Consider the following 226,823-nt stretch of genomic DNA (forward strand, 5'->3'; position numbering starts at 1 on the left):
ATATGTATTAATACTAAATTTAAGTTTGACAACTCCTATCTATAATATTTGAAGTTATTGTTAGGATTATAGTTAGGGGTCATTCACCACGAGTAATTCAGTTGGACATTCTGATCAAGTTGCAATTATGACCACAGACATAGTATTAAAAAATGTAACCTTTAGGGCTGGGCGATATGGCAAAATATTTTATCAAAATCTTTATTTTTTAATATTAGGCAATATCAATAATTAACATGATATAATTGAAGTAATCATTTCTTTACTTCAAGATTTTTGTTAAATAATTCCCTAAGAGCTGCCCTTAAAAAGATTTAGAACATGAAAAAAGCGACAATTTGAATGGACTGCAAACTGTAATCTAATTTTATTTAAAAAATCATGAAAAATATTTGTTGTTGTAAGACTAGAAAACAGCGATAGTAGGGTTTGTTGCTATAGTTTTGTTTTTCTCTGACTGTTTCACCTCTCGTTTAAACGAATAAGACTGACATTGCTTGTAGAGATTGGCACCCATAATATCATGTTTAATTTTTGGGACGCAGTCTGCCCTGTAATTTATCATTCTCTATATTGTATTGGATGGCAATACTTCAATTGATGAAATATATTCAGTGTTTCCAGCTTTAGTCGGCACAAGCTTTTGGCAGAGTTTACAGTACACAGCACCAGTTTGTTACATATTGGACTGCAAAAAGTAGGACCACACGACCAATATCTTTTCACCTTATCCACAGCTTTTGAACTGTCACTTTCTTCTTTGACACTTGAAGTTTTCTCTGAGGGAGCACTTATCTCCATCCATCCATTTTCTGTACTCACTCATCCTATTATGCAGGGTCATGGAAAGTGCTTATCCATGCTCTTTCCAAAATAGAAGCATGTGGAGCAGTGTTGCCAACTACTTTCAATGGGAAGTAGCTAAATGTTGCTACAGTAGATGATGCCATATGCTAATCAGTATAAACGGATGATGTCATTGTGTCATATTTGCATTTTCCGTAGTATCAGCTGATGCCACATCTTTTCATCTATTTCCTTCTCACCTACTCTCTTTTGGTATATACTGTACTTTAATATAGCTGAATTCTCAATAAACCTGTTCTTATTTACATTTTTTCTGTTTCTCTTGACAGACAACAGAATAGCGACTGAAATGTTAACTAACGGTAACTGAAGATTACATGTATTTACATGTGGTCACTCAGAGAGAAACTTAGATTTGTCCAAAAAGTTTTTAGATTTGTCAGTAATTGCATTTTTGAATGAAAAAACAAGTCAGAAAAGGTTCTGAAAAGTTGCTAAATCTAACAACAAAGTAACACATAATTATCAACCTTTTGAAAAAACAATGGCTTATACTGTTGTTTTCCCTGTTATATATCTGCCCTGCAGGAAATTTGTGATTTGTAACATCACTAAGATGTAATCATCCTTCTATTTTGCTGTAACATCTTTTGAATGAATGAATTTTCAGCTTAAGAGGGCTAGGGATACAGAGGCAAATTTTCATTAAATCAACAACCTCTGCAATTTACCTGATGGTTTGAAGGTTCACATACAGTATATGTGAATGCTGGATATAAATGAGCAATATTACATGTAGCATGTGGGGAAAAAAATTACACATCCTTTCCAAAACATCAATTCTCTTTTGATGTATAGACTACATCTGGGTTGATGTTTTAAACAATAATAAGAAAAGATGAAAATGTAATCATTGGCTTTAGTCAGTCATTTGTTTTATCATTTTGTGATAGCTTCAGATGCTGGGTAATGCTTATTCCTGACATTATGCTGTAAGGGCAGTATGCATAATTCTGGCTAGACATATGTCACAAAAATGTACCAAAATCATTGTAGATTTTGAAACACTGATAGGGAACTGGGACACTCCATTTCCCTTATAAAAGTCATGGTTACCGAATGAGGTATAGAAAATGTCAAGTTCATTAAAATGCAGAAATAAATTGGAAAAAATTGTACCACTGATCTAAACTTTACTTTTACACAGATTTGGCATATGCAGACATCACCTATTAATAGCTCACACAACCATCAATTAGGCAAACAACAGCAGAGCATTTTTTCCAAAGAATGTTGCTGAGAGTGGAAGTTGCTATTTAAGTGTTGTATATTTACACAACAGATAAAACCTGTTGCTATCTTCTTTAACTGAAGTTGAAATCTCAGTAAAGGCCAGTGTTTATCAATATTAAAACTAAGGTATATCTAACAGTCAAAGACTGAGACCTCTGAAAAGGATATGAACGTGTTTGTCTAGTATGACCAATGTAGATTACGTGTGCAAGGCAAGCCTTCCCTACAGCTAGCTCTCAGTTTCCCACCATGGACTGAACCAGTCCACTTGAACTGATGTTGGAGGCCAGTGTGTAGCTAAAAAAGTGTTGCACGGTGTATGTGTGCATACATAAAGCCTTGCATTCTACCCAGTATAACCAATGCCCTGTGTTTCATTAATGGCTGTTTGGAAGTCAGAGGTACTGATGTACAATAAGAGGCACTGTTCATAATACCATGTCAGTTAAACCTTAGTAAGTATATATTCTACTGTTTCAAGGAAAGTGAATGGTATATTTTAAGTGTGCAGTCTTTAAGAGATTTTTAGAAAGTTACTGGTATACAGCATGCAAAAAGTAACAGACAAACATACGTGAAAATATTCCAAAATATTTTCCAGTGCCGGGATATGCAATGCTGAAAGCAACAGGTACAACAATATATGTAGGTTATAAAAGTGATTTATGGATATATTTTATGGAGTTATTAGTGTGTCAGAAAGAAGGTATATATGGATTTTTTTCCCTGGAATCCCCATTTATCTGGAGCAGCCCTCTCGTCTCTCTCCTTATGTTCCAGGGATTCCCTCTCTGGCAGGTCTTATCAAGTTTCTGGAAAGCCCATCTTTCTTCACCTCAGCAACCCACAGGGGTCATGCAGGTATCTATGCTTGGTCCTTTCCTCCTGTCAAAGATAGATGAGATCTCTAACCTGGACTGCTGCAACTTCGCCATCACTGGGCTACCAGCATGTGCCCTCGGAACCCTCCAGCTTAGCCAGAAGGCAGTTGCATGACTTTTCTTTGACCTGCCTCACATCTCATCCCTCCTGGTCTCCCTTCACTGGCTGAAGGTCAAAGGTCAAATCCAAAACTTTGCTATGGGCTTTCAAGCTACTGGGGACACAGATCCATTTTACTTGAAGAGCCTTATCAAACCACATACCCCATCAAGATCTCAACAATCCACAGGTCACCTTGCTGTCCCATTTCTTTAAAACTGTGACCAACAGTGACTGATCTATATTCTTCCGCCCTAGTCAGGACTTCTGAATCCTATACACACGACATACTGTATATGTTTGTGTATGAGTGTGTGTCCTATGATATCCCATCAACGATCTTCCCTGCAGTAGACTTCAGGCTCTTCAAGGCACCGACCACCTTACGGCCATAGCTCCGGTCAGCCACCTCCACAATGGAGGCATGGAACCTGGCCCATTCGGACTCAATGTCCCCCGCCTCCCCCGGGACGTGGGTGAAGTTGTGCCGGAGGTAGGAGTTGAAGCTCCTTCTGACAAGGGATTCCATCAGACGTTCCCAGCAGACCCGCACTATACGCTTGGGTCTGCCAGGTCTGACCGGCTTCCTCTCCCACCAGTGTAGCCAACCCACCAGGTGGTGATCGGTTGACAGCTCCGCCCCTCTCCTCACTCGAGTGTCCAATACATCTGGCCACAAGTCCGATGACACAACCACAAAGTCAATCATTGAACTGTGGTCTAGGGTGTCCTGGTGCTAAGTGCACATATTGACACCTTTATGCTTGAACATGGTGTTCATTATGGACAATCCGTGACGAGTACAGAAGTCCAATAACAAAACACCACTCGGGTTCAGATCAGGGGGGTCGTTCCTCCCAATCACGCCCCTCCAGGTCTCACTGTCATTGTCCACATGAGCATAGAAGTCCCCCAGCAGAACAAGAGAGTCCCCAGGAGGAGTGCTCTCCAACCCCCCTTCCAAGGACTCCAAAAAGGGTGGGTATTCTGAACTGCCGTTTGGCGCATAAGTGCAAACAATCAGGACCTGTCCCCCCACTCGAAGGCAAAGGGAGGCTACCTTCTCATCCACTGCGGTAAACCCCAATGTACAGGCACCCAGCCAGGGGACAATAAGTATGTCCACCCCTGCTCGGTGCCTCTCCCCGTGAGCAACTCCAGAGTGGAAGAGGGTCCAACCCCCCACAAGGAGACAAGGTTCCAGAGCCCAAGCCATGTGTCGAGGTGAGCCCAACTATATCTAGTCGGAACCTCACAAGCAGAACTCAGGCTCCTTCCCCATCAGAGAGGTGACATTCCATGTCCGTAGAGCTAGCTTCTGCAGCCGAGGATCGGACTGCCAAGGTCCCCGCCTTTGGCCACTGTCCAACTCACAATGCACCCGACCCCTTTGGCCCCTCCTACTGGTGGTGAGCCCATTGGAGGGGGGACCAGGCCTGGTGCAGGCCTGGCCACCAGGCATTCGCCATCGAGCCCCACCCCTGGGCCTGTGGTGTAAACCAACATTTGTAAAACAATGTCCTGTTAAATAAAAACTACGCTTATATAAAGGAGCATTATAAAAAAGGTATTGTAAACATGCACATATTTATACTGTTCATTAGAGATATGTATTAACATCTGTTTTTACGGTTGTTTCCCTGGTTCTGGTCCTTGTCACATCCTGATCATACCGCTCCTCCTGTGTGCCACACCCCCTTGTTAACCTCATGTGGAATCCCCATGTTACCAGCTGTTCCTAGTCCTGTCTGATTTAGTTTCTGTATTTAAGTGCTTCCCTGTTAGTCTTTCCCGAGTCCTGTTATTAATGTTTTGGATTGCTAGGGTTTTTAGTGCTCCTGATTCTTCGATTAAATCCCTAGTTTTACCCTAACTTCTGGACTCCGGTGCTTCCTTTCCCGTCGTGTCTTCGGCATATCATAATGGTACTGTTGTTAGGTTCCCTGGTCCTGTTCCTGGTCCCTTTGTATGTTAGCTTTTTAGTTTTCTTTTAATTTGTTTTTTCTAAAGTTTAGTTTTGACCCCTTGTGGTCCCTTTTATTTTGTGATTTCCCTGTGTGTTCTGTTTTTATTTAATACACCCCTTTAGTCTCTGAGCCGCAAGTGGATCATCCACCTTTTTCCGGCCTGTGCCATGCCACATCATAACAAATACTATTTGGTTATTGTGGGATATATGTATATAGTAATCTACTTTCAACTTGACATCTGAAAATATAATATCCTTCTCTTTTAGTGACCTTTTATTATTTATTTTGCATTTTTCTATCTTGTAAACGAAGAATGGTTCAGAATCGGTTTTGTACTACAGCTGGCTGCCACCATTTGCACAAGCATTCATTAGGTCCTTATTATTCTCTTTTGCCCATTTTTGCCCTGCCACTGGAAGCTATTTGTTTACCATATACATTAGCAGAACAAAAAAAAACTAATCAACTGTAGAACCACTGCAAAAAATGTGTATAATATTTGACTTCAAACACTTGTATTTTTATTCAGCCCATAGTTGCATATCAGTGATGACGCTATTATAAAGATATTACATTGGTAGCATTTTTTAAGCATGAGATATGATTGATATTAAATCAGATCTTTTAAGGAATTTTACTTCCAGATATTATGCAGGAATATATTATACTTTAAGGGGGACAAATTTATGAAAACTTTTGTTTATTTGGTTCTTGAATATAAATGTATTCTTTTTTTTCAATTCAGTTGGGGGCCTGTGAGATCATTCCTTAAAAACTGAATATAAAAAATGCATTTTCACCTATTTCAGAGTATGTAAAATAGTGATTGGGCTGCTGCAATATTTAATAAGATGAAGGGCACAGATCCTCAATTTTACACAAAATGATCAGAAATATTATGTTGAAGGCCTCGGGATAATTTCAGGGTAGAATCCCCACCAATAATTTTTCTTAGTTTAAAATGAATGCTATAGCTATGGTGTCTGAGGAAGATGACACACTCAACTGCTTAAAAAGAGCATTTATTGTCTTTCACTTAAATATATTTTAATATATTTCAGTTAAAATATATTATGATTTTCCCATCTATCAAAACGTCTATTAATTACTCTTTTTTCCCCAGAAATTCCTCAATATAACAGCATGTGCTTAGTCTCCAAAATTTCTCTTGCAGAATGGATTATACTGTCAGTCTAAAGTTAGTGTAACACCCTTGCATCTGGCATGCTGTGTCATCCATTAAATAAATGAACCAAAATTAAGGACTGGAATCACTGGAGACAGCATGCATGTGTTGGGTTTGCCAGGAAATCTATCCTATTTCACAGCCTCTCATGCCCTCTTTTTCTGTGTTTATTAAATTATCAGTTATCTAAGTTATTATGAATTTTATAAACTATATAAAATTATCTTGCCCAATATCAATCTTTTGCATATGTAATGTTGAAAGCTTGGGGATTTTTAGCTATATATATATATATTTAAACTTATAAACAGTGTAAATGTAAACATTTTTATTTCACGTTAAGCCATTATAGATGTATTTATTTGACACATTATGTTTGATAGTATATTTATCTGTCTCAGACTATTTACTAAAAGTGAGAGTTTTACAAAAACCAAAGTGGAAAACCACAAAAAAAAATCTTTCACTATGTGTGTGGACTGAAGGACATTCTGATTTTCCAGCATTAGAGTATAAAGGTTATACAATGAAGACTGTGGCTGGCTAAAGAAATGTAATGCAAGTCCCTCCCTTGTTGACCCAGGGATGAGCTGAAGATGGGAAAATCAGGACACATTTGGACAAAGGACAAAGAAATTTCACTTTAAATAAAAGTATACAATCCTACAACTGTTTACATAACAGACTATGGTTCTGGTTTGCTTCTTTAAATTAATTGACAAGATAGTCAGATATATTTCAGATAATACTTCAAGGAAATGACCAAAATCATGACAATACAAACTGTAAGAACAATTTATGGTGTGCAGTCAGTACATTTCTTGTCTCATATACAGCCCATTACTGTGCAGTAAAGCCTAAAGAATTGAGATTGTCTTTTATTTAAGATAATAAATAAAAATCTGTGTATCCAGAAAAACCACATGTAAGATACAGTACATGTCTTTTAAAATGTCTGTTTAATTCCTTAATATTACCTATCCATCCATTTTCTGAAACCGCTTGTCCTATTCAGGGTTGTGGGGGATCTGGAGCCTATGGGCACAAGGCAGGGAACAACCCAAGATGGGGTGCCAACCCATCACAGGGCACAAGGCAGGGAACAACCCAGGATGGGGTGCCAACCCATCGCAGGGCACAAGGCAGGGAACAACCCAGGATGGGATGCCAACCCATCGCAAGGCACAAGGCAGGGAACAACCCAGGATGGGGTGCCAACCCATCCCAGGCCACAAGGCAGGGAACAACCCAGCATGGGGTGACAACCCATCACAGGGCACAAGGCAGGGAACAACCCAGGTTGGGGTGCCAACCCATCGCAGGGCACAAGGCAGGGAACAACCCAGGATGGGGTGCCAACCCATCGCAGGGCACAAGGCAGGGAACAACCCAGCATGGGGTGACAACCCATCACAGGGCACAAGGCAGGGAACAACCCAGGTTGGGGTGCCAACCCATCGCAGGGCACAAGGCAGGGAACAACCCAGGATGGGGTGCCAACCCATCGCAGGGCACAAGGCAGGGAACAACCCAGGATGGGGTGCCAACCCATCGCAGGGCACAAGGCAGGGAACAACCCAGGATGGGATGCCAACCCATCGCAGGGCACAAGGCAGGGAACAACCCAGGATGGGATGCCAACCCATCGCAAGGCACAAGGCAGGGAACAACCCAGGATGGGGTGCCAACCCATCCCAGGCCACAAGGCAGGGAACAACCCAGCATGGGGTGACAACCCATCACAGGGCACAAGGCAGGGAACAACCCAGGTTGGGGTGCCAACCCATCGCAGGGCACAAGGCAGGGAACAACCCAGGATGGGGTGCCAACCCATCGCAGGGCACAAGGCAGGGAACAACCCAGGATGGGGTGCCAACCCATCGCAGGGCACAAGGCAGGGAACAACCCAGGATGGGGTGCCAACCCATCGCAGGGCACAAGGCAGGGAACAACCCAGGATGGGATGCCAACCCATCGCAAGGCACAAGGCAGGGAACAACCCAGGATGGGGTGCCAACCCATCCCAGGCCACAAGGCAGGGAACAACCCAGCATGGGATGACAACCCATCACAGGGCACAAGGCAGGGAACAACCCAGGTTGGGGTGCCAACCCATCGCCGGGCACAAGGCAGGGAACAACCCAGGATGGGGTGCCAACCCATCGCAGGGCACAAGGCAGGGAACAACCCAAGATGGGGTGCCAACCCATCGCAGGGCACAAGGCAGGGAACAACCCAGGATGGGGTGCCAACCCATCGCAGGGCACAAGGCAGGGAACAACCCAGGATGGGGTGCCAACCCATCGCAGGGCACAAGGCAGGGAACAACCCAGGATGGGGTGCCAACCCATCGCAGGGCACAAGGCAGGGAACAACCCAGGATGGGGTGCCAACCCATCCCAGGCCACAAGGCAGGGAACAACCCAGGATGGGATGACAACCCATCACAGGGCACAAGGCAGGGAACAACCCAGGTTGGGGTGCCAACCCATCGCCGGGCACAAGGCAGGGAACAACCCAGGATGGGGTGCCAACCCATCGCAGGGCACAAGGCAGGGAACAACCCAGGATGGGGTGCCAACCCATCGCAGGGCACAAGGCAGGGAACAACCCAGGATGGGATGCCAACCCATCGCAGGGCACAAGGCAGGGAACAACCCAGGATGGGATGCCAACCCATCGCAGGGCACAAGGCAGGGAACAACCCAGGATGGGGTGCCAACCCATCGCAGGGCACAAGGCAGGGAACAACCCAGGATGGGGTGCCAACCCATCGCAGGGCACAAGGCAGGGAACAACCCAGGATGGGGTGCCAACCCATCGCAGGGCACAAGGCAGGGAACAACCCAGGTTGGGGTGCCAACCCATCGCAGGGCACAAGGCAGGGAACAACCCAGGATGGGGTGCCAACCCATCCCAGGCCACAAGGCAGGGAACAACCCAGGTTGGGGTGCCAACCCATCGCAGGGCACAAGGCAGGGAACAACCCAGGATGGGGTGCCAACCCATCGCAGGGCACAAGGCAGGGAACAACCCAGGATGGGGTGCCAACCCATCACAGGGCACAAGGCAGGGAACAACCCAGGATGGGGTGCCAACCCATCGCAGGGCACAAGGCAGGGAACAACCCAGGATGGGGTGCCAACCCATCGCAGGGCACAAGGCAGGGAACAACCCAAGATGGGGTGCCAACCCATCACAGGGCACACTCACACCTATGGGCAATTTGGTAACTGCAATCAGCCTCAACATGTTTTTGGACTGTGGGGGAAAACTGGAGTAAATACGACAACAACACAGAGAGTGACAAAGACACAAACGCTGGTCCCAGAGGTGTGAGGTGACAATGCTAACCACTGCACCAGCACACCACCCTTTAATATCACCCCTTTTATTTATATGCTCTTTGAAAAAATTCCAGTGAAAATAACTTGATTTATTGAGATTAGCGCCATATTTTCATACACAAATGTAAAAATGTCAACGTTGCATTTAGTGAACTCCAAAATTTTTATCTGTGTAAATTGGTGCTAAACCTGGACTGCAGAGACCTTTATGACCTCAAGAAACATCTTAAGACCCATCTATTACACTTCAGCTAGCCTCAGTCTGCCACAGACCCTCACAAGTTCACTGTCTTTGTTGGCTGTTTTATTGAAATGGTTTCGCTTAGCATTACTGATCCCTCTGTTCTCATATTTCACACTTAGACATTGATCCTAGCAGATTCTCTTGGGTGATCTTTATTTTTAAAGCTTTTCAGATGTGAGGTTCTAAGTAGTGTTTGTAGCTGTTGTTCCCACAAGCATCTTGAACTTGTTACTGGTCAATCAGAAGCTGAGCCTAGCAGAACTTGTACTTGGTTGGCCCCTTAAGAGCTTGTTATATATTATCTGTTTCATTTGTATGTTGCTTTGGAGAAAAGTAAATGCTAAATAATTGCAGCAAATATATGTAATATATGTATTACATATGTACTGTATTACTCCAAAAGTTGCCAGTTCAAATCCCTGGGTTAGAGCAAGGCCCCTAAACCCAATCACTACAGGGACTGGCTGCCCCTACTGTCTCCTCTATGCCAGTTTCATGAGGTGACCTCCTGAGATGCTTTTCCAGCTCTCCTGAAGGAGGTTCCTCATATGTCCTGAGCACTCATTGGCTGTTTTCTTTCACTCTCTGGTCAAAATCCTCCAAAACCATTTATACTGTGTTTAAGTCAGGTGGCCAGGTCATGTGAAGAGACAATACCAGTCTCCTTTGGAGGTGGCTTGGCGTTTCCAAACTTAAGTCCAAAGATGTAGTGGCATCTCTAAGGGCATTTTCATATATAGTCGTGGAAAAAATTGAGACCGCAGCCCAATTTTTTTGTTTCATTCATTTCTCAATTTATGGGTGTGCGAATAATATTTTTTTTTTTGCAAACTCCAGCCTGGCTCTTCCCTGCTTCTCATTAATGAAGGGCTTCTTCCTTGCTTTATGGGACTTCAGTCCTGCTTCTAGAAGTCTGAAACGAACTGTCCTAGCAGTGCACTTCACACCTGCACTTAATGTTTCCCATTAGCTTTGAAGGTCGCTTGATATCATCCAACGATTCATCAGAAACTGTCAAACAAGTTACCGGTCATCTCTGGCATAAGAAAGTCGTTCTGCCCTCTACCTGGCTGGTGTCTGGTCATTCCCAGTGTCTCGTGCTTCACCTTATTCTTGTGTGCTGCTGTTTTAGAAATTTTGAACCTGGAAGCAACCCACTGCTCAGCGTAGCCTCCTGCCAGCAGAATCATGATCAATTCAGGATTTAAAGATTTGTTTAAAAATAAGTGGTCTCAATTTTTTCTATGGCTGTATAGCATTCTTTAAGTGGACCACAAAATGGGCCAAGGGAAAGTGAACTTGGTTCTCTTTGGATTCACATTGTTCATCACCTTTCAAAAGCATTTGGTTCAATTTCTGGTGCGCTTCAGCTTTTATGTGGTCTCAGTCAATATCACGTTCACACTTGGTCCTTTTGGACACTGAACTGGTCTTGAGAGTCATTTGTTATTCAACAAAAGGTCAAGTTTGTGAGAATGATCCATATTTTAATATCTGTTTTATGGTTTCATTTAAACTTGTGATGTATTCATTTACAAAAAAAATTACTACTTACAAACAAGTGTAAGCTGACTTTCAATGCTTTCAAAAAGGCTCAATGAACAGATAGTAATAAGAAAACAGAGGGTATTATATTATAAGTAGGGATATTAAGGGATGTTCATTTCTTTTCATCAGACACCTTGGGATTAATGGTATATGCCACATGTACATATAATCGCATGACACTCAACAGGCGAAATGAAACACTTTTTAATCCCGACTGCATGATCAATTTAAAATCTTAAACCTACTGTATTTGGCAAATGGCTCTAAAAACAGAAGCATAACAACCACCGAAAGTACACTATATAACATGAAAGATCTTAAGATTTAAAGGTATAAGCCTTCAATAAAATAAAACAAAAGTTGCAAAGTATGATATTTTTATCATATAAACGCCTTTGTCAGTTAATTTTTAAAGCAAAGTAAACCAAGTAGCATCCGCTTCCCTACGGAAGAGGATTAGGGCCACCATGAAAATATTATTTGAATTCTGACTTTAATGTCAGAATTCTGAGAGAAAAAAAATCAGAATTCTGAGATTAAAATCAGAATTCTGAGATTAAAGTCAGAATTTAAATAATTTTTTAATGGTGGCCCTAATCCTTTTCCGTACTTCCCTGTGAGATGCTAACTGAATGTTTTGAATTTAGCTCTGAATTCTGTGATTCTGTGCAATGTCACAACCCAAACTCTCATTTTGTTTACAACCAGGAAGTAATATTATAGATATTATGTCTCTAAAAAACCTGCGCTCATATTATTTTCCATTTGAGTAACAAAATACTGCACACATTAAATTTCCCAGCTCTATAAATTAGTGCAATCTATCTTAAGAATTCATTATAATTTTTCTACAGATGTTTTGACATCAGCACTGCATGGTATCCGAAAAGCATACAGAAGATCGGCTGAATCGAGCGCCAAGTTGCCCACATGTCCATGAGTATGGACCTTAGAATTTGGTGTTCCAGTGTCCAGTCTTGTGCCCTAAGCCTGGGATACACTACTGAATAGGACAAGATGGGTCGGCAAATTCACTTATTTCAGTATATCACAAAAAAAAAAAATGCTTTCATTATTTACATTATTTATAAGAAATTAAATAATTTCAGCAGACATTCAGTTAGTGCAATTGAGTAAATTTGGGGAAAATTTTCACTTGTACTGCCTATGGCTATTCCTATCAATGCTGTGCTTCCAAAACAGCTCTTTCCATCCATTTTTTCTCACTAACTCTCTGGCCATCACACTGTTCCTCACAGTGCTTTATGACTGGATAACTAATTACGATGCCTTGAAGGCAGACCTGTTCTGTCTGCTGGCTAATTTCTTACCTCTCCAAGCTCTCACTATGGCTAGGTACTGCTGAATCCATTCATTCTTATTGCGTAGGATGTGCCTTCCTGGAAAAGATGCATTGGTGATCACTTTGTTGTGATTTTAGTGTCACATCGGTCCCTGATTTACTAATGAGGGAATTGAGCCTGCTCTGGGCTGATGGCAATTAGAGCCCTACCTTCAGAATTGGACAATTCAGATCCAGAGAGTAAAAGCCCAGACCAGGATTTTGTTTCAACCAACCAGTTGAGTACTCTGTGACTGTGACTCTTTATGCTCAACTAGTTGGTTGAAACTAAATCTTAGTCTGGACTTTTACTCTCTGGGCTTGAATTACCCAACTCTGCCTACCTTATATAAGCAGAGCAGTGAGCAGTTCTCATAGCACAGTCATCGGATTTGTTCTTAGAGCAGGGGTGCCCTGTGCAGCTTAGTTCTTTCCCTGTTCCACCACAAATGATTCAGCTCAAGAGCTGTGTGGTAATTAGCACAAGGAGTTGAATCAGGTGTGTTAAATGAGGGGAAACCCAAAAATGTGCAGGGCTCTGGCCCTCCAGGACTGGAGTTTGACACCCCTGCCTTAGAGCATAAGGCTCAGTTGGCTCTGTCAGAGGTCTGTTTTATGGGGCTTTATGGAGTAGGTCTGTTTTCTTTTTACCGTGTCAGTTGCCTGTAGGTCCTGGCTTGGTGGTTTGGCTGGTCATGGTTCTTCTTGACCGGCATCTTGTTTTAGGTTTCTGGTTAGCTGGTTTCTGGATTCATTACCCCTAGTAGCCGGCGTTCCACAGCTGGTGTGTTGTGCCGCTGGTGTCCTCTCTCTAGAGGTTTCTATGTGAATGTCCTGGTTTTTGTGTTTTTTCCCCCTTTATACAGTATGCTCACTGGTTCCTGGTCTGGGTTCTTCGGCCCTCTGCACTTGAATCTGCCTTCTGGTTCACCTGATCCTGGAGTCCATCCAGTCAGCAGCCAAGTCCATCTGGTTCCTTGTTTCCAGCAGCGTTTGGACTGTTGGTCTCGGGATCCAGTGGGCAGAAGACCTGGTGTGATGTATGGATAGGTGGCCTAGGTTGAATTTTTTTGTTGCCAACCTTGACTATGAAGTGTAACAAAAGCTTTTAACTACTATGCACTGAATCTGTGTCGTGATTTAGTAATGTTTTCTAGATCATATACTATAGCACCTATGTTACAGATATACCTCATTGCCTAGTCTATGGTCCTTGGCCGTTAGACACAATTTGCCCAAAACACCATTGCTCATTGTCCCTTTACTGAATACAAATCACAACCAACACAGATCCAATATTTTGACAGCACATTCTTTGCAGTTGAAAATATAATGGCCATGTACTGTACTGTTAGACAGTAATCCTGACATTATGCCCCTCCAAAGTTTCAGAAGGACAAATCTTTAAAAAATGTAATAGAAATTAAAATCTGGTGCCTTGTCTGATGTTTTTTTATCAAATTTTAATAATAAAGATTAAATATCTTAAAATAAGGCAAAGAATGATATAGTAATGAGATCAAGAGTTATTTTACTGCTAATTAAAATAAAATTTTCATGTCTGATTGAATATGTAGTGCTCTTTATCAGGCTGGACCTAAATAGCCTGAGGTGAAACTCAATTTACCTCTAAGTAATGCATAGTTTATAACAGAACTTTTTTTTATCAGACTTCTGAATAGATTTAAAGTTAAAAGGTTTTAAGGGAATAAAGGTGAGGTTTAGCCTAACTATAGTTCACCAAAACTTACAGTGCATAAGTTGCAAGGTCATTATATTGACTTTATTTAACATTATAACCTACAGCTATCAAGGAATCAATTAGGCATTAGTGCAGCAAGGCTAAGCCCAGTTACAAGTGTAAGCAGTACTGGGCCAATATACAAAACCTTTGCACATTAGCCTTCAATGATGCAATGGTTGAACAGATTAACAATCGTGGCTTGAAATAATAGTGAGATTCAGTGGTTCCTTTCATTTCCCCCAAGAAAAAAATTTGCTTACATATAGCAAAAAGAAATTAATACTCATTATGGGGTAATCTGAAGAAACTGAGTAGTACGTTATAAACACACACACACTGGAACCCTAGTGAGAAACTATCTTTCCTGTCCAGGGTTCATCCCAATCCCTCTGGGCATGATGTTTATGAATTAGGAAGCAGGACTGCCAAAACAGCATAATGTGATACCCATATATGTGTCTTCACAATGAGTAAAAAGTAAAATGCACTGCTTCAAGCCAGGTGTCTTCAACCTTTTTCAGGCCAGGGATCCCTTGGTGGATAGAGAGAGAGTGGGGACCCCTTCTTCACTGTTACAGAATAGGCCTGGCTTATATTAACACATTAACTATATTATCCTGCTGATTACTGAATAATTGAATACATATAAATGACCCTATCAACCTATTTATTTAGTTTGTCTTGATACTTAAAGTGCAAAAATTAATGGTGTGATGGTTCTGAAACTGAGACCGAAACCACAAAAGAATCGTGTCATGGATCTGGAAGATGGAACCGCGATATCTTTCTTTTTATTTGGCCATCACACCATACACAAGTAAGAAATAAGATTTCTTATTTTAATGTCCATTGGTCATGTGATTTAGACTGCAGATGCTTCTCAGTACATTGTGTATTTGTGTACATTGTATGTGACTGTGTTCATTAACATTGTGCGTTTTCTGTTTACGTCACATTAGGCTCTGTTGTCCCAGCGGGACACCTGTACAATAGCATTTGAGCTGAATAAGGAGCTTGCATGCCAACCAAATGAATGTGTTTAATTCATAGAGCAGTTTGTGGTGATTATTTATCAGTGGTTTGACTTTTTAATGGTTTGGGTTTATACAAAATTTAGGTATAGACATATTTTATAAGATTTCACAATAAGTAGTTTGTCATTACACAATGATTCACAGATCCCCTGCAGTTTCTCCACAGACCCCCTGGAGGTCAGAGACCCCCTGTTGAAGACCCATGCTCTAAGCCATTGATTTCTTCTTATTGTTGACACTGAATCATAACTGCATCATCAATACTCTTAGAGCTCTTAGCATTTAGTATGTCAACAATAGACATGAAAACATAAAATTGGCTGGATAGGTCTGCATATTTTGAGGAATCTGACACACACACACACACATACACAGTATTTATTCCTATCATTGTGGGGACTTTTCATTCATTTCTATGGGGATAATCCTAACTATTACGGCCTTAACCCCTACCCAGCTCTAACATTAACCACAAGTAACCAAACAAAATACAAGACCTTTGACTATTTTACTGTTTTGATTGCATTCACAATTTTTTTTTTTTTATTGAGTTTTCTCTTGTGGGAACTGGAAAAATTTCCCAACAAGGTCAAAATAACAGGTTCCCACAATATAATATATACATGCCCACACACACATACACACATATATGTACCATCCTGTACAATCTCAGGTCTGCCTTCGTAGCTCTGAACATAAGAGCACGACAAGACTGCTTGCTATCACCTTTACACTAATGATTATGCAGGCAAGGAACCAACTGTCAAACATTTCAAGTTTGTTGTTAGATGGTAAAGAGGCAGCATATTGAAGCAAGGTGGGTAGCTAGTGTCATGGCATGTTAGTAACAACTGACGACATGCTGGAGACTGTAGAAGTGGTGGAGGGATTCAGCAAACAGCAACTGACACAGAAGGCCATCGGGTGGGAGGAAAACATTACAGCTAAGGCTGTTATGAAAAACAGAGCACATTATTCTAACAGCTAAACGTATTTTTAAAAATAAGGCATTTTACGGTGCAATATTTGATAGTCACTGAATTACCTTTGCGCAATTTTGTGTTGCGATGCATGAATAAATAATTTTAAAAACTAAGCGCTAAAAGACACAAATTGTATCCTTTATTAAGATGCTATAATTATTGAGCTTCCAAATTTTTTAAGCCAGTTACATTGTTGAGGATGAGTTTCCCTCCATTCTCTGACCTGCTAATACTATTGCTATAGCTATAAATTGCTATAAATTCTATTGTGGGGGAGTCTCCCCCCTCCTCGCTCTTCGATTTCAGGAGCCCCAGAATTTCCAGCCATGATCAGATCCATGTGGATGGGACGGTGGCACAGTGGTTCGCACTGTTGCCTCACACCTCTTGCATGGTCTCTCTGTATCATCATGGGGTTCCCTTGGTACTTTGGTTTCCACCCACAGTCGAAAAACATGCTAAGGTGAATTGGAGTTATCAAACTGTCTGTCGATTTGCATGTGTGAGTGTGCCATGCGATAGGTCGATGACCTATCCTGGGTTGTTCCCTGCCTTGCACTCATAGGCTCTGGACCCAGGTGGCTGTATCAGAGCAGAACTATAGGCCTGGATACAAGTATCCCAGTAGAACCCATTCTGCGCAGATTACTTTAATACTTTCAGTACCCATGATTATTTTTGTTGAGTACTTTGTCTAAAATGTTACCTAACACCTGTCCACCATCAGAGACCAAACTAGAAATGATAGATTCCCGTTGGCCTAGTTTGTATCTCCAAAAACTCCTCATGGCAAGACTATGCTACTTCAATTTGTATGGAAATCTAGACATTTTTTTCATAAGTAAAATCAAGCAACCAAATATTGCATAATTTCCTAAGAATATTATATACCATATATATGACAGATTTATGCAGAAAATGCATAAATGTTAAGGTTACAGAATAAATATTTAACATTTAATTCTCAAATAGTGTTTTTTTTTAGTATATATAACGATTCAGTGATGAGGCCTATTTTCTCACCACAGTTGAGTCCTTACAATATCTTGAGTCATGCCCTATATTCTGAAACAGAATAGAAATGTGTCAAAAGTAGTTTTACTGGGGTGCACATGTAGCAAGCTCAGTTAACAGCTCATGTTATTATGAATTTTGATAGCAGAGATCTAGCTGCATCTTAAGGCCGGTCACCAGCAGGTCTGTGACACATATATTCCTAATGGTTTTCTACATGCAGTCAGAATTTTGAGTCATCCTCTCTTGTTGCGCAAAGTGAACTGCATAAGGGACATTTGGAACCGGGTGGCACAGTACTTCTTCCTGTTGAACTCCAATAAAACAGCTATTTTGTTAATAGCCACTGAATTACTCAGACATATATTCCCACGCTCGCTGAATATGGCTTGTGTCTATACCATTGTGTTAAACTGACAATGAAATGATGATTGACCGATCATTGTTACCATCTAAGTTACACTCGATTCACTTGCAAGTCTTACTGTCAGTGGTAGTTCTTGGCTATTTAGGGATTTTGTTCTCTACATCAATTGCTTGAGGCAGTGTAATACAAGATAGTATTTCATGTTCTCTTCATTTCAGTTTTCCGGTAAGATATTGTACTTCAGGAATATTGTAACAATGGTGAAGAAATAATTAGAAGGTTTCTTTTAATGAATAATACATAATAGTAGAGAAGGATTCACAGAAATTGACACCATATTTTTTTATATATTAAAGCATGCAATACAAAAAAATTATATCATTAGGGTTGTGATTTTTATGTGTTTGTGTTGATTCCATTTCATCTTTGATTTCTGTTCTTAAAAAAATGTTGTTTCCCAGGCACAGTGTTGTTCCTAAAGACTCCCATGCTCTGTTAGCCTTGTTATATTGCCTAGGATGCAATAGTTAAATAATTTGTATGACAACATTCTCTTCAAACTCAATAACAGTACCAATCAGTGCTGGTCGACCCATTAGGCGACACAGGTGGCCCCTAGGGTTCCGTCTTCTGAACAATTTCACTTTGCCTTGGAACGTGGAGGACCAACGGTGGAACTTGCCTAGGGTGCCACATGGGCTTCGACTGATAGCAGTGACAATAGACCATATCACTTATAAACTAATTGGTAAAACGCATTGCCAACATAGCTCTCTACATAAACAATTCACCTATGGTGCCAGAACATTTGCTGCAGAACTATGGTATTTACCCCACTATCTCTGTAGTCTCAGGAGAAGCTCTTAGAAGAGGACTGCTTCCCATTAAAGTTTGTGATGTGACTACTTCACACACACTGTAAGGGTCTGCGTAGGCCTCAGGTCATTTTATGTTATATTTATGGCTAGAGACTCTGTGTTTATAGTGCCCCTTTGGTGTTCACGTGATCATTTTGGTTAGTAATCAGCTTTGCTGCAAAGGATTCGCTGTGGCTTTGCACATGTGGTGTATGGTAACCTACCATTCACACAGGGGTTAAAGAACTTCAAAGCCTTCAATATCCTGATCTGTTGTTAGGTTAGATGGGTTCTATATAAGCCGGAACCCAACTATTCACTTTCTATGGGTTGAGGAATTTCTTGGCTTTCTCTTCCTGTTTTTTCTTGGTTTGATTCCATCTAGTCATGTAGCTTCAAGCGCGTATTCATTCACTGGGCAGAGGGCGACTGTTGCTCAATTGCCAGGTGGCACAAAGCCCTTGCCAGCTGGCAGAATGAAGTGCTCACAGGGCCCCCTTGAACTCCAACAATTGATGCCAAGCATTAGCCTTTTGTTCCAGACCCTGAAGGGGTTTGCTGGGAAGCCACAACAGAAAATAACCCAAAAGAAAATCTGCCCATCCATAACATAGGTAACGATTCAGGGTGGCGAACAGAGTTATATTCATGAGTTAATTATTTCATTATATTAGGTACAGTGACAAGAACTACGGAGTTTGAATTTAGCTTTTAATTTGAATTAGCTTTCCATTATTATAATTTCATTATTATGTGATTTAGCTTTTAAAATATATAAACTGGGGATTTTGTTTTGGGGGGGACAAAAGTATTCATAATTGTTAATAGTGGACAAGTATCTAAAATGTACTGTTTATAGATGAGGCTATAAAGTGATAGTAACGCATTACATGGAATTCAAAATACATTCAATATTCAGTATTCACTGCTTCCTCACACTTCCAGATTTGGGATTTGAAATCCTGTCTTTGCAGTGTGTGTTGTAAAGTTCGCCGGTCTCTGCATTGCTACGTTTTCCTCCATAAGCCAGTAGGATTCCAATAGGAGCTGTTCCTATTGGCTTCTCAGGAAATCAAAAGTGTGTGTGAGTGTGTGTGTGTCACTTACGATAGACTGACATCCTATGTAGGGTGTTCTTTGCTTGACTCTGATAAATGTTATTAGGCCCCCAAATATAGCATTACTTTGTGCCTCTACCTCACACTGTTGTTTTTTCCTTGTCAGACATTGCAATCAAAAAAAGCCTAATTTGCATATTACATGAGTATACAGTTAATTTGCATTGACCATTTATGGTTTATTTGTGAGTAGTAACTGGGCAGGATCTCAGGCTTGTGTATGTATGCACATTTACATGATAGTTACGATACATCAATGGGAAATTGCATTCATATGTGCAAACACTAGGTTTGATAAATCCAATGTTTTCTGTGCAAACACATTTTTTTTTTCTTTTCGTGTGTACACATTTTTTTCATGATGAAATGTACATGAAATTTCATAGGCCCCAGGTCTGTATGTGATCCTTTACATAACTTGGGAAATAGGTGGATGACAAGGGAAAAGAACATATAAATTAATTTTTATAAGGTGAAAATTATTCATTGACCCCTAGAAAAGGTGATTGTCCTGGAACAAACCTGGGAATAGAATCTGTAAGGGTACAAATGACAAATACCTTTTAAAGAACGTATGCAAATCTCATGGTCTTACAGAGGCTTAAGAAATGATATGGTTGCTTTAAACAAGATACAACAAAAGAACTGAAACCGAATCTCTATACATTAGGTTCTAAAGTATCTAATTGCTTTTCAGTCTTTACTTTTCAAAAGTAATATATTCTTTAAACTATGGAATCAGTCATCCAATGTAAACCATATTTAACTATTTACATAACATATTAATGCCAGTTTTTGTAATTTTACTGCTAAAAAGTCATTAAGGAGGAATTTAATATTTTACTGAGCATTCAACCATACATCCTCCGTAACTTATCAAAACAGTGTCACGGTGATTTTACAGATACTGATAATAAAGTCATTGGGTTCTGCCAGTTCCACAGTTAGACTTTACATCAATCTAGTCTCCTAAAGGAAGCATAAATGTCCCTAGAAGAATTTTCCACTAATGGAATTTCCAACTGAATGGATAAAGTGAAAAATAGAATGCAATGTATTCAATTCTACATGTACTATCATCACAGTGTCAGCAAAATTTGCAAAAAACGAAAAAAGAAAGAAAATACTATTTACATACTAGATTGTGACGATTTCCAAAACTGTAACTTAACTGCTGTGCCTGCTTCCTGGAAGCTTTAGAATTAAGAAATGGCACACATTTTCCCGGATTGAGCTTTTACTTACTTCTGAGTGTATTCTTTGAGTTAAATTTTACACCTTTCACATTTAAATGGGGCCCTGCCTTGACAGTGAACACATTCTCAATTTTTTGTTTCCCACACGAAGGTTAAGATGACCTTTGTGATCATACTAAATCCAAACAAGGGGCTCTCTCTGTAGGTAGCCAGCAGAACTACAGCACACCCTTGCTGGAATTCAGGCAGTAATATCTTCTTACTCATCACTTCAGCTACTTGAAATTCCCCAGGTGCACATAACCAGTACTAAATCCCAGTCTAGTGTACTGTTTACGTTCAGTTGTGTTTGGATGCCTCTTCGATTGATTAGTGGAAATAGGAGAATAACAGCTTCTACCAGGTCAATATAACAAATAAAACCCAGCTAACTGGAGAGATAGCTTCTTAACCTAACCAAGCAGAAAGTGAAAAAAAAAATTTAGAAAACTTACCTACCTCCTCCATCACATGCGGATCATTATAGTGTCATGGCGAGATTACGGAGCCCCTAAAGTGACATGTGCAAAAACAATGAAATTCTCTTACCATCACACGAAATTATCTCGTGCGCACAAGAAAGTAAGAGCATTTAATTTTTTTACGCAGGTCCCTTCAGGGGCTCCATAATCATAATAACATATGAAAAGAGAAAAGAAATCACAGCAAGTTGCATCACACTCCCTACTTCCCAGCTACTCAAAATGCATAAAATATTTACAAATGTATACAAGCTATTTACAAAATAGATCTAAGCAACCAAATCAAAGAGGCTCAGGGATAAACAAGCACAGAACAATGACACTTATAATCAATCAAAGGGTAGTCAACAATCACAAAAACAAGAGAAATACAAAGTATTGGTCAGGAAGTGGTAAACTGGGCATCAGACAATTGGGTAGAAGATCTGTATAGAAGATATAAAATTAACTACACTATAAAAACCAAAGTCTGTCCTGCCACACCATGACTTGCACAGATTGAGATGAGTGAGTTAGAAGATCCATTTAGTGTGATATTCAACAAGGGTAAAATGACAACTGAAATGTGTGAGTCAGAGGTGTCAAATGACAAATATTTGTTTGTTTTCTTTTACATCAGTATCAAAACTGTAAACACATGGCAGCCGTGGCTTACAAATATTCTGGAATTGTTTTTTGTTAATCTTGCAGTCTCTTTCAGACAATAATAATTTGTCTCTTTCAGACAAATTATCCAACAAATGAGACTACTGGAACAATGCAAACCATTACGTTAAAGCATTAATGGATTTGACTATGAATAGCCTTCGTTCGCCAATATATGAGCTACATTGTCCTGGGTGTATCATGCACGCTCCTTAAAGTCTTAAATTCTTAAGTCAGCCTGTTACAATAGCCAAAACATAGCTAGAAAAATTGGTCAAGTAATATTCTAATCATTTTTGAATGTTGAAACATTTCAATTCTTGTTCAACGCAATCAAATATGACTTTGTTTGGCTTTTGTGTGAGTTGACGGACACAGATTGTGCCATGGTATATGGGATTAAACCAACTACAGTGTCAAAGGTCTATGAGCCACAGAGACTGCCATTATTCATTACCCTTATTTTTTTTTCATTTTCTACTCCTATTATTATCAATACAATGTGACTCACATTTTAAGAATTTATTCCTAAAGACCCTTTTTGACAGAGAATGCTCCTTGAACTTGAAATGACGTTTCATGTTGAGATGCTCTGCCACAGATTAAAAAAGGGAAAATATTAGAAAATTAAAAGTATTAAGTTAAATGTATCATATTCTGAAAGATGACAGAGCCAAATTGTTCTACTTAACTAAAAAGCGAATGCTAAATGTTTCAAAAAAGTTTTTAAAGTTTTTTACAAAATGTACTAAATTTATTTAATGTGCTACAACAATGTATACGGTTAAGGACCCCAAATGGCAAATGCAGCGGATTTATTGAATTATTGAAGAGAACCAGTTAAATGGAAGAAAAGTTATGGCCATTTTTATTATATGTTTTAACAGATGTATAACAGTTTAAGAATAAACTTTTACTTTCAAAACAAATTTATGATTAAATTTTGTTTATTTTTTTCAATTTGGTAAAGCAACAGGCAACGGTGTTACCAGTTTTCAGTAGAATTCCTTTTTCCTTAACAATCCTTCTAAAAATTCCGGGGGTCAGTGTTTTAAAACTTGTGCATTTACATTAAAGAAATTGTAACCATAGAAACCATAAAACCACTTTGAAAACATGTTAAAGAACATAAGGACAAAATAATATAATAGCTAATCAGTTCTGATGAAAGTTACAAAAGGTTTTTTTTCCCAGGCATTATGGTTATATCAGGTCATTATATCAAGCAAGCCTCAATGTATTTATTCAGTTCCTCAGGTGTGACATACTGGAATATTGTTGAGCAAAATACTTTAATACAGCTAATGCTACATATAAAGAGTAACAATGTTTAACCTTACTTAGAATACTGTATTCTTTATAAATTGAAATTAATTTGTGTTCCCACACAACAAAAAGTCACTTTAGTTAAAATTGATTGCTGCAAAACTAATTATGATATACTATTATGGTATGCAAACTTTGTAACTTTAAAGAATTTTGCTGATGTAGCCTAACATGCCTGACGTAGTCTTGTGTATAACAGCGGTACTTGTTAAGTAACACCTGTTAAGAAAATAATTTCAGGATGAAACCAACGATTTCTGATACAAGAATGGTTAATGATCCCATTAGCTCTAAGTGACTGGTCACGAAAAAGGCTATATTACATATTATCAATGTTTAAATAAAAAAGCAATAATAATATAGGGTCATCACTTCTTCATAGAAATGATCAATGAAGAAATAATACAGGAAAACACAGCACAAAAGGAATAAAAATTTGTAATGTAGCGAGACCCCCCAAGTGTTGTATGTGATTTAGGATTTAATTAACTCTTTGGAATAAAATGAGTCTCTATAGGCCAAATACCCTATTTCTTACCTCATAATTTCTAATGAAGTTTATACAAAATTGCCTTTGCTAGAAGCTAAGATTTGGTGTATTATAGGTTTTTCACTATCCTGAAGAGTTCTGAAAAGATTGAGGCATTTTTCAGTGTCACACAAGAACTAAACTGAGGATGGTTCTAATAATGAATAAGAAATGATTCCGCATGCTACTGTGGTCTGGAATTGTAACACCTTAGAAAGTCAACTTCCAGCTGCTCCCATGCAGCTCCTCAGCCGTGAGCAAGTTCACAGGCACGACGCTATTGATGTCTTTCTCATATACAGATTAGAAACAGCCGGAGTACAAAATATAAAGTAAAATGGTGTCAAAATACACCAAAAGGTGAAAAAAAGAGTAGTTTCCTGGAAGATTGCGATGATGGATCTTTGCAGGTACAGTTTAGACAGGCTAAGGAACAAAGTCCGAGGTTAGGGACAGGAAGGCTGTAGTGCCCCGGACGGCTCTGGTTGCATCTGTGGCTATAAAATAAAATGGCCAGAGATCTGAGAATTGTGGCCGCAAGATACTTTCAGAAACCCACAAGAGACCTCTCCCTGATAAGAAACCCATGCCAAGACCTTTTTCATTATATTACACTCTCTGGAGTGATGTTTCTGGCCACAGCTATATGGCTTAGTACAGCCCCCTTGGCACCTGTGCTATTGAATTTTACATGGCTAAGTGCTCATCAAAGTTATCTTTAGGATATCATGTTTATATTATCTTCTTCTTAAAGCACTTTTTATATATTTTATGAAGCCTGGATATAGTTACCATTAATTTGTATATTGACGTATTGACTATTTGCAGAATGCCATGAGTAAATTTCTTTTAAAATGTAGCATACTTGAAACATACTAAATTTGATTAACAAATGTAAAGCTCATACAAGACTGTTGTTCTTTATTCTGCACAGCAAGAATTTTTATCATTTTTAATTATTAGTTTGAGTCATCAAAGCCATTTTAATTGGAAGCTTTTAGTTATTGGATACACTGTGTACACACATTTGTATTTCAAATTATTTTAATTACCACCTCATGTTGAATATTTTATTTAATAATACTTTAAAACTATATTTGGATATTTAGCAAAAGCAGGACTCTAAGGAACAAAAAACCCTGTAACTTTAGAAGACTTTATGGCAATGCATTGTAACACAAAAGGCAACCATGTATTTCTTACTACAGCAATATTTTGCATAGTTGTTTTTATTGTTCAGATTCAGTCTTATGCTTATGCTTATGGAGGTGCATTTTAAGAGAATATGCATTTATGTGAAAACAAAATGCCTCCAACCACTATTTTCTGGGCCTTGAGTGAATATGTTGTTAGGTATATGGAATGCTGTGGAATTGCAATGACAACAATTGCACAGAAGGCCGAGCTACTATACCTTGAAAATACTTACCTATAGCTTGGGCATGTAGCACAGATATTACATCTATAAAAGCACTGTCCCTGAAGTGGAATGCATTTCTTAAACCGTAAACATTATAAAAGCATTTCATCATTTTTTGATTGGAGGTAGATCGCAAATATGTCATTGAAAACACAGGCATACAGTGGTATCTGCAGATAATGCAGACACACACTCAGACAAGCAATACATATACTTATGCCATAGTAGCACCATCATTCATTTAAGGAACAGGCTTGGGGTATAACCATTTAAAATCATTAATCATTAATAACTCTATCACTGAGCTGTTTCAAACACTGCAGCACAATCTTGCACAGGCCTTGTCACAACTTGTTTTTGACATTGTGATTGCAAAACATGAAATATATTTCTTTTAATGTACTTTTTGGTAAAAATTTCTGGTAAGAGTAGGGCAGATATACAGTACGGTAAAATAATTTGGTGCCTCACAATTCATGGTTTCTTCAATTTTGCCAAGCTGTCCAGTTGCATAAAGAGAAAATCATTAAAAAAAAGGTTTTTAAACTTTTAAATATTTAAAGTTATCCATATAATTACTTCAAAAATGTAAATAAAAATTCTGGTAAAATAACAAGCAACAATGTTCTTTGAAAGCAGTTGTTCTTCTGGCTGTCCTTCCATAATTGTCATTGTTATTCTGCTTGTATCACGTTCCTGAGATGAGAATATCATGAAGTTAGGCAGGTCTATAGGCTCTTGGATGTGGTTATGGGATTTTTTGAGCAGCAAAGTATAATTGAAATGTGCCCTATAGCAAAATCATAATTGCAAAAGTGTTTTACAATAGTTTTGCTACCCACTTCACAGATCCTGTAAGATGCATAACCTGTAGGGTGCAAATTAACAGGTAGTGATGTCCGGAAAAAAAAACTATGTAGAAGTGGTTGAATAAGATGAATATTGCATGGGCTATTGTTTGTGATGCTAACATGGCAATTAATTTTGGCATGGTGAATGCTGTAGGCTAACTATCAACTGTTACTTTGCCATTTCTCTTATATGTGGAACGCTGATAGAGAACTCATGTCATCCATCCATTTTCTGTACCTTCTTGTCCTATTCAGGGTAATGTAGCCTATCCCCAAAGCTACAGGCGCAACAACCCAGGATGGGGTGCCAATCCATTGCAGGGCACATTCACACACCATTCACTCACACCTACGGGCAATTTGGTAACTCCAATTCACTTAGCATGTGAAGGGGGGTGGCAGCGTACCTGGAGGAAACCCCACGACAAGACAGTGAGACCATGCAAACTCCACATGCATGGTGCCAGAGCAGAGGCTCGAACCCTGGCGCATAAGCTGTGAGGAAACAGAAAATCACTACTCCACTGGACCACCCCGGCACCCCTGAATTTATGTCTTATCTGGTTTTTTTTCGCAGGTTGTCAAATGAAACAGTTAAATGAAAGACGTGGAATTTACTTGCATAGTTGATTTTATTGCAGAAAGTTCATAGTCACATCACATGAATGGTAGCATAAATTTAAATTTTAATTAAAATCAAATAAAGTGTTCTGATACAGAGAATGCTCTTGATGAGTTGGAGAATATAGTGTTTTGCTACATTCACTTCCACGGCTGTGTCGTTTCAAGATTCATCCTCTGAAAGAATGGCTAAGAATAACAAATATGCTACCTCCATCATATAATATACAGGCAATGATAATTAATAATAAAAAAGCAAGGGTATGCTAATTATGATATCCTTGAATAACATTACACGGTTAATTTTTTAATCTATTTTGATATGTTTAACTCATAGACAGACTTACTGAGCTTTTCGTATTCCACATCCATTGACGTTATTTCTATTTTTATGTTATTAATTAAGGTAATTGCTTATTCTGATATACACCCATTTATTTTTCAAAAACTATCAAAAGTATTTCATTGTAAAAATAAAGCATCTCCAAAATTCCACTAGAGGTCAATAGATTGTCTTCAACTAATATAGACATGAACATGTCTGCATATACAGTAGAATAACAATAGTTAATTCGCAAAGAATGCATATAGAAATTTGCTAGGTATTGCTATCTATCGGCAGTGCTCCATTAGTCCTAAAGGAAACTGCCAACAAACTACATGCAAAAACATCTTAGAATGCAAGTTGTGTTGGTTTTTAAATCATAGTGCATTTACCCTTAATAGGTTTATGCTATAGGCATACTTCATTACTTTAATTACTTATTATTTCGGGCATTAATAGGCAGCCTGTTGTACTTCTTAATCACTTCCTGGTTGAAAGACATATTTAGCACTGACTGGATTGTGGGTGTCCCTGAAGAAAAATAGCTGCCACTGTCCATGAATATAAGATCATTAATTACAAATATACTTGATGGTCTTCTCATTTCACAAATACTACAAGAAAAAAACATATCTGACGTTCTGACAGCATTCTCTACAAAACAGTGATGGGGAGTTATAAAAATGCATATAGCTTTCAAAACGTTTTGACGAAAATTTTTGTCCAAAATGACATAAAACAAATTCTGCATATTTTTACAGAAGTGAAAGTGAAAAGCTCTTTTTGACATAAGCTAACCATGACCGTGTTTGAATGTATGCACCAACATAGTCCGTACAATAACCACTAAAGGTATGCACCACTTACCAATTCTGTTATAATAGCAGAAGAGAGAATGCCATGTCACACCGTTTTGGTAAAAATCTGAAGGGATGCTTCTTTTTTAGAAAAAGAAATCCTCAGCACAAACACACCATCACCATTTCACATTCCTGAATATGGATGCATGCCTCAATTTAAATTCACCCCTGATCTTTTGGAAGGACTTCTTTAGAATGTTTTATAGGAGCAATATTGTTTTTAAATATGCACCCCCAATTCATGAAAGCACTTTGAACTTAAGGGCCACCTTATTTCTAAGAAAAGAAGTGTTTGATACAGTATATGTTTCAATCGGACAGTTGGTAAATAATGTGTTTTCATGGCTTTGCTATATGAGAAAGGTGCTGCTACAGTAGGTAATATGCATAGAACCACCCCCCCCCCCCCAACTCATTATACTATAGTGAAGCATACAGGTTCCATATGGTCAGAAATACTTTTTCGAAAAGCCCCTGCAGTCTATCATAATATCATCACCTCACATACCTCTGAATTTTAAAGAAAGAACTTTCTAATTCATATGCACACGGCGCTGTTATAATTATCAGCAATTTCAGTTCAGTTATCTAGGCAGGACGAGACCAGGAGGCAGCACTATAGGGCCCCATGTTATCCGGACAAGGGCGACAACACGCATAGTTATTAAAAAAAAAAGACCCTGAATAAAATTGCCTGAGGCACCATCCTACTCACTCTGTAGGAGTGGGAGGCTTTACCTGAGGCGCTGTTTATCATTCACTGCCACTGGGCCGGCCTGCATGTATGCAATTCATCTCTTCACACTGTCAAAGAGAAAAACTTAAATTGAGTCCCTGGTTACTTGATAAATTACAGATGATCAGTTTAAATGTCACCCCCCACCGCAACCCCCAATTCCTGCTACACACGGCAGGCAGCCTTGTCCTCACAGAAGCTCATTTTCACCACCGGACTAAACAACTTCCCTTGGGGCGAAGTGACACAACAATCAAATTGGGTAATACATTTACAGGGTATAAAAATAAGAAAGAAAATAGAAAATAATAATATTGCAGACCTGCTTTGCCTATCCATTCAAAGCCAATAGATCACCTGAATCTTTATAGATTGAGTGAAGGAAGAAACACCTTATGTCTCACAGGAAGGACACAACAAATACCTCCGATCATTCATCAAGATGCGCTTTTGTTTTCTGAGGCTTTAAGTGCTGCAGTTCAATTTGAGTAGTTTATCAATATGCAAATGCAGATGTCCATATTTTTGTGTAACTTCGTAATTAGATTTTTTTCCTAACTCACTGCCCTGAAGCCGGCTGACAGTGTATTACATTTTTTTCCTCACATCAGCTGCAGATGAAATCTATTCTGAGATCCTGCTGTCTGGTTCGTGAATTTCAACATCCTTACGTGCTGCAACCTGGAGTTCAGTATATTCTGCACATTTTGATCAAAATTATCGTTTAGATTGGTGACTGTACCTCCTGGCACCTTGGATCTCTTCTTCTTTCTTTTTGTTTTAACACTCTAAACAGTATCTTCACTGAAATTTCAGATAGGAAATTAACCAACCGAGGGACAACAGTATACGAAGTCTGTGCATTCATGTGATGGCTGTCATGTGGGCATTCCCTAACAAAGGCGTCATACCATGACATTTCGCAATTCAGTGAAGCAATGTGGCTGGAAGTAGCCTTCTGGAAAAAATACATTTTAAAATATTCTGCAGGAAAAAAAAAAGAAACGTAAATCAATTCAGTTTTCCTGCTTCATAGCAGAGTCAGCATAATACTGTCTGGAGTAAGGAGCTATTCATTTGAGGCCTGCAGAAAATAGATATGGCGTTATAATTCCTATAATGATGGGTTCATTGTTCATGGAATCCATGCGAGCTGGCATCTGCCTGCATTTGTTTATGATCGTCTTTTACGTCTTGGTTTGGTCTAATGAACTCCGAACCACGTTTAATGTAACACAGACATCAACTTACACTCAGTTCAGTGTGTTTTTGGGCAAGGAGAGATTGGGGGTGAGAAGCGAAGGCGACTGCTTGTTTGTTCAGTGCTCCCCAACCCACCCACCCCCCTTTTCCTCTGTGATTGGAGGCAGATTACTTGGTATGGGACACACATATTGGAGTTCCTCCTGTTCAGCTTTCTCCTCACACACACCTTCTTCTCAAAGTGACTGTGTGAGAAAGAGCTGCTCTCCACAATCTGGTGTATATCCTTTACCAGAGAGTCATGCATGTGCAGCTGCCTGCTGCAGTGTGTGTGTGTGTGTGTGTGTGTGTGTGTGTGCTCAAGTAAAAAAAGAAGCCTATTCCTATCCGCACAATCTTTTTTTAAGAGGGTATCAAGGGACAGCTGCAGAGGCCAGCTACACCATTGCATTTCAGCAATTTCAGTGACTGCATATAAGCACTAAATAAATACGATATATTGCACATTCAAATACAAATGCACACACACACATAAACACACACGCACATAAACACACACACACAAACAAACTGGCAGACTCACTGACCCTCCATAAGCAATGTGGAGGTTGGCTTATATAAGTCATAAGTCATGCAAGGCTGCTATTTACGTAATGCACACTATAGGGAGTGAAAGGGAAATGAGGGAAAGATGCAATTTGAGCAGTTCTGAGGCAGATCTGGAGTTCAGAACAAAGCACAAAATTCATCATTCTTCATTTCAGCTCCTTTGTGACTAAAAAAATGACATTTCTATAGTTCTAATTTGAGGAAATTGCCGTGCTCAAGCCAAATAAATAAGTAAATAAGTCAACTTCTATGCTTTATAACTGTAGTGTAATAAATTGAGTAAGTCTCATGGACTGGATCGGGAGGTTTGTGCACAGGGCAGCTGTTCTTAGCAGAATGCTGGAATGGCTGGTACATCATAGGAAATAACATGCCAAGAAGGAGATATAGTGAGCTAATGCAAGGTGATATGTAGGAAAATTAAATCCTAAATAAGACAGACAGACAGACAGACAGACAGGGACACCAGTTCACCTAAATACGTCTTTCACTTATAGGAACAAAATATTGTATCAAGACATCTGCATGAAGATAAGGAGAACATGCAAACTCCACAGGGAGCCAGGGTCAGGACTCAACCCCCACAATGCAGTGCCACTATAAAATTAATAAGAATTTATGTTCTCCAAATTGTTACTGGTATCTTGTTAGATGGCTAAAAGAACAAGACTTGGTAACATATTACTTAAGGCCATCTTTTTAGTAATTTATAAACACATTTATAACAAATATTAATGTATTTATAACAAATAATAATGTATATGTAAAACTTTATAAACATTTATAAATATTTATCAAAAGGCATACCGCATTAAAGCCACGTGTATAATGCATTATGAATGCTTCATGAAGCTGTCATCTATAATGCACTCTTTATAATGCTTTATAATGTATGTAATATAATGCTTTGTACTGCATTATAAAGGTATCTATAGTGCATTAAAGAAGAGAGCTTCATCAGGCACTCATAATGTGCAATAAACATGGCTGCAATGTGTTATAGCTTTTTATAAATATTTATATCCATGTTTATAATGCTTTATGGATGCATTATAATGCATTATAAAAGTCACTAAAAACATGGCCTTAAGTAAAGTGTTACCCAAGACTTCAGTTCCCAAAACTCTCCTCAGGAGCATGTCAACCATTATATATTCTTATTAAACTTAATCACAAGGTCACTTATTTGGTTAATTTAATTAGTTAAATAACTCAAGGAGGTATAATTGATTAGCCAAACATGGTATGCAAGTGGTTGAGTACATGGTTATGTTGGAAAATTGCTGAAAATATTCGGCTACTACCTTTTGGAGAGGTTTTGAAATGACTAAGCTGACTCTGGCAGATATAAAATCAAAATTAGACCAAACATGAAGATCATTTAACCATTATTTTCTTTGACTGCCAAAGACTTTTGCACAGCATTATAATTGTTAAACACTGGTAAAGTACAGCCTCAAAATTGACCACCTCTGTGACCCAGTCTCAACAGAATCCATATGTTGTGAGTTTCACAAAGCTAGGATTAATGCCAAGGCCGCTGTTTGTATCCAGAGCAAATGATGACATATACATAATCTGGTGTAGAGTGCAAAATCTGAACCCTCGAGCAATACTGTTCAAAGAGTCATTTTTTTTTTACCAGTTTTAATGATACTTTACTGATCCCTGGGGGAAAAGTCTCTTTTTGGCTTTCCCCACCTTGCTCAACATCAGACTGCCAGACAGACAGACACACAGGTGAGAACATGCAGCTCTCCTGGAGTTAGTTAGGGGCCTTGTTCAGGGGCTCAACAGTGACACCAGTCTTCTTGCCCTGAGACTTGAACTGGTCAGCTACCGATCACAGGTTCAAATCCTAAACTGCTGAGCCACACACTGTCCTCTTAAACCCACCCCCCTTCCAAGATGATCATAACAAACAAATTAAAAAATGTGGTTTCATGAATAAGTGGATGAATTCAAATTACTTGCAAGACCTCCTCAGTCACCGTATCTACAAACGTCATTGACCTTTTCTGTTCTCGACTTTATGGAAGGTTTTCCATAAAACTTTCAACCTCAGTGCCTCAAAGTAGAGACTTTTACTCTTGAAGAAGGGCCCAGTTTCTCATAGATCAGGGCTCATATATTGGCATTTCAAGAAAGACTGAAACTGCTCTGGAGAAAAATGATGGCCAAGCTCCCATTATACTTTTTAAATGAATGTATTTTTCTGTTATTTTGTTCTCTCTCTGTTACAACAGCTCCTCTGGGACCCATGCATGCTTGCTGCCCCGTTCAATGGACAGGTGGCCCTACGCTTGGCATAGCATCTCGGACAGCAGCCGCCTGTCAAAACTTCAGGACCGGTGTTTTGGACAGCTGGCCAGCAAGCGGCCGCAGGGCCTCTCACCACAACCACGCACAGTTAGAGACAAATGATCACAGCAGCTGCCAGTGCTCTCTTGGTGTCCGCATTCCCTTTAAAATAACCTCTCCCATTATGCCCAGGGGCTGATCCAGACATTTGGGTTGGTGTTCACCCTACTGTTTGCTTTCTTTCAGAGATTCCCACTGCCATTCACCCTACAAACCTGGCACGGAGAGAGCAAGCCTCCAGCTATCTCCCACAGTCCCTGAGTCCGTGAACTACCCTTTAATCTGGACTTCACCCAGATTATTATTCAATAAACATTGCCTCTCTAAGGCTTATGCTTACTCCCACCAATGCCTGTGTGCTGTCCCACTCAACTGTGCCACAATATATATAGTATGTGTGTATGTATATGTGTGTGTGTGTGTGTGTGGATGAGGTTTATATTATATTGTGGGGACCAAATGTCAAAATGTATTTTGACGTTGTGAGGACCATGTTTCAGGTCCCCACAACAATCTGAGTGTGTTTTTGTGAAAGACTGTATATTCAAGATGTGTATTATATATAGCCCTATATATAATACATTTTAGGTCCTACTAAAATACTGTTCAGATGAGGTATCCTTGGAATTGCATTGCATGTGTCATACTATCATTTTCCATAACTGCTAACTGGTAACCGTTTAGCCCTGTGGCTTTATGTGGGGGAAGAATGTTCAGGATGTGCTGCATTGGTTCATCACCACTGCATGGATATTGGTTCCATACAGTATATAGTTCAGAACAGGGGTGACAAACCTAGGAGTTCGTTCAGCCCTGTCCCTTTTGGCAGCCCTGGAAAGTATGCCTTATCAGTGTGCTGCATTGCTGAATCTCAGGTTTGATAATCAAAACCAAAGACTTTGCAGGCCATGAATTCTGTCAACTTCCAATGACATTTCAAATGGGGCCCTTTCTTCCTGTTCCTTTTGACTCAGGTCACCTGCAATGGCATCAAATTGCAAGAAGCTGACGCCTCAAATATTGTATTCATTGTGATATCGCTTCCTCTAGATGGTGTGTAGCTATCTTGTGAAGACAAAGGTTGAGCTGGTGAGCAGGCGGTTTGAAGCGGTGTTTAAGGCCTGTCCCAGGTATGGTTCACCGTTAGATCCAAGCTTCTCAGATTTGCAGCTAATTGGCTCCTCAGAAAAAAAGTATCTATCTTAGCAAATTATCTCACCCGGAGTTACTATTGGCAATAGCCTGCATAATATAAAACAAAAATGCACCTCTCATTTGCTGAGTGAAATCATTAGTTACAGCAAACCATGAATTCTTGAGTTGATTGTGGAATGGTTCATGTTTACCAAAATACTGATGGTGTGATAAATACACTAATAAAAATAAGCTACCAGGAAGCAGCATGATCAGTAATGTTCCATTGCTAATTTTAAAATAACCCTAACATCTTCTGCAGATTTGGGGTATTGCACATAGGTAAACACTAGGCTGTTTTTGTTAAGTGGAAAGTTTTTATTATACAAATTCTAGAATGTTACCGCATAATAATAAAGATTCAATTGAAATATATGCATGTCAAACCAACCGCTACTGAACTGGCTACTCTACAGCTACAAATGACACGTAAATATACGTGAGGCTCCAATTCATAGAGTATATGGAAAGGAACATCAGAAAGTGTTAAATGGGAAAAACTTGAAGAGTGGGGTGACAAGGTGTCACTGACTACATCCCCCCTCCCCCCAAGTGGTCTGACCTCTATCATCCCATGGTCATCATGAAAGAATAATGAAAAAAGTGCACTTGCCATTCTACTGATATAATTACCATCCATTTAAAAGTATATATTTAAAAAAATAAATGAAAAAACTCTATGGTGGTGAATCTGATTCTTGCTTAGCTGAAGTATAGTAATTTACCACTTCTGATATAAAGTAAAATCACTTAACCAAGTAAATTATGATAATGAAATCACAGCTTTTATTTTAATGTTTATTCACATCAGAACTGTGTATAGCTTGTTATGTATATTTTCTATCCATTTTTTCCCCCCAAACAAGTTCAATATTTAAAAAATTACAGGCCCCACAATAGATGAAAACCCACTGTGAAATGTATATACTGTTTCTTATCAAATTCTAGAAAGACGTATGGGTACAAATCACTCATCCTATATTTATTACAAGGAAATTTAGGAACTAAATTAATGAAAATACACTACACTTAATACTATTCGACTGATATGTTGGTTTATAAAAAGCATTATTAAATTGACAATAATCAGGTCCAAACTTGGATAACTTTTACATTTTACTAATAATCGGCCATGTGAGGGAATTGTTCAGAAATTGATCATTTTATAAAAAGAAAAACACAGAAAGGCACAAAGTGAACAGTTGGGCAATAAAATAACATTAAACTAAACTTTTAATGACTGCACAACTGACTCAACTGGAGCTCAAATGTCTTGAAACACAAGCTGTTTAAGTTTTCTCACCATGCTCACTGAAGATTTCACTTTGTCCATCTGTTTCTCTTTTGACAGTCTTTTCCTTTATAGTGCTGAACTGGTGTGATGCTTTATGGTTTTTTTTACATTCCCCTTTACTACATACTCCTGCATATGCCTGTTACAGTATGTATATCACTCACAGTGAAGCAAAACTCTTTCTCTAGAGCAGACTTTCCCAATCCTCGGGGGGCCTGCAGACGGTCCACATTTTTGCTCCCCCAGCCCCCCCAACCCCCAGCTCTCGGTCATGCAAAAATGGGGACTGTCTGGCAGGGAGCTTGGAGGGAGCAAAAACATGGACAGCATATAGGTCCCAAGGACTGGGTTTGGAAACACTGCTATACAGGAACCAGTACTACCTTATTACACAGTACTAACACAGTACAAGCACTCAGCATCCTATACTGTTAGTGAGCTTGCTACATATCCACTGGTTAGAACAAAACAATATTATAACCTTAAGCCAAAAATTTAACTCAAAACTCTAAACGCAGAAGGATTTCTATTTGTTTTCAGCAGACTGGAAGGCATGTCCCTAAGAGATCCCTGCAGACCAGTCACACTGAGAAAATTGAGTGCTTTCTGAAAACCAGAATATACTGTCTGCCAGAAGCTCTGTCCCTCTAGACAATAAGTAAAATGTAAAAGTCAGAGCTGACCAGAATATTTCTGTTTTCTAACCTGCTCGGCAAATATTTGATGTGACTCAACGCTTATCCAAATCACAGATGGACAGAATGTCATTTGAATGTATTTGAATCCCAAAGCTTCTTCCATATACATGCACACAGAGACTGGGATTATAGGCATCCTGTGTGTGTCTGATCTGAGCTGGGGGAGAGAGCACAGCAGTTTCCCTGCTGCCATCAGTTACAGCAGGTGCTCAAGGCATCCTGCAGGTCAAAACTACCAGCCAGCAAAGTGAGGGGACCAATGTGATGAGGCCTGGTAAGTCCTCCAAACCCAGCGCAGTATAGGAAAAAATCCACACTAAATCTTAAGCTGTTGTTCTTACAATGACTGATAAACAGCAAAATCAAACAACTTCCTGGGCCTGAACAGTGGATGTGGCTATGCAGATTGTTACTAAGAGCTCAATTGACAGGAATATCACAGTAGGGAGGCATGTAAGAGGAATACCATGCTGCTGGAGAACAGAAAGAAAGCCTGGAACTGAGTTAATGGGACTCTCCAGTGACAAATCTTATTTCACATATTGTTTCTAAATCAGTCTCACATTGAGCCTTACAGTATAATCCTGTACTGAGATGTCAGCTCACTTGCTACTAGCTACTTATATTATTCCAGCTAGGCAGCCGTCGTCTTGACAAAAACAATATTACCATAAATGCAATTAACGTATCAAGCACTGGGTAATGCCCGAGAAGCCCATCCTTTCAAGTCAAGCTGCGACTCACTTTTAGATCTGTGAAACTTACAATTTGAGAGAGAAATTACAGCAGAGCTAAAACGGTATTGATATGGCACATGATACTAGATAAATTCTCCATAAATTAAAAAGGGAATATAGGGAGAAATTCACATACCAGGTAGGGCAAATGTAAATTGTTTGGGGATTGTTGCAGGGGAAAATATAAAGTGAGTGAGTAGTTGAGGTTTTTTGAGTTTGCCTATCTTTGTGTGGGGGTGTCTGTTTCATTTCTGAAGCCGTGTTGAATACTCCTTCCATTATCAAACCATCTTGACTGGTTAACATAGTCCCAAAGGCATCATTTCAAACATATGCTTGCAATAGTGTAAAATTACACTCCTACCTTATGTTCAAATTCTGTGCCCTGTGTGCCGTGTCCATACTTAAAATTTATTAAATGTTCAAATGCTGTATCTTTGGAATATGAAATCTTTGTAGGAGCATGTTGTAAATGCAAGTGAGCATTGCCAGAATTATTTATGTGTGTTTGTTTGTTTATTTATTTACTTTCATGACTTATGGTACATAAACTATGTATATATACTGAAAACTAAAATATTTTAATTATATCTAATGAATTGATTTAGATTTTTTTAGATACACTTTATTGTGATGATCTCAATTACTCTTAATGGAGGTTCTTCGTATAAAAAGGGAACCTATGAAGAAAAGTACCCTGATTTTTACTGAAAAGACACTCATATATCGATTTTTCAATCCATCTCTAATTTCAGATTTTTTTTTCCATCACTCGATAATAATAGCACTTCTTCATGCCATTCCTAGAGTAATCCTCGATGATACTTATACGACTGGCTGTACAGCGGCCAGGTGGACCACAGCACCTCATATATATTCAGCGTAAGTGTATTTTCCACTCTGATTTAGACCTCTTACTGTTTTCAAATATTAATCTTTCATTGATGTAAAAAGTCAGCACTATACATCTCAGAGTATTGCTTGCCAAGGAAAACAATTTATTCATCTTAGCTGGAATTTGAATCTGCTGCATAAACAAATAGATAACTTTGAGGCTAAGACAGATCACCTCCTGTGAGCAATTTTATCCAGATTACTTAATTTCCGTCTGTAATACTTGAATGGCAAGGATCTTGTGTGCTGTCTAAATTCATCTTCCAGCTCAAACACCGCCTTTTGCAGAATTACGGGTGAGGTGATAATGAATGATATCTGCAGCAGCATGAAACTCTGCAATCCATATGCGAACCACTTACACCAAAAAAGGGACCCTATTCACTTTATGCTCAGTATCATCCATAAGAAAGTCAGATACAAAGGTTGCTCTGTTGGTTATTCACTGGGAGTTTAGCTATTGCAAAAACCTCAGTATTATTTCAGTCAGGTAGCGACCTTTTGTTCAGCGATCCAGTCCATGCCCATATAAAATTAGTTTAACACATTTCCGTATTGCACAAAAGGAAATGCAAGTTGAATAATGATGGATTTTTTAAAGAATGGTTTCAATAAAAGGTAGAAGCAATCATATTTATACGCCTTGCTTAACGTTCTGACAAATGCATCATTAGGCGATATCGTCATTGTGCGAGCATCATTGAGTGTAAACAAACCTAGACAGTAAGGCCGGCTGTTTTACAGTAAACATATTTTTTAAAATTTCTTACACCAGCATCACCACATACACATGAATAAAGCGTTGCACTACAATGTTATGACAGCAGCAATGTCAGTATCCCATAGGAATTTTTCAGCTCCATAATAATCTTATGGGACCACCGTTGTATATGTGGTGCATTGTTGACTGAAATGTGGGGGATGACTATATATATACGGAGGTGGTGCGTGATACAGTCTTGTGTGTTCAAGCTTGACCTCAGCAGAACGGTCACAGGTCCATGGGCTGGCTGACCCGTTGTTGTGATCATAAACCTGCTCTCACCTGCATGTGTGTCTCACGGAGAGCAAGATGGGGTTCCTGCTAGTACTGGTGAGTCAGATTTGATTCTTAAAGTCGGCACAGCTTTTTAAAAACAACGTTAACGTTAACATGTTAAGAATGTGCCCTTCTGGCCTTCCAGAGGTGTGGACACACCTGCCCACCTCACCACTGCATCGTCAAGACAAACAAGAGGTGACAGCTACATTTGACTGGGGGAGTATTCGGACCTTTCGTGTTCCCTACGTTGAGTATATTTCACAGCTGTATGGTCCATACATGCTGTCTATGTTACTGCTTATATACTGCTTACATTTATTCTTAAGAGACTTTTAAAAAATTTGTAAAGCAATAAAAGTGCTCAGACAGTCGTATCAACAGATACTCATATCAATGAGTATGAGCAACAACCGAAAACTAATTGCTCTGTCATAATTGCTCTGGGGGCATTTGGATAGCATGCAAAAAAATAAGAAAATAAAAAGAACTTTAAAAAATGAAAGGTAAAATTAAGTTGTAATATTATGGTACAAAAGAAACACAGTTTATCCATGATGATTGCCCCAAAAAGCATAATAATATTAGGGCATAAGACGTACTAGAAATATATGATTGATTATCCAAAACAAAAACCATACCGATAGGGATCTGTAGAAGCTAAAATATACCATTAATTAGGTGCTGACATCCAACCTGAAAATCTTGCAGTGAAGACAGTTATAAAATAGATGAGAAATGGTTTCCCTCTTTTGTTTCACAAAATGAACATAAGGCGAGATGTCATCTACACAAAAAATCTACACAGCCAGCTAATGGATAGCAGGGGTAGAAACTTTTAAAATGAATTTGCTTTAATTGCGATAAGAAACTTTGTGGCAATCTACATGTTCACTCTACATGTCAGCTGGGCATAAACTTCTCCACTTAGCTTTAGATCGCAGAGGTGCCACAATCTAAGGTTAAGGACTTTCTAATAGAATAATTATTTCATTTTTTATCTATAAAGTTGAGCCCACTGATAGATAGCAATGGAGTGTAATTAAACGAAGTGCCATATGTCGTGTGTGGGCCTTAATAAGGATTCTCAATTTAGCAGAGTTACTTTTCCTTTACCAAATTAACTTAAATATTATTGAGTCAACAATTTTACATAACTTATTATCAATATGTAATGAAAGTGCTTTGTAAACTAACTGTGATATTCCCTCAGCTTCTCTCAGCAGGACCCTCCCGTAAAGTGTAAGATCTCTCTGCAGCCTGCTTACATACCTAGTACTCAGTGTTTTGGGAGAAGCCGTTCGCATTGGTGCCGCTCACACTTAAACAATTCCATCCGTCCGCAGAATACAGACCAAAATAAAGTGAAAACTGTCTCTACTTTCTTTTATTATTTCACAGAGTGGGTATGATGGATATGACCACACTATTCTAAACTAACCAGCTAAAAATAAGTCTAAACTAACTGACTAGTTAATAAGTGTCACATGAGGCCTGGTGCAACCTCCAGGAAGTTTTGTATCTTACTGTATGTGTCCATTTGCATGGAGATGCTCTTAAAGGTGGAGATTTCAATCATGGGGTGAAAACGCATAACGGTGTTTTGGTAAGGATGAGGAAAATACGTCAGAACACCGGGTCTGCACTCAGTAATAAAATCAATCAGGAAAAAAAGATTTATTATTTTTCTCACACAATATCGAAATAGGGAACTTATAATATAATATAACAGTAAACATTAATAAGAATTTTTTTTACATTTTTACATGGCTACATGTTCTAACTGGTCCTGTTTTTTGTATGTTTATTTGAAAATGTAAGCATACTAAAGTCACAGAAAAACATTGGAATTAGAAAATGTAGCTTACGAGCATTGTTTTCAATAATACTGTATGCTTTGAAAATGCAGCTGAAAAAAAGAAAAGAAGGGAATGGAAAGAAAACAAAGTCATGTCACTTTTGGACCTGGTAACGTGACCAGCTATTGGAGGGTTAACACAATCAAAACTGACATGTTAACACATTTTACAGCGTCCCACCAACATGGGAAGACCCTGCAAACTCTACAAGTAAAATGACACGATTCAGATCTCAAGCCTGTGGGCAGGAGGCAACATTAAGCTTCTGCTGTGCATTCTGATAAGGCAGACTTATGCATTGACCTTGCTTCAAGTTGCAATTTTCTGATGAATATATCTACCTTAACTCAACTCCTGTAGGATGGGTATTAATTATCAGCTCTCCAGTAGGTTTTGATTTTGCTTTCATGGTGCAGAATACTAAGCAAGCTTAGGACAACACCGGAAGGATGATCTATGAGAACATGGGGACTACTTTCAATAAAGAATGTGTTTTATAAGTGATTTCTATGATGTAGAACAAGTAATATGGGAAGAAGGTAGGTTCAAGCCTAGCTTATGAGTGTTGAAATGGTGCACTGTGGGCTTAGACCTCCATCAGTGTCTGTCTGTGTCATTTATATGTTCTCCTTTTTCCCATGTATACTTCCTTTCATAGACAAATGGCATAGTCTAGGTAGTACATGCCTAGTATATAGGTGTAGTATAAGTAGTATATATGCAGTATATAGGCTAGTATAGGTAGTATATGTGCAGTATATAGGCATAGTATGGGTAGATTGACCTCTAAAATGGCATGTTTGCACACATATCTTGCATTAGCCAAGCATCTGTGAAAATGGATAGTACTTTTTGCAATGCCCTTCAGAGAACTGCTTGAAGATCTGTCCTTTTAGCTGATATTACCTAATGAAAATAAGCATTGTCAAATTAATAAAATAATCATACATTTAATAGGGTAATCCAGCATCTTTAGGCAGATTTCTTTATTAACACAGGCAAAATCTGACATTCATTTCTAGACAAGATTGCAAATATCTGCCCCATAATCGTTTTAGGGATGTTTTTTTCTCTTAATTCCTAAAAAATTAGTAACACTACTTTGCATCACAAAGTTTTTTTTATGCGTTTAATTCCTTTATAAGTAATATATCTTAAGATTAGTCTGAGCCGTGCCATTCCAGTCTAATATCTGTGGATGAGCATCATGGTGACAGCTTCAACGGGATAAGCTCTATCACTTCCTCTAGGGTAGCCATGTGTGAGAGGATTGTGGCCTTATTTCTGCTGGACATAAGACCAACACTCGGGTCCAAAAGATAACTTACTCTCCCTACGTCTTTACAAAGAGAGACAGAAAGGCCTCACATTGCTACATCGACACTCTCTGGCACATTAACTCAGAGTGACAAATCCCCAGGGCTTCTTATCACAGCTCCATGAAAATGCATTTTCTTTATTTGCATGCAAATCCCCACTGGAACCACTTACATAAAGACACATCTCCCAAACTTGATAACGCTGTCAGCAGCGACCTAGCCTCTGCTTTGCCGTCACTTATCAATAATGCGACAACCTCTTTTTCGCCATTGCTATTAATGCCTCGGTAGCTCGAGGAGAGGAATCATTTCTGGAACTCGGCACGCCCATAAAGGCGTGTATAGTGTGTGGGGAGTCTGACAATGAAACGCATGGCAGTCAGGAGCAGCAAGGAGTCCCTACACGTGACACCGTGCCAAACTAACCTTCAGATTATTCACTTGGGCATCCTACTTAAACAGGAGGAGTACTGGTGACATTTTTTCCAAAGAAGCTGCTTCAGGTCTTTCACTTTGCCCAGGCGTTTTTGATAATAGCATACTATGGAAGTGTGATTTTGCCAACATTACTGACAGGCTTATATTTCCATGCTATAAGCATGGTCAGCTGCACTCAGGCAATTTCATTACTCACCGCTAAGAGCTCAGAAATGTATCATAAGTGCTTGATTTACACTTGAAATATCTGTCATGAAAACGTGAAAGGGATTTTGACAGCTGCAGTAGCAATTGCTTGCCAATATTAAGCAAAATATCACTGAAACCTTCAAGTTAATTTTCCTTTGGTGATATATATTTTTAAATGCACATATTTTCCTAGTATATGAAAATACAGCAAACATTAAAGTTAGTAGCTTAACGCAGTGAGCATAACAAGCATATCAGTGCTTTGTGTATGATGTAAAATAACAATGAGTCAAAGGCCTTTTTCTATATTCAAATGTTCAAATGTATAATGCAAATCAATTCAGAAATATCTTACTGTGACAAATTTAAAAGTACATTTATGTACCCTACCAGAGGAAGTATATCTCACTGCGACCTACAGGTATGGGAATCCAGCCCAGCCCACATCCGACCTGGCCGACTGTACATCATCTCACAAGCCTGTCAATCATCCCATTCGTTCAAGAAGCACCTTGTGGCACTTGATTTGTGCACATTCATTCAAAGGACTTCAGCAAGAAGTCCTTTACCTAGATGTTGTTTGGTAGTTAGCTAGATTGTTAGCTAACTGATGGAAATGTATGACCAGCAGCAAAACAACCACATGCCCCAAAGTAGAATCTTTGTGTATTTATTGAGGGGCAATTGTGTATCTAGCAGAAACACTGACAACAAAATAACAAATAGCTCTGGAATTGTACTGGGATACAGACTAAAGATTTTTTACTTACCGAGATAAGTGGGCCGTCCAATCCCAACTTCCCGCAGGTGCAGCGAGAGGCTTTTCTACCAGGGAGGGAGTGCTATACAAGGACGGCAAGTTGGCTGGAACAGTACGTAGTCTTTATGGTGTAAACCTAGTCTTTACTTTTGTGTTGCGTTCTCACTTTGGATAGGAGTGGCTCAGGGTCATTTTTTTCTACTCCATGCAGAGGGAAAGACCGGAGAAACGATTCTTCGATTTCAGCTGATCAGCTTCTGGGTTCTTATTTTGAACGGTTTTGAAGATACTGATATACAGGGTTACAACATGGAAAACCTACACCTGGTAAAAGCACAAATGGTGCTCGTCCTCAGTACATAAGGAGTCCTGGAACAGAGGAACAATGCAATGTGCCTTATAGGAATTGACGTGAATCCATTATATCTCAACCTTTACTTTAAAATGGGCACGTTTATCATCTGTGGGGTGAAGGAAACACACAAATCCTTTGGTGGCTTCAGGGTCTGCATGTTAATGGCATGATAAAAGCCTCTTCCTTTGCCCACCTGCAAATCATACGCTTCATCTTCACAGACACTTTCTTTAAAATTTTTATGTAAGTAAATGGCATGTATCCATCCATCCCAGAACATCTAACTTATGTTTATTATCAGTCTGAGGCTTATGAAACATTTGCATAAGGCTAAAAAGCTTTTCAGCTAATTTCCAGCATATTTTGTGAGAATATTTGAAGGCATCATCAAATAAACAGAGCACTGACTGAGAGGTGTGAACCAAAGACTGAAAGCTGCAGACTGGATGGAATTAATACAGCACTGCTGTTATGTCTACATGTGTTATTAAACTTAGTTCCTCCCGAATTTCCCACTGGAGTCAATAAAGTCAGTCTTAATCTTGATCTTGATAAAAGTTAGTTAGTAACGTTGGGGTGATATAAAATTGAAAAAAAAAAACAGAGGATATACTGAAGGATGGGTATGTCAGTATATCAGAATAATTTGTATAAGTATCTGGATAAAGTACACCCAAATAGCTTTGGACTGTAATATGGTCATTTCTGTGATCACATTACAGGATTCTAGGAAGGGCGAATGGTAGGAAAGATTTATGATAATGTTTATCATTTTGCACGTTTTAATAACCAGGAAAGGTTATGGGTGGCATGGTGGTGCAGTGGTTAGCACTGTTGCCTCACACCCCTGGGACCAGTTCGAGTCTCCGGCATGGCTCCCTGTGTGTGGAGTTTGCATGCTCCCCCCGAGTCATCGTGGGGTTTCCACTGGGTACTCCGGTTTCCCCCCACAGTCCAAAAACATTCTGAGGTGAATCGGCATCACCAAATGACTCTTAGGTGTGCATATGTGTGAGTGAACAGCGTATGAGTGTGCCCTGCGATAGGTTGGTGCCCCATCCTAGGTTGTTCCTTGCCTCGCACCTATAGGCTCTGGACCCCTGTGACCCTGAACAGCACAAGCAGTCACAGATGATGGATGGATGGATGGAGTGCTTATAGCCTTCATCCAAAAAACATGCATATGGAAACTAACTCCTTTCATAAAATTCTAATGCAAAAAGTGATATTAGTCTGAAACTAGCTGTATTTATGAAAATAATATAAGTAATATGAAAAGTAGCATGACACAGTGAAATATAAGCTACCTTGGGGGATAGAAAGCAAAGGTCCTTGATAGGTTTCACGATCAATTGATCTATGCAGCATGCAGTATATCTATATTCAGCTACAGGAACGATAATGGCAAATGTAATACATTAAGTGCTGTTAGCGGAAGAGTAGTTATACCTCTCTGTTTCTATTACGGCAACAATAACAATTTAATGGCATAAGTCAAGGTGTGATGAGGCAAAATATCGGCAGTTTACATATTGGTGTTGGCGTTTTAGAAGACCATAAAAGTGTCACAATGAGAAAAGTACAGCAGGTCCCCCTCGCTTTATTAAGTGCCCCCAAACTGTGCTCTTCCCAGCTGTAATGGAGGGGGCGACAAGAACGCGACAATCCTCTTTAATGCGGTATAATGAAAGCCACTTCCCGTTTCTGCTGTGAAATGTGAATGTGGCCAGTGGGAGTCATTGTTAATTTTTAAAGGTGCAGGAAAGGTGGGCTCGCTGGCTGTGGTGGCGGACCATTCCAGAAAACATGCTGGCCTGTGAAGCCCCTTACCTCCCTTACACAATCAGGATTACCCAGGATGAGCAGTCATGCACCCCTGAGTTTTCCATACTATGTAGACGTCCTCTATCAGATGATGAATAAGGTAAAGTGTAACTTGGCCTCAGTGGCTGAAACTTTCTTGGGTGATGATGTCTTCAAAAACGTACATTGACCTTGTCTCAGTTACTTTACAGTTAAAGTATTTTCTTCTTTTCTGGATGCAAGCATGGAATACAGATACACCATTAATCTGACAATGCATACGTTTCGTTAAAATTCATATTAATGAATTTTAAAGTTATTGGAATGAGTCATATTAACATCCTTTTTATAAATAACTTTTGTAGCAAGGATGATTTGCATTATATTACAGCCCGTGATGGAATGTATGTCTTTTGATATTTCATTGGAATTGGGACATTGAGACCTTGTTCAAATTATGCACAGAACTGCATCTACATATTCCTTTCCAAAAGTATTCTCAGCCAGCTATTTTCTTTTCAGGCACTTTGGAAGAAATTCAGGTGAACTGTTCAATGGCAGAGTCAAGGAGCCGAGCTGGTACTCTAAGCTGAGCTTTATGCGGATCTATTGACTTAGGACTTTGTAATAAATCGCTTTGCAGGTTAAATCCACTGATGAATGTGCTGAAATGGTAGATGTGGCATGATCAAGCCCAAAAGTGGGCAGATTAAGAAGCTGAGGCACTGTGTTGGCATGAATCAATCTACAAATTTTTGTTTAACAAACAGAAACCATATGCAGCCCTGCTAGGAAAACATTAGGGAAATATCAGTTATACAGACACTCCACAAGAAATTGTCCTCTGGGAGCTTTCCTCTAATGCAATAACATTGCCAGATGGAGCTGATGTGCCAAATATTACATCTTCCAACCATATCCAGCTGATCGCAATGTTATTTACATCATGGGTTTTACACGTGGTGTCCTCAGGGTCTGCATGCTAACGTTAAAAAAAAAAATGCATGCTTTTCCCAGCATCCCATTACCCTACTTCCAGTTCCATTGGACACGGTGTGGGGCCCTTACTCCCTCATCGTTCATTGGATGCCAGTATTACTGAGACCTGAGCGGAAGAATTTAAGTCAGATACAGGAGCATCACTAGAGATTTATGAAAAGGGGAGGGCAAGCTTTTGCTTGGGGGGTCTGATTTTAATGAAAATGAGAACACACTATTTACACTAATTAGTGTACATTTATCTGGGGGGGACTAAAGCCCCCCTCCCCCCCCCCCAGCCCTCTCATCACACCCCTGGTAATATACATGACATATATGATTAATCTGCCATTTCTCACTGCGTTTCCCAGTTCATCCCTGAGCAGTCCCTTTCTGATCACCGTTACTTACATATGAAGCCATAGAGACTGTGTGTTAATATCCCCATCAGACCCCTTTGCAGCCCACTATTGATATACACGCTGTTAGATGGCAGGCGCATTATTTATTGTTACAATTCAAAGACGAAAATAGGTGCATGCAGTATAGTAAACAGGTTTGTATTTGGTTAAGATGCAGTATATGAAAAATAGTTACATTAAACATGCCTTGTCATGCAGTCGGTCTTAGTACTTGGGGTATCCTGATGTTTTGTGATATGTCACCTAAGGCTGCTTCACAACAATGGAACCATATTCTATCTGTAAGAAATGCTTTAGGCTGGATGGCAGAACTACTTGACGTAAGAAGAACAGAAGAAAGCATTGAGAACAGGTGTGGAGATGGTTATGAAAGAGCAGCAGCTTAAAGTTTAGCATGTGGAAGTAGAAATGGGCCACCTCACTATTTAAATGAAGCTATGGCATGTACATTTAGCCAATAATTAAATTTTACTATCAAAAATTAAACAGAAATTTAAGAGATCTACAAAAATGGTTGCCGGCACCGTATAGCTAATGTACATATGGCTTGTGATTACAGTAGCGGGAGGGACAGGGATTTTTTGGTGGTTAACGCACTCGTTTACCTTCATGTGTTTGGTCGCCTTGGGACATGAGCTCATTGAGCCCCCGCATGTCTCCCTCGAAGGGAGATGTAATGCCTCTGAATGCTTCACATGCTGACAATGACACCCTTTTCACAGCACTTTGCACTCGGTGCCTATACTGCGAATGGCTCCCTTTTTGTGGATGCCAGGAAAGCAGGCACAATTTGCCGAAACCAGAATAAGGGTTATGGAAACACTGTCTGCTGCTTCTGGCAGCTGCCGGTCCGCAACCAGGCTATTAGCAGCTGGAAGATTTCAAATAGCCATTCAAATGATCTCATACTATAACTTTATTTCTGACTCATGCATTAGTAATAAGCCAGAGGTGCTTGCTAATGAGACAAATTCCCGCTAGCTTGCTTCACTTCTCTGTTATAATGGTTTACAGCTACTTATGGCAACGTGTAATAGTCATTGAATGAGATAATAAAATGCATAGTGAAATTTTTAAAGGGAAAAAAAGTCATCTTTTCTTACCACTACATCTGAAAGTAACATATGTGTGGCTAGGGTATTCAGAGGCTAAAAACTAGATGAATTATACCTCAGCACCAATGGTATGGGTGATTCAGCTGGCACAGTGGTCTCAATACATGCAATTAGCGTGGCTGCAGCCCCTCTGCATACAGATCCAATTTGGCGCAGTCAAACACTGCTGTGGAACAAGGGAAAAACATTTGGAAAACAATCATAGCGATGTGATAGTAACCACTTCATCTTATTCCTTTTTATAAACCTCAGCGTATGAGATCAAACATCTATCAAAGGTGCTATTTTAATTGCGGCTAAGAGCCATGCTCATAAAAACCTGCATCTAATCAGAATAAATCATTGAACAACCTGGCTGCTACTGGAAATGTATGACACCACTGCATACGCATGAAAATCTTCTCGTAAACACAGTTTATTGCTCAAATATGTAATGCCTCCATAACCCTTTTTCGCAAAAGTTTATTCAAAGTTTGACTGTGTAGGTCTTTTTATGAATTTGAAGCATTCCCGATTCCATGATAGCTACTGCTAAATAAGTAAATATCCATTTCCCAAGTATATGTCTGGTCTGTGTAAGTCTGCAAACAGCTGCTGAGATCTATAGACAGTGATACCTAGGGCTTCACTTAGCAGATTGATAGCAGTGGGAGAGTGGGCGCATCCAATCTCTATGAAACAGTTAATTAACCATCCATCAATACTTTTTTCAGTAATCCTTCTGCAGTAAGGATTACAGTGATCCAGTGGTGGTTCCTGGAAGCTGGTGCACCCGCAACAGAGTGACAAGTCATCACAAGGTGCTAACACATACCTATTGTCTTTAATATTCATGGTTACTTCTTTTGTTAAATTTCTGCGTCAGAATATTGACACACACTGCCTTTTCAGAATCCATTTAGAGTCATCAAATGACCTGAAGTGCCTATCTTCAATCAAAGAAAGCAAACTGATCTATTTATAGGAAACCCACACAAAGATGAGAAGAACATTGTTCTGACTACCATGGAGGTATGAAGTTGTCCACCAAGACTATTTGGAAACCAAGAAACAAAATTACAAAACAAAGGAAAATGGTAACAAGATGGCATAGTTAATAGTATGGCTCCAGGGTTGGGCATTTGAGGTTTTTGTTTGAGTTTGCAGGTTCTCCAGTTTTTTTTTTGTTTTTTTTTTTGTTTCTTCCACCAGTTAGGTGAGTTAGTGTTTCTAAATTGCCTTTACTGTGTGACTGCAGGATTGAGTGCCCTTATATGGACTGACATACTATCCAAGATGTTCTATAATTTCAGGGATAAGCTCTAGGTTCTAGTGACTCTGCACAACATAAGCAGTTTGGAGGGATGGATAGAAAGATGGATAAATGAATGGATGAATGATGGATGGACGATCAATTATTTCAGAAAACATTTCCAGGAAACATTTCAGCATCAACAGGATACATTTGCTGCTGTTGAAAGTATTTGTTATCATTAAATCTTAACTACGTAATATAGTAAACCCTATAATGTTGCTTCTCATAAAATTCTATTGTTTGGGAGCTGTACTTTGAGCAGTAATTGACATGAAAACATTTTCATCATGGTACATACATTTCCTTCTTCTGAGTAAAAATTATGCTCTCTAATAATGTTAGTGTTCTCTGCCATGGTTAAAGTGTTTCCTGCTATCCCTGAGTTTTCAGTTAATTTGTTTTCTGAAATGTTTCAGGTTTATATGGTTTTGTTTCAAGTTATTGATAACAGATGTTGATTTGTTTTTTTTTAAATGTATTTTCATTTTCAATGAATGGGAATTTGTTTTTGAAAACATTTTGTTTGTTGCAATTTTTTTTTTTAAATGACACTTTATTTTTAGATTTAAAATTTTCTCTTAGAATATGGTTTTATTTTTAAATGTTTTCGTTTTTTAAAACTTATTTTTTTTAATGTTTGTTTTATACTTATGACAGACATATTCGATGGAACCAAACGTGAAAACTCTTAACATTAGCTAAAAAACAAAAGGGAACAATTACTGTCTACTAAGGTTCTAATGCCACTATTAATATGGTAACTCCGTCAGTGTGCTTCCAGAGAAGAGTAGTTGTCTGACTGCAGTGTAAAATTTGAGTTCTTTGAACTGTCAGGAGGTGAGGATTCCCAGGAAACCTTGACTGCTGCTCAGTCAAACTGCGCTTTATTGATCCTAAGTTTGTGCTAGGATGACCTCAAAGATTTTTTGATTTGACAGTTTTGGTTTCCTTTGCTTGAAGGGTTATGCTGTCCATTTGGGAGCTCTCATCGGCTCTGGATGTGCACGATAAAAGGTACATTCATAATTTCTTCATCAAAATGTACACAAATTTAAATCATGAAGGAAACCAAAACCATTGCATACTTCAAATTCAACAAAATACCTTTTTAAAATATGCACTTGTTTCTGTCACAAACCTAAAGGTAAATTCATGCATTTCAGATAAATATTTCTGAGCTGTTTTTCATATTCGGTTGCACTCATAATTTTTCAGTGTACTGAGGCCATCTACTGGTACTCGACCTTTTTTCATCTTCCTTGCATCAGAATCCTTTTGAAATCTCCTTTTCTAGCCTTACAGACTCCCAGGCTGATATATTTCCCACATTACAGATGACAGCATATATCAAGCTGGTATGACATAAATCCTTGATGCACCCAAGTTTCTTTTGGCTACTGTTTCTTACTTTAAACAAATGCCTTTCTAGTTTTAGGTCTGCTAGCACCTGAAGAAAAATGTTATTTTTCCAATGCATTTGGGAATCATTGGATACACACACACACACACATACACACACACAGAGACCTGTACTCATATCTTTATGGGGACTGTCCATTCTTTTCTATGGGCAAGACTCTAAACCCAGCAATACCTTTACCCGTACCCAGCCCTAACCTTAACCATAAGTAACCAGACGAAATACAAGTCTTTTGGCATTTGTAGTTTTCTGCTTGCAATCATAGATTTTTATAAATTTGAACTTCCCCTTGTGGGAACCAAAAAAATGATCCCCATAATGTCAAAATAACAAGTCTTTATTACACAATGTAATAAATATCTGATCCACACACACACACACACATAAGATTACTGAATATATTTACTGTCCTTCTTTTCTTCCAATAGCACAAACCTTGAGCAGCACAATTCACCTGGCTGACATTGGTGAAAATACGTTCCATCCAGCTTAGATGTGACCTTGTGCATCACATTCATATTTTCCAGCATTTTCTATATTTATTTTTCACCCCTAGGTGCTTCACCCTTTGTCTGATGCCCAGAGCTCTGCTCTGCTATCATTTATCAGTTCTGACCTTTCATTCATGCCATTCTCATACACGACTCCAAACACAGATCTAAACATTTTTTTCTTTTCACCATGAGCTTGGTGAAGGATTGTTTCTGATGTTATTCGGGAGCATCTTGACGTGCTCTGGCCATGAAGATAAACACACGGGCAGACTCCCCCCAGAAAGTGCTCCAGTCATTTAAGTGCTTATCACCATATTTCCTGAGGAACACCTTGGTTGAGTCTTCAAATAAAATAATACCTTTTCAATATCCAGAAGTAAAGAGAGAGAACTAACACTTGTAATACTCTCTTCATCTCCATGTCTGTTTGTCCTTCTGTTAATCATCTTAGAACTTCAACACATTTATAATATACAGGTTAAACATAGTGGAATATCACATGGTTAGTGGTTCCGTTTAAATATACTTTAAGACAATACCTGCGTAGAACCATTGTGGGTGTCCCACAAGTGGAGCCATATCCAAGGAACAGTGACAGTGACAGTCCCCTGTAGATACCACAAACATTTTTTTAATTGGCCAGGGGTTTCGACTTCCTGTTGCTGTACAGGGACAGTGACTTCTCGTCTGGACTCTAGGTTCTATCCGCTGACCCACCCAGGCTTATCCACAATCTCATCCGTGGTCATTTGTACAAACAAGGTAACAGAGTATTGCCTTTCTCAATGACAATTAACATTTGCAAAACAGCGAGTGTAATCCCCACACTACAATGTCACTTCTGCACAGCGGAATGTCATTTCTCCTGGCTTCACACAAATTTCCAAATGTTTTAGTACTTATTGTAGACATTGTGTTAGCCACCACATACAAGGCTTTCAAAATGATTTAAAAATATATTCCTTAAACTGCAGTGATACAGCATTGTTGTGCTTTTGGTTGACACAACACATGATTTTGTTTTCATTTTGTTGTTCTTGTATTGCCGTTTGGCTGTTTTGTGTTATACAGTGCTGTGTGACTATTTTGTTTGCTATTGTACTGTCTTGAGATCTGAAGAAGTTACATGTTCATGCGAGTACTTTCTCTTGCCAGTGAGGTTTACATACTGTAACGTAGAGCCTTGTAATGTTGAAACTGGTGTATTTGACATGAAAAAGTATCAGTTTGCTAAAGAAAAATGATCAGTGTGTGACAATGAAATAATGGGAACCAACTTTCAGATTGTTGAAGCTCAAGAGCATACTCACAGTGACATTTTGACAGTATATCTAAGTATTTTGATTCTCATGATTAAAACAATGCTGATTGTACTTTTCATTTTGGTGGCACTGACTAATTCATTGGTGGAATTATTTACTGCTGAGACATGAGTTCATTGTTTTGGGTAAGTTACAGGCGTTTGCAGCTAAACCATAGTGCTGTGCCATAGGCATGAACTGATTTGAGAAATACTCTTATACTTGTAAGAATGTTAAGTATGTTTCATGAAATGTGCCAAAGCAATTGAGAAAAACTGTAATGTTGTAATCTAAAGAATCTGTCTGGTATCATGCCCTAGTCTTTGTTGGACAAACGACATTGAGATCGTGCCTTTCCAAAAATGTCACATTTCTTGGAATACCCTGCATTGTATATAGCTGGAAGCTCACTTATATGATACACTACACCTAAAATGAAACCCAAGCAAAGAAGCTCTGCTACTGAAATTATTGAGCATTTTCAGCAGCAGGTGTGGCAAAATGTATCATTCTAGCAAAAATCAATTGAGAATGTTTTTTTTTTCTTATCTGCATGTCTGCAGATATAATCATGGGGCAACAATTCCCAGGACCAAGGTCTTATAAATTCACCACTATCAATTCATAGCCCTTCAGAGAAAGAACATAGAAATGGAAGTGGTAACATAGATTGATTTTGGATATTCCATATTTTGCAGAAATACAAAGAAATTCACTTTCACCAGGCTAAAGAAGTAGGACTGCCACCCCAAACATATATTTCCTGTTTTTTCAATTTCCAAAGAACTCTTACAAATTTCTAATATTATAGCTGAGTTCAGCCAAGCCTTATTTTGACCCCAGTATTCAAAGAAGGAATGAGTTATATACTGATTTTGCTAAATATTTTCAGTTTTGTTTCTTTATCAAAACTCCCTTGCTCCATTACCTCTCTAAGTCAGATATACAGGCAGTCCCCAAGGTTACAAATGCCCCACTTTTTGACAACACGTACTTACGAATGGACTTACATAAGGCCTGTTATATTCAAAATTTGGGCTAAATCCAACAGTTTCGAAAGAAATGCATACACTACTTTGTGATACTCGTGAAAACATTGCGCAGCTTCAGCAGTTCGCTGTCTCGAGGTATAGTACCGTATATGCAGTTACTTTTATTATTACTGTATTATTAATACTTCCCTACAAATTCAACTTAAAACAGACTTAGAGAATGGGTCTCATTCATAATCAGGGGACTGCTTGCATTCTTACCTCACAATTGGCTCTTTTAAGTAAAGACTGCATTAAGTTCAATCCAACTCCAGCCACACTGGAGATTTTGCGAAAGACCACAGCCCATTGATATGGACACACACTACTCAGTTCTCTTGAAGCGTTCAGTGCGTACATTTCTTGCTTCAGCAGGATGGCTGACAATCCACCCCCAGTTCATTTTACTTAACACCTGAATCCCACCTATGGCTGCTTATTGACCCACAGGCTAGGAAAAGAATGGATTTAACCTGGATTGCAGTTGAAGTAGTAGGTGTTCTTGTTGTCTGGTTTATTTCCTAATGTGCAGAACTGAAAATATGATTATTGCAACTACTGTAATTATGTAATATTAGCCTATTGACAGTAATGAGTTTTGTGTTAGTCCAATCAAGACAAGGGAAAAGAATAGTGTTCCTGAATCCAGAATCCATTTCAAAATTTTTGCTGCATTTGATAACTTCTAAAACTGGCTTTTGGTTTATGGTATTACTTACGTTTAGTGGTCTTTCTCATTGCAGCAGTTTAATAATTTATATCTAAAAAGTTAATATTCCTCCTGCTCAGCTACCAAGGATTTTGCGAGACGGGCCTGTATATCACTTTCACTTGTATGCGGTATACACAGTAATGTCACTCCAAAATTGTTTCAGGATCCTTCTCAGTAGGTCTATTAGGTTCCAAAGATGTTGGTTTCCACTGAAGTGTGAAATGAAAAATGTCCCGTTTTCTTAGCCTCTTCTACATGCAGCCAGTGCTTCCCAATCCTGACAGATTGTTCTGTCATTTCCAGTGGCTTATGGTGGTTACCACGTGTAAATATTACAGAGTTCATCTTTTCCTGACAATTATTATGAACTTTCTGTGTGTTTTCATAACTTTGTGAAAAATACATTTTTAAAAGGTTTTTCTCTTACTCAAAGCAGAGTGTATTTTTAATATATATTGTTGCATTTGACCTACACCTACAAAATTGTGGATTGTTCATCAGTCTAGGAATACAAATGACTAAATGTATCACAGTGATGAAAATGATAAATGATCAAAATGATAAATGTTTTCCCTGAGAAATTATACAGAACTATTTAAAAAATTCGTTAACACATCGTGAATGGACCCGAATCAGTTTGATCATGGCAGGTAGGCCGGCCATTAAAATGAACAGTCTAGCGAAATGCCTGACTTGGTGTTTCAAGATTATGAAATTGTTTTGTTATATTAAATGTCAAAAAACTCAGGTGTGTCTTTGGGAAGGATATGATTAGTCAAAGCAGTAGTTACTTTTGCAAATTGACGACATGATGAGAAGTAGAATATTCTTGGATGATGTGAGCTGGTTGCCATATTTCTAATATGGAAAAGGCAGAAACCATTTAGTAGCTCATTCAAAAACAGTGGAGTTTAATTTAGACTGTCCACCTGTTATATCCAAACACAGAGTCCCCAGTCTAATTCATTTTTCACTCAAGGGAATGACTGCTACTTTTAACTAGCAGCAATGAGGTCAAAAGCTTATAATAACATATTTAATTTGATCCAATCTGGGAACTTCTATTTACGGCTACCATATTCCGCGCACGAGGGAGCTTAGAAATGAATTTAGCTTAAGTCTTGGCTGTTGTGGGTCATTATTTGTGTTTTTTTTTATCCTCTGAAACATTCACCCAAATATAACTGTAGCTGGCTGAAAAAAAAAGTTGAACTGCTGTGTCTGTCACATTGCACTTAGGTCACTGCACTGAGCTTCCTCAGCCAATTCTAAGACATTGTCTGAGATAACTTGATATGGGCACCACTGGGCCCTAACATATATAGGAAACACTACCCCAGCTACGGTATTGCACTGAATCTCAAATTGTACTGTAACCACAGAGGCCAAAAAAGCACCTCTTTCAGGACCTGATCTCAGTGCCAGGAGAAACAGTGACCACTGCATTAGATTATGTGAACCACCTACAGGGCAACAATGACCATCAATTTCCTCAATCTGCTGTACAGATAAATAACTGAAATGAAGTGATTACCAGGCAGAATAACAGTAATCAGGGTAATATGGTCACGCAGGCCTTTGGATATTAGGTCTGGGAATTAGGCTACTAATTTCCACTATATAGTAATGCAATATATAGTACCAAAAATGTACCTTATGAAGAATCCTATGAAATCAACATGACCTGAGCTGAGGTACCTGCTTTCTATGTAAGTCAAGAACATTATTTATTATATTTTTCAGCAGCATAAGGAAACCCAGGGCCATGCGGGGGCTGGTATTCGACTGGGGGTGGTAGAGGGGATGGGGTTGGACGGTCTTGGGGGTGTCCCCATTGGTACAATTTGGCAGCCAGGGGCATGATTGTTGGTGCTCAAAAAGGGCCACTCAGGATCTCAAAAGGCACTTTCATTGGGAAGGCCCCCCCCCCAGCCACCACCCACCTGCACGTCGCTGAGGTATGAATTATACTTAAGAGGTGTTTTTTCAGCATGACCCCAATGAACAACGGGAAGCTGACAGGAATCTTGCTTGCTTGTACCCAAGTTGAACCGTGTACAAACAAGCTCCTTCTGCTTATTACAATCAATCCATTAAAACATCACTGAATGTTTGCCCAGAATGTCCCCGAGAAACAAGATGATCTGTAAAGAAATTGATACGTTTAAATAAGGATTAAAGTAAACAATTACTGTACCACCTGCAGCTGTGATACTTTTTACTTAGCACTGGAATGGAGAATCAGTCAGGATAGAGATGACATACAGCTGTAAGTCATGTACCTTTTCAGAAAATTTCAGTGTTGTTCACTTCATGGGTACAAATCCTGTGATTTAGTAGTGGCATGGCATAATGATTTCAGGATTTTAAAATAAGTAATTGAATAGTAGCAAAAAAATGCTATTGGTACGTACTATAGAAACATAGCAATATAATCAATGGCTTTAAAATATGGATCTTGTGGGTTATGTTATGTCATAAAAACCTGTTATTTTGGCATTTTGGGGGGGCATTTTTTCAGTCCCCACAAGGGGAAGTTCAAATCAAATCAAATTAAAGTTTTGTCACATACACAGTCATACAGTATGTACAGTGTGCAGTGAAATGCTGGTCTGCCCGGGTACAAGACTGGCAGGTAACGGGACATAAAGACACAATGAACATCAATGGAAGACAAGGTTATAGATAACTACAGACTATTGGTATGTGCAAAATGTGGCAGAAGTAGTGCAGAGTGATGAATGAATACATGAGGTTGATATTTACATTCCAGCTGTGCAAGGAGGGTACAAGGGTACATACATACATATGCAGTAATGTGACGCAGGGGGAAATGTGAACAGTCTTAGACATCGTCCTTATTTAAGATCCGTATCACCCGGTGGAAGAAGCTCTTCCTCAGTCCTTCAGTGCTGGTCTTCAGGCAGCGGTAGTGTTTCCCTGATCTCAGCAGAAAGAAGAGGAAATTGTTGGGGTCCTTGGTGATATTCCTGGCCCTAGATCTGCATTGTTTGGTGTAGATGTCTAAGAGGTGTGGGAGTGTCCATCTGATTGTGCGTTCTGCTGACCACGCAATCCTTTGCAGAGTCCTGCTGCCTGCTGTTCCTGAACCAGGTGCCGATGCTCCCTGTCAGGATGCTCTCAATGGTAGCAGGACAAAAGTTTCTCAGCATTCGGCCAGGCAGTTCGATGTCCCTGAGGTGCCTGACATGACAGAGGTGCTGGTATCCCTTCCTCGCTAAGTAGTCTGTGTGCAGGTTTCAGGTCAGGTCCTCGGGTATGTGGATGAGGTACTTGAAGCTGTCCACTCACCAAAGTGCTGTTGATCCTGATCTGGGTGAAGTTCCTTTGCCGTTTCCTCCCAAAATCCACAATCAACTACAGGTACTTGATTGAATATTACCATAGAAACAGGAACTAGCTGGTAGGTGCAGGCCTTGAATATCTGTTCTGGGATGCCATCTGGACCCAGTGCCTTCCTGGTGTTCACTCACTTGAAGGTTCTTCACACATCCTGTTCGGTGATAACAAGTGCTAAGAGAAGGGCCCAAGCTGGCACTTGGAATTCCCTGACTGTGAATTGAATCTGGTCTGTGGTGGTGAGTCTGCCAAATCCTGACCACTAGAACACCAGGGACCCCCACAACATTATAAAAATCTGTGACTGCAATCAAAAAACTAAACATATCAAATGTCTTGTATTTTTTAGGCCTGGGCAGGGGTTAAACCTGTCATTGTTGGGATTAGGGTTATGCCCATAGAAATGAATTAATGGTCCCTACAAAGAAAAGACTACAAATGTCTGTGTGTGTGTGTGTGTGTGTGTGTGTGTGTGTGTGCGAGCGGGTTTACCTATCCTTATGGGGACATAATGTCCCCATAACATGATAAATATCCGTTTTTTTTCCCTTATGTTTCCTGGTCCCCATAAGGGAAAACTCTATTTTATAAATATCGGTCACTGCTATGAAAAAACTAAAAATGCAGAAACTCTGGTATTTTGTTAGGTTATTTATGGTTATGGTTAGGGCAGGGTGGGGGTTAAGGTTGTCATAGTTAGCGTTAGCATTTTTCCCATTGAAATGAATGAGCGGTCCCCATAAGGATATGTTTACCCTACATGTGCGTGTGTGTGTGTGTGTGTGAGTGGTGGGAGGCAAGGGGTGTGTATGTGCGATTTCTGAGATGGGTTCCAACATCGCTACAACACTGAATCAAGAATGAATGAAAGTTAATATTTTTAGTATTATGTCCATGGACGTGATATTTAAAATAAATATTAAATGGAATAATAATAACAATAAAAATAATTGTAGCAGGAATGCATAATTGTCACGGCAGGAACGACCCGGAATACAGGCTGTGTAGGGAAACCCCACGTGGGGAGATTTATTGGGACTCACAGAGCTAACAGCAGACACAAACAGGCCACAATGACCGGACAGGGAACAGAGATGCTAATATACTAGACAAATGAAGAGTAAACACAAGGCAGCTGTGAATGATCTACAGGAGGGCAGGAACAAAAGACTGAGGGCCATAGGTGTGGCTGATTTGGAGCCACGCCCAGACAGGCAGAGCGGACTGGACATGACAGTTTTTATTACCATGTATATTTCATGAATATGGATGTGGGAACAGCCACAAGGAAAGTCTGTTAGGGCAAAAAAGTCTCCCTTTCTCAAATAGACATGGTCAAGTGCACCTTTATACTCCAGTATACAATTATTTAATTGAAAACAGGTGTAAAATTACTTGTATTAGACATTGCACAATAGGCACTTGTTTCTGCGAGAAAGGACATCATCCAATCATAAGTGTGAAGCAGGCCATGAAAACTCCATTACCCATTCATAAGCAATACTCTTTCTTCTCCTACACCTTGACCAAAACGGGCCCTTAATGTATCTGGAGCATAAGATTTCCTCACCCTAGCCTCTCTTCACTGACAAAGCATTTGGTTCGCTGGGGTTGAAAAGGATGCAAGAGACACAAAGCTGGGGAACATCTTATGGGGAACATCTTGTTATGTACCGAACACGCACACCTCGATTCCAATTCAGGTTGCGCTCCCCCATTTGTTAATGAAGACTACAGGGACTTAGAAGTTAAAGAGCAGAGAAGAAAGGACCTCGAATTTCAAAACAGAAGCCTTTGCTGTGACACTTAATTGGTGTGGATTTCAAATACAGTGGTGGAGGGGCTGGGGAATTGCAGGGGGTTGCAAGGGGGGCAAAGCTCTTCAAGGCTGTTTGAATCAGCCACGTGAAATATTAATTTCCCAAGTAAGTGGGCGTATATGGCAGGGGTGGGCAATAAATTTAATTTAAGGGATAGACCATAGACAATCCATTTGTTAGAAATCACTTATCCACTCAGGGCTTGGTAAATTGGAGCCCATTTTAGGGACAAGCATGGAGGGAGGCAAGGAACTCCATGGTCAGATCACTTTCCATTGCATCGCCAGTGAAGACAGACAAAAATCATGGATTTGGATGGTAGGCAAATACAGGAAGAATAAGCAAACTGGACACTCACAGCTAGGGCCAATTCAATAGAGGCACAATCTAACAGCATGCCACCACATACTCATTTAGAAACATATATCTTTTGAAACATGTCTGTATACTATGTAGGGGCAACAGAGGTTGTTCCTGGAGAGAAATAGCTAGTGAAAATAAAAGGTCATGTCATGCCATTGAAATGAGAGTTGGACCGCTTTTCTGAGCTGCGGACTGGTGACGATGCCTCTCTTGAGACAAAACAAGAGTTCAGCAGGGTCCCTTACCTGGTGACTTGGGTCATTAGCCCAGTCGATTACACCTTGTCAGAGTTCTGGTGATGTGGCTTCAGTCCCAGTGGTCAATGCCACTGCAGTGACAGTGTCAGAGGAGCCCTTCATTATTTCGTTATCTAGAACTACAGAATACCCTATTTTATATTCAAAGCTTATTTTTTAACATGTTGCTCTGTGATATTTCCTAGGAGGTTTTCACACAATCTGCCAGGGCCACCCTATATCCAGTAGAACCTGTAGATTTGATTGTCCTCTTTAGCGTAGAAGAATGACACAAATTGCCAAACAAAGCCAGTCTGTCTCTCTAGGTCTAGACTAATGCTCACTCCAGGTCAAAGTTTCATTTTCTATTGATTAACACAGGTAGAATAGGTAGAATTCTCTGCAGAGTGTTCACCAGCTACTAAAACCCTGTTTCATTGTCACTCCAGAGCAATCGGTTAGCCGAAAGGAAAATTTATTCATGTGTTTCTTTTGTGTAAAGAGCTTTTCAGTATAATTTTTATGCTGCAACCTTGCAGTCAAAAAATACCAATATATATTCTGTTAATATGGAACACTGAAGCCGTGACGGAAATCAAGGTGATGCCTGACAACCTCTCTGTGGGTTAGCGTATGACTGACAGTGAAAGACTATCACATTCAGTTATTATATTACAAATACAAACTGTGACAGGATGCACACTGAAGCCGCAGTATCTCTGATATACCGTGACGTTTGCTAAGCTGAGCCGCCGAAGGAAGATTCCCTCTGAATCTCTTTCCTTAAGACTCTTTAAGTCCCCAATCGTCATTCTAAGTCCCCAATCGTCAAACTTTGATAAAATATAATTGAAAAATCAAATTTAGTATATTTTTGTCTTAAGTGAAAAAATTAGATGTTTGTTGAGAGTTTTAAGTATTATTAATTTTTATGCACCTAACTTTCAGTGTGTTTGTAATCGATCTTTCTTGCTGCTGTATCTCAATGAAATTCACCTAAGAATTTAGCTGCTGCTATTGGCCTCCTTCTCCTCTCTTCTTGTTTTGATGTTGTACAATGACATTCAAGCCTATTGTACAAACGATATGCTGAAAGCAGTGGCAGTGGGAGGGAGCTGGGGGCAGGGGGGGGATTCCTAATATAAATACCTCATGACAGCCTTAATTTTTCCTCTTCAGGTGACCGTTCCATTTTTTTTTTTATTTTACTGTTGCCCCTTGTGTGCCCCTCTGTTGCCCCCTGTGTGCCCCTCCCCCGGAAGTAATCTGGAGCGGCAACTTGCTGAAAGCAACATGTAATTTACATGCCAGCTGTCAATTAACTACCTAATGTGAGTATTTGCCCCACTGCCAGGCATGTTTTCAACACTCAGCATGTCTGGTTAGTTTGGATACCAATTCCAACACATTCCAGGATGTATTTTAAATTATTCTCTAATAATTGTGGCAGTAAACTGAAGAACAGCAGTGCCGGATGGCACAGTCAGGAAAACAAAAGCTAGCCATGAGACATGAACAGGCAAGCAGTCTTCAGGTTACAGTTAGCATGCTGGCCTTTATTAACCATGCCACAACCGTGCAGGGTTTAGTGATATATGAACAAGTATTATTCTCTTTGTTCTAAAGAGAACCTATGTATTCTAAAATAGTAACAAATTAACACATTACTTGAAAACAATAGCTTTAGTATATCAACTTACAGTCAAATGGTAAATGTACTTTCTAGTAGTCCAAGTTATTAAGAGGATAAATAAATTTAATCTTTAAGAAGCAGCACATAAATGCATCAAAACTACTGTAGCTGACCTTCAGTGTAAATCAGTTGTATTATGCTGCCAGCCTGGTTTTATCTATTTCCAATGACCTTTTATAATGACCTGTGCACCAGTTAGGTGTATAAATGGACTCGTACTGCCTATAATACTGCATGCTAACATTTTTAATGTAATGCACACCCTTATTTGAATGCAGAACAGAGTATAACTCGAGGCTTGTCCTTACACGTTCAGCCTTCCTCCTACACATTGAAAGGGCTGTTGGTCGTTTCTCTCATGCAGAGACAAAGAACTTGATTTCTGTTAATGCTAATTACTGCGCTACGGTTCAGAGGATGGAAGTAATAGCTTTTACAGGACTCTGAGAAGCATGAACCGATTAGCACCCACACCCAGTAGATTAAAAACACAGCAAATGGAAGATAATTGCCTAATGTACTCATGAAGCAAATGAGGAAATGAAAAATGTGCTTATCTGGTAATTTAATTGAAACCTTGGGAAAAGATATATAAGGAGACACCGGTAACAATTATATCAATGTTCAAATGATTTGTATTCATATTTTAAAAGTTTCACAATCATTTTTTAGCTTCATATTTGTCAGAGCCACGGGACACAATTTAAAACATAGAACAATTTATTAACAAAGTCCAAGATACGCAACACAGGTACTAAGAAATGCACATACAAAACCAGATCTTCTGCCTGTCAGACCTCTCCTTTTTGACAGCCTGGTTTCCAAGCACTTGGGGCTGACAGCACTGGGACAGCTCACCGTGAAGTACTCAGATAGGCCAGCTGGCTTGGACTTAACACTGTGCATCAAGAGCAGGACTGCATGCACCATCAAGGACAAGATTGTAGGAATCATCAAGAACAAGACTGTAGATTAAAGCGGAACAGATGAGCAGTAACCAGAATCCAGAATGCTAAGCTAAACAAGAAACCCAATGCATATCACTAAGGCAAAAATATCCATGTAGGATTCTTTGCCTGTCATCAGAAGGCTGCCAATTCAAATCCCAGGGTTGGCAGAGTGATGTCACCAGTGGGCTCTTGATAAAGACCTTAACCCCAAATTGCTACCAGGACTGAATTGCTCTGCCTTCTCAAATATATGTGGCTTTTAAAAAATAGCATCTGCTAAATAAATAAAATGCAATAAAGAAATAAAAACAGACCAAAAGACCACAATTCCTAGACCGAGCACGGAAGGAATTGCCTAGAATAATCTAAAAGATCATTATAGTTACTGCAGTTGTGAATAATTATAGAATGAACCCATACAGGGGAGGCCATGGAGAACAATCACACCTGCAGCAGGAGCAGAATTTGGCCTGGATGTTACAATATTCATCTCTTGGTTGGGTTTAACAATGTCACACTCTGGTCTAAATAAATATGTAGCTGATGAAGTCGAGATATGAAAGGTGTATGTGTGTGTCCTGTGATAGGTCAATGCACTGTCCTGGGTTTTTCCCTGTGTTGAGCCCATAGCCTCTGGCATAGATTCAAGAACCCGATGACCCTGCATAGGATTAGTGGGTATAAAAAATGGATGGATGGATGGAAGGGAAGACTTTTTGGAACTAAACATAAACATAAATCATTTAATTTGCAGACTAGTTTCACATACCATGATTATGGACCTAATGTAATAATGTTTTAAAATTTTACTATAATATATACACATCAAAAAAACAATCTTCACTCATTAGTAGAGACATTCATAACCCATCAAAAAATGTAAGCTACAGAGCAATGGCTCTGATTCTTTTTCCCACAAATATTGTTTCCTCTCTAACGTCCCTTGCGGTTTCCTTACATTTGCATCAAGAATATCCTACTAAACAATCCAGGGACAGATGGAATGAGCTGAATTCAAAACAGGCATAAAAGTTGATGGTCATAGATTTTACAACAACAAACAAAACAAAAACAGGTAACACTGAGCTGATGAACACATTCATAACACAATATGATGCATTCATAAAGCTTTATAAACATGACTATAAAAATATATTAAAAGGCATGACATGTTTATTATGCATTATTCATGAAGCTCTTATCTACAGTGCACTATAGATACCCTCATAATGCAGTACAAAGAATCCTTAATTCTTATACCCACCCTTATAATGCATTATGAAGGTATCTGTAGTACATTATAGATGAGAGCTTCATTGAAGCTTATAAAGTATTAAAAGCAACACTTTGATGCCTTATGACTGTCAATAGAAAATGCAGAAACATTTTACTTAAAGCACCCTGTATAAAGCATTATAGATATCTTCATAATGCATTATAATGCATTCATAAAGTATTATACACATGGCTATAACTATTTATAAAAAGGCATAGTACATTATAGCCATGTTTATTATGCATTATGCACAAGAGGGAGTGCGGTTGTACTCCTGCTTTAAGTAAAGTGTTACTGAAAATGCTGTAATGCTTTATTAATTCTTATACCAACCATTATAATAAATTATGAAGGTATCTGTAATGCATTGTTGATGACAGCTTCAGATAAAGTGTTACCCATAAAATCTTTCTGTTCCCCTGGTTCTGTGTATATAACAAATTTCTTGAAAAGCTCTAAAATATAAATTAAGAAATAAAACATTCACTAGATGAATATTTAGAAAAGAGTGTAAATTTGACTCCCTTTAATGAGTCTGGCTTCTCTCAAGGTCTTTTTATCCACAGAGCTGCCACTGACAGGATGTTTTGTTATCGCATCATTCTCTGTAAACCCCAGATACTACAGTCTCAGGAAGGAGATCCTGGAACCAGAAACTCTGCCACCAACAGTCATAGCTTGTCTTAGCCTTTCTAATGCTTAGCCACACATTTGCTGGAAGTCTTGAGCTCTGGCTGTTTGAGTGAATGAGGAGCTGTACCTAACAAAGTGGCCACTGAGAGAGCGTAAGCTTTTAAGGCATGCTGAAAAGCATTTCCACTTGCATTCCATTTCTAAATAAGCTTTGGCCTACTGATGGCTAATGACATATCATTATTAGTCAAGGCAGACGTTTCTTTTGTGTAATGACGATTTAATTTTTTCTTTACTTGTATGCAGTGAATGGATCAAAATTGTCATTTAAAATTTATCTGCCAGTATTTCTCCTCCATTTTCACTTAACATACCTAGTTAAAAAATTGACAGATAATTTGTTCCTCTCTATTTTCAGTTAGCACTAATAAAACAAAAGCCATTATGTTGTTACTTGCAAATGAATTGCACAGGATGTAAAATTGGTGTGCTGCAAATTATATTTTGTGTAATTGATTTGTTTATATTTACATATCTGGGGTAATATCTGTGTAGTTGCAAGACAGTACCTAGGCGCAAAATCTAAATCAGACTGAAAATTAAACCTATAGTGTGCTCATTTTAATCACAACTTACATATGCAAAGTGTTATCTTTTTATAATAGCTATCATTTGTTTTGTTGCCCTCAGTGTTATAGGTGAGGTCACATTAATTTTCCAGTCTATCAAAATGGCAAGCAGGGGACCTTGCTTTACCGAGGGACTGACTGGAGCAACATCAGTTTAGAAGAGATAAAAGTTTGCATTAGCTGCCAGGTCACAGACTGCAGTGGCTTAGGGCATAGAAAAGAGGAGAAGAGATGTTCATTCCTTTACATGTACAGCTTATGACATGAGGCACTAAGTCCTAGGAGAGAAACACAAGCAAATAATTTCCTTACTGGAACAGTGACTTGAATTTTCAAAGCCTCCCGGAGGTTCTGAAATGGCAGATGGATGACAATAATAGAATACGTCCTGCTTCTCTATTATTCAGGCACTACAGTAACATACATTTCCGTAATGTTGGGAATATAATAAGGTGAATACTACACACAGTTTTTGGGTATTGTTTCCAATATCTTTTTTTTGATATTGTAATTGACAAACAGTGGAGTATTAACACCCAGTTGGTGGTTTTTGTATCCCGCCGTTCTGTTTATTTCCTTGGTACTATTGCATAATTGCATATTCTATAATCAATAACAGATAGAAATAGCTAGCTCTTAAATACGTATCTCCTATAAAATTATGCTGGTATATACATAATAATAAAGGACACTGTAGTATATTTTACTCACATCCCACTTTATTTCCTAATCACATGCCTAATTTTGCTCACATTTATAGGGACTGGGGAAGTTCTGCTTCACTTGCTCAGTCTCACTTCTTCACTATTGTGATTCCATCAGGCACATTAGATTTTATCTGTTGTAGTTTCAGTCTTTGAAGTTATGCCCTCTACTTTAGAATTTAGTGATTAATTGTCATTGTTGACATACCACAGCACACAACAACAAAATGTTTTCTCTGCATTTAACCCATATGTGACATAGCAGGGGGCAGCTAATTCAGCACCCAGGGAGCAGTGCTTGGGGGCGGTACCTTGCTCAGGGTACTTCAGTGTTGCCTTGTTGGCTGGGGATTCGAACCTGCAATCTTCCAACTACAAGGGCACATCCTTAACCATCAAGCCACCGCTGCTCATACTTGTCATGAAGATTGTCATGTCTTACATGCCTATAATTTTTTGGGTGCTCTTGCTGATGCACGCCACTAGTCATGGATATTTTGATGTTTGGAAAGAGGAGTTCCAGAGCTGTTTGTCACCTGTCTCACTCTCTTACTGTTATGACTGGACAATGCCTTTGCCTGCCATTTCAAACACATTTCAAGCTCTTTTGATATTGAAGGGTGAACGTTGTGCTTAATTTAGGTGCTTAACCACTTGCACAGGTGACCATTTCACATGCCATTCATCCGTACTGTTGTGTATTTATATTACATTACATTATGCTACTGCATCCTTTCCGGTCTACAATTTGCCAACTTTGGGAGGCAAACTTAATTACACTATAATGTCAGGAGTTGCTCAATTATCCTTATGGCTGGTGGTCTGGCATCTCATCTGGCTCAGTTTCATTGTAAATTATAGTCTGTGTGCAACAGTTTGACCAGGACTGTGTTGTAAATGCATAACAGACACGTAATTGTCTTGTCAGTTTCGTTCGTCATCTTTGCATCTTTTTTCAGATCGAGAATACTGCAGCTTTACAGTTTCCAACATTCAAATTATTAAGCATTCATGTTTTCTATAAAATATTATTACCATACTTAAAAATTGGATTAAGCATTTAAGCACGTATATAAATATGCCTTTGAAGAACAATTTCAAATACTGCCATATCTTCATTTGTTCTGCTTGGCTAGCATTTTAACCCCTAAAAATGTTCAAATAAACTGCAAAAAGGATTAATAATATTTTGACCCATCATGATGTCGGTGACAATTTTACTGTTGCTACTGTTAATAGTGGCTGTTTGGCTGTTGTCATATTCTGCACGGTATAAAAAGTGACGGTCAATAAAAGCTGCTGTTGCTGGCCATACCATTGAAAGTTGCCCTTGCTCCCGCAGCTGCCACATGGCTAAATGGGCTATGTGGATGGGTTTGGACCAAGAGACTCCTCTATCTTGGGGTTGAGGCTGGCTGGAGGCCAGGTGTGGCCTGGTTTCAGTTGTGAATATGTTGTTAATTATGTGTTCTTCTATCTCTGCTTGGATCCTTTTTTGTACTTTTAGTTGCCCTTGATTGCATGTCTTTAATTTTGTAGTAATGCTTGTACCCATGTTTCTGGTATCTCCTAGTGTTTGAATCCTTGGTGTTTGTAAATTACTCTCACTTGTTCCTGTAGCTCCTAGTAATGGCCCACACCTGCCCCTCATCGTGACCTTGTTATCTTTGTATTTAAGTTCCTGCCCTTGCTCTTTTCCTCAGTCGGTCATTGTGTTTGTTCCAGTGTGTATTTGTTCCTGCTTGTTCTTCAGTTTGTATGTTCTTGCTTGCATTTCATTGCTGTGTTTTCTTTGCCTGTGTTTTTCTTCCATGTTGTGTAGCTTAGCCTTTCTTAGTTCTTGTTTGACCCTCCTGCCTTTGTTTCACCCTTTTTTGGTCCCGTTTGTTTCATGTCTTTGAGTCCAGGTTATAATAGTTCCCTCTGTGTCTGTACGCTGCACCGTGGTTCACGCTTCCGTCATGCCGGAACAGAGGACAACATTGTGGCCTCACACCTCCAGGGCTGGGGGTCTGAATCCTGCCTCTGTCCCTTCTGTACCATGCCTGTTCCCTATGGGTATTTCAATTTCCTTCCACATAAGTGGCATCTCTGAATTGTCCACAGAATATCTCATCCAGGGTGTCCCCTGCCTTGCAGTCCATATAATCCAAGCTTTTGACAACTGCGTACTTGATGAGCAGTTATATAAAATGGTCTGATCTATATCCTGAGAATCACGGTAATATACTAAGTCTTATCCTCCAAAATAACATGGATAAATTGTATCTTTTCAGTTATTACAAACAATGAGGAGAGCCACAGTTGTCACGCCCCTTTAAAAAAAATGTAAACATAGAAGCAGACTGATAACTAAAATATCAATAGCAAAACTAATCGAGCTTGAATGTTTTGTATCGCATCACGCCGCAAATAGTTAATTCAGCATGGCTAAACAGTTAAGCAAATAGCAGTACAACCTCATCATAATAGGAAGTCAGTCGCTGGCACATTGTACGCTGCCTTTCAAAATCCATTTCCAAATGAGACAGCGCTATAGCACATTACACTGATATGTCACAGCATCCGAAAGAGGAGGAAGCACACACAGCACCAGCCTCAGCATCAGCATTCTCTTTATAGACAGCCTAATCACCCACTGCTGCGGCCTGTCAAAGTCAAATAGGAAGGGGGGGGCTCACAGCTTCCTCCAAATGTACCACGTATCCAAAAAAACACCTTTATAATTGGGGCAGCTAAGGGAAAGCTGGCTTTCAGGTAAATAATCTTTGTCTTTGTGTACTATCCTAGAAAAGAACTTCTGATTGACTTCCAATAAATAAAGATGCTGCGACATTTTATTGAAAGTGCATATAAAAATATACATACCAAAGTAAAATAATAAAAAAATGTAGATTTTTATCATGTATAAAAAAATTGATGGAAAGTAATGAAATACTGTGGGCAGCACGAGTTATAGACCTGAATTAAAGATTGATCATTTCTATTAAATGCAAATGAATACATTTGAGTAGGAGATTGGAAGCAATATCAATACTAATATTAATACCAGTTAATACTAAATAGTATGCACATTAGAAAAAATAATGAAATGTCTCAAAACTATAACTGATTATTTTGTTTACGTGAACTTATGCGTTTTAATTCATTAGCAATATAATGCCAATATGTCACTGATGGTTACAAAAATAGTTAACCTGACATGGCCAATTTTGAGTATAAACATCTCCAATGTAAAATTAAATATTAAACATGTTTAAAAGTAATATTGCAATTTCATTATTAATTTTACTGTCATGAACGACATCCCTAGAGAAAGGATGCAATCGCAGAAATCCCTTTGCTGAAGCTAGAAATTCCGCAAAGAGAAATCCAAGGTCAAACATGGGCCATTAAGGGCAAGTCAGGCTCAGAAACACAAGGGAAAAAACTGCATTAAGGCAGGGCTCCAAAACTCAGCTTTAAAGGTGAAACTGGGGTGACACTGAGGAGTATGCACATTGTCAGCGATGAGCACTGCCAAACCGGAGTGGAGGTGGGCGTGGACGAGGGCGTGACAATTACATTGATTATTCACATATCAATGGAAGAAGTACCATTTACGTACAAGGAACTTTCACCTGTGTTTGACTACATTCTGATCAACATGAAAGCACTGAAGAGACTCACGGTGTGTGTCACTTATCAGCATGCAAAGCAGGCGAACGAAACTGACAATTATGTGTCTGTTATCATGCATTTAAAATGAGGGTGCCTTTGCCTCCTGTTTGTTTTTGTTCCACATCGGAGGTCACATACATATTTATAGTATTAACTTGTGGAAAGGCACACAGAAGAACGTAAGCAAATCATGTTTAAGCATCTCCTTCAAACTTCTGTTGATCAAAATATTATCTGAAACAGTTTAAATAAATTCTACTTCTGCAGAAAGGAAAGCAAATTAAAACAAAAAAGTTCTTTTTAATAGTGCCATCTGGCATTTAATTACTGAAAGTAGGCTGAAATGTTATAAATGTAAAACTGACATCATCGTTCTATCCGGGGTGTACCCCGGCTTTGTGCCCTGTGATACCTGGAATAGACTCCACTGTGACCCTGACCAGGATAAGTGGTTAAAAGATGGATGGATGGGTGGGTGGATGGATGGATAAACTGACATTGTGATTTCTTTGCTGTTTGCAAAAAGTTGGCATATACAGAAATTCAAAATGAGCGAATGTATCTTTTCTTCTTTCATCCATCCATCTTTCCTTTCCTTAAAAAATCCAACCAGCATATCCCAACCCCAAACACCCACATACAGGTATTTAACTAAGACTAATTAATTAATGAATTAGTGGAAACAGGTGCCTAGGATGTTTCTTTTCTGCTCTGATCCATGTTAACCACAAGATAAACTGTTAGGTTACAATATAAAAGCATGTTTGACAAATGAGCCTGTGGTTTGAAAAGAAACTGATTAAGCCTGGGATTAAACCAACATAACACTAATTACGCTGAGTTGACAGTGTCTACCAGTGCCTACCACTAATTATGATATGATGTAATCCTTATCATTACACTGATCCCTTTTTACATTTACATGCACTTAAATTTTTATAATGATTTAGGAGATGTCTTTTCATTAAAATGCCAAAGCAAACCTCCTTTTAATCTCACCCTAACTGCGTTCATTTAATCAGCTGCACATATTTTCACTACTTTGATTTTTTTATTTAATCTATAGTTGATGTAATTACTTAACAAGTATTTGCATTGGATTCAGCTGACATTTTCTGACACCATGCAAGCCATTTTATTGTGTGTGAGAATAAAACATTTGTAGCATTTTTAATGAGTACCAGAATGTTCCTTTTGGCTCTGTGTTAATATTTTATGCTTTGTACAGTATAGTGCTCAGCAAATCTTTGCTACACATCCGCCCAGCCTCTAATACAGTACTGGGTTCTGGGAGCAACATAAATCTGGTTAAAGCATTACAGGGAGATATAGATAACAAATGGGCAAACAAAGCCTAATGAACCATATTGAACAAGTAGAATTATGAATAACATATTGAGTACAGTGTAAGGCCTACTGTACCTGCCCTTGTTTTCCCATCATGCCATGGAGTACAGCTGTAAAAAGGCATATGTGGAAGTTCAGCACCATGGAGAGATCTCAGAACTCCAGCGCTGTCCCAGTAATGCAGGGGTGGGGGACCTGTTCCATGGAGGGCCGGTGCGGGTTTTTGGTATGACCTCTCAGCCAGCCAATAATAAAGCAGTGGTTCCCAACTCCAGTCCTGGGGACCCACTGTTATTGGCTGATTGAGAGGCCATCCCAAAAACCTGCACCCACACCGGCCCTCCATGGATCAGGTTCCCCACCCCTGCAGTAATGCACACCAGCAACCAATTACCTTATTAACACGAGTGTTCAAGTTATATTGCTGATGAGGTATGAGATAGAGAAACTGAAAAAAAGTAATAGTAGTAACAATTCAAGTACTAGTTCTATTAAGACCCCTCAGCAGTCCTAAAGGATTGGTGAACGTTTACTGAATGACTGTTTGGTTGGATCCATCGGCTCTTTAGCATCGTAAAAATGGCAGATGTTTCCTCAGTTGACTGAGGGAAAGTGGCTTATAGTTAACAAGGATTGCTTGCATTTAAATTCCAGTGTTTCTGAATACATGCAATTTTAGTTCTTCCTTGGGGTTTTTTCTTTTCTTTTTTTTCTTTTGCTAGGAGTCATATGTGATGGCAGTTGAACCCTGGTTTGTTCACCCTTCTACTCACTTAATAGAACCACTGCAATGAAAATTAGAATGATTTCAATTCAATAAATTCTATATGATTTGAAATTATTTTTAAAATAATACTGTACAGACCACGCCTCAAGAAAACCATAATTTAAAACTTACATGGTTTGAGCAGTTAGATAACTCAATATTCAGTTATTAAACTACTTTGTGTAAGTTGCTTACTGCTGTTTGTAAATCACCAAAAAAATAAACAGTATATTTGATTTTTGAACATTTTTGAAGTGGAAAAATGTGCATTCCATTTTATGGTTAAAGTGCTAATTGTTTGTTGACTTATATTGTAAGCATTATTGCATAGATAAGTAATCATTGGACATCAGTTTGCTAGACAATCTGACATTTAATCTCAATTAGAGAATTGTAGCTGGTATTTTAAACCAAATTAAATTAAATGTACTTTAAGTTTGGAAGAAATATTTGATGAAGAGTTCATAATTACACCATCCATCTGGAATGTAATTAGCATAAATTAAATAGTCTTGTCACAATTTATATACAGTGTTGATTCAAAAACATAAAATCCTGAATGATGTTACTTTTAACTCTGCTTCTTTTTTGTCTTGTTTTTTTCTTTTCACATGGTACAGATATTTGGAGCATTCTGGAACATGTCTCGGAACTCTAGAGAGTTAGCAAGCCAGTAGTTAAATAGATCAGTTAGCAGCTCCATACAGGCATGACTGAAGCATTTCGACAGTAGCATTGGCAGTACATTCTAATTGTCTATGCCATGCCCTTCCTTGAATTATAAATGAATTGGCTTTCACAGGGTGTGACTGCTTGATGTTGATAAGGACTTTAAAGCATACATCAAGAGTCAGGCGCCCAGCTGAATCACTGTGGATATGGATATGATGAGGACAATGCCTGTGCCCTCCCCCAGACCCATAAGTACAGATCTAGGGGCTACTTGATCAGAGCAGCAAGTCTCACTCTGACCTTAGTTTCTTTCAGCGTTTTCCTAAATAAGATTACACTGGTTTCCCTGTGTGAACTCATGTTTAGTTTACTGGTTGTATTGTGGTTTCCAGCTTCCTGTTTTTAGTCTGTGGGTGTCCCAGCTCCTTGTACTTAGTTTGCTGGAGTACTGTCTCCTAATCTTATAGATGGCTGATGTGAATCTTATTTGGAAACTGTTTCTTAAACATCTGACTATCATTCCTGTTGGCTTCAATTTATTTCACTAGAACCAGCAGTTCACTAAGAAGCATATGACTTAACTGTTGATGAGGCAAAATGTTATCAAAAAAGTCTATAGATCTAGTGATGGCAAGAAAATTGTTTTTTGGTATCTTTTACTTTCAGTTTAAGGAATTTTGTTGGCTTCATTCCTCTTCCAGCTGCTCTTTTAGCTCTGATCTAAAATAACTATGCTCAGCTGAACTCTGTAGCCTCCTAAAATCACAGGATTCCACCAGGAACTTGTTCGCAATATATTTTCCTTTCCTAGTGTCATGACCTGCTCGTCCGATCCTCGTGTGTACCACGCCCCCTCATTTACATCATGTGAATTCCCGAGTGTGATCACCTGTGTCCTGTTATTTCGGCTAGTCTTGTCTATATCAGTCCACGTCTTCCTCTGTTTCCCAGATCGGTCATTGATGCTGTGTGCCGTGTTTGCTCGTCTGTCCTTAATAAACCCCGTTTGCCTGTATTTACGGCTCAACTCGTCTGTCTGCCTGCTCGCCTGAAACGCGACGTGACACCTAGGTCCCCCCCCCCCCCCCCCACTCTGTGTCATTATCAACTCTGAATTTACTGATTATTATTTTGAAATATGCATGCTACAGGACTTCATTCTCCGTATTGTAACCTACTAGCGTTCGACATCTTGCTTGGGAGTTTAGCCTGTATTTGTTTTTCTCATCAGTAGACTTCTGCTCACAGCCACGAAAAAGACATATTGCCCCACAGTTAATAACTGTCCTCCTTTCACAGTTAATATTCTTTACTGTCTGCTGTTTAAGCTCGGACAAGGTTGTTTTTTTTCACCATTAGTAGATATCCTGTTTTTTCTTAGCCATTATAGGGTTTTATTGTTGTAGGAAATTGAGTATGTAGTCTTCATTTTCGCCCATGATTCATTATTATCAGATAACACTTTTCACCCACCTTCCCACTGAAACATTCTAAAAAGGACACCACTGATACTGTCTACATGGCTTCTGTGTTTTGTTCATACTTTTTTTTGAAAGTTTTTTTTCAGGTGACCTCTAAATGCTATAGCTTAGTAATCGCTGTTTGAGTATTTAAAGCTCCTCCATCTCTATATCATGTGTCATTTTCTATTTAGATATTCTCCAAATCGCTATTTAGAGCAGTGGTTACCAACCTGGTCCTCAGGAACCCCCAGCCAGTCCATGGTTTTGCTGCCTCCCAAGCAAAAATGTGGACTGTTTGCGGGTCTCAGAGGACTGGGTCGGAAAACACTGATTTAGAACCTTCCTTTAGGACTGGAACCACTACAAGTGGTGTGCTTTGGAATGTGTTTATCTAAATTAAAAACTACTTTAGCGCTTTTGCAAGTGCTTTATATCCCTTTTGGCATGTGTTTCACCTCCATTTTGGCAGGAGGGTTTCCATTCACCCTCTGCAGTTCTTTCCTTTCCAAGCCCTGCACACCTGTTAAGTAAACACTAGTTGTGCCTTCAGTACGTCCCCATGCAATGCCATGGCTGTGACTGCAGGCATTTCACCAACCATTAGGCTACCTCTTAGCAGCTCAGCCCACTCTCCCTTCTTCTGTTATGAACTTTTCCCTGCATTCTCACTGTTTTCTAATCATCAGGCATGAATGTACCCCTTATGCTGTCATTGTCCCACATGGCTTAGTGTTTGAATAATCTATACAGATTCTCATGAACAGATTGTATAAAAATGAGTGGCTAAGCTACTGTTGATCTCAGGAGGCTGATTCCAATCACTGATTCTTTCTATCTGTATTCCCTTTATGTCAAACCCAACCACAAGGTCAGCAGCCATACCACCTGCATTTCAGACTAGGTAATCCATCTGACGCTTAGCAGGTTTGAGCCTGGCCAGTACTTGCATGGGAGACCAATTTGGAAAGCTAGTTTGCTGCTGGAATGGGTGTTGATGTGGACAGAAAAGCCCACCCTGTGGTCTGTATGGATCCCAATGCCCTAGTGCAATGACACTATGTTGTAAAAATGATGTCATCCTTTGGATGAGATGTAAAATCAAGATCCAGACTCCTTGATTGTATTACTCTCTCTAATGATGCTGTAATGTATCACAACACGTATCACAACTGTAAAGCACCTTGGGATGACTCTGGTGTGAAAGGCCCTATGGAAAAATGAATTGAATTGAGGTCATTAAAAATCCCTAGGCATCTTTTGAAAGTGTAGGGGTGGTACCCCAATGTCCTGGCTAAAATGGGCTGCTGTGACCCTTTCAAATCTGGCCTCATAATCACCCCCTATATCTAACCGGTGAATTCTCTCCTAGCTACAGTGTGCGGAGTGCACTGGTGCAGAATGGCTGCCGTCACACCATCCAGGTGGGGGCTACACAGTGGTGGTGGTTGAAGTGGCTCCCCATTGGTTCTGTAAAATGCTTTGGGTGTCTTGAAAAGCTCTATATAAATGCAACATTCATTCAGTTTTAAATTTACAAAGGAAAGCACCCTAAACCCAACACCTGTCACTCCTTAGATGTACCTCTCATATACCCCCTGAGTTGCCAACAGTTCTATCTTGCTTTCACAAGAGATCCTCTGTTGGTTTAGTATCTGGTTTGGACTACATTACCACTCCTCTGTTCCATTGAGCAGATCTGCTGACTCTCTGTTCGGCATTGTATTATGTCAGTAAATCACTGCGCATTGAATTAAGTCAGCATTCTTGAACTACATATTGCCAAATCAGTACAGCCTTATAAAAATGAAATACAATGGAAATATCCAATATGCAGTGTACAAGAATCACATTTTTATTCAGTTTTACTTAGTGAAAGGACTGGACAGACAATTTAATTATATCCATTAATCGTGATTAATTTTGGCTTACCGTTAGAAATTCACAAGTTAGATAACTGTTATGCTGTTATATCAGTAAAAGAGTATATTTAGAGTATATTTATGAAGTGATACATTTCAAATACAGGCTGATTCCAAAGAGGAAGCTGACCTTTTAGATTTGTTGGACCTTTTTTCATTCTTATGTTCCTTACATTTATAAGCAATGTATCTCCGGCCTTTTTATTTGCAGCAACTCTGTGTCTTCTGCCTTTACAGTTTTAAAGGGCAATCAAATACAGTGGCAGACTTGTGGTCTATTTGTGACCTCATGGACCGCCAATTGTCTCCCCTGCAGTTTTGTGGCCTAATAAATCACGTAAGACAAAATAGAGGTGCATTTTTTCTACTATTCAGTTTAAAACCTACAGATCTTTGTTGGGTCTTCCACAAAATCCTCTGTCTGTCCCTCTAATTTAATTTTCTACAACCAAATTAGCAGCTCTGTTGGCTTTTTGATATTTCTCCAGTTGTTTCCCCATTGCTGTTTTAATCATAACCAAAAGCGTTGAAGGCAAGGGACCACCAGGGGTTGCTCCTAGCCCCGGGTCCTCAGCACAGTTTGAAAGGAAGCCACACTCCCTCGACACAGAGCAGTGACTCATGTATTATTCTGACAATATTAGCACTTTAAGGGCAGCTTGGCTTGGAGGTTTTGCTAAGAAGCCTTTAATTGGCACACCTCTGATTATAGAAACAAGCTTGAGTGCTTACCATCACACAGTCGTCTGTGTGGTCTTCAGAGACAGCTTTGTTTATTTTTTCAAGTTGTCTTGACCTTATTACCTCCAGTATATGGTGGGGAAGTTGTGTTAACTTCAAATGTCACAACTGTGGCCAAACAACTCTTTTGACTTAAGTTTTTCAGAAAGTCTTGTGTCCATCATGACATATTGGTGCTTTGCTTGTGTAAAGTGTTATATTTCAATGTCGCCAGCTGTATTGATGATTTGATTCGATGCATTATGCATGTGTTCATGCATTCCTTCTGCCAATGTGTACCAAGCAGGTCAATGGGGTGGTTTTGCAAATTTTAATCTGGCCCTAATGCATTAGTCTCTGGTCTCGCTATGGTTCTTGAAACCCCCCAGAATAATTTTTTTTAGTTTATTATTTTCTACAGGACCTTTGAAAGATGATACAACATATTAGAGATTATTTTTATGTATCATGTTTATGTCATATTTCTATTACAAAAATACAGACCCCATCATGTGGTTTTACATAAGAAGACGAATTATGTCAGAGTCATAGGGGTTATTCGAGTTGCAGATGACAGTCCATGTGTTTCCTTTTCTTGTTTATGGCTGCAGAATTTTTCTGCTTCCTCTCAACAGCAGGGTGCTTTGACACTATTTGCTTCACTGACTCACTGTCATTTTTTTAAATGTTGTCTCTGAGCTTTTTCCATTGATCCTTTGGGTCAGATTTTATTCAATTTCACACAATATTTATGTGACTATTGGTCCATGTCGGATTTTCAAAGCATCCTCAGGTCGGCACCATGTGCATATTGTTATTCTAATCAGGCTTTAGAAAGATAAGCAAACTAGTCCTTAATCGCCATAGGCCAGCATTCACTAGTCTCAACCCACTTAATCTCAAGGTAGGCCATGTCTCAGAGAGCCATTTTTTAAAACTTTCATTAATTTAAGTAGAATTAGCCTGCTCCTATCTTAATTTAAAGCCTATCTGGGAATTCGCCTCAATGTGTACTTCTTATAAGTAAGACCATCACAACAGAAATCCAAGGATTTTAAAGACTAAATCTGGCACTTGTATCTGTACCATAGTAAAGCACCACAGACCCCATCACTCTGGAAAGGTCTTCAAAGAGCAGGTTTGGCAGGTTAGGCTTCCCTCATGCTAATACCATGAAGGACTGCACACCTTATATACTAAATTTCAATTTGTCACAGCCATGCATAGCACACATGGAGACTTGTCAATTACATTTTCACTTTCCAAAAAAGTATTTAAATATTAATATATATATATATATATATATATATAAATATATAAATATACAACAACAACAAATGTATTTTTGTATAGTGCTTTATCACAACATTACATTGTCTCAAAGTGTTTTACAGCATCCCCACCCAAAGCCCCCAGTGAGTAAGCAGTAGGCAACAGTGGCTATACATATATATATATATATACATATATATATATATATATACATATATATATATATAGGTGGTGGAGTACGAGGCGCTCAAAGGACTTCATAACTACAGGCGTCAAAGCAATGGGTCTGTAGTCATTTAGTCCTGTTATCTTAGGTTTTTTTGGCACAGGGATGATGGTGGAGGTCTTAAAGCAGGCTGGCACATGGCATGACTCCAGTGAGGTGTTGAAGATTTCTGTGAACACAGGAGTCAGCTGGTCAGCACAGGGTTTCCAGGCGAACGGGGAGATGGAGTCTGAACCTGCAGCTTTGCGGGGGTTCAGCTTCTTGAAGACCTTGTTAATGTCCCCCTCTTGAATATGAAGAGATGGGGTATGAGGCTTCAAAGATGCCACACCAGCAGTTGGTGTGGGGGAGGTGGTCAGTTGTCAATGTGAGGAGCTGCGGGGGATGGTGATGTGTGAACTGTCCAGTTATCTTTCAAAGCAGCAGTAGAAGTTGTTCAGTTGATTTGCAAGGCGCAGGTCGTTGACAGAGTGGGGGGCTGTGGGTTTGTAGTTAGTAATCTGTCTGAGCCCCTTCCAGACAGACGCGGGGTCGTTGGCTGAAAACTGCTGTTGGAGTTTCTCAGAGTACAGTCGTTTAGCATTTCTCACCACCTTGCTAAACCTGTTCCTCAACTTCTTGTACCTGTCCTTGTTCCCACTTGTGAATGCATCTTCCTTCTGCAACCTTAGCTGTCTGAGCTTAGCTGTGAACCAGGGCTTGTCATTGTTGTAACTCACCCTGGTGCGTGATGGTTCTGCTGTCTCAAGATAGCAATTTTGCTTGACTGACACACCCATGACCACTCAGATGGGCCCAGGGACAATTCTGATGTCCTCTATTCTGTTTATTATACTATATAGTGTCACATCAGAGACAACGACAGAAGTGAAGGCAGGCGTGGGGAGAACCAAAAGGAGCTTTATTTAAAAAAATACTACAAACAGGGCAGGGAGAATCAGGAGAGGACACAGGGCAAACGAGGGAGCACATACAGGCAGCAACATCAATGACCAGACTGGAGAGCTCAAGACAGAGAGGCACTATATACACCGCTAACGGGGGAGCAGACGAGAGGCACCTGGGGTGATCCACACAAGGGCTGTAATGAGAGGAGAGATTAAACAAGTAACAGGTGTGGCTCATTAGAACCACACAACAGAGAGAACAAGGGGAAAGGAATGCAGGGCGTGACATACAGTATAGTACTGTATAAACATTTACAAACAGGGATGCTTATAACTGGTATGCAAGTACACATTCACCTTTAAGCGATAATTAAGCAATATGTTCAGCAATAGATTGTTGTAATAGCACAAATGCGTACGTATTACCAGTTATGTGCACCCCTGTTTATAAATACACTAAACATGTTGTAAATAGTGCAAAGGCAACATTAAAACAATATCTAAAGATGATTGACACAAACCCACTACCAGTAGCCTACTGTATGCTTGAAATATCAGTAAAGGGCAGCTCCTCGCTTATAGGCCAATTTGCTTAAGGACCTAGTCCTAGGAACAGAACTCAGTTGTTAAGTAATGAGTACCTGTACTCATATATTCCCAGTGCCAGCAAAGGGTAGGAGATTTTAGTCTTTTATTTGAAGAATGTAACTGCATTCAGTATTTCAACTCAGTAGTTAGATGGTCAAAAATGTTAGATACTTTGGCTCTGTTATTTCTGCTGTTTTAAAATTCTAAAGTTAACATCCAGTAATGCAAAAAGTTTCAGTTTCCATCACAGCTGCAAGGCTTTTTTGTCCTTATTTTTTCTAGGCACCCTCATTATGATGTGACAACTTCGAATGTAAAATAAAACATTACAGCAGCCTCATGCAAAAATTTGTAAAGGGAATTAATTTCATGTACTGATGCTGAAGTTGTATTGCTCTACAGTGCTGGTCTGGAAAAGTCCTGCAAAAGATGTTAAAGTATTTAACAGTAGCAGAGTTCAAATATTCCATGGAACAGCAGTTCAGTTTCATCATTCACCTGTAAGAACCCCCTGATTTTCTGAGTGGATGAGGAAGGACGATTTTTATGATTTTCTCATATTCTTTCTCTTTTGTAGGTTCCATACTCTGCTGCTGCATGACCGCAAGTACCATATGCGTTCATGTTCACGGACAAATCTACACAGTAAATACTCATCATCATTGCATTTACGGAAGAATTTTATGATTTTTGCGTCAGTAAGTGTGTGTTGAGAGACACCAAATAGATGTTATCAGGCTCTGGAACAAAATTTGTGGAGAAGGGCTGGACTCTGTTCCACTCTGGATTTGCCCTTGGAGGCGCTGGGCGGGTGGGGGTCTGCTTATAGCCCCCTGTATATTGGAGCTGTTACGCACTGCCTGCTCTAGGGCAAGGTAGCAAACATGAGTACGTGGGACCAATTTGCCAAATGTGCAAAGGCAGCTATTAACAAGCCCAAACACCCCACAGGATACGAGAGATTATATACATATAATCTTTTATTCTGTTTACACCCACATTAACGGTATCTTGTGGAGGAATAAACAAACAATACTTACCCTAGATCGCTTAACTGTCTAATTCCCAAACCTAGCTAACTAAGCTAACTAACCCTTTAAAACTTACAGAGGTTGGGGCCCACCTACTTTGTCTAGTGTGAATAGACAGGTTCCGTTCTACAGGTGAGTATGTAAGTGCGCACACAACTAATTTACCCCTGCACTCAACAAATAGATTAAATGGGTACATAACATAATAATAAGGTACACCTGACACATTATTTATAAGTATAAGTGCACCTGACACCAAAGCACCCTAGGCCACAATTCAATGATCGATTTTGTAATCATGTTTTTGGATTTGTTTTTCTCATGTTTTGGACACTCAGGTGAAGAGAGGAGCTGAGCTGTCAACTGATCACCACCTGGTATCGAGTTGGATCTGATGGCAAGGGAAGATGCTAGAAAGACCAGCTAGACCCAAATGCATACATAGGAAGGAGGCCTTCTGAGCCTGGTTGGCTTGTGGGACTACTGAAGTAGCTGACAGGTACCAGCAGTAAAAGCAGAATGCAGCTTTGGCAGTTGGAGCAAAAATTCAGGTGTGGGAGGAGTTTATTGAGGCCATAGAAAATGAGTTTCGGTCTGCCTCGAAAAGATTCTGGCAAGTGATCAGGCTTGATGACTGGGTAAAGAAACTGGGCTTTACCCATGCTGTTCACGTCTGGGATAGAGAACTGCAGTGGAAGGGGAATTTCGAGGACCTCCTGAATCCCACTGATATGGCTTCCTTGGAGCTGAAAGACTCAGAGGGGGACTGACTTATCTCTAGGGCTGACATCACTGAAGTAGTCAAACAACTGTTCAGTGGTAAGGCTCTGGGGGGGTGAATGAAATTCCCCCTGTGCTCCTGAAAGCTCTTGATGTTGTTGGGCTGTCTTGGCTGACACGTCTCTTCAACATTGCGTGGAGGTTGGGGACAGTGCCTTTGGATTAGCTGACTGGGGTGGGGGTCCTAATCTGTAAAAAAGGGAACTAGAGGATGTGTTCCAGCTTCAGGGGATCACACTCCTCAGTCTCCCTGGGAAGGTCTATGGCGGGGTCCTGGAGAGGAGGGTCTACCCCTTGGTTCAAATCTCCGATACAGGACGAACAATGTGGATTCTGTCCTGGTCGTGGAACACTGGACCGGCTGTTCACTCTCGCAAGTATACTAGAGGGGACATGGGATGTTGCCAAACCAGTCTTCATGTGATTTGTGGATCTGGAAAAGGCATGTGATCATGTACCTTTGGGGGATCCTGTAAGGGGTGCTTCAGGAATATAGCTATGGGGTCCATTGTTGCGGGCTATCATGTCCATGTATAAATGGAGCAAGGGCTTGGTTCGCATTGCCAGCAGTAAGTCAGATTTGTTCCTGGAGGGTGTTGGACTCCACCAGGGCTGCTCTTTCTCACTGATTCTGTACATAACTTTTATGAGCAGAATTTGTAGGTATAGACAAGGAGTGGAGGGGGTCTGGTTCGGGGGCCTCAGGATCACATCTTTGATCTTTGCAGATGATATGGTCCTGTTGCCGTCATCATGCTCTCACCTGCAGCATGCACTGGGGCTGATTGTGCCTGAGTGTGAAGGGGCTGGGATGAGGATCAGCACCTCCAAATCTGTACCCATGCTTCCCAACCAGAAAAAGGTGGATTTCCCTGTCTTGGTGGAGGATAAGTTGCTGCCTTAAGTGAAGGAGTTTTGGTATCTTGGGGTCTCGTTCACAGGTGAAGGAAGAAGGGAGCAGGAGATTGACAGGCAGATTGGTGCAGCATCAACAGTAATGATGACCGTTCTATCATGATAAAGAGGGAGCTGAGCCAGGCGGCAAAGCTATCAATTTACTGGTCAATCTATGTTACTACTCTCACCTATGGTCACAAGCTTTGTGAAGTGACCGAACAAATGAGATCATGGTGTATGGGCTCAGCCTTATAGATAGGGTGAGAAAGCCAGACATTCGGGAAGAACTTAAAGTAAAGCTGCTGTTCTTCTGCATTGAAATGAACTAGTTGAGGTGATTCGGGTATCCATCCGGGATGCCTCCTGGGCGCTTCCCTGGGGAGATGTTTTGGGCATGTCATACTGGGAGGAGACCCCGGGGCAGATCTAGGACTCACTGGAGAGATTACATATCTCGGCTGGCTTGGGAACACCTTGATATTCCCCCAGAGGTGACTGGGGAAGCATCCCTAATTAGACTGCTGCCCCTGTGACCAGACCACGGATAAGTGGTGGATAATGGATGGATGGATGGATTCATCCTATGATGTTTCTTATTTGTTTGTTTGTTTATTTGTTTCAAGCAAGATTAGCAGGAGTCAGATAGTCCAATACCAGATGCCCTGTTGTGCTTTCAATGAATCTCATTCGTTCTTCATCTAATATCCCTAGAAATCTTTGAAGATCTTGCATTAATTTGCTTAAACTTTAATTGCCATGTTTTGCTGACCATAATCTATAACTAAATCTGCGTCTACACTCAGAGCTGTCATGCTGAATTATACGTCGCTCTTATAGGCTTTAATTAAAGGTGCTACATTGGACTTCTGGATGTTGTCACGAAGCAGTGAAAAATGCAACTCCCACGCACTAAAATCTGAGGACTTTCCCCAGTCTCTGTAAGTTGCTTTCCATCGATTTCCTTAGCATGACCTCCATTTAAATTAAAATTATATTCTCACAATTAAAAGAAACATTTTTTACATCATTGAATTTCAAGTTTGACTAAAAACCTCTATGAAACTGCTGAAACATTCCATTGAATTGTGTTGCTTATCAGTTGTTTTACTGACATCTGCTTTGAATTGCCCTGCCATTTGAATAGGTCAGTTGCTTCTCTTTTAATGCTCCTGCATTCAGTTTACTGAACACCTTAAAAAAAACCTAGCAGTGCTCAGATTCAGTAGCAATCCCGCCTTTTCAGTGTGAAATCCTCTTTTGTGAAGGTCTGTGACACAGACAGCTCTCTACTTTTATCAGTATTATTCTAATCTGATTCATCCTCCCTCAGATCATCAGAGGAAAGAGGCTTTTTGAGAAGCTTCAAATAAAATTATTTACTTCTGCTTACTTTTAGCTTGCATTCAGTTTCAAATGTAACACGAAAGCAGGAAAAAGGAAAGGGATGCTGTCAGCCATAGACCATGCAAACACAAAAGATAGATAGATATATATGAATTGACATATATGTCAATTCTTAGAGTTTAATAAGAGCCATTCTTCTGAACTTTGGGCCCATTATTTATAAAGTGGCACTTGATGTCACAACCAATTATGAACACAAAATTGCCACTGTTATTTGCAGTTTATAGAGTAATGTTAGATTGCACTGACGTATATTGAGACATGTACATACAATCTTATACATCCAGTTAGCAGCAAGACAGAAATGAGACTTTTTGAACGTGGAACATTTTAAACTTTCATCAAATCAGATTTAGGATTAAGTAGATGCACAACCTGGAAAGAATTATAGATCACCTGCTGCATTTTTGCAGCAGCAGGGGTCTCTGCTCCAGTGCTTGTGTCATGTTTTTCATCGGCATTGTTAGCCTCACACTAGCGTGCCGTCAGCTGGTCACTGACGATATCACACTGAGTGTGGCCATTCCCCACATTCCGCAGCTGCAACACCTCCTGTACATATTGTCAGTTTGGAGAACTGGGTAGAAACTTTTAAACAATTGTCCATAATTTGGGAACCTGCAGGTAAATTCTATTCTATCTTTGAACAATTTTAACTGAATAATGGTGCTACTTGGGAATTATTTTATTGGCATTGGGACTACCTTACTACTTATCCCTCCATCCATCCATCCATCCATCCATCAATGAATCACTTTCAGTTCACAGTTGCAGGGTAATATTTACTTATGATAAAAACTATGTTTCGGTAATCTTTGTACAAAGAGAAGTTTAGCGAAGGTGAGGTTCTTTCAATCTGATCAATACTTGACATGTATTATTATCTTTTAGTTGCTCAAAATTGTCAATACATATTTACCAGGGCTTTTGTTCCCAAAGGTTCTTCTACCCAATTTTATGTGTACTTATTTGTACCCATTTACCCTACTTTGCATTGTATAAAACCTGTAATTGTGAGGTTGTGGGGACCATGTTTCAGTCCCCACAAGAGGAAACTCAATTTAAAAAAAATCTGTGGCTGCGATCAAAAAGCTAAAAATGTGGAAAATAAGGGTACTTGCGGTTAATGTTAGGGCAGGGTAGGGGTTAAGGTTGTCATTGTTAGGACCAGGGTCTTTCCCCTAGAAATGAATAGATGGTCCCCACAAAGACATGAATAAGAGCATGCGTGTATGTGTGTGAGTGAGCTTGGATGATGCATGTTCCCTCTGAGTTGGGCTGCGTTCCTCCGGGTACACCGGCTTCCACCCACAGTCCAAGTAGACGCAGTTAGCCTAGCACAAGTTGTTAAATTGCCCGGAGTGCGTGAGCCTGTGTGTCCTGTGATAAGCTGGCTTCCTGCCTACGGTGTACCCCCAGCTTGTACTCTATGCTGCCTAAGACAGATTCCAGCCGCGAACCCCTGATCCTCTTCAGAACAAGCATTTCAAAAAATAAATTAAAATAATTCAATTTAGAACACTCTATTTTTAATTAGTGTGCTTTAAAATTAATTGAACAATTGCACTATACCCTTTCTGTCTGTATCTATTGTCATTTTGAAGAATGATCAACATCCTTCAATGTTTGGAACACAGGCCAGTCAGGCTCAGCCTCCATCAATGGACTGGATGATAGCCCAATACGATTTGTCTGTAAATCACCTCTTTGTTGTACATACATGGCCATGTTAATGCAAGTGTAGGCGTCCCTGATGAGACAAGACAGTAGAAATTAATTTGAATCGGCAAACAACAGTGCAGGATAGTTTTGCCTCACGTATAAGGTCAATTCTGTCACTGAATCTTGCTGAATGGGTTAAGTGTCACTGATTTATGGCCTCACTGACTTTGTTCACCCACTGGCAATCAAGCCATCAAGCTGACTGAATCACATTAGGGACACATTAAGTGAAACTATCATTCTTTAAATAACAAGTTATTGTAACTTCATTAATTATATTCTCTTACTATATGCTCTTCATAATTTACCTCACATTATACTTAATTATACTTAAATTATTGCTTCTCAATTGAATAATTGCGAGTTAGTATAATATGAGAGTGTACTGTATATTCACACACTGTTGTTTTTTTACATTTCTTTGACTGGAAGAGGAATTGGTTCTCTCCTGCCCCTTCACCACCTTAGCTACTCACCCAGCAAAAAGTTGTTGAAAAGATGTTGAAAAGACAACTTTGTCAGATGTCTCAGAAATGTTGAGATTTGATTGAAAAGTGAAAGGTAAAAACCCGACTTTTCTGGGTCATTGAAAAGAATTCTATAAAAAACATCCTTCTACAGTCTAGGTTGCATAGTTAACCATGAATTTATTGTTATTGTAATATATGAATACTGTATGTACATAATTTTTCATATTATATTCATTATATCATATTATTAATAGAAAACTCACAAATAATAAAACACACAAAATTAATTCAACTGACAAAAGGGTACCAATAAACCATTTTATTGGGCATCTTAGGGTCATGTTATTGAATGGAAAAGACAAAATTGGCAAAAAAAAATATTTAAAACAATGGTGTCCTTTAATTATTTTGAGGTACTGTAGCCTCCATCGCCATAATGCCCAGCAGCATGCTTTAGGTGGTCTGCTGTGGCACTGGATACATCATAATCAGGGGCACTGCAGCCCCACTTTTTGACAGCAACTGCAATGACAAATAATATGAAAGAACATGAAATTGCATATTATGGAAGGGAAAATGGCAGTAATATCATAGACAAGACATATTGCATACCCCTGCAGTGTACTCATATCCACAAGAAAAACGCTCCAATACTATAGCGAGCACCATATATAACTCGTCTTATAACACCTATACTGAAACAGACAGAGGCTAAATGACTAGCAAATAAGTGGGACAGCGTTGGGTTAGGGTGACAGAACAGACATGATCGAATTAGCCACATGGTGGAAATGCTACTCGGATCTGGTGCGGAATATAGAACCAATTTTTAAAAAACTTTCCTCTTAATTTTTGGGCACGTATGTACATTTTAAAAACAGGGCCTCAAACAAAACGCCAGCTTCCTATGTGTCTGTTGTCAATTCAAACAGAAAATGTCACTAAATCCAGTTTCACTATGTGCTAGCTAGTCAAAGCGTTAGTATTAGCTGCTGATGCAAACGGCTTACCTTGCAGCCGCTGTGAATGTGTGAAGGAGGACATTGCAGCACGTGATACAGCAATACTGCCCCCATAGGTGTCTTATGGGTCATTGCAGCCCCTTTATACAGAAATTGTCAGATTTAAAAACCTTTTATAGTCATTAAATAGTGATCTCAACTACTGCTGCCCACTTTCACTGGGCATGAACCCTTATATCTAATAACCTGCTGTAGGAAACCTGTTACAGTTTACACAAAAAGTTAGACACTAAACACCTGGATATTTTGAAACGATCGTCCAAGAACTTTGGACTAATTAAATAGAAGCATACGATAATATATAGTTTTTATTCCTTTTCTACGATTTGTACTTAAGTTTAAAAGAATTCTATTTCCCGTTATTTCGTTGACTACTACTTATCGATGAACCTATCAGAATATGCACCTCGGAAGAAAGGAGCGCGCACACCATCCATTGCTGAATCTCTGAAACCTCCTGCTACTGCTAGGATGCTAAATATATTTGTACACCCCCTAGTACAGGTCTTAATAAAAGCCTGGTCCTAGCAGTAATGGAACATAAGCCACAGTTCTCACCTGTTGGTTCTGATTCAGCAAAATGTTCTACAATTCCCAGATAACCTGTCAAGGACCAATTTCTCTATGAAACTTGTTTAAAAGGAAATAAACGAGAGAAAGTAACATACGCCACATTTAATACATTTCAGCAGTGTTATGGGGGGGCATGACGAAGGAAGAGAAAATCCAGGTAGCGGCTCCAACAAACCAGGGTTTTATTAAGAAGACAGAACATAAAGGGAGAAACAGAACACAAAGGGCCCACCAAGGTCCAAAACTAAACTAAGGCAGGAGCAACACCAGGAACAATACAAAGCGTAGGAAGGAACATGTGTTATTGTAGTTCTAAGAATTACACAGGAAACCAACATGAACAGGCACTAAAATACACTGCTAACAAGACATAACACAGGACAGGTGAGAACCATAACAAAATCAACCAATCACTAAGGGCATGGGGCAACATGGAACAGGTGGGGTAATTTATAATTAACAAACACTAGTGACTAGGAAACAGGGACAAACATGGAGGGCTATCAGCACTAGAAGAAATCAAGGAACACCAGGAAAACAGCATATAAACAAGGCACAGGCAGGGTAATAGAAGAAAATAGATATAATACTGTATATCCATACAGATACCAGGGGATAAAATAAAGCCAAAGTATGACACAAAGGTGAGGCAGGCCTCAGGCCAGCCTCAATCTTATGGCAGGAGGGGTGTCAGCCTCTGAGCCATATGCTCAAGCCAATGAGCAACGCAGCGGCCCAGGGAGCTGAGAAACACGCTAGGGGAACATCAAACGGGATGGCCAGCGGGAACTGCTGGGCAAATGGAGAAGAGACACATGGGACTGGGCCGGATGAGCACCGACCCTGACAAAGCATTTTCAGTATTTGTTAGCAAAAAGTAGACCACATGAGAAAGCGTGCCTTTTTCTAAATAAAAATATTATATCGCAAGTCATATTTTTAAAACAAAAATCACATTTATGCCAACACATTTATGTTTGCCACAGCTCAAAACAGGCTTGGTACAACTATGAGATGTGCAGTGAATATTTATGCATCTTTCAAAGCGTAAGGGATCTGGGAGGCAGGTCTCCGCCTGCCGTGAAAATTCTGCCATGTTGAGGCCTCCCGTTGTATATAAGTACTGCATTAGCTAATGAAAACGATGACAGACACAGCAGCATGCACATGCATACACCAAACCTGACTAGCAAACATGGAAAATTCAAAAGAAAACACAAAATGTAAAAGCAAAGCAGTACTAATGTGCATACTGGGTCACCTTAAAATGGTTGTTGGCAATGCTACATTAAAATCTAAAAACACCAAAATAACAGAGAGTAGTGAATTATTTATAAATGTATAAATCTACATTTGTAACATGTTCACTTTCAATTATCAATATATATTCTAACATTCCCTAAAAACCTATTTTTACATCATATTAAAAAAAAAAGATCCACCTCCGCACATGATCCTTCCAGTATCCTTTTTACTTGCGTGAATTTTTTTTCGGCTTTGAAGTTGAATGCATTTAGTCATGTTGTTGTAGAATCTGCCCCCGCATAAAAGGAAAGTGGAAGAAGAAGAGGCAGCGTCCCCATGAAATGTAAGCCAGAGGGTCTTCTGCCAAAATGTTAAAACTTCAGAAGTTCTGCATGCCAATGATAAAGACCTGCAGGGGTTTGGCATTAGTAGTACTACTGAATAAAGAGAAGACAGCAGGATACAGAAATAAAGCATTCAAATGCCCTAAAAAAAGTTTGACCTACAGGGAAGGAGTTTCCCTTAAGCGTCAAAAGGGTGTGTGGAAAGAAGGGTGCTGTCCAGGACACTGCTGATCATCACCAAACATGGATGCAACCTCATTTCCACACTTGCTTCCCTTAAATAAATGAAGAAAAGGAATTGGCAGGTCACGAAGAAAACAAACCTGGGGAGAACTCTTCCCTCAGGAACCAAATTACAGTACACATACCAAATCCCCTTTTTTATTATAAACCTGTTTTCTGCTGCGGTTTTGTAATTAATGGGTCCTGCAGATGCCACCAGCTGGTCCCTGGGTACTCGATGTTCAGTCTGCAGTGGTGGCCAGACACATCCCCCAGGCATAGCTACAAGTGACCAGCAATTTGGAAACCCGTGCTGGGCCTGAACAGAATGTAGAATCGGGAAACGCGACCTCATGGCCCAGCGGTTAGTATACCCCCACTTCTTTCTGCTTTCTCTCTTTTGCCTTTATTCAGCCAGTCCATTTATAATGGAGGCAACTAATAGCCTTGGTGGAGACAAGAATTGTCCCTGCCCTCGGGGCAAAACATCCATTCTTTGCAACATAGTCAAATGCAGTGAAGTGGTAGGGACGGAAAACAGGAACAAAAAATGTACACTATCTTTAACAGCTGACATCATAACAACAATTAATTAAATACCAGGGACGGTATTAAAAGGCTCAGGGAAACACTGTAGACTATAATGCTTTGGACCGGAATGCAAAAGCTTCAAGATCACGCCAGTCTTTAAATAGGATTTCATTGGCGCTTAATTAGTGAGCATAGTCTGATTTTGGCAGAAACTGGGAGCTCATTTTCCTAATGGCCACCTAGTATTACCGTGTCGAAGCTATTTGTGTCGCGTTTCTTGTGACTGTGGACCCAAAGCATAAACATTTGGTTCTGCATACATGATCATGTTGTGTAATCTGTATAGTAAATTGTGTCACATATAGGACACCATTACAAAGATTGTTAGTTAAATTGATCAATTTGATCAACAATCATGTTTTGTTGATTTTAATTAAGGACGGGCACCTAATATAGAGATATATTGTTATAAATCAAGGTTGGGCGCCTGCAGTTCTTTCAGCATTGTCAAGTAGGGCCTACTGATTGAAATCAGGTGACATCTTTCTATAAATGGATACCTGAATGACACTATTAAACACTAAGATGAAATTAAACCACATGACCCCTAAGAACCAGAATTGTCTTCTCTTATCCAGCATCCAAACAGATACAGTAAATGAAGTATTCCCCCAGGGGAGGGTCACAAGGGTTTGTCTCCCAAGACGCAAGGCTTTTTTTTAAGCAATTGTCACTTTGCCATTATCTTTAATCAAGTCCCAGGTGACAAACTCCTCTTCAGGGACCTGTTTAATCAGAGCATTTCACTTATTTGCTTTCTACTGAAGCCTTGGGTTGGAGTCCGTAGCTCATTTAACAAACTTTTAAACCTTTCAACCCTGCGGTTGCATTGGTTTCTGGATGACAAATGAGTCCCGGAAGCCATGGGGATTCCTCCTTGACTCCCCTCCCTCAATGAGGCATCCACTGCTGCCCCCCAGAGTTTCGTTAGACCTACCTGGAGAGTTCCTGCCAAGCATAGGGAAACACACATCTGACAGTCATGGATTAGCTTAGTGACAAGCAATGGGATGGAATGGGAGATGACTCTTTAGCACAGAAATAATTTGGGGAAACATTAAAATGACTTTCACAAAGTACAATAAAATGGAATTTTTTAAGGATTTGCTCATTTAGGCACATTGATCTAAGACAACAAATGGAATGTTATCTAATTTTGCACTAATGTAAAAATAAACACTTATCAGAATAATTTTACGCACAGCATCCTCCCTTTTATCATTGCGTTTTGCTAGTTGTAGATAAGCACAATAATTCAAGTAAAGAAGGTGGTGCTGTTTGCAGATATTAACAAAGCACTGTTGTGTTCCACAGAAAGCAGGCACAGGCTATCTGTTAACTGTGACTGAAGAAATGAGGCTTTGAAATCCACAGTGGTTGGGATCATCACGTGCTGCCACTAACTGATTGGTTTTACCTTTGCCTTTGGTTATTTGATTGGCTTAAAGCAGCGTGCACGGTAATCCCACTGTCAACTCCAAAGGCTATTTTCTCTCATAACGTCCTGCTAACATGGGGTTGATATATCATACAGACTATGTTTTTAAATACAGCAACGCAATTTTTCAGAAACTGCAAATCAATGTGGGCCAAAACTTGCAAATTGTGATAAATTGTAGATAATAATAATAATAATAATAATAATAATAATAATAATAAATGTGATTTATGAAAAAGAACACTACTCAGTTCAATGTTAGTGAGTTCTTATATTTTGCTTCTATTCAAGTGGACTGTGGACAGTTCATGGAACTGGGAAAATGTAATGTTGTGTTGAGGTAGTGCAATTTGATTAGCATTCAGATTTGAGGTACCGTTGTCTAGCACTCTGTGTAATTTGCAATTTCTGAATTAATATGAAAAGACTAAATTATAGCATTTATGATGATAATACTCACTGTCAAAAGCAAGTTTAGATTCTGGGGGACACATGCTATCTTGCATATTTTAAGGCCAGTCTATCATCACAATTACTCTAATGTGTCTGACACACTGCCATTGCTCTTAAAGTGATCAGTGTTTTAATCAACAGCCCATAAATCAACCATCGCTATTAATTTCTTCTTTCCGTGTCCTTATTTTATTTATTTGCCTCCAAATGGAACCAAGTGCACAGCTTTCCCAGAGCTTTCTGTGATTGTTATGGGGTTTGAACAATTCTCCAAGCAATTTGTTGCTCATCTAAAGGGATCTAATGAATGGGCCTGTGTCAATTAGTCTTGGGCTGGATGTCTTTGTCTTGCTTGTTTAGTTCTGCTTAGTAAGTGCACACCTTGTCTGCTAATATTAATAAAGAAAAACATTGGGGGAGAAATTATAAATAATTAGAGTGGACTTTAGATGTGCCAACAAGCCATTACTGTGCCCCATCTGAAAGACTACCCTCTACTTCTGCCTCTACCTAATTAAAGGTAATCTGGTCTGAGCCAGCGGAGGAAGGACCCCTGAGATTAATATCATTCTATTGGTGCACCAATAAATGATGTGAAACAAAACAGAGGCCACATACATGAATCTTGGCACTTAAAAGAGGATGTGATCTAAAATCTGCAGTACTTACACTAAAGAACATAAAACATGTAGCAGAAATCACATTTTATTTAATTTTGATTAATTGATGAAACAATTAAAACATTTAAATAACCATAATCTTTTATCTCGTAAATGCTACAAGCCTAAGATTATTTTTAACGTGCTTTATAAATGAAAGTTACTTACTTACTTGCTATTAGTAGTCTTATTGCCCAGTGTGAAACCAGTTGTTGAAGCGAGGAGTTTGCAGAGGGTGTGGCTAAATATTTTAGCAGCACAATCATGTTACACTTAGGGAAGTATGTGTCAATTTTGCAAATTCTTAGTAACATCTGCAAACATTGGTTTTGTTTGCGTGATGTGCCCATTTTAGTCGAGAACGAGCTACCGTTGCCCATAACAGATATAATGGCTAGCACTGGAAATAAAATATTTAAAATGGTATAGTAATTTAAGGTTAGGTCTGCTCATTACTCAGTAGACACTGGCGGGAAAAATAAATACTGTAAAGCTATCAGAGTGCCTGTGCATGCCCTCCTAGCAGAAAGCTTTCCCTGCATATCGGGAAAATAATGGAAACACCACAGGACTTTAATATTGAAGTAAGAAATTCAAAATGACAAAGGTATCTGTAAAGGCGTGTCATATTAGGGTGAATGCAAATTCATGGTCTGTTTTAGCTGTCAAAGATGTCTGACCTTTGGTACTTTCATACAAGGTTTTTCAAAGCAACATCAGACAAAAGAGGCCAAAGGGTCGGTAGCCAAATTACAGGTGCATCAGCCACAAAAACTGCAAAACGATTTAACGTGTCCGGGGTAACAGTATCAGAAACCATATGTTAAAGCAAAGTGCACCAGCAAAGAGGAACAGTTGTTACATGTCGAAGTTCAAATACTGCCTTAAAAATGACCGTAGAACTGATTCAGTACCTCTGAAATGTGGTCTCAGTAAAGACCGTACATGAAGTGCTTCACAGAGCTGCACCAGGTCCAAGCACATGTAAGCATAATGTGGTGTAAGGAGCACCAAAGCTGGACCAACTCAAACCTGAACAACTTAAATATAGTATGATGGATGGTCTTGTCCTATGCTGTCTGGAATAGGCTTCAGGATCCTCCAGATTAAGATTAAGTCATCTTTCACCATTTTTTCCTATATCCAGATGAGTTTATGTTGAGGAAAGTCAAAGGATGCCTTTAAACCATAATGTCTGTTCGTCTGGACAGTCACTGTGCCTGTTGATTGCCCTGCATAGTTGCATGACAGCCAATGAATATGAGGTCATTTTACAGGAGCATTTGTGAGCATTGTTCTCTCATAATGTTTTCATCTCATGAGAACAAGATCACAAAGCTCCCTTATACAATGCTTCTAATTCACTAGTGATCTCTTGAACATCAGGATGAAGTCAGACACCTTTCAATGACTAGCCAATTATCAGATCTGAATGTCACTGAAACATTTAAGGAAGTTTTGGAGATTTCCAGTGCCATTGTTCCTCGAAGAACTGGAGGCTGTTCTTCTTAAAGAAAATTCAGTATCTCACTGCACATAGTTCCTGATATCCATGATATTATGAAAGAGCTGTGAAGTTGTCTAATTATATGTTAAGCAATTAAAGAATCATCACATGCTTCCACAGTCATTAGACTGTTTCACCCACCACTAATTGTAAACAAGAAACATATTAAAAAACCTTTGACCTCACCTTCTAACCAGGGAATAGAAGCAAACAATTGAACAAAATGATTAATCAGATAAGGTCAGAGGTTCAATGATTCTCATTTACAAACAGCACAAAACCATTTCTTAATAATTAATGACCAAGGAAAAAAAGAAAAACACATTTGGCAGAGTGGGTAGCACTGTTGGCGCCCACCTCCCAAGCGGGGGGGCGTCAGTTCTGGCCTTTGCTCTGTGTGTGTGGATTCTGCATGTTCTCTCTGTTTTGTGCAGGTTTCATCTCACAGTTCAAAGAGATGCAGGTAGGCAAAACAGTGTCTCTATTTTGGTTCTGGGGTCCTGGTGTGTAGGTGGATGCGCCCTGCGATGGACTGGCAACCTGCCGAGGGTGTATTCTGGCCTTGGGCCCTAAGTAGTCTGGGATAATATCCAGCAACCCCCCCCCCCCCATCACCCTGACCATGACCAGAATAAGTAGGTAGAAGATGGATGGGAAAATAAAATACGTGACAACAGAAAAATGCACACACTAAAAAGATTAAAGAAAAAAAAATTGTTGGTGACAGAAATTTTAAAAATTTATGTTCTTATCTTGATTTGAAACTTCAGCTTAGAGTCCAGTCATCATTTTATTTGCTTGCATATTACATTTGTTCAAAATAATCTCCAGTGGTTTGTTAAACTCTCACAGTCATTGTTTTTTAAGAGTCGATAAAAAAAATATATCAGATAGAATCCTTTAGCTTTAACTGTTTGTTTATTTATGTAATTATAATAAAATCGCTTATGGGCCTATAATCTCTGGATAGTATAATAGTTGAGTCTGGCATGGGCAATAGAATGCGAGTGTGCAGGCTCCGTCTTATATTTTTAGTGGAGATGAAATGTCCTTGGTGCACGTACAAAAACGAGTCTGCTTGCGACGAGTTGAGAGCTGCTCTCAAAGCAATTTATGGGGATGGGAATGCCTTACCGGGGATTTAGTCCCATGATTATTACCTTTGGTTCCAAACACGATCATGCCGTGTAAAAGTATTTGTTTGATGCCAGCGGCGGCCCATTCTCTAGACGTGACTCCGCAAGAAGCTGAGAAATTGTCAAGGCATTTCGCTCTAATGATCTGCCACTCACAACTGTTTCTAGTGCAACATGAGAACTCTATGAACTGTTCACCAGTAAACACTGGCCTGCCATTAAAACATATTTAATTTTTTCCAAAGTTTTCATTCTTAACATTCCAGTGCCATTCAGTGGAAGATGTTATTGTAAGAATGTGTGTTTTGCACTACATGAACTGGAATATAGGCGTTTTATTGCCCCCTGTGTAGAAAAAATTGCATTATATTATTGTCACTCTTAACAAAAGATATTCAGGTGATACTGGTGGTTTTGCCGGACAAAACATTTCTGCTTGTGCCTCATTTCAGATGAATGATCGTTCTTGGAGAGGGGCCTAAAAAGGGAATATTACAAAACTGTCGGACACTTATGTCATATCTAGTGAAGTGGCTGAGCACAGGATAAATATCTCATAGTTGGCGTACTGTTAGACGCACTGCAGAATTTTCATTTGGTTCAGATTTGTGTTCATGTTTATCTTTTGTACCACATACGCCAGCAACAAAATATTACCTATACTTCAAAGCATTTTAAACATAGAATTGAGAATGTGAAAAGCTAATTTAGAATCTAGGTTTCAAAAGTTAAAAATCACATAATATTAGATCTGGATGGAATTATTATAGATTATAATATCTTTGAGAGAAAACGTGCTGTAAATTTTCTTTGTTTTTAGCTTCAAGTAACAACGTGCTGTCAGAGTACTTAGTATGCAGTAGTATATGTGATGGTGTAATGATGTAAATAAGAATAATATAACTAGACAATAAATATAAGTATGAGGCAGAAATGGCAACAGAGTAGATGAGTCTGGGATGAATTGATGCTGCAGAATGGAGGGTGATTTGGGTGCTGTTCCTGGATTATATACTGGAGTCAGTGCTTTGCACATATGACTTAGTCACAGACAAACCCACTCCAGTTATTTTCTATACTACAGGAATTGTTTGGGAAAATGGAAAAGAAGAATCCCACTGGCACAGCTGATATTGACCGCCTGTTGCAAGATTAGTTTATAGATGGTCTTCAGGCCTGGACTCTCAGGCGAGAGTTAAAGGCAGCAGCACTCTCAATGCCTAGGCTGTCTTCTGCGGGGTGTAATGAAGGGAGTGATTTTCCGAGTCGGGCCGGATGAAGAGGGTGGAGGCTCTGACTGCCTCACTGTGAGAAGAGGGAACCCATCCAATCCTCCCAATTCAATTTATAGTGGCAACGGGATAAGATAATGTTCACAATTCCAGCTAATATTTATCATTTTACTGTTTACATTTTGCAGCTATTAATAAGGATTTAGTAAGCAAGTTGTCCCTTTTCTAACTCGGTTTCACACATAAAATTCAACAGTAATATCAACCATATTAATTTGTTGCTGCAATTATGATATTGTTTCTCTTGAATGTGTTCTGCAATGATGACATAAATTGCCAATTTTTATTAACAAAATTGACCCTTCTGTATCAAAGCTCTCTTCATTATGGTTTCAATACAGGATTGCCAACTCTCACGTATCTGACGTGACTGTCACGCTTTCAGACTCTCTAGCTTGTGCAATTGAGCATGAGTTTTGCAAAAGCCGCAGACAAGATGCAAAGGCCAGCAGACGATACATAAAAATTTTATTAACTCATACATGCATAAAAAATACATATGGTGCTGGTTTGGAGGACACCGAACATGTTTACAGCAGCCTCTCACATGATATCTCACAGTGATCTCACAGTGATCTCACAGTGATCTTTGCATCCCACGTTTCTCATATCTTTTCACTTTGCTCACAGGCTTGCTTCGCTCACCAAAGGGACCAAGCAGTACAAAAATTTCTACATGACTTTTCCAGATTGTGGGGGCCCTGAGCCCCTAACCCCTGCAATGTGGAAGGGTCAGCTCTATAAACATATTTTAATTGGGTTACACTCCCACTGTTCTTTTGAACATGACTCAAACTAGGTTTTACTTCACAATGCCCACCAACACAGAAGGTGAATGTTTATCTAAATTTAAAACAGATTCGGCAAATGGCATTAAAATCAGAAGCCTAACATCCTTTAAACATTATTTAATAACTGAAAGACCATCATTTTAAGGAATTAGCCTTTAGCAAAATATAATAAAAAAGATACACCCTGTCCAAGCTTCATCAATGTTATGTTTTTTTATGGTTTTCAAATAAATTGCAGCCCCCTCAGTCCTCACTGTGGCGTTTATCCTGGACAGAGTCACAGGAGACTCTGCAAAGGACATAAGGGAAGGGAGTGCCCTAGGTGGGATGCCAATCCATCCCACAGCATATGCACTATGGGAAACTGGACTAGGGGAGGCGCCCAGCACACCATGGAGAGAACATGAATCCAGATGCAGAGCAGGGACAGGATTCAAACCCCCAACTCTGCAGATTTGAAGAAACAATGCTGCCTCTCGATCCGCCATGGCATCCAAATGATCCATAAATTAAGCCATAAATGAAATTCAAGTAGCACAGTTATTTTTGTGTGCCTTTTTTAAGTCCAGTACGGTGCCTTCATGCTTTGAGGAGTGGGGTTTGATGTCCACCCTCGACTGTGTGCATTTTCTGCCTGAATTTTCTCCTGCAGCGCAAAAGCAATCAATCATCCAACTGGTGTCTCTGAACTTCTCTCAATGAGTGATTTTGTATGTGCTTTGAAATGAACTGGCATCCCATCCAGGGTGTACCCTGCCTTGTGCCCTGTGCTACCTAAGTACACTGAGACCCTGTACTGATGAAGCAGTTATGGATGGATGGATGGATGGATCATTATCATTACGCAGTAATATCATAACACTATCAGCATTAATATTTTGTACTGTTGAGTTTCCTGACAAGGCACCTAAAGAAAAAGTGCATTGAAAACAATGATTTTCAAATTCAAATTTAAAAAAAAAAACTTTATTTGTCCAGGGGCAAAAGTTCCTCATAGGTTTACTCTGTTCTAGATCATCCTGTTACATGTGAGCTGATTCAGTGATTATCTTGCTTTCATTTTAACAGATTATTTTCCATGAAAAAGGTGTTATGAAAAGACATTTCATATATTCACATATATTACGATAATATAATGCTATGTTCAAAAGTGTGCACGTGTTTTTTAAGCAAATATGGTATTGAAATTGTTATTCATCTAACAAGACTTTGCTAGAATACAGATGCAGGGCCCTGATTCAGGGACAGGTCCACATCACATACTGTAAGAAACCTGGGAAAGTAGACTGCAACATTATTATGGTCATTTGCCTTATAGCACATTGGAAGGAAGAACTGAGTTACGCCCCAAGCTAAAAGTGGTGGGAAGGAAACCAAAACAAGCCAGAAGAAAAAAGCTAGCAGCGCAAGGAACGAGACTGACACATAGCTTGTATTTTAACATGGATAATGACCAGAAGACTTTGGGAACGTCATTACCTGACTCACTTTCCCAAGACAGATAAATACCCCCCTTCCACCCCAACAGTGTACTCAGATAAATCACCACGCATTCCATTTGGAAGCTTTTTACTTCTCTGTGTTATGTCTGAATTAAAAACATTCAGACATAATACAAAATATAAAATCTCATACATTATACATTATTAATGCAGTTGACAGGTCTAAATGGAAATAAAACGCTCATATGAAACCACCTGCATAATCGCTGAATGCCACCTGCAATTATTGTAATAATTTTATCTTTGTTTATTTAACTTACAGGGATTGGTTTGGACATGAATGTCATTTTGTTGATCTTTGTTGTGCACAGCTCAATAAATGGAAAGAGTAAGTGATGACCTGTAATTTTTTTAATACTTATTACATTATAATTATTTACATACTTACTATTAAGCTAATAGGGACATATTTAATATAACTTGTAATCATTTTAATATTACCTTTATATTAAACTGGCAAACGAATAAAGCTGGTGGAAGCAACTATCAGCTCTCATAAAATGGAAGGTTCTTTTTATTACATTAACCACCATTTGTCGATTAATGAATAAAAGAATAACATGTATTATCTGGTTTTCATCTCTTTCAAGAGGTGAAGAAAGGGCTGTACAAGCGACTGTACCTGAGTAGGCAGATATGAGAAAGGATAGGACACTTTCAACAGTCAGTCCTCTGCTGCAGGTCTTCCCACATTAAAAGGTGATAATTCCTGTAAATGCTTTAGGGTGACTATGGTATGATAGGCACTATATTAAAAAATGAATTTAATAAAGTCTCTGATTATGCAGGCAGCCCGTTGCCTGGGGGTGCAGGTGCTGAATGGCATTTCTGAAAAAGTTTCTGCAACCAAGTACATTGCACTAGACTTGGCAGAAAACCTCCACGAGAGTCTCCAGGCAAGGTGGGCGCCAGTGGAGTTCCTCAGAGTTCTGTCTACTTCACCGTCATGGATCCATGCTTCAATATTTTAACTGCTGGAATGAAGGAAAACTAAAGTCCCATAGCTTGTAGCTCTGAAAGTGTTACTTTGGTCAGTGCAGCTGCTGCACAGACCCAGTTCTGGTTCCGCATCCGACTCAGCACCATGAATATCCTGGTTTTCCGGTAGTCAGGAGAAAACACAGCGGCACATTCCCTGGACTGCTGAGGAAGTTCTGATATAGTGATATAGTGCAAAATCCATGTACAGCGGAAATGGGTTTCAAAACCCGCGACTGCACAGTGAGGCAAGAGCACTAACACAGAGCCACCACGTAACCTTAATACAACCCAAATAATAAAAATGTCTTTTTAATATGTATTTATTAATGTATTTAATTATGACATAGACTAGGTATAAAACCCTAGTTCTGAAACATGATACAAATGTATTAGTATTTAAAACTTCATATATAAAATTATAATGATATGGGATAAAAATCTTATTAACAGTGCAATATGAAATATGAACAATTTACAATGTTTTTATGAGATTCCGTTTAATAGTATGAAACCGTAAATAATCATGGACTTAATGATGAAAATGGCTGATGAAGTTTACATTGAAAGGGACTGGCATCTAGCACTTACGAAGGACTTTGCTAATAGTGCGCCAAGTTTCAGATGCATATTTCAGAGATGGCCAGACTCCCTGCCCATAAAGATGAACGGCTGCTACCATTTCCCTAGAGCCGTCTTCATAAGCATCTGTAATGCCCTTCCAAAACTGCAGCGGCCAGCCAGATTTAAGTTGTTACTGCTATTTCAGGTAATTTATTGGGTATGTAGTAGGCACTACATAATATGCCCCCGAATAAGGTTAATGGAAGATGTTCTGCAGTTTAAGCTACGCCGCTTGTTCACATCCACGATATTCATGAATACTCCTTTGAATTAGCTACAGTTAAAGCAGGTAATTAACCTGTCACATGATCTCATTATGAACAAGGCTATTTTCAGCTTAGCATCTATCAAGAGGATATTGCCAGAATCTATAGGAACATGAAAAAGAACACTTTACCACGTTCATTCTTAGTTTCATCCAATATATGTAATATCCTTCCTTTAATATACTGCTACACTAGTTACACCCTGACCACAAGGGAACTGTGAAAAAAATAAAGGCTTATGTTCATCTTGAGTAAATTGACATGCTCAGATTTGTTTTGGATACTTTCATTACTGACATATTTAACTCTGGATGTGTTAATTAAATGTCATTAATACAATTTAAAACTATTTTGGAGGTAGCATGAATAAAATCAACATGGATGCCAGTAACTCCAGTCCCAAGACACTTGGATATTCCTTTTAGTAACACTAAAATGGCAAAATACTGCCAATAAACTTATCCCTTAGTCTATATTCAGTATGATTCTCTTCAGTGTCACGCAATATCCCTGCCAGCGTATAATATCCTTGTCATTACCAATTGCACCAATTTGCTAAAAGATCCTGACATTCGAACACAGTAGAGCCTGAATTGGGCAGTTTAGTTCAGAAACAGGCGCAATGTGTCCAGTCATTTACTCTGAGCAGTATTTTGCTGCTAGAGGAGATTGTCTGTTAATTTGGACAAACACATTTTTTCTATTTCTGACACCTGCAGATTATATGAGGAATGATTGCAATAAATTCCTTCAGTTTCTTATAAATTGAGATGGCTAATGGCTTCAACTTTGAAGAAACTGTCCTGAAAAATGAACTTTTCATCAGACTTTTCTTCATTCATATCTTTCACATACCTAGTTTCTGCAGCTAGTTGCCTCAGTTATTCCCAAGGTCACATATGATAAGGAACTGGAAAAATAAACCAACAACATGAACGAATATGGAAGTAAAGTACACACATCATTAAATGTCAGTGTGTTTATTTGAAAATATCTCAATCCCCTGACTGTTGAGTAGGAATTATTGCGATAAAGCCTTTGCTGAAAATGTCTTCTACATTAGCATTCTGTTTATTGGTTGAACCATTGCCAGACTAAAAAGACTAGCATAGCTTGAATTTTGCACAAATAATCTAATTCTGTAATATCAAACCACATACAAATGAACTAAAGGAAAGTTTGACAAATCTGTTTTAAAGTTTAAAATTCAGTTCCCTGCACTCAAAAAGCAAACCTAGGGAGCTGGTAAGGGGACCGGATGATATTCAGCGTTTACCATAAGCACCGTTTGTTTTCTGATCAATACTCGGTAGGAATGGGTCAAAAGGTATTTTCCAAAGAACAATTGAATTCTCCAGATGACTGTGGGCTGAGAGAAACAATTGAATTGCATTGATTCCAAAGTCCACTTTATAGCCGCACGGTGACATGACCTTTACTAATGCCATGTTTGTGGCCATAATATTTTGCTTCAGATTAACACAGCGGACTTTAATCATTTTCTGGCTAATTTCCATAATCACAAGGAATATGATTCAAATGCATTATATGAAACTTTAAGTATATTTCCTTGAAAGCTTATGTTTAAATCCATAATGGTTAATTACATCAGAAAATTACATTTCTGTGAACAGTATTTATGAAGTGCGCTGAAAGAAGGAAATAAACAAATTCACAACAGCAAAGAAAAACAATGTTTGCAAGCAGAAACTGTGGATTTCCCAATACAGCGTAATCTTATTTTGGCAACAGGGGCTATAAGAGGTACAAGGAGGTCGATATTGACTAAATAATATGAGCCATTACTTAAAGATACACTAGGTCAATGTCAAACTGCAGAGAGCAGCCTGGAATTCAAATGCACTTTAATGGCCTGAACATTCACATTTCAGTTCACTTTTTCAAAAAGTCATTGACATTTACAGATTTACCTAGTTATGCAAAAAAATACAAAAAACACAGTTGGGGTACACTGTAATTTAATGACAATTGGAGGGGTACTTTCACTCCTGGAAAACTCAGGGATGCATAAATTATTATGCCTCTTCTCCACTTGGACCCCCTGGCACTCGAACAAGAATGATCATCTTAATCTGTTTGAATGAGAGGGGGGTTATAGGCGGGGGTGCCGCTGGAGACTTTGTACCCTGTGAAAGTATATCGTATTGGGCCACAACCCAAACTAATCTAATAATGTTCTAAATTTTTTAAGGTCCTTTGAATCGTCTAAACCCCACTCCTCCACCCCCCTCCCTCCCTCCCTCCCTCCCTCCCTTTACAGCACCCGTAGTAATAGGGCTAGAACACAGGACAGACAAAATTACAGAGAGTCAAATTTTGAGGAAGAATGTGATGAAAATGCTTCCGGTGTTTCCGGACTTCCCATCAGGCAAAAGAGGGCAGCTGCCCTCATTTCTGAATGATACCAATGCATTCAAAACAATCTGAAAATGTACAGAACCTGTCAGAAAATGTCTTCCTAAAATGATGCAGGTTTATGGATGCTGAAAGCTAACTGAATACTATACTAGTGGATAGTGCGGATCCAGGTATACTTGGATTCTGGCTGGCGTTTCATTACTATGTAATAAATGCTTTTGGAAAATGCTTTGCATTTCCATTTGCCTGCATTTTGTATCGCCATATTTACATCAAATTGCTTTACAAACATTTTGCGTTTGGTCCTCCTGGGTTTCATGAGTATATTTCACGTCAACACGATTTATTGTGTTTTATAAAATAATAGCCTTTGGCAGATTGCATTGTTAATTTTCAAAATATGTTTTATCAATCACACACAACATAAAAACATTGCATGATAACAAACCAAACAAAACACCACAAAATAATGAAATAGTTAATGGAGATGTGCTGAAATAAAGGACAGGCTTGAGTGATTTAATCCAGGTTGACCGCCAGCATTGCGCTAACTGATCCCACAGCTAAAGACACACAGCTATCCTCAGTTGGAATAATTACAGTCTTACATTTTTGTACAGCATGATTATTTCTTTATTTTTTCAGTCATTTTTGGTTTAGCTGCCCTTATTAGAGGGTATTTAATGGACACAATATCTATTTTGCTTGTTTTCATTAAAACACAGTATTGGTTTGCAAGCTTGCTTATAACCTTGTGGCACAGCCCTACTCCATACCTAGCGGCACACAGTATCAATGCTGTTGCCCCGTATTGGTGGCCATATTGAATTTAGAGAAAGTGATAAGGGAATCCCTTATCAGCCCCCTTTGGATTAGCCAAAACAATTTTTGAATTAAGGATCCATAAAAGACTGGCCTGAAGAGGAATGCAGATGGACCAGCATGCAATGGCCTGAAAAGGGCTGTTATCAGTGCAGGTCCCGATGTTTTATTATTTCTTTGACAATGAATGACTGCATCACAGGTCAAAAGATTTCTTTTTATTGACTTTTGAGCTTTATAGCTTTTCCTGCAGTACTGTGCAGTAAAAGTCCCCTATACGTTTGTAAACTTTGTTAAAGAAAATCGACATCTCCTCACAAACGGGCATTTTATATTTTATGAAATACTACTTTGATGGATTTGAGGTGTAATGCACACGCAGAAGGGCATGACAGGCAATCGAATCATTCTAATATACCTGTGTCATGGAAGTGTAATGTCTTGTCAAGGTATTCTGAGGCCATAAGGAGCGGGCAGTGTAAGAAACTAGACGAGGAGGTCTCACTTAAAACAAAACCTGCAAAACAGTATGGTTTCTTGTCTGCCTTGCTGTAGCAATCCGGGATAAGGAAACTTCACTCATCACCCCCCCCCCCAGCTAGTTATCGTCTCCTGTTTTGGTGTCCACTCACCTTGATTTCTTCTCCATTTCACACCATATTGCCCCCAGATGTTAAAAACACTTCTAGATGCTGACTGACAACACGTTGCTGTTACCAAATGTCTTTTCTGCTGACTTGTTGTGGACACTTTTGGTTAGGAGCAATAGGGTTCGATGCGATAAATCTCCTTGCTGCAGTAGTGGTTGTTCTCATAAATTTGTGCAGAATTTCCAATATAAATTGAAGAATAATGTCTCTGCAGCGTCGTCATTCAGACCTCACACAGTGTATTGCTTCACATCTTCACAAGAGTTTGAAGCGTGACAGTATCAGAGCAGCGACTAGTAAGATGAGAGGTCAAGTGCCAAGGCAGAGAAGCAACAGCGGAAGCGTAATGAGGTTTTGAGTCCACTTTTAAATTTTTATTTTTATGCAGTAAACCAGGAGTTTGTGATGTCCTTTTTAAGCCTTTCTAAAACTCCAGAATCATTTTTAAACATAACTATATAATTTTTCAAAGAGAATATATGAGTTTGACTTAAGTTCAACAGCCTCTTAGCTGAAGATAACTTTAGTAATTGTACCTAATTTGTCACTCTGTTTCTGTACTTTTACCTCCAAAAAGTGTGAAACATAACAATTCCACCACTATGCACTGAGGTTATACACACAATGCTTCAAAAAACAACAAAATGATGATGTAGGCAAGCAGAAAGCTTAACTTCAAAATTAAAACAGTAAAAAAATAATCATTTATTAATCTGATTGTGAAAACATTCAAAAAGCTAATATACCCAACTGAAATGGCATTTGTTATACTGTCACCTATCAATTACATACAGTAGTAAGGTTTGAAAGAATCTCCTACAAACTGAAAAATTCTTAGATTAAGTTATATGTATACGCACCTACAGTAAACAAACACACCAAAACAAATTCTGTATACAGTAATCAAAGTAAATGTATTTTAAATCTCAAAATAAAATGTGCATAAGAAACACCAAGCAGATTACAATTATTTTAAGATGTTTGATTGCTAGATTAATAGGAAAAAATAAATCTGATAGAAGCGATTTTTCACATAAAGAGAACGTTTGTAAGGAACAGAATTACCCAAATAGTAATTAATAGGGGAAATGCAATTGGAATTCTTCCTAACTGAAATTATTAATCAATCATAATGGTTCATTTCAAGCAGTAACTATATTTGTTCATGACTTGTATGTGAGTATAGTGACTGAGCTACTACATTACTTGTGCCCTCTCAAGTCAATTATTACCAGATATTCTAAATCATATACAGCAGTGAGAAATGTTTTAAATATGATTTAATGTTACATTATCTATTATGTTCAATGTTCCAGTTAAACTTTTGCATTATATATATATAATGTGGCCTGATTTTTGTTAAGATAATGTGAAAATACAAATATACTACAATCATTCAACAAGTAAGACTTTTTGCAATCTTCATTTAATACATTCATTTTGAGCTAAATTTGTGGTTCGGATTAGGGTTAGAGCTAGAGAGACTATTGTTAGGTTGAGGGTTGGGATGATGGGCTAGGATTAAAATGAGTGTTGCCATTAGGATTAGAGCTACGGTTAGGGTTGTTATCAGTCTGGGGTTTGGTTTAGGTTTGGCTTAGGGTTAGCATTAGGTTTCATGCTAGGTTTTATTGTACTGAATCGCTTCAACATTAATAATTTTGGCTGTCCTTAATGAACTGCTCACATCACTTTATGCCATAATATTACAGTCAGTTCTCTGGATAGTTTAACATTTTGCTGTACATTCTGTTGTCATCGTGCAGCATGACCCATTTTCCGGTAAGTGTCGGCTCAAACACAGGTACCCCGACCTTCTCCTGTATAATGTTCTGGTTCAATCTACAAGTCATTGTTTTTTCAGAAACCGTTAGCCATCCAGGTCCCGGGGTTAATAAGCAGCCTCAATCTACGGTAATACATGATCGAAATGGGGTCTTTTGTTGGAAAGCAGGGGCTCGTTTTCACTAAATATGTCCTTGTCTCATTTATACTGAAAAGTTTCACTTTAGTCTCATCCACATTCCCTCATTATCCTTGCAGATAATCCATGTTGTCTCTCAGAGGGGTGATGGTCTTCTTTTTGAGCAGCGTTGGCTTTCTAATGAGCATCCTCCCATGCACAGCACTCTAGTTTCTTTTGGTTATAGCACATTCTAAAACATTTCTCCAACAAAGAGGTATTTACTGTATTTTATACATGCTGTGTATGTGCGTGTGGATTATGTTTATATTACATTATGGGGACCAAATGTCCCCCACCCTGTTGTTTTGATATTGTGTGGAACATTTTTCAAAAATTAAAAAAAAAAATTTAAATGTAGTTTGGTTACTTATGCTTAGGGTTACGGATGAGTAGGAGTTAAGGTTGTCATTGTTGGGAGTTTTCCCCATAGAAATGAATGGAGAGTCCCCACAAAGATATAATTACAAACCTGTGTGCGTGTGTGTTTGTATGTGTGCGTGTGTATACACATATATTGCTCTGATCACTTTTCATGAACCTGTGTCACGAAGAGCACATTTTAGTGAAGTAACCAAAGTTTGTGTGTATGAGCACATGTATGGGCTTTTATATATTTGTAGGGTTCTATGGTTATGCTTATTGTTATAAATACTGTTATATCTTTATGCTAATTTGTTTACTCGCCTTTCTCACAACTGTAGAAAACATTAGATGGAAGAATATACATGTGAAAATGCACAAAGAACAATTGATTTCAGTTATTTCAGTAATAAAAGTATTTAGTTGAAAATCAGACCTCATTTAGGTCAAGTAAAGGCAGGTGAAGGTTCTCCGCTGAGTGTGCGGGTGGCAGATTGGTAGCGTCGTTGGTGACCACTGCACTATTACATAAGGCAAATCAAAGGCGTTTAACGTGATCATCTAAAGCTGTGTATTTTGAATGATATGCATTTTTTTGTTTCACTATTGTCATTTTCTTGTCGTACATTCACCGACAGCACTCCTCTTTCTATACATGGGGTCTTACAGTATGTACGTTGACGCACATCCCCAAATGCAGCCACCTTTCCACCCCTTTTCTGCACCCCTCACTCACGGGGCCAATAGGAACCACTTGCTTGTGAAAAATACAGGCAGCAGGGGCCTGACCTGATTTACTGTAATAGCATTTTAATACCATCAAGTCCCCCGGTCTCCTGCAGAGCTGTCTTGGGGAAAAAAAATGTTCTTTGCTGCTGTGTATTAACATTTCATTACTTATTCATGCTGGTCTCTAAACAGAGAGCAGCTTGTTCTTCTGGCAGTTTCATCTTGAGTCAAGACGGCTATTGGGGCTCCTGACTCGGAGAATCACTTATCTTCCCATAGCTGACCTTCGACTTCCCAGCATGCCTTGCTCATGAACTGAAAGTGACTGCCTTTCACCAGCATCAAACCTACTATGTTTTTAAAGATCATGTGTTTCGTTCGGGAACACTACGGGACATTTGTAGTTCAGTTGAAAATTAAGCAAATTGCAAATGAAAGGGATGTATTTTAATAGGGGATTAAATAGAGGTAATGGAAAGTTACTTTATTGACTCACGAGTTGCCTTATTAAGCAGCTGTCAGTTTTATCCAGCTTGTCTATAGTCCCAAGCTCCAGGTTGCATAATTTAAATGTTCTAGCAACTCACCAACCTTGATGGTGCTGTGTTTTTGTTTTGCTGCAAGCGTCATTAATTTTCCATGGAAACACTGCAAAACACTGTTGTCCAGCAAGAAATAGTGCTGTCCATTTTTTCTACTGTGGTTCTGGAGGGTGTCTATGGAAGAAACTGTTTATTTTATCATGTATTCATTGGAATCAATTTAAAATTGATGCTTCCATTAATAAAACAAGGGATTAGAGACATTTAAAAATGCAACTAATTACATTATAATGACAGCTGTTGAATTGCATTGTCATTACAAAAAACCACCCATCTTTCTTCCAATTACTTATCCAGTACAGGTTCATGTAGAACTTGGAGACTATTCCAGGAAGCACATGGACACAGGACACTGTGGACAGGATGCTCACCCATCACACTGCACACGGATTCACACACTGCAGGCCATTTAGGGGAACTGATTTTCATTATTGTATGGGCTGTGAGAGAAGACTAAATCTCACGCAACCTAAGCAGACCATGCAAACTCAGAGCAAGGGTGGGGATTAAGGTCGCAAAGCCTGGAGGTCAGAGGCGATACTGTTCGTTGCTGAGTAGTGTGTTAATGGGGCACTGTTATGCTCATTTACATTGTTCACAGTTATATTTTGGTGTGTACTAGAATAGATTTACGTGCTACAAAGTTTCAAAATCACATTATTTTTCTCATACTGTACATATCTATTCACTTTGTCTATAACTCTGTCAGAAAAGCTCCGTTAGAACTTTATGCCTCACCCCTGAGGAGCCCAGCGTGCTCTGATTGGTCAGCTTGCCGTACACATTCCATCCCTGTATTGCAGTCTGCAGATAGATCCTTGCAGGTAGGCGGCCAATAAGGATTGTTTGCCTAGGTGACCTCACCAACTCTGGCCCTTAAGACTTTGCAGACCATTTACATGCACATAAAGCTATATAACACACTAAAGGAAATGTAAAAACTGGAAAATTATAATAGGTCCCCTTTAAGTCACAGGATGTTTTAATACTCATAACTAATACACTAACTATTGATTTTTCCTCTCTTATTTTTCCTCTCCTGTTTACTTATTTCTTCATTTTATCAATGTACAATATGATGTTGTTGCATACATATGAAAATTTAAAATTTATTAAATAAAACAGGGTGTGCAAGTTAATTCAAGGCTAATTTTAATTTACAAGATCCATAGGATAAAAATTAAAACAAGATATCGAATTTATTGATGGGTTATTGTTAGCATGTGTCATTTTTATATGTGTACACTCGCATAAATTTCCTCTGGAATATGTGTGTACATCTAACTAAATTATCAATGCTATCGGAGATAAGCTGCAGCTTTATAATAACTGAAAAACAGCATAAAGACACATAGAGTAAACAATAATACTAGGAACTGTTTTTTATGCTTCTTACTTTTTAAATGTGATTTATGTTAAGGATAGTGAAAACACGCATTCAATACGGGTAGTAGAATGTGGAGCACAGAAAGAGTATACATGTTCTAGAGTTGCTTGTTGACAAGGAAGACAAGACAAGGCTTTTCATATGTTCTATTTTGAATTTGAGGACCCTGTATTGATTTCCATAAGTGAGTCCATAGAACAGCTGGTACTTGCCAACTCAAATCCTTCATCTGTAGTTGTGCAGGTTTTAAATGGAATTAGGACTACAGCCAAGAATCTTTGTTGCAGATCTGGTAACTTTCTGCTATTGCCTTTGGATCGGTCACAAGTGGTGCCAAGCCAGTCAGTGATGGGAGGATGTGAAGATGTTTTCCATTGTGGTTCCATAGAAGCTTCAAGGAAGGTTCTTGGCTGTAGCAAGACCAATTGCAATGGATTATGGATATTTTTTATTGGTCCAGGGAATATCTGAGCTTCTGTGTTTCTTCCTTGTAAGTTCCATCAACCACCCGGATGGCTGCATCATTTATTTTTGAGCAGCAAATGAAAAGCAATATAGGTGTAACAACGTATTATGTAATAACACCACATTATGTAATAACTCGACAAAGTGTAACAAACATTATATCCATTATATGATTATAATGTGTATTATTACCATATAACCTTTGGTATTAATGTACAATTAAGTATTGTATAATGAAGGATAATGTAATGTATTACGAAGCGTAACCAAATGGAATAATATGGTGCATTATGTAATAAACAACCAAAATGGATGTCTTCATTCACATTTTGTTGAGTTGTTACACAATTCCATTTTATTACATTTTGCATTGTCCATTATCAATTTCAAAGTTATGTTACTTCCATAATATCAATGGTATCAAATACAATGAGGCCCACAAAGATGTTGGGAACCATATTCTTCAATATTTTGACTCATTCATCTCTGAAGGGGTGGTCATTCTTATTGAAGTACACTAAGACAGTCTGAATAGTATGAGCATAACTACACATACTGCCTCCTACGAGTTGTGAAGCTATAAATCCACTGGCAGATGGAGTGAGCTAATTTTTAAATAGGAAATTTTGCAGTGAATCATTACAGCAATATTTCAGCATTTAGCTGACAAAGGGGTGCCACTGTCATCACATGTCTCCTGGGTTAAGGGTTTGAACTCCAGTCTGCATGTAGGGTTTGCATGTTCTCTCTCCCTCACAGACTTTCTCTGACAGTGCAAAGACATGTAGTTAGACTAATTGGCAACTCTAAATGTGTGTATTGTGTGTGTGCCCTGTGATTGACTGTCATCCCATCCAGGGTGTACCCCAACCTTGCACCCATGAGCAGGATAAGCAATTGCAGAATAAGCAGCTGCAAGACAGATTTAGATTAAAAAATGGAAATGACTGGTTTGATTTACTCATACTTAATTTTCCTAATAGAAAAATGTGACCGTCATTTCATATGACACTGAAGACATATTAAATCATTAAATCAATTTAAATCTGTACCTCTGTTGGACTAATATATGGTCCTTTGACAACTGTAGCTATCAAAAGTCAATCCTAGTGAAGCTAGCAAAGTCAGACTGAGGTTATCACCATAATGGCATTTTAAATACAAATGAATTAATATCTTGCCTTTGAGGTTACCGAATTAGAACTTGGGCATGAGAAGACGTAATTATATCATTACCAATCTAATGTTTTATGAATTATTTATGATGCACCACCCAGAATAAAATAAAGCATAATTGGCTATATAACCTGAAAGCGAAATAATGGAAAATATGTCCAGATTGCATCTTTATTGACAACCATTGGTTCATGTTTTAAATTAGTTGTTGCACCCATGCTTACAGGTGTACATTTTTCTTGTAAGATATAAAATAACCAATATGGAACATTACCCTAAGGTCACTATCTAACAATTTAGCCCTGTGACATGCCAAGCAATTTTGGGGGACGGGGTGTTCTCTGTGACCTAAATAGAAAATTCATGAAACAAAAAGAAAAATGGAGAAACTCCTGAAAGTGAAATGTCAGATGTAATATTCAAAGAAGGGTAATGTACACAACTGGTATAGACTTGGCATATGGTATATAATGGACTTCATGCCCCCCCACTCCCCGGTGCAGATACACACAATCCAGGTAAATTATATATACCGCAAAAGCCTTGATAGAAAATTCCGAACCTCATTCTTATTATGCACCATCTATGTCCTTTACCTCTCCCTGAATAGACACCTTGTTTCTTTACATCCAAAACAGCAGGATTTTTCCTCCTCATCTCAGGCATAATTTAACCTTATTATTACAATACTGGTGTAAGGTTTAAAAATATGGCTGAAAGGGAAAAATGTGTCTGAGAAGGAAATAATAAATATGTAGGGATGCAGTCATGGCTTCAGTTTAATTTTTTTTTTAAATGTTTTTTTAAATAACCTTTGAAATAAAATTGCCGAACAATAAGAATAAGAGTCTGTTAATGACCTTCCTTTGTTCATCTTATTTGTGAGATTTAGAACTAAAACATATTAAAGAAAATGTATTTCAGAAATATCAACCAACAAAATATTACTAGTCAAACTTTAAAATATCTCTTTACCTATACCTCCATCTTGAAGTAGGAGGGCCAACACAATGCAATCTATAATTAGCTGATAAGGAACATATTCTAATTCTCTTGTATCCATTGTTTGACACAACACGATGAGACACACGCCTAAACATCACTCTTCATCCCTACAGCCAGTCACCATGGGACTTCTGATAAAAAATATGCTCTTGAGTATTTCAGTAATTACCTGAAATATCACAGCTGCACTATCTTTAATTGACTTGCAAGACATGCATTATAAGAAGAGAAATGATCATGTTGCTTTCTGTATTTATATATAAAATGTTAGTTAACTGAGAATTTTGGGGACATTTTAAAATAACAAGGTGATTGTGTGCACATGCTGTTCTCAATTTGTCTGCTGTGGAAGTTGCTGAAAGCTTGAATTGTGAGAAGTCCATCTTCAAATCTTTTACATTTGATTTCTGTATGATGTTGACTGGATGCCACATTTCCTGTGCTTTTTTATCAAGTTATTTCTCGTTTTGATCCACTGTTTTGTTTAAAAGATATGTTAGCATCTTGCTAAAAGTCTTCTGTTATTAGACATGGTATTATTAGGTGAAAAATTAGGTGCAGCCAAAATGAGCTTTCTTCAAGTTTGTTTGTATTGTCATTAACACGTGCATTCTGCTGAGGCTATAAGAATCGTATGAGGCGATTCTATGCATCTGTGACTCCCTTGGGTATAAGGTGACTATTGGTAGTCTACTCTAATGGACTTTTGATGAGGTTAATGTTAAATCTATGTGGATCTTCCTTATTCATTAGAAAATGATGAAGAGGCTTATTAAATGCTTGCAGGGATGTCCAGGTGTGTTCCGTAGCCATACAATATCACCACATTTTTCAAGGACTCATTGCACTCAACCAAAGAAAAAAACGAAGACACTCGTACACGTGAAAGAAGACAGCTGTATGGAGAACAGCCCTGCAGTGGTTTCCCCAGCAACATTCTTCTCCCTATCGATACCTGAGGTGTGATGAGAAGCAAGCCACCTGAGATGTGTGGAATTTTAATGACCAAAAAATGAGACACGCACACAAATTCTTTCAACCAAAAGAGAAAATACCGTGTCCTCTAACGTCCGTCTTTAGTTCCATTAGAAGACAGTCCATTAGGCGTTTTCCATTCATCATCTTTACTGAGTGCACATTTTGAATGAATAGTCATGCAGGAAAGGAAACATAATAAGGAAACATGATAAGACAGAGGGGGAAAAGTTTGAGAAATGTACTTGATCTCAAACGGTGTCCTGGATCTATTCATCATATGGTCATTCAAATAAGTTGACCTATAGCCTGACTATGCATTATAGATAAATAGGTTGCAGATGGCAGGTATGGGAGGATGCAAAAGGATTTCACTGGTTAATATTGCCATCTGTTGGCAAAACTACAAAATTGCAGACCACTGTAATTCTGAATGCTCATGTTTGACGAAGTCCGAAGATGGCAGAGTGATTGGACAATATTGTCTTCCTATTTAAAAAAATAAATAAATACAAAGCCGATAGGATGCAATAAGTCTCATTTTCTTCATAACACAGATTAATAATAAATTTAAATATAATGCCAGCTGAAAAAAGTATACGCAACTGGCTAGAACATAACATTGAGACGAATCCTAGGAGATATGCAAAGTTTTCATTTTAACGAAGAATTGTTTCTTATAAGCACACAAAGATGCACTTTTTACTTTGCAAAATCTCTAGACTCATTTATGCCTCTACACTATACATATTTATTACCCACCCTGTCTAATCCAAGCAAATTATACAGCCAATAAATATGTTTTGGATTTCTGAGAAGCATTCAGGGAATCAAAACAGTGCAGTGGCAATGTATCAGGCATGGATCCTGTAGGAATTATTGAAGACTGCAGCTACTTTTTAAATAATGGATGAGTTCCTCCATTGAGATAATACTAGGACTCCAGACTCACAAGGAGGGGAGTGCTGTGAATACCAAAGATGGCCCTGCACTTTCATAAGGTCTCGAATCAGATCGTGCACTTTTGCATTAACATGAATTTATTTTTTTAGTGTTGACCGCACCTCTGTCCTATCTCAGCAAAAATGTATTCATGAAGGCATATGCTTATTATCAGAGCAGCTCGACACACTTTGCTGAGATTATTTTTTTCTGCAGGTATACTACATATTGTTCACTTTTAGGTCCATCTAGTCTGTCGGATAACTAGCAAACATCGTGGCATTGAATGTTGCGGTGTATAGCAGTATTTTTCAGAAACTAAAATATAAATGTGGAATACTCACAAGAATAATTAGTTTCAAAGGAAGCATCTGAGTTACAAGTGACAGAACGTGGGTATTATATTTTAAGCTGCATCTCCCTTTCTGCAGTCTTGACAAAATAAATGGTTTACAGAGGACCTCTATGCCGGGCGATTGAGAAGGCTTGTCAGGGGAGTTTAATGAAGACAAAGCCGAGGTTTCTAGGAGGGAAGCTGTGGGTGACGACAAGTTAATGTTGTACTAATAGGGACCTCCAGTGTCCTTGACAAATCACACAGAGTACCAGCAATACACTCTCACTACCTCCCCTCTTACTGCAAATGCAAACTACATAGTAACAATAGCTGTGGCTCTTTTTGGCTGCACTGAAAGAAATTGTAACCTTCCAAAACAGATACAGATCCGAATGCTAGTTATGTTTTCCACCGTATAAAAAGCATTTTAACAAACCGGTTCTCATTGGAATATTTCTCTGACTTTATTTTTTAAATAAAGTCAGAGATTTGGACTAAGGGACATTTTAGATATATTCTTTTTATTCTCTGCTAGCACGGTGGCTTCCAGGCTCCCAAAGACTAATGCTAACACTCAGGTCATCCCTCAGAGCAGAACTGCATGAAGTAGGATGTTGGGATTCTGCCTATACAACAACCATCCATTTCCCACACAACCCCCCCCACCCACCCGCCACTACCACCAGGGTCAAACTGTGTTGATTTGCTCCACCTATCTCTCATTCTCACAAAATGAATCATTGATTTAGTGTTTTCCCCAACCATTACTGACCACGGCACCTGTCCCAAGTCTGATGCAAGTTTTGAGTTCTTTTGCCATTTCATTGTCCTGACTCATTTCATTGTCTTTTTCACAAAATACCCATCTCTGCATGCACTCTGACTACCTGTCCTGCCGGGAATCAAATTCAGGACAGCGATTCTCACTTACCAATCAAAAAATAGCTCTGCTCTCTTCAGAAAGTCATTAGCCATTACATCCCTCTCAGATCAATTTGCCCAGTGGTTTCTTAGTGTGCAGCTCCAGACCACTAGAGCTCCACCTGATCCCATTAATTTTCTCTGTTGTCTCCAATGCTTGCAGTCATTCGCTAATGCACTGTGGTGAAATTTGAAGACTGATCTGTGGTGTAGTTCTGCTGCAAAATGGCTGCCTTATGTCATCAACACAGGTTTTATGGAGAATACAAGGAATTACCCCCTCAGGACTCTGAAACGCTAGGAAAGTTATAACCAAAGTTATAAATGTTTTTATTGTTATCTCTGGCACAATAAAGCGCGAGCCAGACTGACTTCCGGTGCTTTTAACAAAACATGCACTTTGGTTGTATGGCAATAACTGTGTACAAGCAGCAACTATCTCCCTGGCTCGTTCATTAATAAAGAACATTGTGTTTGGAATGCTCTCTAAATATCAGGTCATGTCCGTGCCCTTAGTGTCATGGAGGTAGACTTACTTTTTCTATTACCAAGGCAACAAGGCACAACATCACAACAACAAAAAAATGTTTATGTTGAACTGAATACAGACAGGTACCCTTGTTAGAATGTTAATTAAAACAGCAGCTCTGTTCTCTATCTCTTGCGTTAGATGAGAATTTAGCAACATTTTGTTGCACCACAATCTCGAATATATCAAAAAGAAAAATATTACACTAAAGACTGCAGAGTGCATTCTCGTTACCCATCGACGGCTACTCTGATCATTACCTTGCCATTTGAGCCTCTTAAATGAGACAAGAAAATCTGGCTGCCCACAGTAATTGTGAAACTTTCCTAGACTTGGTTATGAACTTCAACTGATCCAGCCTTGGATTTCAGAACAACATAACACGTATTCAGTGCAACTTGCATGTTGAATCTAGGCTGTATAATGCCTTTATAGAGTGTTAAATGTAATGCATCATAATAGTACATAGTAGTTTGGTTATGCCGTTTTTCATCAGTGTAAGGCTGTACATTTCACCATAGGTTTATAAATATTTTGTTGCCCTCATCACAAGATTTTGACGATCACAATGGCTAGATGATTGGGAATGAAAGATGTCTTACTTTTCAGCTGAAGTGAAATTTTCTCTGGCAGTGATGAGAGGCAGAAACGCAAATACACACAGACCATATTATTTGACCAATGATGAAAGAATGTTAGAGAAGCCTGGTTATTAGTGTCATCGATAAATTCAGAGCACTGTGACAAGTACTGCTTTGAAAAGTTAAAAAGAAAGGACTTGGGTTTCTCAACACATGCTGTCAGCCTAGACAGCATCAATCATGCTTGCCTTCACAATACGTCTGTTAGCAAAGGATCACCTCTTTATAAGGCATGTCCTGTTGAGGTCTGTGTCAGAGAATCGGTCTGTGAAGTCTCTAAATGCCACATTACATTTAATGCTCAGGCTCCAGTCCATGATTTTTGGCTTTAATAACTTACAGAAAGCTTTCAGAAAATAGGCAGAAATAGCACACCATTCCCAGGAGATAAAATTAAAAAACCAAGCAAATAGATAGATAAATAGAGAGTTCAATATTTTTATTCAGGTAGAATAAAAGGGCCAAACCAAAGCATACTGATACAAAGATCATTCCTGTTTTTACACAACAACCAAAAACTCAAAAAAGATAATAATTTCCAGCTAACATTTTTTGTGAATTTTGTCCATATTTGTTCACCTGGGGAATTCATAATATCTGATCAAGCTTGATCACTGTGGATCCGAAAGCTTCCTGAACATAAATAACTGTAACATACAGACACATTTTAGAAATCGGAACGAAACTGACCTTTGCAGTACAAAGAATGTATAATTAGAAGTATTTGATAAATACCACAAAAAGTGCAACACAAAAAGGGAGGCCTTTTTTGAATATCTGTGAAAAGGTCATAGTCTTTACCAACCTAAATGAGCAGAAAAATGCTGAGGTTCTTTGAAACACGGCAGTACTGAAGCAGCACGTTTCAATATAAAAAGCCGTTCAATGTGGTCCTCTTACTGGGACACAAAAAATTTGTAACAATACATCTAAAAATTGTCCCATATATATTTTCTAATCCAAAAATACAACGGAGACCTTCAGATATGTAACTTCACATCAAAACATGACCGTTATGGTAGAAATAGATTATTAAATTGTATAATAATAAATTGTGTGGTACATTTATAGACTGAAAAATAAAGAATAATATCTATTAATCGGTTTAAACTACAGTTCAGCTAACCTCCTATGAATGCTAGTTCTTTTTCTGGCAATCCTGCAAAATTTTATTAGGCTGTTAATTGAATTCTTAATTGAAGTCACCCCTGTGGAGTATCTGCTAGAGTTTGATTGGTTCCCTATGCTGGAGACGCACGTCTTTAGTCTAGCTGACTAATCTTGAGAGATGTGCTGCTTGTGACGAGACAGATTCAATCCCTGGTTGCGAAGATGAATGATGTTTGCAGCCAGCAGATAGACTCATAGAATTGAATGCAATTCTATGGTTTGACAGAAAGGAAATGTTGAAAGACCAGTGAGATAATAAAGCTTTTACATAAATAGTTTTGATCCCTTACCTTCATCAGCTTTGTCAGGTGGGTCTTTTATGGGCTGTGACACTAGTGTTTACATATTATATTGTTTGTTTCTGTTTTATTTTGCAAAATAATATTTGCTAACAAAAAAATCATGTGTCCGCTATTCTCTAGCTATTGATAATTAGCACAACACTGTTCATATATTAATTACAGTACACTGTAATGTAAAACACTAAAATAGCGATAGTAAGTTTTTGTCTATAACTTTATCATACTCTTAAATATACTTTAACATTTTCATTCTCATTTGATTCTGAAATATGTTTTGTTTTGAGCAGTATGCTAATATTGTACAATATTACAATATTAATATTTGTACAATATTACTCATCTGCTTTTTATTTACTCACCTGTATGCTATTGAATGTTTGTTTCATCCCCTCATCACAAGCTGCTATCTCATTTCATCCATGCCACAAACACTGTCACTTTTCAAAACCACTTGCACTAATTATCTGTTATTTTGTTATATTTGTTATAGTTATTTGCTACTTTGTTAGATTTATTTTGTTATTCTGTTTTACACTATTACTACTGTTCTTTTAAAGCTCTTTACTGTCATCTTTATTCCTCTTGTTGCACTGAGCATGTTTAAGACAAAAGAATTTCCCTCAGGATAAATGAAGTTCGTCTTATCTTATCTTATCTTATCTTATCTTAATATTGAAATTAGATGATTTTAAATTTGCGGCATATTGTGAATGTGATTGCAGTATCACTATTGCATTTAAGCTGAGGGGAAAAAAAATCAGAAAATTCTGGGTGGGAGGTGGAGATGTGGGTGGATAGACCACCTTCCCTGGGAGCGTGCCATTTACAGCCAGGCCCATAGGCTGCTCCAGAAAGGTTTTAATTTAGACAATAACAATCAATAGGAGTGGGTGTATCAATGTGTAAATAACAAAGAAGGCTATTGACCCCTTTCCTATTTTTTCCCCATGTCTGCACTTTAAAATATACCCTCCTGAGGTGCTCAGCCCCATCAATACCAACTCCAGTTTGCCTTTTTAGAACCGGTAAGTAATATACAATGCTTGTTTGTTACAGAAAGGAATTGTCACTGTTATTTGATATTTCCATATTTTATGGAATCATGTTTCCATGCACATTTTATGTGGTTTCAAGTTGTTTGCAACAAGGGTTTTTTTTTACATAAATGTTACCATGTTAGATTATTAGGAATGGGAAATTGTTTTAAGTATGGAAATTAATATCAATTTTCTATAGAATGAGAGGGAAAAGCAAACAAACTGTATCTTCATGAGATCACTTAAATTGAACATTGACAAAGGGCTCCAAAGAACTAACAGAATTAATATTCTGATCTGTAATGTCCCAACATCTTCCATCCTTATCTAGTATAGCAGGTGGAAGCTGGACGGATGCAGTTCCATTTTCATTTTATTTTTTATTTTTGCCTTTGTTACACTGCCATCTGGTGGCAATACCTAGGAACAGATGACTGAGTAACACTCGCAGAATAAAATGGTGCTAAGAATCAAGGGCATAGGTTTGGTTTCAGCATTGCTAGGGACAAAATCAGCCTCAAACCCCCTGCCCCCCAGCGCACTCGGTACCCCCACAGTATTGGTAGGGACATGTGCCTACTGTCCATGCTCAAATCTATGCCTTTCTCATTGTCAACAATTACAACAACCATGTATAGCTTTGGATATGAAAGAAGCACACCTGATTTATATGCCGAGCATAAGACTGTTGACATGTCTTTATTCTTGCATTTAAAAAATGTCAAAAAAGGTCTGCAAGATGAAACAGATAAAAAAACAGAAGGTGAGAACAAATGATAGCTAACAATCTAAATCAAAACAGTGGCACCCATTGACAAACAGGATGCATAGTGGAGGAAGTAAATATGTTATAGATTGCAGAATAAAGTAACGATGAGAAATCTCAGATTTCTTTAAGCCAGCAGGTCGATGACAAGTCAACACGAGGTCAACAACGAGTTAGCCTGTTTACCACCTCAACAGCTCTGCAACACTCATCTTTTATTTCTGTCTTTTTAAATGACATTTTTGTCTGCTGCAGGTAAGTGCAGAATCTAGGGCTTTAGTTCTGATACACCTTCTGATCAGCCATGCTTGAAACACCAGTAGCATGCAGAGTAAATCTGCAGTCCATTAAGAACTTCAAAAGGCAGGATTTGTACAGTCCCTCTGCAATTTACAGGCGGTTTTCCACTGATCCATTGGAGGAAGAGTAATAGACAAATTATTTCAGATGCTTTATTGTATGTAATAAACCAAGAGCCATTATCAGGAAATGGTTCAGTTGGATAGACTAAAGATGGGGGTAAATACCAGAATCACAGTCTCTGAATTAAAAAGCAACTTCCTGCCATCTTCTAACATAGTCCATCAGGGTGATGTGATGCAGCTGATACAAGATCAAAGGTCCCTACAATTTCCTCAAGAAACCTTTAATGTAATGTGGAAAAGGTAGTGGGTACAGAATAGTATATTCAGTGAATTCAGAGTATAATCAATGAGAGAGGTTGTATTATGCTGTCTACGAGCAGAAAAGTTTTATTTCATTAGTAATTTTTAAAAGCATGTCTCTGTGAGTCCACCCAAAATGTTGTATTATACAAAAAAATCCTTGGTAACTAAAGGGCGATAGCTTTCTCTTTTTCCACAGTATTTCAAATTTTTCGGCATCAGATACGTTGTATGACAAAAAAGCAATAGTGTGCCTCGACCCACTGCATGTGACATAAGTGAAATCTGTTCCTGTCCCTGTTGAGGGAGAAATGGAGATAATCTGGGGTCAAAGACAGCTTAGACAGACCTGTCCGCAAATTATGGTTTTCCCTTTGAGCTGCAACAGTGCTTGAAATGGCCTGCTTCCCCGTAACAGGGCATGCAATGGTTTCAATTGATGTAACATACTTCAGGTCAAACTTACTGTACCATGCAATCAGATGGAGAAAATAATGCAGGCCTGTAGGTTCTGGAGCATCTAGTGTGACAGCAAAATATGTTTCATCAGCCGGTAGACAGACCAGCCCAAGAAAGCTGGGTGTAGTTTTTCAAGCTTGACTTTTTTTGGTGTGTAAGGTAGCACTCAGGATATATTTTCAGTCCTTCTTTGATGTCCAATATATGATAACATCAAAGTAGCATTGCAGACTTTAAAAATCCCTCCACCATTGTACTCATCATCTCCAGAAAGGTGGTAGAAGATGAAGAATATATAATTTAACATTTCAGTTTGACATAATTCAATACAAACATTATGGTCACTACTTCATTCTTAATCATAAATAAGCAAGCACCATTCAAAAACGTAATCTACATTCATGCTGACATATTTCTAGTGAGAAGGGATGGAACAGTGCTTGGTGACATGCCAGTTCATACAAACCACTGGAGATAATGTGACGAAGTCTGGATAACACTGAAAACTGACACACACCAAACATACAGTACAAGCCCAACACCATTTGATGGGGCCAGATGGACTTATTCAACTACTGGTACAAGAAAGGGAATCTCAGGATCTGACCAGTAGATGTTATGCCTGGTGTCTGTTGGGTCAGCAAACAAAGAGTTGCACTAAACATTTACAAAGTCATTTATCAAGAGAAGAAACATGGCTTCCTGTTGCTCTTTTTCCATCCGCATATCCAGTGTTGGGCATTTCATGTCCAGAAGCTACAAATCCAACCCAAGACTTTGTTTCTGCGCACGTCCCTGATAGGCTTCTCCCTCTGTTTACTGAATTGTTGCTGGTATATGATAAGAGCGGCAGAAACAGTGTGATGACTATCACCTCCCCTTTTACCTACTCAGGGAACCACTAGACATTCTGAGAGCAAAGGGACCTGAAAGAAGTATTTTATCACTGGACGCTGGCAGCTGACCTCCACGGCTGACTGCCTAAATGAGCTTCTGCCTTAGCCGAAGCTTCAGAAGTCGTTTTATCCAGGCACATCTGCTCCCATACCAGCCATTGATCTCCCCCTGTCAGATCCCTGTCAAGCCAGAAAGTAATGGTGTTAGTGGGCTTACCTTGTAAATCCTTTTCTTATCACAGCAACATTTAGGCAAACTGTAAGCATGAGGCCAGAGGACTCAGACGATACTCAGAGGTGCCCTAAGGAGTAAGACAGCCAGCTCTGTATGACACAGCCATGTGTGTGTGTGTGTGTGTGTGTGTGGTGGGGGGGAGGGGGGGGGGGCTTGGATTAACTTCCAACGGTTTGAATGGACAAAGAACAGGCTTCCCTCCCTAAAGAAAGGAACTCTAACTTTTTTTTTTTTTTTACAGGATCACTGTGTTTGGTAGCTATCAGCATCTCTGCAGAATGACGTTGAGTTCACACATTGCATGACAATGAAGTGTAGCAAACATTCTATTTGTGCCTTGATACAAAAGGCACAAATGTTCTTAAAAGATTCTGAATAAAAGTTTCATTGTATTGAGTGGTGGATGCTACTGAGCAGTGAAATGATTGTCACGGTCAGCTGGACTACATTGAGTGCACCATATTTACAACTACAGCTACAATGCCTCCCCTTTACTGCACCCAGGAAACAAAGGAATTTGCCAGAAAGGTGGACTGACAAGGCATAAACCAGGCCAGTGTGATACAGAGAGAAAGCAAAAAACGTCAATAGTTTATAGTAAACAAAGTATTTCCACAACAAATTAAAGTAAAATTCTTTTTAATACTTGCCTATTAGAATAAATGCATGTTTTTCTGTATTTAAACATATCAATAAAACACAAATACATTTATATTTAAATAATTTATAGTGATGGATCATTAAATGATTTAATATAAAACTGATTGATTAAACAGAGGGGAAAACTTTATCATTACACTAATACCATGACAATGAATTTAAAGTAACAATGTAACAATGAATGCAACTTTCAATACTGTGATGGTCACAGAGTAAAACCGAGAGTCTCAGAAGAAGCAAGATTGGATCAGAAATGCAGATAAAGTGTGACAGCCATCCCCTCCCCTCTTACCAGTTTCACCAGTGCAGTTGGCATTGATTATGTTCTTATGTTCTTATTTCATTGAAAAGTATCTGGGGAGGAGATGGAGGCAGGGAAACAAAAAAACTTTGGATTGCAGATCTTTGTAGTGCTTCCTATATATAAATTGCTGTCCCGTGAGCAATCCTATAATAGTTGTGAACCTGCATGTAAACCAATGATAGTTTCAGAGCACCTGTAAAATATATAAGAGCGGGATCAAAGGAATGTTTCTATGAGTGCACCTACTGTACCTGTCATGGCAGCCTGTCGAACCAGGTCCCCATCAAAAGGACTGTCAGAGCTGGCTGCCAGACTAGAGAGCAGATACAGCAGCTGTGCACTGAAGGCGGCCAGCTGTTGACATCCCCCCCCCCCCTTTTCCCTTGGAGGTTAGGAGTTCTTACATTGAACAAGCTTATGAGGGTCTCCCTATGTTCCCCCCCCCCCCGCGCCTTTGTAAAGGATGCTCACCCGTTGTTGCTACACTTACATTCTAACACATACATCATAAACTATAGGGTGTCTTTATACGATGTAATATTAATAAAGTAATAAAGTAATTCTTAATTTCTAATGGAGGAGTAAGTCAAATAACAGCAAAATGTGTTTGGCCCCTATAGGATGACTAATCATATACAAACTCTCTTGACAAACTCTCTACATATAGACCTATCCTATCACCTTCTACCAATTCTCAGATACAGGTTTACAGGGAGCCTAGAGCTGATCCCAGGCAGCATAGGGAACACAGCTGGGGAAGACTCTGGAGGGAATGACACTCGAAACAGTGCCTTAAAGTCAAACACCAGTTGGATGCAAATTTCTGTAGCTTTGTCTTACTGTTGCATTAACATACAAGCTTCTCAATGCACGACATGCAATGCAATTAACTAATGAAATACTGATTTTGGGGGAATCACAGCATGCATAAGATTCATGAGGTTCATTTTTTTAGGACTAATTTATGAGCACAACTAACGGCTGTAAAGCGGAAATAGATTCTCAAATCACTTTCACATACAAGATACTACCAGGAAAATGCAGATACAAAACATTAAATCTTTAAACGGTACTAGTATGTTTACTGTGCATTATGTTGGTCAATACAATCACAACAATGAATTTCAAGATACAGGGTATATCTTATACTAAAGTATAAATTATCTTACAAATTATAGAATATACGCCTTTATTTTGTACAGGTAGTAAGTTTAAGTACAATGAAATTTGCAAATCCTATATTAGTCTCCAATGAAATGTGAACATACATGTTCATGGCTGGACCCCAAGCCATTTATCCAGTAACCCTGAAGAGCTTATTAAGGTTAAGGGCCTTGAAATAAAGACGACTCTGCTGGCAAGTTAAAAGTATATTCCTATCCCGTCAACGGAGTGATCATTCTGAAAGTAAAGGAAGCACCAAATTTAATTACTTAGGCCTATAGCTAATTCACATGCTCTATGCATTATTGGAGCTGTTCTAATACTAATAGAACTAATACTGTTTTCCACTAGTTGACAGAGCCATTTTTCATCAACAGAAGTGCAGTGGATACCATTCATCTCACAATATAATTTAGTAGAAAGCCATCAGGCAGTGGACATAAAAAAGGAAAATAAATGTTCAGATGAATAACATGTAATTTAATATAAAATGTTAATCTGAGGAAAAAAATATTTGGAATAGCGAAGATTAAGTAGCTAGTGCTGAGATTAAGAGAACACAATTCCGAATTCAACAGGCTGTTTGAGACACGTTAGACTTCAAAATGTTCATAAACTTCATGCTCTGGGTGCCATTATTCTCTTTGTTTATTGGCTATATACAAGATAGGAGATTTTGTGAAGCATGAGTTTTCAATTAGGGCTGTTGCAGCTCGTGAACATGTAGAGGAAGACAGAAGCGTTGCTGCATCAAAATGAATGGGGTTCTCCAATTGTGCAAAACAAGGTGACTCTGGGAAACTGGATTTGCCTTTGGTTTTGACGGCGATATATATACAGTAACTTGTGAACAAAACTTTCAAATTACTATTCCTTTACAGCAAGGAAATCTTTATTTAATTCATCACCGTAAAAGCAAGCATCACTATTAAAGGTGTTCATATGAACCAAAGTTCTAACAAGCACTATTTGATGTTAGCGTTAAACTATAAGTGCTGTGTTGATAATTTATTTTTGTGATACTATGGGCCTTTAATTAAACTCAAGCTTCAACTTTAACATTAGTCACATTACAACAACAGCAAGAAAATCAATTTAGTTATGTTTTGATATGAATTGCCATGGAGGTTTCCTACAATTAGCGGCAACTGTTGGTAAAAAAAAAGAATGTTTAAAAAGGAATGGGTTTTAAATGTTCCGGAATGTATGTGAGCATGTGAGGCGTTTCTTGCTACTTCTGGTTTTGAAATAAATCGAGGGTTTTTATATTCATGAAAGACTTTAAGCCTTATTAAAATTTCTAAATAACCTGGCAGTGGCAATAACACGGAACTAATCATTACTGAAAATAACGTTACATTATTTCAAAACCATTTTTAAGACCCTTTCTAATTTAGTTGATATCCAAAAGCAGTTAAGCCGCCAAAATAAACCAGAAGAGAAACCCCGTCAGTGCAAAAACATATGTGATTACAGCGCCATCTACTGACCTTATTAAATAACTTACATTCTGCAGTCATGGTGAATCTTCTCAGGAAATAAAATGCGATAATGTTTAACTAAATACATGGAACAGTGATCCAGGCATTAATCCATTGATTAAGTCAGTGTTTTGTGATTTTAGTATCTCAGTACACTGCCCCACCAAAAAAAAAAGTCGCCATTTGAATTTTTCGTTGGACAGCCTTTAGCTTTGATTATGGCGCACATTTGTCATGGCATTGTTTCCACAGGCTTATGCAACATCTCACCCTTTATTTTCATCCAGATTTGCATTCATTTCTCACCGAGATCGGGTATTGACAAGTGAGTTGAGCCACTCCATAAAGCCTCCTTCAGCACATCCCAAAGACCTTCAACGAGGTTAAGGTCGCATCTCTGTGGTGACCAAGTCATACGTGAAAATGATTCCTCATGCTCCCTGAACAACTCTTTGACAATTCAAACTCAATGAATCTTGGCATTCTTGTGCTGGAATATGCTCATGCCAACAGGGAAGAAAAAATCCATTGCTGATGGATGGATGGAGGTGTAACCTGGCCAGTAGATTCAGGTACTCAGCTGACTTCACTTTATTGCTGAATAACGTAACTGAGCTATAAAAATGATCCAGTCATTGGCTCTTAAGTATTTGCTGAAATAAATTCAAATGGCGACTTTTTGGCCGGGCAGATATTACAGATAATACAGATATTACGATATTACTGCACGCCAGAGTTGACAGCTTGCTAAAGTTTTTAATCACGTTAAAATAAAGTGAAATGTTTTACAGTATATGGCCCAGAAAAATCTGTTGCTATAATATGAGCATTTGCCAAAATAACGAAATTGAATAGCCTATTAATTTGATGTTAATTGTATTTAAATGTATCTTAACGTTAATAGGTGCCTATAAAATTGTAATTATTGATTAATTGATTAGACGGCCTCCATTCATGTACAAGCTATGGTATTAATATACGTAATTTACATTCTGGAATTTACATGCACTCTTGAGGCAGGGCGCACACACATTCATACTTAGGGACAATTTGTTCCCACGACGGAACCCGGCCAACATGCAAATTCCACACACGTAGAACTGGGTTCCTGAAACCTGCAGATGCTGCAGGTCAGGGTGATGATAATGCAGGAAACATTACCTTGTAAGATGGAACAGGAATAGGAAACCCATCCATAATATAGGAGCAGAAATTGTTGTTTGGCTTGTCTTTTGCACATATGGTTGCTTCTCTTTGAATTTTAAGATTTTTTATTGCTATTTTATTGTTGTATTTGTTATGAATATTTTGCCCATCCTGTGTTGTATCTGCAGGCAAGGATTTTTCCTCACTAAGGCTGCATGATTATTCATGAGTGTTTGCGTGCACCTCATCCCCTCAGGTACAGGTTGTGCTGCCATTGTCCATCAACAGGGAGTGTGTGTGGGTATTTTTAAAATGTGATTAAAAACAAACAAACAAACAAACAAATTGAAGCTGTAGAGAAAACAACCAGCTTCGATTTTACATACACTCAGTGACAAAAAAAAAGCACCCAGACAGAGTGGTGGAAATTAAATGAATCTGCACGTGATGAAAGGTCATGCAACTGTATCGCAGTGATTATAATATCAGATCAAACAGACAACAGAGTTGGCAGTATGGGCACACTGCTGTTCCCATGTCAGTAGGGTGTGGCACCCCCCCCGATACAGCAAGTCGGCCAACAGCTGTTGTCATTGACCCTCAAGATCCTACAGATTGGCACTGGGTTTGATTGACATCCGAGCCGATCCCACACATGTTCGATTGGGGAAAGACCACAGCAGGACCTCAGCATGGCGCAGTCAGTCCATAGATACATGTGCCGTGTGGGGATGGGCATTGTCTTGTTGACTCTATCAGGATGCTGTCTCAGTAGGGGTAACACATGTGGACTCAATATGTCACTGACATAGCGCTGTGCCGTCAGGGTCCCCTGAATCACTACCAGAGATGACCTGAAATCATACCCTATGGCTCACCACACCATGATGCCAGGAGTAAGGCCGGTGTGTCTCTCCACAACATTGGCAGGATTGGTCTTTTCCCCTCGGCGCCCTAATACTCACACGCGACGGTCATCAGAACCAAGATTCATCACTGAACATGGTACGACGCCATGATGGTGCCCTCATGCACCCACTGGTTCCAACATCGGGCGACTGTGACACCTGCACGCTCCAAATCTTAGGCAATTGACAGAACCACCAGGCTTCATGCAAACCCACAATCCGACCCCTATCAAAGTCCATCAAGTGCTGGTAATGCTGTCTAATGCATCTAGAGGCATCTTCTGTGTCTGGTGACTAGACATGCCAGCTCCTTGCAAATCGAATAGTTTATATAGCCATCACTGGTCTGCACGTGATCCCACTTACTTTTGTCTAGCTAATAGCTTGTAGCAGATGCCAGGAAGCCCTCAGCTTGTCAAAACCAGCTGTATGTGTCTGTAAAAGAGTTGTTTTCTTCTCCCAGTGCTGCTGTAATGTGATGTTTAAAGCACACTTGGTTTAATATTAGGGTGGATTTTTGGTCTGCCTATTAAATGATATATTGTAGGCTCTCATCCAGCTATGGTTTCTCTGTAAGAATGGCAGCAGCCAACTGGGTCATCAGGAATTATATATAATTCCTGATGACCCAAATGTCAGCTGCTATTTATATTATGGTCTGGGTTAATCTTCCTAAGTAAATTCTAACTGTAGCTATGGTATTACAGGACAACGTATGTCAAGAATAATTAAGATTTGATTTTTGATTTATTATTTACAAAGGTTAGAATGCCATTTAAGGAATAAGTACAGCAAAATGTTAAAGTCAAAAGTGATTCAGATTGTAGAATGAAACTCAGTGCAACTCAAGCCTTATCTAAATCTTAACAATAGCAGCGATCGCACTATTTTGTTTTATTTTGCTATTTTCTTTTAAAAAACTAGAAGATATTTCAGAATTTACTGTATAAAATACATGCAGCGCTTTGCAGGTTGCAGAGTTCACGTTGCTTGGCTTTTATGTTTGTATGCAAACATCAATAATGTGAGATTCCAACATTTACAGGTATAATCGCGAGGTCCTGTATACATGCGTACATGAGGCAGGTGGGATTGTTAACGCCGCGTGGCTTCTCTGTTCCTCTGCTTGTTAAATAGCAGCGGCAATCCCCGCCTCCATCACACATATAAGCCTGATCAGTTTTCTAGGCAAAGACACTCTGCTGCCGCTGCTGAGCAGTAGACGACTATCTCTTTTGGAATAAAGGTAGCTATAATTTGAATACCATTTTTAACCGATGTGCATAAATAATTTGCTTTAAATTTGGTCTCTGGTATATTTCATACATCACCTGCCTGACCTCGATTAGTTACATTCCACTCGTAGTTTTTGCGCTCATGGTTTTAATTATGATGTAGCTATTTATTGTCTTTCGTTTGGGATGCTGATGTATAATATTTCTACTAAATCGTTTTTTTATTTGTTTGATTAGCTAGCGTGTTAGATATGACTGTAGTTTTATCATAGCCAACTCAAATTTGGCAAAGCTGGCAGTTCATGGGTCTATAAATAGCATTGCCGGGATCACTAAATGACTAACAGAATGGCTGGATGCTGCACTGAGAACTAGCTGAGCTTCCCGTACGAAGCGGTATTAATCTCAGTGCTGGCTGTGAGTTATTTTCGTGCGGTCTGAGCGTGTAGATATGCAGCGATTTAGAGTAATACCTTAAATAAATGCCAGTTTGATTACAATGCCTTACTGCTTACTCTTGTTTTTCCATTCCCATATTGTTTATCTAGTTGCGTTATTAAAATTTCAGCGCTGCACAAAAAGAAGCTGAAAGGGTCATTAAATATTTCAGTAAGTAAGAAAGGCGCTGCATGGCTTCCGGCGCTTCAAGACGCCAGGCTGCTTGTTCAGTCATTGCACTCAGCAGGGTTGGTACAGGGACAGCAATTAATTAAATTACCAGGGGAAATCTCCAGGTGACAGGTTGTGCAACCAACTGGCCTATTTCCCTTGCTCTCTCAAGACGAGAAACTAAGTAATTATCGCCGTCATGTAAGAATGAACTGTTAGGTTGGTGTATATGGCATTTTATTGGTTATAGGCACAGTTATAGTTTTCTCAGTGTGACCTCTTATTGCCCCTCATATAGCCGGTGTGGAAAATGTTATAAAATGTGAACCTGTGCCTTCAGAGCGTTGCCTAATTCTCATCCATAAGTTCCTGTATGTCTTAAAGTTTCAGGGTAATGACTTCAGCTGAAGAACGCACGTTCATTGCCATAAAGCCAGATGGTGTGCAGCGAGGACTTGTGGGAAAAATCATCAAGCGATTTGAGCAGAAGGGGTTTAAACTTGTCGGTATGAAGCTTCTCCATGTAAGTTAAATGTATTCAAGCATTTATTTGTGCATCTTTATACACATGGTCTTGGTTACCTGTAGTTGCTTTAGGTTGACATACTCAGTTCCTCTGATGAAAGGTGTAGGCCATTAACGTGCTGGTAAAGCTTTGTGCGAGCTTCAGAAAAACAGGTTTTAGAACATAACATTAATAATTCAGCCATGTGAATAGGTAGGTATTCCAATTCTCCATTTTGTTTGTGTTACAATTTAGCCTTCTTGTACATTAAGGGAGACATCGCTCATCAGAAGTGCAAAATGGAAATTCTCTTAGATTAGAAACTGAATGTGTTTGTAATATATCAGTCATTCAATGTTTCTAGTAATAAACCATTTGAATTCACAGAAGGGTGTGCATGAGCAGTATATAGTAGCTTATCAAGTTGGTAGCTGATTTTTGGGATCATGTGCGTACCTGCAGGATCTCTTGAGTGCATCATACACCATGTACGATGCACTCAAGTTCTGAGATATTGACACTGTAAAACATCCATGAGGACTTGTGCATCAACATTTGTTTCTTTTCAAATATATGCAGCTGTTTTCTTTCCATGTTGCCCTGCAGGCATCGGAAGACCTCTTGAAGACTCACTACAGTGATCTTAGTGAACGACCATTCTTTCCTGGCCTGGTTAAATACATGCATTCTGGCCCTATTGTTGCCATGGTAGATCTTGTATACATTGGTACACAATTAGTCAAATCATTGCAAATATACTCATTATTGATGAAGAAGGGCACTTAATGATAAGTGATATTCTTCCCTCCAAAGGTGTGGGAAGGCATGGATGTGGTGAAGACTGGGAGAGTCATGCTGGGTGAAACCAATCCTGCAGACTCGAAACCAGGCACCATCCGAGGTGACTTTTGCATTCAAGTTGGCAGGTGAGGAAATTGTATGTAGTTTTCCACAATGTAATTTTGGTATGTAATTTTTATATGGTAAAATACATGAGAGGTGCGCATGTGTATTTCTTCACCATTGGGTTAACATATGGCTCCTGTTTACTCTTTCAGGAACATCATCCATGGCAGTGATTCAGTAGATAGTGCCAACGCAGAGATAAACCTTTGGTTCACTCCAGAGGAGCTGGTATCATATACGAGTTGTGCAGAGAGCTGGATCTATGATTAACCAAGCAGCCACAGCCCATCAAACTCTTTGTTCCTTCTGTCTTGAATTTATGCTGTGTTTGTGAATAGCAAACGCATGTCAATAAATACTTGAATACCAGGTCTGTAATTTTGATTTCATTTGACATTCAATTTTTTGGCTTCATCTCCGGTTAGCCATCTTTTTTTTTTTCATATCATGTTAGTGGGTCAGAAATTGGTTTATGAAGATTAGTGTCATAATATGACACCAGGTGAATTAATTGACAAATATTGAAGAGGTATTATGATTTTATTCTGTTGAAATTCAGGATCTCTACAGCAGGGGCAAAAGTTTAAATGAAACAATTCTAAATCTGTCACACTGCTTTTGAATCGAGTTGAAATTCAGGATGAAATTTCAGACATTCGGCAGTAGCGTGCAGGAATTTTATATGCTGTTCCCTCAATCGGTGATTTAACACCCATATTTAAATAGCTATCACTACATCAACAGATTGCAGGACCGTAGATGATGTGGAAGGAAATAATAGTGAAGATACATTTATATATTTTTTTTATTCAGTGTAAAAAGGTCTTCAGTGAATTAATGCTTTTTTTTTTTCACATCCATGCTGGAAACGTCTGCAAGATTTGTAAAATAACAGTTCACGCTTTAATTATTTACAAATTCAATAGAAAGGTTATTAAACCTCTGGTTCACGGCACAAATAACCATGACAATGAAAGGAAAGAACATGTACAGACACTATCAAAACTTAGATGAAAAAGGTGTACAAATCCCATACCTTACTGAACCCCCAGATGTACCATGAGGGGAAAAGTTAATATTTTCTCTACAAATTCTTTACATTTGTATCCAAAATACAATACAGAAGACAACTCAAATCCAACCAGAAGTACATTTTCTCAAAATCATTCCCCATTAAAAGGATTAACAGTTTATCAAATATATAGCACCATAATACAAAGACTGAGGAAAAGGGGGATTCACATAAAAAAGAGACCCGTGTTAGTATCCAAAAAAACTAGGAAGTTGCACATAACTTTAGACCATAGCACAAAAAGTAAAGGAGGTCAGGTCTGCACCGTGGGCCTCGACAAGATGTTCACAATGCTGCATGCACTGATATTTGGTTCATGAAACATGTTACAATTTTCTTTCACTCTTTTTTGCTATCAAGAAAACAAGTATAACAAAACAGGTAAGGCCTCCATCTCATTTACAGGAAATTTTGTACACTGTAGGTTGTACACCTGTGTATTTTATTGTTATTGACTTACAACATTGTCATTCATGTAGAATAATGGCACCTACGTCATATTATAGGAGAGGGTAGCAGCTAAATTTGTTGTGAAACAGTCATGTCTTAAAAGTACAAACAAACATAATGCCAACGTTTGGTCTCGAATGCATTGTCTCAAGCTAGAAAAGAAAAGTTTATTTTTTTTATCTGAACATGTTTCACCATCAGTGCATTAAGCACCACTGGATCTCAGAATTATTACTCAGTGGACCAATGGCAAAGATCTCAAACACCTTGATGCCAGTCAAACTAAAGCATTTCTTTTATTTCAATAACTCATGTGATCCCAAATTAAAAAATAAAGCCTATGCACTTGAAATCAAATTTTGGTGGAATACAACAGAATGCTTTATTGCTTTGCTGGACACACTTTAACAAACTAAGCAAACTTCTGCTTCTTCCAGCCAACACATGAACTGCATATTCAGTATGAATGTTATACCAAATGCATCCACCACCCCCTCAGAACACCTAATTGAAAACAAACAAGGAGCCTCTTCATAAGGTAGCCGTGTGGCTGCCGTTTGAAATTTCATGCCTCCTAATATTTAAAGGAAAGGCATTGCACACACATAAGTCACAGCATCCCCACTGTGTAAAATAACCCACCAAGAAAAGCAATCATTCAACCAAAAAAAGAATTTAAATTCTTAATGATACACCTTGTTTTGCAATCTGTACCCGCCCCCCCCCCCCAACACCTACATTTTTTTTCTGTGGGGGGAAAAAATAAAAGACTTAGGAGAATGTTTAACATTTGCAAGAACACAATTACAAATAATTGTCTCCGATTTATATCTGATAATATGCAACAGGGAATTTTACTCAGTGAAAATGAAATACTTTTTTAGACCGCATGACCAAGTGACCATAAAAGCCTAATACTATTAAATATTATGCACATCAATGTCATCCATGTCATTAAAGAATTAAGAAGAAAAAAAAAAAATATTAGTTTTGTTGTTTACTTTAGATTTCCTGTATATCCCCAATACTGACCACCTGGAAAGCAATTAGCCTTGACCCAACAAGCTACAGCAAGCCTATAAAACAAGATGCAAATGTTTCCTGAGAATTAATTATCAACCTTACTGGTACATGAAGGGAGTCTATAGTGTATACAGTTATATAATATTTACACCTGCATCAGGTAGAGAAATTATATTTGATTAGTGAGTATACATTTTATATATACATCAATATAAAATGTTGCTATACACACTAACAAATATATTAACTATGCATGCTATGGAAAAAGATCACAGCTGATCCAAATACATTGTAACAGAAATTGTCACATTTATGCAATAGATTTACATGTAATTAAAATTTTATGCACGTTTGTATGTAGACATTTGTATATAATCTTTAATAGGTTTATTTCTTAAATCTTCAAATATATGAAAGCGCCAGTTTTATTTCAAAATTATAATTGCATATTAAATCTTCATTTAAATAAATGTCTCCAATGTTAAGATATATGTAAAATATTAGTATATTAATGTATGTATGCCATATGAAGCCTTTGATCAGGGGTGTGTTAATCCAGTCCTGGCACGCTGCGATGCGGCAGGAAGTGTATTGTATTTGAAGAACAAAGATGAGTAATGAAGTTCAACTAGAAGCTTCCAGAACTCCAGGACTGTGCACCCCTGCTTTGCACCAAGATGGAATATACAGTTAATACCTGATGAACAGGTTCCACATTTTTCCTTTGCATAAGGTACACTGATTCTGCACAGTTTCTGCAGTGGCATTTTACACATCGATCCACTGGATCGATGATGCAACAAGCGTAAGTTCATCTAACCAATTGGAGGGGAAATTTAAGATGGGGGGGGCGGGGAGGAGGAAAAATAAAGGAAATGACAGAAAAATAAACTCACATTTTATTTCCCAGAGTCTCACTACCTCATGGATAGTGAACAGGTCAAGTGTGCCACTGCCAGGTTCTTAATGAGGTAGTACAAAGATTTCTGTGATGGAATCAAATTTGTGATGAAAGTCATTGGTTTCATGGTAGCTCATGGTTTTAAGACAACAGAGAGGGGGGGGAAAGGAATTAACCATGCACACACCAAACACATAAAGATTTAGAGTGAACCTAGCTTGTTTCTTAAGATAATGTACTTTAACAATAGTTGTTTAACTGGTTATTCAATAATCTTTGTTCCCCAAACAAGAACTAGTTATGTTTAATGCTCACACCTACAGGGGTCCTATGCACAGCTTTTATGCCACATTCTCCACTTGAAATATTTTTTAAAATTATGTAATGTTTTTATTTTTAAAATTTTGCTGATGTAAACGGTGACAATCAATATTAGTATGAAAAAAAATTAATTTATTCTGAGGCTCAGCTGAATACTTCACCCTTCTGCAACAATATGGCTCTAAAATATGGAATTTTAGGTAACTGGCGAAATATTTTACAGACATCTCTTAGTCTAAAAAGAAAAACGCAACTTAAAATAAAAGTTTGCATATCTGTCAATGGTGACATATCTTGTTTCTTTACAATTCTCACAGAGTTTGTTAAATATTAAAAATATGATTGATGATTGATTTGTTACTTATATAATAAAGCTGCACATCTGTGGCAAAGGTGACTGCAACGGGTGAATAGAAATGTACATTCCTGCAGTGCAATCTTATGACAGTGTTATCCATTGAATCTGAATGTGTTCATACCAGTAAGGTTTATGAGTTACATGTATTCAAACCCACTCTTTTCAGATCACAAAAAATGTATATATACTTAGATCTTTCCACCTTAAACTTAAAAATTCTCACATTACTACCCCCTTCCCAAAGTGACCAAAACAAATCAGACACACAACAGTTCAATTTCGAAAAAATCTTACAAAAAACATCTTTGAAAACTTCAAGTACAATGAACATTGAAAGTCCATCTGGCAAATTGTTAAAACAAAGCTAAAGGAAAATAATAATCTTGTAAAATATTACCTTCTCTTCTAAATTTGCTGTATTCTTGTGTCTTTTCTTACCCAATAAACAATTGCTTATGATTTGGAGTCCTGCTGCTCGTCAAAACCGCTGTGCACCTACCCATCCACCCCCGAACTGATTTCCAAGTGCTGGTCAGGTCAGACAGTGTTTAAGGCTTTCGCTTTTGTCAAAAGTCCCCATCAGCTGTCTCACGGCTCCTGTTTGACATAGTAGCTGCCAGGACCGTTGCTCTCCTGGTCTGAGATGCCTTGTGAAAAGCTGTGCTCATCCAGCTCTGCGGTCTCCTCCTTCAGCTGCAGTGAAGCCCCTTGAGGGAGAGGAGAAGAGCCTGTAAGAATCAAGGGATCGTGCCAAGAACAACCTCTCCTGACATCAATGCTAAAATGTCCAGCCTCAACCCCAGGGCTGCAAGTTAAAATCCTTAATTCTTCCAAACACCTAACCCTACCTGTACAATCCCACACACACACATGCAACACTGAGAAGTATAAAGACGTTTGCTCTTGAACTACTCTGCAACCCACACATGAATAATATCAGTGAAGTTTCTCCACACAAATTCTGGCAGGATCAGATGGACAGAAAAGCAGCCAAGCTTATAAGTTCTCACTGGTATCAGCTGCTCTCAATGGCTTCACTGACTGGCACATACATATGGCCCCATGAGAGCACGGCAAAATGGTTCATAATAAATAAATAAAATAAATCACATACACGGTCATCAATTCCTAGAAGCTAATACTTCCTCACACTGTTTTTTTAAACAGCAAAATTAAAAATACTGGCATTTGCTAGTCATTACATCTTTGGCTACTGAAAAACATACTTCACAGTAAGAGCATCTTCTAAACAGCCTATATATACCATGTTTAAAAAGACATGCTATAAATAGCTTATTTAGGATTCTGCAGTGTATCTGACGACTAAGAATTCATCAACACCATTTCAAACACAAAGCATGAAAAACTAATATAAGGACAGTAAATATGACCACGGTCAAATATTTGTTCAGAGACCCCAGAAGACTTCAATGAACTTCCACATATTTTACCCAAATATATAAATCATTTTACCAAAATAACCATTTTAATAATTAGATAATACCCTTTCACACTTTAAGAGAAACAATTACAGCTATCAGAGACATCAGGCCAAATATTTCTAACAATGTTTATAAATAATTCCAGTCAAATGGCTTGAACGTTAAATACTCAGTTTTTCTATTATATCATTTACAATGGGGAAAATACTAATCTGCTTGGCATACCTAATTATTTTCTACAGATCCAATAAACAATGAAGTTCACCTACACCACTGTCATGTGAGAGTATGAAATGAATATCAAATACACCTAAAATGAATTTATGGAAGGCACTGTGCTGGGGGGAGGCAGATGGGGACACACCGTGCTCACAGAAAGTCTGGGGATGCTTGCTGAAGCTGCAAATTTATTGGTTTTATAACAAAAATCATTACTTCATTTATTTACAAGAAATGAATATAACATCAGGCATGGCCAGAAGCTAAGTAAAACATTTCAAGTACTAAAACAGCTGTTCTGAGTTAAGTTTATCGACAAGCAGTAACATAAAACACCAAACATTTGTGTTCAGTATCCCTTTGGCAGCCAGTGAGTACAACTCCCTTTACCAGCAAAATGACAAGTACAGAACTGAATGAGTCAGTTGTAAAAGAAAATGTCTGTGTGGAAGATGTGCAGACACATTAAACATTGCCTGTCAATGGACTTCTGTCATGAAACCAGTAAATTTGCAGCATTTCAGAATAAGCAAGGGTCTCCAGACTTTGTGAGCACTGTATGAGCAACATATCTATAAAACACAAAAAAAGTCACACACGAGAAAAAGGATTTAGCTAACCACAATGCTTAGATACCGTAAATATACATAATACTTTGTCTATCTGCACAGTCTTTACAATCAATCCTTTTTTATTAAAAGGGCCACTTCACATATTGAGCACTCCAATTATTATTATTATTATTTTTTATCTCCTTATCAAAGTAATTTTTATTTTCTACATATAAAGTAAGTTTAACTGCAGTTGGTAAGGGGATACTCATTTGGCTTAATTTTCCAATTATATTAAATTACAACAAAACGGCCAGACGTGCAATGCATCTTCACTAAAGCACTCGCGCACAGAGTGCAAAGGGAGCTGGGCAGTATTTACTGCAGTCAGACAATTCAGAAATCTACATTTAGCATGAACAAATATGTTCAATTAAATTGCATTCATTTAAGAATAAGATACATCGTTTATGCATTTTATCAGACAATTCTGGTTTTGTAATTTATAGGGACGCAAGCTACGCAACCTCTATTTGTGATGAGCAATAAATACAAATCCACAGTGGAATTTAAAAAGGTAAAACTAAATCAACCTTTGAGAAAGGGCGTGTTGATTAAGACATGCTACATGGCATACAGATGAGAGTAACCTTAGCCTTGAATTTGAGGCCCGTCACACCCCAGCATGAGACCACTGTACTGTGCAGCCATAAACGGCTCACCCCGAGTGAGGCAGACTAGGAGGAATGGTGGATTGGTGGATTACCTGATTTGAGGCTGGGATTCAGCTCCCCACTAGTGGTGGGGGGTTGAGTGGGGCCCGGGGCCGCAGCCTGTGCGGGATGGGACGGGTAAAGGGGTGGAGTCAGCTCTTCATCACCCGAGAAGCTCCTCCGCATCGTGCCTGTCAGAGGCACGCTTGACAAACTGATCGGCCTCTTCCCAACTGGAATCTTCCTCTCTAAACACCAAGTCAGACTGGAGTAAGCTACCGAGCTTCCTGCTGTCCCTGCTCCCACCCACACCCACCCCCACCCCCACAGAGCCTCATGCTGTCCCTGCTTCCCCCCCCCCCCCCCACACCCATCGGGTTCCCCTGTGCTCTCCATACCAATCAAAATACCTTGTTCAATACTTTAAAAATGGAGACCATCCAGTATACCCAAGTGACACAAATACCAGGATTTTTGTTAACCAGTAAATACCACATTACGGTATGGAAGGATCATTTACAACTATCCCCAAAAGCTTTTTAGACACTTGCTCCCTTGGTTTGGAAATGAGCCAAAGTTAGACCTGCGTGGGCCTTGACACAGTTCAGATTCAAGGTTTTAGTCTTCAAAGTCGCTTCACTGTCCAGCTCCCTGCTAATCCGACCTACGTTGTGGCGACAGTTAGCGTGACAGACGGTGAAACGCTTTGCGCCATCAGAGCCTAGAGTACCTGGAACTGCAAAGTGAAAGCATGCTGCGCTCGTCTTTTTGCTCCAAAGCAGAACCTCAAGAACCAAGTCGCGTCAAGGTGGCACTTGCTGCCTCATTCCACCGCATTCCAAATCCGCACCCGGAAGGAAACCCAAGACGCCGAGCCCCGACAGGAAACACAAGGTCGCCAGGGTTTTTTTTTTTTCTGAATAGTGTCGCCATTCACAAAAGGAAGCATTTTAAAGAACGTCGGGAAGAGTATATGAGAAGTGACCCACTTTTCTTTTGTCCTTTGTACTGCTGAGTCTTCTTCTTCTGCTTCGTCACGTTCGTGGGCACCTCTCTTGTGGCTAGAAGAGAAAGATCAGAAGAATCCAGTTTGCAGGGGTTTCAGAGATGTCACAATGCTGCTCACTCATCTCCACATAACAGCCATTGTGTGATCCGGCCTACAGTGCAATCTGTCATCTATAAATTCGTAACACAGCTCATGAATGGTAACACTCAAAATGGCAGACAAATATAGTTCACTAGTGAATAAAGGGAAATGTAAAAGGTAAACACATCTACAGCAGTAACAAAGCTAAGCGTAAAACCACTCACTCTGTGCGGCTGGGGGCTGCAGTTGATATCCCGTCAGCTGACACCAGCCCACGGGGTAGAGGTCCGGCGACTCACAGTCCACCCACTGATCATACTCGTCCTCCCAGCCATCGAAATGAATGCGCAGCAGTCTGTGCACGATGCGTGTCACCGTGGCAACACACACCAACCGTGGTTCCATCAGGTCCACAGCTTCCAGCTTCATCCCTGTGCGGAACCCGTGGTTTGGAACTTCCTGCAAGTCAGGAGGACACGACTGAATTACACACACAGAAGGCCAGCGTACCAGGGTAGCGACAAGCACACTCAGCAATGCCTCTGGATATTTCAGCATATTCACTTCTTTTAAAACATCCTGTTATTTTTGATGATTGTTGGAATTATACACATACTTCATTAGCTGTTTTAGGGAAGTCGCATGACATTTTTGGTACGAATAAAAGTATACCTTGAAAAAAACAGGTCTCCATTACACCCATTTACTAATCTTGATCGATAAAAGAATGTAGACGCGCCACAACTCAGTAATTTAGTTAATCAATTATAACACCTTCTTGAAATTCCTTATTTACATGATTATACTTAATAAAGTACTGATCTCATCTCAACTGACATATTCCACTGAACACAAAATTCCTGCATGGGGATCATTACTTAAAGAGTAGGTCCCACCAAATTTTTCATTACTAGAATGTATTTGATCATCTAAGAGCAATGACTAGTCTAGAACCAATTTTTCCGGTTCTAATCCTGAGGACCCAAAGGGACAACATTTGTCTTATCTCAGCACTAACACATTAGATTCAAGAAATTCACTTATCTGCATGCAAAGAACACACACCTCTTGTGCTCAACGCCCCAGAATCCCAATTACAACATGAACCACCCAAGCAACAATCCACATAAAACATTTTGTGCAGATCAGGGCTGAGCAGAGACTTTGAGAGGCAGCTGCTCTATGGTTAAAAAGGGCACTTAGCATCTTTAAAGCTCCCACACCAGTTCATGTTAAATAGTTTTGGAGGGGAAACACTGGCCCAGTGCATGCCTGATGCAGATCCCTTTTTAGAGTAAACACGAAGACGACTAATATTCCATGGTGTCTTTTTCACAATAGATATGATTGTGTTTCCACATAGCAATTTAGCTCATGCTTCTAAAGCAACTCAGATGAACAAACGCGCACAGTGCATAATTTTACTGGAATTTGAGATAACCAGCAACCTTCAGTGGGCACATCCTTAGCAATTATGCCATCCGCACAGTCAACGCACTAGTCTCCTCAAAACATCCCCAACAGGGGTTACCTTGTTAAAGAGCTTCACTGGAGCTGCTATGGAACCCGTCTCCCTGAGGTAGTCAAACCATTTGAATGGGAGTTTATTATAACCTGTGAGGAAGATTTTATTTTAGATTAAAATCCAGAGCAGCATCAAATGAGCCATGGGCAGTTTTAAAGGCGTCACTATCTGATGCATTCAGCCACTAAAAGTACCTCGAGGTGGGGTGAGCTCAATGTCATTAATTTCACAGAAACCAGCAGGGAAAATGGAGGGCGATGTGGAATGGTAGCAGAACCAGTCCGAGCCATCCGCAGCTTCCGAGCCGTCGATCCCGATCATGAGGTACCCATCTGCCAAAACCTAACCATGGGTGAAACACACAAATCTCTTAATGAAGATAACACCAGCCATTTTCTTCACAGTTAAAGGCTATGATTCCTAGAGAAAGAAGTGCCCATTAACGTCGAAGGCTGATGAGATAATACAGGCCCCATCATTAGATCGGGTCACAATGTTCTGCCAATAGCCAGGCCTTACCTTTCTTACAGTAGCTACACATATAGCAGAGAGATTTAGTGGGTCGATGGCCTCCAGTTTCATGCCGTCTTTAAACCAATCCCCACTCTGATCGACGTCCTTCACCTGACAGAAAATTAGGTGACCGATTTCATTTTCCTTCTGCTGCCCCAATACCCTTTAGATGCAGGTGTTTATGGAGCCAGTTTGAAGAGAGACTTTGGTACCAATTACACATTGTCAACACACACAATTGTATTCTTACCTTCAAAAATAGCTGCGCGGGAGCATCTGCCTGACCTTCAAGTTTCTTTGATACATCTAAAATAATAAAATAAAATAAAAAACACATAAATGGGCATTTTTAAAATTAGTGACTTTGATGTTATGGAAAGATACAACCACGAACAACAGGTAGCATGTAAACACCAGACTACATGGCCGAGTTCTACTCATTTCCTCACCAGATCTCTTGAAACGGTGACCAATGCTGCGGGACCAGCCAATGGAGTGGATGAGTGGGCTATACATGTGACACCAGAAGTCATCAGTGCCATCTTCGCTCTCCTCATACACCAGTCGCAGCCGGCCACCAATCACCTGCTCCACCAGAGCTACCCGCGTCCGGCAGAGATGGGTCTTGTCCACCACCTCGACCCGCATCAGTTTTTTGAAGGGGTACTGCATACTCTCTTGCACCTTGTGAAGGATAATTTCAAGTCTGAGAATAGGGACACTGCAGGAAAATCCAACTAGGTCCACACTCCAACATGAATAATGAACGATCAAAGTAATCGGTGTGTTTTGTAGAACGTGAATGCGCATTCTGACCACTGGAGTACAGTGCTTCACCTTGGAGGAAAAGTCAGGTGGAAGCGTTTTTGCTCCTGTAAGGCGCGTCACTAGGAATGCTTTCCAGTTGGTGCTTTTATGCTGAATGGCTAGAGAGAGAGACAATACAAAGATTAGCAAGAAAGACATTATACTACTTAATACTGGTTACCTTTACATTTTTTGTTGTCAGATCGCAACCTACACAATTAAAACAGAATTCTAATAAACTATGAGATATAAAATTTAAACAATGCAGATAAATCTTTAAAGAGGGCTATATGTGAATACACCCTAAACAAACCAAATTCAGCCCTCTTTAAGTGTGCCAAGAGAAAGCAAATTTTATTCTCTTTGAATTCACATTGTCCATAACCTTCCAAAAGCACTCGGGTCACTTTCCGGTGCACTTCAGCTTTTACGTGATCTCAGTCCATTTCACGTTCACACTCGGCCCTTTCAGACACTGAATTGATCATGAGTCTCGTTTCTTCCCCCATATAACATCAGGTACATATAATCGCATGTACTCAACAGGAAGCTCGAAACATTATTTAATCCCAACCATGTGATCAATCTAAATTCTTAAACCTATTTGGCAAACGGCTTTAAAAACAGAAGCATAACAACCACTGAAAGTACACTTTATAACATGAAAGATCTTAAGGTATAAGCCTCCAGTAAAACAAAACAGACACCTTTATCCTATGCAACAAAGTAAACCAAGTAACATTAGCTTTCCTGAGACAATGTTTTGATCTTAGCTCGGAATTCTGGGATTCTGTGCAAGATCACGGCCTAAACTCTCATGCAGGCTGTGTCCGAATTCAGGGGCTGCATCCTTCTAAGGGCTGATTTATACTTGATGCTCACAATGCATACACATTATGGCCACCACACGTTTTCTGCACTCATTCCACGCGCCGTAGGTGCACCTACGCAAGGAGTTAACACGACGCTTAAAGTTTCCCGCCGCTGCTTTTCCATGAGCTCTGCAGGCATTCTTCAAGCCATTACGAATTATTTTCATCCTTTCTGTTTAAATCACTCATGAATAGACATGTTTGTGGGAAACTGCTTTATTTTTTTTTTTATTGATACTACAATACTTATTGCAGAAATTGATATTTTCCAGTGTCGTGAAGCCTAATTACAAAATACTAACTACTATGAGATATTTAACAACATACAATGCAACATTCAACGTGGGGTAATGAGGCAGAGTGAAGTATGATGTGGAGCAGTGGTTAGAGTACAGAGAGAGCTGCAGCAGTATTAAAATATTAGCAACTTGATTGCTTTGGAGGCAGCGAGTGTACATTATTTCATGTCACACCCTTATACAAAACAAGTGAGACTGGAAACAAAGGAGCTGACCAAGATGGTTCTCTCACACTGCCCCCTGGTGGAGATAACCTTTAATCCTCCAGATAGACGTAAACTTCGCGTGCAAGTAGTCAGTACACTGCTTGCGTTGCGTGCGCATCGTGTTCCGTACACGTCACCTCGCGTGAAGAATATGGCAGCAGTAGTACCTTAGTACATAGTACCTTAAGAATTCAACATTTTCTGGGTTGGTTTTGACATCAGCATTGTATGGTATCCAAAAAGAGAGAAAAGTGAAGTGAGCTGGGTACACTTTCTGTTCACATATCATCAGCAAATGAACCGGCCAAGTGGGCTTGTAACAAACCGAACCCAGACCACCTCTTGAACTGGTTGGAGTTTGGTTTGCTTTTGGTGGTGGTGGTAGTGGTAGTGGGGGCGGTCATTTGACCTTATTTTGCGTGGTAAACAAGCCAAGTTTACTTAAATTTGCTAAAATCGAGCCCTTAGTCAAACATCATATTCTAAGGATGTAGTAGGAGATATGGAAAGTTTACCAGTGGAGTGAATGCTACTACGGCATTTACAATCCTGTGTGACAGGTAGACACACAAAATTACTTTTAACGAGATCACAATTTGCCCTAGTAATTGGCCTATTGAATAAATGGTCTGTCGACAATAAGTATATGCAAGGGAGTAATGTCTTAGCAATGGATTATAAAATGAGCGAACAAATCTGCTGGCACAGAATCGCATCCCTCAAACTTACATTTGGGAGGAACGAGGGGTTTGCCGGTGGATGCACACCAGCCGACAGGGTGGATTTCAGGGACACACAGGTTACACCAGAAATCACGGCTGTTGTCGTCATCGAAGCCCTCATACCGAAGGAGTGCCTTGAAACCTAGAAGGGACAAGAGGCTTGCTTTACAAGGATCAGTGTCTTCTGAACAGAATTTTCAAAGCTGAATTGTCTCAATACCTTCTGCTGGGTTTCAATATTCAAGAAAGATCATGCCAATAATATAATTTAGAAATAAAGCTGTAATGTGGGCCTACTTATCTTTGCCTTCTTGTAGAAGAATAAGTGATAGGACTTTCATTCATAAAACTCCTTTCATCTTAAACGTTTTAAACTTTCAAATAAAAGAACGTTTGAACCATGTGTGATAATGACATTCCATAGTCATTACCTGCCAGTTTGATGACTGATGCTATCCAGTATATTTCTGTGGGAACGTCAGTGTCGGTATTGGGAACTTCTAGTCGCACCGACTCAGTAACGTCACCCCAGGAGGCTGCCAGGGGGACCTGGGACAAAGAACCATGTCTGTGAGATGAAGATGGAGGAATAAGCAGGAGTCCAAGCTGTTTATGTTCATTTGTTGTGCTTACATGCTTGAAACAGCTAACTGGTGCTCCAACCAAGTTATTGCTGCTGATGTAATGGCCCCAGTCAAAGCCCTCAACGGGAACCACTACAGGAGAGAGGGGAAAAAAAGTATTATATCACCGTTAGCAAATATCCAGAAGCAATAAATAGCTATTGCTTAATCCATATATCATCAACGGAATGCATTTATCAGCTTAGATCATCCTTAAAAACATTTATTCATTCCAGATAAATGAACATACCAGTTTTTGATTTGGCTTGGTTTTGTTGGTTTGCTTGGTACTGAGCATAGGCGGCCAGTTTTGCCATAAGAGGTTGTTTCTGTAAGACTTTTGCCTTTTTTGTTGGTGGTTTCCCCTTTAGAGAAAGACAAATGAACCGTAAGCAGCCTTTAAAGAGAATTATCTAGGGATGGTATGTTAAATATACACTGACTGCTCAGCCACATTTATAGATTACTTTTACACACACACACACACACACACACACACACACACTAAAACTAAGAAATTAGTGATCACACAATTAAAAAGCATAATAGATGTCACTTTAGAACAGAACTGTACTATAAAACACACAATGAAAAGGTGATACCTGGAGTCTGGCCAGAATACTGGCTTTCTTAGAATTTGATGAGTAACTCCGGGAGCAAGAAACGCTGCAAAATCTCTTTGTCTTCGAGTAAAAAGCATCTCTTACTCCCACCATGCCACACATCTCACATGTAGCTAGAAAAGGAGAGAGAAGGGAACGTGTATGTACACGGCATCTAATTATTATGACACATTCAATCAATCAATCCAAACTCAAAGATTTTTTTGCAAATGAAAATAAATAAGGCACAAAGGAACTTTACAGACAACTGCAAGACATCAACATGGAAAATTTACATTTTAGGTGATCATCTTATGGGCTGATCTACATTAATTTGCTTCTACCAAATCAAAAAAAAATACCTACCCATTCCAGCTTTTCCATCAGGGTAGGTATACACTTGGCCATTGTTTTTGATAATGGAGAGGCCAGCGCGAATGTTGGTCTGCTCATCGTCACTATCCTCCGTGCTGGAGCTGCTGCTGGAGTCCTCACTACAGCTGTCATATCCATCAAACATTCCAAAGGAATCTCGCCGCTTTCTGTCCGGACGTGGAGTGTGTTCAGTCTGTAAGATAATCGAAATGCAAATAATTCAAATCATGCCATTTGCTGCATATTAAGAAAACGGGGCAAAAATCTGGCCACGCCACAAAGACATCAGAAAAATTATACCCTTTATCACCAAAATATTTTCAGATGTTCATTAGTGAACCACTCACACAAAGAACCTAAGGCTACGACTAAGACCTGTGTGCCACTGACCACACGCATCAAACAATATGAATAATGCCTAAATAAAAATGGTTGGTGTCTAAGAGAGCCACAGTTTGGTTCTTTTGGGCACAATTTGCCCATTACTTGAATATTTTAATGTTCACTGGGTTATAGGAATCGTTCTAGCTTTACTATTCGTTTACACCACCAGATACCAGTGCTAAATATGTATTAAGTGCTGCCTCTGGACCTGCTGTTGACTATAGCAGCTGCCACATGTTCAGCCATATAGCTGCAAAAACGATATTATAGCTATGATGAAACCATTAGCAGCTGAACTATCTGGATTCAAAGATTTGTTATGTTTTTTTTAATAATACTTCTTAAAATACTTCCACGACCGTAATTGATAATTTTATCATTTTCAATCACAGTAATAGATTTTTACTTGTGTCACATCAAGGCTTCATAAAAAGCTTACTAAAGCTTACATCTTGCTGTTAAGCCTAAGAAACACAGGTTAAACATGTAAAAAGCTTCTTAAAAATATTACTCGTGCTGCAGGACCTAAAGGATGGCAATACTAGTGCATGTTTGTAGAAATCAAACACCTTTAAGTTACACCTTTAATTTTTCACACAGAATGTACTCATTCAAATACGCAAAACATCTCAAAAACGCATCAGTAAATAAGCGAAACAGCACTCCACCCTGGTATTAAAAATACATTTAAAAACCCAATTACCAACATTTTAATAAACTGCAAATTTTAAATACATAAACATTGCCAAACGATTCTAATACATACCCTTTTATGTCCATTCTGCTCCATGGCACTACTTTTTAAAGCACTTTTTTACACCTTTTGGGAAAGTCCAGAGGCAGCAGAGTTTTGGTCTCAGATTTCATGAAGTCTAAACAATATTCAGAAAATTAAAAATGTCATCGTCTTCATTTTAATTCCACAACCTAAACAAAGAATCAATCATTTACTTGCCATTACACCACAGAGGCATACTGTCAGGAAGTATTGTTGCTGGCAGAAAGCGAAAGAAAAAAAAAAGCCTCCCACGAAAACCTTTCAGCGAAAAAAACATCTATATGCGAATTTCTATTATACAGTGAAACCGATACTAGCATCTATTGTATGTTACAATCATACCTCAGAGAGGAAGTGGCACTCTGAAATAAACAATAATTAGGCTTTTAATTTCCGACCTTTGCGTAAGAAAAAAAATATATATCGTTTCCTCATGCCAAAGCCGACGACTATTCTGCCACCTGTGGTGTTCTAAATTGCCGTGGCTATTTAAAAAAACGATATCGATTTTGACATATCTTCTGCGCTTGTCACACGACACCGAAAAATAATACTATTTCCGCACGGGAGCAGGTCAGAAAGGCTCCAGAAAGGCATTTAAATCGCCGGCTATCAGCGCGGAATAAACAGCGTCCGTACGCAACCACGAGCAGGAACCGGACGAGCAGCAAAACTCGCTAAACTTCAACCGATCGACAATAAGTCCAAGCAAAACATTTTGTATACAAACTGCTGGAGCGTTTTACTACTGAATCGTGACATAAGCAAGCAATCCGAAAAGCATATCCGTGCATGAATTCCTTACCGCGTAAGCAAGCTACAAAGGGCATAGAAAACACAGCACAATAAGCACTTTTTTTTTTTTTTAAAGCAGTCCTTACCCCGAAATTGTGGCACATCTCACGCGTCGCAGTGCACCATTCATATTCGCCCCTCTTTGCATTTCCTCATACATATATATGGTATTTTACTCTCCAGTTGGCTCTACCTAAAGGCTTCCACTAGCGCAGATCTTCCTGTACACAACGCGGCATGGTGGAGCACAGGGTCTGCCCGAATCAGCACATTCAATACACAGCCCGTACGCTAACTTTTCACAGCAATTACTGTACCAAATACTGGCGCATTAGCCGAGATGTAAATTCAGCGCCAGGCAGCAGCTCTCCCAGCCTTCCACTAGTGGCACCTAGTGACGGTATGGTCTCAACAAGAGGCCTTCGCGTGATCCCATTGCTCTGCAACACCTCGAGATTACGGCGCTACCGCGTACGCTTGCACTACTACGCTAAAAAGAAACTGCTTGGTTCACGTCAGCATAAGCTATAAAGCAAACCGCCGACCTTCCTGAGTCTGATATAGCTGCTCGTGTGAAGCTACGGGCCTTCTGAGTGCTGTTTCTGCCGCAAGCTGACAATCACAACAAAGGGGGGATAAACAGGATTGTAATAGCATAGCTACTAGCTGGCTATCTACCAATGTACCAAGGTTTCACGCTCAACCTGCTCAATAGACTCACCAAATCCCTTGCGTCTTCCATCAGCCCCTCATGCAAAATATTCCCTATTTCCGTTTCGTTCAATTTTAGAACCCCAAAAAGGGGAAATTATTAGAAAACCAAACCAAAAGCCAAAAATGAACTCCAGCTAAATATCAACAAAATTATCATATTATCTTTTCTGCGCATGCGCACGCAACGCCTACCGTTCCATGATTGGCCACAACGGGGAAATCGTAATCTTCGCAACATGATCCCAAATTTCATTGGCTGTACCACTCTTTGTATTATTGAGAGACCATTCATTGGTCTTTTAGGTCGACCTTATTTGAATAAATACATTTCAAGCGACTTGTTTTAGCAGATTAAAACTATTTCGTCTACATGCGATCCTAAGTTATGTAGTAGTTTTATTTATCATTGTGGTAGTGTTTTAAATGCATGTGGACCAAATATAACCCACATATTAAAAAGGATGACGTTTTGGAATCAGCACTAAATATATAGTGTAATCGAACTCATTTTCACTGATTTTTAAAATTATATTTGTGTATACAAAAGCTACTACAGCGCAAGTATCACGTGCTTACTGAGTGACGTGTAGTATTTCCTATCGTCATATTTTATTTTAATTAAGTAGTGAAAAATAGTTGCCGGGTGTCTTCCAGTTTTGATTATCCGTTTATCAGTAAACAGCTTCATAGGGTTGGTTCACTAGTTCTGGGCTTTTTAAATTTAAGTGCAAAAAAATCAAACTGTTACAGCCATTTATAGCCAGGATGCTTAGAGACTATAAACACCGGTTTATATCAAACTGTATGATGTAATTCCACTGCCGTGATATTATCTGGTCTACTAAATAAATGCAGTCAAATATGTAAACACTTTATTACTTAAAATTAAATAACAGAACAAACGTCGACCTTAACATGTCAGCCATATAACAAACAATTTATATTAGAGCATGTTCATATATATTCAATATTGAAAAACTATTTTTTTGTAGAGTTTTGCTATACTAACAAATGAAATGTTTGATATGCACAAAATAGGGAATGAAACTGCAAAGAACAATTAAAGCAAAACAGACTAAGTACATTCCTTTTTTCAAAGAAAAAATGTAACAGATTTTAGTGCACAAAATTTAGCGAGGGAAAACTGGTTTTACAGAAACAATAACACGTAGCTCTAGAGTCATCCCTGTACTTGCAAAGGAAACCTAGTACTGACAGATTCTGCAAACCTGCCATGGACATTTACTGTAGATTAGTTCCTGGCATATTTTTCAGTACACAGTGCAAAGAAGGGACAGAGCGGAGACATTTTGTAAATATTCTTTGCATTACTCCAAGTTGGGCTGGTTTAGGCCCAGTGCTTAAGAGGACTGCAGGGCTAAGGTTACAATTCCAGGCAGCAGCAGCAATTTATAAATAAGGCAGTTGTGTGAAGTAGGATGCACTGGCAAGAGAGGGAGGAAAAGAGAGTCACTCACAGTATTCTTCTGATGATTCATTACAATACCAGGTTCAGTTTAAGGGACATTTCACAGTCAGAACATACAAATACTTAGATTTAAACAGGCAATGAACTTTAAAAATACACGTTCAATATACATTTGTATTCAAGAAACTGGCATTTGATTGTTTTTAAAATAGAAAAAAAAATGATTGATTTAATGCATTCATGTTTCATTACATATAATGGCAGGAAAGTGTGAATATTTTTGGAGGGCACTGTAGTTCCAACGTAATAGAAAATTAATCACACTTTGCATCTGTATCAAGGATTGAATAGTGGATAAACAGGGCCAATTATTTAACAAAGTAGCTTGAGTCTCATTTCATAAAGAAAATACCAAATTATAATAAAACAGTAGATAGCAATGCAAGTAGCCAAAATATACAATACACAATAACCCCTTACCAATTTCTTTGGTTTGGTTTCACACCAAGTCCTCCCCAATGACATCATCCATACTACCTGAGATCGAGGCAACTTCTAAAACATTTATAAGAAGGGGGGGGGGGGGGGAGATTGGGGGTTAGAAAAAAAGGGGGAAAAAAGGTTGAAACAAGATACAGTTCTCGCAAAAGTTCTAAAATCAAACCTCTACCAGTTTCATCTACAATCATGACTACACCACCACAACACACCTATACCCAAGTGTTATTGCGAAACAAACATGGTGAGAAGCCCCAACTATAAAGCCTATACCAAACTTGCATTTTGCATGCACTATAGATTAATTTTTCAGGCCCCTCTTTTTTTACCTGAATTCAGAGCTGAAGCACTAGTGTCAGGGGGGTTATTATACAGAGAGCTACTCCTTTCTTTGCAATGGAGTGGGGGTCTCACTCCAGTTCCAGACTTCTTTTCTTGGCTGACAAGCATGTATGTGCTGGTGTCTCCTTCTGTTGAAGTATTCAAGCTTTGCAGCTGAAACTGCCAGTATGATTCCACACTATGCAAGGCTCTGGTTTGCTCAAGCTCCAGAACATCATGGTTTCCCAAGAACTCCTGCTCCTCGGAGGCAGTAACTCCTTCCTCGGTTCTCTCATTGCCGGACAACACCTGTTGGAACCTACATTCCACAAAGTTTTCATCTTTAGCTGGCAAATTACTTCTTACAGTTTTGATCTTTTGGCATGGGAAACCGCTGGTGTGTTCTTCAAGGCTTGGACAATGCTCCGATTCTTCTTTTACTTCTACTGAGCAAACATGAAGAAACCCATTGGCTTCACCACAACTACAATATTCACTACATGTTACGGCAGCTGTCACACTTGGTTGGGCGACAGACCTGGCATCGTTCTTTTGTCTTATCACTTCCAATCTCAATAACTCTGCCTCTTCCCCATCACTGTTCTCAAGACTCTCAGAAAGATCCAGGCTATGAGCACTGAGAAAATCTGACACTGGAGACTCACTGTCTGTCTGGGAATGGCAGGACGTAGACAGGCTTGTGCTTAAAGATAACACAGTGGAATCATCTGAGGAGGACAGGTAGTACCAGACACTGCGAATTCCACTACTGCTACTGCCCTCACTGATATTGCTTTCTGAAGAAGAATTCAAGCCAGCAAATTCAGGGCCAGAAGAAATGGAAAACACATCCTGCCCATCATCAGAACTGCAGTCTCCAGAGAAGAATACTTCATCGGATAAAGTCAAGGAATTGAGAACAGAGGTCATGACCTCGACACAAGGGGAAGAAGTGGTGGAGGAGCTTGAGAGCATGTCAGGGGACACCTGCTGTGGAGAGGAACAGTGTTGGTCTTGCTATGCAATCACATAATTTTTCTGTATTCTGATGGATGAATAACTCCTGGCTTGAGAGCAAGGTTGGAAGACACCCCTATCCACAGTATGTTCATGCCCACCTGGGATGGCGTGGAGTCCCAGTTGCTTAAGGAATTCATTAATAGGATACAAGAACCCTGGTCTGCATCAGCTTGTACAGTTTCAAGCGGCTTAATAAAATTAAAGGAAAAGCAACTGGCTGGTTTCTTCATCACATTGCCACATGGATCCATAAAACCTTAAAAGACATGCATTATACATATAAAGCATAATGTCACTGAAAGAAATACAATTACAAAAATCCTACATTTATTGCTTTCCCCACATCCAATATGTCTATTGGAATAAAGTGAATGTCCTTGCAATGAACACCCCTTTTTGCACATCTGGGAAACCTACCTGACAAGCTGATGCAGGAAAGGCTGAGCTCTGATGTGACTCCAGTAACATCATCCTGGAAATGAAGGGATAACGATGACCATATTTATCTCTGTATAGACATTCTGCATTTAAGGTCAATCCAAGCTGCCCCTCACCAGCATCTTCTGCAGTGAACCCGGGTTATCTCTGGTACCCTTGAGCCCTCCATCACCCAAGTCAAGGCAGTGCACGGCATGTCCCAGTCGGATGAGCTCCTCACCCACACCCAGCAGCTAAAACGAGAGGAAGGAGGGTCAAAACAACAAGATTTCATGAGAAACCTAGGCTCAAGTAACACACAGGTATAAATGTCGATAAGTGGACCTTATCGAACAGAATATCTGCAATCTCTCAAACACGCTTTCAGACCCCTTCTTCATTACGTCACTGACCTTGCCATGGCTGCTGTCATAGAGCTGAACACTTGGCCAGGATGACATGTCAGAATGAGAGTAACTGCACAATTTAGCAAGAAGTGGTTTCCACTGAGCACAGTAAGTCAAGCGGTCAAAATCATCAAGGGCTTCCTCAGTCCATGACCCCCCTGTAAAAGTACCAAAACAAGCACATGGTGGACACATTGTTCCCTGCATGCACTCACACATGGTATATGGTGTTAGCCAGCTGTGACCTATCTGTACACAGTATCCTTCACTTCCTGTCTTCTGCCTTGCGTTTCTGTTTGGTGAATTGCCTTTTTGACATCAAGTTCAAAATCTCTAGGTAGCACATGAGTTACATGGAAAAAAATAAAAATAAAGCACATACCTGCTGGACTTACTCCTGCTAAACTACATTCAATGGCTTGGAAGGGAAGGCTCAAAAAGTCACTCCTAAAGAGATAAGACAGCTATGTAAAAATACAGCTTTGTTTAAAACCTTAAGGTGAAAGTGTCTAAGGGCATAGCCTGTCTATAAGGGTGTTTGAACCTATATAAGCTCTGACCTCATGCTTCTGAGGCTTTCTAGGGAAAGCTCGCCATTGTCACCATAGTCAACATAGTAGACGTCCACCAGGCCAGACTCCAGCACACTCAGTACTCTGGCCCTGTTCCAAGTGCCATGGTTCCGATAAGGGGCTGCCACAATGTCCCCCACCACTACTTTCTCCACTTTCAGCTCCTGGGGCAACAAAAATTATTACCGAGAGGTTTTAAGACCACAAGTATCACCAAATTCAGCAGAAAATTGAGTCTCACTCACTGCAGTCCCAGTGCTGTAGAAGCGGCCCATTTCAGCAGTCAACTTGTCAAGCTGTAATGATCGCACCCCCAAAATCTGGATCCAGAAGTGTTGTGGGTTCTCAACTGCTGACACATATACTTCCAAGTGTTCATCTGGCTGGAAGCTCAAATCCGGACTAGGGACTAACAGGAGAATATTTGCTTAGGGTACCATTTCAGTTTTGAGGTTTAAATTATTAAGATGTACAAAAATAGGCACAAGGCCACGAAGTAATCCAGAGTTGTTTCATTCTTAACCTGATCTGATAATAACCTGATATCATTGCAAGCAATTTATATAACTTGAAAAAAAAAACAAACAAAGAAATAGATAACATGTGCAACAGTAAATTGAAGACAAAACATTTTTTTGCACAGACTAGATCGGGGTGGGCAATCTTATACGCAAAAGGACCGGTGTGTATGCGGGTTTTTGCTGCAACTCCCTAATTAGATGACTAATTAGAGGACTGATTCGCTGAAGAGTCCTCACACCTGGGTTTGAACAGCTGACCTACAGGTTATCCCAAAAACCTGCATACACACCGGCCCTTTGCGGATAAGATTGCCCACCTCTGGACTAAATAGTTAATAATGAATGAGAATTGAGCGCTCCAGAATTAGAGCACTTAAATCACTGAGATACTTGCTTTCAAATTTGAAAATGCTCTGTGGAGACATTTCTTGAGTGTCTTGTTCCCCACTCTCAGTTATGGATTGTTCCTCTGGTATAGGTTTAGATGCGTCTGGAGGCTCCGTGGTTCCATTGGGAAGTACCATCTTCTGGCTTAAGGGGTCTTCCTGAGCAAGCTGAAGTTCCACTCCATTTTTCTCCGATTCTGGCTTTGCTTCCTTCTGACCTTGCGGTTCTGAGGGGCGCCTCTTGTGGCGTAGAGCGGAGGACTGTGCTATCCGTTGCCGGACCTCCTCACTCTCAGCCACCTTTTCCATGACTAGCTCCTGAAAGACAACCAGTCCATTCTGTAAACTGTCAGCTTCAATAATTAAATTAAAACTGCAAATCAAATATAGTAAGTTCATCTTCCAACTACTTGGATGGGATGCCAGTCCATTACAGGACACGCATGTGTATGTTATGGTCAGTTTAGATCAGGGGTGTCCTAATGTCAAGTAGGTTTTCTATTCTACCTGGCTTCTGGTGAGCCACACCTGTTCTCAGGTAGGACAGAAAATGTACTGGACATTAGCTCTCCAGGACTGGAGTGGGAGATCCCTGGTTTGGATTCACCAATTCATCTTATTGCAGGTTTTCAGATTTCAGAAGGACACTCATCCAAATATGGACAGAACACCCAAACTTCAATCAGAGCCAAAAGCAGCCAAACCCTGGAGGACTGATGCCACATCAAACCATACAGCCAAAAATACTAGTGTTCATACACGTGCAATTTCAGCTAAAAATAAAATCGAAAGTCTCTCTCAGATGTCTCTGATAGTATTGCAGAACCTTTGATTTCCATAAATTAGTATGACCCTTTAAATAAGAAAAATAAAAATATAACATCCCGATTGAATTTCATATTAAGACATAAAATGTGATAGCCTTTGGTTATAACAAGCACAATCAGGCCAGTCATATAGCAATCAATGAGTTTCTCAGACCTCTGTACTGGAAGTCTGGTCATCTGCCCTAATTCACTGAGATTTGAATGCTGCCTTCTCCCATCTGCTGCTTTTAAATCACAGGTTTTAAATGGAATTTAGTTCTGGACTCACTGTTGCTGCCTTCAATCACTCAGAAGCATGACTTTTGACAAAGATCCAGCTTTCTGACAACGGGTTGCATACTATCCTCCGAACTGCTTCAATATTTTCCTGGTTTCATGATATCTTACAATTATTTAAGGCACCCAAAGCCAGAGAAAACAAAGAAACCCAAAAAACAGCACTAAACCTACACCATGTTTGCTGTAGAGAAAGTGTTTTCTATGAAGGCTTCAATTTAGTTTTTTTTCCTTGTACATAAAGAAATGGCATGTTTACCAGAAATCTTATAGCATATTAAGACGCATTTTTACAAATTTCTGCCAGGATTCCTTATGCTTCTGTCAGAAGTGGGGGTCCTTCATAGTTTCCTTCTATACATCTCTGTTTCATCAAGTTAGTGATGCATAATGCCCTCAAGAAAAGCAGAATCACCTCTTTGAAATTCAAGGAACAACAAAAAGGTGCCAATGATACTGTCCAAGCCATTTAGGATATCTTGGATTATGAGTTAAGAACTAATAAATGACTTTGCTTTTGCAATTTGTTTCAAGGCAAATTCAAGCAAATGTATATATAGATACCACAAGATTTTTGGAAGAAATTATATATTCTGATGCTCCTCAGGTATTACATCTGTTTGGCCACAGATGAGATAACAAAATAATTGATATAACAAGAGAAATTCTCACTTTGGCATGATGCACCTCCCGGCGTATCCCTGTGATGGAGACCCTGGCCTTCTCTGCCAGGGTACTGTCCCGATCTTTAGGACAGCTAATACGAGCACCTGAAGTCCGATTTATCAGCTTTAAGGACTCCCCTCCACGCCCTTCAGGACACAAATGTGTATTTAACACTTGGAATCAAATGTTTTTATCGCAATGTAGAAAGCAACAGCAGGTCATTTTGATTTTATTATTATTATTATTATTATTATTATTATTATTATTATTAATTTATTTATTTTTATTTTTTTTAAATGGGGCACGCATTACCTATGATTCGTCCTAAGGCAGTCTGGGGAACCTCAAAATCTTCAGTTATGACCTCACAGTCAGAGGCCAGTTTGTCCAGAAAACACTTGGCCATCAGAACCTGGTGAGCTGAGCCCTGAAGCTGAAAGGAGACACTGTCACCCTTATTCTCTGACAGAAGCCTCACTTGGGCACCAGACTGCTGGGTCACCTGTCAGAGAAGAAAACAACAGAAGAAGAAATTCACTGCATTTCTTCAGCTTTAATTACAGAACCAGCACCAGTGTACTAAGCCTAATACAGTCCAAAATAATTTAAAACAAGACCATTTTGAATATTAAAGCATCAGAGCAATAAAACTGAGTTAAATTATGTTATGATGAACTTACCAAGTCTAGGAACGAGCTCTGATGCCTGGCGATGGAACGGTAAACTTCCAGAGGAACTGTCAGTCTGGTCTGCTCCATACTCTCCCTTTGACCTAAAGGGTAGGACAGGCACCCACATGCTACAAACACATCCTGCTGCTACTATTTCCCCAAAAAGCTTCACATCAAAACGGCTATGTATAATCCAGGAACAGCTTTAAAAGGAGTGCAACTTACCATTGCTACTTGTGAAATGACGATAGAGGATATAGCCAACCGTGGCCCCAACTGGGAGCCCTAAGACGAGGGCCACCTTCTTCCCAGAGCTCAGGCTGCTCCAAGGGCCCTCCCCAGATGACTGCATGGCTCAATTTGCGTCAGAAAGAAAACAAAACCTGCACAAACGAGTTAAGCTCAGTGTCTGCAATAATGAGTTTTCAGATCAAACCTCCTGAGAACATGAAATATACACATTTTCATGTTGAGAGATACCACAGCTTCCCAACTTTGCTTCATGGCTTTATTGACTAAATGGTGAAAGGTTTATAGCTTTTGCGCACATTTTCATCCACTTGTGCGCTCTGCATTATAACTTTTCCAGAACACCAGGCCATTGTGAGCCTGGAGCCTCTTCCAGGAAACACAGGGCACAAGATAGGGGATACAATGGACGGGATGCTAGACCACTGCAGGGCACGCACACAAAGAAATTATACACTTTGGGGATTTTGAGAATATTACTAAGATTTCTGAGATGGTTTTTGGACAGAGGGAGGAAACTTAAGTCCGCAAAGGAAATTTGCATGAATGTGCGGCAGGGGACAGTAGTGTAGTTCATGCTATGGGCAATTTAAACATCACAAAAGCACATTAGTGGGCTGTGAGAGGACGATGAGCACAAACATGCAGAGGTAAATCCCACAAGAGCATATGTTTAAATTTAACAACAATGGCTCCCATCTCTATCCAACAGGTCACTCAGTGGTCGTGCAGAAGATGCATGGATTCTTACAGCCTATGCTTAATCAAGTTCTTCTGTGGAATTGTGCGTTCTTGTCTATGAAGGTGAAATCTGTTTTACCACTTTAAAGAAAAAAATGAATGTTTCCTCATAAAAATACCTACAGCTACCCCCCGACCAAACTTAGTTCAATAATAACAAGACAGTATTTACTTAACCGTCAGCAAATTACATTCATTTCGCTTTGGGGGAAAAGTGGGAACTGCGTGAATAACTGCTTGTAATTGTTTATTTTTAAGAAATAAGGAATACGCAAATCTACCTCTCTTCATCTTTAGAAACACTAAATATGGCGATCAATGAATGAATGAAGCTTCAACAACAAAAAAAAGAACAACCGGTAAGCACCTGTGCTTAATGATGGATTTATTCATTTAACAGTTTTACAAGTAGTGAGGAGCTTGCTGTTATTTCTCAGTTTTTGCGAAACAGAAACAACCGAACATAACATGCCAATCTAAATGAAAACGTGTGAGAAATAGGTGGGGGAGCCGAAATTTTAAGTCATGCGATTTTAGTTGATTTGGAAAATACATTTTGGCGTTATACGTTTGTTCTCAAATCACGCCGTTAGCTCGTTAGCTCACCAAGCTAGCGTATATTATAAAACGTTTAACCTGAATAAGATATTTATTGATGTAAAACAAGCTAGATGCGTAGATGCTATCTTACAGCTTGAGCAGGAAGGAAACGACAGGTACATCAAAGTAATGCAAGGAAGAGTCTTCCGTTATATCACACGCACCGTATTAAAGCAATGTAGGACCCACACTAAGTCACCTTGACATTCCGATAAAAGGACGAAACGTAACACAAACTAAACACCCCTAAACCGAAATCACATTCGCAATTATACTCACCCTTGATATACTCTTTTGACGTAAGATGACTTAAAGCTGTTTTGCGGTCCCCTGTAATGTTTTTTTCAGCGAACGGGCTATGTATTTCTTACCGATTGGTAAAAAATTGGTCATGTGATTAAGACAAGCCAATAATATTGGAAATTGCCGCGTTCGCTGTAAAAATAAACCATCTCTGCTTCTTTCATTGGCGGCCGTTGTCCATCGTTTGTTTTCGTTGACCAATCATATTTGTCAGAAGCCGCCAAACCTTTCGGTTTGTGCTCCGAAGATCCAATGAATAGCGGCCTTATAATTTTTGCGCCGCACGTGGCTCCCTCAGCATTTCAGGATCCCCAATAACCGGCGAAACACCTGCATAAATAATAAAAAAGCAGCTTCCGGCCTTCGGCAATAATTAACCAGAACGTCCGGCTTAATGGCTCCAGTGTGCAGAGTAATAGGACATCAGAATTGAGGTCATAGCCATGCTTTCTTCGCTGTGTACCTGATATTACTGGTGTCATATTTTAACCAGAGATAGAAATCATGATTATTCCCACTTATTGAAAGACCTGAACCAATCACAGCATGAACTGAGATCACCTAATAAAGACTAGTAGAAAAAGTACTACCACTCCTATTACAGTCTTCAGTGAGGCTTTCATGTGTCAGCTGTTTATGTACTAGGTGACAGTTAATGTTGCAGACACAGACTTGTCTAGTTTTCACATACTAGAAAGAAGTGGGAGAATGCAAGTTCTGGGATTAAATTCAAATGTAACATGATATGATGCTCTCAAACCAATTTACATCCAGCTAGCTGAAACACATTAAGAACACCAATCATTTAAAAAAGACCATATTTATTAACATAATTGACAGATTATTTAAAAATAATTTTACATAAAGACTTTAAAAATACAAAATATACAACATTTATAAATCCGTCAGGGACAATGACAAAAATAGTCCATCACTAATCAGATTAATGCAGGTTCTTGTACTGTACAGTTGTTTGTATATGCACAGAGGTACTTAGTCTCGCTGCAGCCCATTTACAAGGCTTTGGAAATGAGACTATTGATTGGTGCCTGTCAATGGTTTCAGATGCACCAGCAGTCCCATATGCTGCTTTATTAACAAAACAATACATGCTCAAGAGACACAAAAAAGTGGTCAAGGCAGTGCCATTATGTTTCAGTCAGCATGCAAATAATTAAAAAGGAACAAAAAGGGATTGCACTATGAATTGCATAAACTTAAAGAGTTGCTAAAGTTCTATTTTGCAGCATGTCCAGTGCGCTGAAGGGCAGTACGTTTAATATTAGCATCTTCACACACCAATGTAAAGCACTTTTAACATCAACTGACAAATGCTACCTGAGGATGCAGGTAACCATTGCAGCTCAGGCCTTACACTGACTGGGCTTCTGAATTGTAATCCTGGTGATCCATTGTGTAAGTGTCCAGCAGGAAGTCCAGTAATTATTATCTTGACTAAATTTCTACTTCGTTTCATAATGCTTCACAGTTTAGAGAATTTGTATTGAAAGTGTTTGCATGACAAATGTAAAATTAAAGAATTCGTCAAAAATTTCCCTTTAAATCTAAATCATCTTGAATGCATTTTCAGACTATTTTGGTCAAAGGCACCACATTAAGTTTACGTTGTATTAAGCATGAGAAAATTCCTTGGAACTCATAGTGGGAAAACCCTGTTTTAAAGAGATAGCTACAGGTGGAAGATCGCCCAGCACATAACTCAACAACAGTACTCAGGACATGATAACTATCTTGCTGGCATACAAGTTCATTTACTTCAGAACATAGCTATTAGTTGGTGACCATAACATGGTGCAAAATAGAAACTAATTACAGAATAATCAACAGAGAGTTATCAAAGGACAGAATCAAATGATATGATCCTGTTTACATGGTTACGATATGTTTATGAAAGAGGCTGTGTACTGCCCAGTTACCAGTGCTAATGGTTTCACAGTTAAGACCCAACTATGGAGCATTAGGATTGGATCAAATGCCATTAAAAGCAGATCAACTTCTGACAGACTGGATAAAAAATAAAATTAATAATAATAATAATAATAATCAGGCAGAAGTGCACCCTGAACCACTTGCAGCATTTAAAACAGCCATATACCCCACTTGAGTCAGAGGTAGAAATACTGTACAGTGACACATATTTCCTCCTTTCCAATATTCAAGATACTTGACAAGGAAGTAATTAAACAGCCTTTTCAAGGGACATACTGACACCTCCCCCCCTCCCGGTTCACACACTAATTAAAAACATTAATCTGGTATAACACATACACATGTATTCTGAACATGCAATGCATGCTGTGAGACCATCATGTACGGCGCTGCCCGCATAACAATAAACTCCCTCTCCAGTGTTTTGAAAGTCTGACCGAAAAAAAATCTTTAAATACGGTTGTAAAAAGCTGTGAATGTTTTTGAGCAGGTTCTCAGCAATGGATGCCTGAAATTGGGCAAGGACATATGTATAATGGTAGAAAAATCTGGAAAATAAACTCACATTAGTAGGGTTTTGTACAGTTGTTTTTTTGAGGATGACACTACCTTTCAATCCCAGTTTGCTTTTCACCTTGGTTGTTGATATTGACTTAAGCTGTCTGACAGCTTGACAGAATCATGAAGAAGGCTAGTCGTATCAAGCTGAATGTCAGCTTAAGTCAATATAAGAAAGGTATTTGATGCACCCCTCTTACAGTACTACTGGAAAAGGACACGCAGCAAACTGGTGTATTACAGTACTGCACATTATGTTATGTACAGAGGACAAAAAATAGGAATCCCATAAAAAAAAACTTTTAAATTATTAGAAACCAATAAGATGCAATGGTTCTCCTAAACAAAGAAATTAAACACATTTGTCACATGTAAATAAATATTTCCCACTTCTTTCATAGTAAGTATTCATATTCTAATTGTTTCATTCTTCAGTACATAATATAGAATACTCATTCTGAAGTCTATTTCAGAATTAGTCCCATTTAAGTTATATATTACGTACACATCGGGGACTGTAAACACTTATGTACCATATTGCCTACAGCTTTTTCTGTTTTTTTAATATGAACTGTTCTGGAAATTTAAATAGATAGTGTGTGCTACACTAACTAGCTGCTGCTTACAAAACTCGACAGATTTGCTTGGAAAAACCAACCTGGCTTTAATGCTGTTTTTTGTGCACCTGCCACTGCCCTTTCCAAAGCATCCTTTTGACTACCCCAAAGGAGATCCTTCAGAAGTAAGGCATTCACATTTAGTAGCTGTTACAACACATGCAGGCTGCCAAGGGGCCTGGCCGATAGACTAAGGCCCAAAGCATGTGGCTCATCTCTAAACGGCAAACACTGGGCTGCAGCAGCCTTCAAACTGAGGGCCTCTGAAAGGGAGCAGAGGTCATGCAGTGTCGCCCGACTGACTTGCTCTTCCTGAATGTTTCCAAAAGGTCACACCTCTCACCCCTTTATCTGGATCAGGCAGTGCGTCAGGTGAACGTTAAGCATGCATTAAAATAAAGTGACACATTCTCATGTAAGCAGCAAGCTTTTTTGGGTTACACCTTTGCCAGGAAAAAGTAAAAACACTTTGGGTGTTCCTTGGTTAAATCACAATGTAAAAAAAAAATACATATATATACACACAAAAACAAAATTCAGAGACCACTGTAACAGTGCCTGAGTGCTGGCAGGATGTCTAGGACATAAGCGCCTTGATAGAACGCATCCCCAACCCCCCACTCAATTCCTGCCAGGCTGGTGGCACCATTGGAAACCATTACTGGGAATCTCTCAGAATGGGGAATTCATGCCCAGCTTGGTCTCAAACTGTAATTTCTGTCTCTTCTGGTAGCGATCTCGCACCCTAAAACAAAAGACAATAAGTCCACATTAAGTGACTCAACATTACAAATGCTGTTGTACTGGACTTACCACTGTAGAGGTGCCTGTGTACATCAAACAACAAAACGAAATCGAACACGTCGGCAAGAGCAATCAGTCGCATACTTAAAACAACACCCGCCACCTTGATTGTCACGCCACAACCCTAATGTTTTCGATATAGCAGACCCACATACAGAAAGCAAATAAACATCTTAATGTGAGTGTGCGAGTCATTTTAATAAAAGATATGGAAGATGCTCTCTTTAGTAACAGTGACTATTGGTTTAATACTAGCAGCGGCACAGACAGGGAAGCCAAGAATTTACACTCTAATGAAACACACACATTCCATTGCAAATATTACAGGTTTCTGACATACTATTAAGAAAAATACACAAATACACATACAGTGGTACCTCAGAACTTGAACTTAATCCGTTCAGAACTCGGGTTCGACTCATAAAAAGTTCTGATTGAATTTTCCCCATAAGAAATAATGGAAAACCAATTAATTGGTTCCTGGCCCCAAAAAATTACACCTAAATGTTTCTTTTTTCAGCATTTAAACACAAAATGAACAGGATAAAACAAGAAGAGCATATACGGAACACATCTAAGCACATTTATCAAAACAGTAATTTGTAAAGTAAGAAAATAAATGTATCCAAACAATGAGTAAAGTTAAAAACACTGTGCGCCAACACTGTACACAGTGTGTAACATTTTTTTCTTAATGGCTTCCAAAACGATGAAGAATGTACCCCAACACTAGACTATGCCTTGCGGTCCATTGATTATTTTTATTATTACTCTGCATTCGTTAATTTGTTCGTAAAACATTTGTACAACTACTGCATAACTTTTTGGTGAGCAATGGCTACCAAAATGATTTAAAGTACTGTGTATTACCTGATATTTTCAATTAAAAAAAAAAGCACTCACCAACAAACGATGCTATCACAGCGAATGCGAGGCTGAGACTGAAGCGTTACCCTTTGTTTCCACTGAGAGACGTGCTGCGTGACTCATTTCCCCGCGCGTACAAGTTATCTTAGGTCGGCATTCACAGTTCGACTTCTGAGATTCAGATCGAGTTCAAGGTCATTTTTTTCCAAACTGGTTTCAAAATTCGAGTTTTAATGAGTTAGAGTACTGAGGTACCACTGAATTAATTTATACACTTTAAAGTTTGGTGCAGCATGCCATAACTGCATAATTAGTCCTACTGACCAACCCTGCAGCGTCATTTATAATGGAAGACAGTAGGTGGGTTCAGAACAAATGACAAAGGGACCATGCATAGGCGGTGCACCGAAAGGGTGACCACCACAGTGATTACTCGTCATGCAGTGTACTGCCAAAACGACGTCGATTCTACCGATTTTGTCCGAAGTATACAGCCAGCTTCTATATCCAGCAAAATTTTAAAAGGAATATCAGATAGAATTGCATATCCTTAGTCCGTGAAAGCCTCCCCTAACATCTCATACCTGATCTCATGCAGCTTGACTGCTTCGTTAACCAGCACCACCAGCAGCGGCGACAGTGACAAGGGCAGCCATACTTCCTTGGGGATGTCGTCCAAGGTGAAGGTCACATTGTCCGTCCTATATTTCCACAGCTGGAAGTCCACTGTGGCCTGGACCCCCTGTCCCAGCAGCCTGACCCCACAGAAAGAGAGAAAACACTGTCACGAAAGGCGACCACACAGCAGAGCCGCCCTGTGGCCGCCGTGAGAAATGCACAAATCCAACACCGACAGGGTGCTAAAAACAGAAACGAGCACGGGCGGCGAAATGGGCAGGCAACAGCATCACGCACGCCGGCGAGGGCCAGACGCCGGGATGAGTTCGAGAAGCATGTGCAGCCGGACTTACACCACGGGCACGGTCAGGCACCACCAGGTGTTACTGAACGGGGTCTTTCTCCACAGTAGCTGGGAGCGGTGCACATAGCTGAGGGAGATTACCACTGAGGGAGAGACAGGGGAAAGGGAGGGGGGGGGGGAGGTCATGTGACTCACAGAGACACGCCCGAGCCAAAACAGACAGACAAAAACCAAATACACATATACCACCCATAATCAGCACCAAGAGGTTCAAAACGACCAAAGACAGACATCATTAATAACAAAGACATACACTGTGCACAAATGGGCATATGTGGCATTTCACTGAAGAGTTGTGCTGTATGCAATTAGACGCACTATTGAGGAACATTTCAAATCACTACTGTAGGCAGCTATACTAATGACAGCTGCTAACGGGATTTTGGAATTAATGAATGCACAGGGGACAGGGGTTTACAGAAAAGTGCAAGAAAATGTGCATGTTTTAACGGACATAAGCACTGCATAGGAATGTTTCCCTACTAAATATAAATATACACAGACCATGCAGAATTAATCATGAAGTGACTTCAGAATTTAACATACATAAACAATTTCATTAAGAGTAATTTCTTTATAAAACCTTTTTAAAGACTACCATGAATCATCATGTCATGGCTTTGTGTGTGCGTGTGTGTGTGTGTGCGCGTGCGTGTGTGTGCGCGCCTATGATCGTGAGTCGTCTCACCTGTGTGTAGAGCCAAAAATCCCGCCATGACCTTCTGAATAAGCAGCAGGCTGTTTGCGAGCTCTCCAAACCAGTTGGGGGCTTCACCACTTGCACTGCACAAAAGCAGTGTCAAACCATGAGCAACTAGAAGAAGAAGAGCAGCTACAAATGTTAGTGGGGGGGGGGGGGGGACGGAGGTAGCAAGACCTCATATTGAAGATGTGGGTGCAGCTGACGTTGGCTTTCCTGGCCTTGGCGCAGGCCTCTGCGAGGCTGAAGCTGAAGCTCAGGAGGTAAGCGCAGACCGTGATGCTGAACTTGATCAGGAAGCACCCCAGGAAGTACTGCTGCGTCTGCAAAGACAGCCAGCGGGACATTAAGGAAAATCCAGTGAGGGATTCCGCCGCCATGATCTGTATCTGTCCGTGCCCAGCCAGGACTCACCTTCCTGGGGATGCCGTCGAGGTTCTTGCCGGTGGCGACGGTCATCACCGAACTGTCAGGTGGTTTCCCCAGTAAAGAGACGCTGCCACGGGGATAGAGCAGCGGCGTAAGCTGGGGCCTCACAGCGTCGGCGGCACACAGGCACCAAACAGGCTGCGCGCGTCGCTCCTCTGCACACGAACTCCGGCCGTGGTGCCAAAAACACACTTATACTTTGAGGCCCTTACCTGAGCAGTGGGTAGCAGAAGCAGGACAGCCACATGATGTCCGTGATGTTCATGGGCGGGGGCAGCTGGGCCAGACAGGCCAGAAACTATAAAGTAAATGAATGAATGAAAGAATGAAAGAAATGGGTCAATTGCAGTAGACAGAATATCTAAAGTGTTCCATCTTTACAATGCAAGCAGATATTCATTTTCTTTATAATTACAAGGAAGAAAATGAAACTTGAAATGGCTGCTTTTCATTTACCCACCTGAATAATGACGAGGGTGAGCTGACACTGCAGCAGGAAGAGGAAGCACTTTCGGATGCCATAGGTAGTATGACGTGCCTGGGGGGGGTATTTATAAGTGTCACAGTAAGAAAAGCGAATAGTGAGTGAGAAAAGGCTTTAGTCACACGCTTTTACCTGCTCGATGAGCTTAACCAAGCTCACACTCTCCCCCTGGTGGAAAGTGACAGAACAGGCCAGGGCATTGAGGCGGCCCGACAGCCCCAGGGGAGACAAGCCATCGCTGTAGTCATTCAGGCCACCGCTGGCGGCGTAGCCGAAGGTCTCCCACGAGCAGCGGGATGGGTATAGAGGGTCCAGGGCAATACTGCGTGACAGACATCAGCATCAGCATCCATATTAGAGCACTTAGCTCATTGCCTTATACCACTGGAGGTACCTGACGTCGCTCTGCAGGAAAAGACAGCTGTTGCGGAAGTTGGCCGAGCTGCCCAGACAGCAGGTCACCTCACGGTTCTCCTGCATGATCTTCATCATTTCACACATGGCTGCCATGAACAGAAAGGACCATCTTTAATTTAGTGCTGCACCCAAGCCTCCCGTTCCAGGTAAGACGCAGGACACCGACCGGCATCACGTGCCCGGTTCCGGCCGGGAGGGACTTACTTTCAGGAGTGCAATCCGTGAAGAGAGGCACCAAGAGGGGCACGTTGTCGATGTTTTTCAGGTGAGGCCGCACCTGGTGGATCCCACGAGGAAGCTTGGCCTGAAAGAGATGGACGGGTCAGCGACGGAGGGACGACGCGATACTGTGAGCAGGTGCAAGCGGGACGGCAGAAGGGTATATACCCGATTGCAGTCCTCCAGGAAGCTGGGCACATCGCTGTCTGTGGGCTGGAAGCTGACCAGGTCCGACTGGCCCTCATCTTCCGGGAGTAACGGCCCTTCGGCTTCGTCGCGGGAATCTGCACGGGAAACAGGAAGTTGAACGCAGCCTTGAGATTGTAGCCGTGGTGGGTGAAATTAGCCAACTGGGGAGGAACAAGTAAAGCGTTGAACAATCGCCGAACAGAGATGCATGCAGAATGCAGGCAGATGGAAGACTAGATGTGCACTGAATGTTGTACAGATGGAAGACTTACTTCATGTGTGACTCTGCTTTTAGACATATATATGCTTTAAACTAAAACAGCAGCTGGGGAGACTTTGAATGCAAATCATTTCATAAGCCACCCAATACACTGCATGCTTAGAATGAACAGATCATTGTGTGAAAACAGGAAACATTATATAACAGGTAACAAAGACGAGGTGAAGTTATGCGACAGAAGAGAAGCCTGAGAAGCCTTAGCCAGTTCTGCTGTGGAAAGCGAGAGCTAAGACTGGTTGTGGGACAGAGGGCCAATTAGGCAGAGCCATAGTAGTGTCTGGGATAAAGACAAGGGGAAGAGCAGGGAATATGAGTCCAGGAGGAGGTAAAAGAACTCAAATGGACAGAGAGACATGGCTTAGCTTTGATTTACATCCTTATCATTCATCGGTCCACAAAAACAAAATTACATAAACATTTCCGTTCAAAGGAATTGAGTATGCAATCTCTTCCAACCACACCCACACAGCCAGCCAGACACACACACACACACACACACACACACACACACACACACAAAGGCGAGCGGGTTTACCTATCCTTATGGGGACATAATGTCCCCATAACGTGATAAATATCCATTTTTTTCCCCTTATGGGGACCGGTTTCCTGGTCCCCATAAGGGAAAACTAGTTAGCATTAGCATGTTTCCCATTGAAATGAATGAGCGGTCCCCATAAGGATATGTTTACCCTACATGTGCGTGCACGCGCGCAGGCACGCGCACACACACACACACACACACACACACACACACACACACACACTCAGCCAGGCACAGGCACACGCAGACACAGACAGACAGACAGACAGACACACACACAGAGCCCCACACACACACACACACACGCACGCAGTACCTTGATGCAGATCGTCATGCAGGGAGCCAGCATGGCTGGGGCTGGAGGGCAGCATGTCGCAGTTCCCATCCCCGTTGGGCGTCAGTGAGATGTGGCAGTTCCATCCAGTCTCCAAGCCCATCTTCTCCGCAAACACCTGAGTGACGGACACTACACGTCACACGTTTGCCCCGGGACGCCCCCGTGACGTCACAGGGCCCTGCGGACCGCAGCTACGCACCTTGCTGCGCAACTCATCCTGCATGGAGAAGTAGACGAAGCGGATGCAGGCTTTGACCAGGGCGTCGATGAGCCGCACCGTGTCCGGCCGGGCCTGGAACTGCGAGGACACCATGCCCATGAAGATCTGCCCGCTGAGGGCCTGCACGCAGTCCTCCCGCTCCACCACCTCTCCGATGCCCTCTGAGCACAGGATGCAGGGAGGTGAGGGCAAGGCCAGACAGGCTAAAGGCAACACAGAGGATGCTTTGTTCCTCTTAGGGGTGGGGCTGTTGATTCTGAGGCCGAATTAAAAAAAAAGTCACCTTGACGGCTCCCCTCCCTGCCTCAGATGTTTGAAAAACTACATACAGTCACGAGCCGCATAACCATGTTTCAATCAACGATGGGCCGCATATACGATGCCATGATGCCATATATGGTCCCATAAGACTAAAAGAGAGCTGAAAAATTCCTATCGCCTAGTGACATCATAGCCGCCATAATGTCGTACCGTCGTAGCGGGATGCATTACCCCCGTGTGTGCGAGATGATGCTGGTCTGAACAAACCTATTGCACTGCTAGCCATGCAAAAGTACAGCACGTACAGTTTTGTACACAACATAATACATTATGCATTTACTATACTGAACGTTATTTTAAAGGGTACTCTTTTGACTTATGAAAAACAATGTTTACTGTAGCCTAGGTGTGTCATAGGCTATACCATCTAGGTTTGTTGAAGTACACTCTGAGATTTGTACATCGGCCAAAATCGCCAAATAACACATTTCTCAGAACATATCCCTGTCGTCAAGTGACTTATGATTATAAACAGCTAGCGAGGAGAGAGATAATTGTGGCTAGCGGGCTAATTAGCAGAACATGCCGCTTTAGCCTCTCCTAAATAAGGAATGAGTTTACTTAAAATTTTATGCAGTGACTGTTTGTGGCCCCAAACCTCAGGGGCCTCTGGAGAATGTGCGGTTTGAATGGAGCAAAACACAGGCTCACCATCTGAGCTCCAGCTGTTCCTGCGGCTGCCATGTTTGATGGGCGTGGTGCTGGGCAGCTCCAGCCCGGAAAAGAGGGTGGGGCCCGGGGCCAATTCCACACACTTTCCGTTCAGCTGCGGCGACAGCGACACCTGCATGGGTTTGTAGGCGAAAGCCGAGCAGTATCCCGAGAGACAGGCGCGCTGGTAGAAGTCCAGAACCTTCTTCCTGAGAGAGCCACAGCGAAGGAGGTAATCACCAGCTGTTTTTTTGTTTTTTACGAGGAAATGAGTTTCCACAGCAAACAATTTACAGAATATTTACGTTGCAATTCAGGCAGAGTACATTCCTCAGAAGTGTGACATCTGGGGTTCTGCTACAACCACAAAGCCAGGTGCTCACTTTCTCAGCAAGAACCTCACCTGTCAGAGCCGGAAAGGGGGTAGATATCTGCACCGTCCCAAAAGTCAGTACAGGCCTCGAGAATGAGGTCGGCGGAGCCGTGGGAGAGCATCTGAACATTATCTGCGTGGGGGAGGCAGGGGGGCAGGAGAAACAGAAACGATCTGGCCAGTTGATCACGAAGAGACGAGAGGCACGCTGACGCGAGGAGAAGACACTCACTGGAGGTGCTGTCGCGCACAAACAGGCTGATGAGGTGGCTGATCGGCGGCTGCCTCTTTGTGATGTGGTGGTGGCGCCGCTGGACCGACTCCTTGGCCTTCTCGCCCGACGGCAGCTGGTACAGGGCCAGGTGGTTCTCCTGCTTGAAGAGCTCCCTCGCTCCGGGGGTGAAGCCTGTGCTCAGGGAGGTCCGGACGAGAAGGAGAGAGGGGGACAAGCGATTCACAGGCCAATGAGACTGTAAGAGGAGGCCGTGGTATTTGAAAGCCTTTATTAATATATATTTATTATAATCATTCACTAAACTCACAAACACCTGCTATCGGAATTTAATATTTCACATTAGGCTCGGATGTCATCTAAATACTCATGCCAGCTTAAGGTGTTTTCGAAAGCAACGCTGTTCCAGTATTTGGGCAATAAAATTCACTGAGCACTGGGGGTTAGAATGTCTCTATTATTATATATATATACACACACACACACACACACACACACTAGTCTCACTGGGTGACACCTCAGCAATAACACCACCAAAAAAAAATGTGTCTAGTATCCCTTTGGGAGCCAGTGACTAAAATTGCAATTAATAGCAACATAGCAAGAACAGAAATGAGTCAGTCAAAAAATAATGACACTTAATAAAAAGAAAATGTCTGTGTGGACGACATATGCAGATATGTTTAAGATTGTTTAAGATATGTATAAGCTTGTGAATGGACTTTCCGTTAGGAAACCAATACATTTCTAATACATTTACAGAATTAAGCAAGCGCCCCAAGACTTTCTGTGAGCACTAAAGACCCAGACCATCAGGAAGTGACTGAATGGATGCAGTTTCTAGCCCCAGGTGGGTCCATGCTGTTCTGATGTAGGGCTGCGCTGTACCTGTACCTAACCCTAACCCTAACCTAACCCTAACCCTAACCCTAACCCTAACTCCAGATAAGAGCAGGCAGAGAGCGACTGGAAGGAACTGGGGGCAGCGGCACGCACCGATGAGGCGGGACAGCTCGCACAGCCCCCAGGGCACGTGCACGGGCTGCACGGCCCCATGGCTCTCCTGCAGCGCCAGGTTGGACAGGTGGTCCGAGAAGCGGCAGAGCTGCTGCGTCACGCTGGCGTTGCACAGGTTCAGGAGGATGTTCAGGCCCAGCGGCTTGAGGGAGGGCAGGTGGACCTGCCACCCCGAGACATCGAACTGGATGCTGACCGGGTTCTGCTGGTCCTGCGACAGGCTCAGCATCTCCAGGTGGTAGTCGCACACAAAGTCCTCGGCTTCGCAGCAGCCCAGCTCCGTCCCACAGGGCTGCAGGGGCACCAGCAGCCGAACAGCAATACTCCAATGAGGCAATGCAGTAGCAATATTCCAACCATTTCACAACTGCGTATCCAGTTCAAAGGGGGCGTGGAGCCTATTCCAGGCAGCACAGGGCTAGGGTACACCCTGGATCGGATGGCAGTCCATCCCAGGGCTTGTGCGTGTGCCCACACACACGCACACACACACACACACACACACACACGCACACACACACACACACGCACACACACACACGCACAGTGGTGATAACCTGTTTTGTATGTTTGTTTGTACGGACCTTTTTTTTTGATCCCCTAAAAGGGGAAACTCAATTTTATAAAAACTATACAAAAACTAATAATGTCAAAAGTCTTTTATTTTGTTCGGTCATTTATGGTTAAGCTTGGGGCTGGGTGGGGATTAGGGTTTTTCCATAGAAATGAATGGGGTGTGTGTGTGTGTACACATTGTGGGAACATGTGGACTACACAGTAATACAATCTATATGAACAATGAGAACTATCAGCTGCACAAGTCACTTCAAGCTCTTCTCTCACCTGTACTGCGTCTTCCTCACCACCTTCGGTGTCGTGGCTGAAGCTGACGTTGGAGCCAGACGGGTGTTTGGCACGGGGTGCCTGCGGAGGGCGCTGTGGGCGCATGGTGTCTGAGGAGCGGGCGGTGTCGTGCGACATCGTCTCACTGGGCTCGTGTTCGCTGGCTGCAGGGACGGAGGGCTCCATGGGAAGGGAGAGCAGGGCCTCTCCCTCCTGGCCCTGCGGACACGAGCAGCCAATCAGCTTCCATCCCCCCGATGATGCATTTTCCCACAGACTCTCGGGGTGCGTCGGAAACTGCATACTGATTCGCTGTGTAGTAAGTGAAGTACAGGTGAGCAGTGCCCACATCGTCAGTACGAATGAGGCAGTAGGCACACAGTACCCAGAAGACATACTACATTCTGCAAAATTCCGAAATGTATAACCAGTGGACTCTACGCTATCCCATAATGCCACTGGAACTACAGCCAGAGAACGTCACTTGCTCAAAAATTTTTGTCAAGAATGTGGAGGAGGTGCTGGCTCTGTATAAATTTCAATCAAAAACAATTCCAGAGTTACACCACTCCAATATTTACTTTTTCTTTGATCGTTTTTTTCAGCGACCATTGTTTTCCGAACCAACCAATTCCTCTGTGTTACGGACCTCTTCCCTGTCCTCTTCCCCCTCTGTCCGGCAGAAAGAGCCCACTGAAAGGTCATCCCGCAGATCGTCCTGGCTGTCGTGGGGGGGCTCCACACGGCCGCTGAAGAACAGCACCGTCTCCGGGCTGGGGTTAGGCCAGGACAGCACCCCCTGCTTGTCTACGCAGCACAGCACCTGGCGCCAGATAGGGAAACAACCAGTATGTGTCAGCACAGTGTCAGCACAGGCAAATGCCAGCAGACCACGGCGCAGTGGGCAAGCATGGGGACAAACCGACATGCGTGACACTCACGGTGACGGATCCAAGGTTGTGGAGCAGGCTCGAGGTGTAGCACAGCGTCTGGGACTCTCCTCTCAGGACGCTGACCAAGTGTCTACTGATGCAACGCAACAGCTCCTGAAGGACACGGAGGAGGGATCAGCGGCCGGAAACCTTATCGCGCAACGTGCCGGATGCTCCACCCCGTATCCTTTTCATCTCTCCAGGAAAGGGATAATGGGCGTGTCTGGGAGCCACCCACTCTGCATCAGCTCATTGGCCACTGCGCTGACACCTTCAAGCCTATTGGCTCGTTCACTCCCATAACCCCTTTGGAAAGTATAGAGCAAGGTGGGAAAAGCCGGGACGGGACCAGTGAGCATGGAGGTACCGCAAGAGAGGCAGTGAGGCCCCAGTCTGTGTCAGCAGTGTACCGTGTACTGCTACTGTGAAGCATCACGCTATTATAGTGAAGCATCACGTTATTATATTATTATAGTAACCAGGGAAGTCACACTTTACATAAGACTTCACATGTGTACCTGTACTAGTGGTTTCATTCATTTACATTTTATTTAGTAAACATATTTTTGAGAATGCAGGATCAGTCCCTAGAGCAATTTGGGGTTCAGATCCTTGCTCAAGGACCCAACAGTGAGGCACAGTGTACTAACCCACCCAGCCACACACTGGCCCCGTTTAGGCTGAAACTCTCCTCCACCTGACCTGCAGGGCTGCGGTAGCAGTAGGATCTCGATTCAGCTCCACACCAATCGAGCTAATAAGATGCAAACACTCACACTAATGGATTAAATGCTTTTGTTGCATTAAAGCACCTCCTGTACAGCAGCCCTCCGGGACAGGAGCAGAACCAGCAGGGAATGAGGCTGCGCCCCTGCATCCAGCTGACACACGCAGCCAGCCAGTCCTGCTCATGAAAGGAATAAACCAGAGCAGGCGTGGAACCTGCGACTTCATGTGAAAACTTGAGCAGCTGAGATGGTGTCAGTTAAAAGCGAGAAAAGCTGGAGGCAGGGCAGAAGAGTAGCACGAACAAACGTTTCATTCCTTTGTGATGAAAAGGTACTGTGAAGTCTTAGCGCACACCAGTACAAGTAGACAAACTACTAAAGCCAGAATAATCAAAGTCAAAGAACAGCAAAAAGATACTCAATTCACATTGTTATAATACTGAAATCATACTTCAAGGCAAACACGTAAAGGCATCGGATCTGAACCTTCGATCCGTTCATGCAGGCCGTTCTGGGTGTAAAAAAAATAAATAAAATAAAATAAAATAAAAGATTGCCAGTAGTCTTTATCCAGGGCATTCTCAGCAAGTCTCAAATGCTGCACCATGAGTCACATGACCCAGTGTCCCATCATGCAAAGCTCAGGTTAAAGAATGTGGCACAGGCACACATTGAAGGGATTCTGAAGGTGCAGACTGAATGGTGTGTGTGGGGGGGGGGGGGGGGGTGTCAGGAAGAGGTGGATTTGCAAAACATGCAGTGAGACCTGTCTCGTGCACAACTGCTGAGAGATCAGGTCTGGTACTTTAATCTCATTTTGTTTGGAATCAAAGGAGAAAAAAAAAACAAGATGGGTAGATAGACTTCAGCAGCAGAGAAAATAAGAAAAACTTGAAATTTCAAAGAAAAATAAAGTGGACCGCAAGAAACGTACCACAGATGCGAGCCATGGCAATACACAGCAGAGGCATACAATCTCAGGAGACTGGCTCTTAGGTGGGGGGGGGGACACTAAGGCAAGAAGCACTGCAAGGTGACCAGGACACAAAAAAAACTGCCAGGGGGGTGTGGGGTGAGAGAAGGAGAGCTGCAATGTGCATGGGGAGGGAGCCACGGTAACAGGAAGAGGCAAGGAATTCAGAAGGTATACCTGAGAAGACACCACTTCTGTGTAGCTGCTTAGTGTATCCTCAGAGAACTTAGCAAGCTGGGGCGAGAGAGAAGGCTAATTAACATACGGGGGGGTAGGCAGATGGCACTCCCTCCCCTGGATTCCTCGACTCGATTACGGCTTTCTTCTCCGGCCCTCGCTCAGGGGAGGACCTAAGTGCAGCTTGGGTCGCCCAAGAAGGCGAGTTACCAGCACGGCACGGCGCCGCGCGAGTGAACGGGAGAGACGACGCGCTCTCACCAGGCCAGTCGGAGACGTGTGGCTGGACTCGGCCAGGACCCTCGCTTCTCCGTAGGCGTTGACCAGCACCCACATGACGGGGAAGAGCAGAGGAAGGATGGGGAGCACTCCCATCACCTGCGACAAGGCCGAACAAAAGGGGCAAAGGAAGGCGGTCAAGCCAGCGGGCCCAAGTGCACGAAAATACAGCTAAAACACAACCGGGGAAACAACCAAACAAAGAGGAGAAATGACATACTGTGGATTTACTGCAGACAGACAAACGTACAGGGCCATCGATACGGGTGAGACCAGCTAAGGCACGAATGGGGTTTTTACCCCACCCCCCCCTGCGCCCCCCATACCTGGAGCTGAAAGAAGTTGAAGCAGCCAGGTGTGAGATTGGGGGCTTTTACGCAGAAACGCACCGTGTTCACTGTGAAGAAGGCCACCTACGGGAGAGTGACATCGCAGAGGGACATGCGGTTTGGGAATGACATCACAAGGCACACTGCTGAGGAATAGGTACTCAGCACAGGAATTTAGATCAGAGACAAATTCTCCCTTCTGTACCAGCACGACGGGGCAGACGAACTTGACCATGACGGACTGCACAGTGAAGCGTTCATTATCCAGGGCTGTAACGGGCCGGGACAGAGCCAGTTCCAGACTGCTGCTGCAGGAACAGGGAGGGAAACAGGGAGAAGCTCAATCTTCATAGTACTTCTCTGCATTACATGTACATACATTCATATGCACGTAATGAAGTGTGCAGCTAATGTAATAAATTGCCTTTACTATAGCAAAATACTAAATTTAATTAATTTAAATGTATTACGTAAAACAGGGGCACACAAAGCCAAAAGTCTGCTGTGTCAAAAAAATTGCCAAGTGGGAGGGGACACGCTGATGATCTCGGTCTGGATGGCACACCACTGGTGTAGAAACACCAGCTCCTGTCCCCTCATTAAGCTTGATTTTTAACATAAACATAACCAGACCATCACACATTGCCAGGATTCCGGACGAAAGATGCCTACCGGATGTTGTCAAGGATTGGGGTCCGCACCACCCGGAAGAGGCGGAACTGTTGGGGGTTCTGAGGACCCCTCTTCTCGTTCCCTCGCGGCGATGGGGGAGGGGAGAAGGGAGGGAAGAGATCACCAGGCTCCAGGACAATGTGCTCATCATCCTGGAAACAGACACGTGGGAAAAAAGGGGCAGCAAGCATGAGAGAATCTCGCTGTAGCACAGAAAGGATTAATTTATTTATAGTTGCCAAAGTTATATCGCACAGAGAAAATCATTGAGTGTCTCCGTCCGGTAAGGCCAGGAGGAGCCACCCCGAAAAGCTGACCTTGATTCCCCGCAGGGAGGCGAAGGATTCCTGTCCGGGCCGCAGTGCGATGATGTCACCCTCCACCAGCAGGCTGACGGGCAGGTTGATCAGCTGGTCATCCCTGTACGTCCAGTGCAGGGACCAGGAGGGCGAGGAGGGAGTGTACAAATCCGGGTACAGCGAGGGCGACCACCTCACCGGCTCCCCCGCACTCCCCTGCAGAGACTCTGCGGAGTGTCCATTTGTCATTTCCTTTCATTTTACTCTACCGATCGCTCCTCCACGCATTCCCTACATGTGACACTTTCATCGCTTCACCATGACGCCCCGTTCCATCACTTACTGTCCAGCTGGGAGATGACGCACTTCAGCCGGCGCACCATCTCACTTTTCTTCAGCCTCTCCTGGCGCCCGATGAGGAAGAGGTTCAGCAATAACAGGAGGAAGAGCGCAAAGGCACTCACCAGCTCTATGCCCTGGCTTCAGGCACAGAAACGGGCATTACCACAGACACTGAAGTCGATTATCACTGCAATAGCTACTGGCGACACTGCGCGGCTTTATAGATGCAGTAGGTACCTGCCATATGGCTGACTCTCATGGCAGCAGAGCAGCCCACACACGACAAGTAGGGTGAGGGCAGCTCCGGGCCAGTGGAAGCTGGAGTGACGGTTGTCATGGTGAAGGAAGCTCTTAGTCCACAGCTCCTGTTCCCACAAAACAAAAAACAAAGGAACCCTTTACAGCAGCAGGTATGACCCCTGGAAAACAGGTTAATGCCATAACAGGCAAATCGGTACAGGTACTCTGCCGGTGTTTTACAGTGAAATGCATGCAGTGGTACCTGTAGAGTGGGCCTTCTTCTGGCAACCTGCTGCTGCTGCTCCAGCAGGGTGGCAAGCTGGTTTCGCAGGATGTCGAGGGCCTGGGCCGTGGAGAGCCCCAGGGAGGCAACCCCCTCCTCCTGAAACGATTACCGCGTAAAGCCCTTGCTGTCTGATAGCAGCCACGCACATCTGGCATAAACTGTTCACTTTAGAAAGCACGCACACACAACAGAGATCAAACAGATAGATACACATCTATATTCACTGCACACTTTACATTCGAGATGAGGTTATTGGACCAGAAGAGACTTCACTTCTCATCCAAAGGTGTAAGATAAACCACCCAGGCAGTGTACACTAGTTCTCCATTCTATAAATATCACCGAATCAAAATACTACCCAAAACATCAGGAAACACCTATATTTGTAAAATCAAATGTTTTAAGGCACAGTGCTCGCTAGAAATGTAGAGGAACAAAGATTGCTTTAGTTTAACAAACATGAGGTTCATACACTTTGCATCGTTACAGTTTCTTCACAATTTCAAAATATCCGATACACTTACAAGTTTCCTAGATAACCAATAGTCACAATTAGCACCACATCATCAGCCAAAAACTTCTCCATTTCAGCCAATTTACCCATTAAACTCTCATTACCAGAAGGAATTAGCAATGTTAATGTCAGAGTCTGGTCCCACTGTGCTAAGGGTTCCTACCCCCCAGCCAGGATTCCCATGGTTTTCAGCAGGGATGGTTAATTACCAAAAATAAACTGTATATTTAAGCCAATTCACGACCCCTGACAATCGAGCATTTTGATCACAAGGGAAAAAACATGGGGGGGCGGGGGTGGAATTTGCAATTTCAGTTGTCTGCAGTTTACCAGAGTTTGGGGAAAAAAATGTAAAATGTGTAACAGTATGTTTTTCTTCCCCACTGTTCCTTCTTCCTTTGATGGGTATTAAATGGCCGTGACTTTCACTGCTCCCTCATCCCTTGATACATGACGTACATCTTGACATTGCTCTCTTCTCTTGAGAATAACGTTATAATCCATTTCATTTAAGGGAGGGTACAGTACTGTATAATATTGTATTTTATTATCACTGTATTTAATGTTGGTAATGTTTTACTGGGTGTACTGCGACAATTACCATATGTAAGAAAATAACGTTATATATGGGGTCCACGGATGGTTCACTATTATCCCTGGTAGGTCTTGGAACGTTTCACCTCTATAGAGATATAGACAGAGACACACTCTTTTGTATTCATATCTTTGCAGGGACCATTCATTCACTTCTATGGGAAATACCCTAAACCCAACAATATACACATATGTATACATACTGTACTATGTGTGTGTGTTTTATATATCATATTATATATTTATATATAAAATTGAAATGGGAAATGTATACATGAAAATATGATTTATTTATTTTTTTATGATTAACACAACACCACAAGATGACGCACCTTGATAACTCCTGATCCCTACACTTGGAATACCTGTTACATGTATTCTATCTTATAACATCGTCCTTTTGATGTTAATTCTCCCTTTAATTATTTAACCCTGAATTAATTCATTCTGTTCTCGTTTGAAGTCTGGATTTATTCAAATTAATAACCAGGTTTCCGATGGTACCGCCAGAAGTAATTCTGGTATAATTTATGTGCCCGTTACACTAAGCTATTCATCAAATTCCTCATTCAGCTGCCCATTCATTTAGCCCTTTTTATGAAAGTCTATCAGGCTTGTTGATATTAAGGTACAGCCCTTAATTAGATACAATCCCATTTGGCAAAAGTCTCAGCCCACAGCCTCAGGACTAGGAACGGACGTGAAATGCAGACAGTCTGCACACCCGTAAGAACAAGCCTATCACACATCCAGGGCACTCAAGCCACAATTCAACTTTTTACCATGTTTTCCCAACTCAGTTCCAAAATAAGCAATCGTTCCTTCATTCTTTACTGATGTGTCACTCGCACAAATTTACTGGAAAAATGTACCCGGCTGATGCGTATGAAATATTATAATAGCGGCACAAGCAGGAAGGAAAAAGGGATGAGAAACAGAGGTAGCGTGAAGAAGAGAGACAGTCTCCATGGGAAGGTTGTCTTTTCCCATGCTCTATGGCCCTCCCACAAAAAAAAAAAAAAACATCTGATCACGTCAAGAAAATTCCCATTAGAGAGATGGAGCTGGACTTCCCTGCACTGGCAGCCAGCACTGCTACCGGCGACCGGCCCTGGTAAAAATAGCCCCTGCTGAGAGCAACGAAATATTAATGGCAAAGCTGTGAGGCAGCGAGCACCCACACGCACCGGCAGGCCGCGAACACGCACACGCCGCGAACACGCACACGCCGAATCACACGCGCTCGCCCGCGGGAACATACTGTGGCAGGCAGACAAGCAGAACACAAGAGGAAGCCGCCCACCTTGCAAAACCAATGCAAACCCAAAAACCTCGAGCATCACTGAACAAAATGAACCGCAGAACCAAGATGCCAGAAAACGGACCAACAAACTTACATCTTCCGACTGGATCGCACTCTCCGTCATGGTCTTACTTCATTGTTTTTTTATGGATAATTTCTTCCGTCATGATCTTTCCTGCTCTGTGACAGGAATGAGACCAGTTCGAGGATGGGAAGTAAGGAGGAAGAAGGTGGACCTCTGTTCTCCCACCCTTCCTGCTGCCCAGTCTCCCGGCACCCATTCAGGCATGCCCGTCCCCAATCTTGGCACAACGCTAATTCACTGCAGTCCCAGACTCTAGTCAAAACTGCACACCCAGCCAGATGCAGCTGTCCAGGAAAACAGCAAGGACAGGGACTGGGGGAATGAGATATCTCACCGTTGTTTTTTTTTTTTTTTCCCCCTTTCCTTTTTTGTGGGAGGGGGTCAAAACCGGTCAACGCTCCCATGGGGCCCCCGTAAACCACATACAGAGCCAAACAATGGATATCCAACTCCAGTGTATACTGCTTCCAATGCAAGCAAATAGCTTAGTCTCTTCCTGAGTCTGCACTTTGAGCATAGATAGGGAGAGAAGAAGTAGGCATGGGCAATGCCAGTATCAATTCTTGCTATAAATGCAGTTTCTCTCCTGAATGGTATAGGAGAGTGAAGGGGGAAGGGCAGTAAAGGACAGCCTGATGGATATTCTTCCCAGCAGGCTCACAATTACATTCATCAGCCTGATATCCTATAATTAACAAAACATAAGCAGCAGAAGTGGCACTTGACCAGCTCAGACTTCTCCACAATTTATAGGGCTGAAAGTTTGAGAAATTTAAGCACTTGTGTATTAATATTGCTGAGCAAACCAGCACACAAAAGTTCTTCGATTACTGATCTGTATTAAAGTAAATAACACGGTACCAAAACCATTTCAAGGTTCCAATTAATGTGAAATCTTCACAGTACATGTCCTATAAGCACTGATATCAAATACATCAGAAGAGTATTAGCAATCAACATTGATAAACCAATCAAAGAAGCTATAGAAATCATATTCATCTGTATACTGGGATGTTTAACATGCCCCACTCCTCTAGTGCACCGTGCAGCTTTACACACATGACTTTATGTAACACCCCCGTCATACTCCCACTAACCACTCACATTGTTTTTCCATCTCACGTTCCCAAGTGGTTAAACAAGTTGCCATCATACACCAGATACGCACCATCAGCAAAATCAAACACTTACCTTCATTTGAGGAAACAAACAACCAGGCTATACCGGGATCTCGGTCACCCACCATCTTTAAGATTAAGAGCGATAAACTAAAAGGGACTTCATGACTTACAAGCAGACACTTACCGGTTTCCTATCCTGTTCCATCACCGCTGCGACCGCTAAGCATGCTCTGGGGAACAGAGGGACGGGTAGGCGAGAACACTGTCGCCGTAACACCCTCGAAAGCGGAGGTCCACGGCCCCCCCAGCCCCGTCCGCTTCACCAGCGTGCCAGGCCAGTGTACTGGGAATCGCCTGCAGCTCCTTCACTTCTGAAGGCTCAGCGAAATGCACACAGACTCCGGACGTCTTCTATTGAGAGTGTCCGTCGTCTTCATCACATGAAGGATCGCTCTGTAAACAGAATCATGCAGAAATTAATAAGACATTGCAGGAGTGACAAATTGGAGCTAAAACAACAAACAAACAATGACAATGCCTGTGTAATACAGCTGCAGTTCAGTATAACAAATGTAAATTATGAATTCAATGAGAAAGACCAAAAGGAAATATTTTTGTAAAACAAAAACTGTGTCAGCAGGTGCCAAGGTCATCACACCTGCTAGACAAGTCTAAGGACAGCTCACCACTCGGTAATGGTCAGTCTGCTCTGGTCAAACAAGGTGTCATAGTGTTAAAGCTGATTTCTAACCATACAGACTACTTCACACTGTAATCAGACTTTTCGGTCTGGAAAAGGTCACAACTTAATATTCTCTCATGAATCCAAGTAAGAAAAGTAACCACAAAAAACTCAGAAAACCTAGAAAACGTGGCTGATGAGGACTACTCGACCTAACTTGACATGGTTCACAACTGTAACCAGTGCTTAACAAGTTAACTCTTCAGAATACAAGCAGATTATGGTTTCTACTGGGACTGTGTCAATTACATGACAATGCACAACAATAATATACGGTTAAGAAGAATAATCAAACAAATTTCGCTTGAGTCCAGGAGATTTTGTATGTAGATGACCAACCTATTCTTAGCTTTCAAAGAGTACAAATGGTGCTTAACTTCCATCACCCACACCCAGGCCTAAGGGACAAATAAATGGCTGACCATCCTGTTGTTAAATCACACTTCCAGGTTGTATTCAAAGTCGTCATTCAGCAGCCTTCCTCAAGTCCACTGCATCGCGTCAACAAATATTGAATTTTTGTATGCACAGCAAAGACAAGACTATCCCACACACAAATATACATATGTACTGTATATAGGGGATTTAATGTTTGCGTCACAAGCCAGATAGCGAGCATCGAAGCACACCGTGCAAAAGCACCCCGCCCCCACCAGCCAAACAAATCAGAAGTGAACATTCTTCCAGCGAAACCACGGTGACATTATTTTGGGATCGCAATGCACCTAACTTCAAACATTATTAGGAATGTGGAGGGAACTGTCAGAGATACCATGTCGTGTGGAAAGGAGAAACTAAACTACTATTCCTACTGATAAGTTTCCCATCAAAAAGAGTTTAGTTAAGGCACCCTTTTACTTCGTGCATTATAAATTCTCACCCTCTGTTCACCAGACACTTCCATTTCTGGCCTTTTGCTGACCAGCATTAGACATTGCTTTTTAAGTAATAGCTCAACAGAACACATTTTTTAAAGATGGAATTATGGAACTTGCAATCTAGGTTCAGTCTGTTATCACATGTTAGAAATTAGTAGTGAAGATGTCCAGGGTATGTTAAAATTGGACGACATTTCATCACTCACTCCTATACTTCTGTCTATAGTTCACAGGCCCAGCAAAGCACAAAAAGATCAATAAAACGGCATTATACAATTAATTTTCTTAATAATTATACTAGGTAACATTTATGATTGAGTTAAAAACGGCCTTCATATTTAGCCTCACTAGTAAATACTTTTGTGCTTTGATTTTCTGTACTTCCACATTTCAGATTCATATTCACAATACATTTATTATTCCGAAAGGAACTGCTTAATTTGCAGCTCGTTATAAGCAATGACAATCCATTTCAGGACTCAAAACTGTACATAATCCACACTATTACGCTGACAGCCATATAAGAAAGTGGGTTAAAGTTTAGACATGCAAGCTTCATTCCGAGCAGTTATGCAATAAAACACTGAGCATAACACCCCAACACAATAAACCCCTTTGTTTCTGCGTAGCAGTTATGTCTGCAATGTTCAGCCTTTGGGTAGTGGAAAAGTTCACCTACTCTACGACCGATCTTAATTTTCCGCTTAACAATACATTGCTGTTCCTCCGACAGAGTGGGAAAGTAAATCTACAACAGCAGTCAAGGCATCCGAGCCTAAAATTTTTAAATGTACAAATACATTGCATAATACGGTACTCTGGACTGGATGAGGAAGGGGTGGTGATAATTTAACCAGTTCCTTTATGAAAATTCATGCAATTTCGGGAAAAAATGCATTTGATATTTGAGCTGATTCTGTAAAAAGAACATCAGTAGTAAGTTATGACATCTGTAACAGTTTTTTACAGAAAAACAACACTTCGTACTGCGAATACTTTTCAGTTTCTAGCAGTTCAAGTATTCTATTGAGTGAAACGTACTTTTATCTTATACGTTACATTTTAATAATGCCGATTAGTTTTTTAAAAGGCAGACTAGTTAATTCCGGGCTCATAACGTATAAAGCGGAACATAAACAGCTCAGCGCCGTGCAGATGGCGGCACATTATTCCCATCCCTAACTACTCCAAGCGACAAGTACCGCACTACACCGTAATTTTGCGCAACAATAATTTCAGCGCAGATATCTTTGACTGAATCGTCAGTTATGGGACCGCACTTCCACTGTCGTTTTGACGAGGCATCTAATTAAAACATAGAATCAAGCTAAATTTACATTTCACACAAACAGCATCAGTTGAACACCACCACCGAGAAAAAAAAAACTAACCACTGCCAAAGTACCAGTGCCACCCTTCACCTTGAAAACAGGTGTCTGATTTGAGATCAATCCGGCAGCCTTCCATCCCGCATTACTAAGACTTTCCCCGGGAGATCCAGCAAACATCACGCTTAATAATTAAATGTGGGAATGACTGTCTATGTGAGTGTTTTTTCTCGTTTTCAATGACGATGATCTCATGTGCTAACAAACCAGCTAACAAGGTCTAAAAGAAGCGTCCATGCGGCGCCACGTCAAGGCGGACACCGCCGCCGTGCAGCTTGATCGGGTGGGAAAAAATGTCAATCTGGACACTGCATCGCTCAAGTCGAACCAGCTGTGCAAAGCAAAGCGCGTCCCGCCTTTCGAGGAGCAAAGCCGGTCGACACGAATTATCCCGCAGCATAAGGTGACACGACGGTCCAACATCTGTACTGGCGGCTGGCGCGCCGGCGAGCTAAAGTCCGCTAACTGCACTCGCAGGCAGTCGGTCAGAGCAGCGTTACAATACGCACCGTTTGGGAAACTCACTGAGCAGCGGCGTCAGCGTCTCTCGCTCGTAAATACAGCTAAATGGCTTCTACGAAGCGTGCTTCTTTCCCCCCGGTCCCACACGACGCGCTCTACTGTCGGCCATGTTAGTAACTAGTTGTGCGCATCGAGGGCGTGGCGACGCGGAGGGGGACGAACTGACAGCCGGCTTGCGGGCGGCTCGGTGCTGCCTCACAACGGTTTCACATCAGTCTGTGCACTTCGGTCCCATCGTGCATCTCAAATTCGGTTCTTTTGAGTTCATTCCGACCCGCTCACCGATACTTTGCCGAAATTACGACGTAACCTAATGCTTACCATGAACATTTCTGTTAATTTTCGATAAGCATGCTGACTCTTTCAAACAGCTCACGTGCCTGAACAATGGAAAATAATCAAATTTTCTATTTTGATTTCTCCTTTAATGAGTTTTTTTTTCCACAGGCCAGCTCAAAACAACGACTAGCTAACATGTCCAAAGAACACAACGCCTTACATTAATAATCGTTGTGAAATTAGCGGTTGCCACCACTCACTGATATTCTCCCTCATCATTATATTGCTTTACTTTACTCTAGTGGAAAAGATGTAAACTTGTAAACGTCAGCGACGTTCCCTTGGTTCAATGATTTACTACCTGTTCAAGATTACACCAGCAGGTGGCGATCTCGCTGATCCAAAGGCCCACTTATTGAACGAGACGACAGCCTTGCCTTGACTTACGTTCGCATCTGGGACCTTTGAACGCAAGTCAGTTTGAGCGTATCTCGGTATTGTAGTCGTCCGTCACATATACAGTATAACAAGTTAAGATAGTGGGTCATTTTACGACTGGCTGTCCTGTCCATTCTCCTGCACCTACATGATACACCCGCTTGGACAGCAGCAGTTCTAGACCAGCAGTTTCACAACTGGCATCGTGTGAACCTATGAACTTGCATAATTATGCCCTGTAGATGTGCCATGCCTGGGTGCGTTTCCCAAAAGCATAATAGTTTGCAACTTACGTAGTAGGAAGAATGCAACTGAATGCAATCTAGAGCTTCTGGGAAAGGTGCCCCTGGTTATTTGTATACGTCACCATGTACCATTCAGGAAGGAGTATCGTTACCAATATATGAACCATGTCCCGCATGCAGTATTCAAATTGATCACAATATGAATGTCCATCATCATAATACGATATTTTATCGATATATCGCCCAGCCCTAAAATATATTTATATATTATCGGTCTCACATATCTAGTCAATCAACTTTACAAACGAAAAGTAATAAGTAAAAAAAAAAAAATACACATCCTCAACATATAGATCAAATTCACTACGTCAAACAAACGCACAGTATGAAGACGGTGGGCCAGACCCATAGTTAGCTGTGTCTAAACTGCAAACTGTCACCAAGCAAGAGAAATTAATGAACTGGAATGATTCAGTGCCAGAAAGTGAGCGATGTCATTTTGATCCTTTAATATGTTAATTTAAAAAAACAAATAATTCATTAATGACAAAAGGATAAGACACAGGCAAGCTGCATGTTTGTTCTGTGTTAGAAATTATTATTATTTACCAAAGTTAAAGCAACTAGTAATGCAAGGGATCTGGCACCGTGGCTTAGTTCGTTAAAGTGCCTCACTTACTAGAGTATATTGAAGACCCTGGGTCTGAATCCCAGCAGTGCTTTGGGTCAAACCCCTGGGGCCTATATCACAAAGGAAGATTGACTTTATCTTCAGTCACTTACATTTAGGCCAGACTACCTTAAATCCAACAAGTTATCCGGTTAAGCAAGAAATCCGGCTTTGTGATACAGGACTTACCTTTCGTGGCCGTGGCTCACTGGGTTAGGATGTTGTCCCTGTTAAATTGCCTTTTTTTGTTCTGAGCAAATATACACTTACTATCCAGATAAATAGCCTTAAACATGTCCTTTAACTACATAAGACTTTTGCACAGTAGAGTACTGATCTGGAGCTGATCAGAGGCAATCCTTGAAAACATGGGGGACAGGTAAACCTGTCATAAGATGGTAGTATATGGTCAGTAAACGTTATGCTGTATCATCTTTATTACTATACAGTTTTATTTTGTCCTCACTTTTCACAGAGGGTTTCCAGTTTTATCACCGAGGCATATCAGACAATTTATTTATAAAAATTAATACAATTCATTATTGAGACATTTGATTGATGGTTCATATTTACCAATGTATCTCATAGAGGCCCTTTGGTTCTCAACCTCATGAAATTTTACAATCACAGACACAAAGTCAATAAGTAAAAATATAACTATGTGATAGCATTTCCCTAAAAGAGGACTGTGCCTAAATATCCCCACCATCATTAAAAAAAACCTACCATCTTAAAACTTACTTCTGCAATGCTATGAAGTATACAGTTTAATTTATAAATTGCAGTCATTGAAGTCAATAGACAGAAAAAAGAAAGGAAATAAAACCCACATCTCAAAATACTGTGAAAGGAATCTCATAAAAGTGCTTTTTAATTTTTGCATTTGTTGATTGCAATGTATAAAATTTACACTGTGCAAAGTAGTATTCAATCTCGAAAAGGAATTTTTTTAAAAATTACAGGTTATTAGTAGTTTACTGTGAATTTAAAAGCTGGATATAGAACTTTTAAGCCAAACATTTCCGGTACAAATAAAATACATGAGCTAACTGAAATATTTTGATAAGTGATTATAGAAATATCTCTATAAAAGTCACTACCAATATTGGATGGTTTCCCCTTGTTCATTTATGAACATCAAAGTATGACAGCAGTTGCCTTTGATCAGTGAGCAGCAACTGGGTCTTCAGTACCAGTCATACGTACTATTTACTAGCTGGACTATCCTCACCACTCAGGTGGTATGTGAAGCAGTGGTGCTTTAGCTCACTGAGGACATGGCCGACGGGTGCCGAGATGGTGTCCCAGTAGACGATCTTGACCTAGTGCTGCCGGGCTGTGGTCGCACCAGCTCCTCCATAATGGTTGCAATGGTGTGGCATAACTCTTTGGCCTGCAGGAAATGTCACATGTTGCTGAGATAATGTATCACAACCTTATTTAATTGCATATAGGACAGAGGGAAAGTATCTAGCACTGACTCAAAAATGTGTTGTCATGACAAGTTATCTGCTGTACCTGTTTGAGGTGGATTGTTATTGTTTTTGGGTAGGTGGGGTGACCATAGCTTATTTCCATTTGAGGCAACTTTTCTTTTTTTGATCGGAGGGACTGCACTTCAGTCAGAGGGATCTTGAAAGCAATCTCCTAAAACGGCAACGAGAGTAGCATTTATTGTAAATCTGCAAATACAGCCCCATTTTTATTTGAGTGTCATGGAAGAACGTAGGAGAAACACCCGTGCCAGTATTTCATGCTAGCTGTGCTCTGAGAGTTGAGTACCTGTGTTCTCGGATTCAAAAACAAAACGTCTTCATCATTGACAGCAACAAGGCAAGGGGATGGACACTCATAGTGGCTGACTTTCTGGGCCTGAAAGATATTGCAGCTAAAGAGAGGCAGATTCCTGATGGTTTCTGGAAAAGAGAGAGACGTTAAGGTCATTGAACATGTCAAAACCAAGGCTGGAGGCACGTTGGCTTGTGAACGTTACTCGAGTGCATTTACCAAGGCAGCGTATTTTGGCATCACGGGGGCTTAAATGTTGTGCGCCATCCAGCTGTCTGTTTACTGCAGAATGCAGCTGCTGAAGCTTGGCTTTGCTCCTCTCAGTCTGAGGGAGGTATTCTTTCAACTCATGCCTGCACAGAAAAATACACATTACATACATGCACATTTTCTATATAGTGCATGTAATGTGAGATAATTACATAAACATTCAGTATTTCACAGATTTATAGAAAAATGTCTCTTTTAATTCCTCTCTTTCCAGCCTTGAGCTACAATCAAGGGCTCCGGAAATGATAACTTACTAATTTTTGTTTTCTGTTTATACAACAGTTAATGAAGTCTACCTGGATGAGAGATTAGATATAACAAACTCACTGGGTGGGTTGGGTTTTCAGTCCCAGTGCCAGGTGCTGAAAAACAGCCATATCTGTCATTGCCTGGAGACCAGAGGCACCGCTGACTGGAAGCAAAAGCTTCCCTTCAAGGTAATCAGCAAGGACCTAGCAGGCAGAAGACAACAAGACTCACTGTGCTTAATGACCATGTGCAGGGCAGCATGGATACAATGATAGATTCAGAGGGCAGAGCACTTTATAGGGCACCTTAAATACATAAAATTATAGAATGTCAGGTATAAAACCTAGAAATAATATACAACCATTATCATGAATATCAGCCTACTGAGTACGCCATAATAATGTAGAAATTGAACAAATCTGAATTTAACAAATTCAACAAATTTAATCTACTAATTCCCCTCTAATGGAAGGATTGATTCACAAAATCAGTCAAGTGTAAAACTGTAACTGAGAGTATGTTTGAGGGTGTCCGAGGTCACATTTTGTCAGGGGGCCCAGAATTCCTAGCTCCGCCCCCTTGCCCGTGTGCATTTACACAGGCACCTAAGTGTGGGTACGCTGTACGCCAAAGGGGCACCTGCTGGTAGTGGAACGCGATGTACAGGTCATTCTCGAAGTGCAGCTGCGTCGTCCAGATAATCCGGCGGAATGAGAGGATAATGGAGTCACTGTCCAAAATGAAGTCAAACAAGTACTCATCCGGTTGAATGGGGCGCACGAATTCATCTAAGACACCAAGCAAAAAAATAGGTAGGAGGAAAAGAAAGTTAGAAATTAGAAAATTAGAAAAGAAAAACAAAAGCTTCTGTTGAATCAAAATGACGGTAATAAAGTAGGTGAATTAGGGTGTGAATGTTATAATTATTAATTAAACACTTTTAGTCAAATTGGACATTATTGTAAAGCTTTGTAATTAAATGTGTTAAATTGTGGTGTCCATCTCAAGGTTACAACAACAACACAGTATGTGAATCCTTTTAGAAAATCTTGTCATATCTGGCCCAACCCTTTTCAGGGCCTTAACCAAAATGTGAGTAACCTAGTTGTCATTTGACACCTTCCTTTCTATTGTGACAGACTGCAGTACCGCTGTCATGTACGCTCACCCTTGCTCCGGATAGCTCGGATGGAGAACTCCATGACCTCTGCAGGATTCACCACGCCCATCTCCGTGCACAGCTCCTTCATCACGTCCAGCGCCACCTGCACACGCACAGAGCATGTGCGGAGAAGCCAGAGATGCAGCGTTTGGTTCCACTCGTGAGCGAAATCGCGGCTGAAGGCGGATGAGAGCGGCTGCACTCACACTGAAGCTGCGCATCTTACACGAGAACTCCTCTCCTCCCGGGAGCGAGATGGGGAAGCGCCGCGAGCTTCTGCCTGCCTGCAGGTACAGTTAGGAGTGTAAAAAGATTTTAACAAAGGATGGCAGCAAGTTGTGCTTCTAAATCACTAATGAAACCCAAGTAACTGGAGCTTTGCTGTACTACAGACGATGATGACGCAGAAGCCTGAGTGAATCTGAAGAAGCCCGGAATCATGTTGCTTAGCTCAGATGTTTATTAGTGATGCTCTCAGTTTGAGAAGATCCTAGCAACACTCCTGATTTTTGTTGTTATTATTACTATCACCCCAAAGCCCTAATCAGGATAAGTAGGTAAAATTTATTTGGATTATCATTATTATAGGCCTATTATATTGCTTTTACCCATATTTGTAACTGGATATTTTAGTGAATTAGCTGCTGGTAAGTACCCCACTTAGTGGTACAAGAACAATAGCATTGTAAGGTCAGGGTACAAGTCTGCATCCTCAAATCAAATAAAAATCAAAGATTATTTATAAGATGCAGGACAGTACAGCAGTTACCGCAATTACTGCAGGCAATGAAATGAGGTTCCCTCATTTAATAAGTAAAAAAACAGTAAAATAAAATAGTAAAACATAAATGATGTTTGATAACATTTTATCTGAGGGGGCACAAACAACTTAGTTACTCAGTTACTACTCGAAAACAAATGATGAAATAATGTACTAAATTAGTGCATGAAATACATGATCTGTCATGAATTAATACATTAAGTAAGAGTATACTACTACATTATTCGTGCCGCCTCAAGAAAAGTGTTTCCTAAAGTTAAAAAAATCCCTCTCCTGCTTAGCTATAATCTTCAAGGGAGGTTTTGATCCACAACCTCAGAATTGCTCTGCAGTGCACTAGTCAACTCAACGATCATTCATTTACTAAGCAACACCTTTAATCAGATCCTACACCAAGACATAACTTGCACATTTCCATACACTTAGGTAAAATGTGGGAAAGTAGCTTTAAATAAGTCTATAGTGTTTTTATGTTTCTCTCTTTCAGTCTGTCTCTCTCACTCTAGAGCAGACTTTTGATCCGTACTTTTGTATGTGCGGGTGGTATCTTAGAGTTTGGATTCTTTGTTTGCCCTTGTATGTTTGTCATACCAAGATGGCACCGATCTCCACTTGAGAGGGGACGTGTCTGCGGCCACCGTAGGTCAGGGAGCGTGTCAGATTCTCCTCAGCGGTGCGGGACAGCTCTGAAGGACACGAACACATGGACTGAATGAAGAACTCCTAAATATGTCCTACATACAATAAGAGCAGCTGCAGAGCCAGACACATGGGTGTCAGAGTCTGTAAAGCAGGCGTCTCAAAAGTACCAGCCTGTAAGATGGCTCTATCCAGCCCGCGGTACCTCATTTTTAAACCTAGCCCGCCGATCAATGTAACGTCATTCTGCTAATCAGCGGTGGTAAAATTTCCTGGCACCACGTTCAACCATTTTTACTGGTGTCTGTTTAGGAGATTATAAATGTATATATATGGAGTGGCCGCCGGGGTATTTGAGTTTGCGGCCTTTGCTGTAAGGCAGGGGTCTAAAACTTCAGTCCTGGAGGGCCGGAGCCCTACACAGTTTTTGGTTCACCCTCATTTAACACACCTGATTCAACTCCTTGTGCTAATTACCACACAGCTCTTGAGCTGAATCATTTGTGGTGGAACAAGGAAAGATCTAAGCTACACAGGGCTCCGGCCCCCCAGGACTGGAGTTTGAGACCCCTGCTGTAAGGTTGTCGCATTTTTCAAAAATCAAGTTTGAACTAATTTCAAATGTCACGCAATTCATTGGAATATATTTTAATACCTGTGAACCCCCCCCCCCCCCCCAAAAAAGAAAAAAAAAAAACATGATGAATTATACTTTTCAGTATTTAATTAACAGTTTGTGTAATGTCACACAAACTGGATGGGAAAATATTTTTTTAATAGTTTTGCGTTACTAATGATGACTGTACTGTGTTCATTTAAAGTACGAAACATGGAGTTAATGGACTAATAAGTATAGATATAAACAATACACACATGTCCTGCAAAGTGTGCTTTAAGCAATAAACTGTAGGGTACAATGCACATTATGTAACTTTAATATATGTGTTTTTATATGCCCATTCACCACCAGTGACTGTAAACAAGACAGTTGGGCTATTGAACTTGAAGTGCACACACAAACATTGAAATTTTAATTAAAATTCACCTTTTACCACAGTGTCATAGTTAAGGTTTAAACCTGAACCCACTTCCGGGTATACCTCCTTATATTCTCACTTGATGTTTGTGGGGATATGCAGATATATACTGAAATATATATCCAGAAAGCGGTTTCGAGTTTAAACCTTAACTCCAACACCACGGTAAAGTTAGCTTTATATGCAGTTTTCCGACTGTAATATCTTTCAATGTTTGTAATATATTTCAGTGTTTGTGTGCACTTCACATTCAGTAGCCCAGCTGTCTTGCTTAGTCACTGGCGGTGAGTGGACACAGCAGAATTACTAATAAATACATATTAAAATGCATAATATTGAAGTTACATGCTGTACATTGTCCCCCACCGTTTAATGCTTACAGCACACTTTACAGGAAATGTTTGTATTATTTAGGTTTATCCATACCTTCACGTTGCAGCAAATAGCAAGTGGTCAAGTGTAGTTGGATCACAAAACTATTTCAGAAAATTATTTTCCTGCCTGACCTTGTTGAGGCTCCATAGATGACAAACAACAAACAACAAAATTACAACAAATGGTCTAATGCCTCCCTGACACGTTAACATTCTAATTTGTTAATTATACTTTGAATAGAATTTTTCACATCATGCGCAAACAAATGTTGGAGTATCCGTTAAAAAATGACAGCCCTAGCGTATGCATTCATATACTGTACTTCTGCAGGCCAGGTTGGTGGGTCTATGTCAAAGTGGTCCCTACCCTGATAGGGGTGTGCAGTGTCTTGGGCGCAGTCCTTCAGATGTCGGACAATATAGGGCCTCAGGGTGCTCGAGCATGGGAAGAAACCTGTCACCAGATTCATCAGACGCCAGCCAAGGGTACAGCTCTCCCTGCATGGAGACACGAGAGGCATTACAGGGCTTCTGGGAGAGGTGTCGCACAAACATACTCATACTTCTGTTGAACCGCAACTCACTTGCGTGGGTTTTGGGTCGTCTGCTTTATCACCTGGCAGTAGATCTCATCCCTCAGGAACTCCTTCTCCTTCCCCAGCTGTAGTAGGAAGATACAAGTTAATCCCAATCAGCCACAAATCCTTGGAATTGCATACTGTATGCAGTCAGAAAGATTCAGAAAGCGTGAGTCAGGAAGCGTGAGTCTGCGTGAGAGTTTGTCACCCTGACTCTATGATGTTCACACAACAATGACATCACTTGACACATTTCTCAGAACATATCCCGGTCATTAAGCAAGCCATATGGAAAAGTTATTTTTTAAAATAACACATTTTTTACCCCAATCATATAGACTTTTTATATGACACTCAAAATAAATATCCATCCATGCATTTTCTGTAACCACTTGTCCTATTCAGGGTCACAGGGCAAAATTCATATTAACTTAATGGGGCATTAGACATATATGTCCTTTTTTTATGTAAAACAGGGGTAGGGAACCTGATCCATGGAGGACCGGTGCGGGTTTTTGGGATGGCCTCTCAATCAGCCAATAACAGTGGGTCTACAGGATTGGAGTTGAGAACCACTGTTTTATTATTGGCTGATTCAGAGGTCATCTCAAAAACCCGCACTGGCCCTCCATGGAACAGGTTCCCCACCCCTGATGTAAAACTTATTAAATAAATCTACTGTCAAACATATAAGTTCTACATTCATGTACAGTCCATATTAAATGTATGTATCATTAGTTGTATATGCCCTTTATGCATGTAAAATATATATTAAATGAATGTTTTGTCAGTATTACTTTTTATGCATAGTTCCTTGAATGAACTCAACTGAATCATGGACAGTGGTTCCACACAACTAGTATTTTGAAAAGGACACTTTCTTTTTCAGTTTATGCATTCACATTGAGTTCTGAGAACAGAACATAGCTGAGTTCATCTCACTGAATTTTCTCATGTCTAATTAAACCAGCTGAATCTGGAGAGATAATATGTGTCTTTCATTCCAGTAATATAAAAACAATATAAAACTTTATTAAGAAATAATAAGCCATAAACAAATATTTCCTACTAAAGCCATATGTAATCACATATGGTAAAATGTAAAGTTCTTGGAAATGTTTTATATATTTCCTATAGACTTTTCTGTTGAGTGTGTTACATGTCAAGTATGTTTTTTGGTATGAATGTGGCCATTATCATATAAGATAAAACACTGACTTGTAGTGAACATATAAAAAACATCATTCATTGTCATAAATGAAATAAAAATGCTTGATAGCCTTATATGAACCAAGCTGTTTATTTATTTTTTTAATATGGAGATGTGTGACTGTATGCAGTATGTAAGGAGGCCAACCTGCAAGATGCTGTTTAAACAATCTCCCTCCGTCTGGTGCTTCATCAAAGGCTGGTCCCCCATAAATCGCATCACGCCTGGGAGTGAGGGAACCAAATGAAAAGTGAATGATATGGGTAGAAGGAATATGTAAGCAGGTTTCTGTAAGGGGCAGAGAAACTCACTCATGAAGCACTGTGCTGCAAGCTCGTTCAGCTCATTGTCTGAGTAGAAGATCAGGGATTCCTGAATGGGAACCTGACCATGAGAAATATTGTTACCACAATGGTCTTACTTGGATTTATTTTATTCCTGTTAATCTTTTTCTTTGGTTTAAGTGGAACAAATCCAACCTTTGTGTGCTGAACCATCTCTGCACAGCTTCTTCCCTCTGCAGCTAAACCTTTCCAGCCCAATCTGTGAGAAGCATGGGGAAATAAGAGAGAAGAGGAGTTAGAAAATACTGACACTATGTCATTATTTCATGAACTGGGAGCTAGTTTTTGGGCTTTTCGTTTATTCTCTGATAGGGTTTTTTAGTAGAGTTGGCATGGTAGATTCCATTTAAAACATTTAAAATGAAGCCTAAATTGATCAATGAGAGCTGACCACGCCCCTCACCCCGTCGCAGCCTCCCTGAAGTACTTTGTTGCAAACTCCATGAGGAAGAACTCCTGGCCGTCGCCATCGGAGACCGGCGGCGAGCCCTCATGCCTGTGCTCGCCCATCACGGGGGTGTCTGGAGGTGAGGACCTCGTCGACTGTTTCTGTGGCGGGTCCGAGGGAGGCTTCACTCGCAAGCTCTTTCGGAGCTCGTCACGCCGTTCGATCTGGGTGCAGTGATAGTCTGGGGGGGCCGCAGGCTGGGTCAGCTTGGCGGGGAAAAGACCACAGCGCCCACCGATGGAGCCAAACTTCCAACCTGATCAAAAGAAAAAAACATGAAAGTTAAAAGTAAAAAAAAATGAAATGGTAACATTTTATATGAATGCCATGTCTATAAGAATCTATGAACACATTCAGAATACATTATAATGCACCCATAAAGCATTATAAATATGCTTATAAATATTTATAAAAGGGCATAGCACATCATAGCCATGTTTATTATGCATTATGAATGCTTTATGAAGCTCTCATTGACAATGCACTATAATGCAGTACAAAGCATCCTTAATGCTCATAACAACCATTATAATGCATTACTTATTAAGTATTATAATCATCACTATGTGCCTTATGACTGTCAATAGAAGATGCTGTAATGCTTTATTAATTCCTATACCCACCATTATAATACATTATAGACGAGAGCTTTAAGTCACCAATAAAACTTCTCAAAGCTAGGTTTAAAAGGATGTATTTTTGGGTTATGTTGAGTTAAGCTGCATACTGTGCTTTATGGGATCAAGTGGGCTTTTTTGCAGTATTATCCAGGGCATTGCTGTACCTGCTTGTGTCTCTTCCATGGGGAGTAGCTTAATGATGTCCCCCTTCTGGAAGCTTAGCAGGCTCTTATCATCGGTCACGTAGCTCTTTAGGGCCACCACATGGGCTGAGTCCTGAAACGTCACCAGCAAAGGGACAATGGGTTCCATGTACTATTCATTCGATTTCCTTGGTTGTCAGGGTGAGCATAATGGCAAGAGGAAGAAGAAAATGAGCTGAGACTAGATGAAGCCGGCCGAGGGGGAACAGCGCAGGCAAAAAAAAAATCGAGATGTTCCTCAGGGATTTACCTTGAGAAGCTCAGTAATGAAGAACCGAACCATAGCAACAATTTGTGGGGTCCGAGGGGAATGTAGCTCTAGCTGCTCGCTTTTCAGCAGGAACTCCATGACGTGTGGCCCTCTCTGCTCCACAGACAGCACCTCTGCGTAGCTGTACCCATGCCAGCAGGAAAACACATACATTCATATCTCCTGACACTGAATGATAAGAGGATCTGACATAGTACATACTCAAATGAGTAACGTGGTTGTCCCTTAAGAGGCCAAGAAGGTAGTCTGCCTTTGTGTGTGATTTTTAATCAGGGGTAACTGTTTTAATTGTAAAGGATTACTGAAGTAGAAGAGGTAGGAAAAGATGCAGCCTACCTGTAGCTACGGAGCACCTTGAGGTGTTTTGGGTTGATGCCTGACGCCCTGGCAACTCGCAGCAAGCGAATCCCACGGTGCGACACCCCCAGTGCCTCTGTGTCTCCAGAATTCCCACCCTGACAGAAGAGACAGTAATGAGAACAGAGGGAGGCATGCCTTCAGAAGGCGAACCGTGTGTGGGTGCATGTGAGAAGCTTCCTGGGCAACTGACTGTCACGGGGAAGAGGCGTGAGAAGTAATTGGTCCAGTTGTCACGGGCTGCCATTATGATCCTCTTCTTTACAGTGTCATCCTGCACTGCGCGGATACTGGTGCCTATGTGAAATCCAGCTGGAGAAGATGTCGATGTGTCCATGTGAATATGACAATGAGTGGAACGTCATATGCAGTTAGCGCTTTGCAAAAGAAGACTCATTTGACCGTCAGTCTGAACTAGAGACATATAAAACGATGATTTGAAGGCACATCTATATTCACATACAGAATCACTATTTCTGTATTACTTTCTTATTGTAGTTGAATTATTCCATACCCAGCAGGTCCTTCATCTTCCGCCGTTCCTCTCTGGAGATACGTATGCAGGAGTCTGAGTAGGTGTCCCTCATGATCTGGAGGCAAAGCACATCATAAATCTCAACGGATGTCTAGAATTCCAAAATCAGAGGTAACTGAAACGTTAGGCAGGGAACTACAAACAGACCCAGGAGAATGATCAGCAGGACATGATACAGTCCTGTCAGGTTTAAATCAGTAATTTGTGCAAATTCTTACTAACTTGCTCGCACAGAAGGTTAAGGACATAAGGATGGTTAAACTTCTCCCGGGGGTAGAACACCTGAAACATACGGGGGAAATGGTGCAAGTACATTGAGAGCCATTCATGGTTAATTCTCCTTAATTCTATTCATTTGAAATACACTGCAGCTACTTTTTTCATCGAGCTGTAGTACCTACCTCTTTTCGCAGGAAGAATTTACCAGGCATGTTAGAGTATGAGAAGTAAACACTGGCTGAGAATTTGTCTAGCTGTGACACAATGGTCTCCTCACTGGTGAGTCTTTTACGTTCACCTGCAGAAACAAACACAATGAGTATGACATTCGGCTTGGAAAGGGTTCCTAACAGTGCTGACATATTTACAGGTTGCTTGATGTGAGTGTGGGTACAAACAGTCGTAGCTGCTTGGATGGGGGCTGTTGATCTCCTTGTTAAAACAGAACATAGAGGTCAAGATGAGCTGGACAGGAACACAGAGCCTAAAGACTAGGTAGGAATTTTATGATGGTTGTTAGTCTGATTTTTGTGCATGTACTGTATGTGCTTCATTGGTGTATCAGGAGAAAAACTGCAGCCTTGATACTCACTGATTACTGGAGCCATCATTGGTGGAGGGTCTGGGATGAAGGCAGGGAGGGGCTCAGGAGGTGGAGGGGGGAGATTTGGTGGAGGGGGTGGGTTTTTGAAGCGGGTAGAGCCGAAAAGGTCAGCTAAGGACTGCTGCTTTTGCCTCATTTCTTTTGAGATGGACCTCTGAGAGTTTGGAGGAGGGGACACTGATGTTTGGTTCTGAAGCGCTGGAAGAGGAACTTGTTCTTTCTGGCGAAGAGTACAAAGAGAGCACAGGTATCGGTATACAGTAGCAGCTAAAATGCAGCACTTTGGATGAGGTTGCTGGTTAAAATCACACGAAGGGGGGAACGGTATTTTCCTTGTGATACTGAATTTGAATCACTTCAAAAAATGCCTACTTATAAGCACTACAATAATGTATAATATATATATTATTATTTTGTGTTGATAATATTTAATATTTACTATATACTGTATATAATATATATATATATATTGTATAACTGAAGAAAGATGATAATTTTGGGAAGGTGTGCTATGTTATAATACTTTAAAAAGTAATACGGATATTTATTGTGTGAATCAACAAAATGATTTGTTTATGAAAAATGGCTTATCTACAATCTTTTAAGACTCTTAGACTCTGGTACTTGTGTACTATTGGATGTACGGTTAACTGGTGCTAGACCCAAATGCTACGACAAAGTGAAGTTCTCACCTTGGAAGGCACAGCTGGTGCATTTGCCTTTAGAATTGCCAGTGCCTCTTCTTTAGGGTCATTTTTCTTCACAAAAGATTTTGCAGGAATCCTTAAAAATCAACAAAATCAATGACATCACTAGATTTGGGTTCACTGGTTTATATTGTATCGCTGTCGTTTATGGCTAGACATCATTTAGCCATAATTTCCAGCTGCACCATATCTTCAAGTCTTCTGACTTAATGAATGATGAACAATTCTGCTTAATTAAATGCTATTGCCCCTTAAAATGAAGAAGTTTCACTGTGCTTTCATGAAGCTTGTATCTGTCACAATTATTAGAATTTCCACTGATAGTCAGTTAGTAAATCCAATAAATTAACATAATTTAAACCCACTCTGTATCAGCTGCACAGAGCCAAGAAACAATTATATTATATATAATTATATTTAAAAACTGACCTCACAGGTTTGAATGGTACAGCCTCAGGAAGAGGGCGGCTCTGATACAGTTTGACAATTTCTCGTATGTGGCTGCTAGGTTGTGGTTTAGGAGAGGTGGGAGAGGGGGGGTCATCTTTCACTGGTTTTGGTTCAGGAGGTGGCTTTGCTGGGGGGGGAAAAGTTTTATCTACCTTAGATGGAATTATATCCAAAACAGTAATCTGTAAAAACAGTAAACTATCTTTTTAATTAGCTGTAAAAAGACACTTTGTAAATATAACCAGTAGTACAAGTCATCCATCCATCCATCCATCCATCCATCTTACATAACCACTTACCCAGCATGCTACAGGGTCATGGCAATTAGATGAAGCTCTTATCAAAAGAGCTTTAGGTAATTTATCTCGTTATGCATTTTTATATCTGAACATTTAAGGCAAAGTCCTTTTTCATTCCTCATCTGCTAATCCAGTTTGATCTTAAAACGTGCTTACAACATTATTTTTAAAGGTCTTAATTTATTCAGTCAGTTATTTAAATGTTTAATGGCCAAAGCAGGGTTGCCATTCCTGAGTGAGAGTCTGACCTTTGGGTGTCCTTGAAGATGGAGGCTTGGGCTCTTCCGGCATGCTTGTCCTTTCCACCGTCTGAAGGGGGGATGGCCGTGGTTTCGGAGGCTTTGGTGGAGGATTCACTTTTTGTGATCCTTCTGAGACAAAGGGGAGGAATTAAAAGCAAGGGAAAACACAATAATAATCACAAGTTCAATAAAAATAAAGGGCATGACCACAGTATCATTTGATTGTGAATATGAATAAATATTACATGCTATTAGTAAGTGTGGCTATGTAAAAAACATTAAAAATAAATAATGCATTTTATCTTGCCTTGTTTCCTATTAAAGTGCTGGACTTGTGGTTAATAACATACTTTCTATGGTGTCTTCTTTAGGTCAGAGTAAAGTACTGTGTGTTCCTGGCTATAAATAATACAAATGGTACAACTCATGTGTGTGATTCACCAGCAATTACAAATACATACAAAATAATCCGTATCATCACATTAAATTGTGCTATGCCTGAAACTGATTTGATCGTGTGACCTTTGTCCAACTAAACAATTTAACCTCAACAAATAGACTGCTGCTCCCAGCTCCATTTTAAGCTCCACAAGCTTAAATGGTCAAACATATTGAAGGTTACCAGGAGTAAGACAGCCATGGCCTTGTTTCATTCTCCTTACCAATCTTCTGGAAAAAGTCTCTCTTCTCTTTAAAGGATTCTAGCTCATCAGTCGTAGAAGTGTCTACAATCTCCTCTGGCTGTCAATACACATATAAAATTGACTGTAGAAATATTTGCATTCAAACAGCCTTAAAAAAAAGTGATACATGAGCCATGACAATAGTGGTCTGACTTAGCTTAGCATATGAAGGCTGATCTATACTTCCGTAGCCTGTGCCATAGCCTGTGCCGTAACCTGTGCTGTAGCCTGTGCTGTAGCCTGTGCCATAGCCTGTGCTGTAGGCTGGCACCCATCCCCCCAGAAATTTAACTACAAATGTCATGCTAGGGTGTTGGGTACACAGCTACCGATGGCGTAGATTCTATGGAAAAGTTTAACTCAGCCTTAAGGGTTTGTAAGGGGTGTACCTCTGGGGTACTGTGCCTAGGCTGAGACTCTGGGGTCTCCTGGTAGGGAGCAGTCTTGGGAGATGGTTGAGGGGAAGGTACAGGTGCTGCTCTTGGCACTATCTGTCGCGGTGGCTGCTCCAAACGCTGCTGCCGCTCCCTCTGTAGCTGCTCCTGCTGCCGCTCCCTCTGTAGCTGCTCCTGCTGCTGCTGCCGCTCCCTCTGTAGCTGCTCCTGCTGCTGCTGCCGCTCCCTCTGTAGCTGCTCCTGCTGCTGCTGCTGTGAAAGGCTTATGGCCTGCAGAGTCATCTGTTGAGCCTGTAACAAAAATATAGATATATTCTATATATATACTCGGATGTCTCTGTCTACACAAAATCTCGATGTTTCGATAAAAACACTTCCCATGACAAAAGCCTGCTGGCTGATGAAGGCCTGTTGCTGTGCTGCCATCTGCTGGGGATCCATTACTGGTGCAGGCTGGGGCATGGCAGGTTGCATCATCATACCTTTTCATTAAGAAATGAATGTATTCAGTGAAAGGCAGTACTACTATCATTTTAGGCCGGCGTGGTCCAGCTCCTTACCAGGCATGCTGGGAAACACTGGGGCTGCTGCCGGCATGGCAGGCACAGCTGGATAGCTGGGCACTGCGGGCATCCCTGCGGAAAAGACATGAGGATGTCAGCGTACTTAAGGGCAAAACTCATTATGCCAGGGGGTCAGATCAGCAGATGACTGGAAGAACAAATAGGACTTGGGGTTTATAAGATTTGCTAGAGACATTCTGACAAATATTTAAATATTAAAACAACGATTGACCTTAACTAAGGGAACATATGTAAACAGATACAAGCTATCTAATATGATAATGATTAATATTCTTGTCTGTGTCAGTTGTTGATGCTGTAAAAGCATTACTGCACTGGAAGTTTATATTACTCTGCACAGGAGGATCGGTGAAGTGTATAATATGTGCCGAGGTGGAAAGTTCAGGTCCAGAAAGTACAAATCCAGACCAACGTTTTATTTCAACCAACCAGTTGAGTACTCTGTGACTGTGACCCTTTATGCTTAACTGGTCAGTTGAAACAAAACTTTGGTCTGGATCTGTAGTTTTCGGACCAGAACTTTTATGTGGAACATGAACACCAGTCAGCAGGTTCTGTCTTACCCATGGAATAACCTGCCATTGGCATTGTCATTGGAACACCTGCAAGAATGGGGGAACCTTATTTTCATATTTATATAACAAGGAACACCTAGATCTCCACAGAAGGTATCAGTGACACGATCTGCATACCCGTGGTAGGATATATTCCAGGATGCATGGGGCCAATACCACCCCCTCCCCTCAAACGTCGGTTCAGCATAGCCATTCTCTCCGCGTCCTTAAAGCACAGACATCAATGCGTTAAAACCATAAACACTGCCTCAAAAAAGGAGATTGAACAGATGGAGAGACCAAAGATACCTGCATGCAGTACGTCACAGAAAGCTCATTGTTTATTACTGAAAAGCATAAGCAAGTCAAAGCATTTACACCGAGCTATTTTATAGTACTTATTGTTTATAGTACTTATTGTTTATAGTACTTATTGTTTATAGTACTTATTGGACTGACAGGCACAGCTTGGTCCCACACAGGGTCAAAAAGGTCATCCACAAAAGTGTCAAACTGCCGACCTCTGGAACCTGAAGAACAGAGCATAAACATGGCTATTGGCACTTTCAGTCTTTTCGACATGGTCTTCAATTTAGAAATATCATAACATATACTTAGAATATGATGTAATTAAGAAGATATATAGTATATATAGCTCAGAGCTTTATGTTCGATATGTGCCCAGTACTCCACACCTGCTATGTCTCATCCCTCACCTTCCACAGAAGGGTAATCACTACTGCTCCAGGAAGCCTCAGAGACTGGCAGTCCTGGGGCCGGCATCGATGGAGCAGGAGGAATGAACTCATCATCATGTAGGTTCATCATCCTAAAGGAGGGTGAAAATAAACTGCATCATTTCACAATACTTTCAATGAACAGGACAAGACGTGACAGTTTTAATATATATATATATATATATAACAAACAAAATCATATTCATAAGCAATACATAACAAATTCAAAAAGCACTGTATTGCTTTGTCATGTATGCATGTATGACATGCCATAACCATTATGCACCTTCATAATGCATTCATATGTTGTACGGTAATTTAGATTAAAGCTTCACAAAGCATTTATAATATCTTTAATGAGCAATATTGGTCAAGTTCAATTGCATTCCTTTCAAAACAAATGCAGTGAGCAATCTCACTGATGGCATATAGCCTCTATGTTACAGTATACATACATTCTGCTTATTAATGTTCTATGAATGCATTATAAATCATTATGAAGGTGCACTTAATGCACATATTTACCAAATAATACACTGATATGAACACAGCCCTTTAGAATACACATGGCCCAGCAGCGATTGCTGTTTTTCCTGTCGTGGTGCTTTGTATCTCCAGTGGCTTGGCACTCACATGTTCCTCTGGGAGCTGAAGAGGTATTCATTGGCTGGTGGAGGTGGTGGTGGCAGTAGCTCAGCCTGTGGGACATCAGCCTCCCCCTCCGCCAGAAGGTCCATGACAAAGTCACTGCCAGCCAGGTCTGTCCAACGATCCCCAGCCAGGAGCGAAACGGACCATCCGCGCGGAGCTTCTGGCAAACCCCTGTAAAACAGCCCATCAGCCAATATACCCAAGCATGATCCTTAACCCTGCAGGTACGGAGGTAGCCATATATTTATCTTCATTTATTTGTCTATTTGCTTATCAGTTAAAATCAGTTGAAATCTTCTCCTATCCAAACTTCTTACCCTATATAGAGATGCATTACATCGGATAATATATTAAAAAATTAAATATAATAAGATGTAATAATGGGGAATGTATAGATTAAACCCATTTGTAGAATTAGCTCCTCTGTATAAAGTAACATATTAAATACTATGAGTGGGTGACATGGTGACTCAGGGTGTGTCTGAAATCACATACTTACGCAGTAGTACATACTGTAATGTAGTACATACTCTGTGTACGCATGGGAACAGTATGAATGTCCTCGGACATACTGTAGGCACCATCTCACACATTACCTGACCTGGGTGTGTACCAGTGAAGGATCTTGACCCCCAAGCATGTTAAAAACTGCTAAAAACTACAACAGAGTCGGATCAACTTACGTAACTGGTTATTGTTTTACACTTAAAGTTGTACAGAGACAGCACTTCTACCATCTTGACAAAAATTTCTGAGAACATTCTTCATCTCTGGTTGCAGCTCCAGTGGCCTTTTAGGAAACCATAGCATCCAATGTTTGCACGCTTTCTCAGAATGTAGTATGTCATTCGGGTACCGTTCACCTACTGTCTCATCCATACTAAAGTTTTGGACACTGCTCACTTCACATACTATATTTCACCTACTACATAGCAAATAAGTATGCCATTTCGGACGCGCCTGATAGACTACAGGCCGCCTGCAAACCTGACCAGCTGTTAGATGGGCAGATGGATAAATCCTCTTCATGACTCTAATGCCATCCATTTTGTTTGCTTTACAAACATATTTAGCTTCACATGCAAATAAACCATCCATTCTTCCCCTATTAACAATTCTAATTTCATGTTTTGGATAGCAACATTTGCAATTTCCTGATAGTGTTTTTAATATGAAGCTGATCATATGCAAACTATACCTGAATCTGAGCACCCATAAGGCCAGCTGCTCCCCTGTAGTCCAGGATTCCACCTCTGCTGTTAGTGTTTCCTCTGTCACAAAAAAAAAAACAGCTGAACTACAATGCTTGAATAAAAATGTATGAAAAGGCCAAGCTGGAATCCCATTTATCTTTTCATGCAAATAACTACACATATTTTCCAGGCAGATAACTATAGCTATTTAGGTATTGCTATATGTGATGCCACATACCATTGAAGGTGTCGACATCCAGAACCATTTTTCCTGTCCTCTGATTGGCTGTCCACTCCAGCTGTGTAGCAGGATAGACTCTGCAGGCTGGGGCTGGTTGTGGCCGGGAAGTAAGCAGCTTATGTTGGCATAGCGATCGGTATTTTCCTGGCCCATGGTCTGACACGTACCTGAATGGAATAAGTAGCACCAAGGCAAGAAGCTAAGGGCACTGCAACATTTTCATCAAGGAAAATATGTCAAAAATAGTCAGCATACTTCAGCAGGGGCTTATCCAAGGATGGAGAGGGGGTGAATGTACTCAGGCAGCAGGCCATCAGCAGCCAGCCCCGCAAGGCTGTCTCCCCGCCCTCTACGCCCCAAGTGTGAAAAACCAGTTGGGACAGGATCTCATCCCTCAGAGAAGGTTTTGCCAGCCCCTTCTCAATTATGTAGTTCCCCAGCATCTGCTCTTGCCATCCCCCAAGTTCAGAGTCCCCAGAAAAGCGCAGAATCTGAGCAAAAAAGAAAATCAAAGCAGTTTTACATACACCAGGTCTGACTTGGACATTGTTGCTGTGCCCTCTGTTGTATGGTCAATGGAGACATGCTCACCAATTTATTAATCTCTAGGGCCGTGCTGGCATCTTCAGGGCTCAGGGAAGTCAGAGGCCACTGAAGAGGGTAACCTTCGGCCTGGCACCATCCATCCTGAGCCAGGAGCATAAGAAGGTTTGTTTTATTTTCAAACGTTTTTTTTCTGTATTTCTATACAGAACACAGATGTGACTCTAACATGAACAGCTTGTGCAGTCTTACCTTCAGCTCAGTGTTGGCATATCGGGAGAAGGGAAAGCTGTTAATATCTTGGGGCAGTGCGAGGTTGTGCTCCGCTTTGACCTGTGGAGGGGCCACCTCCGTGACCCCAGAGCCAGGACGTCGCCCTATGGTTTGAAAAACGCCGCCAGCCACTTTATCTAATTTTTATACCTGTTTTCCCATTACAGTGCTTTTGCAAGTCTATCCCAAGAAACACAGAGCACAAGGCAACTCTGGGTGGAAACCAGCCAATTTCAAGGCATGTGCTCATATACACACTAAAGGCAATTTAAAGATACGAATTCAGCTATTTGCATGTTTTTTGACTGCTGGGGGAAACCCAGGAAGTAAAGGCACCGGCCTGGAGGCATGAGGCAGCGGTGCTATCCACTGGGCCACCAAGCTGCCTGCCTACAGGACCAGAACGGACTGATTAAAGTCCACCTCAATAAATCTCTCACCGGTCCAGCCTATATCATCCCATGCCGCAATATCACAGGTGAACTCACCAGTCGCTCCACGCAGTCTGGCAGAGAGCTCCACTGGGATCTCTAACATTCCCACATCCTTAAACCAAAAACAAGCCAGTTAAGACGGGGCTAGGCTAAGGCATAAAGCAGAAAACTGGGGTGTTTTGGCGGGACAGGACGGAGAGGCTGCATATGGACAATATAAGCAGAGTTGGGTAATTAAGATCCAGAGAGTAAAAGTCCAGACCAAGATTTTGTTTCAACCAACAGATTGAGCATAAAGAGTCACAGTCACAGAGTACTCAAATGGTTGGTTGAAATAAAACCCCGGTCTGGACTTTTACTTTCAGGACCTGAATTACCCAACTCTGAATATAAGCATGAAACACGCAGTGGTTGGGATACATACAAATGAAGTAATAAGACTGGGTGCATGTTGACTCACCATTCCAGCAGAATCAGACTGGGTTTTCCCCGTCACTGTGTTATCACTCAATAGGTTCTTCTTTCTGCGTCCCTGATAAAAAATATACACCTTGTCACATGCCCACACAAGCGTAAAACTGCCTTGTTTTGGAGAAAAAGGATAATCTGTTATTTTACTAAGGCATCTGGTATTTGTGCTGCACCCTTAAGGTTGACACAGGAACATGGAAGCATAACATAAAAGGGCTTGTATTGAAACAGATGGACAATACAAAGAAATACAAACAGAATAAGATAGAAATTAATAATATATGAATTTCAGGGTTTAGAAATGAGAAATTCATGGTTTTCTTGCAGAAACGAGACGTCTTTCATAACATGTAAGTCTTTTAAGTATAATTTTAAGTACAGCTGCCTGAAACTTTTTAAAAGAAAATGCCGACATACAGAATATATAAGAAAAACAAAGCAATAACATCCATTATCATCCATTACGAGCATTGTCTCACCTGTGTATGTACCCTACCAGAGCTGGGTATAGACTTCTATATTTCTGACATCTACATTGTGACTCAGCTGTCTTCCGTTCTTTTTGGGGCTAATCTCAATGTTTCTCTTACCCCATTATTGCCTTCGTTTCATCCAAGGATGAAAAGCAAACAGCTAAATCCAAAGGATCTTTCTATAGTTCTATTCTAGGCACCACTTTCTTTTATAAGGCAGGGACAATAAAATGTTCTTTTGCTCCACCTCAGACGGCAAAAACCCAATCAGAGGGCAGAAATCAGGCTGTGACATCACGTTTTATTGCAGACTGGGTTCGTTGCCTGATGCCAGTACAGGTGGCGTGCATGAGGGGACACCAAGTTCCGCATTATAAGATTATGACCCTTTTCAATGTACTCAGATTTCCCATAATCAGTACTATATTGTGACAGTGGTTACAGAGGCAGTGGCTGTACAGGTGTTTTATGTAACAGCATGGTGCTAGCTGATTATCATGGGTGGCTGCCCCTGGACAGAACCAAGGGGACAGTATGCAAAAACACCACATTTGGCCTGATAGCAATGTTTTCTATGTTTTATATTTTAAATTGGTTTTTAAAATTGTATTCTTTATTGTTTCTGTTGTACAGCAGCTAGAACACCTATCAACTTGCTAGTTATACATCATACTGTAACTGTTGATGAAAAGCAGAGAATTATAATGTACAGTTATAAATAAAATAGTCAATTAATTTTAAATCCACATCCACTTCCTTCTTAAAATATCTGTGTGTTATTTCAATATTCTGTTGTGGTTAGATAGCAGTGTTTCCCTATAGTAACAATGAAAATACAGGTATTTAACATACTATTAAAATATCACATGTTGAATATGTAACTAACATTTTACATGTACTTAACTTAAATGGTTTGTGTGTAAAGGTTTAGTACAACAAATAAGTAAGTAGGACACGCCTATCATACCTGCCGAAGGAACTTTTACCAAACCTAATTATGTTATAATTACGCCATAAGCACAATATGGAAATAGAAAAACCTTTCTGATATTTTCAGTATTCCCTTTTATGCAATGGTTACATGCATTACAGCGCTTCAATTTCATTTTTGCAAATAAGCGCTCATCCTGCTCCTTTAAATAGGCCAGAGTCCAAACCTTACCAACAAATGACTGGCAAAGAAAGACACAACAATGCAAAACAGACACTCAGGCAATGTAAAAGGAAATGTTTTTCAAGTGAACTCTTTGACCAGGACAAAAACCTGAACTGACATTTACTACCAGATAATACAGAGACCAGAGCCTGGAATTCATGTGTAATTCAAACCCACAGCTGACCGCACCCTCTTGTCTTCTAGCCTGTGATTTCTCACCATCTCTCATGCATACATATCAGATTATGGAAAAAGAAGACCTACCTGTCAAAATACAATATAGAAATCCTGCTGTCCTGCTAAAATGAGTGGTATTCTGGGCAGGTAAGGGGAAAGGTGCCACACATATGACAAGAGGTTGAAGTCCAAGAAGAAAGGAGCTGGGCGGGACAGTTATGTGGTCAAAACGAAACTCTCAGCTGAAATATTTACCAGGGCACTATACATGCTCAATAAATAACTGGCATGTCATCTGTAACTAGCTAAAAAAAACACGAAAGAGCATAATATTCTCCACTGGTATTTTTGATGCAGACATTGTTAGAGTAAACATTTGAGGATCATTATTAAGAACATATGAAATTTACAAACGAGAGGCAGCGATTTGGCCCCTCAAGCTCGTTTGGGGAGAACTTAACTAATAGCTCAGAGTTGTTAAAATCTTATCTAGCTCTTTAAAGGAACCCAGGGTTTTAGCTTGCGCTACACTAGCAGGAAGACTATTCCATATTCTAACTACACCCTGTGTAAAGAAGTGCTTCCTCAAATTCATTTAAAAATATTCTCCCTCTAATTTCCACTTATGGCCACGAGTGCTAGTTTTTAAACTAATATTGAAGTAGCCATTTGGCTGAACAGCATCCAGACCTGATCTTATATACCTGGATCATGTCCCCCTTAGTCTTCTTTGCTCAAGGCTAAACAGATTCAGCTCAGCTAACCTCTCCTCATCAGACATTCCTCTAAGACCAGGAATCATTCTTGTAGCCCTACATTGCACCGTTTCCAAGGCAGCAATGTCCTTTTTAAGGTATGGTGACCAAACCTGCACACAATATTCTAGGTGGGGTCTTACCAAGAAATTAAATAATCGTAGCATCACCTCCCCTGACTTAAACTCCAATCACCTAGAGATGTAACCCAACATCCTATTGGCCTTTTTAATTGCTTCCCCACACTGACGAGAGTGGGACATGGAAGCATCAACATACATACCGAGGTCTTTCTCATAATCGGCTACCTTTATTTCAGTGCTGCTAGATCAGTATCTGCTACACCACCCACCTTGGTGTCGTCTGCAAATTTAGCCAGTTTTCTGTATGTATTGGTGTCAATATAATTAATGTAAATTAGGAACAATAGTGGTTCTGCAGTACCCCACTATGAATGCAGGCCCACTCTGACATTGTGCCTCTAATAACTACTCGCTGCTTCCTGTCTGTTAACCAGTTTTCTATCCAAACTGCTACAGTTCCTAAAATCCCTGCAGCTTTGAGCTTAAGCAAGAGCCGTTTGTGGGGGACAACATCAAAGGCCTTCTGGAAATCAAAAGAGATGACATCGTAGGCCTTTTTATGATCAACTACTACATATGCTACTCACTCTAGTGCCTAGTGGAAGTAAGACATAGTGAGATCATACTAAAAACAGCATTAGATTCATGAGAATATGGAATTTTAATATGTGATGACAGGTTTGGATTTTGTGATCCTGTCCTAGTAAGATGCTGTAAGTGTATGACGTGTTTGGAATACTAGCCTTTGGGGCTTTTCTTTGCTGCAGTCACTACATGGTGGTGCATAATTATAATCTGAGACTTGAGAAAACTGGTTTATTAAAGATAATTCTGAATTTCACCCCCTTTTACAACCTACAGAATTTATCACTGCCAGAGCTTAAGACAATAATAATGTTCTATTCCATACCATAGAGAGATAAGGCTTCACCATGTCAGATTCTGCCCATTTTGTTAATTTAAATGTGACTCTTCAAAAGTTATTAATTTAAACGTTAGCAAAGGGAATATTGTAATTATGAAAGTCATCCAAATAATTGAGTGAAACTAGATAAATATCTTTGCAGATGTCAACCTTTAATTATCAATAGCAATTAAATATCTTGAGTAAAATATCAATTGATGTATTTCATAGCTTTCATAGTTTACTTTGCTTCTGGAGCAGGAACCTTGGGATCATTTATTAACTGTTTAGCTTCCTAAAACTGAGGTGGAAGAAGGTTGTTTTGTGGGGATCCACAATCGGAATCAATTCTGTCTACGGTTCAGCAGCTTGAGCAGAATAGTGTTTCTTTTCAATTAATCTTTTTTAAAAAAAATAAGAACCTCATGCCCAAATCATACTCTACAGCAGTGATTCTCAAGGATCACAAGACACAGTTGGAAACGTAAACATTTTAAAACCAGCAAGCTCGTAGGCTGATCCAGGATCAGATTTCCTAGCCCCAGTCCTAGAATTAACCTATATAAATGGACCTTCGTTCTGCAAATGCTTTGCGCAAATCTAGTGAACACTCAACCAACCCAAGAAGCCAAACCACATATGACTAATTTAAAATTCACTGGCACATCCAATCAGAGTTGAGCGATAAGCATTGATTGGCGTAAACTGCAGAGTGCACTGCATGCTAGATCATACTGTTAATTTAAACCTATACTTGATAACGGGTCGTGACTCAGCTGGGATGGTAAAAATTGGGTCGCAGTGTAAAAAAAGATTGAGAACCACTGCTCTACTGTCCCCTAGAAAGTGCTACAAGAAAGCAGTATTAAAAGTAAGGCTTAGATTGTCAGGAGAAGGATAAGTACTGTGAGGTTAACATCTCAAAATCAAGAAAGACTAAAAAATGACAAGACACACCCATGCAAATATTTACATCATTGTGTGGGTAAGATAAATGATAGGAGCTAAGTAAACTCTGCACAGGTTTTATGTGACATGTAGCTTAGATAAGCTGTATATGACAACGAAGGGGACTGATCAGTCTGATGAGTGCGAGCATTCCTGTAGTATACGTAGGCGTGTACTGCTCTTTTGTTTCAACACATTTCTCCAGGAAGCCCCCAGTTCATTGTTGCCCCAGTGTTCTTACTCGCCACTGCTGCCTCTTTAAGGTGTTTCTGGTGATCATCATAGTTGCCCAAAACTGGGTGAAGGACTGCTTCATTCTCTTGTAGTGCTTCCTGCCTCACACAGAAGGTGATGGTGTTTGTTAAGAGACACACTCCTAAAGAAAAACGGAGCAAAAACAGAGCGTACTTTTCTATCCCCATCGGTTCACTCCTATTGTTGTTATATGTTAAAGAAACTATACACTTGCCTAAGTGCAAAGGAACCAATAGGAGGTGGGTGGGGGGGGGGGGTGATGTGTACCCCCCAATAATTAATTTGGCTTTCCCCAAAAAACAGACCTTTGCTTTGAAATGATTGAGTTGTACCCCCTCCCCCCCCGCCCCCATATCAAATTCTCTCTTACACCCTTGGCCTTGTCCGCCCAACAGTTCAGATCATGCTTAGGGACCAGCCTACTTCTTTCTATCAGGTTCACTTCCTTGAGATTGTCCTTTATTATATCATATTTTCAGCATTACTCTCCATTCATTTCTAATTCTTTACTTGATGAAAGGCCTTTGCTGAGACCCACCTGGCCTGGTGGCCCCGGATATGTGACTGGAGGACGATGGCCTTCTGCCGGAAGTAGCGGTAATTACGACGGCAGATAAAACCACGGATATTCCGTTGTAGTGTGATAGCAGCCCAGGTCTGCGTGCTCTTCCATCGCTCCTCCACCTTCTGGTACAGCACCTCCTTCAGGAACACCTACAGCAATGCAACAGGGCCCAAGGTTAAGTTGCTCCTGCAGGAGGCAATGGGAATCCAACTTTGTGTAATTTTATTTCTGCAATATTTTTTAATTGTTTAATATTCTGTTATGTTCCACACTGAGAGAGGAACATATATACTTTTTATGTATCGAACAAATGTTGTCTTTAGCCAGAATCAGGATGCTCATGTTAGTTTTACTTACACAAAAATGTTCTGAGGGCAGAAACATTATTGGTTCAGAGAGATAACCAATCAGATTGTAGAGGAGGTGATTACAAGCAACTGCTCTACAATCTCATTGGTTATCTCTCTGAAACAATAATTTTTCATTCTGCTATCAGAACATCAGGACACACTACATGGCCAAAAGTATATGGACACCCTATTATTTAGAGGAATTGCCTAATTAAGTCAAACCCATTGACCCGTTGACACAGGAGTATAATTAAGCACACAGTCACACAATCTCCTGTAACAAATATTATACAAAAGAGGTTAGTGACTCCTCACTTGGTGCCATCATGTGATGCCATCTTTCCAACAAGTCATTTCTGCCCTCTAGAGCTGCCCTGGTCAACCACAAGTGAAGTGACTGTGAAGCAGAAATGTCTGGGAGCAAGGTCAGTTGCAAAGTGGTAGCCATGCAAGCTAACAGAAAGGGACCTGATCAACCAACACCCTTACGAAAATTAACCATGATTTTACCATGATTAAATAACCGTGGTTTTCATGGTTTTTTGGGTAACTATGGAAACCATGACTATGGTTTTATCATGGTTTCGCTACAGTTAAACCCTAGTATAATCTTGGTCATACACCATGGTTTTTGTTTTACCATGGTCTTTGTTTTACCATGGTCTTTCCAAACCATGGTAGTACTATGGGTAATACCAAAATACCATGAGGTACCATAGTAAAACTATGGTTACTGCATAAAAACCATAGGAAACCATAGTGAATTTTCATAAGGGGAATGGCAGCAAATCCCACCAGCAAGGCTCCAACATCTAATGGAAAGTCCTCACAGAAGAGTAGAGGCTATTATAGCAACAATGGGCCAACCAACTTCATATTAATACGCTTGGTTTCAGAATGAGATGTTGGACAGGCTGGAGACCACATATATTTGGCTGTACATGAAAGAAAGGACAGGACAGGGACAGTAGAGACAGGGATCCCCAGCAGAAACTCACCTTGGTCAGACCCAGCTGATACTGCTCCACCTCTACACCTGGAATGGAGCCTAGCAGTGCTACAACGAACTCCCTCTCAGGTAGGTCTGCTGTGCGCTGAGGCATGAGAACCCCATACCTTATGGAGAAACAAGGAGCAAAAAAGCAAAGAAAAACAGGCAAAAGTAAGACTGTACATGGAAACGGCTAAAAGGAAGATATTATCATGCATAACATTCTTTAGATTCAGCTACCCCCTGTATACAGGTTCCCAGTCCATTTAGATACCCTGTTAGACATTATTTCAATACCTGTCAATGAAGTAGGAGTAAAGAATCCGAATGGGATATCCCTCTTTCCTGATGTGAATAGCCTCCAGTATCCCAGCATGCCGTAGCTGCTGCGTCATATAGTCTACATCAAATATGCCCGGTAACTGCATTGCATGAAATAAGGATTTTAAAGACACTTTCAGTAACATAATTAGGAAATTGTTTCTATATCAACCTATAAATAGTTCAACTACATCTAGAACTAATTAATTGAGTTATTGCTTGGGGAAACCTCCCAACATATCAAAGATGACAGTTATCTTCTTACCTTCATGTAATTGGGCTTGAAGCAGCGTACAAATGTAGTTTTACACCTGAGTGGGAAAAAATGTAAAACAAAAACTACATACAGGTATATAATCGGCACCCTGATCAGGGTGTTCCGCTTCTTCTTGCCATGTGTGTCCTGGGATAGGATCCAGGCTCACACAACCCTGTCCTGGATGGGAGCTTAAAGAATGTGGATGGATGGATGCAGAAATAATACATGTGCATGCATGCATCCATAGAAGAGCCACCACACATGGGTTAGAAAGTGAAACCAAACAGAAGCTGAGGAGAATGGCGGCTTCGCACCTTTCGAGTCGTTTGGTCAGCTCTGAGAGTGACTGCTGGAAGTGCGCTGCCACAGTGGTGACCAGCTGCCGGTGGCCCCGGCCACGCAGGCCCAGCTCCTTCTGCTGCAGGTAACCCTCCTGCACTTTGCGAAACAGACTGGACACCATCTGGGGGGGGGGTTGGAAAAAACCTCACACACATTACTGAGTTCATGTTAAGCTTTACTATGTGCAATATCTGTCATGCAAGGCTGTATCTTTGACATTCTCAGTAGCTCTGCAATTATGCCATTGCCAAGAAACTTCCATCCATCCACTCTGTAGCTACTGGCACTATTCAGGGTTGGGGGGTGGGACGGCTGCAGCTTTTACCGTGAAGCTACAGTGAAAGGCAGGTGACAAACCAGGATGGGGCACCTACCCATCAATGGGTACACTCAAACATGCATAGCGATGGGCAGTTTGGTAACTCCAATTAACCTCAGCATGTTTTTGGAATGTGGGGGGAAACCAGAGAACCTGGAGGGAACCCCACAATGACACGGGGAGAACATGCAAACTCCACAAACACGGAGCCATGGCGGAGACTCAAACCCTGATAGGAAGACTACATGATAAATTATGTAAAACTTCATGCTTTTACACTTAAATATATATTTGGTTTACTTAGTTATAATTGATATTTTGATATTGGCCAGCTTTAAAGGATTTACCTTCAGTCGACTCCGTGCAAAAAGCTCAAGAACCTCTGGACGAAAGTGGTCATGATTCTTGTTCAGGAAATTGTGTACCTTGAAAAGCAGGCAGGCATTTAATTTGAATGTATTGGAACTGTACACCTAAGAGCCATAGAATATGCTTAAATGCGAGCAAATGGCTGGCCGACCTGGTAGGTAACAGCCCCTGCATAGTGGTATATTGTGAAGGTGGGCAGTGGAATCTTTGGTTTGGTGTAAAGTGGGTTTCCTCCATGGTGATAATGGCACTTCTGCAGGAAGGTATGGTCTGTGGCCTGGGAGAGAATTAAGGAAATAAGTCGATAAGCTGGACGCAGGAAGATTGGCAGAAACAACAAGGAAGCATTGTAACCAGACCACACGCTGTGCTAACACACCAATGAGAAAATACTGCAAGAAAGGTCAACAAAGGTACTCATATGGAAAAGCATGCATATCTGTGCCTGAGGGAGGCAGGTTTGGTCATCCAGGATGCGAAGGATGCCGTAGGGCCGAGCAGAGATGAGCTCCAGGCAGGAGTCATTGTTCTGGACGGTCACGGGGTAATATTTGATCTGCTCTGCATTGTACTCTTCCTGCAAAAGAGTGTATGGAGTGTATTAGTGCATGCTAATCTGATCAGGGGTAACATTAGAAAAGCCCCAAGGGTAAAAATAAAGTCGATTTATAGACCCTTCATGCTGAGATGCCAAATATTTTTCCTAGAAGACCCACCTGCTCCTGCGATACCACTGCCTTATTGATGAAATGTTGCAGCTGTTCATTGGCAAAATTAATGCACAGTTGCTCAAAGCTGTTTACCCCCAAGTCCTGTCGGAAAGACACTGACTTAAATCCAATATGTTATTTTAAACGTATATCTGCTTAATAACATAGACAGCATGCGACAGAATAAATATTTACATTACTCATTACTTGCAGCAGTACTCTAAGAAGTGGTGCTTGTTCACATAAAAAGACTCTCACAATATCTTTTATCAAGATAATTATATAAATACTTCATCCACCAGACTGATGAGTATCTTCAAAGCAGTTGATAAGGTTTTGAAGATGGATGGATAACCAGTAACACTTAAAGTGAACAAAATCTCAAATGATCTTCGATCCTAATTATCCTGTTATTTTTAGGTAAAAAGGAAGAATACCTCAAACCCATATATGTCCACGATTCCAACGGTGCTGTCCATCTCTGTAGGAATGAGCCACTCGTTGATGCGATCCAGCAGCCAGTTAAACAGCACTGAGTAGAGCGTTTTGGCTATGGCGTCTCTGGAAGACATGCAATATAAGTAACGAATTGTGCAGATATATGGCGATTTACTTCTGAAAGCGGTGCATTGGCCTCATAATTACAATGCCACACTATATTTACTGCCTCAATGGCAGCAGTAACATTGTATCTATACCTGCACTCTATGGCACCTTCCACTGATAGGGGGCAGTAGATTCTATCATAGGTTGTTTCCTAAGGAGCAACAGACAGTGAGAGACGCACATCAGAAACAAAGTGCTACAGGTCAGCAGATTCAATTTTGATAAGAATGCAGTGCAGAGAAACTGTGCTCTGCGGCTGCTCACTGTGACGCGGTGGGTAATGACGGTCTGGAGGGCCTCTGCAGACACCTGCAGCAGGCTGCCCACACGCCTCGCCTCAGCCTCACTGAAGATACGTGCCACCTCCAGCGACTCGCTCTGCGTGCAACATGCATCCACGTAAGCGTGATATACATCTGTGCATAACCTTACTACAACTGATGCTGTTACAAGTAGAATATTGTGCTAACAATGTAAAGGTCATGGGTTCAAATGCCAGGGAGCATTCATAAATTGCAACCCTTCCCTGTACTGTATGTTGATTTGGATAAAAGAGTCAGATAAATAACACTGCATTCCTCAGGGTCTACTCCCCGGTTCCCCTTTTGAACATGCATGCATGCAAGTGTTTGTTTACAGTGGCTGTATCTTTATTTTTTCTGTATTGTTGTTCATTACTAGCTTCTGGACCTATTATCTTGTATTTATTTGGCATTATGGCTTGCAGGAAGTTCATGCTAGAATTTCACTGTATTTGCGTATAACAAAAAACCTTGAACTTTGACCTTGATGTTGCTATGTAGGGAATCCCAGAGTACACAAATGAAGCAGGAATGCAGAACAGCACACCTCATAAGAGCTGAAGCAGATGTTGCCCAGCTGCAGGATAGATGACAGAATGGCCCACACAGAGGACAGCTGATCCGCATGCAGATCGATAGTCTCCAAGCAGCGGACTAATGTCACAAAGTCTTCTCTGTCCCACTTGCCCTCCAGCTCACAAGTGCCACCCTGTGCATTCACAGGCATTACAGCACGGAAATGGAAAAGCCACATTCCAACATCATTTTCAAAAAAGTATTCCTGCATTAGGAAACAATAAAGAAAAGCATATTTATCATGTCCAGGACCTTCTGAAAATAATCAGATTCCTTTAAAACTGAAAGAGAGAAAACTCAAAATACACATTTTGGAGATTTCAAAAACTTCTATTTTATACCCTTAATTTACTAAACCTACAATTGTTTTTTAAAATATGGGAAATTCTTATATAATCAGAAAGACTGGGGAAGTGGAGAAGTAATGTTTATGTTGCTTTCCGTTGTTATAAATTAAAATGAAATCACCATTTAGAAAACAAAAGTTAATTATAGGCCTGAAACTTGCATACGATATACCAGATAGTATTAATTTGTGAGTGTTGCAATTTAAGTGCTGTGTGGAACAGAAGTCTGCCACAAGGTGAGCTAGAAGCACAGGAGAGTGAAATCAAGTGAAGCAGGGCTTTATGGTCATACAGACGTACACCATCCGTACAGAGGTGTACAGTTTCATTGGATAAGATTACCTGAGGTTCACAGTGCAACATACAAACAGAAAGGGGTTATATATACATGGACTTCTGTTTAAATCACAATACAGTGCACAACAAGGGGTTTAAGATGTAGGGTGGTCGAGCCAAACAAAAGGACCTATTACTATTTGTTGCCACACAATATACTAAATTTCCAGTAGGGAAATTTCTACTAAAATATATATATAACTTAAAATTCTTTTGTTAAAAGAATAATGGGAATTCTTTTCATGCAATGCCTCACAACCTGAAAGGGGTTTTGTGTTCATTTTTAATGGCCTGTAATTGCTAATGACCAGATACAGCAGCAGACTGCAGAACCCAGAAGTCTCACCTGATTGAGGTAGAAGTATGTCTCTGCTCCCTGTAAGTACAGCTCCTGTTTGTCCCAGTCATTTAGCCCAGCCAGCATCTCATAGAACACATGGTAGTTCCTCTCCCCTTGGGCCTGAGGGAGATCAAAACTGAACGTTGCAGGTATGCATTGCATCAGCTAATTAGCTAAATGCTACTCATATTTGGATGCACAGACCATTGAATTCTATAAGGATTCTGGAAAAGAGGGGTCTCACCTGAAACACAACTCGGGATTTCTCAAGGAGGTAGTGTGAAAGAGAGGTCCCCACCACTACACCACTACAGATCAACAGACAAAAGAGACAGGTGGTGTCCAGGGTTCAGATGCACAAACCCAGTTCACAGAGGATTATGGCATGACAGAGATTATCTGGCATTTTCTGGGGATTTGCTATAGGGTCAATGAATTGTACATTATTTCATAGTCTCTGTAACAAATCTATGTTTAGTGTTATGGTTAAGACTGCTTCATTGCAATGACTCTATAGCTGTAGTATGAATTAGCATAATGATTAAAAATAAAGACTCACTGCCGAATATGGATGTGCAGGTACTTGCCAAAACGACTTGAATTGTTGTTAAGGATGGTCTTGGCATTGCCAAAGCTCTCCAGAATGGGCAAGACATCCAAGGGCTGACAGGAACATTGGTGCAAAATTGAAACAAAACTGAATTTAGATTATGTGAGCATCTGTATTTTCTGTATTTGCCTTGTACTGAAGTGAACCCTCTAAATGATACACATTGGCTACTGACCTGCCTCACACCGTCAGCCATCCCCTGGTACATGCAGCTCAGGTACTGTACGATACGCTTGGTCGCTTCTGTCTTCCCAGAACCGCTCTGCCCACTGTGAAGAGGAAAGAGTGGGTCTGCTCTCCCGTTTCGTCACATAGAATATAAAACACGGTATTTGCTTTTCTACACGTGTTGCAGATCTATGTTAGACAGAGGAGAAATAAAACATGATTGACAGATGAAAGGGTAATGAAAGGCATAAGGAATGGTGTGAACTGACCTAATGACGATGCACTGCTCTTGGGTTGAACTCTGGGAGTGGCAGAAGGCTTCCTCTGCTACAGCATAAACGTGACTGTAGAAAGAGTACATACACACTATAAAGAGCAGCTCCTAGTTACACACAGACTATATTTCCAACACAAACACATGGTGTCAGTGATGTTTAACATAGTCAATAAGTACTGCTAATTTGTGCTGCTTTAACATCCCCAGTTTTACTGAGGATTATGGTAAACCATACTATGTGAAATGTCTGTTATTTTTTCATAAATTTATTGACTATCAATTGGTATTGACTACAACAAGATTATTGTTATTTAAGATCCCTCCATCTTCTACATGCTCATCCAGCACAGGCTTGTCTTATTACATGAAACGGCAATAGTACACAGTACATTTAAAGGATATGATATCGTATGTATACATAAACTTAACTTTCTACATTGTATGTCAGGAAATTTTTGTAAGATTATTCCTGGCAGCTTCCCTAGTGATGGTTTGCAAAGATGGTTACTCACGGTGAGTTCTGCTGCAACAACTTGCCTTGATACTGCACACCCACCTCCTCTGAATAGATACCGAGGGGCTTAAAGGGGTTGACTGACAGCAGCATGTTTCCGATGTACGTCTAACAGCACAGTCATTAAATTAGCCAACAAAACAAATTAGTATCAAGCTATAAAATGATGTAATTTTTGAATTGCATAAACAAACACACTTATAAAGGTTATTTCAAAGAGTTTGAAGGAATACTGAAAATATCCATCCATCTTCTAACCCTTATCATAGTTAGGCGTGCAGGGGGATACCTGAAGTCTACCCTAGGCAGAATGTTCATGGGAGTTTCACAGTACTTCCACAAAAATGTACGGCAGAACAAAAACATGATTGGTTCAGCGAGATTTCCAATTAGATTGTAGAGAGCTGGGTCCAGGGAACAAGAGAAGGCAGCACCATCCAGTCAGATGTCTTGACCCCTCCTTCTCTAGTTGCTTGGACCTACCTCTTGTACAATCTGATTGGTTATCTCTCTGAACCAATCATTTTTCATTCTGCCCTCAGAACATTTTTGTATAAGAAAACCTCCTCCCACTAACAGGTAGAATAGAGTACAAGGCTGTGGTACATTCAGCAAAGGATGCCAGTTCTTTCCAGGGCACAGACATGCACACACACAATTTAGAGACATCGATTAGTCTAACTGCAGGTTTTTTGGACCGTGGCAGCAAACTGCCATGACATGGGGAGAACATGCAAATGCCACAGCCTTAGGTTTCAAACCGCCAGCAGTACTAACCACTGAGAAACACATAATGGAACATGTTTCTAGACATAATTTCAGCATCAAGCAAATGAACCCATGTGTGGATTCAGGGCAACACATACATAAATCAAGTCTCGATGAAATCTTTTTTTCAGATTGAGCAGCACAGAACTCTCACACACTTCTCTGAAAAAAAAAACAAAGCAGTCTTCACAGTTATTGTAAAATGACAACATTTAATGGTTCTGGCAGATGCAAGCGAATTTTACAGCTAAATAAATTGTTAATTTTACAGTTGCTCTCATGATGTGCAATTTTGATATTTAAGCAAAGGTGGACATTTCTGGTCCAGAAAGTAAAAAGTTTAACTCTTTATATTCAACTGGTTGGTTGAAACAATATCTTCGTCTGGATTTTTATTTTCTGGACGTGAGATGTCCACCTCTGGATATAACCATATCTACATGCACACACACTTTCCCCCTATACTGTCATTACTGAAATGTAATATCTTAAAAGTTTAAACTCTGAGGTTGGATATACGCTGAATGTATTACTATTTTTTAAATAATCACAACGTTCTGATTAACATTTTTGTTAATCTCTTTAAATATTTGTGGTCTTACAAAGCTGAACGGTAATATTTACTGTCAATTCAATTGTACTGGGAGGCATCACAGGACCCCATCACACTGCAACTCACTCAAGCCGTGACAAATCATCCACTTCATCCACTTCCAAGATTTGCTTGGTGTCTTTCATATATACCTGTGACATTGAGGAAAAGAAAAAATCACTATGCAAGACCCTAGGGTTAATAAAAAGCACCTTGCATGCCATCTCCTACCCCTACTCCATGCAGGCACATATTAACGAGGCCCTATTATACTTTTCATTTTCCTTTTCATTTAGTGTGCTATATAGCTTTATGTGCATGTAAATGGTCTGCAAAGTCTTAAGGCTCAAAGTACATGCCTACGGGAGTATCTTTCACCACAGAAACCACCCTTCTCTAGTCTGCCTGAAACGCCTTGTTGGAATTCTAGCCCTTACTTCCGTGACATGGTGACATCACATTGTAACGTAATCCTTATTGGCTGTCTACCTGCAATGATCTGTCTACAGACTGCAAGACAGGCAGGACATGTAGGGCAAGCTGACCAATTGGGCAAGCTGACCAATCAGAGCACTCATCAGAGCACTCATCCTGGGCTCATCAGGGGTGGGGCTTAAAGCTCTAACACAGCATTTCAGACAGAGTTATAGGCAGAGTGAAAGGAGATGTGCAATATGAGAAAAATAATGTGTTTTTGGAACACTGAAGCATGTAAATCTATACTAGTAATAAAATTATGAACAGTGAAAATGAGCATGATAGGGCCCCTTTAAACAAGTATTTGGAAAAACACCAGTATAGTAAACACTAGGATATAAACTTCTTTTTTTTAACTAAATCAAAAATTATTCTGTGAAGGTAGCTCAGTAATATTGTGAATAAGTTTCCCAAAAGCATGTAGTGCTATGATGATTTTCCCATTAATCTCACGCAGAACCTTGATTTAATTTACCTGTGTGTTGGTGAGTCGGCTTTCCAGCATATTTTGAACGACATCCTCTGCTTCCCACGGTCCCTTACCATTTTGGATTGGAATAGTATGACACTGTTCTGTCTCCTGGTATATGGACCATTTGCTGAGCTTCTCAACAGTTTGGTGTGGAAGCAGGGTCTCTGCTTTCAGCCAGTCCTGAGGATCACTCCGGAATGGGTGATCCTGAGCCCAATGCACCTCCACTGAAGTGGAGAAAGTATCTTCACCCATCAACTCTGCCACTTCTCGGTCAGCTTCCTCCTCGTAGAAGGACGGCGTTATAACTCTCCTTTCTTCTTGTGCCTCCATTGCTTTATCAACTGATTCATTTTTGTTTTTATTTTTACCTATACCCTCTTTCAACTTTAATTCTGTTCCAGATAAATTCTTAGATAATGGTAGCTCAGATACCCCTGGCTTTAAGTGTAGTTTTCCTCTAGCTGACTGTATTGTGCTATGTCCTTTCCCAAAAATTAGTGATTGTGCAGTGTCCAATTTCTCTAATGCTTTGTCCTCTACATTCTTATCTATTGTTCTACTCTTAGGCTGATCTTCCTTGTGAGAGATCTTTTTGATCGACTTCAGGAGGGTTAGATCAGGCTGTACTGGGAGAACAAGGCGAGCACCTGGCTTTGGAGGAACACGCTTTGGTTCTTTGACAGTGCTTGCAGTGCTTGCACTGGTGGAGGAAGGCGAACCTCCCTTGCCCTTGCCAATCTTGTGCATCCTTGGGAAGACGATAGCATATTTAGGGTCTATGGAATTTGCTTTTTCTTCTGGTTCGCTATGACTATCATTAGCTTGGGGTGATGAGCTAAGGTCATCAGAAGAGGCATCTTGTGTTTCTTCCTTCATGACTCTTTGCTTCTCTCGATAAGTTGTCATCTCCTCCTCAAAGTCTTTTGCTCCTTTAATTGGCAACTGAGCCTTCTTTCTGGCTAGTGTAGCAGTACTGGAAATACCCTTAATCACCTTCCGGTGGAAGACATTCTGCTTAGAACTTTTGTTACTTCTCTGGTGCTTTGCGGCTTGTGCCGAGAGCCATCTGGTGATGCCAATAGCTCTGGAAACTGTAGTCAACTTAGTCCGTAAGCTGGTACTTTTTGGAATCTTTTTCTGTATCCATCCAGAGACACGTCGCAGTGTATTGATGCTCTTCCGTTGAGCTACTAGGGATTTTGTGACTTTAGAATTTGTTGCTTCTACAGGTTCATCTACCAATGCAAGCTCATCTAACATTCTTTGATTCTTCCTGGTTTGATACCTCATAGAAGCCATTTTTACCTTTGCAAGCGCTAATCCAAGATTTTTTGACTGGCCGTTACTTTGCCGTTCTTTCATAATATCTTCATTTTGTTTTTCATTGTCAGGTTCATCTCTTGGGTTTAGACTGTTCTTATCCTCTTTCTTTTTCACTTTCATGTTTAGCATTAAGTACGATTTACCAGCCATAAGAGTTTTTGGAGAGGATGTAGATGGAGATGCTTCTATATCTTCATTCAAGCTTTGTTTCTTATCTTTTGTTTTTGCTGTCTTGACTATCTGAAGAATCTGAGGCTTCCCTTTTGTTATTGCATTTTTGTTAAAAACTAACCCTTTCATTGGGAATGGTTTGGTTGCCATGGCGTCTTTTTTTGGTTTCTCTTCTGCAATAGGTCCTTTTTTCATGAGCATTTTAGACTTAATCCTTGCTCCCTGGCCTAGTAACTGGGTAGACAACTGGAGTGGTCCAGTTTGCTTTATTGAAGTTACACTCTTACTCGGGCCTTGGTGGTCCTCTAGGGTGTCACTACGCTCTGCCTCTGAGTTAGTTTCATTCTCACTAGTTACAGGCTCTTCTTCTGGCTCTCCTTTGCTTATGAAAACATTTGATGGTTCATGTTCTTCCTCCTTCTCAACCTCATTTCCTGTGTCACATGCCTCTTCTTCATGGCTAAGTTCATCTTCAGATCCAGTGCATTCCTCTTTACTGTCTGCATCACTTTTCCCCTTCTTGCTACTCCCAGTTCCTTCACTCTCCTCCTCCTCACTCTCCTCCTCCTCACTCTCCGATTCCACAACCTTGCTACCTTTCTTGCTCGGACTCTTCGTATCAGGTTTGGTCAACTTAACTGCTTTTGTTTGAGCGTCCCTTGAAATAGCTTTGGATTTACCAATTTTGTTCCTGCCCTCATTAGCCACAGGTTTTTTACTGGTTTCTTTTGAGGACACAAGTTTTTGGTGTGTCTTTGTATTAACCTTCTGTTCCTTTTCGGCTTTTGTGGCTGCACTCTCCTTTGTTTTCTCTTTCCCTCCCTTGCCCATTGTGAAGAATCTGGGTTTGCCAGATTTGACATTCTTTTCAGTGTTTTTGATTTCACTCTTGCCCCCACATTTCGCATCTGCAGCCTTTCTAGCCTCTTGAGGGCTGTTTGCTTCCTTGCATTTTTTCCCCTTTGCATCTTTTTTCTGCTTTTTCCCTCCATCCATCTTCTGTCCTTCAGTATTCTTGCATGACTTGCCAGGAGCCATAGCTTCAGGATACTCACACACCAGTTATACCTACATTCTTTCCCTCTGTTAGAGAGCAGGACAATAATGGCTCTCTGTTAGCCCGAAAAGTCATTTTTTTATTATAGAAATACTCAAACATGCTGACAGCTAATTTGCTTGAATATTTACTAAAGACTTATCATGGTGATAAATGAATAAAATTTTAAATGGACCTTTACTCAAAATGCTGACTGTTACTCAAAATAAGGTTTAAAAACTACAATAAGGACATTTCTGCATAAACGCAAACGAAAAGTTAAAACGTAGATATGAACATATATAAGGTTACATGCTAAAAAGGTGAAAAACTTGGCTATATATGACTATAATTACTACTTGACAGTTATGTATACTTTACCATTTGACGTCTGTTTACTTTACAGTCGTAATGTATAATGTACCATCATGAGAAAGAAGCTGTATTTATGTGTAATGTATTCAGCTACAATAGGAACTCTAAACTGCTTGCAGTACAGCGTTTGAGTTCCTTTCCAGTTTCAATCGTGCTTTTTTTTTTTTTTTTACAATTCTATGAATAAGTGCCAGTGAATAATAATGTAATTATTTATCAGACATTTATTAAGAATTACTTATATAAATATATACCTGGATTTCTTTACATAACTTCCTCAAAATAGAGATTTCACACCTCAAAACGGAAAAAATTATACAATGTTGCAAAATAAAGTAAATGTGCCCACCTACAGCTACAGATTTTATTGCACATATATAGGCCAATGTTAAAGCTGCTATAGACGGTGAATAAATAGCAGGACTGGATTGCATCATGGTTTAGGTCTAAGACCATGGCCTCACACTGATATTGATAACACACATATTAATATTGATGAAATTCCACACAAAAAAATCTGTTATTTCTGTTGAGAAGAAATATTATTTCCAGCATTCATTCATGCATCCCATAGTGAATGCACTCACCTGGCTTCTCAGTGCAGCTGGCAGGTTGATGGGATTTTGAGAGGCTGCTGCATTTCTATCTATTCCAAATGGTGGCCATCAAGCAACCCCTTTTGGTCCCCACCACAGATACGCATGGGACATGGGGCATGAGAATGCAAAGAATCACGCACCCGAACACCCCGGTGCTGACTTGTGAATTATTCAGTCCGGCTCAATGGGCCATAATTTCTGTGGCCATTCCTATTAACAGCTGGTGAACAGAGCCAGGGAAGGTGAGAAGCCACACTGAAAGATTGACAATAGGTGATGACATATGATAGAGTGGAGTAGGTAGGGAGAGGGATAGAGCCAGAGAGAGAGAGAGAGAGAGAGAGAGTGTGTACTAAACGGTTGGAGGGAGTAGGAAAGACACAATGAGATGATAATGAAGAATATTCTTAATAAATTCCTTTTTTTGCCCAGTTTGTCACAAAATGTGGTCTCGAAAATTTCCTATAAATCCCATGACTTGACTTATCTGCCAGCAGACCACCATCAGTTGCCACTTACGGTGCCTATTAGGATAATTACTGTACAGCTCTGGTTTTATTTTGGAAGTTATAGGTGAAAAGTCTTTGCCAACAATCTAGAAATGTAATAGTGAAAATATCTTAAGATGCATGTCAAAATCTGTAAAAAGATTTGAAGCTAAGGTCATTAAGATTGCTGTTATTATTTTTCATATACTTTAGAAATAAACAGCATGAGGTATGGAATTATATGGAACAATCCATGATCAATTAGAATACATAACTTAAAATCTGCCGGTATGGTGGCTCAGTCACTAACCCTCCTGCCTCACATCTGTAGGTCTGGCTGTTTACATGTTATCCCTGGCCTGCATTTTTCATCCTGCAGTCCAGACATATAGTTATAGTCTATAATTAGGTGTCACTAATTCGCCTGCTGTGTGTGTGATGGACCAGCACCTTCTCCATGGTGGACCTAAGCCTGGTGTGCTCCGCTGCCTCAGAAAGACTCTTGGACCCCTCAACCTTGACGAAGAGAAGTATTTGGAAGATGGACATATAATTTGAAAGGAGGATCAATATTTTGTTAAAGGCTAATCCAAACCCCATAAAAAGTTTAATAAATTTAGGTAAAAATACATAACAAATACAAAAAGTTTTTAATAGGACCAAGCCTCCAGAGAGTCCTTAAGTAAGGTACTTAAATATCTTCAGAAAAACAAGTACAAAATGGGCAGAACAGGAGACCCTGTGTTACTTAAGATAGAAGGGTTTGCTAAGCAACCTGGTAATGTTACACATTGTAGTGGAATTAAGACACTCAAGAGCTGGCACGGTTCTATTAGAGCAGACAAGGTTTGCTGTTTCCAGCTCAGTGAATGTGTGACCCACACCTTAAACTAGCCTTTCAGGGGAGGTTCATCAATAGATAAGGTTTCAGCAGGATGATGATGCCCAACCTCTTAGCAAACAAAGGGATTTTCAATGATGAATAACAAAACTCTCGGCTATACACATGGATGACTGACCCCATGCTGACACACGTGTGCATTTCATCCAACAATCATATATGCAAACGCCTTTTAAGGGATGAACTTATCCATCTTCCTTCCAAATGATTATTCTGAGCAGGGCTGGGGCTTGGGGGTGCTGGGGGGGGGGGGATTGAGGCTATCCCAGACAGTACTGACAGGGTCAGCTCTACCATTTCAGGGGGCCCTAGGTACAGCTTTACCTGGGTGTCCCCTAAACCAAGAAAACTGATCATCTCACTTCCACCGCCATGCAGGTAATTTGCAGATCCTAGGCAGCTGCCTACTCTGCCCATAGCTAAAGCCGACCCGGAGCACCTGGCATGAACGTGGGCCAATTTAGAAATGGCAGCTAGCCTGATTGCATGTATTGATACTGAGGGAAGAAAGCAGGGGGAAGCCATGTGTCATAAGAACATGAAAACTCCACACATGACTAACATTATACCCTTCTTTGGTTAAAGGTTAAGACTATTATACCCTTCTTTGGTTAAAGGTTAAGACTATTATACAGACCACAGCACAATATTTTTTTTGGCTCACTTCTCTATTTATGGGTGTGTGTCTGGGAATAATACTTTATTTTTTGCCATTCGCAGCCTGGTTCTTCCTTGCTTTACAGGACTCCAGTCCTGCTTTGAGGAACCTGATACACACTGTCCTAGCAGTGAACTTCACGTTTCCCATTCCTTTTGAAGGTCACTTGATGTCAACTTATCCGACGAATCATAGGATAACGGTCATCTCTGGCATTAGAAAGTTGTTTCTGCCCTTTACCTGGCTGGTTTCTGGTCGTTCCCAGTGTCTCCTGCTTCGCCTTATTCATTTGTACTGCAGTCTTAGAAAGTTTGAACCTGGAACAACCTACTGCTCAGCGCAGCCTCCTGCCAGCAGAACCATGATTAAACCAGGATTTAAAAATGCAGATTTGTTTAAAAATATAGTGGTCTCAAATTAAATACAGCTGTGGAAAAAATTATTATACTTTAGTATATATTTAAAAAGCACTTAAATATCTAAACATGGATCCATCTAATAAAATGTCAGATAGCTTGGGTGTAGGTTTAGCAGGATTTTAGTGCATTCTGATAAAAGCAATTCTGCTTTCTTAGCTTGGGGA

The 226,823-nt window shown here is 40.3% G+C and overlaps 5 protein-coding genes and 1 long non-coding RNA gene across 29 annotated transcripts; 1 reads left to right on the forward strand and 5 right to left on the reverse strand.

Moving 5' to 3' along the window:
• The first annotated feature begins 857 nt into the window (after positions 1-857).
• Positions 858-131,218, forward strand: nme2a (NME/NM23 nucleoside diphosphate kinase 2a). 3 transcript variants are annotated; one of them, XM_023791194.2, is made up of 5 exons: positions 128,730-128,840; positions 129,823-129,961; positions 130,550-130,651; positions 130,757-130,869; positions 131,002-131,218. In XM_023791194.2, exons 2-5 carry the CDS (start codon positions 129,833-129,835, stop codon positions 131,117-131,119), a joined length of 462 nt encoding a protein of 153 aa, XP_023646962.1. In that variant the 5' UTR covers positions 128,730-128,840; positions 129,823-129,832; the 3' UTR covers positions 131,120-131,218. The 3 variants fall into 3 exon arrangements, with proteins under 3 accessions (XP_072568302.1, XP_023646962.1, XP_023646963.1); XM_023791195.2 differs by lacking the exon at positions 128,730-128,840 and adding an exon at positions 129,237-129,438; XM_072712201.1 differs by lacking the exons at positions 128,730-128,840; positions 129,823-129,961 and adding an exon at positions 858-861.
• On the reverse strand, positions 86,177-89,609 carry LOC111833195 (uncharacterized). 4 transcript variants are annotated; one of them, XR_011991717.1, is made up of 5 exons: positions 89,425-89,602; positions 88,910-89,331; positions 87,453-87,497; positions 86,883-86,974; positions 86,177-86,394 (listed from the first exon to the last, which is right to left on the reverse strand). It is a non-coding gene; the product is annotated as an uncharacterized lncRNA (long non-coding RNA). The 4 variants fall into 4 exon arrangements; XR_011991718.1 differs by having other exon boundaries at positions 88,910-89,121; positions 89,219-89,595; XR_011991719.1 differs by having other exon boundaries at positions 87,453-88,256; positions 88,910-89,609.
• Positions 131,219-131,636: 418 nt separating the features above from the next.
• Positions 131,637-148,375, reverse strand: mbtd1 (mbt domain containing 1). 9 transcript variants are annotated; one of them, XM_023791189.2, is made up of 18 exons: positions 148,212-148,369; positions 146,684-146,789; positions 145,525-145,726; positions 145,159-145,292; positions 144,807-144,921; positions 144,567-144,649; positions 144,365-144,482; positions 143,941-144,075; positions 141,865-141,953; positions 141,477-141,711; positions 141,278-141,333; positions 141,034-141,138; positions 140,709-140,856; positions 140,521-140,603; positions 139,214-139,448; positions 138,889-138,960; positions 137,953-138,019; positions 131,637-135,681 (listed from the first exon to the last, which is right to left on the reverse strand). In XM_023791189.2, the coding sequence occupies exons 2-17, from the start codon at positions 146,705-146,707 to the stop codon at positions 137,982-137,984; spliced, it is 1,872 nt and encodes a 623-aa protein (XP_023646957.1). In that variant the 5' UTR covers positions 146,708-146,789; positions 148,212-148,369; the 3' UTR covers positions 131,637-135,681; positions 137,953-137,981. The 9 variants fall into 9 exon arrangements, with proteins under 9 accessions (XP_023646957.1, XP_023646950.1, XP_023646952.1 ...); XM_023791182.2 differs by having other exon boundaries at positions 137,953-138,147; XM_023791184.2 differs by having other exon boundaries at positions 137,953-138,147; positions 146,684-146,844; positions 148,212-148,366.
• Positions 148,376-149,054: 679 nt separating this feature from the next.
• On the reverse strand, positions 149,055-158,352 carry LOC111833184 (tudor and KH domain-containing protein). 7 transcript variants are annotated; one of them, XM_023791170.2, is made up of 17 exons: positions 158,085-158,349; positions 156,441-156,598; positions 156,225-156,316; positions 155,857-156,046; positions 155,551-155,690; positions 153,784-154,093; positions 153,114-153,277; positions 152,857-153,032; positions 152,679-152,743; positions 152,303-152,454; positions 152,027-152,143; positions 151,890-151,944; positions 151,571-151,728; positions 150,991-151,442; positions 150,461-150,771; positions 150,114-150,188; positions 149,055-149,648 (listed from the first exon to the last, which is right to left on the reverse strand). In XM_023791170.2, exons 2-16 carry the CDS (start codon positions 156,565-156,567, stop codon positions 150,133-150,135), a joined length of 2,565 nt encoding a protein of 854 aa, XP_023646938.1. In that variant the 5' UTR covers positions 156,568-156,598; positions 158,085-158,349; the 3' UTR covers positions 149,055-149,648; positions 150,114-150,132. The 7 variants fall into 7 exon arrangements, with proteins under 7 accessions (XP_023646938.1, XP_023646937.1, XP_023646934.1 ...); XM_023791169.2 differs by having other exon boundaries at positions 150,461-151,439; positions 158,085-158,352; XM_023791166.2 differs by having other exon boundaries at positions 150,461-151,442; positions 158,085-158,351.
• Positions 158,353-158,912: 560 nt separating this feature from the next.
• tmem94 (transmembrane protein 94) lies at positions 158,913-183,693 on the reverse strand. Of its 5 annotated transcripts, none has more exons than XM_023791191.2 (32): positions 183,550-183,693; positions 180,201-180,469; positions 176,376-176,495; positions 176,111-176,238; positions 175,875-176,011; positions 175,550-175,758; positions 175,233-175,384; positions 174,766-174,868; positions 174,558-174,644; positions 174,214-174,330; positions 173,953-174,009; positions 172,084-172,188; positions 171,792-171,965; positions 171,143-171,454; positions 170,279-170,591; positions 169,283-169,456; positions 169,081-169,183; positions 168,678-168,886; positions 167,685-167,866; positions 167,465-167,600; positions 166,304-166,419; positions 166,121-166,220; positions 165,894-166,002; positions 165,632-165,821; positions 165,476-165,553; positions 165,228-165,313; positions 165,001-165,082; positions 164,764-164,909; positions 164,575-164,669; positions 163,876-163,969; positions 163,489-163,659; positions 158,913-161,978 (listed from the first exon to the last, which is right to left on the reverse strand). In XM_023791191.2, exons 2-32 carry the CDS (start codon positions 180,219-180,221, stop codon positions 161,906-161,908), a joined length of 4,179 nt encoding a protein of 1,392 aa, XP_023646959.1. In that variant the 5' UTR covers positions 180,222-180,469; positions 183,550-183,693; the 3' UTR covers positions 158,913-161,905. The 5 variants fall into 5 exon arrangements, 4 of the variants coding, with proteins under 4 accessions (XP_023646959.1, XP_023646961.1, XP_023646958.1 ...); XM_023791193.2 differs by having other exon boundaries at positions 171,143-171,361; positions 183,534-183,691; XM_023791190.2 differs by having other exon boundaries at positions 183,534-183,691.
• Positions 183,694-186,017: 2,324 nt separating this feature from the next.
• Positions 186,018-222,375, reverse strand: myo15b (myosin XVB). Its single transcript, XM_072712787.1, has 66 exons — positions 220,690-222,375; positions 219,825-219,889; positions 219,244-219,307; positions 218,376-218,485; positions 217,856-217,930; positions 217,594-217,687; positions 217,368-217,471; positions 217,053-217,116; positions 216,815-216,928; positions 215,757-215,990; positions 215,172-215,285; positions 215,000-215,058; positions 214,739-214,862; positions 214,308-214,403; positions 214,037-214,168; positions 213,743-213,868; positions 213,570-213,647; positions 212,876-213,024; positions 212,568-212,613; positions 212,279-212,403; positions 211,989-212,106; positions 210,614-210,789; positions 210,062-210,152; positions 205,804-205,839; positions 205,314-205,385; positions 204,908-204,965; positions 204,399-204,523; positions 204,195-204,290; positions 203,859-204,094; positions 203,601-203,770; positions 203,368-203,440; positions 202,152-202,340; positions 201,498-201,610; positions 201,241-201,311; positions 200,920-201,007; positions 200,791-200,829; positions 200,204-200,278; positions 200,021-200,125; positions 199,638-199,933; positions 199,228-199,306; positions 198,572-198,694; positions 198,004-198,151; positions 197,560-197,650; positions 196,856-197,087; positions 196,446-196,561; positions 196,267-196,326; positions 196,024-196,099; positions 195,703-195,821; positions 195,489-195,607; positions 195,132-195,273; positions 194,843-194,954; positions 194,014-194,314; positions 193,746-193,809; positions 193,578-193,650; positions 193,414-193,490; positions 192,063-192,139; positions 191,846-191,976; positions 190,020-190,114; positions 188,854-188,931; positions 188,654-188,750; positions 188,125-188,273; positions 187,564-187,688; positions 187,186-187,319; positions 186,961-187,094; positions 186,697-186,825; positions 186,018-186,571 (listed from the first exon to the last, which is right to left on the reverse strand). Exons 1-66 carry the CDS (start codon positions 222,331-222,333, stop codon positions 186,440-186,442), a joined length of 9,057 nt encoding a protein of 3,018 aa, XP_072568888.1. The 5' UTR covers positions 222,334-222,375; the 3' UTR covers positions 186,018-186,439.
• Between the last annotated feature and the right edge of the window lie 4,448 nt (positions 222,376-226,823).

This window comes from Paramormyrops kingsleyae, chromosome 5, assembly GCF_048594095.1.
Source record: "Paramormyrops kingsleyae isolate MSU_618 chromosome 5, PKINGS_0.4, whole genome shotgun sequence".
Classification (NCBI taxonomy): Eukaryota; Metazoa; Chordata; class Actinopteri; order Osteoglossiformes; family Mormyridae; genus Paramormyrops; species Paramormyrops kingsleyae.

Bases quoted from the DNA above. Each gene is read 5' to 3' on its own strand.
- nme2a (XM_023791194.2), top strand. From the start codon at position 129,833: ATGACTTCAGCTGAAGAACGCACGTTCATTGCCATAAAGCCAGATGGT. The intron at 130,652-130,756 runs GTAGATCTTGTA...TTCCCTCCAAAG, and splicing joins CTGGCCCTATTGTTGCCATG to GTGTGGGAAGGCATGGATGT. The intron at 130,870-131,001 runs GTGAGGAAATTG...TTACTCTTTCAG, and splicing joins TTTTGCATTCAAGTTGGCAG to GAACATCATCCATGGCAGTG.
- tmem94 (XM_023791191.2), bottom strand. From the start codon at position 180,221: ATGGAACAGGATAGGAAACCG. The intron at 171,455-171,791 runs GTCCGTAACACA...CTTACTACACAG, and splicing joins GGGAAGAGGACAGGGAAGAG to CGAATCAGTATGCAGTTTCC. The intron at 167,601-167,684 runs GTGCGTAGCTGC...TCCGTCACTCAG, and splicing joins AGGATGAGTTGCGCAGCAAG to GTGTTTGCGGAGAAGATGGG.
- mbtd1 (XM_023791182.2), bottom strand. From the start codon at position 146,707: ATGGAGCAGAATGGACATAAAAGG. The intron at 145,293-145,524 runs GTAGGTATTTTT...CTCCTTTTCTAG, and splicing joins TGATGGAAAAGCTGGAATGG to CTACATGTGAGATGTGTGGC. The intron at 144,483-144,566 runs GTAAGCACAACA...TCTTTGTCCCAG, and splicing joins CAGTTAGCTGTTTCAAGCAT to GTCCCCCTGGCAGCCTCCTG.
- LOC111833184 (XM_023791166.2), bottom strand. From the start codon at position 156,567: ATGCAGTCATCTGGGGAGGGCCCTTGGAGCAGCCTGAGCTCTGGGAAG. The intron at 153,278-153,783 runs GCAAGTATCTCA...TTCTCCTGTTAG, and splicing joins GAGCATTTTCAAATTTGAAA to TCCCTAGTCCGGATTTGAGC. The intron at 150,189-150,460 runs GTAAAAAAAGAG...TAAATGTTTTAG, and splicing joins TGCTTCAGCTCTGAATTCAG to AAGTTGCCTCGATCTCAGGT.
- myo15b (XM_072712787.1), bottom strand. From the start codon at position 222,333: ATGGCAACCAAACCATTCCCAATGAAAGGGTTAGTTTTTAACAAAAAT. The intron at 215,059-215,171 runs GTGAGCAGCCGC...GTTGCTCCTTAG, and splicing joins TCATTACCCACCGCGTCACA to GAAACAACCTATGATAGAAT. The intron at 204,524-204,907 runs GTGAGTTCACCT...TTCAAACCATAG, and splicing joins CAGACTGCGTGGAGCGACTG to GGCGACGTCCTGGCTCTGGG.